At 50.1% G+C, this 273,486-nt stretch overlaps 18 protein-coding genes, 4 long non-coding RNA genes, 1 other non-coding gene and 1 pseudogene across 77 annotated transcripts in view; 11 read left to right on the top strand and 13 right to left on the bottom strand.

Moving 5' to 3' along the window:
- The window catches only part of LOC144614740 (uncharacterized), a 15,363-nt gene extending 8,130 nt beyond the window's left edge, over window positions 1-7,233 (bottom strand). For 3 of the 6 annotated variants that reach the window (XM_081791710.1, XM_081791711.1, XM_081791714.1), the window contains exons 1-2: window positions 6,495-7,233; window positions 4,838-5,116 (exon numbers count right to left, since the gene is read on the bottom strand). In XM_081791710.1, the coding sequence (XP_081647836.1) occupies window positions 4,838-5,116; window positions 6,495-7,231 (1,016 nt within the window). In that variant the 5' untranslated portion in view covers window positions 7,232-7,233. Of the gene's footprint in view, window positions 1-2,966; window positions 3,048-4,837; window positions 5,117-6,494 lie in introns of all 6 variants that reach the window. The other 3 variants (XM_081791712.1, XM_081791713.1, XM_081791715.1) reach the window with 2 other exon arrangements.
- LOC132675739 (uncharacterized) overlaps window positions 1-84,050 on the top strand; it is a 114,046-nt gene extending 29,996 nt beyond the window's left edge. The window contains exons 1-9 of one of the 15 annotated variants that reach the window (XR_014136343.1): window positions 9,580-15,678; window positions 62,322-62,361; window positions 65,264-65,423; window positions 65,783-65,956; window positions 68,300-68,474; window positions 74,306-74,482; window positions 77,788-77,950; window positions 78,259-78,364; window positions 82,986-84,050. Coding sequence is in view for 1 of the 15 variants with exons in the window: in XM_078439767.2 (XP_078295893.1) it covers window positions 15,647-15,678; window positions 62,322-62,361; window positions 65,315-65,423; window positions 65,925-65,956; window positions 66,269-66,342; window positions 66,470-66,635 (453 nt within the window). In the remaining 14 variants the exon portion in view is untranslated. Of the gene's footprint in view, window positions 1-6,600; window positions 6,619-6,904; window positions 6,957-9,579; window positions 15,679-31,258; window positions 31,496-51,158; window positions 51,513-61,664; window positions 61,774-62,321; window positions 62,362-63,064; window positions 63,315-65,243; window positions 65,424-65,782; window positions 66,128-66,268; window positions 66,343-66,469; window positions 68,272-68,299; window positions 68,475-74,305; window positions 74,483-74,863; window positions 75,330-77,787; window positions 77,951-78,258; window positions 78,365-82,985 lie in introns of those variants that run through there. The other 14 variants (XR_014136344.1, XR_014136342.1, XM_078439767.2 and 11 more) reach the window with 14 other exon arrangements.
- Window positions 20,869-30,966, bottom strand: LOC144614739 (uncharacterized). 3 transcript variants are annotated; one of them, XM_078439770.2, is made up of 4 exons: window positions 30,700-30,966; window positions 28,934-29,190; window positions 25,886-25,966; window positions 20,869-21,169 (listed from the first exon to the last, which is right to left on the bottom strand). In XM_078439770.2, the coding sequence occupies exons 1-4, from the start codon at window positions 30,964-30,966 to the stop codon at window positions 21,166-21,168; spliced, it is 609 nt and encodes a 202-aa protein (XP_078295896.2). In that variant the 3' UTR covers window positions 20,869-21,165. The 3 variants fall into 3 exon arrangements, with proteins under 3 accessions (XP_078295896.2, XP_078295894.2, XP_078295895.2); XM_078439768.2 differs by having other exon boundaries at window positions 20,876-21,169; window positions 28,934-29,212; window positions 30,590-30,966; XM_078439769.2 differs by lacking the exon at window positions 25,886-25,966 and having other exon boundaries at window positions 20,943-21,169; window positions 28,934-29,212; window positions 30,590-30,966.
- Window positions 41,132-50,566, bottom strand: LOC145713297 (thyroid receptor-interacting protein 11 pseudogene; annotated as a pseudogene). Its single transcript, XR_014136341.1, has 2 exons — window positions 46,654-50,566; window positions 41,132-42,044 (listed from the first exon to the last, which is right to left on the bottom strand). The product of XR_014136341.1 is annotated as a thyroid receptor-interacting protein 11 pseudogene (transcript).
- LOC144614742 (uncharacterized) lies at window positions 58,032-59,184 on the bottom strand. The gene is made up of 2 exons (XR_013552809.2): window positions 59,087-59,184; window positions 58,032-58,972 (listed from the first exon to the last, which is right to left on the bottom strand). It is a non-coding gene; the product is annotated as an uncharacterized LOC144614742 (long non-coding RNA).
- Window positions 66,465-85,970, bottom strand: LOC144614741 (uncharacterized). Of its 4 annotated transcripts, none has more exons than XR_014136348.1 (6): window positions 85,452-85,970; window positions 82,911-83,032; window positions 77,857-77,933; window positions 72,593-72,707; window positions 72,072-72,291; window positions 66,465-66,553 (listed from the first exon to the last, which is right to left on the bottom strand). It is a non-coding gene; the product is annotated as an uncharacterized LOC144614741 (long non-coding RNA). The 4 variants fall into 4 exon arrangements; XR_014136349.1 differs by having other exon boundaries at window positions 66,466-66,553; window positions 72,088-72,291; XR_014136346.1 differs by lacking the exon at window positions 66,465-66,553 and having other exon boundaries at window positions 71,993-72,291.
- A 7,338-nt stretch (window positions 85,971-93,308) lies between these two features.
- Window positions 93,309-99,293, bottom strand: CORO1A (coronin 1A). 3 transcript variants are annotated; one of them, XM_078439765.2, is made up of 11 exons: window positions 99,269-99,293; window positions 96,909-97,107; window positions 95,731-95,853; window positions 95,509-95,638; window positions 95,245-95,429; window positions 94,967-95,086; window positions 94,641-94,745; window positions 94,368-94,513; window positions 94,193-94,250; window positions 93,862-94,077; window positions 93,309-93,529 (listed from the first exon to the last, which is right to left on the bottom strand). In XM_078439765.2, the coding sequence occupies exons 2-11, from the start codon at window positions 97,104-97,106 to the stop codon at window positions 93,425-93,427; spliced, it is 1,386 nt and encodes a 461-aa protein (XP_078295891.1). In that variant the 5' UTR covers window position 97,107; window positions 99,269-99,293; the 3' UTR covers window positions 93,309-93,424. The 3 variants fall into 3 exon arrangements, with proteins under 3 accessions (XP_078295891.1, XP_060484767.1, XP_060484768.1); XM_060628784.2 differs by lacking the exon at window positions 99,269-99,293 and adding an exon at window positions 98,690-98,851; XM_060628785.3 differs by lacking the exon at window positions 99,269-99,293 and adding an exon at window positions 98,690-98,851 and having other exon boundaries at window positions 93,883-94,077.
- A 2,310-nt stretch (window positions 99,294-101,603) lies between these two features.
- TRNAR-UCG (transfer RNA arginine (anticodon UCG)) lies at window positions 101,604-101,688 on the top strand. The gene has a single exon. It is a non-coding gene; the product is annotated as a tRNA-Arg (tRNA).
- A 39,603-nt stretch (window positions 101,689-141,291) lies between these two features.
- On the top strand, window positions 141,292-147,499 carry MAPK3 (mitogen-activated protein kinase 3). 4 transcript variants are annotated; one of them, XM_060648897.3, is made up of 9 exons: window positions 141,292-141,479; window positions 142,525-142,707; window positions 144,165-144,354; window positions 144,537-144,653; window positions 144,938-145,052; window positions 145,422-145,553; window positions 145,721-145,830; window positions 145,924-146,078; window positions 146,899-147,499. In XM_060648897.3, exons 1-8 carry the CDS (start codon window positions 141,310-141,312, stop codon window positions 146,044-146,046), a joined length of 1,140 nt encoding a protein of 379 aa, XP_060504880.1. In that variant the 5' UTR covers window positions 141,292-141,309; the 3' UTR covers window positions 146,047-146,078; window positions 146,899-147,499. The 4 variants fall into 4 exon arrangements, with proteins under 4 accessions (XP_060504880.1, XP_060504878.1, XP_060504877.1 ...); XM_060648894.3 differs by lacking the exon at window positions 141,292-141,479 and adding an exon at window positions 141,499-141,869; XM_060648895.3 differs by having other exon boundaries at window positions 145,721-146,078.
- A 128-nt stretch (window positions 147,500-147,627) lies between these two features.
- On the top strand, window positions 147,628-153,416 carry GDPD3 (glycerophosphodiester phosphodiesterase domain containing 3). Of its 2 annotated transcripts, none has more exons than XM_060648900.2 (10): window positions 147,628-148,317; window positions 148,564-148,606; window positions 148,819-148,954; window positions 149,058-149,103; window positions 149,240-149,358; window positions 149,447-149,536; window positions 149,884-150,017; window positions 151,353-151,412; window positions 151,514-151,565; window positions 153,219-153,416. In XM_060648900.2, exons 1-10 carry the CDS (start codon window positions 148,179-148,181, stop codon window positions 153,354-153,356), a joined length of 957 nt encoding a protein of 318 aa, XP_060504883.1. In that variant the 5' UTR covers window positions 147,628-148,178; the 3' UTR covers window positions 153,357-153,416. The 2 variants fall into 2 exon arrangements, with proteins under 2 accessions (XP_060504883.1, XP_060504884.1); XM_060648901.3 differs by lacking the exon at window positions 153,219-153,416 and adding an exon at window positions 152,851-153,212.
- A 949-nt stretch (window positions 153,417-154,365) lies between these two features.
- YPEL3 (yippee like 3) lies at window positions 154,366-158,083 on the top strand. Of its 3 annotated transcripts, none has more exons than XM_060648903.3 (5): window positions 154,366-154,830; window positions 155,533-155,715; window positions 155,808-155,851; window positions 156,068-156,176; window positions 157,598-158,083. In XM_060648903.3, the coding sequence occupies exons 1-5, from the start codon at window positions 154,369-154,371 to the stop codon at window positions 157,685-157,687; spliced, it is 888 nt and encodes a 295-aa protein (XP_060504886.3). In that variant the 5' UTR covers window positions 154,366-154,368; the 3' UTR covers window positions 157,688-158,083. The 3 variants fall into 3 exon arrangements, with proteins under 3 accessions (XP_060504886.3, XP_060504888.1, XP_060504887.1); XM_060648905.2 differs by having other exon boundaries at window positions 154,830-154,933; XM_060648904.2 differs by lacking the exon at window positions 154,366-154,830 and adding an exon at window positions 154,837-154,952.
- Window positions 158,084-158,120: 37 nt separating this feature from the next.
- On the top strand, window positions 158,121-163,452 carry TBX6 (T-box transcription factor 6). Its single transcript, XM_060648893.3, has 8 exons — window positions 158,121-159,356; window positions 159,438-159,672; window positions 160,566-160,833; window positions 160,912-161,058; window positions 161,135-161,205; window positions 162,358-162,431; window positions 162,514-162,697; window positions 162,781-163,452. The coding sequence occupies exons 1-8, from the start codon at window positions 159,239-159,241 to the stop codon at window positions 162,992-162,994; spliced, it is 1,311 nt and encodes a 436-aa protein (XP_060504876.1). The 5' UTR covers window positions 158,121-159,238; the 3' UTR covers window positions 162,995-163,452.
- A 344-nt stretch (window positions 163,453-163,796) lies between these two features.
- On the bottom strand, window positions 163,797-171,208 carry PPP4C (protein phosphatase 4 catalytic subunit). The gene is made up of 9 exons (XM_060648902.2): window positions 171,086-171,208; window positions 170,677-170,844; window positions 167,217-167,268; window positions 166,590-166,640; window positions 166,270-166,371; window positions 165,539-165,712; window positions 165,319-165,445; window positions 164,306-164,495; window positions 163,797-164,221 (listed from the first exon to the last, which is right to left on the bottom strand). The coding sequence occupies exons 2-9, from the start codon at window positions 170,772-170,774 to the stop codon at window positions 164,092-164,094; spliced, it is 924 nt and encodes a 307-aa protein (XP_060504885.1). The 5' UTR covers window positions 170,775-170,844; window positions 171,086-171,208; the 3' UTR covers window positions 163,797-164,091.
- Window positions 171,209-173,144: 1,936 nt separating this feature from the next.
- On the bottom strand, window positions 173,145-178,637 carry ALDOA (aldolase, fructose-bisphosphate A). Of its 2 annotated transcripts, none has more exons than XM_060648898.3 (9): window positions 178,554-178,637; window positions 175,868-175,994; window positions 175,576-175,787; window positions 174,921-174,975; window positions 174,629-174,789; window positions 174,190-174,273; window positions 173,897-174,071; window positions 173,535-173,734; window positions 173,145-173,449 (listed from the first exon to the last, which is right to left on the bottom strand). In XM_060648898.3, exons 2-9 carry the CDS (start codon window positions 175,977-175,979, stop codon window positions 173,354-173,356), a joined length of 1,095 nt encoding a protein of 364 aa, XP_060504881.1. In that variant the 5' UTR covers window positions 175,980-175,994; window positions 178,554-178,637; the 3' UTR covers window positions 173,145-173,353. The 2 variants fall into 2 exon arrangements, with proteins under 2 accessions (XP_060504881.1, XP_060504882.1); XM_060648899.3 differs by lacking the exon at window positions 178,554-178,637 and adding an exon at window positions 177,316-177,487.
- Window positions 178,638-178,841: 204 nt separating this feature from the next.
- On the bottom strand, window positions 178,842-186,433 carry LOC132689296 (uncharacterized). 2 transcript variants are annotated; one of them, XM_060648909.3, is made up of 6 exons: window positions 186,362-186,433; window positions 186,086-186,121; window positions 185,116-185,259; window positions 184,768-184,923; window positions 179,081-179,609; window positions 178,842-178,927 (listed from the first exon to the last, which is right to left on the bottom strand). In XM_060648909.3, exons 2-5 carry the CDS (start codon window positions 186,089-186,091, stop codon window positions 179,496-179,498), a joined length of 420 nt encoding a protein of 139 aa, XP_060504892.1. In that variant the 5' UTR covers window positions 186,092-186,121; window positions 186,362-186,433; the 3' UTR covers window positions 178,842-178,927; window positions 179,081-179,495. The 2 variants fall into 2 exon arrangements, with proteins under 2 accessions (XP_060504892.1, XP_060504890.1); XM_060648907.3 differs by lacking the exons at window positions 186,086-186,121; window positions 186,362-186,433 and having other exon boundaries at window positions 185,116-185,771.
- Window positions 186,434-197,069: 10,636 nt separating this feature from the next.
- Window positions 197,070-203,549, top strand: TLCD3B (TLC domain containing 3B). The gene is made up of 5 exons (XM_060648910.3): window positions 197,070-197,960; window positions 198,868-198,951; window positions 201,494-201,728; window positions 202,161-202,256; window positions 202,420-203,549. Exons 1-5 carry the CDS (start codon window positions 197,836-197,838, stop codon window positions 202,705-202,707), a joined length of 828 nt encoding a protein of 275 aa, XP_060504893.1. The 5' UTR covers window positions 197,070-197,835; the 3' UTR covers window positions 202,708-203,549.
- A 109-nt stretch (window positions 203,550-203,658) lies between these two features.
- FIMP1 (fertilization-influencing membrane protein 1) lies at window positions 203,659-205,179 on the bottom strand. The gene is made up of 4 exons (XM_060648912.3): window positions 204,565-205,179; window positions 204,106-204,264; window positions 203,903-203,990; window positions 203,659-203,773 (listed from the first exon to the last, which is right to left on the bottom strand). Exons 1-4 carry the CDS (start codon window positions 204,626-204,628, stop codon window positions 203,752-203,754), a joined length of 333 nt encoding a protein of 110 aa, XP_060504895.1. The 5' UTR covers window positions 204,629-205,179; the 3' UTR covers window positions 203,659-203,751.
- Window positions 205,180-210,002: 4,823 nt separating this feature from the next.
- DOC2A (double C2 domain alpha) lies at window positions 210,003-215,677 on the top strand. Its single transcript, XM_078440428.2, has 11 exons — window positions 210,003-210,582; window positions 211,300-211,577; window positions 211,951-212,030; window positions 212,255-212,329; window positions 212,452-212,561; window positions 214,098-214,224; window positions 214,309-214,368; window positions 214,445-214,608; window positions 214,716-214,797; window positions 214,888-214,984; window positions 215,087-215,677. Exons 1-11 carry the CDS (start codon window positions 210,167-210,169, stop codon window positions 215,230-215,232), a joined length of 1,635 nt encoding a protein of 544 aa, XP_078296554.2. The 5' UTR covers window positions 210,003-210,166; the 3' UTR covers window positions 215,233-215,677.
- Window positions 215,622-223,974, bottom strand: INO80E (INO80 complex subunit E). 11 transcript variants are annotated; one of them, XM_060648921.2, is made up of 9 exons: window positions 223,868-223,974; window positions 223,640-223,710; window positions 223,358-223,410; window positions 220,710-220,788; window positions 220,497-220,632; window positions 219,997-220,113; window positions 217,964-218,059; window positions 216,813-216,905; window positions 216,105-216,217 (listed from the first exon to the last, which is right to left on the bottom strand). In XM_060648921.2, the coding sequence occupies exons 1-8, from the start codon at window positions 223,946-223,948 to the stop codon at window positions 216,834-216,836; spliced, it is 705 nt and encodes a 234-aa protein (XP_060504904.1). In that variant the 5' UTR covers window positions 223,949-223,974; the 3' UTR covers window positions 216,105-216,217; window positions 216,813-216,833. The 11 variants fall into 11 exon arrangements, with proteins under 11 accessions (XP_060504897.1, XP_060504899.1, XP_060504898.1 ...); XM_060648914.2 differs by lacking the exon at window positions 216,813-216,905 and having other exon boundaries at window positions 215,622-216,217; XM_060648916.2 differs by lacking the exon at window positions 216,813-216,905 and having other exon boundaries at window positions 215,622-216,217; window positions 219,997-220,062.
- A 570-nt stretch (window positions 223,975-224,544) lies between these two features.
- On the top strand, window positions 224,545-227,331 carry HIRIP3 (HIRA interacting protein 3). Its single transcript, XM_060649742.3, has 7 exons — window positions 224,545-224,726; window positions 224,804-224,924; window positions 225,040-225,154; window positions 225,389-226,398; window positions 226,499-226,667; window positions 226,751-226,849; window positions 226,933-227,331. Exons 1-7 carry the CDS (start codon window positions 224,662-224,664, stop codon window positions 227,094-227,096), a joined length of 1,743 nt encoding a protein of 580 aa, XP_060505725.2. The 5' UTR covers window positions 224,545-224,661; the 3' UTR covers window positions 227,097-227,331.
- Window positions 227,332-228,359: 1,028 nt separating this feature from the next.
- Window positions 228,360-246,648, bottom strand: TAOK2 (TAO kinase 2). Of its 7 annotated transcripts, none has more exons than XM_060648928.3 (19): window positions 245,859-246,645; window positions 242,639-242,805; window positions 242,380-242,451; window positions 242,180-242,281; window positions 241,637-241,682; window positions 241,408-241,504; window positions 241,146-241,259; window positions 240,949-241,040; window positions 238,800-238,893; window positions 238,619-238,700; window positions 237,649-237,816; window positions 237,212-237,490; window positions 236,883-237,044; window positions 235,027-235,392; window positions 234,741-234,944; window positions 234,211-234,450; window positions 230,868-231,080; window positions 229,718-229,900; window positions 228,360-229,625 (listed from the first exon to the last, which is right to left on the bottom strand). In XM_060648928.3, exons 2-19 carry the CDS (start codon window positions 242,768-242,770, stop codon window positions 229,104-229,106), a joined length of 3,168 nt encoding a protein of 1,055 aa, XP_060504911.1. In that variant the 5' UTR covers window positions 242,771-242,805; window positions 245,859-246,645; the 3' UTR covers window positions 228,360-229,103. The 7 variants fall into 7 exon arrangements, with proteins under 7 accessions (XP_060504911.1, XP_060504912.1, XP_060504913.1 ...); XM_060648929.3 differs by having other exon boundaries at window positions 237,212-237,472; window positions 245,859-246,644; XM_060648932.2 differs by lacking the exon at window positions 228,360-229,625 and adding an exon at window positions 230,038-230,145 and having other exon boundaries at window positions 229,874-229,900; window positions 245,859-246,644.
- An 806-nt stretch (window positions 246,649-247,454) lies between these two features.
- TMEM219 (transmembrane protein 219) lies at window positions 247,455-258,593 on the bottom strand. Of its 4 annotated transcripts, none has more exons than XM_060648941.2 (6): window positions 258,482-258,593; window positions 257,209-257,410; window positions 256,942-257,131; window positions 250,156-250,388; window positions 248,578-248,747; window positions 247,455-247,554 (listed from the first exon to the last, which is right to left on the bottom strand). In XM_060648941.2, exons 2-5 carry the CDS (start codon window positions 257,371-257,373, stop codon window positions 248,610-248,612), a joined length of 726 nt encoding a protein of 241 aa, XP_060504924.1. In that variant the 5' UTR covers window positions 257,374-257,410; window positions 258,482-258,593; the 3' UTR covers window positions 247,455-247,554; window positions 248,578-248,609. The 4 variants fall into 4 exon arrangements, with proteins under 4 accessions (XP_060504924.1, XP_060504923.1, XP_060504925.1 ...); XM_060648940.2 differs by having other exon boundaries at window positions 257,209-257,407; window positions 258,482-258,591; XM_060648942.2 differs by having other exon boundaries at window positions 257,209-257,431; window positions 258,482-258,571.
- A 33-nt stretch (window positions 258,594-258,626) lies between these two features.
- On the top strand, window positions 258,627-261,476 carry LOC132689306 (uncharacterized). Its single transcript, XR_009614958.2, has 2 exons — window positions 258,627-258,875; window positions 261,398-261,476. It is a non-coding gene; the product is annotated as an uncharacterized LOC132689306 (long non-coding RNA).
- A 5,652-nt stretch (window positions 261,477-267,128) lies between these two features.
- Window positions 267,129-268,526, top strand: LOC132689307 (uncharacterized). The gene is made up of 2 exons (XR_009614959.2): window positions 267,129-267,782; window positions 268,058-268,526. It is a non-coding gene; the product is annotated as an uncharacterized LOC132689307 (long non-coding RNA).
- The last annotated feature ends 4,960 nt before the right edge of the window (window positions 268,527-273,486 follow it).

Here is a 273,486-nt window from a genome sequence, read left to right as displayed (position 1 = left end):
GTTCCTCAAGCCCTCTTCTCGACCAGGCTTCAACCTTGACTTACTGTATAGAGACTCGAACAAACACTAATGTAGACTTTAACAGCTCAAGGCTCCACCCCTAGGATGATTCCCGTACCCCTTAGTGCCTGCCCGAGAAAACTCAAGGCTGCCAAAAGCATCCATTGTTTCTTCTAGCCAACACTGAAAGATCAGGTCCCTGTCTCCCAGTGAGCAAATCCAGGTGGTTTCACATGAACCAATACCTTTCCTGGCTTTTGTAATTTTTTACTTCTGATTTCATTCACCCCCAACTTTCCTCCCTCATTCTCTCTTTAAAATCTCCTCTGTACAAACTGAAGTTGAGTTTCATTCACTCTGGACTCTTTTCCTTATTGGAATAGTTAATTACTGATTAAACTCTGTCCTCACCACGTGAACTAGTATCTAGCTTTATCTTTAAAAAAATTTTTTTAATGTTTATTTATTTTGAGAGACTGTGTGTGTGCATGGATGCACACACAGAGAAGGAGCAGGGGGTGGGGGGGGAGAGAGAGAGAGAGAGAGAGAGAGAGAGAGAGAGAGAGAGAATCCTAAGCAGGCTCTGCACTGTCAATGCAGAGCCAGACATGGAGCTCAATCCCACAAACCGTGAGATCATGCCCTGAGCCGGAATCAAGAGACAGATGGTCAAGTGACCAAGCCACCCAGGCGCCCCTGGCTTTATCTTTGATAACGCAAACAACATGGATGAATCTCAAGGAACACAGTTGAGTGAAAGAAGACAAAATAATACATACTGTATGACCCCATTTCTATGACATTCGAAAACAGGGAGATCTAATCTACCACAGATTTCGAAACCAGAAAATGACTGGTGAGGGTAAGGAGACTAATTAGAAACATATAACAAGGGAAGTTTCTAGAGTTTCAGATAGATTTTATATCTTGTTTTGGGTGGTGGTACACAGATATACCGTGTACGTTGACTCTTGAACAACACAGGGGTTGGGGTGTCAACCTCCTGTGCAATCAAAACTTTGAGTATAACTTTCGATTCCCCAAAAACGTAACTACAAATTGACTACTGTTGACCAGAAGTCTTAACAGTTGATTAACATGTATTTTGTACGTTAGATTTATTATATATTGTATTCTTTCAATAAAGTAGGCTAAAGAAAATATGAAGAGGGGCACCTGGGTGGCTCAGTTGGTTAAGTGTCTGACTTTAGCTCAGGTCACGATCTCATAGTTCATGGATACGAGCCCTGCATTGGGCATTCTGCGGTCAGTGCGGAACCCACTTTGGATCCTCTTTCTCCCTCATCTGCCTCTCCCTTCCTCGTGCACGCGCACTCTCTCGCTCTCTCTCTCTCTCTCTCTCTCTCAAAAATCAATAAGCACTAAAAAAAAAGAAAATATTAAGAAAATCATAAAGAAAATACGTTTAGAGTACTGTACTGCATTTATCGAAGAAGCCACATATAAGTGCAGTTCGAACCCATGTTGTTCAAGAGTCAACCATATACACTTGTTAAGACTCATGAAACTGAACACTAAAGACCTGAGCATTTTATTTTATAAATCATGACCCTCTCACCCCTGCTCTCCCACCTCCATTTTCTTCCTTCCCCTCTCCCTCTGTCTCTTAAGAATACCTGGGGAAATTCTGAAGAACAAGAAAGATGAGCGATATAGCCGACCCTCCGATGGGGGATATTCCCCATTCAATATCCACTTACCCCTTCCTCCTTACCCCCATTTTGTTTGAGGTATCAATCTGCCCCCTGAGAAATTCTCCCCTCCCACACTTTCTTGCAGCTAGGGGTGAGGTCACCTGCCCAATTCTGGCCAATGAGAAGTATGTAGAAGTCTACAGGGTGGGACTCCCTGAAAACCTATTGCTTTCACAGACTCAAACACATGCTTTGGTTAGTATCGCTTTCTTTTCTTTCTTCCTGGAGTACAGCTGCTCAAATGAACTAAGGAGATTGTGCTAGTCCCTGATACAACCCTGTTTTACCCCAAGCTAGAGGAGCTCTTGGCAAGTCACGACTAACACTTCGCAAGTCAAAAAGTTTAGGCATCGAAATGAAAAAAGCAATTCCGACTGGAAGTCAAGAATGATCTACGCATTGCTGCGCTAAAGTATACGTAAGAATTTAGTATGGAAGTGATATTTCAAATCAATGGAGGATACAGACCATCAACGGACAGTGTAGGAACAAAAACTGCTAACTTATAACATACAAAATTATAAAGATAGATGAATGCTCTAAGCAATAGAAGCCAAAACCGTAGAAGTGCTAAAAGAAAAGGCAGTGATTGAAAATGGTCTCATAAAACGTTACCCAAAAGTCCCAAGCCATAAAGTTAGACTGTCAGAGTTGGCACCATAAAGATTCAGAATTTCTGCATCATGAAATGTATGGTACAAGCTAAACTTAAAGACAAGCAACAGTTTGAGAGAAAATAATGGAACACATATGTAGGCAAAGGACTACTACCATACATATGACAAGTTCTTACAGACCAATAAAAACATAAATGAAACAAAAAACCAAAAACCCAGTTAGGAAAATGATAAGGAGAAAGGCGTCATGTAAAAAAATATCAGAGATAGTGAAGAACTAAAAATGCTCAGTCTCAGGACGCCAGGGTGCCTCAGGCGGTTGAACGTCTGGCTTCGGCTCAGGTCATGATCTCACAGTTTGTGAGTTCGAGCCCCGCGTCAGGCTCTGTGCTAATAGCACAGGGCCTGCTTCGGATCCTCTCTCTCCCTCTCTCTGCCCCTTCCCCGCTTGCTCTCTCTCTCTCTCTCTCAAAAATAAACATAAAAATTTTTTTAATAAAAATACTCAGTCTTACTAGTGAGTATAATAAAAGTTTTTTAAATAAAATAAAAAATTTTAAGAGGTATTATCCACCTGCCAGCTGACAAACAATTTAAGAGACTGAGAATATTCTGTGTTTAGCATCTCTTTTACCATGAGAACAGAAACGGACACAACCTCTTTCGAGGACCACTTTGCAAAGGCTTCTCCCCTGAAATCCATCTCACTGGAAAACTGAAACGCACATGCAAAGATGTTTATCGCAGCCCCGCTTTAATAGGAAAATCATAGCTACCCAAATAATGAACAGAAGAACAGTCACATAAACTAAAACCATATTGTGGAATACTGTTCAGCCATTACAACAACAAAAAAAAATGGAGACAAAAACTTATATATACAGTATATTCAAATTAGACTAATGAGTTGGGGAGAAGTACTCACTTTTGCCCTTTAACAAATTAACCATTAAGGGGCACCTGGCTGGCTCAAAGAGTATGTGATGCTTGATCTCAGGGTTGTGAGTTTGAGTTCCACGTTGGGTGTAGAGACTACTTAAAAACAAAATCTTGGGGGTGGGGGGGGGAATCTGGGTGGCTCAGTCAGTTAAGCATCCGACTCTTGGTATCAGCTCAGCTCATGATCTCACATTTTGTGAGATCAAGCTCCACATCAGGCTCTGCACTGACAGAGTGGAGCCTGCTTGGGATTCTTTCCTTCCCCCTCTCTCTCTGCCACCCTCCTCAACCCCGCGTGCACACGCTCGCTCGCACGCGCTCTCTCTCAAAATAAATAAGCATTACAAAAATAACAAAAACAATTAAAAAAAAATCTTAGGGGCACGTGAGTGGCTCCGTTGGTTAAGCGCTTGGCTCTTGATTTTGGCTCAGGTCACGATCTCATGGTTTGTGGGACCGAGCCCCACACTGGGCTCCACGTAGATGGCATGGAGCCTCTCTCACCCTCTCTCTGCTCCTCCACCTCCCCCCTCAAAAATAAATAAACAAAACATCAATAATAGTAATGTTTAAAAAATTAAAAAATCTTAAAAACATAATCATTAAAAAAATTAGTATTCTAGATTTGAAACCATTGTTTTTCATAGATATTTTCCAAAATTTAGTTTGTTGCTTTTTTGAAAACATGAGGAGGGTTGCAGAAAATCCACGATTTACGGGACCTTCGTGATGGGCAAGTTGGGCAGCTAATTTATCCTCACCAGAATATTCTAATTCTAAAGTGACACATCTTCTCTGAGGATGGAAAGCACCAGCCCCCACCTTCAAATATTCAGATCACGATCTCAAGCCCTGCTCTCTGGGCACGGCTTCAAAGATGCAATCCGTGTGCTGGAAAGGCCTAGGCCCTTGGGAAAATGCCGCCTCTCCAGGGAGGTGATCCTGTGACCCACCTGCACCTCAAGGGGGACATTTTTGGATTCAGTGGAAATCAGATTGACTTCTGTAATTTTTACAACAGGATTTCAGTCTTACAGCCCCTGGCCTGGTTTCTAAAACAGACAGACCCCTCAAATCCAGTGAAACAGAACAGCAGAATGTGGAGACCTCATCGGGAAGTGCAACCCTGAGCGTCGGCATTCAGTTCCTCGTCACTTGGCCGCCTGAGAAATGGGTCTAGCAGGCACGTGGCTAAGGCAGACACGGTCATTCCCCACACCTTTCTTCTCGCGGGGGGAGACAAACGTTCAACACTACGCCTGCCTACGCCGCAGCTGGACTGACCGCCGCCAAGGACACGCACAGAGAACACGGAAGGGGCTGGGCCTGGTCTGCAGGTGTCAGGGGCCTCCTGGTGGGATCCCCTTCTGAGATGAGCCAGAGGGCTTGGCTTCTTCTTTCACTCCTGGGAATTTCCCGGGACACAGGGAGGGTCTGGGGAGAGGGGGTCAGGGGTAAACAACAGAGGGAACTGCCTTGGGCGGGCAGCACAGGACGGAGAAGACAAGGAGAGGGGAGATGGGTAGTGGCGAGAGTTAGCGATCACAGTAAGTGCTGGGAAAATACCTGCGGAATCCCACGGAATTTTTAAGCATAAGCCCAGAATGTCCGCTCAGAAGAGTTCTCACTGTAGGACCGCAGGACTGAGAGCACAGGCCCATGCTGATGGTCACGGCACTGACGATGACGACTGGGACAGTGCTGATAATAACCACCAGTCTTCGACACCTGCCGTGTGCCAGGCACTGTGGGGAGCGCGCCACATTTAATCCTGCCGACAGCCGTCTGACACCGTTCACGTCACTACTATCCCCGGGAGGGCTCTGAAAGGAAGGAGGGAACAACCTGCAAGAGAAGTAACAGAACCGCACGAGTCCTGGGAAGCTAACTGGCTCCTGTGTTAAATTAGGGCTTTTATGGCCTTAACCTAAGGCGGGGGGAACCAGCCTGATCCACAGGTATGACATATTCAGTAACTTCAACCAAACAGTGTTCGGAATGGAGGCAAATCAAAACCAGTAGTAACAATTTATTGAAGGCTTCACGCTGTGCCAGATCCTGTGCTAACTGCCACGTGTCTGTGATCTCATTGAATCCTTACATCCCGAAGGTGGGTTACCATTGTTATCCCCCCACTTCAAAACTCAGACGACAGACAGCCCACGGTTCATGCAAGGAATCCCTATTTAATAACGTGATCTTTTGACAAGATTGAAGGGTTTAACACATTACGGTGAAGATATCACAGAACTTGAAGGAGAGAGACCTACAACATGTCTTAAAACACTAACTTACGGATTCTCACAATCTTTTTGCATGTTTTTTTCAGATGAGGGAAAGGCCAGTGCAAAAGAAGCTTCAATGAAATGCACCCAGATGGCAAACACGCCCAGTCTTTATAGCCCAGGACCTATCCCAGCAGATTCTGATTCCGTGAGTCTAGAGTAGGACGTGAGCATCTGTGGTTTCTTCCTTTCTTTCTTTCTTAATTTTTTTTTAACATTTATTTATTTTTTGAGAGAAAGAGACACAGCATGAGCAGGAGAGGGGCAGAAAGAGAGAGAGACGCAGCATCAGCAGCAGAGCCCGATCAAAAAACTTGATGCAGAATGGTTTAGTGGCAGAGCTAGGATCAGCTTGACAGAGCCCGGCCCCAAGGTCCATGTTTTAAACCACTATGCTTAGTCTCCCAAGAACCTACAAAAAGTGCGAGCCTTAACCCAAAACCTTGGCATTCCCCACCTCCATTCCCTAGTGGCCCCAGCTTCAAGGGCATTCTATCCATTCCTTTCACAGTTCGCACTCCCCTGCTCTGCCCCAACACCCTCCTATATCCCCGTTTTGCATTCAGCCTTGTGATCTCAGCTTCAACATTATTGCCTCAATGACAAACTCGAATGGCATGCTGTATTTCTCAGCACTCAACACAAAACCGTAATTATGGATTTCACAGGGAATTATTTGCTTCCTGACTTTTCCCACGAGGTGGATGGTGCTGCCCTCAGACGCCACGTCAGTCCTATTCATCATGTGTTCCCAATAACTGAATACCCACCAACCATTCAAAAAAGAAGGCTTTGGCACAACGGATACGCTCAATAATTTCTGTGGAACGAGTGAATAAAGTACACTCGAGCCTCGTGCTTCCAGGTGTGTGATACATGTCTCTGCTCACGATACTGCCCTCACTACACCCCCAAGTATGTAGACCCCTGTGGCATACTTGCTCAGGCCTGGGAGAAGGAGGAGGAGGAGTCGGAGGAGCAGGCGGAGGAGCAGGCGGAGGAGGAGGCGGAGGAGGAGGCGGAGGAAGAAGAGGAGGAGCCGCCGCCGCCGCCGCCAACGCTGTCGCCGCCGGCAGGCGATGTATCGGCGCCAGGCCGTCCCCCGACCTCCCCGGCCGGAGCCCCGCGGGCCGCCGCTGCCGCCGCCATGAAGAAGCAGTTGGACCGCGGCCCCCCGGCGGGTGGCGCCACTGGAAGTGACCGGGCGGAGAGGGCGGGGCTCCGGCCTCGGAGCAGCCGCCATCGCCGCCGCTGCTGCCGCCTCGGCCCGGAAGCGATGTAGTCCCCTCAGGCCGTGCCCCGAGCTGCACAGCCAGAGACCCGCGGGCCGCAGCTGGCGCCGCCTCCGTGAAGAGGCAGTTAAACCGCAGGAAACAGCTGGCCAACCAGACCGTAGGCAGGTGAGTGAGCCGTGCCGGGCCGGCCGGGAGCGCGCGGGCGGGGGACCGGGGGGTCGGGGTCGTGGCCCGGGCCGGGGCGGGCCGGCTGCCCCGCGGGGCCCCGCGCTCCGGCCCGGCCGCCCGCCCGCTCCGCGCCGGGTCCGCTGCGGGCCAGGGAGGAGGGCTGCGCCACGCAGCGGCCTGTCGCCCAGCTCAGGGCCGCCGCCCGAGCCCCCGGGAACAGCGGGGTGGGCCGGCCTCCCGGGACGCCCCCCGCGCGGGTCCCCGCCGCCCATTGTCCCGGCCCCGCTGAGCATCGTCCTCTGGGGTCTGGACCCAAGCTTTCCCCTGGCCTCCCCCCCTCTCCCGGGGCTTTGCCTTGGGCGAAAACTCGCCTAACTGGTGTGCCCGAGGCCGGGCGGGCGCGGTGCTCTGGGGGGCGGCATTCTCAGCCTTTCCGGGTCGCCCGGCCGGAACGTCCACCTCCAAGTGGCTGATGGCAGTCAATAAGTAAGGGGCGATCAGAGCCCATCGGAGCCGCTTAGGGAGACTCAGGACTCCCTTGGAGGCACTTTGGAGGGTGTGCCGTCTCCCAACCGTGGCCCCTGTGGACCGGACTGCTCAAGTTCTTGACCTGTAGACATTTGGAACCGGGAGGAAATAATTGTGGAAACGCCTTGGGCAAATGGAAAAACAAAAAGAGGGGGGGCTTTCAAAACAGCTTTTCTCACTTTGGATTGGGGAGCAAATCCTTCTCCAGGTTTGTCTGGTATCGCTTTAATGCTTGACAGGAAACGATCGACGATGAAATGACAGAAGAGACCGGAGTTTGTAGTGGTTTTGAGAGCCTCTGGAGGTTGATTATCGTGTGCTGTGTTAACTGGGGTAAATCTTTCAAGGTCTTTCAGGGCAGTGAGCTGTCCTGTCCCCGCTGACTGTTTATTCCGAGAAGGGGTATGAAAGTGTGACTTTTTCATCCTTTTTCTTCTTTGTTTTCAAGAGTTGAGTAAAAGGGGGCGTTTGGTTTGTCCAGAGCACGTGGGGACACTTCTTTTCTGTGTGTGTCTGAAAATACTTTTACTTCCCCTTGAGCTTTCTATATTTGCCTTTTACACTTTCGTTCCCCCCCCCCCCCAAGGTTTTGCTTAGTTTTGTTCAATTTCGTTGCTACCCCCACCCTATTATCTTCGTGTGCACTTATCCTGTTTCCAGAGTGGATCCCTGTCCCTACAGCCTAGCAGTGCCTACCTTTCTGTCATTTGTAGGAAAATGATAGGAATAGGGAGTGCCAAGGGGAAGGCAGACGGAATAGTCGTGGGGCCCAAAGCTTCAAGCAGGCATCTGTGAATGAGTTACAAGATCACTCCTTAGGAGTTTTCTCCCCCCCCCCCCCCAGGATTCTCAGTAACATGCATTGTGAAATCAGTATTTAGTGACTCTCAAGACACATGTGTCACATTGTCGTTCTGGCCAGTTTGTACATCTCATGAGGAAAGGGGTGTTTGCTCTTTTGCACAAAGTTCTGAGACTTTTCAAGCTATCAAGCCATTCAGGGTCTCTTTGGCTCCGGCTTCCTCTGTAGCAGGTTCTCCCTTCACGCTGCCGAATTACAGCCATATGTGCCTCCTTTCGGTTGCCAGAGGCCGCTGAACCTTCTTCCCTGTTAGCCTCTACCTGGAAGTCTCCAAAGCTCCTTTCACCTCACCTGCCCTAGACCTGCCTCCTACTCATTCTTTAGGTGTCCAGGCAAAGGTCACTGCCTCTAAAAGACCTTCTGTGATGCTCCAACGTGGATTGGGAGTCCCTCTCCTGGCCACTTACATACGTCCGCATAGCACCTGTTTTTCTATAATGCAACGCCTGTTTACTTGTTAGTATTCTCCATTAGACTGAACGCCTTGAGAGTCCTTGCCATCTTTCTGTTCCATTGGCCAGCTCTGCTGTGGCTCCTGTCATATGGTCGATTCTCCAGAAACATTTGTCAATCTAGCACACATCTAGATCTTACCAGATCGCTCCGGTGGTGTGAGCCCAAGAATGGGAAAATGAAAGCTGGATAGAGTAAATGGTGATTCGTGCTAGCATTGTAATTCTGGCCCTGACCTTTGACTCTGTTTGAAAATCTTTCTTGCTAGATGCCAGTGGAAGCAGCAGCTGTTACAGAGGTGTTAGGGGTGTGGCAATTTCTGCTCCCAAAGCCAAAACTGTTTCCTGGGGAAACTTTGGCTTTACTCCTGTTGATTCCCTGGATAAGTTTGTATTTTTTCCACGTCAAGAATTACGAAGGACTAGGGAGGAAAAATGGAGGCAAGAGAGAGCCTAGAATTGTAATTGTGTGTTATTGGCGTAGGCATCAGGATTGGGATTTGGGGGGTATTTGGGTCAAGAGGAAAGCTAGAAAGCAGAGAAGTTACCTCCCCCCGTCCCGTCTCCCCCCCCCCCCCCCCCCCCCGCCGCAGCCAGGAGTGATATTCTGTGTGTGAGTGGCTCGCCCGTTGTGTCTGTTACGGATGCATAGAGTTCTGAGTGGTGTCCTGCGAGGAAGTATTCTCTTCCCGACAATGAGGACCTCGTGAGTCACCCCACAGTGAGGTTCTGTGGGATGGACATGTGGGAGAATTCGTAATGGCTGAAAGAAGTTGAGTTCTCATGATGCAGTTTGTGGACAGTGGGTGCATGAGTCTGTTTCGGAGGATGGTTTGTGTATCACAGGCGCAAGGACGATGCAGTGGTCTCTTGAGTGGGGTATCCCAAAGAAGAGAATTAGGATGCTTGATTCATCCGTTCAAGAGACCCTTCTTGAGCCCAAATTATGTGCCGTTGTGGAAAGTAGAAAAGAATCCAAGTGAATACAAATCCGGCTTCTGCCCTGAAGGGGCTCCACAGACTTGTGGAAGAGATAGGCAAGCAAAAATGCTTATACACCATGAGGTAAGTCCTTATAGAGGGATGGCTGACACACTAAGTGAAACTCTAGTCTTACTGGAAGGAGAGAGGTAACACAACAAAACAAAAAAAAAAAAACAGGAGAAAATATGACCAGAGCCTTTCCCCTCTATCTTTCAACACTTCTTTTAAACTTCTGTTGTATTGAGTGCATCCCTATTTTTTTTTAATGAGAGAAAAACAATTTTTTTAAATATTTACTTTTGAGAGAAAAGGGTAGAGAGAACATGAGCGGGGGAGAGGCAGAGAGAGAGGGAAACACAGAATCCGAAGCAGGCTCCTGGCTCCGAGCTGTCAGCACAGAGCCTGACGCGGGCCTCAAACCCACGAACCGAGAGATCGTGACCGGAGCCGAAGTCTGACACTTGACCCAGTGAGCCACCCAGGTGCCCCGTAGGTAGGTCTCTTTTGATTGTCAGTGAACCCACCTCGAGGGGCGACTGGGTGGCTCAGTTGGCTGAGTATCCGGCTCTTGATTTCAGCTCAGGTCATGATCTCACAGTTCCTGGGATCAAGCTCTGTGCCAATGGTGCGGAGCCTGCTTGGGATCTTCTCTGTCTCTGCCCCTTCCCCGCTCTCTGTCTCAATGACGAAAAAAGAAAAAAACACACAAAACCAAACCAACTGGAATTGTTATAAGCCAAGCTGCGAATTTGATTGGCTCCTATGTGAGGAAAAGAGTCCAAAAGCAATATAGTTGCAGCCAGGGCTGGATCCAGGGGTTCCACTCTTTAGGTAAGCTGTGTCTATAAGCAGGAATCGCCCCCCCACCCCACCCCTCCACCCCCCGACTTCCAACGTCTTCAGTTCAAGTCCCAGAGGGACAAAGAATACCTTTCACTGTGGCCAGAGCCCCAGGATTGACTCTGAAGGTATCTGATGGGGTCAGTGGCCTTTGCCTGGACATGGAAATGGAGTCAGCCCCACCCAAGCCTCAGGGGCCTAGAATGGGAGAGTGCTGAGCCCCCTCCCCCACAAGATAACCGGGGTGTTCTTCCCAGCAGGAGGCAGGAAGTGTGGTCTTTTCTAGTCCTGCTAAAAGGAAAGAAAGAGCTTTTTGGAAATCCGTGGCGCAGAGAATCCAGTAGCTGTGGATGGTCGTTGGCGTGGAGGGTGTGGAGGAAGGGGTGCACCGAGGTGAGGAACCTGAGCGTTTGGTTGTGAGGTCGATGAGTCCAGGAGGACAGCAATCTGGGGGCCTGATAGCAGACTTGACTACGCGGGTGAGGCTCTGGGAGGGAGTGTCTCTTTGGGTGTCGGTTTCTGCCAAGATGGAAGCTCTCCCTGGAGGCCTGAATGTTCTCCTGGATAGTAGTAGCCTTTAGGTAAGTCAGGGTTGCAAACTCCAAGCCTCAGGGGGCCAGGCTAAGAAGAAGAAAACAAGAGCGACTTAGACCAGGTGAGGGCCGTGGGGGACCCGACAGTGCCTGTCTTACCAAAGGGCCGCGTGAGAATCTGGGCCCGCTGTCGGGCCCGACCTTTGGAGTTGTTGAGAAAGGCCTCAAGTCTGGATTTTCATGAAGATTAGGTGGCATTTAATGCCAATTGAAAACAACCACCAGGACCCTGAGCGGGACTAAACAAAATACATCTGTGGCCAGAGTTGGTCTGTGGGTCACCAGCGGGCAGTTGCTTGTGTAACAGGTTGGGGAGGTGGAGATTCCTGTGGTGATTTTTCTCTTTTTCCTCCTGCACCCCACCCTCCTATGACTACCTTCTGAGTTCTTGGATGTGTCGACGAGCTTGTCCTTTCCTTTACAGAAACGTTTCAGAGATCCGAGAGTAGTAATCATCACTACTTGTCTCCTGGTTTGGTTTACCAAGCGCTGTACCGAACCACCTGGCCTGGTCTCACCTACTGGTGCTTGTTATCATTTCTGGTTTAGAGAGAAGAAAAATGACCTGCCGTTGTCTGCCCGGCCAGCGAGTGGCCGAGGCAGGACTTGGGGCCGGGGTGTGACTCCGGACCCTGTGTGTTTCCGACTGTAGACACTGGGCCGGCTGCCCGCCAGGGAAGGGTTCGTGTGGATGAAATGTCTTTGGTGCTTGCTGACTTGCTGGGCTAGATGCTTTTGAGTCAAGTCTCTCACTGCCTTCTCCACAGCAACTCCCAGAGGTGATGTTATTTACTCCTGGTTTAATGATGAGGAAGCGAGGACTCAAAGAGGTCATCGGGCTAGTTAAGAAGAGCGCTGCCGTTCATCAGAAACCAGGGTTCTGCTTCCAAAGCAGATAGGAGTCCTTACTTCACGCAGGCAACTCTTTCTTTCAGAAACCCCGTGTTAGAATTCTGTGTGACGACGCTTCCACAAAATCCTGGAAGCTGAGAGTTGGATGTTGCTCTAGTTCAGCGGCTCCCGCCAGGGATGGCCCCCTGGGGGACATTTGGCAATGGCCGGAGACTTTTTTGTGTTTGTCGTGACTTGGCTCGGGTGTGGGGTGCTCCTGGCATCTGGTGACACAGGCCGGGGATGCTGCTGACCAGCCTACACCGCCCAGGACAGCCTCGCCGCACAGAACTATCTGGTCCCAAATGTCAAGAGTGGTGAGGTTGGGAAAGCCTGGTCGAGTCCTTTGAGATTCTGGATACGTGAATCGTGAAAACCAAAGATCCGTGATGTTTGCCTGCAGGGTGAAGGTGCGTTCCGTTTGGTCGGTTTCTTACGTGTGGAAGCATTTCTGATAATCATTGGTCCGGCCCATATTGAACACTTGGGAGTTTTCACGTGGAAACCTGGACTTCCTGCTGCTTCTCCAATCTTGCAAGACCTAGCGAAGCCTGGCATCGCGCCCTCGCGCAGGTACACGTCGTCGTAGCTGCAGCTGCGTAGGTGCTGTCCCGTCCGGGTGGGGCATCGACCGTCCAGTGTGCCCGGGTCCCTATCTGGCTTGTCCTGCTGTGGTACATTCCTTGCGGACCCCTCCCTGCTCATGGATCTCTCAACGACCTTCTCCAGGAGCAGCGGAGTCTCTGCCTCGAGAGGTAGCCCATTGCGTTAGGGGCAACGTGAGTCAAAGGCATCTCTGCCCGTGAGTCCCAGGGGAGTCCTCTGGTGCCACGATGCCTGCGTCTCTCTTCCGCGAGACGGCCCTTTCTGTATTCGGCGTCGCAAACCGCACACCGTGTCCTCTCTCTATCAGCGGTAACATTCTCCACCCCTCACCTATTCCACACCCCGACTTCCTCCGCCTTTTCCACGGGAGGTGGCTGTGCTTGGTTCGCTCCGGTCTGAGTGGATCCCATCCAGCCTCTGCATAGAGCAGAGGAGGAAAGGAATGTTTTCTCCCCACGACTTCTGAATCCGAGCTTCCGTGGCCTGGTCATCCACTTTACCTCCTGTGAAATCAAACAGGGTTGTTTATAGGTGCGTGAAGAAAGCCCATGGTTCACTGAACCAAAATGAACCCTAAACAGATGTGGTCATGTGTGGCCTTATGGCATTGGTTTTACACGTGAAGGCAGCATGTTATTCTAAGAGGAAATGATGTCTGTGGTCGTGGTTCCCAGTGTGTCCACAGCAGGCCCCTGCCCCTGAGATTGGACATGGGTTTATGGTATAGGGTCCCAGAGTCAGTATGCACACCACGCAGTCTTGTCGGACTGGCGATGTCTGGCCTTTATCATTCTGTTTCTGTGTCTCCAATGTAGGCAGATGCCCTCGTAATCAATCCAAGTATAAATCCACGTACAAATATTATTACGCTCCTACCTGCCGTGTGTGTCTATTTTCTTAAACATGGATGTGAAAAGTACAGCAGGCCCACGGTCCTTTTTCCAAACCCTAGGGGCCAGATGAGTTTTGGAATTCAGACGTTTTCAGATTTTATTTCATTTTTTTTTAATTTCCTTTTTTTTTTTTTTTTTTTTTTTTACGTTTATTGATTTTTGAGAAAGAGAGAGACTGAACATGAACAGGGGAGGGTCAGAGAGAGGGAGACACAGAATCTGAAACAGGCTCCAGGCTCTGAGCCGTCAGCACAGGGTCCTTCGCGGGGCTCGAACTCACGGATCGCGAGATTGTGACCCGAGCCGAAGTGGGACGCTCGACCGACCGAGCCAGCCAGGTGCTCCATAAGTAGCCAGTGTTTTCAGTTATATTTCTATCCGTATAAACCCTGCTACCCTTAAAACACCTGGGATCCCAACAAATTTAAAGACGGTACATATTTTGCTCTTTCTTATAGATTTGGCTGATAGGTTCTGTTCAGCGCCCATTTCAATGTCCTCTCAGCCACCTTTCCCTTGAGCTTGAAGGGGACATGTTTTACCCTGTTATGCACAGGCCACCCGAACCCTTCTGCTATCACATGTCATCTTTGCAGGCAGGATCTTAACTTACCCATCTTTCTCCGAGAGCACAGGTATGACATCCTACCGTGAGGACATTTGTTGGACACGTTTGTTGAGGACATACAAGTCTCAAATCTTTCCGTATTTTGGGGGTTCTGGAGGCAACATATTCCTTGTTGTTAATTTTACTTCAGCCGATTTATGCTGTTACTTGTAAATCAGACCACATGGAGTGGGCCTCCACCCAAACAAAGCGGTTGGAGAATACTCTCCTCCCATATAGACAAATGTACGTCTATGTCTTCCTTTGGCCAGAGCCTCCAAACCCACCAATGTCTACCCTGGTAAGAAGTGACCAGTGTTTTGGGGTGCCTTGGGCTCGGTCAGTGTAAGCATCTGACTTTGGCTCGGGTTGTGATCTTGTGCCTTGTGATCTTGTGGCTCGTGACCTCTCAGCTCTGGAGTTCAAGCCCCGCCTGTGTCAGCGCAGAACCTGCTTCAGGTCCTCTTTCTCCCTCTCTCTCTCTCTGCTCCTCCCCCATTTTCACTCTCAAACAAGAAAAATAAACATCAAAAAATTATTGCAAAAAAAAAAAAGAAGCCACTGTTTTTTTTAATTAAAAAAATTTTTTTATTAAAATTTATTTATTTTTGAGAGACAGAGACAGAGCATGGGCGGGGAAGGGGCAGAGAGAGAGAGAGGGAGACACAGGATGGGAAGCAGGCTCCAGGCTTCCAGCTGTGTGCACAGAGCCCGACGCAGGGCTCAAACTCACAAACTGCGAGATCATGACCTGAGCCCAAGTTGGACACTCAACCCAGGAAGCCACCCAGGCGCCCCTAAATTTTTTTTTATGTTTATTCATTTTTGAAAGACAGAGAGAGAGCACAAGCAGGGTTGGGGCGGAGAGAGAGGGGGACCCAGAATCCGAAGCAGGCTCCAGGCTCCGAGCCGTCAGCACAGAGCCCAGTGCGGAGCTAAAACTCAGGAACCGCGAGATCCCGAACCGCCGCCCCCTCCCAACGGTGCGCGGCCTACCCGGGCGGGAGTCGGGATCCTAGGAGGCGTCGGGACGCGGGGCTCCGCGCGCTCCTCGGAGCGGCCCGGGTTGGGGGGCGGGGGCCAAGCGGCGAGCCTGGCGCTCGTCTGCCAGCCCGGCCCCGCGCGGCCCCCGTTGGGCGGCGCCGCTGGAAGTGACGCGGCGAGGGCGTGGCGCCGGCCCGGGAGCAGCAGCGGCCACAGCCGCCTTGGCCGCCGCCGCCGCCGCTCAGTCGCCGCAGCCGCAGTAGCAGCCGCAGCCGACGCAGTAGCAGCCGCAGTCGGCCCAACCGCCGCCGCAGCCACAGTAGCAGCCGCAGCCACAATAGCAGCCGCAGCCGCCGCTCAGCCGCCGCCGCCGCCTCGGCCCGGAATCGATGTAGCCGCGCCAGGCCCGAGCCCCGCGGGCCGCCGCTGCCGCTGCTCTTGAACCGCATGAAGCAGCTCGCCAACCAGACCGTGGGCAGGTGAGTCAGCCGTGCCGGGCCCGCCGGGAGCGCGCGGGCCGGGGACCGGGGGTCGGGGTCGTGGCCCGGGCCGGGGCGGGCCCGCTGCCCCGCGGGGCCCCGCGCTCCGGCCCGGCCGCCCGGCCGCCCGCTCCGCGCCGGGTCCGCTGCGGGCCAGGGACGAGGGCTGCGCCACGCAGCGGCCAGGCGGCCATCTCGGGGCCGCCGCCCGAGCCCCCAGGAACAGCGGGGCGGGCCGGCCTCCCGGGACGCCCCCCCCCCCGCTCGGGTCCCCACCGCCCATTGTCCCGGCCCCGCTGAGCATCGTCCTCTGGGGTCTGGACCCATGCTTTCCCCGGGCCTGCCCCCCTCTCCCGGGGCTTTGCCTTGGGCGAAAACTCGCCTAACTGGTGTACCTGAGGCCCGGCGGGCATGGTGCTCTGGGGGGCGGCATTCTCAGCCTTTCCGGGTCGCCTGGCCGCTGCCGACCGGCCGTCCACCTCCAAGTGCCTGATGGCAGTCAATAAGTAAGGGGCGATCAGAGCCCAAGAGAGCCGCTTAGGGAGACTCAGGACTCCCTTGGAGGCACTTTGGAGGGTGTGCCGTCTCCAAACCGTGGCCCCTAATGGACCGGACTGCTCACGTTCTTGACCTGTAGACATTTGGAACCGGGAGGAATGAATTGTGGAAAGGCCTTGGGCAAATGGAAAAACAAAAAGAGGGGGGGCTTTCAAAACAGCTTTTCTCACTTTGGATTGGGGAGCAAATCCTTCTCCAGGTTTGTCTGGTATCGCTTTAATGCTTGACAGGAAACGATCGACGATGAAATGACAGAAGAGACCGGAGTTTGTAGTGGTTTTGAGAGCCTCTGGAGGTTGATTATCGTGTGCTGTGTTCTCTGGGGTAAATCTTTCAAGGTCTTTCAGGGCAGTGAGCTGTCCTGTCCCCGTTGACTGCTTATTCCGAGAAGGGGTATGAAAGTGTGACTTTTTCATCGCTTTTTCTTCTTCTTTGTTTTCAACAGTTGAGTAAAAGCGGGCGTTTGGTTTAGCCGGAGCACGTGGGGACACTTCTTTTCTGTGTGTGTCTGAAAATACTTTTACTTCCCCTTGAGCTTTCTATATTTGCCTTTTACACTTTCGTTCCCCCCCCCCCCCAAGGTTTTGCTTAGTTTTATTCAATTTCGTTGCTACCCCCACCCTATTATCTCCGTGTGCACTTATCCTGTTTCCAGAGTGGATCCCTATCCCTACAGCCTAGCAGTGCCTACCTTTCTGTCATTTGTAGGAAAATGATAGGAATAGGGAGTGCCAAGGGGAAGGCAGACGGAATAGTCATGGGGCCCAAAGCTTCAAGCAGGCATCTGTGAATGAGTTACAAGATCACTCCTTAGGAGTTTTCTCCCCCCCCCCCCCCCCCCCCCCCAGGATTCTCAGTAACATGCATTGTGAAATCAGTATTTAGTGACTCTCAAGACACATGTGTCACATTGTCGTTCTGGCCAGTTTGTACATCTCATGAGGAAAGGGGTGTTTGCTCTTTTGCACAAAGTTCTGAGACTTTTCAAGCTATCAAGCCACTCAGGGTCTCTTTGGCTCCGGCTTCCTCTGTAGCAGGTTCTCCCTTCACGCTGCCGAATTACAGCCATATGTGCCTCCTTTCGGTTGCCAGAGGCCGCCAAGCCTTCTTCCCTGTTAGCCTCTACCTGGAATTCTCCAAAGCTCCTTTCACCTCACCTGCCCTAGACCTGCCTCCTACTCATTCTTTAGGTGTCCAGGTAAAGGTCACTGCCCTAAAAGACCTTCTGTGATGCTCCAACGTGGATTGGGAGTCCCTCTCCTGGCCACTTACATACGTCCGCATAGCACCTGTTTTTCTATAATGCAACTCCTGTTTACTTGTTAGTATTCTCCATTAGACTGAACGCCTTGAGAGTCCTTGCCATCTTTCTGTTTCATCGGCCAGCTCTGCTGTGGCTCCTGTCATATGGTCGATTCTCCAGAAACATTTGTCAATCTAGCACACATCTAGATCTCACCAGCTCGCTCCGGTGGTGTGAGCCCAAGAATGGGAAAATGAAAGCTGGATAGAGTAAATAGTGATTCGTGCTAGGATTGTCATAATGGCCCTGACCTTTGACTCTGTTTGAAAATCTTTCTTGCTGGGGCGCCTGGGTGGCGCAGTCGGTTAAGCGTCCGACTTCAGCCAGGTCACGATCTCGCGGTCTGTGAGTTCGAGCCCCGCGTCGGGCTCTGGGCTGATGGTTCGGAGCCTGGAGCCTGTTTCCGATTCTGTGTCTCCCTCTCTCTCTGCCCCTCCCCCGTTCATGCTCTGTCTCTCTCTGTCCCAAAAATAAATAAAAAACGTTGAAAAAAAAAAATTAAAAAAAAAAAAAAAATCTTTCTTGCTAGATGCCAGTGGAAGCAGCAGCTGTTACAGAGGTGTTAGGGGTGTGGCAATTTCTGCTCCCAAAGTCAAAACAGTTTCCTGGGGAAGCTTTGGCTTTACTGCTGTTGAGTCCCTCGATAAGTTTGTATTTTTTCCACGTCAAGAGTTTTGAAGGACTAGGGAGGAAAAAGGGAGGCAAGAGAGAGCCTAGAATTGTAATTGTGTGTTAGTGGCGTAGGCATCAGGATTGGGATTTGGGGGGTATTTGGGTCAAGAGGAAAGCGAGAAAGCAGAGAAGTTACCTCCCCCCGGTCCCCCCCCCCCCCCCCCCCCCCCCCCCCCCCCCCGCCGCAGCCAGGAGTGATATTCTGTGTGTGAGTGGCTCGCCCGTTGTGTCTGTTACGGATGCATAGAGTTCTGAGTGGTGTCCTGCGAGGAAGTATTCTCTTCCCGACAATGAGGACCTCGTGAGTCACCCCCACAGTGAGGTTCTGTGGGATGGACATGTGGGAGAATTCGTAATGGCTAGAAGAAGTTGAGTTCTCATGATGCAGTTTGTGGACAATGGGTGCGTGAGTCTGTTTCGGAGGATGGTTTGTGTATCACAGGCCCAAGGACGATGCAGTGGTCTCTTGAGTGGGGCATCCCAAAGAAGAGAATTAGGATGCTTGATTCATCCGTTCAAGAGACCCTTCTTGAGCCCAAATTATGTGCCGTTGTGGAAAGTAGAAAAGAATCCAAGTGAATACAAACGCGGCTTCTGCCCTGAAGGGGCTCCACAGACTTGTGGAAGAGATAGGCAAGCAAAAATGCTTATACACCATGAGGTAAGTCCTTATGGAGGGATGGCTGACACACTAAGTGAAACTCTGCCCTTACTGGAAGGAGAGAGGTAACACAACACAACAAAACAAACAGGAGAAAATTTGACCAGAGCCTTTCCCCTCTTACAACACTTCTTTCAAACTTCTTTTGTATTGAGTGCGTCCCTATTTGTTTTTAATAAGAGAAAAAAATTTTTTTAATTTTTATTTTTTGAGAGAAAAGGGTAGACAGAACATGAGCGGGGGAGAGGCAGAGAGAGAGGAAAACACAGAATCCGAAGCAGGCTCCTGGCTCCGAGCTGTCAGCACAGAGCCTGACGCGGGCCTCAAACCCACGAACCGAGAGATCGTGACCGGAGCCGAAGTCTGACACTTGACCCAGTGAGCCACCCAGGTGCCCCGTAGGTAGGTCTCTTTTGATTGTCAGTGAACCCACCTCGAGGGGCGACTGGGTGGCTCAGTTGGCTGAGTATCCGGCTCTTGATTTCAGCTCAGGTCATGATCTCACAGTTCCTGGGATCAAGCTCTGTGCCAATGGTGCGGAGCCTGCTTGGGATCTTCTCTGTCTCTGCCCCTTCCCCGCTCTCTGTCTCAATGACGAAAAAAGAAAAAAACACACAAAACCAAACCAACTGGAATTGTTATAAGCCAAGCTGCGAATTTGATTGGCTCCTATGTGAGGAAAAGAGTCCAAAAGCAATATAGTTGCAGCCAGGGCTGGATCCAGGGGTTCCACTCTTTAGGTAAGCTGTGTCTATAAGCAGGAATCGCCCCCCCACCCCACCCCTCCACCCCCCGACTTCCAGCGTCTAAGTCGTCTTCAGTTCATGTCCGAGGGGGACAAAGAATACCTTTCACTGTGGCCAGAGCCCCAGGATTGACTCTGAAGGTATCTGATGGGGTCAGTGGCCTTTGCCTGGACATGGAAATGGAGTCAGCCCCACCCAAGCCTCAGGGGCCTAGAATGGGAGAGTGCTGAGCCCCCTCCCCCGCCAGATAACCGGGGTGTTCTTCCCAGCAGGAGGCAGGAAGTGTGGTCTTTTCTAGTCCTGCTAAACAGAAAGAAAGAGCTTTTTGGAAATCCGTGGCGCAGAGAATCCAGTAGCTGCGGATGGTCGTTGGCGTGGAGGGTGTGGAGGAAGGGGTGCACCAAGGTGAGGAACCTGAGCGTTTGGTTGTGAGGTCGATGAGTCCAGGAGGACAGCAATCTGGGGGCCTGATAGCAGACTTGACTACGTGGGTGAGGCTCTGGGAGGGAGTGTCTCTTTGGGTGTCGGTTTCTGCCAAGATGGAAGCTCTCCCTGGAGGCCTGAATGTTCTCCTAGGTAGTAGTAGCCTTTAGGTAGGTCAGGGTTGCAAACTCCAAGCCTCAGGGGGCCAGGCTAATGATAATAAAATAAGAGCGACGTCGACCAGGGCCTGACTTCTACCAGGTGAGGGTCGTCCCCCGACGGTGCCTGTCTTACCAAAGGGCCGGGTGAGAATCTGGGCCCGCTGTCTGGCCCGACCTTTGGAGATGTTGAGAAAGGCCTCAAGTCTGGATTTTCATGAAGATTAGGTGGCATTTAATGCAAATTGAAAGGAAGTGAGGATCAAGGCCAGGTTCATTTTACTTCTATCAACCCTCCTGAGAGCTGACTACAATGCCAGGCATCATTCCAAATGCTTGACCGATAGGAACGGAAAGCCTACAACCCTCATAATGACCCCCCGTGGAAGGCACTGCTTTACAGACTGAGGTGAAGGTCGGTCCCTCAAGCTGCGGAACCTTGTGGAAAATGTCATTCTATTGCTTTTCAAACCTATTTACCCACCTGGATTTGGATCTCTCCCCCGACACTTCAGTTGCTTAAATGATATCTGTGTGTGTGTATGTGTGTGTGTTCACGTGTGCGCGCGTGTGTGTATATATGTACACACACACATATATATTTATACATTGAACACATATGTAACGTATGCACGCATACACGTACATACAACGTACTTAGATGCAATTGCAAAAATCAATCCGATACTCTTAGCATCAATTTTTAAGTTTGAAATCGGAACTACCTACTGCATACTAGCCTAAGATACTGCTCTACCTCTTATTGTTAATTTTATTGTTCTTTTTTTTAGTCTCATTTTTTTTTGTTTCTATTTCTTGGTAGTTTTATTCTTGGTTATAAATGGAAGGCAGGAAACAAAGTCTTAAGGGCAACAGACTTTGTACCTAAACAGACTTTCAGTTTGTTTCCTTTCTTGTGAGCTCTGTTGCTTTCTTAAGTAGATCCGCAAGGCCTTAAGTGTTGAATCACCTAAAAAAAACAACAACAACAAAAAACAAAACTGAGCCTCAATGAACTCACACGCTATCGTTTCTTCCCAACAGAGGCTACTGGTATTGCCTTTTGGCTTCAGCTAACACCCAATTACTTTACAAGGATTAATATGATCTAAAATCTACTGCCTCCACTGTAAGTACTCATTGACTAGTGGGCAAGGCATTTATGAAAAAGGAACCAACATTCACAAGAGGGTGAGTTAAGTAGGAGAAGTCAATCTGAAAGTTCCTATGGTACAATGTCTCCTATCTGACTTAAGCAAACAAAAACCCAGTTAATACAGAATATAGTAACAGGATGTCTTGGGCCTGAATAATGCGAAAGTTCTTTTGGAAAAAATAAAACACTTAAGCGCATGTAGTCTGAATATTTCTCCCAGTCTGTCGTGCCCGTTCATTTTCTGAGTGCATCCATTTTTCCTTTGTAATTAGTGCTTTTTTTGGTTCTGTTTCCAAAACATTTGCCTACCTCAAGGTTGTCAACATATGCTCTCATGGTTTCATCTAAAAGATTTATGGTTCTAGCTGCTATATTTTGGTTTATGATCCATCCCAAATTCATGTGTACAGAACGTGGTAGGGGCTACGGTCCATTTTGTTTCCACTTGAATTTCCACTTTACCCAGAATTATTCATTAAAAAGACGTCCCTTTCGCCCACGGAATTGGCTTGACAATCTAGGTGAAGATCAACCAACAGTCCTTGTGTTTGGTCTATTTCTTGGACTCTTTATTCTGTGTCACTGATCTATCTCTATGCCAAAGACTTTGATTGCTGTGGCTTTACTGCAAGTCTTCAAATTAAGCAGTATTAAGCAGTTTAAGTGCTTCAACTCTGCTCTTCGTTTGAAGACTTTTTTGGCTATTCAAGACCCTTCACGTTTCCATATACATTTTCGAAACAATCTGTTAATTTCTTCTAAAAAAAAAAGATGGCTAGGATTTTGACGGTGATTGCACTGATTCCACGGATCAAGTCAGGGAGAACAGGCATCTCAAAACATCAAATCTTCCAATGCATGAACAAAGCATATATCCCATTTATTTCAGTCTCCTTGAATTCCTCTCAACAATGTTTTACGGTTTTCTGTGTAAAGGTGTTTTGCGTCTTTCATTATATTTATTCCTACCCAGTTTAGGTTTTTGGATGCTATTGTCAATGTTTTCAATTTTAATTTTCCTACCCATGTATGTATACGTACAATATATCTCTCTGACAAAGAATTCCTATCCAGAATATATAATAAACTCCAATGAGTCAAAACCAAAGACCATTAAGAACAAAAATGGGCAAAAGACTTGAACAGACAGTTCACGAAAGATGTAGGAATGTCCAGTAAGCACACAAAAAGATGCCTAAGATCATTAGTCACCAGGGAAGTGCAATTTAAAACCATACTGAGATGCTCTTTCACCCTCACTGACAATACAGAATGTTAACAAGGATGTTGAGCAACTGGAGTTTCAATATATTGCTGGTGGGAAGTGTAAAGCGATAAACCACTTTGGAAATTAGTCTAGCAGTTAAATATATACCCACCCTGTGACTAAGCAATTCTATTCCTAGACATTTATTTGAGAGAAATTGAAGACTTGTATGAGAATGTCCCTTGTAGCCTATTCACAATGACCAAAACTTCGATACAACTCAAATGTCCTATCATTGGAGAACACACGAACAAATCATGGTGTATTCATACATGTATAGGAACAAACTACACTGACAAAGACTCTTTCCTTGACCAAACTCTAGCCAGGTTCCTCGAGCCCTCTTCTCGACTAGGCTTCAACCTTGACTTACTGTATAGAGACTCGAACAAACACTAATGTAGACTTTAACAGCTCAAGGCTCCACCCCTAGGATGATTCCGGTACCCCTTAGTGCCTGCCCGAGAAAACTCAAGGCTGCCAAAAGCACCCATTGTTTCTTCTAGCCAACACTGAAAGATCAGGTCCCTGTCTCCCAGTGAGCAAATCCAGGTGGTTTCACATGAACCAATACCTTTCCTGGCTTTTGTAATTTTTTGCTTCTGATTTCATTCACCCCCAACTTTCCTCCCTCATTCTCTCTTTAAAATCTCCTCTGTACAAACTGAAGTTGAGTTTCATTCACTCTGGACTCTTTTCCTTATTGGAATAGTTAATTACTGATTAAACTCTGTCCTCACCACGTGAACTAGTATCTAGCTTTATCTTTAAAAAAATTTTTTTAATGTTTATTTATTTTGAGAGACTGTGTGTGCGTGTGGATGCACACTCAAAGGAGGAGCAGGGGGTGGGGAAGACAGAGAGAGAGAGAGAGAGAGAGAGAGAGAGAGGGAATCCTAAGCAGGCTCTACACTGTCAATGCAGAGCCAGACATGGGGCTCAATCCCACAAACTGTGAGATCATGCCCTGAGCCAGAATCAAGAGACAGATGCTCAAGTGACCAAGCCACCCAGGCGCCCCTGGCTATATCTTTGATAACGCAAACAACATGGGTGAATCTCAAGGAACACAGTTGAGTGAAAGAAAACAAAAGAACACATACTGTATGACTCCATTTCCATGACACTCGAAAACAGGCAGATCTAATCTACCACAGATTTCGAAACCAGAAAATGACTGGTGAGGGTAAGGAGACTAATTAGAAACATATAACAAGGGAAGTTTCTAGAGTTTCAGATAGATTTTATATCTTGTTTGGGCGGTGGTACACAGATATACCGTTGACTCTTGAACAATACAGGGGTTGGGGTGTCAACCTCCTGTGCAATCAAAACTTTGAATATAACTTTCGATTCCCCAAAAACTTAACTACAAATTGACTACTGTTGACCAGAAGTCTTAACAGTTGATTAACATGTATTTCGTACGTTAGATTTATTATATATTGTATTCTTTCAATAAAGTAGGCTAAAGAAAATATGAAGAGGGGCACCTGGGTGGCTCAGTTGGTTAAGTGTCTGACTTTAGCTCAGGGCACGATCTCATAGTTCATGGATTCGAGCCCTGCATCGGGCATTCTGCTGTCAGTGCGGAACCCACTTTGGACCTCTTTCTCCCTGTCTCTGCCTCTCCCTTTGCTCGTGCATGCTCTCTCTCTCTCTCTCTCTCAAAAATAAATAAGCATTAAAAAAAAGAGAAAATATTAAGAAAATCATAAAGAAAATACGTTTAGAGTACTGTACTGCATTTATTGAAAAAGTCATATATAAGTGCAGTTCAAACCCATGTTGTTCAAGAGTCAACCATATACACTTGTTAAGGCTCATCAAACTGAACACTAAAGACCTGAGCATTTTATTTTATAAATCATGACCCTCCCACCCCTGCTCTCCCACCTCCATTTTCTTCCTTCCCCTCTCCCTCTGTCTCTTAAGAATACCTGGGGAAATTCTGAAGAACAAGAAAGATGAGCGATATAGCTGACCCTCCCAGTTCCCCATTCAATATCCACTTACCCCTTCCTCCTTACCCCCATTTTGTTTGAGGTATCAATCTGCCCCGTAAGAAATTCTCCCCTCCCACAGTTTCTTGCAGCTAGGGGTGAGGTCACCTGCCCAATTCTGGCCAATGAGAAGTATGTAGAAGTCTACAGGGTGGGACTCCCTGAAAAGCTATTGCTTTCACAGACTCAAACACACGCTTTGGTTAGTATCGCTTTCTTTTCTTTCTTCCTGGAGTGCAGCTGCTCAAATGAACTAAGGAGATTGTGCTAGTCCCTGATACAACCCTGTTTTACCCCAAGCTAGAGGAGCTCTTGGCAAGTCACGACTAACACTTCGCAAGTCAAAATGTTTAGGCATCGAAATGAAAAAAGCAATTCCGACTGGAAGTCAAGGATGATCTACGCATTGCTGTGCTAAAGTATACGTAAGAATTTAGTATGGAAGTGATATTTCAAATCAATGGAGGATACAGACCATCAACGGACAGTGTAGGAACAAAAACCGCTAACTTATAACATACAAAATTATAAAGATAGATGAATGCTCTAAGCAATAGAAGCCAAAACCGTAAAAGTGCTGAAAGAAAAGGCAGTGATTGAAAATGGTCTCATAAAACGTTACCCAAAAGCCCCAAGCCATAAAGTTAGACTGTCAGATTTGGCACCATAAAGATTCAGAATTTCTGCATCATGAAATGTATGGTACAAGCTAAACTTAAAGACAAGCAACAGTTTGAGAGAAAATAATGGAACACATACGTAGGCAAAGGACTACTACCATACATATGACAAGTTCTTACAGACCAATAAAAACATAAATGAAACAAAACCCCAAAAACCCAGTTAGGAAAATGATAAGGAGAAAGGCGTCATGTAAAAAAATATCAGAGATAGTGAAGAACTAAAAATGCTCAGTCTTAGGACGCCAGGGTGCCTCAGGTGGTTGAACGTCTGGCTTCGGCTCAGGTCATGATCTCACAGTTTGTGAGTTCGAGCCCCGCGTCAGGCTCTGTGCTAATAGCACAGGGCCTGCTTCGGATCCTCTCTCTCCCTCTCTCTGCCCCTTCCCCGCTTGCTCTCTCTCTCTCTCTCTCTCTCTCAAAAATAAACATAATTTTTTTTAATAAAAATAGTCTTACTAGTGAGTATAATAAAAAAGTTTTTTAAATAAAATAAAAATTTTTAAGAGGTATTATCCACCTGCCAGCTGACAAACAATTTAAGAGACTGAGAATATTCTGTGTTCAGCATCTCTTTTACCATGAGAACAGAAACGGACACAACCTCTTTCGAGGACCACTTTGCAAAGGCTTCTCCCCTGAAATCCATCTCACTGGAAAACTGAAACGCACATGCAAAGATGTTTATTGCAACCCCATTTTAATAGCAAAATCATAGCTACCCAAATAATGAACAGAAGAACAGTCACATAAACTAAAACCACATTGTGGAATACTGTTCAGCCATTATGACAACAACAAAAAAAAGGAGACAAAAAATTATATGTACAGTATATTCAAATTAGACTAATGAGTTGGGGAAGAGTATTCACTTTGGCCCTTTAACAAATTAACCATTAAGGGGCACCTGGCTGGCTCAAAGAGTATGTGATTCTTGATCTCAGGGTTGTGAGTTTGAGCTCCATGTTGGGTGTAGAGACTACCTAAAACAAAATCTTGGGGGTGGGGGGGGGGGAATCTGGGTGGCTCAGTCAGTTAGGCATCTGACTCTTGATATCAGCTCAGGTCATGATCTCACATTTTGTGAGATCAAGCTCCACATCAGGCTCTGCACTGACAGAGTGGAGCCTGCTTGGGATTCTTTCTTTCCCTCTCTCTCTCTCTCTCTGCCACCCTCCTCAACCCCGCGTGCGCTTTCTCTCAAAATAAATAAGCATTAAAAAATAACAAAAAATAAATAAATAAAATCTTAGGGGCACATGAGTGGCTCCGTTGGTTAAGCGCCTGGCTCTTGATTTTGGCTCAGGTCACGATCTCATGGTTTGTGGGACCGAGCCCCACACTGGGCTCCACGTAGATGGCATGGAGCCTCTCTCACCCTCTCTCTCTCTGCTCCTCCACCTTCCCCCTCAAAAATAAATAAACAAAACATCAATAATAAGAATGTTTAAAAAATTGAAAAAATCTTAAAACCATAATCATTAAAAACAGTTAGTATTCTAGATTTGAAACCATTGTTTTTCATAGATATTTTCCAAAATTTAATTTGTTGCTTTTTTGAAAAAATGAGGAGGGTCGCAGAAAATCCACGATTTACGGGACCTTCGTGATGGGCAAGTTGGGCAGCTAATTTATCCTCACCAGAATATTCTAATTCTAAAGTGACACATCTTCTCTGAGGATGGAAAGCAGCAGCGCCCACCTTCAAATATTCAGATCAATCTCTCAAGCACTGCTCTCTGGGCACGGCTGCAGAGATGCAATCCGTGTGCTGCAAAGGCCTAGGCCCTTGGGAAAATGCCGCCTCTCCAGGGAGGTGATCCTGTGACCCACCTGCACCTCAAGAGGGACATTTTTGGATTCGGTGGAAATCAGATTGACTTCTGTAATTTTTACAACAGGATTTCAGTCTTACAGCCCCTGGCCTGGTTTCTAAAACAGACAGACCACTCAAATCCAGTGAAACAGAACAGCAGAATGTGGAGACCTCATCGGGAAGTGCAACCCTGAGCGTCGGCATTCAGTTCCTCGTCACTTGGCCGCCTGAGAAATGGGTCTAGCAGGCACGTGGCTAAGGCAGACACGGTCATTCCCCATACCTTTCTTCTCGCGGGGGGAGACAAACGTTCAACACTACGCCTGCCTACGCCGCAGCTGGACTGACCGCCGCCAAGGACACGCACAGAGAACACGGAAGGGGCTGGGCCTGGTCTGCAGGTGTCAGGGGCCTCCTGGTGGGAGCCGCATCTGAGATGAGCCAGAGGGCTTGGCTTCTTCTTTCACTCACTGGCCTCACCCACATCCAATCTGTCAACACATCCCATCACCTCCTCCTTCAAAACGTACCCAGAATCTGGTCGATTCTCAGCCCTTCCGGTGCTACCATCCTGACCCAAGACATCAGCGCCTCTGTCTTGGAATATTCCATCAGCCTATTAACTGATCTCCCTGCTTCCGTCCTTGCTCCCTACAGGCGGCTCTCAACAGAGAAGCCAGAGTGATCCCATTAAAACCCAAGTCAGGTCACCTCGTTCTTCGGTTCAAAATTCTCCATTGGACACCACCACAAGTCCCTAAGACCCCTTCAGCCCACCTCCTTCTCCCTCATGCTGGCCTGGTCCTTCCTGGAACAAGTCAGGCCTGCTCCCTCCGTGGGCCTTCCTACCCTCCCTGCTCTCTGCCTGGGACACCGTTTCCAGAGACATCCACAGGGCTCCCTCCCTCACCTCCTACAAGCCTGTCCCCACCATTGTCCTTCTCAGGGGGCCATCTCAGGGGAAACTCTAAGCTCTACTCAGAGATACCAGCCTAGAGGGGCATCTAAAGGACAGAAAAAAAAAAAAAACCCAAAACCCCTCAGATCCTAAGGAAAAACACCCTGAGGACATAGCAGAAATAACTGACCAAGCAAGGTGGAAAGCAGAGATCAGGGTCGAGAGGGGCCGCGCTGCTCACGCATGAGGTGGTGCGGCACCAGGGCGGAAACACAGGGTGCCACCGCGGCGATGGTGACAGACATGGATGAGAAGAGGTGATCCCTACAGACGAGGCGTTCCAGAAAATGAGTGCCCTGTGCGTAGCCTGCGTCCTCCACACGCAGAGTGAAGCCGACTGGGCTGATGGCAAGAAGGTCGAGACAGACAGGAGGACTGTGGGCCAGGCACCCAAGACGTCCACGAATCAAGTGAATAACCAGGAGAAAACAGTAATGAGGAGAAACAGAGGATGCTCCGCCTGGGGACCATGGATCTCAAGGAAACGGGGGGTTGGGGGGGTCAGAGAACAAGGACACTAATCTTGCACCCCCGATCCTGAAATCTCATGCCCTGGGGTATGAGAAAACAGAGGCACCATCTGAGAGGACTTCAAAAAAGGATATCCCCGGGGAAGGACCAGGGTCAAAGCAAAGAGAGGGAAGAGATGGCTAAGGAGAGGCTGAGGAAGGAGACGAGGCTGGCGATTAAGGAGTGGGAATTTCCCGGGACACAGGGAGGGTCTGGGGAGAGGGGGTCAGGGGTAAACAACAGAGGGAACTGCCTTGGGCGGGCAGCACAGGACGGAGAAGACAAGGAGAGGGGAGATGGGTAGTGGCGAGAGTTAGCGATCACAGTAAGTGCTGGGAAAATACCTGCGGAATCCCACGGAATTTTTAAGCATAAGCCCAGAATGTCCGCTCAGAAGAGTTCTCACTGTAGGACCGCAGGACTGAGAGCACAGGCCCATGCTGATGGTCACGGCACTGACGATGACGACTGGGACAGTGCTGATAATAACCACCAGTCTTCGACACCTGCCGTGTGCCAGGCACTGTGGGGAGCGCGCCACATTTAATCCTGCCGACAGCCGTCTGACACCGTTCACGTCACTACTATCCCCGGGAGGGCTCTGAAAGGAAGGAGGGAACAACCTGCAAGAGAAGTAACAGAACCGCACGAGTCCTGGGAAGCTAACTGGCTCCTGTGTTAAATTAGGGCTTTTATGGCCTTAACCTAAGGCGGGGGGAACCAGCCTGATCCACAGGTATGACATATTCAGTAACTTCAACCAAACAGTGTTCGGAATGGAGGCAAATCAAAACCAGTAGTAACAATTTATTGAAGGCTTCACGCTGTGCCAGATCCTGTGCTAACTGCCACGTGTCTGTGATCTCATTGAATCCTTACATCCCGAAGGTGGGTTACCATTGTTATCCCCCCACTTCAAAACTCAGACGACAGACAGCCCACGGTTCATGCAAGGAATCCCTATTTAATAACGTGATCTTTTGACAAGATTGAAGGGTTTAACACATTACGGTGAAGATATCACAGAACTTGAAGGAGAGAGACCTACAACATGTCTTAAAACACTAACTTACGGATTCTCACAATCTTTTTGCATGTTTTTTTCAGATGAGGGAAAGGCCAGTGCAAAAGAAGCTTCAATGAAATGCACCCAGATGGCAAACACGCCCAGTCTTTATAGCCCAGGACCTATCCCAGCAGATTCTGATTCCGTGAGTCTAGAGTAGGACGTGAGCATCTGTGGTTTCTTCCTTTCTTTCTTTCTTAATTTTTTTTTTAACATTTATTTATTTTTTGAGAGAAAGAGACACAGCATGAGCAGGAGAGGGGCAGAAAGAGAGAGAGACGCAGCATCAGCAGCAGAGCCCGATCAAAAAACTTGATGCAGAATGGTCTAGTGGCAGAGCTAGGATCAGCTTGACAGAGCCCGGCCCCAAGGTCCATGTTTTAAATCACTATGCTTAGTCTCCAAGAACCTACAAAAAGTGCGAGCCTTAACCCAAAACCTTGGCATTCCCCACCTCCATTCCCTAGTGGCCCCAGCTTCAAGGGCATTCTATCCATTCCTTTCACAGTTCGCACTCCCCTGCTCTGCCCCAACACCCTCCTATATCCCCGTTTTGCATTCAGCCTTGTGATCTCAGCTTCAACATTATTGCCTCAATGACAAACTCGAATGGCATGCTGTATTTCTCAGCACTCAACACAAAACCGTAATTATGTATTTCACAGGGAATTATTTGCTTCCTGACTTTTCCCACGAGGTGGATGGTGCTGCCCTCAGACGCCACGTCAGTCCTATTCATCATGTGTTCCCAATAACTGAATACCCACCAACCATTCAAAAAAGAAGGCTTTGGCACAACGGATACGCTCAATAATTTCTGTGGAACGAATGAATAAAGTACACTCGAGCCTCGTGCTTCCAGGTGTGTGATACATGTCTGTGTTCAGGATACTGCCCTCACTACACCCCAAGTATGTAGACCCCTGTGGCATACTTGCTCAGGCCTTGGAGGAGGAGGAGGAGGAGGAGGAGGAGAAAGAGGAGGAGCCGCCGCCGCCGCCGCTGTCGCCGACGCCGCCGCCGCCTCGGCTGGAAGCGACGTACCTCCTCTAGGCCGTCCCCCGCGTCGGCGAGGGCGATGTTCTGGCCCGGGAGGGGGAAGAGGAGGTGCCGTCGCCTTCGCTGCCGCCGCCGCCGCCGTCGCCGCCGCCAACGCTGTCTCCGCCGGCAAGCGATGTATCTGCGCCAGGCCGTCCCCCGACCTCCCCGGCCCGAGCCCCGCGGGCCGCTGCTGCCGCCGCCATGAAGAACCACTTCAACCGCGGCTCCCCGGCGGAGAGGGAGGGGCTCCGGCCCCGGAGCAGCAGCCATCGCCGCCGCTGCTGCCGCTTCGGCCCGGAAGCGATGTAGTCCCGCCAGGCTGTCCCCCGAGCTGCACAGCACGAGACCCGCGAGCCGCAGCTGGCGCGGCCGCCGTGAAGAGGCAGTTAAACCGCAGGAAACAGCTGGTCAACCAGACCGTGGGCAGGTGAGTGAGCCGTGCCGGGCGGGAGCGCGCGGGTCGGAGACCTGGGGTCGGGAATGGGCGCGGGCCGGGCCGGGGCGGGCCGGCTGCCCCGCGGGGCCCCGCGCTCCGGCCCGGCCGCCCGCCCGCTCAGCGCCGGGTCCCCTGCGGGCCAGGGACGAGGGCTGCGCCACATCGCGGCGTGGCGCCCAACTCGGGCCGCCGCCCGAGCCCCCCGGGAACAGCGGGGTGGGCCGGCCTCCCGGGACGCCCCCCGCGCGGGTCCCCGCCGCCCATTGTCCCGGCCCCGCTGAGCATCGTCCTCTGGGGTCTGGACCCAAGCTTTCCCCGGGCCTCCCCCCCTCTCCCGGGGATTTGCCTTGAGCGAAAATTCGGGTAAGCGGTGTGCCTGAGGCAGGGCGGGCGCGGTGCTCTGGGGGGCGGCATTCTCAGCCTTTCCGGGTCGCCCAGCCGTTGCCGACCGGCCGTCCACCTCCAAGTGCCTGATGGCAGTCAATAAGTAAGGGGCGATCAGAGCCCATCGGAACCGCTTAGGGAGACTCAGGACTCCCTTGGAGGGACTTTGGAGGGTGTGCCGTCTCCCAACCGTAGCCCCTGTGGACCGGACTGCTCAAGTTCTTGACCTGTAGACATTTGGAACCGGGAGGAAAGAATTGTGGAAACGCCTTGGGCAAATGGAAAAACAGAAAGAGGGGGGACTTTCAAAACAGCTTTTCTCACTTTGGATTGGGGAGCAAATCCTTCTCCAGGTTTGTCTGGTATTGCTTTAATGCTTGACAGGAAACGATCGACGATGAAATGACAGAAGAGACCGGAGTTTGTAGTGGTTTTGAGAGCCTCTGGAGGTTGATTATCATGTGCTGTGTTCTCTGGGGTAAATCTTTCAAGGTCTTTCAGGGCAGTGAGCTGTCCTGTCCCCGTTGACTGCTTATTCCGAGAAGGGGTATGAAAGCGTGACTTTTTCATCGCTTTTTCTTCTTCCTTGTTTTCAAGAGTTGAGTAAAAGGGGGCGTTTGGTTTGTCCAGAGCACGTGGGGACGCTTCTTTTCTGTGTGTGTCTGAAAATACTTTTACTTCCCCTTGAGCTTTCTATATTTGCTTTTTACACTTGCGTCCCACCCCCCCCAACGTTTTGCTTAGTTTTGTTCAATTTCGTTGCTACCCCCACCCTATTATCTCCGTGTGCACTTATCCTGTTTCCAGAGTGGATCCCTGTCCCTACAGCCTAGCAGTGCCTACTTTTCTGTCATTTGTAGGAAAATGATAGAAATAACGAGTGCCAAGTGGAAGGCAGACGGAATAGTCGTGGGGCCCAAAGCTTCAAGCAGGCATCTGTGAATGAGTTACAAGATCACTCCTTAGGAGTTTTCTGCCCCCCCACCACACCCCCCCAGCATTCTCAGTAACATGCATTGTGAAATCAGTATTTAGTGACTCTCAAGACACATGTGTCACATTGTCGTTCTGGCCAGTTTGTACATCTCATGAGGAAAGGGGTGTTTGTTCTTTTTGCACAAAGTTCTGAGACTTTTAAAGCTATCAAGCCATTCAGGGTCTCTTTGGCTCCGGCTTCCTCTGTAGCAGGTTCTCCCTTCACGCTGCCGAATTACAGCCATATGTGCCTCCTTTCGGTTGCCAGAGGCCGCCGAACCTTCTTCCCTGTTAGCCTCTACCTGGAAGTCTCCAAAGCTCCTTTCACCTCACCTGCCCTAGACCTGCCTCCTACTCATTCTTTAGGTGTCCAGGTAAAGGTCACTGCCCTAAAAGACCTTCTCTGATGCTCCAACGTGGATTGGGAGTCCCTCTCCTGGCCACTTACGTACGTCCGCATAGCACCTGCTTTTCTATAATGCAAGGCCTGTTTACTTGTTAGTATCTTCATTAGACTGAACGCCTTGAGAGTCCTTGCCATCTTTCTGTTTCATTTGCCGGCTCTGCTGTGGCTCCTGTCATATGGTCGATTCTCCATAAACATTTGTCAGTCTAGCACACATCTAGATCTCACCAGCTCGCTCCGGTGGTGTGAGCCCAAGAAGGGAAAATGAAAGCTGGATAGAGTAAATGGTGATTCGTGCTAGCATTGTAATTCTGGCCCTGACCTTTGACTCTGTTTGAAAATCTTTCTTGCTAGATGCCAGTGGAAGCAGCAGCTGTTACAGAGGTGTTAGGGGTGTGGCAATTTCTGCTCCCAAAGCCAAAACTGTTTCCTGGGGAAGCTTTGGCTTTACTGCTGTTGAGTCCCTGGATAAGTTTGTATTTTTTCCATGTCAAGAATTACGAAGGACTCGGGAGGAAAAATGGAGGCAAGAGAGAGCCTAGAATTGTAACTGTGTGTTATTGGCGTAGGCATCAGGATTGGGATTTGGGGGGGTATTTGGGTCACGAGGAAAGCTAGAAAGCAGAGAAGTTACCTCCCCCCCGTCCCCCCGTCCCCCGCCGCAGCCAGGAGTGATATTCTGTGTGTGAGTGGCTCGCCTGTTGTGTCTGTTACAGATGTATAGAGTTCTGAGTGCTGTCTTGCGAGGAAGTATTCTCTTCCCAACAATGAGGACCTCGTGAGTCACCCCACAGTGAGGTTCTGTGGGATGGACATGTGGGAGAATTCGTAATGGCTAGAAGAAGTGAGTTCTCATGATGCAGTTTGTGGACAATGGGTGCATGAGTCTGTTTCGGAGGATGGTTTGTGTATCACAGGCGCAAGGACGATGTAGTGGTCTCTTGAGTGGGGTATCCCAAAGAAGAGAATTAGGATGCTTGATTCATCCATTCAAGAGACCCTTATTGAGCCCAAATTATGTGCCATTGTGGAAAGTAGAAAAGAATCCAAGTGAATACAAACGTGGCTTCTGCCCTGAAGGGGCTCCACAGACTTGTGGAAGAGATAGGCAAGCAAAAATGCTTATACACCATGAGGTAAGTCCTTATGGAGGGATGGCTGACACACTAAGTGAAACTCTACTCTTACTGGAAGGAGAGAGGTAACACAACAGAACAAAACAAAAAAAAAAAAACAGGAGAAAATATGACCAGAGCCTTTCCCCTCTATCTTTCAACACTTCTTTCAAACTTCTGTTGTATTGAGTGGGTCCCTTTTTTTTTTTATTAAAAAAAAATTTTTTTTGTAAATATTTATTTTTGAGAGAAAGGGTAGACAGAACATGAGCGGGGTAGAGGCAGAGAGAGAGGAAAACACAGAATCCGAAGCAGGCTCCTGGCTCCGAGCTGTCAGCACAGAGCCTGACGCGGGCCTCAAACCCACGAACCGAGAGATCGTGACCGGAGCCGAAGTCTGACACTTGACCCAGTGAGCCGCCCAGGTGCCCCGTAGGTAGGTCTCTTTTGATTGTCAGTGAACCCACCTCGAGGGGCGACTGGGTGGCTCAGTTGGCTGAGTATCCGGCTCTTGATTTCAGCTCAGGTCATGATCTCACAGTTCCTGGGATCAAGCTCTGTGCCAATGGTGCGGAGCCTGCTTGGGATCTTCTCTGTCTCTGCCCCTTCCCCGCTCTCTGTCTCAATGACGAAAAAGGAAAAAAACACACAAAACCAAACCAACTGGAATTGTTATAAGCCAAGCTGCGAATTTGATTGGCTCCTATGTGAGGAAAAGAGTCCAAAAGCAATATAGTTGCAGCCAGGGCTGGATCCAGGGGTTCCACTCTTTAGGGAAGCTGTGTCTTTAAGCAGGAATCGCCCCCCCACCCCACCCCTCCACCCCCCGGCTTCCAACGTCTTCAGTTCAAGTCCCAGAGGGACAAAGAATACCTTTCACTGTGGCCAGAGCCCCAGGATTGACTCTGAAGGTATCTGATGGGGTCAGTGGCCTTTGCCTGGACATGGAAATGGAGTCAGCCCCACCCAAGCCACAGGGGCCTAGAATGGGAGAGTGCTGAGCCCCCTCCCCCGCCAGATAACCGGGGTGTTCTTCCCAGCAGGAGGCAGGAAGTGTGGTCTTTTCTAGTCCTGCTAAAAGGAAAGAAAGAGCTTTTTGGAAATCCGTGGCGCAGAGAATCCAGTAGCTGCGGATGGCAGTTGGCGTGGAGGGTGTGGAGGAAGGGGTGCATCAAGGTGAGGAACCTGAGCGTTTGGTTGTGAGGTCGATGAGTCCAGGAGGACAGCAATCTGGGGGCCTGATAGCACACTTGACTACGTGGGTGAGGCTCTGGGAGGGAGTGTCTCTTTGGGTGTCGGTTTCTGCCAAGATGGAAGCTCTCCCTGGAGGCCTGAATGTTCTCCTGGATAGTAGCCTTTAGGTAGGTCAGGGTTGCAAACTCCAAGCCTCAGGGGGCCAGGCTATAGACCAGCTTAGGTCATGATCTCATGGTTCTTGAGTTCGAGCCCTGCGTTGGGCTCTGCACAGACAATGCTAAGCCTGCTTGGGATTCTCTCTCTCTGCATTCCCCCCACTCACGCACTCTCACTCTCAAAATAAATTAATAAACCTAACCCCCCACCAAAAAAAAATTGCATTTGCAACGGCATCAAAAAATAAAGTACTAATTACATTTAACTAAAAAAGAGATTCAAAACTTGTACACTAAAACTATAAAACATTATTGAAAGAAATTAAACAAGATTTAAATAAACAGACTCGTGGATTGGAAGACAATGTTGTTAAGATGGCAGCACTTCTCCAGTTGATCTACAGATTCAGTGAAATCTTTATCAAAACCACAGCTGGCTTCTTTGCAGAAACTGACAAGCTGATGCTAAAATTCATATGGGAATTTATGGAACCCAAATAGCCAAAGCAAATCTTTAAAGAGAAGGACAGAGTTGGAGAACTCACCCTTCCTGACTTAAAAACTTATTAGAAAGCTACAGTAATCGAGATAGTGTAGTATTAGTGTAAGGAAAGACATATTGATTAATGGATAGAATTGAAAATCTAGAAATGTACCATCATATTTATAGCCAATTGATTTTCAACAAAGGCATCGAGACAACCCAATGGGAGAAAGAACAGTCTTTTCAACAGTGTGGGGACAGCTGGATATTGCATGCAAAAGAATGAAGTTGAACTTCTACCTCACACCCTATGTAAAAATTAACTCAAAATGGATCAAAGACCTAAATGTTAAGAGCTAAAACTATTAAATTCTTAGAAGAAAACATAGATGTCCATCTTTGTGGCCTTGACACCAAAAACACAGCAGAAGGAAAAAAGCAGGTAATTGACATTATCACAATTTAAAAATGTTGTGCTTTGGGGTGCCTGGCTGGCTCAGTCAGTTAAGCATTTCTTGATTTCGGTTCAGGTCATGATCCCACAGTTCGTGAGATCAAGCCCCACGTCAGGCTCTATGCTGACGGCACGGAGCCTGCTTGGGATTCTCTCCCTCTGTCTCTGCTCCTGCCCCCACTCATGCACTCTCTCCCTCTCTCTCTCAAAATAAGTAAACATTAAACAATGTTTGTGCTTTAAAGGACATAGTTGAAAAGTAAAAAGACAACCCATAGAATGGGAGATAATTTTTGGAAATCATATTTCTGACAAGAAACTTGTACTAATATAGATACAGAACTCTTACAACTCAAAAACGCAAAAACAAATAACTCAATTTAAGAATGGGCAAAAGGGATGCCTGGGTAAACGTCCAACTTTGGCTCAGGTCGTGATTTCACGGTTTGTGGGCTCAAACCCCACATCTGTCTCTGTGCTAACAGCTCAAAGCCTGGACCCTGCTTTAGCTTCTGTATCTCTCTCTCTCTCTGCCTCTCTCTCTCTCTCTCTCTCTGAGTCTCTCAAAAATAAATAAAAGATTTTTTAAAAAATTTAAAAAGTGGGCAAACAACTCAGTCTAAGAAGATACACCCATGGCCAATAAACATGTGAAAAGATGTCAACATTGTTAGTCATCAGGGAAATGCAAATCCAACCCTCAACAGGATACCACTTTAAGCTTACTAGAATGGCTAAAATAAAAAAGACAGATGATGACAAGCACTGGAGAGGATAGGAGAAATAGGAATGTGATCCGCTGTTGGTAGAAATGTAAAAGGGTGCAGCCACTTCGGAAAACAGCCTGGAAGTTCCTCAAAAAGTTAAACATCCAGTAATTTCACTCACAGGTATGTACCCCCAAAGAATCAAAAACACGTGTCCAAACAAAAACTTGTACGTGAATATTTGTAGCAGCATTATTCATCATATGAAAAAGAAAAAAAATGCAATGTCCGGTGAATGGATGAAGAGATGTGGTATACTCACATAAGGGAATAACTGGGAGTAAAAGAAAGGAAGTCCCGATGTGTGCTACAACATGGAGGAACTGTGAGAACACGCTGAGTGGAAGAAGCTCATCTTGAAAGACCACCTAATGTAGGTATCATTCCACTTACATGAAATGTCCAGAATAGGTAAATCCCTGGAAACAGAAAATAGATTAGTGGTTGCCTAGGGCTGTGGGCAGAAGTGGGATGGAGGAGGGGCAGGAGGGGTTGGGGGAGGTTGGGATGAAATGAGGAGTACTCCTAAGAGGATATAGAGTTTCTTGTTGGAGTGATGAAAATATCCTAAAATAGATTGTGGTGATGGTTGCTCAACTCTTCAAATATACTAAAAACTATGTACATTTTAAGTTGGTAAATTATATGGTACGTGAGTTATAGTTGCAATAAAGCTGTTGTAAAAATTAACAGTGGTGAATCACCGATACCAGTGAAAATTAGAGTTGGCTAAGTAATTGTTAGTGTGGTTGTTGCACCTGTAATCATTGAGAAAGATACGTTTTGGGAAAAAAAAGATTCTTTGTGCAACGATTATCAACATTTTGACAACCTTACTTTGTCTCCTAGCATATATTTGAACACCTTTGATAATCTGGGACCATATAAATTCTTTTACATATTTAGAATACCTATTTAGCATTCTTTTCAGCTGTCCACAGATGAGTAGGAAAAACGCACTCTTCTTGTGACTTTCTCCTTTACTCTCACACAACTACCACACTCACAACACTTCTAACACCAGATGTGTTGTGTTCCCCTCCCGCCCCCTGGTACCAAGCAATTCTCCATGATACCGGCTGGGTATCTTACAATTCAATTCAATTCTGACCCTAACAGGAGTAGCACAGAACCCATAGGTTAAGGGCCCAGTCCCACGAGACTGCCCCCCACTTCAGATGCCATTTACAAGTGGTAGGTCCTCAGATTACCCACAATTTCTGTTGACCTGGTTGCTAGTCAGAGGTTCCCATGACCACCACCACCCCCATTTTGAATTCAGTTACTTGCTAGAACAGCTCATAGGACTAAGAGCAACACTTATTTACATTTACAAAGATCATGTGTGATAGAGCATACAGATAACTATCCAGATGAAGAGATACATAGGGCAAGTTCTGGGAGGGTTCACCAACCCTGTTCACCAACATGGAAGTTCTCCAAACCCTGTGCTATTGGATTTTTATGGAGACTTCATCACGTTGGCATGAACAACTATTGACTCGTTTTCATCCCTCTTTCCTCTGTGGAGAACGGTCGGAGGGGCGAGGCACAGAGAGAGGTGGTAGGGCTGAAAATCCCAAGCTTCTAATCACAGTCTTTCTAGTAACCAGCCCCCATCCAGGGGCCACCCATTAGCCCATCCAGAGTTCTCATTAGAACAAAAGGCACTGCTATCACCCAGGAAGTTCCGGGGAATTTAGGAACTGTGTCAGGGACTGGGATCAAATATCAAATATTGGAACAAAAGAAGCTCTTAGTGCTCTGATCAGTTAGGAAATTACAAGGCTTTTGGAAGTTCTGTGCAGGAACTGGGGGCAGAGACCAATGAACATATTTTCTATAATTTCATAACAATACTTCTAATGGATTATTACTCACTGAAGATGGGAATTGTCTTGTTTACATGCTGAATTCTTTTATGACTCAGAAATGTTTTCAGATGCAAGTAACAAGAAACCCAACCACAGTGGTGTATACAAACACGAGGCTACTTTTTTCTTCATATGAGAAATCTGTGAGTAGGCAGCTGCTGACATTGGTTCAGATGCTCAACAATGTCAAGGCAAATGTTTCTGGCATTCTCTTGGCCTTTCTCAACATTAGCACTCAAGACAGGAAGAAGGAGGAAGAAGACCAGGCAGCACCAACATCAGAAAAACAGAAGCTTAAAAAAGAAAAAAGAAAAAAAAAAAAAAAGCTTTCCTAGGAACCTCACCAACTTCCACTTACATCTGGGTCACATGGCCTCCTCTGGCTGGAAAGTGGATGATAAAAGGAGGGTCAGGGATGAGAAGGGGAGGCAGGACATCAACTGACAATATCTGCTAGGATTCCAAAGTCTATGACAAATGTTGGTATATAGTAGGAGGTGTCTCCACAGTCCTTCATAAGTATCTGTTGAATGCATATGATAGAATGTTTATTCACAGATACTCAGTCCTCCTCCCTTGGGAGGTTGAGACATCCATGCTGTGTGGAACCTTGGCATCTAAACTTCCTTCAGCCAATGAAATGAACACAGAAGTGGCTTTAAGAGCCAGGTTCTCTTTTCTTTGCCCCTGTGATCATGGAAGCAGGTGTCAAAGTGGAGCCTGTATCCGCTCCAGTCCTTAAAGGGATATGATGAGAAGAACAGCCAGCTTACCCATGTTAGTGAAGGCACTGAGAATATTTAGTTGTTATTGCAGCCTAACCTAACCCATCCTGACTGATAACAATGTATGTACCCAGGCAAAGAAATCCACAACCAATCCCCAAATTAAAATTTTACAAACTATATTTCCTGATCACATTAATAGCAAGACTGTGCCTAAATGAAGATAAATGATAGCCACCTGGAAGTGAAACAAAATAAAAAATAGCTCCTCTGTCAAAGTGGAAATCAATACTGAAAAGACAGACTAGACATTTAAGATGATGAGACCACTGTATAAAAATACATACGGGGATGGGACTAAAGTCATTCTTAGTAAAAATTCATGATCTAAAGCTGATACTGCTAACATAAATCTGCTTAAACGTTGGAAGATTGAGAATAATTGGATGAAGAATTCAAAATAAGCTAGAAAATGAACAGCAAAATAAAAAGTGGAAGAAATCAATAAAGATAAGAGCCTACATTAATCACAAAGCAAAAAGTCTGTGGAATTGATTAATCGAATCAAGGACCAGAACTCTGGAAGGATAAATCAAGTAGACAAGTCTCTGGGAAATAGGATTCCCCTCAAAGCAGGTAGAAAGAGATAGATACTCAATGTAAGGCATGAGAAACAGACAATATAAATTGGTACCATATTTCTGGTGGGCGGATTGACACAACTGTCAAAATGTAAAATGTGCGTACCTTGAAAATTTGATGGATAAATAAGTGTTAGGTTGAACTGACTGAGGTTCTCAAATGTTGAAGTCTCATGGAAAAATACTACTTTTTTGTAAGAAGGTTGAAACCCCAGACTTGGCGAACAGGGGATAAATGGAACTCCCCTCTCCAAAAGCCTTTGGAGAGGGATGTGTCTCAGTCATTGACCTTGGCCCCATGATTCTATGAATCAGTCCTATACAAAGGACATGGTCCTAGGTAGCCAACTTCCCCTCTTCCCCTTCTGGAAAGTTTTCCTGGATTGTTCTGGGCTCTAACAGCCCAAACCATCCCCAGGCTCCCAGAGCATCCGCAGACTCAAGGGGTGTTCACAATGATGCCTTCTCTACTCACTGAACTGTCTTTATCTGATGCCTCCAGGGAAGCTCCTTGAGTCAACTTGTCCCTTCTCATGCTGTGAAGCAGGGCCTTTTTGAACTCAGGTTCACATCCCCTCCTCCTCCTCTTCCATCATGTTGCCCTAGGCTTAAATCAGCACTTTTGGCTGGAAGGCTGGGGCTCATTCTGAGCTCTGGATCTCACTCTGCCTTTAGCATCGCCATCTCCCATTGGAAGATTCCTTTATGCCCAGAATCCTAGAATGCAAAGTGCAGATACATCCAGGCTTCTGGCCTAGAGTAGACTCTGGCCATTGGGATTCATGGCCAGAAATGAATGCCTATTCATTCATTTATGCATGTTTACATTTATTTATGTACTCTAGTCACTCAAAAAAATATGTGTTTGCACACCCAATTAGTGCTGGACATTTTTCTAGGCACTGACGATTCAGCAGTGAAAACAACAGAGGAAAATCCTTGCCCTCCTAGAGCTAATATCCCAGTAAGGTGGATCAGCAGTAAACAAATAAGTAGGTGAACTAAAGTGTATGTCAGTAGTAAAGTCTATGGAGAAAAATAAGACAGAGAGGGAGGCTAGGGAGTATGTAAGGGGTAGAGGCCCCATTGAATGATGACATTTGGATAAAGGCCTGAGGGAGTGAACCCCGCAGGTTTCCAGGAGAGTTCTGTTCCAGTAGAGGGGATGGCAAGTGAAAAGCCCTAAAGAGGAGGCATGTGAAGACTATCTGAGGTAGGAGGTCAGTAGTGCTGGAGCTGAATAAGCAAAGGGTGAACGCTAAGAGGCGAGGTTAGAGGGAACAGTGGGGTGGAGGCTGTGGTCAGAACCCTGGCTTTCTTCTAAGTGAGCTGGGAGCCACTGGAGGGTCCTCAGATGGAGAGGGACATGAAAGACCTCTTGCTGCTGTGCTGGAAGCAGACTGTAGTGAAGCTGGGATAGACAGACACAGGTCAGTCAAGAGGCTTCTGTAATGATCTGGTGACAGGGGAGGGTGGTGTGCACCTGGGTGATGGCACGGAGGTGACACCATAGGCAGCGAGAAGGGGGTGTGTGAAGAAAGGGAACTGGAGCGGCTCCAACACCAGCCTTTAACACCCAGAGCCCGCACCCCCTCTAGGAATCCCCACAGGGTGACATGGTCTCTGGTAACTCCTCTTCAGCCGCCTTCTTCCTCTCTGAGGACCTGCGTGTGATCGTGTCCAAAAGCTCGTTCCCTAGAACTCTGATTCTCCCTCCAGAGGGCTCTGTTCCTCGCTGTTGGATGAAAAATGAATAGGATGAGAACACCAAGTGAGCATGGGCTCATCTGAATTCTGCCTCAGCCCCCTTGCTCTCTTCAGTGACAGGAAAAACACACCATGTAAGCTGCTCAGTGAAAAAACAGTATTTAATTAGGGCTGAGAGAGTTAGACAAGTAAACAATTAAATGTTCTATTATGATCAGTCTTTAGCCATTTAAGCTTCAGTTCAAGAAGGAATCATTATAAAGGTCTAATAGAAATGAAAATATAAGTAGGGTAGTTTTGCGTTACATTTCAACCATTGGCTCAGCCTTGCAGATCGAAAGTCGGTTTGACCATGGCCGAGAAAGGCTCCCAGCCACAAGGGGACTTACACAGACAGGAAGGAGGTGGAAGACAGGCATGTCTACCAACTGGCCGGGGTGGAAGCAGGAACCTTTCAGCTAAGAAGGTTTCATCCTGCACAACAGGAGCTTTTTCATTTTATTTTTAATGTCTGAGAAGCAACATGAGAATTCTGCCTGGGAGGCAGGAGCGGCAGCTTACAAGAAGCTTCTGGATGTCTTGTGAGATGCTGGATTGTAGAATAAATATGTGTAATAAAATCCCCCTGGTTACCCAGCTTTGAGGATTTGGAAATACCATTGGACTGTTTCTTGAAGGAATTGCTTCACTGAAACTGGAAAAATACCTGCTCAGGACACCACAATCACAGCAGAGGACTTTGGAATAAAGACACTATTCATCACTGAGGTCTGAGTCTTTGCAGCCGAGACACCGGCACATCCTTCCGGGGATATAGAGAGGCAAGCCCAGGTCACCTCTTCCTTGGATCCTCTCAATGTCTTGTTCCTCTCAAGGAGTTCCCGTCTCTTCTCCAGAATGTCCAGCATGTCCAGAATCCCAGGGGAATTCGAGAGTATAGGGTGCTCCAGAGCCCAGGTTGCCCATTAGAGGAGTCCTGCACTGGGCAGAAATGACCAGCCCCTAGTACTGCCATACTTCTCAGTCTTGGCCAAGGACCAACCCACAAAAAGGGTTACTTTGGTTCAAATCTAAGTACCTGGAAGGAGCTGCCGGATAGAGGCTGTCAGTTATTCCTATTCTTGCCACGGCAGTTTGCTTCTTTTGAAGGGGAACTCGAGTGCTGTGTCTCTGGGTCTTCCACAAGCCCCCAAATCAAGCAGTCAATGTGAGAGAAGAGGCTAGGGAGGAAGAATTGCTTACCCTGGAGTAGGACCTTGGCCTGCCTCTAAAATGGGCCACACGGTTTAGATTTGGGACACAAGCCTTTCAGTACAAAGTGTGATTTTGCCTACAGTATTCTTTCTCTTGAGCACCCATGGTGACATTTAGCAGATGAATGAGAAGCCAGAGGCCCTGGCTTCTGGCCAAACTCAACGTAGCTACTACATTTGACGTTAATCAAATTCATTTTTTCCCCCCATCGGCAAACTTTTAGTTCTCGTTTGGCTTCCCGTGTGGCTTTCTCTACCGTAAAGACGGTGCTGGCCATTGGGCTTGAATGAACAATTGTATTTCTCATCGTAAATGAATGCTTTGAAATTACACCTTCCATACCAGCCTTTACTTCGGTAAGTCCACCTCAGAAATGGGTCCGATGTCATATTCTGGACCATATTTCAGCCCAATAAACTGAGAACTGTATTGTGAACAGAAAAAGCAAATGCCACCCTAGAAGGCTTTTTGGAACTTAATAAGGCCACCTTCCTTAGACATTCCCCTAACTTGTCAAGCTCTTCTTTGGACCTTCTGTATGACAAATGTTTGAGAAGGTTCTTTGGGTGGATGACAGTCAACAAATCCTGTAAAGTGTAAAAGGCCCCATCATTCATCAACATCTGTGTTACCATGAGGTCAGTGCAGTGAGTCCAGGGTACAGGTGGGTACACTGGGGGTAGAGAACAAGAAAACCCTGGAAGGAGCACAGGTTAGCATGAAAATTATTTCTGTGCTGAGGTCCAAGACAGTTGTCATGTGTGGAAAGCCCCATCAGAAACATTGTGACCATGAATTTTTTGCACACGTGCAATAACCAGAAGAGCTGTTGATGATGAAGATTAACCAAAACAGCATCCTCAAGTACAGCAAAAGCTATAATTCACCAGATATTTGGGACAACAGACCAAGTTGCAGATAGATTTGTTTTATCTTGGAAAAGGGGAGATGTAAAGAATTTGATAGCATTTCTAAAATTTTTTTTTTTCATTTCAACATTTTATTTATTTATTTATTTATTTATTTATTTATTTATTTGAGAGACAGATTGTGAGTAGAGGATAGGCAGAGAGAGAGGGAGACACAGAATCCAAAGCAGGCTTCAGGCTCTGGACTGTCAGCTCAGAGCCTGATGTGGGGCTCAAACCATCAACATTGAGATCATGACCTGAGCCGAAGTCAGACGCTCAGCTGACAGCCACCCATGTGTCCTGATAGCATTTTTTTTTTTAATGAGGAGCATGCATTTGAAAATCCTATTTCTAGCTTCTCTTATACTCTAGGGCTTGAGCAGCAGCATCTGCCTTCTTTAAATGGGGCCTAGGGCTTCATTCACAGGGGGCCACCCGGCCAGCTGCCCTTGTTTATATCCCCAGTCTGGCTGGTTCCTTCTGCATTTATAACTCTCTGTTTTACAGAGAACAGAGCAGCAGGACTTCCCAGAGGACAGAAGTGGGTGTCTTCCTGTGTCTTCCCCGGGTCCTCACAGCCTAGGATAGATCACAGGTACTGACTTGTGGATGGCCAACCTGGAGCCTCAGGTCAACGGGGTCCTTACACCCTTCGGGGGAGCAGAGCAGTGCTTGCAGTGCCATGACCCAAGCCAGGGGCCACACAAGGCCACAGGAGGTGGCACCTTCCTGAGGAGTGGAGTGACCCCACCAGCTTTGCAGAATGTTCCATCATCTTGCTAGGCATGAAGAGGCTGGCCGCTGGTATGTGTGGCTCTGAGGCGGGGGAATGGATGAAGGTGCATGTGGGGTCGGCGTGTGAAGGCGCTTTCCCTAGGTGGTGTCGGGTGAGTGGTGTGCGTGCCGAGGGAGAGGGGCTTTGTATCTGCTGGCATCAGAGCAAGTACGTACATCATGTCTGTGTGACTATGACAGATGAGGAGCCTATGTCTTGAACAGAGGGCATGAAATGTGTGTACAGCATCTGAATAAATGTGCTTAATTGTTCTCATCACACAGCTCTTTTATCAGCATATTATTTGTTTAATGGATAGCAGTTCTCCCTCCTCCAGGATAATTCATTCGGGTTTAATATTGAGAACAGAACTCAACCATCCGTCCTCACCTCACAGGGTGTTTGAGACTGATCTCCTGGTCCCGGTTTGCCTGTCTGGTTAGTTGGTTAGCTAGCTAGCTGAGCGGTCATACTTTTAAGTATCCTGAGTGGGTTTCCTGTCTTTTCTGAGCCCCATCTTTGGCTTGTTGTGTGAAGTCACCAAATCCCTGTTCTCTGTGTCAGCTCATTGCTGCAGAATTCTTTCTTCCCTTCTTTCTTCTTTTCGATTTTAATGAGTCTAAGTTATTTCAGAATATATTAGATCATTCTCTCCCTTGTGTTGGATATTGGAGGGGATGCAAGTAAACCGAACATTTATCAGTCCTCTCTTCTCTTAATTGAACAGGGGCTGACTGCTGCGAGGCTTGGTATTCTGCCCAAAGATGTCCCTGAACATCCACAGCTGGGCTTCTGTCGGCTCTGTAAGCAACAAGGACAGGCCAGGGCGAAGGTGCTTCAGCATTTAGAGCTGGAGCCTCGGCGCGGGAACAAAGCCTGTTTGAGGCACCCCGTTTGAAGCCCTACTGAATCCATGATGGCCGAGTCCTACCTTCGTTGGCAACCATCTGCCTCATCCAGCGATTCTCAGGGAGCTCATGCCAGCATTTAGGCAGCTTCCTATTTTGCAAATGATTCGTGATTCATAATGGACAGAAGATTGCTCTTCAGATGACCTGTCAGGGTAAGCCTGATTCGGGGATGGGGTCCATAGGAACCTGTCCTCCATGTTCTGAGGGGTAGTAGAGATCTGAGGGGCCACAGTGGTGCAGGGGTGGTACAGCTCAGGCTTGCTGCTAGCTTATATAATGCCTTTGAGTGGATTTGCAAGATGTGCCCCCTCTGGGTACATGGACACAACCCCATGGCCACACAGCTTGGCAATGGGAGGGCTCCTTCTTGGAGGAAAATGTGCCTCTTTCCCCTGGCACATTCAGCCCTGAACCAGGGAATGTGCTTTGGTAAGGAAAGCGTAGACTGTATTTAAGGCCCCACTTGACCCCTGGTGCTTTAGGGGTGCTTTAGTGCGGAGCCCTGAAGCCGATGCCCCTCCTTCTCTGGTGGCAACTGGGCGAGCCTTTCCAGTGCTGGTTCTTTCCACCTCAAGAGTGTTAAAGACAAGACAGCATACCCAGAATGGAGTCGCTTATGCTAAGTCCCACTGCACCAAACTAAGGCTTAACTTAATTACAGTTTTGGCTCTCCCAGAAAGGGAACCTTAAACCTTCGAATAGCCTGATCATCGTGAGTCAGGTAGTCTGCATGATAAGCCCCTTCCATCCCCTTAAAGGAAAGTAACCTTGCAATAAGCAACCCACCTTTTTTTGACTTCCTTCTTCCTGCTCCCTCCTGCCTAGAGACCTGAGCTCTTTTTCGGACGCTCAACCGACTGAGCCACCCAGGTGCCCCATAAGTAGCCACTGTTTTCAGTTTGGTGAATACCTCTGCAGTCATTAAAAGACAGTCTTTTCAAACATTAAAAATATTTTCATTTAACTTAAACCAAAACTATAAATATATTGCATTTCGCAAAAGGCCATTTTGTGATAAGGTACACATGCATAGTGACTTGGTTTCTTTCAAGTACTGTCTCCTCTGTGGCTTAAGAATCCTGTATTGCTTTGAAAGGTCTTTTGCCAGGTCAGTCCTCTTCCCAGGTGACAGTATTAATGGTGTTGTACGTGGGTAAAGTGTCAGTCACAGCATTTAGAAGATGATGCCCACACCCATCCGTTTCCGGTCCAGGTGGACCGATTCTAGTGAATATCGAATTCTAGTGAATCGAATTATAGTGAATTCGATTCTAGTGAATCTTTTCATCTTACAGCTTCATGAGATATGCTTCTTTGGCAACAATTCTATCTGGCATTTTGTGATACTCTCTGTTCAGATTGCTGTTTTCCCTAGTTCTCCTGTAAGACAGCTAATACTTGTTCTCTTTCCAAAGCATATCTTCCAATTGCTGCAGAAGGTTTGCCACATTCTGGTTGTAGGAAGCCACAGATGTCCTGCTGGGGCGGTCCTCTATCTCCAAATCTTTTTGCCGGATAATCTGAGTGAGTTTACCAGTCTCATCTTTGGATGGGTGATCGATCAATCTGTTCAGTTAATCAGATGTTCTTTTCAGTGAGGAGTTTATTCTCCAATTCTTTTTTTTTTTATGTTTTTTTTTTTTATTTCTAATCTCCAATTCTTGTCCTTTTGTTCCTTTTACTTGATCTTTCAGTTTTCAGCTTTAGATAAATCATGCTTTTCACTTCCATTTTTCTACATGAAGATGCTGAATCGTTGTTACTTGGAAAACATCAGAATGTTTTGTAGGAATGTACTTGCTGGGTTTTTGAAGGATCCGGGTTTTCATTTGCTCTATTGTATTCTGCAAAATCTTAATCTCATCTTTCGCTGAAAGGAGCTGAGCGTGTTTAATGTTCATTTGCTCATGCTGGCGTGTGAGATCATCTACCTTCTGTTTCTGGTCTTGTAAAGCACGAAGCCGTTGTAGCTTACCCTGGCGTTGATCCTCAATGATGTTTTGTTGTTGTTTGATTTCGTCTTCCAGACGAACTCTTTCTGCGTTCAGCTCATACACCTCGCATTCTAGTTCCATGATACGGTCTTGCGTTTGCGGGTCGACCACAGGTACAGTTTGGCTGTCTTCTCTCAGACACTCCAGTTCGTCTTGCAGAAATTCATTCTCTTCTCTCGTGGATGCAAGACGAACGTCTTGCTCCTCCACGGTTTGCTGTAAAATTTCGTTTTCTCTTAAGACTTGGCCGTACTTCTCTAATAGCTCCTGGAGCTCTGGCCTTCTTTCAAGTTTTTCGATACAGATTTCTTTGTCTTTAATAAGTCGTGTCAATCGCTTATGCTCCTCCAGAGCAGAGGAGAGCATTTCCTTAGTTTCTCTATGGCCGGCATCCATCTGCTCAACACTCTTTTTGAGTTGTAGTATTTCATCGTCTTTCTCTTGACTGCGTTGAATTAAACACTCCTGCTCTAACTGGGAGGACGACTTAGACAAGTTATACGTGTTGGTCAGTTCTTTAATAGCTTGCTCATATCTGGCTGTTTTCTCCAACAGCTTCTTTTCAGCCCGGCACAATTTTACTATTAACTGTCCTTTTTCTATTTTTAAGGCCCGCGTAATAGATTTTGTTTCCAGAGAATTCTTACGGTTACAGACGGTAGTTTCTTCCAGCCGACGTCTTACGTCTTCAAGCTCCAAAACCAACTTTCCATTTTCCACCTTGAGATTGAAAGCAGCTTTCTTTAAATTGCCATTCAGCTCTTCCATTTCTGAAAGGCTTTGCTGCAACTTTCTAACCGTCGTTTCCCTCCCCTTAAGTGAGTCATCTTCAACAGTATTGTCAGAGTCTTGATTAAGAGACGGTGCTGGCTCCTTCTCAGCTCTAGCAGATTCCTCCTCCTCTTGTTTAATATGTTCCTTAAGTTCAGCATTCTCCTTCGGGATGTTTAAATTATGTATTTGCGACGGATCTGACCGATGCAAATCATTAACAGCCAATTGACTTTGAGGTGATTCTTCGTTTTGCGCATCTAACTCTTCAGCTATGTCCATCTGCTCATCTTCAAATGGACAAGCTCCCTTTTCATCATTGAGATCGTGTTCCACTTTGCCGTTGATGCCGTTGCCTTCATTTTGTTGTTCTGATAGCTGACCTTTCATCAAAACCCTGGGCCGTGTAGTTTGTTTCTGTCCATCGAACTGCCCCAGCTCTGCTGTTGGGAGTTCCTTCTCGGTCCTACCCTGAGTGGATTTTTGTCCGTCGGCCTCCAAGTCACATCTGAAATGCTCTACTTCTGAATCCAAATTCACACCTCCTGGAGCCGTACCTTCAATCACTTCCGGCTCATGGCTCACTTTCCAAAGTGCCAGTTGAAGTGCTTCCCGTCCTTGACCTGATGAGTTTTCTTGTTCTAAAACATAGACTCGCCCTTCAAGTTTCAGATCGTCTCCAATGAGATTGTCACCCTGGGTTAAGCTACACCGTGGCGTCATCTCCTTTTCCGCATCGGACAGCACTTGCCGCGGTCCAGACACTTCTTCCACTGCTGTACTCTCGGAAAGAACTCTTTCCTTTTCCGTCACTGTGTCACTTTGCCTCAAAACGGAAGGCTGCGATTCACATTCTTCAATCCTTTCTTTCTTTTCCTCGTTGATCCGGTCCCATTCTCTCCTTAAAGCGTCTCTCTCACTTTCTACCGAAGATAATTTGTTATTGATGTATTTTACGGTGTCCTCAAGTTCTTCAATTTTCCTGGTAGACTCCACTTTTTCAGTCTGTAGCACTTGAATGGTGTTTTGCATATCCTCAATGACAGACTCATCAGCTGCTCTGATTCCAGAGTCGTCCTTCTCTAACAGATTTTCCAGTTCTTTGATTCTTTTTTCATAGCCTTTTGACTTTTGATGGTACCTGCGACGTATTTCTGCCAGTGTCTGTTGATAGACGTTCTGCAGTACTGCCTTTTCAAGTTGATGGTCATCGATGGCCTCATTTCGATTCTGTTCAAGTTCCCTGATGGTAACCTGCAGTTTGTAGATTTCATTTTGCTCGTCGCTATTCGCTCCCGGTGCTGAAGTCTGGGAAAAATGCTTCCAATGGCTAACTTCAGCCTCCAGTCTTAAAACTTCATTTGACAGTCTGCTTATTTCTTGTTGTGACCAAATGAGGTCAGCGAAGTCCAGGTCATCCCCCGGGGAAGCTGAAGCAAAGTAGTTGATACCGTAACCCAAGGAAGGGGACGCTGTGGTTGATCGAAGGGCTGATTGGAGCTTCAGCAACTGGTTCTTGAGCCCTATCTGTCTCACTTTAAGAAGTTTCATTTCTGCCTCTTTCTGTTGTAGCTGATGTCGGTAGCTAAGAGTCTGCCGCTTTATTTGAAGCTCTGAGGCTTCATACTTCTCTTCCAGATGACTACAAAGACGTTTAAGTCTCTGATTCTCCCATCTTAAGGTTTCCCGACTCCCTTCACTCTCTTTTCGGTCAGAGTCAGGTCCTTCTCCCACCTTTTCGGTTCCCTCCATCCTCACATCTTTGATGACCTCAGAGATGTGGTCAGTGAAAGAAGCCACACTGCCACCCACTTGCTCTAGGGAATGGCCCAGGCCACCAAACGAAAAGGACATCGCTGCGGGTCACAGAACTGACCTGGTCCGCTCGGCAAAAAGCGTCCAGCGCAGTCGGACAGTCCCGCTAAGTGTCTCCAAACGGAGGCCTGCGCGAGGCTACTAATCAAATCACAACCAGGCGTTTCTAGGCAACGCCACACCGCGCGCGGGCTACTAGGTTCCGGGACCCCTGCCCACGCCCTCCGCCCCCTTACCCTCCCCCCACTGCCCCGCGGGCATCCTTCGCGGTCCCCAGGTGCCTGTGCGCACCTGCGGTGGAAAAAGCGACTCACCCTGGACCTTCCTGGGAAGTCCAATCAAAGCACACACCGCTCTGCAGCTTGTGGTTTCCACTTAACAATATTTTTTTTGGTAATTGACATGAAATGGGCATCCGGAGGCTCCCGGGTACCCCAACCCCTCCTCTTCCTCTCCCACCATCGCCCCCCCCACCCCCCCGCGGGTCCCCGCCCCCTGCCCAGAGTGCCCCAAGCCCGGGTGTGGCTGTTCCCGGCCGCCAGGACCATGGGGTCACACCGCTGGCGCCTGCTGCCCCCTCCCACCGGCGCCCCGCCTAGCAGGGGCCGGGAGTCAGGACCGAGGCGGCGCCTGGCCGCAGGGCTCTGCGCGCTCGGCGGTGCAGCCCGGGTGGGGGGGTGTGGCCGAGGGGGCTCGGGCGGCAGGGGCCAGGCTGCAAGCCGCGCTGGAGCCAGGCGCTCCTCTCCCAGCCCGGTCCCGCGCGCCCCCGGCTTGCGGTACCATTGCAAGTAAGGCGGGGAGGGCGGGGCTTCGGCCCGGGATCAGCAGCAGCAACAGCAGCAGCAGCAGCCATTGCCGCCGCCGCGCCATAGTAGCAGCTGCGCAGCCACCGCAGCAGCAGCTGCCGCAGTCGCCTCAGCCGCTGTCGCCCCCGCCGCCGCCGCCTCGGCCTGGAAGCGATGTAGCCGCGCCAGGCCGTCCCCCCCGAGCTGCCCGGCCCGAGCTCCGCGGGCCGTCGTTGCCGTTCAACCGCATGAAGTAGCTGGCCAGCCAGACTGTGGGCAGGTGAGTGAGCCGCGCCGGGCCGGCCGTGAGCGCGTGGGCCGGGGACTGGGGGTCGGTGTAGTGGCCCCGCGCTCCGGCGCGGCCGCCCTGCCGCCCGCTCTGCGCCGGGTCCGCTGCGGGCCAGGGAGGAGGGCTGGGCCACGCAGCGGCCAGGCGCCCAGCTCAGAGCCACCGTCTGAGCGCCCGGGAACAGCGGGGAGGGCCGGCCTCCCGGGACGCCCCCCACGCGGGTCCCCGCCGCCCATTGTCCCGGCCCCGCTGAGCATGGTCCTCTGGGGTCTGGACCCAAGCTTTCCCCAGGCCTCCCCCCCACCCTGCCCCCCGCCCAGGCTCTGAGCTGTCAGCACAGGGCCTGACGCGGGGCTCGAACTCACGGACCGCAAGACCATGACCCGAGCCAAAGTCGGACGCTTAACCGACGGAGCCACCCAGGCGCCCCTTTTTCAGATTTTAGAAAAGTAAAAATGTACATATGCTGTTACTGTATAATCCATGGTGTGGGTCAGCAGCCCTTCATTGAATATGTTAATATTTCTAGAGTGAAAATATAAAGGTACTTCATGCTAAATGGAACACTTAAAGATTGTAAATGGTTTCATATTAGTTCAGGTCAAGTTTTGTTACCAAATAAGTTACCAAAACACCTTGTTTTTTAGATTTCAAAATGATGGATAAGGGGTTATGGAGCTGGTTTACTCAGTAGTAATATTCCTATTGAGAGAGTCTGAGATGGTTTTTTGTTTTTTGTTTTGTTTTGTTGTTTTGCCTTTTACTCTACGTAATGTCTCCTTACTCCAAAAAGTTAGAAACCACAATGATGTTCTGTAACTAGGGGTCACAGACTCAAGTGCCAGGCAGGTAAAATTAATAAGCGAAGGGAAGGTAGATGTAAGGCAGTAGAGAGAGGCAAGGAATAGCAAAACTAGCTCATTGCACGGGCTTGCTTGCTCTTGGCAAGTCTAGCTACCTGTTGACATGGTGAATGTGGATGCAGGAACACCCACCTTCCCACTTTTAAGGATACTCCAGAACGCTGATTTTTTTGTGAAGTTTATCGATACTTAAGTATCAGCAGTGAAAAAGGAAAAGAAAAGAAACTGCTGGACGTAGGCCAGAGAAAATATATCTGCAAGCTTTATCTGGCCTTGGGCTGCCTGCTCTGACCTCCGGTTGCGAGACTGATTCTTAACGAATGAAAAGTTGGACCGTGGTGTTTTGGTAGTGAACGCTTTCTTGAGATGGGGATGGGACGTTTGCTTTATCATTGTTCGTTGTGCTTTACGTATATGTCACATAATTTTGCGGTCAGATGCTCTACCCCTGAGCTATACCCCCTAGTATATAATTTTGGAGCGTAAAGTATTTCAAAAGAAAAAAACACTGGAGCACTGCCTTATTTTCTAGCCAGTGGGAAGTTTTCGTTCTCTTCTATGAATTTGAAAGTTTAATGTTACTTATTTTGGAAAAGGGAATGAGAACCCCAAGTGAAAATAGGGCCCTCTTTTTTAAAAAGTTTGAGTTAAGGGGGGTTAGATTATAATGTCCCTGCCTTTCCAGGGCCACAGTGATCTGAAGTGCCATTGCATGTCCGCCCCTGTATTTGGACTGGGAGGTGTGCCTCATCTTCTGTCCTCTCAGACCGTATCCCTGGTCCTATCCCCATACCTACCGCCACACGGCTGATGACTTTCAACTTGATGTCTTTTTTTTTTAAGTTTATTTATTTATTTTGAGAGAGCGAGAGCGAGAGAGAGAGAGACAAAGGGAGCGCACACAAGCAGGGAAGGGGCAGAGAGAGAGGAAAAGAGAATCCCAAGCAGGCTCCACGCTGTGAGGGTGGAGCCTGACGCGAGGCTCAAACTCACAAACCGGGAGATCATGACCTGAGCCGAGATCAAGAGTCTCGGCTTAAGATCAAGATGCTTGATCAAGACTGACCCCCCTCTGGGTGCTCCTTAATTTTATGTCTCTAGTCCTGGCATCTCTTCATCTCCAGATTGATCTTTGCTTTGAACTTCTCTATTTAAATGTCCTGTTGAAATTCAGCTCATGAACTGCATCCTCAAATTGGCCTTCTTTCCCTGTATTCCTTAGGCCGTGGGTCAGCAACCTCTGGCCTGTAGGCCAAATCCTGCCCACTGCCTGTTTTGTGAAAAAGGTTTATTGGATCACAGCCACGCACTGCAGCAGCACAGTCAAGCAGATCTCATGGTGACTGTATGGCCCACGGAGCCCATGCTATTTACCGCCTGGCCCTTTGCAGGAAGAGTTTGTGGACACCCGCCCTGGTGCACTGAATGCCGGAAACCGCATCTCCTCTGTCACCTGAGATCCCCCTCTTTCTCCTCCATCTTCTTTATACCCAGGCTCTCCCTGCCATCTGGCAGCTCTGCCTCTGGACCATCTCTGACTTGGTCTCTGCCTCTCGGTGGCCTTAGTTAGTTCAAGCTTGCGGGGTTTTTTCTTTCTTTCTTTCTTCTTTTTTTTTTTTTTTAATGAAATGTACTGTCAAATTGGTTTCCATACAACACCCAGTGTTCATCCCAACAGGTGCCCTCCTCAAGGCCCATCACCCGCTTTCCTCTCCCCCCCCCACCCCCCATCAACTCTCAGTTTGTTCTCCGTATTTAAGAGTCTCTTAAGGTTTGAACTGTTTTTTGGTTTTTTTTTTTAACCTGGACTCACAATTGTCTTCCAACCGGCTTAGCTAGCTTGAGCTGGATTTTATCCATACGTGGGACATCTGGGCCTCCACTTTGGTGCGACATGGCCAATCGAAATTTTAATGGTCATAGCTATTCCTCTCTAAATTATTTTCTTCTGATGACATCATGACGTTCGGAGGACATTTTATGTCGTCCTAGTATTGCTAAATTGTCTTCGAAACGATAGTGCTGTCATTGAGTTACGGTGCGGCAGATAATTTACACTGGATCGTATGTCACCGTGCGTGATATGACGAATGTCGTGTTTCACCGTTAGGCTGGTAACATTAGATGCTGTCTTGTAAAAAATCTACCTATTTTAATGTTTTCTGTTAAGGTTGAAATGAATGTGTCCCATATTTGTATTTCTTGATGAGTTTTCTGTATGTGTTATTTGGTCATTTAATTGCCAGTTGTCAATTTCGTTTTTTAATCGCCAGTTTCGGTTCAACACCTGTCTGCTGAGAACCTGTCAAATGCTGGGGTGAAAAAGATAACGGATTCCTAGGAATTTGAGTGGGGAGAGAGACCTACAAGCAGATAATTTGAATACAGCCGGTTGTACTTATTCTAGCAGGCCTTAGGAAGTATGAATGCCACATCTTGATTTATTTATACATGACAAGGTAAACAAGTTCACGTTCTTATCCTCAGGTACATTACGTAATGAGTGCAGGGACAGAATCTTGAGGGAACGCATTCACGACTAGGTACAGGTTTGATACAAGATTCAGAAAATAAAGCGGATTCTGTTGAAAATCCGACCGACCCTGTGGTTTATAGAAGAAACTGCTTTTGAATAGGAGGAGCCTCTTTGTAGCCAGTGACACGAAAACAATATTAAGTTCATCTCAGCTCTCCAGGTTTCAAGACTCGTTTCTGAAGTCTTGCTATTCCCTGTGAATTACAGCTTATTCATTACTTGCCTAGACTCCTTCCTTTTGATTGGTCCCAGCATGTTTCTCTCTGTCCTTTCTCACAGTTCTTTTTTTTAAGTGTCTTCCTTATCAGAGATACTTCGGCCTGTTGTCCACTTGATCTCTCCATTCATGTTTCATTAGCAGTTTTTCTATCATTTCTGAATGGGTTCGTTAAATTTCTGCCTCCTAAAGAGTTTATAGTAGAAATGGTAGACTGAGTGACCAGGTACTCAAATGAAAATAAATGTTCAGAACTGCACAGAAATTCTTCTAAGCAATGACCAGCTCCCTGTCAGTGTGAACATTTAGAAGTCTACCAACTTGGTACCTGCCACATGGTCGCTGGATACTTTGATGCATAGACAGGACTGGCCACTTGAACCCATGCCCATCTGTACCTTGGGGAAATACACGAAAGTACTTCTACTTCACTGGGTACGGTGGGTGCAGGATAGATGTAGCGTGGGCGCTGGCATGGGGTCGCTGAGACGTGCCCAGGGGTCCGTGAAGCCTTCTCGGACATGGGACACCTGAATAATCTTGAGAACAGGAAGGTAGGGGTGATGGGTAGTAGAGAATTCCCAGGGAGAAGAAAAATTCTCGGGGGAAACCTAACCCACTGACCATCTTGTCCTTTAACTTCATGTTTTGTTTGTTTGCTTTAAATTGGAAAAAGGCAACACTATCTGATTGCTAGCAGTGGAAAAAGTCTGTTCAGCTCTTATTTTCCAATGAGGTAGTGAACTAACGGCTGTTTGTAGATCCATATGTTCTTAAGTCCAGAGCAATTGTGGTGGTTAAATTCACAAGCCTCTGGATGCATTTCCATCCAATAGTTAGAGTAAGTTGGTTCTTAAAAGCTTTGAAGCTCTAAAATCAGGGGGCTTAGGTGGCTCATAGTTAAGTAACCAGCTCTTGATTTTGGCTCAGGTCATGATCCCACAGTTCATGGGTTCGAGCCCCGTCCCGTGTCAGGCTCTGCGCTGATAGCTTGAAGCCTGCTTAGGATTCTCTCTCTCTCCCTCTCTCTCTCTCTCTCTCTCTCTCTCTTCTCTCAAAATAAATCAACATTAATAACAAGGTTTAAAACCAGTGTACCCTTATTTTCTTTGCTTAATAATAACTGACAGCCATCTTTCCCCAAAATAGACAGTTTTTAATTTTTTCTGCTAAGATTGAAATGAATGTGCCCCATATGTGTCTGTGAAAATCTGTGGAGGCATCATTTCTCACAGTGAAGCTTCTCATGTCCTTAATTTGCATCATGCTTGTTCATCTCCCCTTAGAACCTTTTCACTACTCTCACGGCTTTTACCTTCTTGGACACGCTAGGATGTGTAACGTTCCTCAGACAACCCCAAGATGGCAGGGCTAAAACACACGAACACCTCTGGCCGTGGACGTCGACTCTTAGAGATGGGCAGTATCGATCGGCCTTTGTGCTCATCGGTGGAGAACCATTGTTCGAAAAGCTTCCGGGCCAGTTTTGGGGGATCGTGGTTTGAGGACCACTGCAGTAGAATTGGGGGAGCCCATATGTGCAGAAGGTTGAGGAAGCCAAGCTGGTGATTGAGGAGGTGTCCTGTGGTGGCAGGTGAGCCAGGACTGTGGAGGAAGGGGAAGGGACACGAGTGAAAGTCGAGTCAGGAAGCAGGGAGTCAGGAAGCAGGAAGCGATAGCAGCCTAAGGGAGAGGTGATGGCCCCCAGAGCAGGACAATGGCATGGGACTGACGTGAGAAACTATTTAGCACCATGGCTTTAGGGGCGAAGAAGGGAGGGGTTGGCGTGATTCGGTTACGTCTGGATGTTATTTACTGAAGTCGTGACGCAGTGATTATTCGCTTTTCCATTCATTTCAGATGCTTCTCTTTTTTGAACCATAGAATTCTCACACCTGCCTCGACATTCTGTTGACTTTGTTTTCATCGACACGTGGCTTCGGGTGGGTGTGTTTGTGCGCACCGACACCACACTGTGCTAATAATAACTGTGGGTGTGTAATGTGTTCTCAATCTGGCAGAGCTGGGCTCCTTTGGCTTTCCTTTTTCAGTTGCTGTCTCCCATTTCTGTGTAGAAGTGAATTTTGGTATCGTTTCTAGTTCCTAGAAAAATGCTATGATTGTGATTGGTCGAGAGCACATTAATCCATATATTTAGTGGGTCCCTGCTATGGGGTGGGTCCTGAGAACCCAAAAATAAGTAAATCCCAGGCATTGATGGCCTGGCATATCTGTGAACTAAACTTTGGGGAGGATTGATGTCCTTTCCCATGAGCCTGGCACATCTCTTTCTACACACAAAGGTTTTCTGTGCTTCCTGAGGGCTTTGTTGTCATTGGAAGAGTGCCTGATTAGTTCAGTTGGCAAACGTGAGTGATGTTAATGTCTGTCCATATCTTTATGTACTAAATAAAGATGTGCTAAATTAGTCACAGCTGATCATTTTTGTTACTTCTTTGAATTTCTACGTATGTATTATCTATGTTTTTATTTCTCCTTTTCCTTTTCTTTCAGCAATTTCTTTTTCATCCCTCATTTAATTGGTTAGACTCGAAAATAATGTGTAGCTGTATAATTGTTTCTAGCAATATTGTCTAAAGGGCGTGTGATTTCACCCTAATTAGGCGTTCCAGAAATGTGGTAAGGTGAAGTCGTGTTTAAGTGCGAATGTCCTAATCTGAGTGGTTCTCAGTGGAAATCTACAAGCATTTTCCCTCTGCTTTTGGAGCCACACACCTTGTAGTGTGTCTGATGTTTGAGCCTTTGTTCCAAGGCTCAGTCGTAAGATTGGCAGGCGTGTGGCTTTAAAGGCAGAATACTGAATTGAGGTAGCCTAACCGTATGGAGAAAACAATCACAGTGCACTTGGACTGAGGAAGGAACTGGAAGAGAAATTTGAAATGGAGCCTATGTGGCAATAGGTTTTTATTTGTTCGTTAGTTTTAATTTTTAAAAGGTTTTTATTTTTGAGAGAGAGAGAGAAAATGTGAGCAGGGGAGGGGCAGAGAGAGAGGGAGACACAGAATCCGAAGCAGGCTCCGGGCTCTGAGCTGTCAGCACAGAGCCCAACACGGGGCTCAAACCTACAGATCGCGAGATCGTGACAGGAGCTGACGTCGGATGCTTAATTGACTGAGCCACCCAGGCGCCCCGGCAATATATGTTAACATAACTTCTAAAGAAGTGATCAGCAGGTCACAGGGCAGTGGACTTAACTACAGCCTTTGACTCTTAGAACAGTCTTTAGGAATAGAAACCTTGCTCCCTGTAGATGTTACAGGGAGGTTCTGACGGCCTCTTCCCCCCCAAAAAATCATCCACACACACAAATTGGCAGAGAATTTCACGGACTCCACAGACCTCTTCAAGCCCATGGCCAAGAACCCCGGGCTAGTTCCTGGAGAGATGTGTAGTCACGGCCCCCACGCTAGAAACACATCTGTGGAGAAGCGCTGTTTACAGGTGTCTACCTCCCGTGTAGGTGGGTGGTGTTCCGCTGTTCTCCAGAACACACACTTGACGTCTGTGAGAGCCTTGCCCAGAAAAGCTGAGATGGGATATTCTCCATGATGAGCTCTGGCGATCCCATGAAATTACTTTCCCTGAATAATCGGCTTCTTTTGATAGTCAGTCCGTTCCATAATGTTTTCAAAGCTTTCAGGTGAGGGCTTAAGAAAACGAAGACTCCTGTGGGGCAGCTGGAGTCTAGTAAAGAGTAACTGGACTCGAGTCCGTGTGGTCCCCCAGCTCTCTGTCTGACCTCGGCCGCCCGAGCCTCCCGGCTGCGCTCCCACGCTGGTGAGACGGGGCTCCTGCTACCACCTGGGAACCGGCCCTGGGAGATTTAAGAAGGCGGCATGAGGTAAGGAGGCGTCAGAAGACAGGGAGGAAACAGTATGAAACAACAGGTTAGCACTGGAAAAAGCAGGCGGGTTAGATCTTACCTCACCATTAGGGGCCAAAGTCGATTCCAAACGGATGAAGAGTTTCAAGTGAAAACCCAGAACCACAGAATGGAGGAAAAGATGGAAAGTTCTTCATGCTCTGGCATAAAAGTACAGAGAATGAACAATAAAAGATAACCACGCAAATAAAACCACCATTGTAAACTTAACCACACAAGAATTAAACTTCTGTCTGCCTATCTCATAATTAAAATTATGGCCAATGACTAGTTGGAAACAGGAGCAGCCACCACGGAGCATTAATATCTTTAATGTATAAAGCTGTGTTATCGATCAGTTGAAAGATCTCGCGATTCAGATTGTGAGATTGAGCCCTGCATCAGATTCTGTGCACTGATCTCGAGGAGCCTGCTTGGGATTCTCCCTCTCTCTCTGCCCCTCCCCTATTCACACTCTCCCTGGCTCTCTCAAAATAAATAAGTAAACTTAAAAAAAAATCACATCTCCGTAAAAACCAAGTTTCTGTGGCTAATACACTCTTTGAATGGGCACCGTGGCCAGTATTCTGAGTAATTGCTAGACTTTCCCTGGGTAAAAATTCTACTGGCACATTCTCTGGTAAAGATGAACACTCCCAAACAGTTCAGCATAGAAAGGGCTGAGCCTTGGACCAGACACAGTGATGAGAAAGATCGAGTCATTTGGAGCACATATTGGGGGAGGTAGGGACCATGGTGGTTCCCTAAAATTAAGGTGGGGATAGCATAGACCAATGGGGGTATCTTTGTGTGAAGGAGCCACCCCAATTTGTATGTTACATTCCAGACTCATGATTCGTCACGAAAAGTAATCTTCCCAGATAGCCTGTATTCATGGTGTAGACGATTTAATATTATTAAAACCTCCATACTACCCAAAGCTGTCTACAGATTCAGTACAGTTCCTATCAACATTCTAATGGCATTCTTCACAAAAAAAAGAAAAACAATTGTAAAATCCACATGGAACCACAAACGACTGAAACAGCAAAAGCAATCCTGAGCTAGAAGAACAAGGCTGGAGGCGTCACACTTCCCGGTTTCAAACTCCTTGATCCTTGAACAACATGGGTTTGAATTGCATGGGTCCACTTATATGCAGATTTTTTACAGTACACTACTGTAGATGTACTTTCTCTTCCATACAATTTGCTTAGTAACATTTTCTTTCTAGGGGTGCCTGGCTGGCTCAGTCGGTTAAGCGTCCAACTTCGACTCAGGTCATGGTCTCGCAGTTGGTGAGTTCGAGCCCTGCATTGGGCTCTGTGCTAACAGCTCAGAGTCTGAAGCCTGGTTTGGATTCTGTCTCCCTCTGTCTGTCCCTCACCTGCGCGCGCGCACACACACACACACACACACACACACACACTCTCTCTCCCTCTCTCTCTCTCTCTCTCTCTCAAAAGTAAATATTAAAAAATTTTAAAAAGTAATTACATTTTCTAACTTTCTTTATTGTAAGAATACATTAAATAATGCACATAACATATAATACATGTTAGCCAACTATTTATGTTCTCAGTGATGTTTCTGGTCAACAGTAGCTACTAGTAGTTAAATTTTCAGGGAGTTAAAAGTTACGTGCCAATTTCTCACTGCACAGGGTCAACACCCCTAACTCCTATGTTGGTCAAGGGTCGGCTGTATATTACAAAGCAGTAGTCATCAAAATAGGATGGTATTGGCATAAAAAAGATACATGAATGGAACAGACTAGAAAGCCCAGAAATAAACCTAATTAAGAAGAGATATTGGATCTCTTTCTAAAATTAATTTTATCAATGTAATATGTGGCTGAGTGTCCATAAAGGCAGGAAACATAGTGTCAACTTATTTTCAAGCTGTATGTTAACATTTTCGCATAATATGTTCCACATAGATTTCAGTCTCCAGATACCTTTTTAGGTAAAGTACCTCTAAATTGAAAGCAAATGGTCTGGTTGGTAAAATGAAAACAAGGATAAGAAATACATTGATTTGCTTTGTAATCAAATGACTTGATTACAGGGGTGTCAAATGACTCGACTTAAATCGCTGTTTGAACCAGAAGTCCCACTATGGCACCTCGATTGCCATCATCCTGGGTATTACGTACAGCAACAGTGCTGCCCCTTTGGACTGCAGAGGAGTCCTCGGAAAGTACCGTGATCTGGCAACTGAGGCTCGAGCAACTCAGGATGTTCCTCTGCCGGTTGATGGCCGCCAGGTCGGCTTTCTGGAAAGGTCTACATAGTTAATGATAATTGGAAAGCATGAGTGGGAGAAAGCTGTGAAAATACTTTGTTTCTTTTTAAAGTAAAGATGAGATGCCTGAAGGAAGGAGTACTCAGTTGTTACTATTTGTGTGTGTAGTATTGAATCACGTTCCTGGATTTGTGACAAACTTGTTTCAGTAAGGCTGTGCAGCTCAGAAATGATCATTTTAGGAACTGAAGGTTCGGCTTCTCTACAGCGGTCTTTTTTTATTTTATTTTATTTTTTTAATTTATTTTAAGTAGGCTCCATGCCCAATGTGGGGCTCAAACTCATGACCCCCAGATCTAGAGTTGCACATTCTACCGACTGAGCCAGCGAGGCGCCTCTAGAGCAGTCTTTTCTGCAAGGGTGGCCTGTGGGTCTCGGCCATGGAATTCTGGGAGGAAAGGGCCTCTTAAAGAAGCAGGATCTTGTTCCAGACCTGCTTTTGAACAGAGGTGAGGCCTGGAAACTGGCATTTTAAATCAGCACACTCCCCACCCTCCGTGATTCTATCCACGCCCAGGTCTGGGAGCCACTGGTCTTGAGGCTTTGTTCTTGTTTGGGGTTGCTATTCTTTGCAGACTTGTTTGCTGGTTTTTTTTCTTTGGTTTTGCTCAAGGAGCCCTCTGATGTCAACATTGGTGGAATTTCTCCCCATCTTATCATTCATTTCTGCCTGTTTTGTTTATTTTTTATTTTTTTATTTTAGAGAGCGAGAGCGTGCATACACAAGCGGGGAACGGGGGGAGACAGGGGCCGAGGGAGACGGAGAGAACCCCAAGCAGGCGCCACCCTCCACACAGAGCCCGACGTGGGGTTTGATCCCACCACCCTGGATCATGACCTGAGCTGAAGTCAAGAGTTGAACGCTCAACCGACCGAGCCACCCAGGCGTCCGTCCCTAGCTGTTTTGTTTTAAACTCTGGGATAGTAATTATTACATTTCACGAGTTCCTTTGCATTTCTGGATTTCTGACTCTGAGCTTTTCATTTTTTCCCACAGAGCTGAGAAAACAGAAGTCCTCAGTGAAGATCTGTTACAGGTAACAAAATAAAATCTTCTTAAAGTGCTTTGCTTAAAGAGGAAAACAAAACAAAGCCTCATCGGCGAGAACTGAAGCAGATCTGTGTACATACGTCTGTATGTATGATCTGAGACACGATGAGACTGATTGGCATGGTCCTGAGCAGGAAAGAAAAGCAGTTGGGTTGCACGGTGATAAAAAGGGGATCTGGAACTTCGGTGTCATGTTGTGAAGTTCAAATGGGGCTGTCCTGCTTTCAAGTGCCAGGTGTCGGGGTGGGGTGGGGGAGGCGCTGGCTGGCCTGGCCGGTCCACCGGCACTGCAGCCTGGTCACGGGTCCCGGGCAGGCTGCGGGCCTGTCGCTCGCTGCTATGACGGTGTCCTTGATGGGACAGGCCCTGCCAGCAACAGCCTAGAGTTTCCACTTCTTGCCTCTCATGCTATCATCCTCCACTTCTGGGCTGAGTTGGCTCCTGAAGGACTTAGAGTCTCAGTGACGGTGACCAGACCTGTCAGAACCACCCTGAGGCCCTGAGGTGGCCTGTGATCAGCCTGGACTTTTCTGCCCTGCAGGAGGGATATTTCCTGAGGGACCTCGGCCGGGGCCACTGCACTTCGTCTCTCACAGGCTTCCCTAACTTTGGGGCTGGGGGTTTCTTCCAGAAGGCCTGGGACCCTTTGTACACATCCCTTCACTCGGCCTCAACCCCGTTCCGTCTCCACCCACCCCAGAGCATGCCGGGAAAGAACCCTTCTGCACTGAGGTTTCTCTTAAGCCTCCTTGCTTGTGTCCTTGCTTCTCATTCCATGACCTTCGGCAGGTCTTTTCACCTGAGCCCCTGAAGACCAGCAGTCTGCTCCCGGGTGACTTTCTGTCTCTTCCCATAGAGAGGAGCCGGCATAGCTTAGAAAAATGGTGCCATGCCAGCCCATGTCAGAATATCCTTCTAAATTATGACAGCCACCTGCAGGTAGAAGATTCTAAGAGCACATTTTTTTTTTGTTTTGTTTTTTTTAAGGACCAGAAGTTTTTATTAAGAGTAGGAGGGTTTTTTTTTTTAAGAATTATTAGATAATCATATTCTTTTTTTTTCATTTTTCTTTTTAATGTTTATTTTATTTTTGAGAGAGAGAGAGAGAGAGAATGTGAGCAGGGGAGGGGCAGAGAGAGAGGGAGACACAGAATCTGAAGCAGGCTCCAGGCTCTGAGCTGTCAGCACACAGCCCAATATGGGGCTTGAACTCCTGAACCGTGAATTCATGAGCTGAGCCAAAATTGGACACTTAACCAACTGAGCCACCCGGGAGCCCTGACAATCTTATTCTTAGTAATATTTCCTCATTGGCTTTTATCGTATATTTCAGCTTCACTTTCAGACTTTCAGAAATGTTGCTTGGGCTCGATAACCTTTAACTAGACTAGGTTTCACATCGGTGTTCTCTCTCCCACATCCCACGTTAGTAATAAATATGCACAATCTCCTTGAACCCTTGAAGCCCCAAACCTTGCAGGCAGTTTGAGGACTGCAGAATTCCCACAGGAGGCAGGTGGCAACTGTCTGCTCCTGTCCCTTTCATAGAACATCCACGGGGGCCTCAAGAGTTTGCCAGTTTCAAGGAACTCCTTGTTTCATTATGAAGATGCTTACCCGCCCCCCGCCCCCCCCCCACAATCCCCTCTCTGTCAGCACAGAGCCTGACGCAGGGCTCAAACTCACCGACCGCAAGATGGTGACCTGAGCGGAAGTCAGATGCTTAACTGACAGAGCCACCCAGGCGCCCTCCTTTTTTTTTTTTTTTTTTTTTTCTTAAGTAGGCCCCACACCCAATGTGGGGCTTGAACTCACGACCCTGAGATCAAGAGTCAGTTGCATGCTCTACCGACTGAGCCAGCCAGGTGCCCCCCCCACCCCGCATTTAAAATGTACACCCTTTCACTCAGCTGTTCTGCCTTTAAGAGTTTACCCTATATGTACAAAGATGTACATTCCAGAATATTGACTGCAGCCTCACAGCTGCATCACAGCTGTAACCGAGGAGAGCTGGGTTCAAGAGGCTATGGCACACTCACACAGCTGGAGGATATGCAGCTATCTGAAAGAATGCGATGGGTCTGTGTGCACCGACCTGGCACAGTCTCTAAGGCTCACCGTGGAATTCGAAAAGCAAACTGTAGAGTAAATAACGTGCAGAGTACGCTACTATCTACGTCAAGAGCAAGTGGGGGACATACGTGCTTCCACACGCGTAGCTCACTTCTGGAAGAACAGGCAAGGGCACTTGTGTCTTGAGGGAAGGTGGTAGACTCGTGGTGAGGGGAGCAGGATGGAAGGGTGGTCTTCGTACTCTACACTGCCTTCTTCTGTTTTGTTTTATCATGTGCTTGTATGATTTTTTTCAAAAGAGCATTTAAATATAAGCTTTAAAATATACACACAAAGAGGCGCCTGGGTGGCTCGGTCGGTTAAGCGTCCGGCTCTTGATTTTGGCTCAGGTCACGACCTCACGGTTCATGGGTTCAAGGCCCTCACCTTGGACTCTGCACTGACATCATAGAGCCGGCTTGGGATTCTCTCTCTCCTTCTCTCGCTGCCCCTTCCCCACTCGCGCTCTGCTGTCTCTCTTAAAATAAAAATAAGTTCAAAGAAAAAATCTGCAAAACACAGGGATTGTGCAGAATTGCCACCGCACAGGGTGCTCTGGGAGTGCGACAGGTGTGACGGCTCGTTTTGACCAAAATAACCTGCTTTGGCACAAACCCTATCTCCGTTAGTGGCTAATGAGTTCCTCTCGAGGTGCTGTGGTTTAGCCTGTATTAGCAGATTAACATGGTTCAAGTATATCTAGTGAGGGTTGGAGGTTTGAGGTTTGTTTTGTGTTTGTGTTTACATTAAAGACAGTTATGCCTTTAATCAATCAGAATTGTTCGCCGTGAAACTAACTCTCGCCAATCCGCACCTGCTCGCTTCAGCTTGAGGCAGTCTGCTGTACGCTTCCATCACGTCGACGGCTGATGCTGTTTCCCACCCATTCGACAGGAGCCGTTCTTTCTAGAATGTGCAGCGGAGAGAAAAGGCAAGGTACGAGGCACTGTTGCACGAATCCAAGGCACTCTTGGAGCACATGAGAACTTGTCTCAGATGACTCCTTTTTCAAAACCCCGTCCCAGCCCCCATCTTTCTTCTTTTTCTTTTCCAATTTTCTACACCGAACATGCATTGTTATCATGGGAGAGAAGTCACTAATGTATATTTAAAGAGAAATAAAGCAAGGAACTTCTCCGTGAGCAAGAGTGTTTGAATGCATTCGAGGCGTAATGTGACATATCCCACCTATTTAATAGGGGCAGGGGTGGGTGGTGTCTCCTCAGCAAAAAAAAAGAAAAAACCAAACAAACTAAAAAATAATAAATAAAAGATATTTAAACTCTCTATTACAGATTCTAAGAAATGTAAGCGACGTGTCAAGTGCAAAGTTTGGACCAAGTTTGGATCCTGTTTCAAACACACCACCTATAGAATTTTTTTCTGTTTTTTTTTTTTTAAACAACTGGGGAAATCCAAACACGGACTGTGGAGTAGGTGCTATGGAGGAGTTTCGGCTGCTGTGTGAGGTACAATAATGATGTTACCATTATCCCGGGGTGGGGGAAGAAAATGCTTACTGGTAGGAGATTCACATGGAAGTATTTATGGGGGTAATGCTATACTCTCTGGATGTGCCTTAAAATATTCCAATGACAATACCGACAAAAAATGGGGATAAATAAAACAATATTGAAAGATGTGAGTCACCAAAGTTGGCTGATGGGACGTGGGTTTTCGTCCTACTGTTCCCTCTACGTTCATGTTGTTTGCAAATATGCATACTGAAAACTTGGACTAATAGGGTATGGGAAATGGGAATGTGTATTTTCCAAACCAAGATGGCGGCCCAGGTCTTGGACTTCTTTAGCGTGACGAGCCAGCGGCCCACGTGGAACCCCAGCTGCCTGTTCAGGTGGGCACGCGACAGGGCTTCTCACATTCTCTGATCTGAGAAGGGAGTGTGCCCTTCCCTGGGGGGTTAAGGGTACCAAAGGATGTCCCCGCCCTGCTCTCCGACCTGTGACTCTCACGGCTTGCAGGTCTCCACTGCCGCCAGGTCACACTGTCGCCTCCGCCGGTTTTCGATCACGATCTGTCCGAACCGGTCGGTCGTCCATGTTCACCTGGGAAGGGAAAGAGGAGGCTGGGCGATGCCAGAAGGGCTTCTCGAATACGCAAAATCAGACAACAGTATTCTGTTTCTGAGCTGTCAAGGCTGATGTTTGCTAATACCCAGTGCAGTCAACGGAGTCGGGTGCGGGCCCGGCACGCGGGGCTGACGAGAGCGTCGTCTGCTGCCGCCCCCTGCGGGGCAACCGGGCGGTGTGCGCTCGGCCCGGGAGCCGGTCAGACCACTGAGCGGCTGCTCCACAGGTAGACTCCCACGTGCACGCCAGGTGCAAGAGGGTTTACTCCGCAGCGTGATGTGTAACGGGACCTATGACGGAAAGGACTCACATGCCCATCCGCTGGGGTTAAAGCAGTTGTGGCATGGTCGTTCAATGAAATATCACATTGCCATGAAAACAGCAAGAGGACATCCAAGTAGATGTAGGTACAGACATAGACACACAGACACAGATACAGATGTGGAATGATTCTCAGATAACAGACTCTCGAAAAGTACAGTACAGAGGGCTGTGCATAACATGCTCCTGTCTGCCCTTAAGAAAAAAAAATCTCTAGCTACATTTATATATGCGCAGAATAATTCTGGAATCTGGCAGTGTTGCTTCCCAGGTTGGAGGACTCACTAAGGTCCGGGGTAGAAGTGAGACTTACCTTTCCCTGCATACCCTTTTGTACTATTTGATTTTTTTTTTGAAGTTTTGCATGTGGTGTTACTTATCTAATGAGAAACCATTTAAAACCCCCTTCTTACGATGTTTATTCATTTTTGAGAGAGACAGAGCATGAACGAGGGGAGGGGCAGAGAGAGAGGGAACCCCAGAATGCGAAGCAGGCTCCAGGCTCCGAGCTGTGAGCCCAGAGCTCGACGTGGGGCTCGAACTCATGAGCCGTGAGATCATGACCTGAGCCAAAACCAGATGCTTAGCTGACTGAGCCACCCATGTGCCCCCCATTTACCACTTCAAAAAAACCATTAACGTATCTATACGCACAAATGTCACAAAACATACATAATACACCGCGCACTATTATTACTTTGTCCCCAAACGTCAACAGTTTACTATACGAAATGATTCCCAGAGCTCCTGTGACAACGGTGGCAGGCAAGAAGCAGCATCACTCTCTGTCGGTGGACGTGTGAGGGTTACGTGGCATGAATGGTCACACTGGGTGCCTGTGAGCACGTGCTCCGTCGTCTTCCTGCCTGGGTCTGAATCCTGGCCTGAAACCTACCAGCCGTGAGGCCGTGAGGCCGTGGGCAGCAAGCTGTCCAATCCCTCTGTGCTTTGGTCCCCTCACCGGCCACACCCGCCACACCCTGGTTACTGTGACAAGTAGGTTAATACAGGTCACACTCATGGAAGGTGCCAGCTGTATAGCAAGCAACTTCTACAAGTTCGCTACCCTTATTATATCAGTACTGAAATTTGCATCACTCAGGGAGCCTCGGTCGGTAAGCGACCGACTCTTGATTTTTGGCTCAGGTCATGATCTCACAGTTTGTGGGTTTGAGCCCCGCACTGGGCTCTGTGCTCACAGCATGGAGCCTGCTTGGGATTGTGTCTGTCTCTCTACCCCTCCCCTGCTCGCTCTCTCTCTAAAAAATAAATAAATATTTAAAAAAAAGTTTTTTTCATCATTCATGTGGTTTTTGTCATTTTAAAATACTGATTAGGAAATCATGGAAGGCATGTGAGCAATTAGTACACCTGAGGAGGCTGATGGTTTGCATTTGTTAGGAAATTGCTGAATTCAGTGAAAACGGATACATCCCCAGGCTTGCTCCCAAGTGACTGGGTCCATGGTCAAGATTCACTTCGGCAGCCACGGATAGTGCTGGCAGGGCAGGAAAACCCTGGGGTGCACACCGCAGGAAGAGGAGAAGCCCCGGATAGCACGTCAACTATCAGGGCGGTAAGAGGTGGAGAGCCCCGTTGTGACCCAAAGTTTCAGACCGTAACAACGTGAGCACTGAGCAAGGTTTTGTCTGGCTTGCTACAAATTCTCCCCCGGCATGCCCGCACATGGTGACGAGGTGGCCCTGCAGACCCCTTGCTCCGAGGCAGTCTAGTTCCCTTCCCCTGGAATCTGGGTTAGGCCTGTAACTTGCTGTGGCCAATACAACAGTAGCAAACACGACGCAAGCGGAAGCTGAAAATCACTTGCACGTTGGCCCTTGCCCTCTTGCTCGGAAGTCTGAACCCGTGTGGCAATGAACCCAAGCTGGCTTGCTATCGGAGGGGAGGCCCTGTGCGTGAGAATGAGGCATCCACATAGGAGGGAACCCCAGGGGATCTCAGCTACAGGAGTGAACCCCAGGGGACCTCAGCTGCAGCTGGCTCCAGTGGAAGAACCACCCAGCTAAGCCCAGTCCAAATGGTCCCCTCACACAATCCTGAGCAACTTGTGAACTGCTCTGAATTGTGAGTTGTTCGAGACCGCTGAGGCTGCAGAGATTTTGGTACACATCAAAAGCTGACTGATAAAATGCAGAAATACTGCTATGCCTTTAACAGAATCTAATTCTTCTCACACAAACTTTTATCATCAAGAATTAAAAACAACACGAACAGTCTTCAGCCAATGACACATTAGCATGCGGTTGAGTTACCAGACCCGAAGTAACGAACAAATTACGAAACAGGAAAAGCAATAAACTCCTACAGAAATCTCTAAACGCTTTACAGTTGGAAGGGAACACAGGCAGCCCTAAATCATGTGAGCTCTGCTGATTTATTCCGGCTCCTTCTGACTCCTTTACTGGATCCTCCTCCTTCTCTGCCCCTTTACGCTGCTGTTCCTCATGGCTGGTTGCTATTTTTCTCACAAAGCAAGTAGGTTATTTTGCCTATTTTTATTGGCGGGGAATTTCAAAACAAGTAAATTGTCTGAACTGAAAATACCCAAGCGATTTGCTGAAAAGAACATCGTGTACGTTAGTGTCAGAATGTAACCCATGCAGTTAGACTCAGTGCCTGGACTCATGATCGCTAGAGAGAAAGGCTACCCACAAGTGCTGCTGGCTTTGACCTGACAGTCCCGACTATCCACTGCTACTGTTCATCAGGATTTCCTTTTTTTTCTTTTTTCTTTTTTTGACAAGGAAATGTTGTATAACTCAAGTGACTTAAAAATATACATCCAGGGGTGCCTGGGTGGCTCAGTCGGTTAAGCATCCAACTTCAGCTCAAGTCATAATCTCACAGTCCATGGCTTCGAGCCCCACATCGGGCTCTGCTCACCGCTCCGAGCCTGGGGCCTGCTTCGGATTCGGTGTCTCCCTTTCTCTCTGCTCCTCCCCGGCTCGTGCTCACACTCTCTCTCAAAAATAAATAAACACTAAAAAAAATTAAAAATATATATCCAGGTGCGCCTGGGTACCTCGGTCAGTTGAGCATCTGACTCTTGATTTCGGCTCGGGTCATGATCCCAGGGTTCTGGGATTGAGCCCTGTGTTGCGCTCCATGCTGAGCATGCAGCCTGCTTGGGATCTTACCTCTCTCTCTCGTTTCCTCTACCCCTCTCCCTGACTTGCACATGCTCTCTTTCTCTCTCTCCAAAATAAGAATATATGTATGTGTATACAAATACACACACACATATGTATGCATATATCTACAAATGCTCTCTGGACCCAACTGGGTCATGGTACAAAGAATGAGAGAACTAAATCCAGAGGATAGACAATGAAGTCCAAGTTGCAGATGAAGTTGAAAATCAGAAAGAAAAACATTAAAAGGAAGTTTAAAGTAAGCAATATTTTTTAACCCAAGTCTAAAACCCCAGATTATATCAATAGGAACGATTAGAAAAAGTGAGTGAGTGGGAAAAAAGTTTCAAAACCTCAATAGGTTGGTAATTAGAGAAAAACAGTTCCAAAAACATTTTTATTTATTTAAAAAATTTTTAAAAATGTTTATTTATTTTTGAGAGAGCACAAGCCGGGGAGGGGCAGAGAGAGAGAGGGAGACACAGGATCTGAAGCAGGCTCCAGGCCTCCAGGCTCCAAGCTGTCAGCACAGAGCCTGATGCAGGGCTCGAACCCATGAACCATGAGATCATGAACTGAGCTGAAGTCGGATGCTTAACCGACTGAGCTGCCCAGGTGCCCCTCCAAAAACCTTTTTAATGCAAAAGGCACCGACTATTGCATACGGTATTACCACATGGGGGGAAGCCAGGTGGAGAAGGCTACGTGGGAATTTCCTGTACAACTTTTGCAACTTTTTTTTACAAATTTGAATTATTTGAAAGTGCAAACTTAAACACGTTTACAGTGTATTTTTTTTTTAATTTTTTTTTTTCAACGTTTTTAATTTATTTTTGGGACAGAGAGAGACAGAGCATGAACGGGGGAGGGGCAGAGAGAGAGGGAGACACAGAATCGGAAACAGGCTCCAGGCTCCGAGCCATCAGCCCAGAGCCTGACACGGGGCTTGAACTCACGGACCGCGAAATCGTGACCTGGCTGAAGTCGGACGCTTAACCGACTGCGCCACCCAGGCGCCCCTACAGTGTATTTTTAAGAGGCAGACTTCGCCAATATTAAAAACAGGATTAATACTTTTCAGTAGAGAAGTCTAAGCGAAGCAAAACAGCCCACGGAGGAAAACACACAGCACAAATGAACCCCAGAGAATTATGAATGTAATTCTAATACTTGTGATAGCGGCTGTTCCTTATCCATTTTGTAGATCTCCACGAGTGAGGCAAACTTGCCTATCAAGAGCTCCCCTGATTAATTTTTTTTTAAGTGTATTTACTTATTTTGAGAAAGACAGAGGGCAAGCAGGGGAGGAGCAGAGAGAGAGGGAGGGAGAATCCCAAGCTGGCTGTGTCAGCACAGAGCCCAATGTGAGGCTCAATCTCATGAACCAGGAGATCACGACCTGAGCCGAAATCAGAAGTTGGATGCTTAACCAACTGAGCCACGCAGGCATCCCAAGAGCTCTCCTGATTTGTAAGTGATTATTTCCCTGGCTATGTAGCACATTTGCCCAAATGGTGTGTTTCTACGTTCGCAGCGGGTTGCTGCTGGTTACCACCGCAACTGTCATAATCTACAGATTATAGCTTATGCGCCAATTTCCGTTCAACTGCTTTCACACGCATACTTAATATAATCTCCAAGCTCTCCGCGCAAAGCCTGACATGGGGCTCCATCTCCCCAACCGTGAGATCATGACCTGAGCGGAAATCAAGAGTTGGACGCTTAACCAACTGAGCCACCCGGGCGCCCTGCAGTTATAGGTTTCTATACATATAATTATCTTCTCTCAAACTTTATGGTATCAGGCATCAGTATGTTATAAAAGCAATACACGTGATTCTGATGTGAAAACAGGAGAAACATTGCTTCTCAAAGACTTAGAAAACCGCCCTCTTAGCAATGAAATGATAAACATTTCAGAATTAAAAACGGAACACGGGTATCATGCTGCACTTTCACCTGACCTTATTTCGTATTCGCATGAAATCACAAACGCGTAAGAGGTTAAAAGAAGATCTCACTGTGGATTCACGTTACATTTCTTTAGCTTCTCTTCGAGTTCAGGTGAATCTCGGAGATCTGCTCCAATAATGGCATAGCTCTTTGAATCCAACAGGTGTCCATTTGGAAAGCCAAGAAGAGATTATCATTTCAACAGAAATTCATCCAGAGGTGATCATTTCAATGGATTTCTTTTCAGAATTCAATTATTTTTTCTCCATTACAGAAATACATGTCCCACTGCAAAAAGGAAAAAAAAAAATCAGGAAGGAGGAGGGTGGAATGAATGAAAATCACATCTTCCAACTATTAAATGTTTTGGTATAGAACATTCCAGTCTTCTATACATACAACATAAACCCATACACACAACATAAGCACATTTTCTGTCACACAAATACGTACACACACATCACACAGGAAAAAGAAAACAGGGCCAATTCTTCTTTTGAAAACTGCTTCTCCTACTTAACAGTAATATCAATGACATCATCGTCTGTAATGATTTCCTAGCATTCCATCAGTGGATAAAACAACTTACTCAGCCAAGCCCTCACGATTAGGCCTGTGGTATCTCCAAATTTTCTCCATCTGAGGCACTGCGATGAGCATCTTTGTATAGACCTCATGAAGCACCTGTCCAGTTAAGTAGGTCTCTAGGAGTAGAATTAGGAGGTCAAAGGGTAAAATATTTAAGTATTGGTACCGATCAGCTGGCCACTCTCTAAATGTCGTGCCAATTTGTGAGATACTATGTTTAAAAGAAAATAGCTTCTAAAGTATTTACAAATACAATGATAACATTTGCTTGAAAATACTCCCACAGAGATCGGACAGCATGGTTTCTATAGTGGTTCTCGAGCTTTGGCAGTCATCAGAATCACCTGGCGGGCTTGTTAAAACAGACTGATGGCTTCTACCCCCCGAGTTTCTGATGTAGCAGATCTTCCAGAAGTAGACATTTTGTCAAATTCTTTCAAAAGCTAGACATCTGTATTTCCAACCAATGCTCCGTAGTGGTGATGTCACTAGTCCAGGACTACACTTTTAGAACCACTGGGACGGATGAAATTGGCCACAGTTAAAAGTTCAGTGATGGGTACATGGAGGTTCATTTACTTACTTATTTTGAGAGATGGCGGGGGGAGGGGGTGGGGGAGGGAGAGCGGGGGAAGGGTGGAGAAAGAGGGAGAGAAAGAATCCCAAGCAGGCTCTGTGCTAATAACACAGAGTCCAGTGCAGGGCTCAAACTCATGAACTGTGAGATCCTGACCTGAGCCCAAATCACGACTTGGCCATTTGACTGACTGAGCCACCCAGACGTCCCCCTTGATTTACTCATTCGGACTGACTTTTCATTGTGTGCCCATTTATATACTTTTAAGTTTCACCTCGTGCATATTTCAGCTTTAAGAAATGATCAATTTCAAGATGCGTATTTTTTCTCACTTTCACATTTCTGAAATGAGGATGCATCAGTCAATAACGTTTCGGTTTAACTTATCAGCACCTTTTCTTTCCTGACGGTAAATAGATAGTGTGATTCTTGCAATCACAGCCTCAAAGGTTTAATGAAATAGGGCAATTTTTCAATGAAAATGTGTCAGTGTTATCATCGCCTATCACTTTTCTCAAATTTTCACTCCCATTTGTATTGTCATTAATTTTTACTTCAACTGTCCCTCTCCCAGAATGATGGCAAGATCAAAAACTATCAAGGACAGGACTAGAAAATTTGCCCACACAAGACACAAACCCAGAGTTAAAAACCAAGTGAAAGGCTAAGAAAGAAATCTGCCAATCAACAGTTGATGAGGGATTTGTATCAAAGAACATTGCTTTATGTTGTAAAGGATTCCTACAAATTGAAAAGGAAATGAAACAATGCAACTGGAAAATATATGAGCAGAGGAAATTTACAAGAAATCCCACAGGCCAACAGAAGGAAGGAAGGGTACTCCGTTTCACTAGCACGTTCAAAGTTATAAAAAATTTAAAACAAAGTTACAAAAAAATCTTTAATTCATAGATTTGGCAGACTGGCAGGAATTTTTTAAAATGGTAGTAGCCAGTGTTAGCGAGGGTGTAGGGAAAGGGAACCCGCATCTACTCTGGTGAAAATACAAATTAGTCGAAAGGGTCTTGAAGCACGGCTTGGCAGTAGCTATTAGAATTCATAAGATACAATTTTTTGAACTGGCAATTCCTGCGAATATGCACATATAACTAGGCTTTCTACAAAACTGTTTAATAGGAAACCATAAAGAAGGCGGCAATCTAAAGGACCATCAGTAGCGAATACGTTAAGTAAAATGGAATTTCCATGCAGAGGAGTACTACGAAGTCACCAGAAATAATGAGGTAGATCTAATATGGCAACATGAAGACAGCCGTGATTCACTAGGATGCACGAAGAACAAGTTTCAAAACAGTACGTATAAATTATTCGCTTTACTAAAATTATACATATAACTGTATTTATTTATTTATAGAAGTATAGATTCACTCTTTCAACAAATACATGTTGATCTACATCATATATATTTATTTATTCAATATATGCATACTCCTTCACCAAAAATTTACTGAACCTTTTGCGGGCCGGGCACGGGATTCTATTTACATGTGTTTTTCTTACGCGTGATATTTACCTGCCTCTAGGTACACTGTCCATCCACAGGAGAAAACACCCTGCACAGTGGTTATCGTGGTGGGGGGAGAGATTACGCAGGGTCTTTACTTTCTACTTCACATGCTTCTACACTGATGGGTCGAAGGCAATGCAAAGTGCTCACTAACCCTTTCATTACAGCTAATCCTTCTGACGCAAATATTAACCAAATATACAGAAAAGTATGACGGCTACGATGTAGAGAAAGCAGATGTGCCAGCCAATGGCAAAGCCTGAGGAGGTTCTACTTAAAATTGGTACGAGGGAAACAAAGGATGGAGGAGATATTAGTTTCTGTGGGAGTCTGTTCACTAGGAGCGTGACGAGGGCACTGTGCTGGTGTAGAGGCCTGTCTAGTTGCCTGACGTTTCCTGTGTTATCTGTGCCCACCATCTAAGGCCATCGTCTCTGAGCATGTTTTCTGACCTGAATTATTAATAAGCCCCTTGAACTTCTCTGTCAGACACACACTGAACACAATGGAACATTCTGGAAGAGTGTTTGTGACCTTAGTTTTAAAGGCTTAGAAGGGAGGAAAGAGTTGTTGGAAACACTCATACTGAAAACTTACGGGTAAAAACTGAGCCCTGGGGCCAAGGACCTAATGTAACAGGTGAAGCGGGTCAGGTACGAGACAACAGTGGTGGGCATGTGCATTCCCTCTCAACGAAGCAGCCATGTAGGAGTCAGGGTCTGAGGCTGCCGGACTGGATTTTTCCAAGGAAAGATTTTCGGGAAAAAGCTCCTATATTTGAAATGTTTGCAACTCACTGAAATGTTTTTCAAAAGATTTCAGATTGGGACCTATGGACATCTAAGGGGGGCCATACAAACAATTGTTTCAAGTTCCTTCACAGTAGATGTGATGCAGAAGTATACACTCTATGACGTCATGTGCACACACGCGCAGACTCAGACACGCACGCTCACACACACACACACACACACACACACACACACACCATCTTTAAAAAGAAAGGGGAAGAAAAGCAGAGAGGTAGCCCATACTGTATTACTTAGGTTAAGGGTACTTGCCAATTTGCAGTGTGTCCTCTGAATGTCATTCTATAATGGGTTGTAATAAGAAAGGCTTGTATCTATGGGAGGATGGGAAAGAGAGAGAAATGAGTCAAGTAGCTTAGTTAGTGAAAAAATGCAAACACCCACTACCGAAATGGCCAGTAGGTACCGCTACTGCTCAAAGCAAGGGCGACTCCAGAGGGCCTGCTGCTTAATGACGTCTGACCCTAGGCACACACATGAAAAATTCAGTGGATCAGCTCTCAGAGTAGGTCAGTGAGCGTTACTCTCCGAATCTGACGTCAAGTCACAAACTGATCATGAAGCACTCAAGACGTAGAAACCGCCAAAGATAGACTAGCGGTATGTTTCCAAACGTTGCAGTGTTTTCCAAGCCATCTCTCGTTTCCTGCTTCTGCTCACTCAATTAAAAATTTTAACCATTATTAATCACAGACAACTAAACAAACCGATTCCTACTCAGACCTGACGTCCAGTAACATTTAGGTGATGACTCTGCTCTCCTCCAGAATGTGCAAAAAATTAGACATCCGAGAGCCGATTTCAGTATCGCAACCACCATACACGCATCTTTCACCCCAGAAACCTCCTCTAGGCTTAAGTGAGAGCCCACCTGCTCTTATTTGACTCGGTGTCCTAACAAGCTAGGTTGTATTCTGTGGCTGCACAGCGTCAGATGCCATAGCGCATCTCAAATGCACACTACGTGGGGCGCCTGGGTGGTCAGTCGGTTGAGCATCCAACTTCGTTCGGCTCAGGTCATGATCTCACACACAGCTGGTGAGTTTGAGCCCTGCGTTGAACTCTGTGCTGACAGCTCAGAGCCTGGAGCTTGCTTCGGATTCTGTGTCTCCCTGTCTCTGTGCCCCTCCCCAGCTTGCACTCTGTCTCCCTCTCTCAAAAATAAATAATTATTTAAAAAAATTATTTTTAGATAAAATGCACCTTCCGTGTAATATAATCTTGTATTTGGAAAAGGGCAAAACTTGTTTCCATAGGATAAGTTAGAAAAAAAAAAACTTAAACTATTTCTAGCTTGTGGGAATTACACATCTTTAAAGGACAAGGTGAAAGTTTTAATGGTTACTAAAAAATTTTTTAAATGTAAGACTTAAGATTTTGTTTAAATGACTAGTTTAAAAAGAAGGGGAAGAAGTATACGTTAAAAACCACTGAGAAAATCTGACCTTGGGCTTGAGGTCAGGGTTTAAATTTCAGCTCTACCCCTTTGTCAACAGGTAACCTTATGGAAAATAGCTTAACTTCTTTGAGCTTTGGTTTCCTCAACTGCTAATAAAAGCATGTCATTCCTGAGTCGGCTCTGAGGACTCAATGAGATCATCTGAGTGAAGCATTTCACATGGTGCTACCAAAGCTCTCAGCAAAGATTCACAAACTCGCCATCTATAACTGCAGAATTCTTAAAACATGGACTCAGGGTGGCCCCCATACTATCTCATATATAGTAAATGGCCAATTTGGCCTCCCATTATTCATTCAAACGCTATTTACTACACATCTGCTCTGAGCCAGGCCCCTTTCTATGCTCTGGAGATACAGAAGTAGCCGGAGCACACATGAAAATTCAGATTATTGGAGCGCCTGGTTGGCTCAGTCGGTTAAGTGTCCAACTTTGGCTCAGGTCATGATCTCACGGTTCATGAGTTCAAGCCCCACATCGGACTCTGTGCTGACAGCTCGGAGCCTGGGCCCTGCTTTGGATTCTGTCTCTCTCTCTCTCTCTCTCTCTCTGTGCCTCTCCCCCACTCATACTCTGTCTCCCTCTCTCTCTCTCAAAAATAAATAAAACATTAAAACACTTTTTTAAATTTCAGATTAAAATTAAACCACTCTAGGTCATTTCTATTACGTGTTCAGAGAAATTACGTTAACGGACAGAAGAGTTGCAAGGGAGGGGACATTTCGTTTTGAAGACAGTTTGGAATGGGGATCTTGGGGCCAGAAGGAAGGTGGGAAGGGGGTAAAAGGGAAGAGTCCCCTAAAATGAGGTCTCTGGCGTTCAGACCGGCCGCCTCCTGAACGCTGACCCTGAATCCTACCAGGCTCTCTCCTGTGGTCAAAGCCATACTCACTTGATGCTGTGCAGCTTTCTCGTGACTCTCATGGGAAAGTCCACTTCAAAATATTTACTTGGGAGAAGATCTTCATCCTGAGGAAAAACACGCAGTAAGCTCTAGAATTATGTATTCACTCCTACATTTACTGACCACCTTCACGTACCGAGCGAGTACTAGGCCCCGAAGAGCATCAGGGCACTTAAGGGTTTGACATGCAGGAACGATATGGGCAGAGATGTATTTTCCAGATTACTGTGGTCTCCACGTGGGGAATGGATGGAGGACGGGCGTCAGGGGTTCACAGCTGTCCAGGGAAGAAGTCACGGGGAGCCTGAACTGGGGGAGCAGTGCCTGGGATGGAGGTGGGGGTATGTGGAGGCGCTGGGGGAGTAGGACCTGACAGAATTTTCCAAAAAGCAGATCGAGATGAATCAGAGAGGGTCAGGACACCAATGCTGACCAGCATTTGAGGGATAAAATGGAATAAAACAGCAAAAATCCCGAAGCATCGCACACAGTGGGGGTGAGTACTGTTTTGTGACACGTTTACTTTTTTCTGTGAGGGGAGGATACAGCGGGTGGTAAAGGGCAGGTGCTCTGGAGCAGGGGACGGGGGTTCGAATCCCAGCTCCACCGCCTGTCTGCCGCGAGGCCCCAAAGTCACTCCACTCCCTGGGCCAAGTTTCCCTCCTCCGCGAAGCAGAGACAGGGACAGCACCTCACGGGGTTGTGAGGAGTAATGAGGCAATAAGTACACACAAGGGACACTCAGAACGGGGCCTGCCTTAGTAAGTGCCACGTGTGTGCCTTTATCATTGACTGTCATGGGGACGGGGCGCCGAGGTGGCTCCGTCGGTTAAGTGTCTGACATTGGCTCAGGTCATGATCTCACGGCTCGTGAGTTTGAGCCCCACGTGGGGGCCAGGGCCCGCTTTGGATCTTCTGTCCCCTTCTCTCTCTGCCCTTCCCCCACCGGTTCTCTCTCTCAAGTTAGATAAATAAACTTAAAAACCTTATTGACATGGGTACTTAGAATTAGGTCTTGGCCTGGGGTGTATTTATCTTTACTGAGGGCTGCAGTAAAAGAGCGTGGCAGACGCGCGCGCGCACACACACACACACACACACACACACACACGACCCTGCTCCCCCTTCTGCATCTCCGGCCTGGTCTCCCCTTGGCCCCCTGGCCATCCTAGCACATTCTCTGTCACGTCCAATCAATCCCTCAGCCCCGAAGCGTATTCACGAACGCATTCTCTCCTCCTCAGCTCGCCAACTGCACACACTTAAGGACACCGCGGTCTGGACTCTCAGCGACACCCTGCGTGTGGCCTGCAGCAGCTCCCGATGCCCCTGAGGCTTGGGGAAAGAAACAAGGCGCTCCACAACCTGGTGACCTGCCCGGCGCCCCCCCAAAGCGCTCTTCTAACGCCTCCGTATCCACCTGTACTTACATTCCACAAGTACAGAGCCGCTTCCTTAAAGTGGAAAAAAAGACCAAGAAAAAGACACTTGTTGGTGCCCAGAACCCGGTGGTGGGCCTCGCAGGTGTGGGCCGGGATTAAGGAAGAGCTGGGGTGAGGATGACACCCCTCTTTCTGACTCGAGCAACTGCGCAGAACACCATTTACGTGCACAGTAACGAGCGATGGACAGCAGGGACCGAGAGGGAGCCGGCCCCCCACGACAGCATGACGGGCAGGGAGGCAGCAATCACAAGCAAGCATTTTCCAGTAGGAGGTGACCCCTAAGGGCAAGTGTCAGAACTGGGAGAGCCAGCTACCCCTCAGCCCTTGGAAAATCTCAGGGGATCTGGTCTGGGGGACAAAGGGGGAGGGAGGAAGGGGGAGACAGGAAGACAGAGACAAAGACAGTCTCCTGACCCATCAGAAGAGACACGCTCACCGATCTCAACCGTTCTCTCTTGGTGCTGCCGCGCTCCCCTGCCCGTGTATAGGGCAGGGCCTGGTAAAAAGCTGTCCGAAGATATTTGGAGGAAACGTTTAGAGCATGCCAGAAGATGACTTTTGCTAGGAAATTCCAGAACACCCTCTAAGGATTTCGCTCACACGATATGAAGTTAAGGACACGCTAAAATTCCAGAAGGCCTGGAGAACAAAAGCAAATGCAGGACAGCATACGATCCTATGGCTCGTCTAGGACTTCTGACTTTCTAAAGAGTTTTCCCACTCATCAGCTACTTGCCCTCTTAAGAATGCCGATTAAGGGGTCACCATGGAGGGAAAGCTTCCAAAAGGCACACTGGAGCTTTTAAGGAACAGACATCTTCTTTCTTGCCTTTGGGAAAGGGGCAACAAATGGCTGTGGGACATGACGCTTCAGCTTTTTATTCTGGGATTCCCCGAGCCCTTCCGACACTCCACTCCACTCGCCAGTAGCTCCACGTCACAGGAGGCACGGAAGGCAACCGGGACCGTGCATAGCTACCGGAGGGCAGCCGGGGACAACCGTGAGGAAGAGTATCCCGTAGGCTCAAAGGAGATCCAACGTGGCCGACCGCTGCACAGGCTGCCATATTGAGACTGACCCCCTGCGTCCTTGATCCTCTGGCCGTGTGGAAATAGGATTCAAGAGACACCAAGAAGCTGAGGTCCCTTAAAGGGTTTCACTCACCCTTTATTCTTTGTCTGGGGTTGTACTGGCTTTCCTGCACCCTACTCTCACCCGCTGCTTGAAGGTGGGAGCCTTCAACTGTCCCTTCGACTGATCTTGGGGCCTGACGTCATACAGAACGAGCTCACACACCAGCGGCAGCAGAAAGCCTGTGACCCACAGCCAAGCCTCTGCTGGTGCAGCCAGGGGACCCTCCCAGGTGGAAGGTGCACCAGACAACAAGACTAGCCGACGAGATCTCCCCTCCTCTTTTACAGAAGCACATAGAGCTCAAAAACAGGGCTCAGCGAACTTGCTGTAAACAGCCAGTACTCTAGCCTTTGCAGGCCAGACGGTCTCTGCTGTGACTTCTCCACTCTGCTGCCGTAGGGCTAAAGCAGCCATAGGGAAGATGGAAGGAACTGGGAGTTGGCTGTGTTGCAGTAAAACTTTATTTACCAACATAGGTGGCAGCCTAAATTTGGCCCGTTCAGCTCCTGCTCCAGAGAGCAAACAAGCATCATTTTTCTAAAAAGAAACTTAGGTTTTTTAAAACCCTTTAGACTGATGTCATTATCAAAACGAAAAAACTCCACCAAATTTTTCAGACCCTGCACTATTCTCCTTCCTCACTGCTGACAGATAACCTTTTCCTTGGAAGGGGCACACGAGCTTCAGTGTACCTTGCTCAGAAATAAAAATCTCAGATTTAGTAATGATTAACCCACCTACACGGCGGGGGGAGAGACCAAACCACGGGACCACGTTGAAAAGGGTGTCAAGCCCAAAGGAGGAGTTTCTCCCGTGGCTTCTGTTCACACCGCACACATTCTGCCACTGCATTCTCTTCCAGTTCCTTCCACCACGCCGTGCTCTCTGAGGCCCAGAGGCACCGCCGACCTATAGCAAAGAGCCCCCCCACCCCACCCCCCGAGCAGCCGCAGGGCTCTCTGGAGAGAACAAGGAGGGAATCTGGACGTGGACGAACTGCAGTCCGTTGTTTGTTCCATGCTCCAACGCCACTGGCTGTCCGACCTGGGGACGCCACGAGCTCTCGGAGCCCGCCTTGCCCCGTCTGGGTAACCCACCCCCCACCGGCAGAGCTCTCATGTTCATTCCCGAGGTCACGGATGTGCACGCCCTTCAGAAACGTTAGCTATCTTCTCCTGAATGAAGAATGCAGAGGCAACCGGTTAATACTAAGGCTGTGCTGAGGCCACTGATTTCTCGCCTCAGTGAGAGAGAGGCTGGGGGCACCGATGACCAAAGACCTCATCGGGTGAGCTGATGAGGGACAAAATACACACTCAGGTCGCATTAGGCCCACACACTCTAGTTTATCTTGGTGTACTTCTGCAAGAATCTGGGGAAATGCACATACCCATGACTGCCACATGACTGACCTGACAGAAGAACCAAGAGAGATCTGTACAAACCTACAAAAAGAAAACGCAATCAGTGAGATTGCGTAGAGAAAGCAATGAAAGCAAATCAGTGAGATCGTTGTAGAGAAAAGGTTTGGTGCTACAATTCCAGCCCGGAATCAAAGACCAGGCCTGTGGTCCTGATTCTGCCACTAACTGGACCCATTTCCTCTTCTGTGAGTGAGTGTAATTATACCTGCTCTTGAACCCTAACGAAGGAGGTGAGGGACCAAATCAGAGAATGGAGGGGCACCTGGATGGGTCAGGCAGTTGGGCTCTGACTCTTGATTTCGGCTTGGGTCATGGTCTCGTGCTCCGTGGGATAGGCCCCGCGTCTAAGCCCCACTTAGGATTCTGTCTCTCTCTCTCAAAATGAACAACTAAACTTAAAAGGGCTTTGTGTCATGTTACCATCACCCAGCCTTGCAAATCTCCAAGCTATACTGAAGACACCGTCACGACGACAATAAAGTCTTTTGTTGTCATCAAAACGGCAAATGCATGGGCCCCTGGTCTCAGCTACTCCACTGGCAGGGCTCTCGCACACACGCAGAGAATGTATACAAGGATTTGGATCAAAAGCCCTGTTTGTGACAGCAGGAGCTAAGAAGCAAGGCACATATCTAGGGCCCTGGTGACATCACGTACGTGGCTGACAGTGGTTGCACAGCAGGTGCAAGCAGATGGGGACAGGGACGCGGGACAGGCAGTCACCGCATTCCTTTTGAATATATTTCTAACATTTAAAACAATGTTTATTTACTTATTCTGCGAGAGAGATGGGGGAAGGGCAGAGAGAGAGGGAGAGTGAGAGAGTGACAGGATCCCAAGCAGCCTCTGTGCCGTCAGCACAGAGCCCAATGCGGGGCCTGAACCCACAAACCGAGAGATCATGACCTGAACCGCAATCAAGGGTCGGGTGCTCAACCGACAGAGTCGCCAGGGCGCCCCTGACATTTTTGAACCCGCTGGGAACCTTCACAAAATTAAATAATTGGGGAAACAAGGGGGCGTTATTTTTTAATTTACCTTTAGTCTCCAGAAGGTGGTATCCATCCCAGCCCCAAGATTTAGAATCTCACAGGGACATTCTGTCTTCCCTAGAAATGCCTTTATAAGCTGACGGACGCCATGGACGCGAGCAAAATATCCTGAGAGAGAGACAGAGACAAGCCATGACTCAGTGATGATGGAAATAAACCTTGCAAAGTTCACACCAGGAGGACAAAACACAACCCTTCTGCCCTTCTTCAGGGGTAGCGGTTTAGGTTATCCAGAGACCTTATGGGAGAAGTAATGACTTTAAAATTCTCTTCCTTTTTTTTTTTTTTTTAAAGCCATCTGAACCAAAATAAGCACAATCTATCTAATGGTTGGATCAACTGCCTTAAGGAAAACGCAACACCCCCTAATTCTACCTATGAAAGAAAAATATTTTATATCAAAACATGGGATCTAAATGTCCCTCTTAGAAATGTGTCTTTTCGTGGCTAAGTGAGAGCTATTCAGAATTCGGCTGAAACTCAAAATTGGGAGACCCTCTGGAAAGTATTCTGGGGTCAGGAAATGGGGCAGATAAATGTCAAAGCAAAGACAGCCATGTTTCTTAGCGTGCTCCCTTCATCTCCATCCTGTGCGGGTTAGAGCCTGGATGTTTGTAAAACACCACAGGCGGGGTTGGGCGGAGGGCGGTGCACAGGCAAATGGTGCCTAATAAACTGACTTGTTAAGCTCTGGCGTGGGAAGCTGGAACAGAGGAGACAAGAAATAAGAGGGTGAAAGGAAGATAAAATTGATCTGGGTTCTAAAGCCCTTCTGCTTACAGTATTACTATTTTAAGAACAAAATTTGAGTGGCATTTATAGACACTTACTGCAATTTGACATAGGGATTTAATGTCTGTGGATTCTACTAGTAAATAATTTGAGTTTGTCTTTTTACATGTCTCTTTTGGGGCGCCTGGGTGGCTCAGTCAGTTGGGCGTCCGACTTCGACTCAGGTCATGATCTCAGAGTCTGTGAGTTCGAGCCCCCTGTCGGGCTCTGTGCTGACAGCTCAGAGCCTGAAGCTTGTTTCAGATTCTGTCTCCCTCTCTCTCTGACCCTCCCCTGTTCATGCTCTGTCTCTCTCTCTGTCTCAAAAATAAATAAACGTTACATGTCTCTTCCATTTTACTTTTCTAGTAAATCCTTTTTACCGTGGGTTACAGAGTATCATCCACAATGGACTGGACATTGGAAAAATTTTTAAAATGCTCCCCACACGCTGTTTGGGAAGCACTCTCCTACTATGGGGCCCTAGTCTAGCGATGCCAACCCAGGGAGAGGAAGAAGGAAGGCCGGAGGGCTGACCTGCTGCCCAGGGCCCCCAGCACCCAGGGCACCATGGTGGGGCCCTGCCTCTGCAGCGTCTGTTAGGAAAGTGTCCTCAAGAGCGCGGGAGGGAGGCTTAAGACCTCTTAGCCAGGCCTCGTCCAATCTTACTGATGCCTAGTTTCACCCTCAGCTCAAAGTAAGTACCATGTCCTTATTCTCAGGAAGCACCACTTTAAAATTTCTTTGCATTTCTTATTGAAACTACCCATAGGATCCATCTTTAGGGCCAAGATGCCCTGCACCCACAAGAACTAGGGTCATTTGGCCAATTTCTCAATCTGGCTGAGACTAAGTCACCCTCCTGTCTCAAATCCTTTCACTGCCTTGATAGAAATGACTTGTACAGCCTAACAGTGTTACTATCACTTTAACAAGGCCAAAAAAAGTCATTCCTTCCATGAACAGACAGTCCACAGTAAAAGACATATAAATGGCCCTTCAACATATAAAAATGATCTTGGGGCACCTGGGTGGCTCAGTGGGCTAAGCAAGTGTCCGAATCCTGATTTCAGCTCAGGTCATGATCTCACGGTTCAAGGGTTTGAGCCCCACATCGGGTTCTGTGCTGACAGCATGGAGCCTGCTTGAGATTCTCTCTCTTTCTCCCTCTCTCCCTCTGCCCCTCCCTGCTTGCAAGCAAGTGAACTCTCGCTCGCTCTCTCTCTCAAAATAAACATTTAAAAAATATATTTAAAAAATAATCATAATGATCTTCAACTTCACCCCAAAATAAGAGGAATCTAAAATAAAATTTACTGTAAGATACCATTTTTCACGGATCAGATTAACACAGATGAAAAGTTTCATAATATACTGTGTTGGTGAGGATGTTGGGAAATAAGCACTTTCATATACTACCGGAGAGAAGGAACACTGGAACTCTCATGTTAAGAATGAATCCCTATGTTACACTGCTGGCTTTGAAATGGAGAAGGGGTCATCTTCCATGGAATGTAGGTGGTTTCTAGAAGGTAGACAAGAAAAGGAAATAGACTCTCCCCTATGGTCTCCAAAAGAAACGGCCCTGATGACACTTTGATGTTAGCCTAGTAAGACCCATGTTTGACTTCTGACCTTCAGAACTGTAAGATAATAAATTTGTATTGTTTAAAAAAAAAAAAAAAAATAATGAATCCCTAAAACCCCAGGCCTCTCAGCTGGTGAGGGAATAGTGAGAAGGGAGGGGGTCACTTGCCTCTGTTAATTTCGGGGGCCTTCCTCTCCTTAGACAGTCTTACAAAATGCTGGATGTAAGGGTCATGCGAGTAGCCAATGTTTACTGCAAACCTGGAAGGGATAAAAAGGAGGCAGGTGAGTAGACGTCAGTAGATTCAGGCTCTCAGGAACCAGGTCAAGGAGGAAAACCATCTACTTCACAAGGCCAACACCCTCCCATTTAGCACTCCGTTACAAATGTAAACAGACTCAGCCATCCGCCCAGTGCTCACTTACACTCCTCTCACCCTTCCCACGGCGGCCATGTGTCACCTCTCTTTATTCTGACTGCTAATTCCTTTCCCAGGACCCTGGAGAGCATATCACCTCACCTCATACCTCACCCAGAAGACGTGCAACCGTTTATTCACTCGGCAAACTCACTGGCCAGAACTATTCAGACAACCCTACTCAACCAGAAGTTCTGGGTCCACAGGAAAGATCTAGAATTGTTTTGTAAAACTCGATAATGACTCCCTAAGTATTTCCCCCAGCTCTGTCGTTTCACGTCCCTTAGGGAGTAAAAGGAAAAACCAGGAACAAATAAACAGAACAGCTACAACCTAGAAAATGCCATTGTAGTTTATACTCTCTGGCATGCACTACAACCTGGAAAATGCTACAGTAACCTAAACACTTCCCAGGCCACACGACAGGGAATCAAAGTTCTAGTGTTCTAAGCCAGGGATCTGAAACCCCAATGACCACTTAAGGTCTTCTGGCAACCATGAGTGGAACCAGCCTTCGGACAAGGACATGTAATGGAAGAAACCTGGATCCTTAAGGCCGAGCCACTGTGGGCCTGCACCCCGCTCTACCTCTCAACAGACATTTTGAGAGTTTCTAAATGTCTTTATCGCTTAAACCGAACAGAGTCAGGCTTCTGTCACCTGCTACACCCTGAAGCATCCTAAGTGATATCCTGAGTGTATGAGCTCATTTCCGTGTTTCTTGATGAACAAGCTGAGGGGGAAGGGGTGAGTGACTGTTACCCAGCTAGAGTCTGAGCTCCCAGAGGCAGATATGAGATCTTCTCTTTACGTCCACTGACAAGGCTTACCGCTGCCTTGACTGTGGTCGCTGCTAATCCTGTACAAACCTATCCCCCCCAGTCTCTCTCATGTCCACGTTCACACATCCGCGCGTGCGTGCGCGCGCGCGCACACACACACACACACACACACACACACACACAAGGAAGCACATACTTTTGGCTTCTCGAGGCAGCAAGTCAGCACGGAAATGCACAAAGTACTCATTAGGGACACGATTTGCTACGGGCCCAGACTGTCCAAGTTTTACAAGGGTGAACAGGCTCAGCTGTCTAAAACGGTGCTTTTCAAACGATGAATTATGACCCATCCGTATAATAAAATCAGTGTAGTAGTTTGCAAGTCTCCATCTGTGAAAATGCAGTCGAATAGAGTGAAATAGACAATATCAGTATGCATTCCACACTGTAAGAGTTAAGACGGTTTTGTGAAGCTTTGGTTGAAGTGGGTGTTTGGGGTAAAATGCAATGAAAAGTCTGTTCTCCGAACACACAAAATAGACTCTTAAACACAGAGAACAAGGTGGTGGTTGCCAGAGGGGGCAGGGGGATGGACAAAATAGGCAAAGAGGGCTTAAGAGGTACAAACTTCCAGTCATATAAGTAATGCACAAAGATGAAAAGTGGAATATAGGGAATCCAGTCAATAATACTGTTAAAACAGTACGGTGACAGATGTGACGACACCTAACCGTGGTGAGTGCTGAGTAATATGTAGATTTGTCAAATCACTATGTTGCACGCCTGAAATTAATGTAGCATTGTATGTCAACTATACTTCCATAAGTAAAAAAAGAGAGAAGAGGGTGTTCTCCCTGTTGGCAGATTTGAGGAGCATCGGCCTCAAAGGAATCACCTAGTGCCATCTAGTGGTAAAGGCCGTGTCTGCAGTCCAAGAACCACAGACTAGTGATGCGAACATCAAACATGGACGTAAGGGTTGGAGGGGGCCTTGGAACTGACCTGGTCAACCCTGACATCCGATGCCAGAATCCTTCAACAACACCAAGCCACTGCCTGACTACGCACCACAAAGAAGGCACTCACTCCAATGCCCAGCAGCCCTACCTGCTGAAAAGCTGATCGAGTTGCCCCCCTCCACAAGCTCTGCGTTGGACTTACTACCGCCCTCCTCTGGATGACAAGGAGCAGTTTCCCCTCCTCTCAACCGTATCCTCTGTCAAGTTAATACTATTGATTCCATCCAGCCATCTTTGGTGAGTGTCTGCTAAGTGCCAGCCATTGGGGACGCAGTAGTGAACCAGCCACAAAGATAAGGAAGGGCTTGTGACAGATGAAGGACAACAGCATGGAGGACGGACGGACCTACGTTAGAGAATGTGAGAGGGAAAGCCTCTCTGAAAAGGGAATGGGCTGAGTTGGGTGCTTACAGAACTGGAGAGAGCTGTGCAAAAGGCGTTCTAGACAGGAGGAAGAGCAGACGGAAATGCTCTGGACAGGAACCGCCTTGGAATGTTCCAGGAACAGAAAGTCGGTAGGGAGGCTGCAGAACAGCAGGGAAACAGGAGAAACTAGAGAGGCGGGTGGTGGGAGCCAGGGAGAGACCTCTGCAGCCACGTGCAGCGGCCCCAAACCACGGCGAGGTGCACAAACGTAACAGGTGGGGACAGAACACAGACGTATCCGGTCACGAGTCCTTACGACTCCCACTTTCTAATGTCTCCAACATGCGTCTCCTTCTGGTCTCCAGATCTAGAAGACTGCCAGTGGGTTCTGGGAGGAAAAGGATGTCACTGATCTGCCCTTCAGAGTGGCTAACATGAGAAGATTTACAGAGCACTGCTAAGAAGAGTACGGGTCAAAGAACTAGCGGGCACTGCTGATGGGGAGTTCCAAAGGGAGATGGGCAACCCGTTTCAGAGCTTAGAATTCTGTCACCCCTGGGAGCCCAGCTGAACATGGTGGATCCACACAAGGAACCACTAACCGGTCATCTCAGATATGAACTAGAAGGATCAGCCATGCCAAGACGTTCAAGACACCGTGAAGGGAAAAATGTTAGGCCAAAAACCGATGTAGCCAATGTGCCCGTGAACACGTGTATGTGCGTATGTGCGTATCTACAGACAAGTACTAGGGAACTGGCGATTTCTGGTGTGTGTGTCTGTGTGTGTGTGTGTGTGTGTGTTTTAATTTATCTCTATGTTTTAAACTTTTTCTCCATGAACTATATGCCATATTTCATCTAAGACATTATCAATTATAAGACTGAAAAAAGAAAGAAGAAACACTGCCAGTTAGTTAATGTTTTTCTTATTGCTTACAATTTTAATTATGTGCTTGTTGGAAAAAGCCCGTTTGTTTGTTTAATTAGTTTTCAAGTAGGCTCTGTGTGCAACGTGGGGCCTGAGCTCACAACCACATCCAGAGTTGCATGCTCTGTTGACTGAGCCGCCAGACGCTCCTGCAAAAGCCCTTTTATGCTTATTTGAGCGGATTGAAAGGAAATGGATGAATGCAGTAAGAGGGTTAAGTCTTCCCTTCTGGGGTATCTGTGAGTTTCCACACAATATTGACCTTCGGGCCGCCAAGGGCATTGGCAAGGCTGCATCCCCAAGAGATCACCATCATCCTCTCCAACATTTCCTTCCACGCTACCGACCGTCCAGGTGCAGGTTTTGTTACTGAGCCTTTCTTGATCTCATCAGGAGGTATCCATGGATGGTTCTCCAACAGCATCAGGATTTGTGCTCCTTCTGCAAATGGCCCTTAAAAGGCACATGGGCAGAAGCACCCAAGAGCTGACGGTGTAGTCATCCGGCCCTGCCGCAAGCAACAATGACCACATCCACTCGCACAGGTAATGACAACTCTAACGCGACTTGGCAGTGACTGCGGGACACATCGAGAATAAGTCACAGCTGATGGCAAAGACGTAAGAACGTGTGTCACAGCATGGATCAAATACAGTGTTGCCTTCGCCACATGAGCAACAGTGAGCTTAGATATCACAAGCAAAGTAAAAGGCAAATATTAAGTGATGAAAAGTACCTGTGACATCACATAGTAACATCCTGAAAACATAAAGAACTTACGAATCAGTAAGGAAAAAAATCCTAATATCCCAGAAGAAAGGCCAAAAATGGGCAGATCACCAAAGAGCCAAGTGATCACCGAATATACAAAATAAAGAAACCAAAAAATGCAAAATGAAAGCAGAAACAGCAAGCAGTAAATCTGCTATCAAATGAGCAACAAAACCGTTTAATAGAACCTGGCTTTGGTGAGGATGAGAAAGAGGGCAGCTGAGCCGCCAGAACTGTAAACTGTCACTGCCATGCCACGAGGCACTTCGGCTGCTGGTACCCAAAGCTGAAGAGTTATATTTACGCGATGCCCAAACAATCCCACTTCTAGGATTTTACCCTAAGGAAATAGTCAAGAATGAACACAAAAAGGTTTCGGTAAGAACACTGAACCTGGGGTTACGGTATCAGGTGAACAAAGCAAGCTACAAAATTCTATGTACAGAATGTTCCCAATTCTGTTAGATGAATGCGTACATTCACGTACACGTGAATATACATACATGTACAGTATACATATCAAGACTTCCCAGAGTAGGCACCAAAAGGTGAACAGTGGTCGCCTCTACACTGACGCTGTGCACCTAGCGCTGCTGTCTGTCTGTCCCCACCACAGTCCTCTGTTGCCCAAACCCAGAAAATATCCCCTCTCTTTGTGTATCCTGACTTTGTTTAAAACCCAAAGAATCAAAAATCTCAGATTTGGGAAGACCTATTTCGCAGTCTTCGGTCAATCCCTCTTGCTTTTGAAATTTTCATGACATTCACATACCACCTGTTCAGTGTAACATTTCTCTAAATCAACTCGCTTTTTTTTAGTACTCGGATCTGACGTGCTACCTGGGATTTTCTTCTAACACACACTATAATAAATACCTACCTATTAAAATTTCAAACATCTGTGTGCCACCTAAAGTCATTTCACATTCCTTCCGTGGGAAACACTGATCTGGGCCGACCGCCTACTCACTCGAGAGCATTTGCTGACTCTGCCCTATAGGCATGAGTACCACCTGCAACAGGAAAGGGGTGACATGCTCACCGCCAGGGATTTCTTCACCTGAAGGAAAGGGCAGGGGCCCTCCGCGCTCTCCCAGCCAGTGAGGATCAAGGCCAGGTTCATTTTACTTCTATCAACCCTCCTGAGAGCTGACTACAATGCCAGGCATCATTGCAAATGCTTGACCGATAGGAACGGAACGCCTACAACCCTCATAATGACCCCCCGTGGAAGGCACTGCTTTACAGACTGAGGTGAAGGTCGGTCCCTCAAGCTGCGGAACCTTGTAGAAAATGTCATTCTATTGCTTTTCAAACCTATTTACCCACCTGGATTTGGATCCCTCCCCCGACACTTCAGTTGCTCAAATGATATCTGTGTGTGTGTGTATGTGTGTGTGTTTACGTGTGTGTGTGTATATATGTACACACATATGTATATACATTAAACATATATGTATGTAACGTATGCACGCATACACATACATACAACGTACTTAAATGCAATTGCAAAAATCAATCCGATACTCTTAGCATCAATTTTTAAGTTTGAAATCGGAACTACCTACTGCATACTAGCCTAAGATACTGCTCTACCTCTTATTGTTAATTTTATTGTTCTTTTTTTTAGTCTCATTTTTTTTTTTTTGTTTCTATTTCTTGGTAGTTTTATTCTTGGTTATACATGGAAGGCAGGAAGCAAAGTCTTAAGGGCAACAGACTTTGTACCTAAACAGACTTTCACTTTGTTTCCTTTCTTGTGAGCTCTGTTGCTTTCTTAAGTAGATCCATAGGCCTCTGTGCCCCCACCTATAAAATGAAGTCGCTTCCAGGGCAGGCCACACAAACCTTCTCTGTAACTCTTGGTAGAGCCCTAGAAATACTGCTACTATTCATCGGCCATTACTGGGGGATCCTGCCCTCTGCCAGTTTTCAAGGCGCACAGATGAAAAAGTACCCAGAGTTTCAGGACACTGGCCGACGTAACAGACCTCCCCCGCTCCTCGACATCACCCCAGTGTCAGAGGTGGATGGGGGTTCCACACCTCCCTGCAGGTTTCCCAGCCCTTGGTAGCCTCACAGCATGTGGTACCACAGCAGGGTCTCCCCAACACCTGGAACGTTGATGCCTTCCGGCCCACTGGAGAAAGTCCAGTGACCCCGTTAGCCCAGGGCTTGATGTGGCCACAACTGCTCCTGGAGAGACCATGAGGACGTCAGGAATGGAGCTGTGGACAGGAGCTGGGATAGAGTTAAGGGAAAATGAAGCCATCTGAGCCATCAGATTGGGGTACGTGGTGCCCCTCGTATCAATCTTAAACACAGGTGCCAGGGTTGGTAAGGCCTGGCACAGATGAGGTCCCCAGGACCCAGGTGGGTAGCAGGTAACCCAGATGGGACCAGGGCCCTTCAGGAGCGAAGGACTGCGGTTTTCAAGCCTCCCGTCACTCTGTTCCCCTGTGTTTTCAGGGCCAATTTCTTGGCCCCTAAGTAACCTGCATCCTTCCTCGTACCTGCCTCTTTCCTATCAGAGGGAGAATGGGCTGGTAAAGCTAGAAGTCCTGGTGGTGACGGTTAACCCTTCTGGGTTTCTATAATCCTTTCCCGAACTTTTCCAGATCCCTCGGGCCAGGAGGCGAACTAGTGACTCAGAGTACTCAAGCCTACTTTGCCAGCAGGGCGCATCATCCCCATTGTGCAGGAGAGGCTCAGGGAAGGAACGTCACTTTCAGGGGCCCAGGTTCCAGATTTTCTGATTCTCTCTTTATCACCCCCCTGATTGGATCCACCCACTACGTTCACAGAGCTGCCTTGCTAACAACCCTCCCCACTTTAGAGAGCAGCTGAGGCCTGGAGGGAAGTGACTTGCCCAGGGTCACATGGCTTGCAAAGAGATTGAGACCCAAACGGATGGACAGGGATGTCTTATCAGCTGCCTGTCTACCCAGGTAGCTGAAGAAGGGGCGGGGACTGTGGATGAGGCGCTGGGTCCTTGCTGGGCTCCCTGTGTGGTATGAAGAAGGCTCTGCTGTGGCCAGGACAGCCATCCCTAATAACCGTGCCCTAGCTTGAGGTCGCCCACTAAGGTGGGCATCAGAAACCCACGTGTAAGCCCCCACTTGATAGGGCCTAACGGGTCTCTTCTGTGGGGGGAGGATCTGCTGGGAAACAGAGAAAGGGGTTGAGAGGCAGCAGCACCGCAGCGAAGGCTGGGGACCAGGAGAGACAGCTCATGCCTCCAGATCTGCCTTCAGCAAGCCCCTCTCTCCTGCTCTGTGCCTCAGTTTCCTCACCTGTAAAACAGGGTTGAGTTCTAAGCTTTTTCCTCACAAAAGGTCCCCTGATTTTGCTCCCTCGAGCTTGCAGTTTGAAAGATGTCATGTCACTGCTGTGTAAGTGTCATGTCAGTTTCGGTTCCCCACCAGCCATACTGATACTGACAGTAAGGTGGCGTGTTGTTGTGGTTGACTAGAAAAGACAAATCCTGAGTAACCGTGGCAAGGGCCTTGAGCGGCTCAGACCCTGCCAGCTCTGCGAAGGAGCTGGAAAAGAGTAGGCTCACAGCCCACATCAGCATGGGGGCTCCCACCCACCAAGGCCTGTTCCTGTGGTCTAGGGTATTTGGAGGCATTCCCCGGCTCCTGCTATGGGCCAATCTCACAAGGTAACTGAGGGGGAAGCTCAAGGGCAGGTCACTTCAGCAGACCCAGCATTCAGGTGGCCATCAGAGTCTGAGAGGTACCAGAAAATAAAGCCATTTTATTATTTTTTATCTGCCATCGTGGCCTGGGGAGAAGGGTACGACTGGAAGGGAGGGAGGTGATGCTGCGGCCCCAGCTGAGGCCCTCGGGTCCTCTACTTGGCCTGGACGGTCTCCTCCAGACTCTCCAAGCGCTTCTGTAGCTCCCGCACTGTGGCCTGGAGCTTCTTCATTTCCTCCTCCAGCCGGTGTATGGCGTCCTGGGGGACCCATCGTTGCGTGAGTCCCAGCTCCATCCCGGGCTCCCCTGACCCTGGCAGCCCCCCACCCCCCTACCAAGAGCCCCAGGGCCTGGCCCTTCTGTCTCTCAGCTTGTTGCTGCCCAGACAGCTGCAGGCCAATAAGCTTGAAACCTGTTTTCTGAGGCCTCAGGATTACCCACTCCCGGCCCCCAAAGGATCCCCAACGTTGGCGTGTGAGGCGGCCCAAACACCAGCCACCTTCCACGGGGACAATGACTCCATCCATCAGTAGCAGCCCCTCCCCTATAGGTCTTCTCGTCCTGCCTCCCAGGTTCCTGTCCACTTCTCACCGAGCTGGGGGTACCACCGGCCTCTGGTGCTGCCTTTCTGCGCCCTGTGTCCAGGCCCCGGTTGACCCTCAGCTCTCGGCTCTTTGGGGGCACATAGCCATCCTTGAGGGAAATGAGGAGGGGCCCGGCATCCTGGCCCTTCAGCCACTCCTCAGCCGTGAGGGCAGCGTCAGGCCCCGCGGTGGGTGGGTAAAGGTCCTCCTGGAACAGGTCCGACTGTGGGCAAGGCCAAGACTGGGTAAGCGAGTGCTTGGGCCACACCACCACCACCCAGCAAGTGTGTGAGGTCAGTGCCTGGCCCGCAGCCCAGGAAGGGACATGGGAGCATCACCTTTCTAGGCACTGTCATGGCAATGGGCTCACACCTCCGCTCGTGCAGCTTGTAGAACCTGTGGAAACAAGAAGGTGAGCAGCGCCTGCGGCATGGGGGCGGCTGGAATCCAAGGTCGGCACGGGGTCAGCACTGCCCAGGGAGCATGCTCGGGGCAGGGGCAGGGGTCAGTCACCTGGCAATCTCACACTTGTTCACCTCCAGGCCGCGTTTGGGCATGTAGCCCATGCCCCGCTGGGACTCCTTGGAACTGAACATGGAGAGATAGTGCAGATATGGGGCCTCGGAAGTGATCTCGAAGTACCGGATGGAGCTGTCACCCTGCAGGTGGCGCGTGCAAACCCCGGGATCAGCACCGACAGATCCCTCTTGCCTGGTCCTCTCCAAGCCCCCCGCCCCCGCCCCCGCCCCCCCCCTCCCTCCACAAGCTGCTGCCCGACTGGGACACCTTGCCACAGAGGTAGACTATGTTGGTGTCGGGGTCAAAGAAGGGCAGCAGGACGCCACTGCTCGTGTCCAGTTCCTGCAGGGACAGTGGCTCCTCCAGGTGCTTCTGTAGAGATGGGTGAGACAGGGAACAATGAGCTGGGCCAAGTCAGGCCTGTGAAGCCCACCGGGCAGAGACTCGGGGAAGGCCCTCACAGAACAACCAGCGGAACCCCCCATCCCACAGAGGGTAAACTGAGGCCCATGGCTGCGTGGGATCATGCAAGTGGCAGGGCGAGGACTAAGCCTCCAGTCCTGTCTGATCGCCGCTCCCCACCTGGCACTCACCGTGTCCCACAGCGCCACCTGCCGCTCACTCATGCGGCTGAAGCCTGTGGTCAGGATCTTCCCATCAGATACAAACACGGCGCGCACAGGCCGGGTCCCCTCATGGGGACGGTCCTTCTCCTGGAAGGAAAGGGAGGTGGTCAGTCAGTACCCGCACACTCATCCTAACGACCAGACTCCAGCTGAGAGCAAGGCAGGGCAGCATCTAGGGACCCGGCTGGTGGTGTGTACAAGGGTAAATGTCCTAGGGTCAAGGGGCACGATACATGGCAACTCACAGCTACAACAGTGCCTTTGCGGGGCTCGATGATGCGCACGCGCTTGTCGCGGCAGGAGGTGCAAATGAGCGCGCCATCTCGGCTCCAGTCCACACTGTAGATTGTGTCCGGGTGCACGTCCGAGCCGAGCGTCAGCACAGCCGCCCCGGTGCCCACGTCCCACACCAGGATCACGTTGTCGCAACCTGGGTGATATCCCCACTGTCAGAAGCCACGAGCCTCGCTGTCACGTGACCAGCCCGCCCCTCCTCTTCCCCCAGGCACCTGCACTGAGCAGCACATTCTGGGCTGTGGGGTGCCAGGCCACGATGCCCACGCGCTTGGTGTGGCCCTCCAGGGTGACGACAGGCTCCCTCAGGGGCAGCGTCAGGCCCCCATCAGGGATCTCCCACACCTGCAGAGAGGGGGCAAGTGAGACTTGGGGGCTCCAAATATCACATCTGGTGCTGGAGCTCTCCCGGCCCCCATGTCCCCCCCATCACTCACCATGACTGTGCAATCCTCAGAGCCACTGGCAATGACATTATCATTGTGTGGGCACCAGGCGATGTCCAGCACCGGGGCTGTGTGGCCACAGACCATGGGCGCGTTCTTGTCCACACGTCCAGTCTAGAGAGCACAGCAGGATTCTGAGGGAGGTGTTTTTGCTCTCCAAACCTGATCCAACCTCCCCAGACCCTTTCAGAGAGGCACAGAGGAAGGCAGTGGGGTCCCTGTCCAGGCAGCTCAGAAGGGCTGGCCACAAGTAGTGCAGGAAGGGGATGCCACACCGGGCCCTGGTCCTGCCTTAGTGTTAGACCCTGGCCAAGGTCCTGACATCTCACCTATGCCCTGGGGCTGGCCCCCGCCCCCTTCCCTGAGTGAAGCTTCCAGGGGATGACAGGCCAAGGCTCTAGGGAGGGGAGGTTGCATTAAGATTAGGGTTCCCCAAGGAAGTGTGGGGATGGGGATGGAGATGAGTCCTTCCAAAAGGACAAGGACCAGGAAAGGCCATCATAATTGGCCCCAGGCAGGAGCAGAGGTTTGGAAATGGCCGCTTCCGGGGACGGCTGCTGCCTCGGCAGGGCTTCCTGTGTGAAGAGCGCACCCAGCTCTCACCCCACAACCACTTCCTCTTCTCTCTGCTTCCATCGGCCCTTTTAAGGTAACATCTTAGGGCCGATCTCCCCTTCCTGTCTCACCCCCCAAGAGCACAGGAGTGTGCTGGGGGTGGGGGTCAGCAGAGCGGATGGGGGTGGCTGTGAGCAGGACCAGAGGAAAGGCAGGTTTGGGGGAGGAGAGAGGGCCTCTTACACCCTCCCTGCCTGCAGCAGGGGGGGCCAGGGCTCAGGCAGGCCCAGGCCCAGAGCCACCCCTACCCTGAGAGCACCGCTGGGTCTCCCCTCTCCCCACGGAGCCCTCTCTGTGCTCCACAGGGGCATCAGGCTTGGGAGACCAGGCCCTGGGTCTGCAGGACTCGCCGTGTGACCTTTCTGGTGTCATCTGAGCTCCAGTTTCCATGCGACCACTACATGTAGGAGCTGGAGGAGGCGTAAGGCTCATGTGGCCCAGCTCAGTTTTACAGATGACAACGCTGCAGCCCGGGGAGGCTCAGCAACAGCCATCAGGACCCCCAAGGGGCCAGAGGCCCCCTCAAGTGGAACACTGCTGCTCCAGGGGCTCACCTTGCCCAGGGGTAGCACCAGGAAGGCCCCTCCCCCGCTGGCCTCACAGATCAGGGCAACGAACTTGGGGTTGACAGCACAAAAGCCACTGTCCCAGGTGGTCTGTGAGACGCGCACATCCTCATAGCACTGGTCGGCCTTGGCTGGCTGTCCAAACACGTGGCGGAACTTGCTGGAGCGGACCACCTGCCGGCTCATCCTGGGGGGCGGGGAACGTGGGGTTTGAGGGCTTTGAAGGGAGCTTCAGGTCGACTCTGACCTTAGAGTGTCCTCTGTGCCCCCCAGAACACCCCTCCGCCTGGCCTTTAAGGTCTCAGCTAATTCATCTCCCTGGGCTCCCTGCCCCCTCCACCGTAACTGCCATCCTGTTGCCCTCATGCTCGCCTTCCTCACCCCTTCTCCCCCCCCCCCCCCCACCTAACCTGCAAGGCCAACCTTCTCTACCCACACCAGGCCTCATGTCTGTACCCTCAGCCTCTAGGGCAGAGCCTGATATGGGGTAGCACCAAGTGCCGATTTGTCGACCGCTGGCGGACACAACCCTTCCTCTCTGAGGCCTCACTCCCACACTCTGGGGGCTTCAGTGTAGACAGCCTGGAGGGTGGGTTCGCTCAGTCACAGCAGCCAGGCCTCACATCCTTCACACCTACATGGGGAGCTTCCTGAAGGCAGGGACAGGGCTGGCCCCCCATCGCCTGCTGGCACGGGGCTCCACAGACACAGGGAAGCAGCGTGCGGGCCTGCCTGGGAGGCAGGTCCTTGGGGTCAAGACAGCTTCCCCAACAGGTCTCTGGACACCAGAAACAGGCAGATGGCTTGGGTCCTACTATCTCCTTCCCACACCGCTGCTTCTAGAGTCTGCCTAAGCAGGTGCCCTTAAATACCGTCTCCACCTGCACTGAAACTATCCACAGGGAGAGGCGGCGCTGACTTCTCTGAGGTCCAGTGAGGACGGTTCCCCCCACAGTGGCTGGGCGGAGAGTGATTAAAGCCAAGGGGACTGCCTCTGGCTCCCCAGGTTCCAGACCCCATCCTGACGCCCACCTGCATCACCTTCCTGCTGAGCCGCGGGGCCATGCTGCCCGCTCAGAGGGCGCCCTGCCAGGCCTCCACTCCACCCGCCCAGCTTCACCCCTTCTCACCCAGGCACCCCCCCGCCCCGGCCTGGCCTGGGAGGTTCCAGGAGGCTCCGGGGCCACCTGCCCAAAGAGCAGGTGAGGAGCATTGTGAGAAGGAGCAGTCTGGAAACAGGGGGATCAGTCCCAGGAGAGAGACCTGGGCCTGGGGAGAGGGGAGCCCCAAAACCGAGGCTGGGGGACAGGAAGCCGTCGCCCCACCCTGCCTCCTCCCCCACCGCAGGTACCAGGCCCAGAAACCGCGGAAAGGGGAACTTGGTCTTTTCTTGTTTTGCTCTCAACCCCTTCCTGTCTCCAGGCTCAGGGCAGCTGCTCGGCGCACCCCACCCTGTCCCCACCCCCACCCCCGATGCCCGTTCCGGGGAGCGTCAGGCCTCCGGCTCCCCCACCTCCATCTTGGCTGCGGTGGTCCCTCACCCTGGCCTGCTCACAGCGCCCTGGGACACGCGGATGGGCCCTCCCACGCACGCCCACCCCCGGGGCCAGTCCCCTCCACGGCGGCGCGGACGGTGGGCTCTCTCCCACCCCCGGGCGGCGCGCGACAGCCCGGCCGCCCCCACAGCCGGCTTCCGCCAAGCTCACGCCGGCCCCACAGGTGGCCCGGGGCAGGGATGCCTAGTCCCTTGCCCGGGGACCCAGGCTTACCTGCCGCTGAGAGATGAGTGACCCCCCCCCAAAAGGAGGAGGGAGAGGAGGAGGAGGAAGAGGAGGAGGAGGAGGAAGGAGCCGGCGGAGCCAGAGACTGCCCGCTGAGGATGCTCTTGTCAAGACAATGAATGAGAAGCGGCGGCTGCCCGCCTCCTTCGGGGTGGCAGCGCCCCTTTGGGCGGAGCTCTTAAAGGGGATAGCCCTTCTCCGGGAGGAGGCACCGCCCCCCCTCCCCCCCCCCGCCCCCCGCCCGCGGCCGCCCTCCCTCCGCCCCGCTCGGCCTCGCCTGCCAATTCCGAACCCAAACAGATGCTGCCGGCCAGTCGCTGACAATCTCATGGGCGCTTTTGTAATGTCAAAATGCAAAAATACCCTGTTCCTTCTTCCCTCCCTCAGTCCGCTCCCAGCCCACTCACCATCCTGTCCCTGGCGTTCGTAGAAGCTCCCATCAGCCCCCCCCCCCCCCCCGCCCACCCCCAGCTAAGGCTGAGCTGCCTTCCGCAACCCCACCCCCACCCCCGCCCCCGCCAGACAAGGAATGGAGGGGGAGGGGCTCGTCCAGGCTCCTGCACTTACAAACGGTGGCCTCGGGAGGGTCACCACCTCTCCCATCTCGTGTCTTCGTCCGGGAGCGCCTCCGCCCCGCCTGCCTCGCGGAGAACGAATGAGATAACTCTGGCATCACGGAGGCTTCTTCGTGCCCGGGTTGCAGAGGTGAATGAGTCAGGGAGGGTCAGGTTCCTGGCCCGCAGAGAGCTCTCAGCCTGTCGGAGGGAGGGGAGCGAACGAACGACGGCTCCAAGGATGCTAAGCAGAGGAAGAAGCCCGACTTCCTGCTCAAGAGGAAGGGGGAGTCCACTGTCATCCTTGGACTCAGAGAAGGGATCGTGGAGGCTGCAGAGGGTACGAGAGGCCTTCCCCAGAGTCAGACTGCTCTCTGACTCGGGCTCCTGGCTGCCCCTGCTGAGTGATCCCGGGCAGGCTTATTTCACTTCCCTCAGCCCCAGTTTCTCCCCTCTGTAAGACTCATACCCAGCTCAAGAGGTTACGGGGAAAGCAAAGCCTTACGCGCTTCGTCCGGAGAGATACAGGTGCTTAAGAAGCGTGGGCTCTTATCATTTTTTACTGTTTTCAGGGCACCGGGCTGGGCCTGAGAAGGTGGGAGGGGGCCAAGAGGCACGACTGGAGGAGGCCTTGTGGGCTGAGGGGCAGCCGACCAAAGGCCCAGCGATGTGATTCCTCGAGGGACGGGTTCAAATCCCACCTCCACCACGGACCGGCGGCACGACCTCGGGCATGAGGTCTGACCTCTGACAACCTCAGTTTCTCCGTCCGCAACTGGGGGACAAATACCGTGTGACCTGCACTCTTCACAAAGGTGTAAGGCTCCAATGAGACAAAACTCGTAAAGGTGGTCTACACATTATTAAATTGTAGAAACCTATGGGTGGTGTTGTACCTGAGAGCCTGCCACTGGACTGGCCTGGACCGGACTGGACGGGGATGCTCGGGGACTGCGACGGGTCGTCTCCACCCGAAGTGATGAGAATAACAGCCAGCATTTACTGTGCGCCTGCTGTGTGCCGGGCGCTGTCTCAACACTATAAATATGTTACATCCTTAGCATGGGAAATCCATCCATCCATCCTTAGGAAATCGTTTCATCCCTATAACACAGATACCACCTCCCTTTTACGGAGGACCCAGGCACACTTTGCCTTCGGCCCTGGAGTGCCCCACTTCCCGGCAGGAGACAAGTGGACTGGCCAGAGGCCTGAAAACCATGCCCCCCGGAAGCGAGAGCCTGACAGGCCTACAGGGGGACAGGCTGGGAATCGCAGACGCCGCTTGCACATCCCAGCAGGTGTGCGGCGTGTGGTGGGACGGACAGGTATGGGGCTGCCGCAGACGACAGACGTGAGGCCAGTGGCACCAGCTACGGGGAAGCAGGTGTCCGGGGAACACAAGCCCGAGAGGCAGTCCAGTGGTGGGTGGTGAAGGCCCTGCCGCGAGGCTCCTCGTGTACCTAAGGAGGGGCAGACGGCTCCCTGAGAGGGGCGTTGGGACAGTGTGCCTGTGGCGTGCTTCTGGCCCAGCCTCTTAGCGTCCTTTTCCTTCGGGGAACCAACCTTTCCACACTGGCAGTCTCTAAACTTCAAGAGGGGGTCCAAGGTGGGCACAGGGCCACAGCTCCCCAGTCAAAGCAATCTTTTCTGATTGGTTCAGGGAGGGCCGCTGGATTCAAGGCCATGCGATCAGAAGCAGACGCGTTGGAGCTGCTGGCAAAAAGAGCCCACTTTCCACTGGGGGTCAGTAAGCCGATAGGCTATTAGCCTGGCACTAGTAGTGACCATCTTGTCACCGTATAGGAAAAGCTGGCCAGAATCAGCCCACACAGACACCTCCAGAAGCAAGATACGAAGACTAACATGTTCTTGGCATCATTTGAGTACCTGGATCGAGCTGTGCCTGAACCCCTTAACCTTTCTGTCACGTAAGGCATAGGTTCCTTTGTCCACATAAGCCAGTAAGTCTGAGTCGGATTTCTGACACTTACCACGGAAAGAGGTCCTGATGGGTACAACCACTCTGAGAGAGACAGGACGGCCCTAAAGAGACTGTAGAGCATGATGGAGTCAGACAGACCTGGAGAACCGTAGCTTTGCATGTCCTGCTGCCCAGGCAGAGTGATAGTTCCTAACCGGTAGAAGGTACACAGCACTGCTCACTTTCTAGAATACGTACCCATCACCCAGCTTTAACAATTATTAACAGGTACCCAGTATTGATTCATTTCTTCTTCCACATTATTGTCTTGTCTATTAAACAAATAGACATATTTGTCTATTAAAACAAATCCAAGACGTCATAGCATTTCAATACTTAAATAAAAACTTAAGTATTCGGGGGTGCCCGGGTGGCTCAGTCGGTTGAGCGTCTGACTTCGGCTCAGGTCATGATCTTGTGGTTCGTGGGTTCGAGCCCCGCGTCGGGCTCTGTGCTGACAGCTCGGAGCCTGGAGTCTGCTTCGGATTCTGTGTCTCCCTCTCTCTCTCTGCCATAGGTATATAATAGTTTATATTATATAGTATATTATAAGTATAGGTATATTATAGGTGTATTATAGTTTTGTGACCATTTTGAATGGATTCTTCTTATCCTAGAATGCTTTCTTTCCTTCTAAAATCGCTTTTATTTACAATAAAATATGTCTTTCTTTCCATACAATGAAACACATTCCTTTTAAAAGGCATGATTCAATTAGTTTTGACAAATGTATATACCCAAGTAATAGGCACCATAATCAAGATGTGAAATACTTCCATCTCCCCTAAAAGTTCGCTCATGTCCTTCTACAATTAATCCTCACCCCCTCACCCTCAGCCCCAAGGAACCACTGATCTGCTTTTTATCAGTCTGGAGTAGTGTTGCCTGTCCTAGAATGTTCCACGCAAATGCAATCATACAGTATGGGTCTTTTTTCATTGAGCATAATGTGTTGCAATCCATCCATGTTACTGTATGCCAGATAAGGATTTTTAGTCTACCTAAGCACAATACCATTATGTAATACATAATTACACCTTTAAAAAGCTAGCAATAATTTCTTAACGCAATCTAATACCCAAGTTATGTTCACGTTTACATGATTACATTAAAAAAAAGGACTTCAGCAGTCGATCTTAACCTCACTATTGAATCTACTCGATTCCCTAGATCTAACTGTTAGTTTGTATGAAATACTGGGGGGGGGGGGGGTGGAATAGAAAACCAGGGTAAATGACACCATGGGGGGTGCAATTACATAAATCTGCATGTGAAAATGTGTGATTCTAGAAATGTGTGAAAACCCTATGGGACAAATAAACCAGGTTATTTGTCATTCAACAAATGAATGGCATTCAAAGAAAAGGAGGGGAAACGGTATAAGAGACTTTTGAAAACATCAATCAACTGTAATATCTGGGCTTTCCGTGGATCCTGATAGAAACAAATCAACCGCAGAAGGAGATTTTTTATATTCGGTTCTGTCACTTACAACCCAGAGTCCCGACTGCTCCAAGCAGTACTAGGTCCCCTGTGCAGCACTAACATTCTGTCCCTGAAGAGTCTCGGGAACCCTGTCAGGTATTTTGCTGTCCCTCTTTTCCAAATGATGAAATCGAGGCTCAGAGGAGATAAGTGACCCACCCAAGAGCACACAAAGTGGCATTCAAATCCAACCCCTCAGGTCAGGTGGGTTGACAAACTGGAGTGGAGCTCTTGGCCATGGCTGGAGCCTTGGGGGCTTGGGGTCAAGGGGAAGGTGGTGAAGCTGGGAAGATCCGCAAGAAGCAGATCCGGAGGGTCCTCAACTCCTGTCTTCTTGAGGAGTTTGCTCCCAAGACAAAGAGAAGCAGGGCGCCTGGGTGGCTCCGTGGGTTAAGCATATGACACTTGATTTCGGCTCAGGTCATGATCTCATGGTTTGTGAGATTGAGCCCCACGTGGGGCTCTGCACCGTCAGCGTGGGGGTCTCTCCCTCTCTCTCTGCCTCTCCCTCTCGCTCTCAAAAGTAAATAAATAAACATTAAAAAAAAAAAAATGACCAGGAGAAGCACACACAAGTCTCTAAGCAAAGAAGTGGTGGGGCCTCATTTGCAGGGCGTTACTCCGGTAGCCTGGCCCCTGCCCCTGTGGCCCCCCAGGTCTTCTCTCGGCTGTGGTCCTCCAACTGCCTCCAGGCTCAGCTCTAACCCACATCCGAGAACCAACCCTGACCTTAAGCAGGAGGCTCTAAGGGCGCCGTGGCCACAGGCTCTGGCCTAAGTTAACCTTGCCAGTCGCTTCTTGCCGACCATCTGCCCAGGCGGCCTTCCTCACATTTACGAGATGGTCGCCGCTCCTATTTTATGGGGAAAAGAGGTGAGAACTCTTCTGAACCCTCCGCTCCCACCAGCGGCAGCACCTCCACTTCCTCTGACCAGCCAGACACTGTAATCACACAGACGTCCCACTTGGGCCCAAGGCCGAGTCCTCCTCCTTGGGACGCGTTCCTTCCCTTTGCCCTAGTGACCTCACTCTGTCCCTCAACCCCTTTCTCCCGCACAGCCGAGTCCTACTCTCCACCACCCCTCTCTCTTCGCCGTGTACCAACGGGCTTAAGTCCCCTGTGCCTCTGGGGGGAAGCTCTCTCAACTTGGCAACCTCTAAACCACTTCCCTATCTCATTCTTACCCTTCACCATCAAGTTTCTTGACAGAGCTGTTTACACTCACGGCCTCCACTTCCTCATCTCCTACTCTGGCACCTACGTGAGACTGGCTGCGGTCCCCACCACCAGACATCGCCTCGCCTTCGCCAAGGCCACCGATGCCCTCCCGATCGTGAAATCAGACGTTTTGGTGTTCATGCCACCACGCTGATGCCACTGACTACTCCCTCCCTCTGGACTCTTGCCTTGGGGTCCCCCTCCTGCTTCTCTGCTTTGCTCTGCAGGTTTCTCTCTCAACCCCCTGCAGAGCGGCTCCCTTTGCTCAACTTGCAAGGTGCTCCCAGGACTTGGCTGCTTCTCCTCGCTCCCAAACTCCCCACCCCATCGCATGCATGTCTGCGGCTTCAACTACAAATGTTGACGACCCCCCTTGCCCCCATCTGTCTTTGTGGCCCAAACTTGCCGCCTGTGCTCCCTGGTTCTGACTGACGACTCCCCGGCTCGACCTGTTAGCACCTCAAGGGAGGGCCTCCCAGAGGAGGAAGTCTTGACCTTGAATCTCTCCCTTTCCCTCCGTGCCCAGCACCGTGGCCTGAGTTGTGTTGCTTGGGCCATCGCCCTAGCTCCCTGTCTAGTGACTGTCCGCTCTCTTATGCCATTGCTAGAGTCACCTTCCTGGTCATAATATGCCTACCTTACAAAATGCTACCGTCTCCTCAAGCAAAAAAGTTGAAACTCTCCCAGCACGATGTACAAAGCCCTTCCTGATCTTCCCCTTCCGGCCTTGCTGTTCATGATGACATGCTGCCTCCCTCCTCCGGTCCGGAGGCTGGACCCTCAGATGTCTACGAGGGGAAGAGAGCAGGTGGCTGGTCCAGTTACCTGTTGCAGGGTAAACTAGTCCCAAACTACAACCACTTCTTTATCTCTCTTTATTCTAAGGTTTTGAGAGGGAGTGTGCCAAGAGAGAGCGCTCCAAGATGGTAAGCCCATGATTGACACGGGGTCCTTCTACTACATTCTACTGGGTGAGCAGTCACATGACCAGTCCAGACTCCAGGGGAGAGGAAATTAACTCCTCCTTTTCGTTCTTTTTTTTAAATTTTAATCTTTTTTTTAATGTTTATTTATTTTTGAGAGACAGAGACAGAGCGTGAGCAGGGGAGGGGCAGAGAGAGAGGGAGACACAGAATCTGAAGCAGGCTCCAGGCTCCAAGCTGTCGGCACAGAGCCCAACGCAGGGCTCAAACTCATGAACTTCGAGATATGACCTGAGCTGAAGTCAGATCCTCAACTGACTGAGCCACCCAGGCGTCCCTAACTCATTTTGATGCGGAGAGTGACAAAGAGCTTGCAGTCATCCTTAATCGGATGCAGAGGACTGGACAGGTAAGATGAATAGTTGATAAGGGCCAGGTGAATTACGATAGGGAATGGAGGGGGTGTGGCTGCACTTGACCTTTCTACCACAAGGGAATTCAGACGCTGAGCTAAACCTTCTGGTCTTCCTTCCTTCCTTCCTTCCTTCCTTATTTATTTATGTATTTATTTATTTAGAGAAAGAAAGATAGAGCGCAGGTGGGGGAGGTGCGGAGAGAGGGAGACACAGAATCTGAAGCAGGCTCTGAGCTGTCATCATAGACCCTGATGCAGGACTCGAACCCATGAGCTGTGAGATCATGACCTGAGCTGAACTTGGATGCTTAACTGACTGAGCCACCCAGGTGCCCCAAATGTTTATTTTTGAGGGGGGGGGAGGGGCAGAGAGAGAGGGAGACACAGAATCTGAGCCGTCAGCACAGAGCCAGATGCTGGGCTCGAACCCATGAACCGTGAGATCACGACCTGAGCTAAAGTCGGATGCTTACCCGACTGAGCCACCCAAGTGCCCATAAACCTTCTGGTTTTTCAAGACAAGTTAGATTTATGTATTTTTATAGGAAAGCTCCAGATCTTTCAATGTTGGCAACTAATTCAAAAATTTCTAAAAATATTATATGAACACAACTAAATGTGTCTTTAGTTTGAATGTGGTTTTTCTGGGCAACAATTTTTTTGGACTCTCTTCTTTGCCCTTGGCATAGGCCTGAAATCTCTTATTCCATGTTTGCTACCAAAGTCTTATGTGCCTTACTTATCCTTTAAGACTCAGATTAGGGGAACCTGGGTGGCTCAGTCGGTTAAGCCTCTGATTGCAGCCCAGGTCACGATCTCACAGTTCATGAGTTTGAGCCCCACGTCGGGCCCTGTGTTGAAAGCTAGGAGCCTGGAGCCTGCTTCGGATTCTGTGTCTCCCTCTCTCTCTGCCCCGCCCTGACTCGCGATCTGTCTCCCCTCTCTCTCTCAAAAATAAACATTAAAAAAAATTTTTTTAATAAAAAATAAAAGAGACTCAGGTCAAAATTCCCTTGTCTGTGAAGCCTTCCCTAACACCACACAACCCCTCCTAGAGTGATTTCTTTTCCCCCCCCATGCTAGTGACCCCTGGTGCATTCCTCTATCACGGCAATTTGTATATTGCATAATAATTGTTTACAGGTCTGACTCTTCCACCAGATTGTTTTATTTCCCCAGCACAGGGCCCAACATGCAGCTGGCATTCAATAAAATTCTCCTTCCTTTCCCAATACTGCTAATCAGCCACCAACTCACGCACACTCTACCTTCACCCATTTGATTTCCTGCTCGGTCCATCCTCCATCCGATTGCCATTACCCCAGCTCAACCCCTCCTCGCTTCTGCCCAGAATGATTCCAAGAGCCTGCTAGCAAATCTCAATTCCAGTCCCCTCCATTGCCCCCGATCCCTGTCCCTTAACCAGGCTCCTAATGCACAGATCTGACATGTCAACCCCATTTCAAGATTCCTCATTTATTCTTCAGAATAGAATCCACTCCATGGGCTGGGTTGGTGGATCTTAGGTTTTGTGCCTGTCCATTATGGCTGGTCCAGTAGACCCAATCAATGTCAGCCTTGGGTCTTTTTCTGGAGCCATTTCTGTCACTATGAGAGGAAAGCCTTCCTGAGAATGAGGCCAACAAAGGAAAACCAAGTGGGAGTGAAGGGTGAGGAAAGAAAAAGATACAGGTTGATTCAATGACCGTGTTGAACCCCTCAATCTAATTGTGCCTGAAGCTGGGTACATTCCAGGCTCTTCTGTTCTCAGAGTCAAGTGAGATAGACAGCCTGCTAGCTAGGCTCAGGGGCCTGGTTTGACTGATCTGAAAAGCAGAAGTGATATGTACATAAAACGAAGGACATTCAGCAAAGAAGACTCCTGCTTGATTTATTTCCACCTTGCTGCAGTTTCCAAGAGCCAGACCCACCATGAATCAACTTCCATTTTGGAATTGACAAACCAAATTCACCGCACATGAGCTCTAGAGAGGGATTTTATCCCAAAGCCTTGTCGGCCCCAGGGAAGGTCTCTCCAAGTGATACAGATTCCTCCTGTAGCCTCCCTTAGGGGCTCTGCGATGGAATCTTGGGACACCAACACCAGAAGGGATCTTTGCCCAGCCCCCTCTTTTTATGGGTGACGAAACCAAGACCCAGAGACCAGTTGGACAGAGTCTGAACAAAATTTTTCCCAAAGTAAAATCAGAGCGGAAGAAAGAATAGTCCTTGGCAGGCAAAAACACAGACTAAACTGCATGATTTAGGTGGCTATTGTCAATGAATCATCTACGTTTCTGATGCTATAGGAGTCTCACAGTACATAAATATTAGGGTAAAGAGATTTTGAGTGGTATTTACAAAAGTTGCTCTTATGTTGTTATCAGAGTTGCAGAAAAGCATGTGTGCCTTTTTTCATTGCTAGAAGGCTATATTGCTATATATATATATATATATATATATATATATATAGCTATGTATATGCTATGTGGAGATATATATATATATTCAGTAGCAGGGCTATTTAAAAGCTAGAAAGAATAATTCCATTTGAAGAAACAGGGCTAAAGAGTGAAGTAATCTCTAAAATCACCCAATAAGTTAGGAGCAGAGTCCAGTATATAAGTTTTTCTCACCACATCCCAGCTGTTTCTGATGGTGCTGTAGACATCTGTTTTTTTGCCTGGTCATCATCCATTCTATACTCCAGTAATAGGAAGCAGAATTCCCTTTGGAAGTCTATAGTGGTGCTCTGATGGTTGCCTACCTAAACCTCCATTCCACTCCAAACAATGAGTCTAATTCAATCATGAAAATTCTATTCTTCATGCTGAACCTCATTGGTTCAGAAATGATCGTTAGTCTCAAACTGGCCAATGAGACCAGAAGAAGTCATTAGGGGTGGCTTCATGTAAAGACTTCCTTGCTCACAAAAAAGATAGACTGGTGATCCCTACCTTCCAAAACTTGTTATTTTTTTCTTATTTTATTTTATTTTATTTTATTTTATTTTATTTTATTTTATTGTTTTATTTGAGAGAGAGAGAGTGAGAGAGCACTTGCATGAGCAAGGGAGGGGAAGAGAGAGAAAAAGAAAGAGAGAATCCCAAGCAGGCTTTGCACTGTCAGCGCAGAGCCCAATGCAGGGCTTGATCCCATGAACCACATGCGATCATGACCTAAGCCAAAATCAAGAGTCAGATGCCCAACTGACTGAGCCACCCAGGTGCCCCTAAAACATATTATTATTCAACTCTTTTATTATAACCACCTTAGTAAGTATGAATGGAATCTTATTGTGCTTTTTATGTGCATTTCCCTAATGACTAATGATGTTGAGCATCTTTTCATGTGTTATTGGCCACTTGTATATTTTCTTTGTAGTAGTGTCTGTTCAGATCTTTTGTCCATTTTCAATTGGGTTGTCTTTTAAATACTGAATTGTAAGTTTTTTATATGTTTTGGATATAAGTCCTATATAAGATGTATGATTTGCAAACGTTTTCTATTCTGTGAGTTGTTTTTTTCACTTTCTTGATGGTGTCCTTTGAAGAACAAAAATTTTTAATTTTGATGAAGTCCAATTTATTTTTTTTTTTATTTTGTTGCTTATGCTTTTGGTGACATATCTAAGAAACCACTGCCAAATTCAAGGCCATGAAGACTTATCCCTATATTTTCCTCCAAGAGTTTTATAGTTTTAGCTTTTACATTTAGGCTTTTGATTGATTTGTAGTTAGTTTTTGTATATGGTGTGAGGTAGGGAGCTCAAATTCATTCTTTTGCATGTGTGTCTACAGTTATGCTAGAACCATTTGTTCAATGACAGTATTTTTCCCATTGTATTATCTTGGCAGCCTTGTGAAAAGTCAATTGACCATAGATATATGGGTTCATTTCTGGACTCTATATTCTATTCCATTGATCTATGTGCCTATCTTTATGCCAGTACTACACTGTCTTGCTTATTGTAACTTGGTAGTGAGTTTTGAAATTGGTAAGTGTGAGTCCTCAAAATTTGTTCTTTTTCAAGATTATTTTGGCTATTCTAGGACTGCTAAGCTCCCATATGAATTTTGGAATGCACCTGCCAATTTCTATTTTAAAAACCCACTGGGGTAGGTGTTAAACACATAGGGATTGTGTTTAATCTGTAAATCGATTTAACAATGTTACGTCTTCTTATCCGTGAGCATGAAGTGTCTTTCCCTTTATTTAGATCTTCTTCAATATCTTTCAACAATTATTTGAAGTTTTGAGAGTATATGTTTTGTATTTCTTCTGTTAAATTTCTTTTCAATTACATTATTCTTTTTTTCCTTTTTTTTTTAATTTGAATTTTAGTTAGTTAACATACAGTGCAATATTGGTTTCAGGAGTAGAATTCAGTGATTCATCACTTACATACAACACCCAGTGCTCATCATAGCAAGTGCCCTCCTTAATACCCATCACTTATCTAGGCCATCTCCCACCCACCTCCATCCATCAACCCTCAGGTTTTTTTCTCTATCATTAAGAGTTTCCTGTGGTTTGTTTCCCTCTCTCTTTTCCCCCTTCCCATATGTTCATCTGTTTTTTTTCTTCTCGAATTCCACATATGAGTGAAATTATATGGCATTTGTCTTTCTCTGACTGACTTATTTCACTTAGTATTTATACTCTAGCTCCATCCATGTCCTTACAAATGACAAGATTTCATTATTTTTGATGGCTGAGTAGAGGTACTATTATAAATTGATTGTTTCCTTAATTTCCTTTTGGATTATTCATTGCCAAGTGACCATATTATAATTGATTGTTACATATTGACCTTGTATCCTACAACTTTGGACCCATTAATTAGTTTTTTAATTTTTATTAATTTTTAACTAATTTTTAATGTTTATTTACTTATTTTGAGAGACAGAAAGAGAGCGCATGTGTGCATGTAAGTGGGAGGGGACAGAAAAGAACGAGAGAGAATCCCAAGCAGGCTCCACACTCAGCACAGAGCCCGACACAGGGCTTGATCCCACAACCACGAGATCATGACCTGAGCTGGTACCAGGAGTCAGGCACTTAACTGACTGAACCACCCAGGCAACCCCCAATTTTTTACAATAGTGAAAAACATATAACATGAGACCTACTGTCAACAATTTTTAAGTGTACAGTACAGTATTGTTAACTATAAACACAGGGTTGTACCACAAATCTCTTTTTATCTTGCATCACTGAAATTTAATACCCATCTAATAAGAACTCCCTATTTCCTCCTCTCCTCAGCCCTTTTGTTTCTATAAATTTGACCACTTTAGACAGCTCATCTAGTAGAATCATGCAGTATTTGTCTTTTTATGACTGGTTTGTTTCACTTTATGTAATGCCCTCAAGGTTCCCCCATGTTGTAGCATATGACAGAATTTTCTTTTTCATGGCTGAATAATATTCCACTGTGTGTATATACCACATTTCCCGCCCCCCCCCCACCCCGTTTCATCCATCAGTGGACACTCAGGTTGTTTCCAGATCTTGGCTATTGTGAATAATGCTGCAGTGGAGTTGGGTGTGCAAATATCTCTTCAAGTTCCTGATTTAAATTCTTTTTGGATAAATACCCAGAAGTCAGATTGCTAGATCATATAGTCATTCTATTTTTTTCGAGGAACTTTCATACTGTTTTCATAGTGGCTGCACCATTTTACATTCCCCCCAAGAGCGCACAAGGGTTCTAAGCTTTCCACACCCTCATCAACACTTGTTATTTCCAGTTTTATTTTATTTTTTTTTATAATGACCATCCTAACAGGTGTGCAGTGATGCCTCACTGTGGTTTTGATTTGCATTTCCCTGATGATTAGTGGTGTAGTTCTAATTTTTAGTGGATACCTTAGCATTTTCTACCTACAAGATAATGTCATCTGCAGATAGAGGTAGTTTTATTACTTCCTTTCCAATCTGTATGCCTTTAATTCATTTTCTTGCCTAATTTCCCTGGCTAGAATATCCAGTACAATATCAAACAGAAGTGGCAAGAGTAGACATCCCCGTCTTGTTCCTGAACGTTCACCATTGAGTATGATGTTGGTTGTAGGATTTTTGTAGATGTCGTTTATCAGGTAGAGGAAGTTCCCTTTTATCTTTAGTTTGTTGCCTGTTTTTATCATGAGAAGGTATTGGATTTTGGCAAAGGCTTTTTCTGCATATATTAAGACGATTATGTAGGTTTTTTTCCTTCATTCTAATAATGTGGTCTATGACATCAATTTGTTTTCAGATGTTAAACCAACCTTGCATCGCTGAGATACACCTCACGTGGTCATGGTCTATTATCCTTTTTATACTTGCTGGATTCCGTTTGCTAGTATTTGTTGGGATTTTCACCTCTAAATTCATAAGCAATATTGATGTATAGTTTTTGGTGTGTTTTTTTGTTTGACGTCTTTGTCTAATTTCGGTAACAGGGTAATACTGGCCTCATAGAAAAAGTTGGCAAGTATTCCCTCATCTTCTATTTTTGGGGAGAGTTTATGAAGAAATGGTAGTCATTCCTCTTTAAATGTCTGTTCAAATTCACCAGTGAAGCCATTTGGACCTGAGTTTCTATTTGTATGTGGGAAGTTTTTTGGTTACCAATTCAATTTCTTTACTTGTTATAGATCTATTCAGATTTTCTATTTCTTTTTGAAATTTGCCAGTTTTTGTCTTTCGAGGACTTTATCCATTCCGTCTAAGATACCTAATGTATTGGCATACAGGTGTTCATAGTATTCCTGCATAATTCTTTTTATTTCTATAAGATTGGTAGTAGTGATGTCCCCTAGGTGTCTAATAACAAATTGGCTTTAATTAAATAGAAACTGAAATAGATCAGTTAAACCTAAAATAACTTTTTGGGGGTCAGGTACTATGTTTTAAATCCCTTTCATTTTGCTGATAAGAAAAGCCATCTGTAAAAACAGACTCCAGAAATTACTAATCAGGTTTAAAAAAACTTCACCTGTGTCTTGTCTGGAATAGGCAAATCTTTAGAGACAAAAATTAGATTCATGGTTTCCAGAGATGCGGGGTGTAAGAAGGAGTCGGGAAATGACTGCTAATGAGTGTGGGGTTTCTCTTGGCGTGATAAAAATCTGGAATTAGGTAGTGGTGATTGATACACAACTTTGTGAAGGTAGTGAAGAACAAAACCACTGAACTTTTTAAAGTTTATTTATTTTAAGAGAGAGAGAGAGAGCACATGAGCAGCAGAGGGGCAGAGAGAGAGGGAGAGAGAGAATCTGAAGCAGGCGCCGAGCTCTCAGCACAGGGCCTCGCACGGGGCTTGATCCACCAACTGTAAGGTCATGACCTTAGCCGAAATCAAGAGTCAGATGCTTAACTGACTGAGTCACCTAGGCGCCTGAACTTTAAAAAGGTAAACTTTATATACTGTGTATTGTATTTCAATAAAACTGTTTTTTTTTTTAAGACTACATGTGGCCTTACTCTGTTCCCCATTTTAAGGAACTAAATGCTGTGTTTTCCTGTCATTCAATAAAAGAGATAAGAGCTCTCTTGCTGTCAATTTATTTTGTTACCACTTAAATTTTTTTTAATGTTTACTTACTATTGAGAGAGAGACACAGAGCATGAGCAAGGGAGGGGCAGAGAAGGGGGGAGGCACAGAATCTGAAGCAGGCTCCAGGCTCCAAGCTGTCAACACAGAGCCCAACGTGGGGCTCGAACCCACAGACCGCAAGATCATGACCTGAGCTGAAGTCGGTTGCTCAACCAACTGAGCCACCCAGGGGCCCCAGAACTTTTCATCTCAAAAGCAATACATGCTCATTGTATATTAAATCCTGAAAAATAAATACAGAAAAAGTTAGGGGTGGCTGGGCAGCTCAGTCAGTTAAGTGTCCGAATCTTGATTTCCACTCAGGTCATGATCTCACGGTTTGTGAGTTCAGGCCCCACATCAGGCCCTGCGCTGACAGCACAGAGCTTGCTTGGGATTCTCTCTCTCCCTCTCTGTTCCTCCCCCACTTGCGCTCTCTCTCAAAATAAATAAATAAACTTAAAAAAAAAAAAGAAAAAGTTAATCCTTTCATTGCCAACCCTGCATTCTCATTACCCCGAGGTAACAAATGTCAACAATTTTTTTTTCTAAAAAAGAGAAAAAAAATTATTTATTTTTATTTTTTAAATTTACATCCAAGGTAGTTAGCATATAGTGCAATAATGACTTCAGGAGTAGATTCCAGTGATTCATCATCCCCTATGGATAACACCCACTACTCATCCCAACAAGTGTCTTCCTTAGTGCCCCTTACCCATTTAGCCCATCTCCCCACCCACAGCCCCTCCAGCAACCCTCAGTTTGTTCTTAAGAGTCTCTTATGTTTTGTCCCCCTTCCCGTTTTTATATTACTTTTGCTTCCCTTCCCTTGTGTTCATCTGTTTTGTATCTTAAATTCCACATATGAGTGAAGTCATATGATATTTGTCTTTCTCTGACTAATTTTGCTTAGCATAATACACTCTAGTTCCATCCACGTAGTTGCAAATGGCAAGATTTTATTCTTTTTGATTGCCGAGTGATACTCCATTGTATATACATACCACATCTTCTTTATCCATTCATCCATCAATGGACATTTGGGCTCTTTCCATACTTTGGCTATTGTCGATCGTGCTGCTATAAACATTGGGGTGCATGTGTCCCTTCGAAACAGCACACCTGTATCCCTTGGATAAATGCCTAGTAGTTCAATTGCTGGGTGGTAGGGTAGTTCTATTTTTAATTTTTTGAGGAACCTCCATACTGTTTTCCAGAGTGGCTACATCAGTTTACATTCCTACCAGCAATGCAAAAGCGTTCCTTTTTCTCCGCATCCTCACCAACATCTGTTGTTGCCTGAGTTGTTAACACTAGCCATTCTGACAGGTGTGAGGTGGTATCTCATTGTGGTTTGGATTTGTATTTCTCTGATGATGAGTGATGTTGAACATTTTTTCATGTGTCTGTTCGCCATCTGGATGTCTTCTTTAGAAAACTGTCTGTTCATGTCTTTTGCCCATTTCTTTACTGGATTATTTGTGTTTTGGATGTTGAGTTTGCTAAGTTCTTTATAGATTTTGGAAAAATTTTTGTTTTTATACTTGACATACAATGTTAGCTTCAAGTGCGATGTCAGCAGCTCAATGTGTATTCCTGCCCACCTGGTAAAGAATATCCTAAGTGTAGGTATTTCCCAGACAGCCAAAAAAGTCCTGGCCAACATAAGCATTCAAGGGAAGATGCGCTTAAGCAAGAGAATAAAAAGAGAAAGCTGATGGACTGGAAAAGGTATGGGAAATCTTTTTGAGGAGATGAAAATGTTCTAAAAGCAAATTGTCATAATGGTCACATGACTCCCATGAATTTGCTAAAAGTCATTAAATTGAACACATAAAATGGGTGGACATAAATTATACCTCAATGAAGCTGATTTTTTGTTTTTGCTTTTTATTTTTTTTAAATGTTTTTATTTATTTTTGAGAGAGAGAGAGACAGACAGACAGAGCGTGAGTGGGGGAGGGGCAGAGAGAGAGGGAGACACAGAATCTGAAACAAGCTCCAGGCTCTGAGCTGTCAGCATAGAGCCCGACGCGGGGCTTGAACTCCTGACCCTCGAAATCATGACCTGAGCCCAAGTGAGACGCTGAACTGACTGAGCCACCCAGGCACCCCTGTTTTTGTTTTTTAAAGCAGCCAGGGAGATAGGAGGAAAACCAGGTGCTGGGGCACAACATGGGTGTGAGAGAAACTCTGCCCTATAGAAGCTACAGAATAATGCCCCTTCAGGGATGTCCACTTGGATAATGCCCCTTCAGGGAGGTCCACACCTAACCACTGGAACCTGTGAATATGTTATCTTACATAGGTAAAAGGACTTGGCAGATGTAACCAAGTCTGCAGACCTTAAAATAGGGAGATTATCTTGGATTATTCAGAAGAGCCCAATCTAATCATATGAACCTGTAAAAGCAGAGAACTTTCCCAGCTGGCAGCCAGAGACATGAGGCACAAGGGGAAGTCAGAGGTTCCACATGGTGCTGTAGGCTCTGGGCTGGAGGGCTGTGTGCGAGCGCAAGAGTGAGGTCTCTGGGAGCAGAGGGTGGCCCACAGCAGACAGCAGCCAGGAAACGGGAGCCACGGCCCTACTACAACCACAACGAACGAGATGCTGTCGACTACAGAGCCTCCCGAGTCCGGCCGGCCAGTACCTTGATTTCAGCCTGGTGAATCCCAGAGCAGAGAAACCAGTGGAGCCAACCTTGACTGCTGAACGACAGAATTTGTGTGGCAATAAATTCGTGTTAAGTCTCTGAGTTTGTAGTAACTGGTTAGGGCAGCAATAGAAAACGAATGCGATACCTAAACAATAAATCTGAAGGCGGACCCCATTTCAAACCTTAATGACCTTTACTGCCTAAAACCAAATAGCGTCTAAACTCCTTAATGGAGCACCGATGGCCCTCCACGACCTAACCCCTGAGTCACTCAGCCAGAGGTTATATATCCACCTGAAAGCCCTCTGCTACCTCTTACCTCCCTTCTCCCTGGTATGCCTTTCTCATTCTGTGGGTCTACACTCAAGCATCACCCGTTCCAGGAAGACTCTCCTGTCTGTGTTCCATGGCACCCTCTGGATATTTCCATCATGATAATACAGTATAATTAATAATAATAATAATAATAATATAGTGTATAACTACACTTATAAAGTATTACAATGAACCATTTACATGCATGTATTCCCCACTTAGGGTGTAACTTCCTTTGGGACAGGATCAAGTCTTACCTTTGCTTCCCCAGGTGCCCTGTACACAATGGAGTCTCAATAAATATTATTTACATGTCCCATTTGGAAAAAAAAAGTTTTGGTAACTAAGAAGCTCATTAGTCTAGAGGGGCATCTGGGGGGTTCAGTCAGTTAAGCATCTGACTTGCGCTCAGGTCATGATCTCACAGTTCATGAGTTCAAGCCCCACATCTGGCTCTGTGCTGACAGCTCTGTGCCTGAAGCCTGCTTCGGATTCTGTGTCTCCCTCTCTCTCTGTTCCTCCCCTGCTCACTCTCTGTCTCTCTCTCAAAAATAAACATTAAAAAAAATTTTTTTTTAAAAAAGAAGCTCATTAAACTAGAAATAGGTTAGATCCTGAAGTGCTATTCACATGTCCCTTTATTCATAAGGAGGTAAGCGGGGGTTGGGCTTGTGTTGCCTAGATACATTTTCATGAAACAGAACTATGTGTTAGTCCTCAAACTCTAAAACAAGCTCCTCTTATCCTCCTTCCAGATGTTTTTTTTTTAATGTTTATTTATTTTGAGAAAGAGAAAGCGTGCACTCGTGGGGGAGGGGCAGAGAGAGAATCCCAAGCAGGCTCTGCACACTGTCAGCAAGAAGCCCAACACAGGACTCGATCCCATGAACAGTGAGATCATGACCTCAGTAGAAATCAAGAGTCAGACGTTTAACCACCTGAGCCACCCAGCTGCCCCCTCCTTGCAGATATTTTCTAGAACACTGCTGTTGACATCCGTGGCAGAAGAAAACCTCCTCCCCCTATATCTCAGTGTCAGAGTGACCTCCTCGCAGCTACACACATCCACTCTTGCCACCTGGATTTGGATTTGGATGCTGTCCGTGTCAGAAGGACCTTGGGAGCCTGTAAGCTTCCCGAACTAATATCAAGCTAATAGGCCTTGGTGGCATTCGGCCATCACCTTTCCTCTTTTCTTGACGATTAACGTCAATGACACATTTCTGCGAGTTGCATAATGGGATCTTTGTTTTTCAGGATGGACTTCTATTGGGGAGAAATTCATCTCACGTACGCATGACCCCTCACCATTTTCTTACGACTTACAATTATTTGTTGCCACCGGCACACTTTCTACTTCGTACTTTTGACACTGATGAGGGATGGCAGGGTTCACAACGCTTGTAAAACACCTCGAAACCAAGCCCGAACCCAGGAAACACACGAAAGATTAAGGGACAATGCTGACGCTGAGTAATGCTAAAAGGACCCACACAACCACTAATTCCATCTGTTGGTTCAAGCAGAGTTGGCACATGCTTTTTCTCGGGTACAGCTTGGTTTTTTCCTGTAAAGATCTGTCCGCTGAGCAAGGGAAGAAAACCTTGTGCTTTGACTTGAAATTAAAATTGTGTTATAATATCACAGCATGCACATTTGCAGGCAAATGTTCAAAATGTTCACCATCAGCCTCCACAGATTGTTGAGGATGACAAATCCTTTCGTTTTCTACACTTGGTCCCATCTCCTCTTTTCAATAAACGAGCGCCAGATAAGTTCCACCTCGAATCCATCATGGAACCTAAAGGTGACCGCACGTCTTGGCAAAGGAGTTTCATGTTTGCGTCTCCAGCACCGCGGAGCCCTTGGTAACATTTTCCTTTTCCTTCAAACCCACTTCCAATGCTCCAACATCAGGTACGATCCTGACATCCTGAACCCCTACTTTTTCACCCACACTATACCGGGTGCAATCATATGACATCAGTAACACCAACCGGGGAGCTTATCGGGAAACAGTACAAATGGTCACATTTTGCCTATTTTTGTAAATGCCCTCATCAACATTCAAATGTGTGAATGTTTTCCTGCAACACCCTGAAGCTGAGTAACATGACAGAATACTCTCTTCTGGCAGAAAATCCAACCTTGTTATCCAAGCCTTCGGGATTTCTTTATAATTTGCTCTGTCGATTCTTCAACACACAGCTCTAATTCTTGACCCCTTCACTTCAGGCAGATACACTGTCTTCTGCATTTGGTTTTCTCATCACTTCCTCCTACCTATTCAAACCCCACCCGTATCCCCGAAATCCCGGTTTTTCCATGAAGCTATTTCTCTTCTGAACTCCTAAATAATTGAAGAATCAGACAACTTCCCGCAAACAAACCGGATGTCTATCTTACACTTCAAGAAAAGATTTCCTGTTAAAAACTGGAACACTTCAGATTAAAAATGGTGTGTTCGGGGCGCCTGGGTGGCTCGGTCGGTTAGGCGTCCGACTTCAGCTCGGGTCACGATCTCACGGCCCGTGAGTTCGAACCCCGCGTTGGGCTCTGTGCTGACAGCTCAGAGCCTGCAGCCTGTTTCAGATTCTGTGTCTCCCTCTCTCTCTGCCCCTCCCCTGTTCATGCTCTGTCTCTCCCTGTCTCAAAAATAAATAAAACGTTTAAAAAAAAAAAGAATAGTGCATACCTTTAAAAAATAAATAAATAAATAAACGTTGAAAAAAAATTAAAAAAAAAAAGAAAAATGGTGTGTTCAACACAGGTATTTACCTCTGCTCTGGCCAGATAATAAATATGGCAGTAAGAAGATGTTTTCAATGCCAGAAATCTACAGCTACCATGGGATTGGGAGGGAAGGCTGTAGGAACACAATTTTCAAAGCCAGTTAATAGATGGACGTGTGGTAATTGGTTTACTAGAACCCAGAAAGCAGAATCTGGAGCTGGCAGTGGAAAAAATAAGTCAACAGATTTTCTTTGCAGAAGCCACAAAGGACACACCTTCAGGCAGGAGGAAGTTGGAAGAGCTTTCTGGAGAGAATCTGGCCAGCTGAGTCCCTGCGATGAAGGCCACGGGAGAAGCCTGCCCACGTGTGTAGAGCTTTCAACTGGCCTTGTAACTGTCCCATGATTAAGAATGAACAGACCCCCAGGATTCACCAGACATTTGAGAAAAGCATCCAATACATAAAGAACAGAGGCCAACTGCTTGAGTGGGTAAACAAAATATGATACACACACACACACACACACATAATGAATTATTCTGCCTTATGAAGGAAGGAAATTCCGACACATCCTACAACATGGATGAGCCTCGAGGACCTTATGCTAAGGGAAATAAGCCAGTCACAAAAAGGCAAACACTATGTGACTCACTTATATGAGCAGTCAAATTCAGAGACAGGGAGTTGAATGGTGGCTGCTAGGGGCTGGGGGGGACAAGGGAAGGGAGAGTTGTTTAATGGGCACAGTTTTGGTTGGGGAAGATGAAAGGAGTTCTGGAGATGGGCTGCCCAACAATGTGAATGTACGTAACACCACTGAACTCTACACTTGGAGATGGCTGAGGTGGTCAATTTTATGTTACATGTAGTTCATTCTTATAAAGTCCCAAACAGCTGGAACTAAACTGATTGCTTAGAGATGTATCCATGGGAGGAAAACCTACCAAGAGAAGCAAGAAGATGGTCATCAAAACAGTCATGATGGTCACTAGACCCCCAGGGGAGGGACCCATCTGGGTTTGAGACTGGGCTTCTGGGGATGCTGGCAATCTTTCATGTCTTGATCTAGGTGATAGGCTTTCTTTCTTTCTTTCTTTCTTTCTTTTAATATTTATTTATTTTTAAGAGAGCGAGAGACAGAACACGAGCGGGGGAGAGGTAGAGAGAGAGGGAGACACAGAATCCAAAGCAGGCTCCAGGCTCTGTGCAGTCAGCACAGAGCCCAATGCGGGGCTGGAACCCACAGACCTTGAGGTCATGACCTGAGCTGAAATCGGACGCTTAACCGACTAAGCCACCCAGGTGCCCCTAAGTGATAGGCTTTCTTAGTACACATTTCTACTATAAAAAAAAAAAAAAAGAAAAAATATGTAGGAAATGAGTTTCCAGACTGGTGGGACCCAACACAGTGAAGGGAAACAGATCCAGACCAAGAAATTTGTTTGTTTGTTGTTCGTTCGTTTGTTTGTTGAGTAATCTTTACACCCATTGTGGGTCTCAAACTCAAGTCCCCGAGATTAAGAGTTGCATGCTTACCGATTGAGCCAGCCAGGTGCCCTGAGACCAGGAAATTTTGAACACTGGGGCTGGAGAAGACCCCCACATGCTTCCAGAGAGACAAAACCATTTTTTAAAAGTCATGAACCAGAATGAAACTGGATTTCTCAAAACTGACAACAGACAACAGAAGACATAGCTGGACAGGGGTGCCTGGGTGGCTCAGTCAGTTAAGCATCCAATTTTGGCTCAGGTCATGATCTCGAGGTTTGTGGGTTCAAGCCTGTCAGTCTCTGTGCTGACTGCTCAGAGCCTGGAGCCTGCTTCGGATTCTGTGTCTCCCTCTCTCTGTCTGCTCCTCCCCAACTCACGCGCATGCTCTCTCTCTCTCTTTCTCAAAAATAAATAAGCACTAAAAAAAAAATTGTTTTTAATGCTAAGGACAAATGATTTCCAATCTTGAATTCTCTACCCAAGCTATTAAGTATGAAAGTAAAATAAAGACATTTTTAGACAACCAAGTCTCCAAAATGCACTCTTACTTATTAAAGTATTAGAGAATGTAGTCACCAAAACAAGGGATGAGGCAAGAAAGGGGAAGATATGGAATCCAGAAAAGCAGGGATCCAACTCAAGAAAACCATGAATGAAGTCCCAGCAGGTGGTGATTAGAGTTCTCAAGGACCCAGCTATGCAGCAAGCCTGGAGAATAACCACCCCAGCTGGAAGCAGGTCAGAAGGCTGCGTAGAGGTGTTTTTTAGAAAATGAAACCAATAGAAAATCTAATGTGCTTGAACGGCATGAGATATTTACACCTCAAAGCAGAATTTAAGATTGAATTAGTGTTGTTGGTACAATGCAAACAAATGATAAGAACAGGACGTAATTATTAACTTAGTGGCAGGGAAAGTTGGGGGGGGGGCAGACAAGAAGTGCAGGAAAAGAAAAGTAACTACATGGTTCAGCTGTGGATAGCATTTACATAGGTACAGTGTTGCAAACTGGGAATATCTATGTAGCCAAAACCGTGTGCGATACAGTAACATGGGGGGTGGGGGGGATGCTGAAGACAGGAAGTTTAGAAAAGATGAAAGAGTTAAAGTCTCAACTTTCAAAATGATCACCAATAATGCCCAAAACCAAAAAAATCAAGAAGCAGCAAATGAGCACACTACTTAGATATATAGAGAATACAAAGGAATCCGCTGAAGGGGTTGAATGTGGTGCTTGTGGGGAACAGGAAATGAGGGATAGAAGACCCTGGTTTTTATAATAAGCCACACAGCATTCCTAAACAGGTGCATATGTAACTTTGGAAAAAAAAGAAAGAAAGAAACCAAATTGAGATGGAGAATTTTCTCACTTTCCACATGTCTGCGTTTTTATAAGAAGCATATATTTATTTTTTTATGCAAAGATGGCTTCATTGATCAAAAGAAGAAATGTTTAAAGTAAATATTTCTGGGGCACCTGGGTGGTGCAGTCGGTTAAGAGTCCAACTCTGGATGTCGGGCCAGGTCATGATCTCACAGTTTGTGAGTTCAAGCCTCATTTCAGGCTCTGCTCTGATGGTGTAGACCCTGCTTGGGATTTTGTCCCTCCCTCTCTCTGCCCCTCCCCTGCTTGTGTGCTCTGTCTCTCTTTTTCTCTCTCTCAAAATAAATAAATATAAAAAAATTCTTTAAAAAATAATAAAATAAAATAAAATAAATATTTCTGGTCACTGGTTTGGCCACCATCCAGCCAGGGACATATATCTGACCTTTATAAATAATTATTTGTAAAGTTGAGGCATGTTTAAAACTGGGTTATAATTTTTTTTTTAATGGCTTAAAGCAATACTGTTTTATTTGGCTTACAATTCTGTGGGTTGGCTGAGCAGTTCTTCTGAACCATAAATCCTTTGACACTCCTGACATAGGTGTGGCCAAGGTCCTTCCCCTTCGTCTGGGCAGACCGTGACTGCTGCAATAAACAGAGTGTGGTGGAAGAAATGCTATGAGACTTCCGAGGAGACTTTAAAGGCCATGCAGTTTTCACCTTGCTCACTGGAATGCTCCTTCCTGGAGTCCGGAACTCCCGGGGAAGAAGTCCAGCTCCCCTGCCATAACCAGGCTAGTAAGGACAGCCATTGGCACTACAGTTGACAGTCCCTGTCCAGGTGGCAGACAAGTCAAGAAGCCATCTTGGAAGGGGGTCCTCCAGCCGTCGCTCTCCAAACCCTGGCTGTTAGAGTCGCCCCCTGCTGTTCAGGTCAAGGAGCTGAGGCTGGACATTGCGGAACAGAGTCAAGCTTTTCCTGATAAATGCCTTTTCCAAATTCCTGACCCACAGAATCAGTGAGTATTTAAAAAAAGAAGTCATTTTTATGCCACTAAATCCTGTGATGATTTGTTATGCTGTAATAGATAAAGACAACAAAAGCCAAGGGAAAAAGTTGTATGGCTAGTTTATGCATAAGTGCATGAATGAGGCGTCGATTGCTACATTAATGAACAATTACTACATGTACTAAATCTTTTTCTTTATATTCCAATACTAAATTAATATGTGTGGTTTTAATGATCATTTTAAGAATATTCATCTCCCCCAAAGAAAAATAGTCACCCCTTCATCCCTTTTAGATCTTGATGAGGAAGCAGTGAGGGAGCATTTAAAGGGACAAGGGTGGCTGCATAGGAGACTCTATGAGAAAGGACAGAAGAACCACCTTCTTCTACATGGTTCAGCTGTGGATAGCATTTACATAGTTACAGTGATGCCAACTGGGACTATCTATGTAGCCAAAACTGTGTGAGATACAGTATAACCCGGGGGGGGGGGGGGGCGAGGAATGAACCGTGTGAATAAACACAGAAGGCTGGTATAAACCTGTAAGACTAGTGTCCGGATGGCCATAACGCAGAATCAGCTGAGGTTGTGAAACATGCTATAGACAACAAAAAAGGGTTTTTATAGCTATATTTGGAGCAAGAAGAAGGAAGAAATGGGCCCATGGCTTAGGGTAGATGGTGTAATATTAACAGATGACCAAGAGAAAGCAGAACTTTTCAACTTTCATTTGGCTGTCTTTATAAGGAGAGTGATGCTCAATATTAACATTGTCCAAAGTGGTAGTGAGGAGGAAAATGAAGCCCCAAAGAAGTGAAGAATGATAAGAGAACATTAACTCAATTGAAATGTTCCAAGACTCAGATTTGGATGCGGTACATCCCCCACGATGCGGAAAGAAAGATACGGTTTTGGAAACATGGCAGACAAACTCTGAGGCCTTTTGGCAAATAGGAAGAGGACTGGGGACAGGCAAATATTCTGACTTTCAAGACATTTTCAAAAGTAATTGAGAAGATGGTTCACTGATTATGTTGGTATTAATCACCCTGACAAGGTTCTGGATGCTACATTCTTTCCGATAATTTGTGAACACCAAGTGGCAGGGGCAGTGAGGAGTACTCACTTCCCTTTTTCACAGTGTTACAATAAGGTTACAACATTGTGAGACAGGGGAACCTTTAGGACTTCACTTGCCTTTTTTTTTTTTTTTAATTAACTTTTATTTAAATTCAAGTTAGTTAATATACAACGCAGTCTTGTCTTCAGGAGTAAAACCCAGTGATTCATCTCTTATATATGATACCCAGTGCCCATCCCAACAAGTGCCCTCCTTAATGCCTATCACCCGTGCAACCCCTCCCCCCACCTACCTCCCCTCCAGCAACCCTCACTTTGTTTTTCATACTTAAGAGTCTCTTGTGGTTTTCCATAACCAGTAAAGAAATTGAATTAGTAATCAAAAATCTCTCCAAAAAACAAGAGTCCAGGGCCAGATGGATTTCCAGGGGAATTCCACCAAACATTTAAAGAAGAGTTAACACCTATTCTCTTGAAACTGTTCCAACAAACAGAAATGGAAGGAAAACTTCCAAACTCTTTCCATGAAACCAACATTGCCTTGATTCTAAAACCAGACAGAGACCCCACTACAAAGGAGAACTAAAGACCAATTTCCCTGATGAACATGGGTGCAAAAATCCTCAACAGGATATTAGCCAACCATATCCAACAATACATTAAAAAAAAATTATTCACCACAACCAAGTGGGATTTATACCTGGGATGCAAGGCTGGTTCAATATCCGCAAAACAATCAATGTGATTCATCACATCAATAAAAGAAAGGACAAGAGCCATATGATCCTCTCAATAGATGCAGAGAAAGCATTTGACAAAATACAGCATCCTTTCTTGATAAAAACCCTCAAGAAAGTAGTGATCGAAGGATCATACCTCAAAATCATAAAAGCCATACATGAAAGACCCATTGCTAATATCATCCTCAGTGGGGAAAAACTGAGAGCTTTCCCCCTAAGGTCAGGAACAAGACAGGGATGTCTACTCTCGCCACTGTTATTCAACATAGTATTGGAAGTCTTAGCCTCAGAAAGCAGACAACACAAAGAAAAGGCATCCAAATCAGCCAGGAGGAGGTCAAACTTTCACTCTTCGCATTTGACATGATACTCTGTATGGAAAACACAAAAGATTCTAGCAAAAAACTGCTAGACCTGATCCTTACATTTAGCAAAGTTGCAGGATATAAAGCCAATGCACAGAAATCGGTTGCATTCCTATACACCAACAATGAAGCAACAGAAAGAGAAATCAAGGAATCGATCCCATTTACAATTGCACCAAAACCCATAAAATACCTAGGAATAAATCTAACTAAAGAGGTGAAAAATCTATACACTGAAAACTATAGAAAGCTTGTGAAAGAAATTGAAGAAGACACCAAAAAATGGAAAAAAATTCCATGCTCCTGGATAGGAAGAACAAATATTGTTAAAATGTCAATACTACCCAAGGCAATCTACATATTCAATGCAATCCCTATCAAAATAACACCAGCATTCTTCACAGAGCTAGAACAAATAATCCTAAAATTTGTACAGAACCAGAAAAGACCCCGAATAGCCAAAGCAATCTTGAAAAAGAAAACCAAAGCAAGAGGCATCACAATCCTGGACTTTAAGCTATACTACAAAGCTGTAATCATCAAGACAGTATGGTACTGGCATAAAAACAGATAGATCAATGGAACAGAATTGGACCCAGAAATGGACCCACAAACATATGGCCAACTAATCTTTGACAAAGCAGGAAAGAATAGCCAATGGAATAAAGACAGTCTCTTCAGCAAGTGGTGCCGGGAAAACTGGACGGCGACATGCAGAAGAATGAACCTGGACCACTTTCTTACACCAGACACAAAAATAAACTCAAAATGGATGACAGACCTAAATGTAAGACAGGAAGCCATCAAAATCCTCGAGAAGAAAGCAGGCAAAAACCTCTTTGATCTTGGCCGCAGCAACTTCTTACTCACCACATCTCTGGAGGCAAAGGAAACAAAAGCAAAAATGAATTACTGGGACCTCATCAAAATAAAAAGCTTCTGCACAGCCAAGGAAACAATCAGCAAAACTAAAAGGCAACCGACAGAATGGGAGAAGATATTTGCAAATGACATATCAGTTAAAGGGTTAGTATCCGAAATCTACAAAGAACTTATCAAACTCAACACCCAAAAACCAAATAATCCAGTGAAGAAATGGGCAAAAGACAAGAATAGGCACTTCTCCAAAGAGGACTTCCAGATGGCCAACTGACACATGAAAAAATGCTCAACATCGCTCATCATCAGGGAAATACAAATCAAAACCACAATGAGATACCACTTCACACCTGTCAGAATGGCTAACATTAACAACTCAGGCAATAACAGATGTTGGTGTGGATGCAGAGAACGAGGATCTCTTTTGCATTGTTGGTGGGAATGCAAACTGGTGCAGCCACTCTGGAAAACAGTATGGAGGTTCCTCAAAAAATTAAAAATAGAACTACCCTACACCCAGCAATTGCACTAATATGTATTTATCCAAGGGATACAGGGATGCTGTTTTGTTTTTTTTGTTTGTTTTTTTTTTTTTTTTAATTTTTTTTTTTCAACGTTTTTTATTTATTTTTGGGACAGAGAGAGACAGAGCATGAACGGGGGAGGGGCAGAGAGAGAGGGAGACACAGAATCGGAAACAGGCTCCAGGCTCCGAGCCATCGGCCCAGAGCCTGACGCGGGGCTCGAACTCACGGACCGCGAGATCGTGACCTGGCTGAAGTCGGAGGCTTAACCGACTGCGCCACCCAGGCGCCCCAGGGATGCTGTTTTGAAGGGACACATGCACCCCCATGTTTATAGCAGCACTATCAACAGCCAAAGTATGGAAAGAGCCCAAATGTCCATTGATGGATGAATGGATAAAGAAGATGTGGTATATATATACAATGGAGTATTACTTGGCAATCAAAAAGAATGAAATCTTGCCATTGGCAACTACATGGATGGAATTAGAGTGTATTATGCTAAGCGAAATTAGTCAGAGAAAGACAAATGTCATATGACTTCACTCATATGAGGACTTTAAGACACAGAACAGATGAACATAAGGGAAGGAAAGCAAAAATAATATAAAAACAGGGAGAGGGACAAAACAGAAGAGACTCTTAAATATGGAGAACAAAGAGAGGGTTCCTGGAGGGGTTGTGGGAGGGGGGATGGGCTAAATGAGTAAGGGGCATTAAGGAATCTACTCCTGAAATCATTGTTGCATTATAGCTAACTAATTTGCATGTAAATTAAAAAAATTTAAAAAGGGAAAAAAAGGGTCTCTTATGGTTTGCCTCCCTCTCTGTTTTTATCTTATTTTTTCTTCCCTTCCCCTGCGTTCATCTGTTGTGTTTCTTAACTTCCACGTGTGAGTGAAATCATGGTATTTGTTATTCTCTGGCTGACTTATTTCATTCAGCATAATACCTTCCAGTTCTATCCATGTTGCAAATGGCAAGGTTTCATTCTTTTTCATCACTGAGTAGTATTCCAGTGTGTGTGTGTGTGTGTGTGTGTGTGTGTTTATCTATATACCACATCTTCTTTATCCATTCATCAGTCGATGGACATTTGGACTCTTTCCATAATTTGGTTATTGTTGACAGTGTTGCTATAAACATTGGGATGCCTGTGCTCCTTCGAATTAGCATTTTTGTATCCTTTGATTTTCTGCCTTGATTTCAAGGAATAAACACAATCTTTCAGGACATCGTTGCAGATCAGATAAAGAAACCTGAGCACAAGCACAAGAATTTAGTGAATCTGTAGTAGTTTGAACATTAACATTAATTAAATGTTCATCTTGGTGGTGTCATCAAAAATAGCAAAGAAAGGACCTATGCAAACTCACTCTTACCTACATAAAAGCAATGAAAAAGCCCACAAAAATTGCCAGGATCAATTTCTTCAGAACTCTGGAAAGTAACCAAAGGCCTACAGCCACTTGAGGAATGCTCATTAAAGAAAAATGGCTGAATCTTAGTAAGGACAGTGAACTTCGTGACGTTTTAACTTGCCCTAGTCCTATCCCCCACTCTCCAGCTCTGTAACAACCTTGAAAAACAGGCCACATCCCCAGTGCAACCTGGCAGTCAATGAAGAAAACAGTACAGAGCCAGACCTCTTTCTAGGTCTTACTCCCAAAGAAATGTCATTATTGGCACTGTCTTGTGGTTCCTTGGAAGATTACACTTAACGAGGCCAGCTATATTTGGAGTTGGAGCTTGCTCAGAATGAAAAAACTTCTCCCTAGGGGTAATTTGCTGAAAGCATTTACAGACAAGTGTTTTACTTTGCAGGTGCCTAAGTTACTGGACAACTGTTAGGACAAACAATAGACTAACCAAAAAGCTTAAAAAGAAAACCTGGGGGAGGGATGCCTGGGTGGCTCAGTTGGTTAAGCGTCCATCTTTGGCTCAGGTCATGATCTCAAGGTTTGTGGGTTTGAATCCCTCATCGGGCCCTGTGCTGACAGCTCAGAGTCTGGAACCTGCTTTGGATCTGTGACTCTCTCTCTCTCTTTCTCTCTCTCTCTCTCTGCCCCTCCCTTGCTCACACTGTCTCTCTCTCTCAAAAAAAATTAACATAGAAAAAGAAATAAAACCTGGGGGAGATCAAAGTTTTGAGATGATGTGAGGAGCTCTGCATACCCAATACCCCCCAAAACAAACAAAGCTGGTTAAAATTAAAATTAAATTAAATTAAATTAAATTAAAATAAAATCTCTGGAAATTGTCCTAATGACATATAGCCAATGAAGACCCATTTATTTAAGGAAACCTCCTACAACTTAGTAAGAATAGGGAGAGTCTGTGGCATAGGAGCCACAACCAATTCCCTCCCTGCTTCTCACCCTCTCTCCCCAACTCAGCTCGAAGGAAACTTCATTTTGAGTCCGTGTAGTCAAAAAGAGATTCCCAGAGTGCCTGGCAGTTTCAGTTAGTGGAGTATGTGACTCTTGATCTCAGGGTCGTACACATTGGGTGTAGAGATTACTTTAAAATCTCCAAAAAGAGGCGCCTGGGTGGCTCAGTCGGTTGAGCTTCCAACTTCGGCTCGGTCATGATCTTGCGGTCTGTGAGTTCTAGCCCCGCGTTGGGCTCTGTGCTGACAGCTCAGAGCCTGGAGCCTGCTTCGGATTCTGTGTCTCCCTTTCTTTCTGCCCCTCCCCCACTCATGCTCTGTCTCTCTCTCTCTGTCAAAAATAAACAAACATTAAAAAAAATTAAATCTTGGGGCGCCTGGGTGGCGCAGTCGGTTAAGCGTCCGACTTCAGCCAGGTCACGATCTCACGGTCCGTGAGTTCGAGCCCCGCGTCAGGCTCTGGGCTGATGGCTCAGAGCCTGGAGCCTGTTTCCGATTCTGTGTCTCCCTCTCTCTCTGTCCCTCCCCCGTTCATGCTCTGTCTCTCTCTGTCCCAAAAATAAATAAACGTTGAAAAAAAAAAATTAAATCTTAAAAAAAAAAGATACAGTTCCCTCTCCCGTAAGCTCCCAATCAAGTCTCATCATATCTCACAAGGAGGAGAAAGCTTTCAGCATTTCTCATCCCCTCCTACTCCAAGCTAACTAAGTTCAACTTCCAGTGAGTGTGGCAGAGAGGTAAGGGGCTTCCTTCCTTTATCCAGCCTCTATTCATAGGATGGAGGTTCTGTCCCAGGTGTGACAGTCTAAAAAATATCAGGTTCTGACTGCCCTCATGCCTGCTTTCTCGCAGAGCAGGGATCTCATGCTGGGAGAAGCAAGCCAAGAGGACCAGAGGCTACTGCTCTACCAGGTGCCCAGAGTAGTACCTCAGAGACGTTGCCCAGGGGACAGGCAGTCCATAAGAAAAGACACATGAGACTTTCTACAAAGGAACTGACTTTATTTGAGACAAGGTATGTGAAAGTTCAAGCCTAAGCGCACTCTCAAAAACAAAACCAAGCCAATAGCTCCCCACTAGGCTAAACCATAGGCTATTTAATCTCCAGAGAGAACCTGGGAAAAAGACTGCTAAGAAAAGCCCTCCTGAGGTCAGGACAAACTTCAAAGACCAGCCTCAAATTTATCCCTCCCCAATTTAATTGGGTCAGAATGCTATGTAATATATGCCCCAGGGCACTGTCACAAACAATAGAGCCATCAGTCAGTAATTAGTGGAGCCTAACTGTTAGTGTGTGATACCACATGAAGAGGACAGCTTAACAGAGAAGTCAGGGAAAGACACCATCAAAGAGAGCCTGCTACAATTACTATCATCCCAAAGTGACTGCGCACTTGCCCAAGGCTATGCCCTCTGAGAAGCAAAACCAAATGTTTCCCACTGGGGGGGAATACACCTAACCAAAATAGTGGAGTCAAGTCAGAGAATAAACAAACAAGCAAACAACAACAAAAACAGTACCCAGGCAGGGAGAAGGGAATCCGTATCCAGAGTTGCTACGATGTACTACCTAAAATGTCCAGTTTTCAACAAAAATTATGAGACATGCAAAGAAAGAGAAAAGCGTGACCCCTACACAAGCAAAAGATCAGGTTACAGACACTGCGTGAGAGAGGAACCAAATGTCAGATTTAACAGACTTCAGTGTAGCCCTTCTAACAATGTTCAAAGAACTAAAGAAAGCCATGCTTAAAGAAACAAAGGAAGGCATGGCGACAATGTCTCATCAAATAGAGAATATCAATAAAGAGGTAGAAAGTATTATTTTTTAACAATAAAAATTCTGGATTTGAAAAGTACACTAATCAAAAGGAAAAATTCATTACTCAACAGTAGGTCTGGACTGGCAGAAGAATCAGAAGACTTGAAGATAAATAGATAGAGATTATGGAATCCAGAGAACAGAGAGAAAATGAAATGAAGAAAAATGAATGGAGTCTCAGAGAAAAGTGAGACATCTTCAAGAATACCAATATAGGGGTGCCTGGGTGGCTCAGTTGGTTGAGCATCCAACTCTTGATTTCGGTTCAAGTAGTGATCTCCAGTTTGTGAGATTGAGCCCTGTGTTGGGCTCCATGCTGGCAGCTCAGAGCCTGCTTGGGATTCTCTCTCTCCCTCTCTCTCTCTCTCAGCCCCTCCCCTGCATGTGTGCTCTCTCTCCCTGTCTCTCTCTCTCTCTCTCTCTCTGTCTCAAGATACATAAATAAACATCAGAAAGAAAAAAGAATACCAGCATAGATGTAATAAGAGTACCAGAGGACAGGAGAAAAGAATAGAAAAAAAGTTGAAGAAAACTTGGTTAAACACTTTCCAAATTTGCTAAAATATGAAGCTCAATGAACTCTGAGTAGGATAAGTACAAAGAGATCCACACTCAGAAACATTACAGTAAGAGTACTGAAAGACAAAGAGAAAGTCTTGGAAACATTAAGAGAAAAAAAAAAAAATCATCACATGCAAAGCATCTACAATAAGATTAACAACTGACTTCTTATCCAAAATGACGGAGGCCAGAGGCAGTGGGATGACATATTCAAAGTACAGTTGAGTCCCATTGTTCATGGTAGTTATATTCTATAAAGTCACTGCAAACACTGAGTTAGCAAATACTAAATCACTGTTCCTAGGAGGAAATACAAGGTTAAGTTCATGCCAGCCTCTGGTCACAATATTTTTGTCAACTGATCAATATAAGGTTGACCCTTGAACAGCACAGATGTTGGGATGCCAATCTCCCATATAGTAAAAAATCTATGTATAACTTTTGACTCCCCCAAAACTTAACTACTGGGAAGCCTACTGTTGACCAGATGCTTTACCAATAATATAAATAACACATATTTTATATGTTACATGTATTATATTATATTCTTACAATACCTAACTTTTTCTTAATTTTTTTGGCATTTCTAGGCTACATGGTTTATCTATGTGTTTTTATTTTTTAATTTTTTTAACATTTATTTTATTTTTTTGAGAGACCAAGAGAGACAGAGCACTAGCAGGGGAGGGGCAGAGACACAGAATCTGAAGATACAGAAGGAGACACAGAATCTGAAGCAGGATCCAGGCTCTGAGCTGTCAGCACAGAGCCCAACACGGGGCTCAAACCCATGAATGCAAGATCATGACCTCAGCTAAAGCTGGACATCTACAAGTTTTCTTAAATTGTAAATTTCAGTCTTCAAAAAATTTTCCAATCTATTTATTGAAAAAAAATTCCATGTGCAAATGGACTTGTGTAGTTCAAACTCATGTTTTTCAAAGTTTGTATAACCTTGTTTTATGTGTGTTTCTGCTTAAAGACACCTTATTTAATATATATTATTCATTCACTAACATTAAACTCATGGCCAACCGCACTATAATTCATGCCTGAATGAACCTCCTCTAGCACATGTATTTTTCTCCTAAGGCACATTATGGCCTTCTTGCATATAGGAACATTGGACAGCACTTCAGCACTATTTTTGGGAACTATTTAAACAGTGAATACACCAATAAAATGCACAGAAATGCAAAATCATGGCACTAACTAGACCACGACAAGGACACTTGTTAATTATAAGAGGTGAAATAAGAGGGCATAGCATCACTCTGTTCAACCTCAGCTGGGAGCACACACAATAAAATTTAGTAAGTAAGCAAATTTGCAAATAGAGAATCTGTGAATAATAAGGATCAACTGTACTGAAAGAAAAAAAAATCAACCAATAAGTCTTATATCCAGCAAAACTATCTTTCACAAATGAAGGTAAAATTGGTGGCTCTATAGGTTAAGCATCTGACTTTGGCTCAGGTCATGGTCTCATGGTTCATGAGTTCAAGCCCTGCATTTGGCTCTGCACTGACAGTGTGGAGCCTGCCCTGGATTCTATCTCTCTGCCTCTCCCCTACTTGCTCTCTCTCTCTCTCTCTCAAAATAAATAAAAAACTTTTAAAACTTTTATAAAAATTATGATATTATCAGATAAACGAAGCTGAGAAAATTTGTTAGCAGACCTGCCTTACAAGAAATACTAAGAAATATATCAGGCTGAATGCAAGTAAACCCAGACAGAAATTCAAATCCACACATAAAAAAACAAAAGTACCAATTAAGGTGATTATGTCATTATGTCAGTATGAATGCATATTTTTGTTTTCTTCTCTTAAATGATTTTAAAAGCAATAGTATAAAACAATATGTGTATAATTGTGTTGTTGGGTCTATAATATATACAAATGTATATATAAAAACACATAAAAATATATTTGACAACATCTCAAAGAAGGTGGGTGGGATGAAAGTTGTATTGGTGTAAGTAAATTATGCCAGATGGTAACCCGAACCCACAGAAACAAACTAAGAGAACCAGAAATGGTGGAATAAATATAAGGAATTCTAAATAAATGGTGCCTGGGTGGCTCAGTTGGTTAAGCACCTTTCTTTTGACCACAGCTCAGGTCTTGATCTCAGGGTCGTGAGTTCAAGCCCTGTATTGAGCTTCCTGCTGGGTGTTGGAGCCTACTTAAAAGAAAAAAAAAAAAAAGGAAATGCTAAATATATACTTGTTCTTTCTTTTCTCAGCTTTTTAAATGACATAAAATGATAAAAATGTATAACAATGTATTGTCAGGTTTGAAACATGTAGTGATATGTGTTAACACTAACAGCATAAAAATGGGAAGGGGGGATAGAGTGACATAGGAGTAACATTCTATATCCCCATGGAATTAAGTTAGCATAAATTCAAAGTAGATTCTGATTAGTTAATATGCATATGGTAAGCCCTAAAGCAACCATTAGGAAAATAAATAAAAAATCAGTAAAAAAAAATTATAGAAAAAAATGATGTATGACAATATGTACTCAATGCAAAATAAAACAATAAAGGAAATTTAGATTCAAAGATACAAATAGGTTGAGGGCACCTGGGGGACTCTGACTCAGGTCATGATCTCTCGAGAGTTCCAGTCCCACATTGGGTGAGCTCAAGCCCCGCTTCAGGTGAGCCCTGCTTCTCTCTCTCTCTCTCTCTCTCTCTCTGCCCCTCGTGGGATTCTCTCTTTCTCTCCCTCTCTCTGTCCCTCACTAACTTGTGCCCTCTCTCTCTCTAAAACAAACAAACAAAAAACAAATAAAAAAGAAAGATACAAATAAGTTGAAAGTAACTGAATGGAAAAAGATCATGCAAAAAGCAACCCTAAGAGAGATGGAGAGAGAGAATCCCATGAGGGGGCACAGAGACGTGTAACATGGGTATATCCTTTGCGGGGAGATCTGCATATTCAAATATGTCCAAAATATTATTACTGTACCTCCCAACTTTGTGAAGTAGACAGCATCAATTTTATCATCCCAAATTTGCATTTGATAAAACTAAAGTTTCAAAAAGTTCATACGTAAAAGTGTTTCAGTCTCAGCATCCCTATGAAGTAAGTACTGTATCCTCTTTTCCAGGTGACAAAACTGAGGAAGACGTTAAACCACTATGTGGTGAGCGGGTTCAAACTCAGGCAGTCTGATTCCAGAATGTGTATTTTTGTTTTGCTTTTCAGGACTTTTTGGGTTTGTTTTGTCTCATTTATTTAAGAGAGACAGAGACAGCATGAGTTGAGGAGAGGCAGAGAGCCCACCGTGGGGCTCGAACTCACGAACCGTAAGATCACGACCTGAGCTGAAACCCAGAGTCGGATGCCTAACTGACTGAGCCACCCAGGCGCTCCTTGCTTTGGTTCAGATTAAAGGAAAGCAAAATGACATGGGCCACACAATATGCATTTGCGAGCTGAATATGGCCTTGGGCCACCATTTGAAGCCTCCATCCTGGAGTCAGAGGGACACGGGTTTGAGTCCCAGGCCTGACACTTACCACATGTGTGGTCTTGAGCAAAAGGTCAACATCTACCTCACAAGGTTCGTGCGAGCCCCTCGGGAGGCACGCAGGTTCCCCCTCCAATGTAGCCATTGCCCCCTGGCACAAAGGAACTCAATAAAAGTGTGTTGAAATAATAGAATTCAAGCTTCTGGAGCTAACCTCATTTCTCCGCAGTTCTGGGAAGTAAATTCGCAGAAGCAGGAAGAAAAGGAACCTTGCAGCCCCCACACTTACCATCATTGCCCTCCGTCACCTCGCAGAGGGATCGGCAAGAACAAATTGTGATAAGTTCCACGCAAGAAAAGAACACCGTGAGGGAGGCTTATAAACAGCATATATTTCAGACTGGGGGTTCAGGGAGAGTCACTGTGTGGAGGTAGATAAAATATTGGTCCAATGCAAGGGAAGCAATACTCCTACCGCACTCCCACTGGTCAGGCTACATATAGAAAATGGTATTCTATTTTGGATGCTGCATTTTAACAGGAACAGAGTCAACCCTGCACTCATCCAGAAAAGCGCTATCCCAGCTGATGAAAGGTTTAATATTCACCATAAATATTCAGGTCCCTCATCCAACAAATATCAATTGAGTACAAAACACTACTTGATACTAGAGAGAGTTTAAAAATAAAGACACCAGGGGTGCCTGGGTGGCTCAGTCGGTTAGGTGTCAGACTTCGGCTCGGGTTATGGTCTCATGGCTGGTGGGTTCGAGCCCTGCGCGGGGCTCTGTGCTGACAGCTCAGAGCCCGGAGCCTGCTTTGGCTTCTGTGTCTCCCTCTCTCTCTCTGTCCCTCCTCCACCACCACTATCTCTCTCTCTCAAAAATAAATAAACATTAAAAAAATTTGTTTAATGTAAAAATTTAAAAATAAAAATAGGGACACTAGCATTGTGGCCTTCTGGAAATTTTACAACTTAGTAGGGAGGGCAGGGTGAGTACATAAGGAAATAGAATGCAAAGTTGACGTTTGCGCCAAGACATAAGAAGGATAGATACAGCACGTACAGGTGTGGTAGGTGCAGCATCTCATAAAAGGGTGGTATTTGAGCTAATTCTGGAACTGGAAAGGATTCCTTTTACTGAAAAACCCATGCCACCTAAGGAGAATCCAAAATAGCAGCATGAGCAGAGGTACAGAAGCAGGGATGTATGCCAGTGAGAAGTCCGGTTTGGCCAGAGCAAAAGGTTCATCTAGGAAGTGAGCCCGGAAAAATAGATTTGGATCAAAGTAAGTAGAGCCTGGGATGTTGGTAAAGGAATTTGGACGTTATTTGGTAGTTAATGGGAGGAATTAAGAATTTCTAATGAGGAACATTGTAATGAACACTGCTGTTCTGCCTGGTCAACACTGTCTGGGGCTAGGGCCCCAATTTTCTTTTTTTTTTAAATTTTTTTAAATGTTTATTATTGAGGGAGAGAGAGAGGGAGCATGAGCAGGAGAGGGGCAGAGAGAGAAGGAGACACAGAATCCGAAGCAGGCTCCAGGCGCTGAGCTGTCAGCACAGAGCCCAACACGGGGCTCGAACCCACGGACCGCGAGATCATGACCTGAGCCAAAGTTGGACGCTTAACCGACTGAGCCACCCAGGCACCCCTAGGACCCCAATTTGCTGTGGGAAACCCATCCCTTCCCCAGCTAGTTCAGGTGACACAAGTAGAGATAGCTAAACCCTCAGTTCCACACTGATTGGTTCAGGGATTTTTTTTTTTTTTTAACATTTATTTATTTTTGAGAGACAGAGCATGAGCAGGGGAGGGGCAGAGAGAGGGAGACACAGAATCAGAAGTAGGCTCCAGGCCCCAAGTTGTCAGCACAGAGCCCGACATGGGGCTCAAACCCACAAACCATAAGATGATGACCTGAGCTGAAGTCGGAGGCTTAACTGACTGAGCCACCCAGGCACCCCTTGGTTCAGGGATTTGTACAGGCTCCAAGCAGAACCAATAACCAATGGGAGCCAATGGGAGTCAAATCTGAAGTTTTTGGTACAAGGAGACAGAGAGAGGTCACCTTTTCCCTCTGCTGGAGTTACTGGGGGAAAAAATCAGACATAAATCTAGAACTGCTGGCATTCTTGATGCCATGAGAGGAACCACCTGAGACAGGAATCAATTCAGAAGAAAGCAGAGCTTAGGGCTGGGACCCAAATCTGAATGATATTGAGTCCCTGAGCCAAATGCACCTTAATATCTACCTTTAAACTTTTCAGTAAGCTAATAAATTCCCTCTCTTGTTTAAGTTGGTTTGAGCTGGGTCTTTGACCTCTTGTTACTGAAAGATTCCTGCATGGTGTGCCTGGGTGGCTCGGTCAGTTAAGCCTCTAAGTCTTGATTTTGGCTCAGGTCATGATCTTATGGTTCATGGGTTCGAGCTCCGAGTTGGGTTCTGTGCTGACAGTGCAGAGTCTGCTTGGGATTCTTTCTTCCTCTCCCCCACCATGCCCACTCTTTCTTTTCTTTTCAATTTTTTTATTACGTTTGTTTATTTTTTTATTACATTTATTTATTTTTGAGAGACAGAGTGAGACAAAGTGAGAGTGGGGGAGGGGCAGGGAGAGAGGGTGACACAGAATCCGAAGCCGGCTCTGGGCTCTGAGCTGTCAGCCCAGAGCCCAACGCAGGGCTCGAACCCACCAACCGTGAGATCATGACCTGAGCCGAAGTCGGACGCTTAACCAACTGAGCCACCCAGGCGCCCCTCACTCTTTCAAAAATAAATAAGTAAACTTAAAAAAAAAAAAAAAGCATGGAAGATTCCTGCTTGATACAAACCTTATAAGGGCTGAAGACAGGAGACTAAGTCAATACAATAGTAATAGGACAATACAATAGTAAAGACTAAGGAACTGGGAGCGCCCGGGTGGCTCAGTCAGTTAAGCTTCCCACTCTTGATTTCAGCTCAGGTCATGATCTCGAGGTTCATGAGTTCAAGCCCTGCGTCAGGCTCTGTACTGACAGTTTGGAACCTGCTTAGGATTCTCTCTCTCTCTGCTCCTCCTCTGCTCACACTTTCTCTCCCCCACAATAAATAGATAAACGTGAAACAAAACAAAAGGCTAAGGAACTGTTAGATTAAAGGAAATGAAGGAGTCATAACAACTAAATGCAACATGTGATCCTAAATTGGATCCTGAACCAGAAAACGGAGGTTAGTGGGACAATTGGCAAAATCTGAAAAAAAAAATAAATCTATAGGTTAACTCTACTGATGTTAATGTCTTGATTTTAATAATTGGATTGTGTTAAAAAAATAATCGTATTGTGTTTATTGACACTCTTAACATTTGCAGAGCGTTGATGAAGGGTATGCGGAAATTCTTCGAACTATTTTTGCAGCTTTTTGGTAAGTTCTGAAAACATCTAAAAAGTTAAAAAGTAAAAAAATTAAAATATGAAATTTGGGTTTGATCAACAGAGGCGATGGCCTTGGGAACGCCGATGGTAATAAATTGGCAAGGACTTGGCTGGATACGGAGAGGAGTGGAAAAAGGAGACAATATCTGGGTTCAACGCTGAGAGCATTGTGGCCCTACTCACTGGCACAAGCACAATCTGGAAGACAAGCAGGTTTGAAGTAGAAAGGGCACATTTCACAGGATGTGCTGAATTTTAAGTACCAGCAAGCCTCCAGGTGAAGCCGTCCAGCAAACGCTGAAACTTTGCAACTGGGATTAAGGGCAAAGACGATGCCAAGGACAGACGTTTCCATAAAGGAGAAAGTTCACAGGAGTATGATGTGACCAAGGGTGACACTGTCGAGGAAGGAGCCCAGTGGGGCAGGCAGTGCTGACCACAAAGATGTCAGAGAAGGGATAATCATCTGCAGAATGCTTATGCCAGAGGAGGGATGTTTGAGTACAGTTCATCTCGGAGATATGAAGAAGTGTCGAAACAAACAAGAAAACTCTATCAGAGGTTTTGGGGGTTAAAAAAAAACCCTAGTTCTTAAATCTTCATAAATTATTAAATGTGTTTTCACTCCTATTCCTGAACATTGGCTGCCTTCTTGGATTGCACTGACTGGTTGAGTTGGTAGAAATGGGAACATTCACTGGTGCTCTTCAGATGTTACTCCCTCGTTAATTAATGTTCAATAAAGCTCTTCAAATGTTACTCCCTCGCAAATTACCCACTGGCCTCTTTTGGGACCTTAACAACACAAATAAGGACTGGTTTAACATTTAATCTGGGTAGGGGCGCCGGGTGGCTCATTCGGTTAAGTTTCTAACTCTCGGTTTTAGCTCAGGTCATGATCTTATGGTTCATGAGTCTGAGCCCCACATCGGGCTCTCTGCTGTCAATGCAGAGTCCTCTTCGGATCCTCAGTCTCCCTCTCTCTCTCTCTGTCCCTCTCCCCAGCTTGCACTCTCTCACTCTCTCAAAATAAATAAATAAACTTTTAAAAAAAAGACCTGGTCTGGGTAGATTCAGAGGCTAGAACTTAGCCATATATGTGGCAGTTGTTAGAAAACCTCTAACAGTGAGCTGTGAGGTAATGATGGAGAAAATTATTCCTAAAGCTCCTTCCAGATCAGTAGTTCAGTAAGCTTCTGGGTTTGTGTTCCTGTTAAATGTTCAGAGTATCTGCTTCATGTGGCTTCTGTGAGAAGGACGGAAGATAAAGTACATTAAAGTGCCTGGAGCAGAATAGCTGTTCAGTCTTTATTAGTCAGATACCAATCTATGAAATAGACCAAGAAATCCCAAGCAAGTACCAACCTCGGCCACTAGAGGGGGATTTCAGTCACCCTCCTTTAAAAGACACTCTCAGATACCGCTTGATGGTGCAGACACCCCTCCCGATGCACCAGCCTTTCCTCTGCCGGGAAAGCCAGTCCCACTCAGGAAACCTGGCTCCACGCTGAACTCCATGGTGTTTTCTCTGAGTCATTATATTCTCCCACAGTTGCAAAATGATCTGGCAAAAGTCCCTCAAAGGCTTTTACTGCTTACCGAGTAACATCCAAACTCCCTGCCTGAATCCAAAGCCTTCCTCAGTCTGGCCCCAACCTACCTCTCCAGCCTGAACTCCCTTCAGTCCTTTATACTGCGGCCACACTGGACAAATCAGCTCCTGCCTATATGTCGGGGCACATGCAGCTCCTTCTTGACGCCTTCCCTCTATCCTGACCTTCTGAAACCATACTTCTTTTTCAGGAATGTAAATGTACCTCCCTCTTAACTCCCTTCTTACTTCTCTAGAAAAGAGTGATCTCTCCCACCGTTGAGCTCCCACACCATATATTATATATCCATCTATCTTGTATTTCATTGATTTATGTATGTGCACCTTTTCTCTTCAATAGATTAGGAACTCTTTGGGTAGAGAGGCCAGGGAGTAATCTGCCCAGGATCACACAGCGAGTCAGGACGGGATTCTAGCCCAGGAAATCCAGAGAGCTCTTGCTCTTAACCACGAATTCACAGCTATATAGTAACCTTTCATCAACCACAGCGCCTAGCTCAGAGCTTTGCACACAGTGCTATGCAATAGCTTATCAAATGTATAACTAAAAAACAAAAAACAAAAAACAAAAACCTCCCCCAAACATTGATCTAATTAGCATCTCTTAAACCTTCACCGACTCCTGGGCTATTGGGAACCAGCAACTGAGTCTCATTAATCTGCACTACAGTGCCTGGCTGTAGATCTAATTATGAGCCATTTCAGAAGCATAATTACTGTTCCATTTGGTTTCTTGATCTGTAATGCATGTAAGGATCTACTCCCAGCTTCTAAGGGATTAAAAAAAACCCAACATGATTACTTTCTGAGGCCTGAGAGATGTGTTTGGTGAAGTTTCAGCTCACATCTTTTCTGTGAAGTGAGGGGGGTGGACATGGTGGTCCTTTCTTTGGTTTTAAGTCTATGATTCCGGGAGATAGGAAGGAATAAAAAAGAGCCTCTGCTTCTGCGTCAGAAGATACCATTTTGAGTCTCAACTCCCCAACTCAGATTCCCCATCTGTAAAATTTGATTCATCCGGGCAAAAAGCTTTGAATATCTGAGTGCCCCGCAAGGGAGGGGCAGTAAAGAGCAAGGCAGAAGTGGTCCCTGCTCATCCAGCTAAGAAACTCGGTGGACACCTATAGTGTGGGGTTGTCCTGTGGAAGAAACTCAAGTGGTCAAAGTATGGTGCAAACTACAAAGTCTGGTACCAAATCAAAAGCTGATGATCTTGACAGGATCCCGGTTTTGTCAAGTCCAACGACAACAAAGCTTATCTCTTTTGCTGTTTTGGGGAAAAGCCTGATAGTGTGTTTTAACCAAACCTAATCAACACCGCATGCAGCTTTTGTGACTTTCTGCGGCAGTTCCACGTAAAGGTGGGCTGAGGTTATCTGTCCTCACTTCCGGCACTGGCCGGTTGCTGGGAGAGGCCAAGTTCCTAGCCCACTCCCGCAGGCCTCGGTCAGTACGCCGTCAGGCTGGGAGCCTGGGCCCCTGGGTTCTCCAGCTGTCAGTCGTCTGACTGACTCCCAGTGACCAGACCCGGCTCAGGCGTCATTCAATGACCTCGTCTGTGAAAGGCAGGCCACATCCGTGAAGAAGCCTGGCTCGGGGAGGCCACCCTCCAGAGCTCTGGGGAGGGTTCCCTTAAGGTTCCATCTCGAGCCCCAGGCTGCAGCAGAGCTGGCAGGGCCAGGCGACTCTGTCCCGGTCCCCGGGCCCGCGTACACTCGCAGGGTGGCTCTGGGGAAGGCCACCGGGCGGACCTGCCGGCTGCTCCGCGTTCGACGGGAGGCCTCGGACCGTGCCCAGACGGCCCCCGGGAGCCCCTAGACTGCCTGGAGCAGCCGGAGCGGCTGGGGTCGCTGGACCAACGCGGAGCAGGGGGTGAGCCGGGCGCGCTCGGGCGCAGGTCACGTGGCGGGCGCGGGGGCGCGCGGGGGCGGGGCCTGGTGCGCGCGGCTCCGCGGGTGGCAGGGCGGGCGGGAAGGGGCGGGGCCTCGGGCGGGGCCGCCGGGGGGAGGCGGGCGGGCCGGCGGGAGGGGAGGAGTGGAGATGGCGGCGGCGGCGGCTCAGGGGGGCGGGGGCGGGGAGCCCGGGGGAGCTGATGGGGTCGGCCCGGGGGTCTCGGGGGAGGTGGAGGTAGTGAAGGGGCAGCCGTTCGACGTGGGCCCGCGCTACACGCAGCTGCAGTACATCGGCGAGGGCGCGTACGGCATGGTCAGGTGAGGGGGCGTTCCGGGGGAGGGGGCTCCTGAGGATGGGGGACCGGGAGGGATGCCGAGGGCCTTCCGGGCCGGGGAGACTCCCAGGGTCCTGAGGAGGCGGGGGCTTCGGGAGGCTGGGGGGAGTCCCACGGAGGGGGCCTTGGGCTGCTTTCTGGGGGAGCGGCGCTGCGTACGTTCTAATGGGAGGGGGCTTGGAGGCCGCAGAAGCGCCCATTCCGTTGTGAGGGGAGGGGCATCTGAGTGTACGTGGGGGAGCTGTGGGGCCCTCGGGGACCCTACGGACTCGGGGAGAGGCGGAGAAACTAAGTATTCTTGGGGAGGTGATATCGTCAGCGAAGAGCGAGCGAAGGACCCTACTTTGGGGAGAGGATGCCTTGGATTCTCCCAGTAAGGCCTGCCAAAGAGTTTGGGAGAGAAGAGCGGAGCTCAGGGCTGGACAGGGTGGGGCAGGCCTTTGGGCCTGGGGCCAGGGGCCCAGTGAGCCATGAGGGGTCCAGGAGTGCCCGCTTGCAACTTTTAGGAGGGATCTGTGAGCTCCCTCATCCCCACTGTGTGCTCTGGGCCTTTGTTCATCTGGGAAGAGCTCTCCTGCCCAGGTGCCTCGCCCTAACACCCGTGTCTGTCTCAGCCCTTCTTTCTGGTCTCTCCTGTGACTCCCTCCTTCTCGCTGTGTGTGCCTCACTGTACATCCTCCACTCATGTCCCACCCCCTGGACCTGTCTTGGGTTGAGGGAGCCCATCCTGGATAGGGGAGGATGAGAGGTCAGGGCAACTAGAATGGACAGGATTGAGGCAAGGGGAAGTCAGTGAGCGGCCAGTCTCTTCCTCTGTTTGTGAAGTCACTGAAGGGCTGCCTGGCTGGTCCCCAGCTTTCTCCCTGGAGATCCCAGGCCTTCACAGCAGGAAGGAACCAGCATTGTTTATGACTTGGCCAGAATCCTCTCTTGCTCCCTCCCCTCCCTGCTCAGGCCTGGGTGGGGCCCCCAGGCCTGGACTCCCCCGATGTAAGGCCACACCGACCACATCTCTCTGGCCCCCTCAGCTCAGCTTATGACCACGTGCGCAAGACTCGCGTGGCCATCAAGAAAATCAGCCCCTTCGAGCATCAGACCTACTGCCAGCGCACGCTGCGGGAGATCCAGATCCTGCTGCGCTTCCGCCATGAGAACGTCATTGGCATCCGGGACATTCTGCGGGCGCCCACCCTGGAAGCCATGAGGGATGTGTATCCTTCACCTTGGCCAGATGGCTGGCCAGGCATGGCCTCAGAGCTGGGCCGGGAGAACGTTGGCTTTCTTTCTGTTTCCTTCTTCCCTGCCACACTCCGAAACAAACCCAGTAAATGAAACTTTCCAGCAGAAAAGAGGCCACAGAGTGTAAGACGACTGGGAGGCCCAAGGTGGATCCTGGCCTGCCGCAGACAGGCTGTGTGGCCTTGGGCAAGTCTGTTCTCCATGCTCTGCCTCATTTGGAGGGGAGGGTGGGGAGGGCTGGGCTCTATGGGAGCTTTGTCTTTTGACATCTGCAGTTCTGTGACGTGATCCGGCCTCTGCCCACAGTCAGTTCTTGTTTAACAGATGATGATTCTTTTCTCTCTGGGTCCTCAGACGGGAAGGAAGGCAGGAAGGAAGAGAACTGCCCCTTTTTTGAGGGCCTACTATGAGTCAAGTGCAGTGCATACCCAGTACTTTGACATCTCTTATTCTACCTTCCAACTGCTGTATGAGATGGGTCATCAGCTCCATTTCAAAGATGAGGAAACTGAGCCTCAGAAAGCCTAACATCAAGTGCTACCCTTGCTGCCTCCTACCCTCCCCCAGATGAGAACTGTCCTTCTTTCTCTGGGACTTCCTGCTCAGAGCCTCACCCCAGTCACCTGTGGACTTGCACTTTGCCCAGGGAGGGCCAGCCTTGCCTTTGTTGCCCTTGCCCCCACCCCCACATTGCTCTCCTAGCTCGCTGTCCACTTCCTGCCAGGCTGCTGTTAGCAGCTTATAGCACCCATCGCCTCTCCCCACCCAACCCACCCCCGGTTAGTCCCAGTTCCCCACCCAAATGTGGGAATTTGCGCTGCACTGTCTGCAGCCCCCACCACAAGCTGTGGGCAGGAAACCTCCACAGTCACCCCCAGCTTGCTGTGCGACCTTAAATAAGGCACTGCGTCTTGCTGGGCCTCTTTGTCTCTTAAAACAGCAGGATTGATCCACATGTTTTCAGAAGGCCCTTTTGAGGCTGATTCTAAAAGACAGTCCTGAGGGTCATCTCGCTGAATCTTCATAACTACTCTCCGAAGAACCGTTCTTTCCCCTACTTTACAGATAAGGAATTAGGGGTGCAGCCGGGTTGAGGTCATAAGGCCAATGAGCAGTGGCGTGGGGGTTTCAGACACCGGCAGGACAACTCCAGAGCGTTGCTCTTGACTGTGAAGCTCTCCTGCCTCCTGCAGGAGGGAAACTGAGGCTACAGAATTGAAGTACTTCTGCTCAGCGCTCCCAGCTGAGATGCAGCAGGGGGCCCGAGCCCAACTGCTGAGTCTGGGCCTTGTCCAGCTCGTGATAAGGGCTGGCAGATCTTTCGAGTCCTAGCTGGAAGGGGACGTAGAGCCTAGTCACCAGAGCCTGTTCTTCTTAACCAAGTGTCTCCTGCTGCCCCCACGTGGGGGGTCTCCGGTGCCATCTTCAGCTACATTGTGCAGGACCTGATGGAGACAGACCTGTACAAGTTGCTCAAAAGCCAGCAGCTGAGCAACGACCACATTTGCTACTTCCTCTACCAGATCCTGCGGGGCCTCAAGTATATCCACTCAGCCAACGTGCTCCACCGGGATTTAAAGCCCTCTAACCTGCTCATCAACACCACCTGCGACCTTAAGGTCAGAGGATTAGGTACCTGTCCCTTCTTCCCATGGGTCTGGGGCTTCCAGGCGGCCATTCCGGCCCGCTCGAGTAGAACATCGCAAGCAAAGGGAACATTGTGGGCAGAGGCGTGGTGAGGTGACCGCTTGGGCCTTGGAGGCCTTAGGCACCGAGCTAAGCAGCCTGGGTTGGCTTCCAGATCTGTGATTTTGGCCTGGCCCGGATTGCCGATCCTGAGCATGACCACACTGGCTTCCTGACAGAATATGTGGCCACACGCTGGTACCGGGCTCCAGAAATCATGCTTAACTCCAAGGTAAAGGGGCCACCGTGCCTGAGGGAAAGGGACCAGGTTCCAGAGAGCTCTAGAGCCACCTCTGAGCCAGGCATGACCCCTAGATGCAGGAAGTCTGCCCCCAGGCCTAGTCACATGACTCTGGTGCTTAGGCTCTGGAAAGAGGCTGAGCATTAACTCCTCCAGGCCTGTGCCCTCTGCCTCCGTGGCTGGTATTAAGTCTAGACTGGAGTCGTGGCTTGGCCCAAACAGCAGGGCCCTGCTGAAGCTGGCCTAGGAGCCCACTACTTTCTCCTCCTCCCCAGGGCTACACCAAGTCCATCGACATCTGGTCCGTGGGCTGCATTCTGGCTGAGATGCTCTCCAACAGGCCCATCTTCCCTGGCAAGCACTACCTGGACCAGCTCAACCACATTCTGGGTGAGGGGGGCCTGGCCAGCTGAGTGGGGGTGGGGGGAGATTAGTGGGAGGTGAGATTTCTTTATAGTCCAGCTACCACCACATGTGGAGCCCCTACAGCATCTCACAGTATTTCGATGAGATACAGGTACTATCCCCATTCGATAGATGGGAAAAGCAAGGCTACACCCCACACTTAGGAAGTGCTAACATCAGAATTTGAACATAACGACTGCCCAAATCCAGATCCCTTGCCCTTCATCACCATAGTATTGGCTGAGAGATTAACTGTCAGGGCCTAGAGCTCGATGGGGGGGACTCTAGTTTCTCTAGTTTCTGTTCCCAGAAGGGAGAGGAGAACTCTCAAAAAGGCACCTGCCTTACCCACAGGGATCCTGGGCTCCCCATCCCAGGAGGACTTGAATTGTATCATCAACATGAAGGCCCGAAACTACCTACAGTCTCTGCCCTCCAAGACCAAGGTGGCCTGGGCCAAGCTTTTTCCCAAGTCAGATGCCAAAGGTGAGAGAGACATGGGGGTCGGTATGGGATAAACACACAGTGCAGAGGAGGGAACATGAGCCAAGCCCCTGGCTGAGTAGACAGAAACCTGGGCATGAGAAGCAAAGCAATGCTTCTGGGAACTCTTCCAGCCTCCCTTTTGACCCCTGACTCTTGCCCTTACCTAGCCCTGGATCTGCTAGACCGGATGTTGACCTTTAACCCCAACAAACGGATCACAGTGGAGGAAGCACTGGCTCACCCCTACCTGGAGCAGTACTACGACCCAACGGATGAGGTGGGCCAGCCACCAGCAACAGGGCTGGTGGGTAGATGGATGGGTAGGCGACCCTCAGTGCCCGGCCTGAGCCTGACTTCTTTACTACCCCAGCCAGTGGCCGAGGAGCCTTTCACCTTCGACATGGAGCTGGATGATCTACCCAAGGAGCGGCTGAAGGAGCTCATCTTCCAGGAGACAGCCCGCTTCCAGCCTGGGGCACTGGAGGCCCCCTAAACTGGACAGACACCTCTGCAGTTTGAGGCCTGGTGAGTGCTCCCCACAGCCCACGCACAGATTCAGCCTACGCCAGTGCGCCCGGCACGCCTCCATACAGTCACAAGCTTGTTCACGCCAATGAGGCGTGTGCATGGTGGCCACAGAAAGGCTAGAGCCTGCCCAGCCACAGACCTGGGGGCCACATGTTCTTTACATCCATCTTCCTTTCCCCTAGTCCCAAAGTCTCCCCCCTGGGCAACACCCTGCACCCTCCAGCCCCCTCAGGGACCTCAGGCCCCTCTCTCCCATCTGAGGGACAGCCAGAGTTCGGCTCTCCCGGTATGGGCAGAGAGGCAGGTGGGGCAGTGATTGCTTTGGGAGGAGCCAGCACCCGGCCTGACCCAGATGCCAGGCTTCCTCACACCTGGTGCCCGGGTCAGCGGTTTGCACACCCACCCACGCAAGGCTCCTTCCTCGAGTCTCCTTTCCACCTTTCCTGCCAGCCGCAGCTTGATGGAAGGAAGGCACACACACCTGGGCTCAAATTCCAGCCCTGCCCCTTAGAAAGAGCTGTGCGATGTTGTGCAAGATACCTCACCTGTCGGTGCCTCAGTTTCCTGGGGAGAGTCCTGATGACGAGAGCAAACACAGGGCACTAATCATTGGTCCGAGAGGCTTATGTGTATTAACTCATTCAGCCCTCCAGCTGTCCCTTGAGATAGGCACCGATGTTATCCTCATTCGCAGTCAAGGAAAACAAGACACATCCCAGTCAGCCGTGAGGAACAAATGAGGGGACTTGAGGTCAGGGCTCTGGCAGGTCATCTGGTGGGTGCTAATGGCTCCTTTCCTGCCTGCCTTTCTGTTTAGGCCCTGCCTCCTGCCTGCCCCTCCCCTGCTGGACTGTTAGAAAATGGACACTGTGCCCCGCCCAGACCCCCCCGGCAGACCGGGTCAGGGCGGAGGGCGGGCCTGGCCACCTTCCCTGATTTTGCTCTGGCCTCCTGCTTCAGGCAGGCCAAGGTTCCCTCCGCCCCACCCCCCTGTCCCTCCCAGGACCTGAGGGGCTTAGGTGGCCCCCCACGCGAACTACCCTCTGCAGCTTGCCTTTGTCTACCCCGGCTATCCCAGTCTCTGGTAGTTCTGGAATGGAAGGGCTCTGGCTGTCCCAGGACCTCCTGAAGGGCAGTGAGGGGATGGGGGACGCTGAGTAAGGGACTCAGGGCAAGCCCTGACCCACTAAACACCCCCCCCCCCATTTTCCCCGAAGGAATATTCCTGAGGCTCAAGGGCTAGTATCCCTGAGAAGCAGGGCCCAGGCCGAAACCCCCTCCCCCAAAGCTGCCACATCTAACACCCCCTGCTGCCTGTGTGTGTGGGCGAACAGAAGTGGGGCTGGGGGCACGAGGAGAGCCTGGTGCCCCTGCCCACCCCTGTGCCTGTATCTAATATATAAAGATAGAATCGTGTATATGATGGCCCTGGCTCTGTCTGTATCCGCCGATGCCCTACCCTAACCATTACTTTGAGGACTGACTCACCTGCCCAGCCCCTTCCCAGCGGGGTGGCTTTCCCCAGTCCTGGTGCTCCTTGGCTCCCCGGGTGGCCAGGGTTGAAGATGGGAGTGTAAGGAGCGCCAGACTCCTGGACAGAGTGGGGTCAATTTTCCCCTTAGTCACTGTCCTCTCCCCTCCCAAATGGCTTCCCATCTCACTGGCTGGGGTGATTCGGGGGTGACTCAGGGACAGCCTACACACCCCTGGATTCTCTGGAAATGGCAAGGGATGGTGTGCTGTATACCCCGGCCACCAGCACCCATGGGAGGGGGGAAGCTTGTAGCAGACCCAGCGCTTGGGGTGGGGGTGGGGGTTGTTTCCCCAGCATGGCCGAGGAGAGAAGGGTGCTGGGGTCCGTGGAGGGTCTAGAGGCGTGAGAGCCAGAGCTGCCGGGCACCTCTCCTGCCTGTACCCCCTCCCCGGCTGAGCCCTGCAGCCTGGCCCCAGGCCAAGAGCCGGCTCAGCAGGTCCCAGGGGTGTGGTGGCTACGGCGGTGGAGCCAGCCTACGCTGGCCAGGCAATCAGCAGAGGCAGCACAGTCCATCAGGAGCAGCCGAGTGTGTGGCAGCGGGAGCCCAGAGAGGCAGCGTGACCATGAGCTCTCTGCTCTCCTACGCCCTGCCTGCCCTGGGCAGCTATGCCATGCTGTCCATCTTCTTCCTGCGCCGGCCTCGCCTGCTGCACACACCCTGGGCTCCAGTCTTCCTGCCACGCCTGGGGGCCCACCGAGCAGGTACGCTGGGCGGCGGTTGGGCGGGAGGATGGTGATGGTGACTGCTGAGGGTGGAGTAAGGACAGCAAGGTGCCAGCAAGGGTGGACGGCAGTGGGGGAGGTCCAAGCGGCGGGCTGTCAGGAAGAGGGCAGGGCCTGAGGTAGGAGAGCAGGATGGCAGGGCAGGATGTGGAAGGGGGAAGAGGCAGGGGTGAGGGGAGAGGAGGGAGGCCAGGCTCCTGGGACCCACCCAGCTGCCCCACACAGGATCTGGAGAACTCCTGGAGAACACCATGGAGGCCATGGAGAAGTGAGTGCACCTGCCAGCTGTGAGCTGCGAGACACCAGGAGGCGCCACTCACTTCCTAGTCTGAGTGACCGGGGCCCTCTGGAGGTGTGCAGTGCACAGCCTGCCCATCCTGCCGTGAACTCTGGCCCACGCTCCCCTAAACCTCCCCACTGTACTGTGGTTTGCCCTGTTCCTTCCCCCGGGCCTCTCCGCACTGACCTTCATTCCCACAGCTCCCTGGCCCAGCGATCAGACTTCCTGGAGCTTGACTGCCAGTTGACACGAGATGGCGTGGTGGTGGTATCTCACGACAAGAACCTGTCCCGCCAGTCAGGCGTGAATAGGGACGTGGGCAGCCTGGACTTTGAGGTGGGCCTTGCCCCAGCCCCCCCCCCCCCCCCCCCCACTGTACCCAGAGAGCCACGGTGCCTCCACGCGTGCCCCCTGGTGACGTGCTCCCTCTTCTCCCCAGGAGCTGCCCCTCTACAAGGAGGAGCTGGAGGTCTACTTCTCACCAGGTGAGAGTGTGACCTCACCGAGTGGGGTCCTGGCCTCAACCTCCTGCCCTCCCTTCTCCTCTGGGACTCGTCCCCCTCCCCCTGGGCTCCCACCCCGCCCATCTCCGTCTGATCCCCCTTGCCACAACCCACCCAGGTCGCTTTGCACGTGGGTCGGACCGGCACATGGTGAGTCTGGAGGACGTGTTCCAGAGGTTCCCTCGGATGCCCATGAGCGTGGAGGTCAAAGAGGAAAATGAAGAGCTCATTAACAAGGTGGTGCTGCTGCGGGGCGGGGTGGGAAGGGGCCTGGGGCTGGAGAGAGGCCTGACTCCCCTTCACCTCTTCCTTCTCCTCCTCCCAGATAGCAGGCCTGGTGAGGCACTTTGACCGAAATGAAATCACCATCTGGGCCACAGAGAAGAGCTCGGTCATGAAGAAGTGCAGGGCTGCTGTGAGTCCCTGCTCCCTCCCTGCTCCAGCGGCCCCTTCTCCCAGGCGCTGGAGGCTCCAGGGGCCTAGGCTGGACAGGTGTGGGGTATTGTGGAGGAACCAGCCCTGAGCAGAGTCTCAAAGGGTAGGATGCTGAGAGGAGAGGGGTGGGGACAGGGGGAGCACAGGCATTGCTGCTGGAGACCCAGAGGGTGCGGTCAGGCCTGAACGCTGGGCCGACATACAGCTCCGATCCCGCAGGTGGTGGACCTTCCTGAATGTCCAGCGCTGTTTCCCCTGCAGCCCAATTCCCCTTTCTGCTTTGCTGGGAGCAGACTGACCCTCTTCTCCCTTCCCCTTGCCTCCCAGAACCCCGAGATGCCGTTCTCCTTCACCATCGGCCGAGCTATCTGGTTGTTACTGCTCTATTACCTGGGGTTGCTGCCCTTTGTATCCATCCCGGAGAGGTTTTTCTTCTGCTTCCTGCCCACCATCATCAATAGGTACCTGCAGGGTCCCTGCCTGCCTTCTACATCCTCCCCCAGGCCCCCAGATGCTTTTGTCCTCAAATAAACTCCCCCCCCCCCCCACTTCAAGCCCCACTACATGGGGTCCCCAGCTCCCTGGCCACCCTCAAGGATACCCCCAGGGTCCCCTCAAGAGAAGGATTTTCAGGAGCATTCATGAATACTGAGGAGCCAGGAGGCTTCCTCCTCGAACCCTTTGAAATTCTATGCAAATGTGTGTTGATGTGGATTGGTTTGAGGACAGAGTATTCATGTATTCATCCATTTCATCCAACAAGTATTTATTGAATGTCTCCTCTGTTCTGGGCACAGTGACACTAGTAAATAAACCCAGTGTGAGTGGAGTAAGGCCCTCGGTGAGCTTATAGTCTGGCTGGGAGACAGATATCAATCAATTATAGTATTCTCTGATTCTCAAAAGGAAAAGCAAGTTTTTTCCTGCTGGGAGAGTGGGATTAACAAAGTAACAGCTGGGTAAAGTATCAGAAATTTGGATACTTCACCAGCTCTGAAGCCTGGCCCCTCCCTTCCCTTTCTGAGAACTCTGTGGCAGCTCCTAGGCTTCCTTCTCCCCTATGTTATCCTGAGGGAAGCTCTCAGCCAGCCCCCACAATCTCTTGCTACAAAGACATCATTAGACTACCGAACTTTGTGTACAGAACTTCTCATACAGTGTTTGCAAAGTGTTTTCACATCCTTTGGTTGGTTAGAGCTTTATCTGTGGCAACCCAGAAGGTACTAGAATCATGACACCGCCCCCTCAGTACCCATGGAGAATCTGAGGCTCAGAGAGGTTCTGTAATTTGCTCAAGGCCACACAGCTAGAAGCGCAGGGCCTGGGTTTGTCTGGGTCTGACCCCAAAACCTGTGCTGGGACATTGTAAAGGGCCTCTAAAGTCATCCCTGAAGCGGGCCAATCATGGGCAAGTAGCCGACTCACTGGAGTGTTGTCTGGTCACAAGAAGCTGGTCGGGCCCAACCAGGGGACCTTTAGATTGTGCATCTAGCTTGAGAATCAAGCTGGGTTCTGGTCTTGGCCCTGACCCCACCACAGATTTGCTGCGACACCTTGGGCAAGTCACTTTAGCTCTCCAAAACTGAGTTTCCTCCTCTGTACAACAGCGAGGGAGGGCACACTCTCAAAGTATGGAGGCACAGATGTGCACATAGAAGAATCTCACTAAACAACAGGTGACTTTTTCATATGGGCTTCTAGAGGCGCCAGGGTAACACCGGTCAGGGGTCACTACCACCCCACTCCTGTGACAGAGTGAGACGCAGGGGGCTGATCATGATTCCACCTCTCTGCAGGACCTACTTCCCGTTTTCCTGCTCTGGGCTGAACCAGCTGGCAGCTGTGATTTCCAAATGGTGAGGGGGTGAGGATGCTGGGTGGCGTGTCCCCGTGGAGACCTGCCACTGCCCTTCTTAGGCCCCTCTCATCGTGGCCTTTGCCACCCTCTCCCCACTAGGTTAATCATGAGGAAAAGTCTGATCCACCACCTGGAGCAGCGAGGAGTGCAGGTGAGGCTTGACCTCCACGCCCTCAGCAAGTGGGTGATTCACAGTGTGGGCCTAGCACAGCGTTCCAGTGAACAGCTCTGCTACCAACTAACTGGGTCCCCTGGGCAGGTCACCTTCGGAGTCTCAGTCTCTTGATTTGTGAAATGGGGGTGATGGTACATTTAACTGGTACTTAGTAATGGCTTGACAAGTGTAGCCATTATCGCGATGATGCTGCATTGAACCTACTGTCCTGATTCCTGAGGAGGGGGTGAGTGGGGCTGGGAAAAAAAACCGGCCCGGCCCCTCCCCTGAGCATCCACTTTGATCATTTAATTAGCAAACCTTTGTTGAGAATGGACTACATTCCAGGCACTGTGGTACCAGGGATGGAGCAGGGAGTCAAATCAGGGGCAGAGGAAGGAAACGGGCACTCACAGGCACCAAGTGGACGGAAAGGAAACAGCACTGTGGTCTGTGGGGTCACAGGAGGCCCTCTGGAAGAAATGAGGAGCTGGCTCGCACGGAGGGGGAAAGGAGAGCATCTCAGGCAGGCTCCGCCTGTGGGAAAGCTGCGGGGAGCAAGAGGCCACGGCAGGAGGAGGAGCTGAGAGAGGTTCCACCAGGCCGCTGTGTGGGGCGAGGGGAGCCGGAGGAGGCGGCCGAGGCTGAGGCAGGCAGCCTGTGAACCTCAGTAAGGAACCTGGACTTCAGCCTGGAGGACGGGAAGCTTTGGAGGGCCTGAAGCAGGGCAGAGACCTGATCCAGTGGAGTCTGGGATTAAGGGTCACTCCGGCCACCGATGTGGAGAAGCGATCATGGGCACCAGGGTAGGAGCAGAGACTCTTAGGAGGCAGATGCCGTCGCTGACTGGTCCTGGGCTGCGGCGGCAGCAGTGGGATGGGTGGACCAGCTGGCTGACGGGGCCGGCAGCACTCCACAGCCCGGAGGTGGGGGTGAGTGAGGCATGGGGAGGCCGCGCCTCTTTCAGATTAGCGCCTCCACAGCGCCTCCACTCCGTGGGCCTTCACCACGACTCTGGAGGTTGGCCCATCGTTCCCATTTGTCACGTTAAGAAACCCAAAGGTCCAGTGACTTGCCCAGGGTACAGACACCATCTCTACCTACCGCCATGCCCACGAAAGAGGATTCAGGCGGCAGGACAGACACAGAGCAGCAGCAGACACGGGCAGGCCTGGAGATCTCACAGCCGGCTTTCCAGGGGAGGGGGAACAAAATGCTCTGATTTGAGCAATAGACGATTTATTTCCCTGGTTGTGCATCCTCTCACCTTGTCCGATTTCAGGCCACCAACATGAAGTCACTGAGCACAGAGTTGGGTAGTATTTCCACCTTACACATTCAGCAGATGCGAACAACCGCCAGAGCGTAGGTAACAGTAAAATGTAGTAAAATCATTAGGAAGTGATGAGTTTTGAGTATTACCTTCATTTTTAAAGTAATTTATTGAATTACACGTTTATATAATTTAATATTTAATAATGGCTGTGTTTAATAACCAGTTTGCACAAAAATCCGGACTAACAATCCGCTCCAGCCAGCATCCCGCTGCTGGGAGGTCTCCACAGAGGAGGAGAGCTCCCACCATCTGGATTCAAGGGGAAAGTCCAGGTAAAGTTGTTTGAAACTATGAGCCCCTCCCTCCCCACGCAGGTGGTCTTTTGGTGCCTTAATGAAGAGTCGGATTTTGAAGTGGCCTATGGCCTGGGGGCCAGTGGCGTCATGACAGATTACCCCACAGCCCTGAGGCGCTACCTGGACAACCATGGAGGAGCTGCCCAGGCCTCCTAACAGCCCGGAGGCCCTCACCCTCTCCTCTATTTCTCTTCTTCAATAAATATTTTCTTTTCAGTCATGTGGTGGTGTTTGGGGGGCATGGGTGGGAGGAGGTCCTAGCAGACTGCAGAGGGCAACCTAGGGCAGAAGAGGCCAGCCTAGGGTCAGAGTCTGGGGCCCTGACCACCTTGACCCACTGGTTCCACCACATTCCAGGCCGAGTAATGCCACACCCTGTGCCAACCTGGCCTCCACTCTCCTCAGGAATGTCCCTTGCAGGAAGGAGCAAGGCTCCTGCCCCTTCAGGGCCACAGGTTCCATTCTCTTGAGGCTATGAAGAGCCTTAAGACACAGGCACAGGACAAGGGACTTCATCTGCCCCTGTGCCTCCTCATGGCGCCGCAGATGGTGGACATGGCCTCGGAGGCTGAGTTTAGGGTTTGCTCATCTGCTGCTTCAGCCTTTCCAACCTTCACTTCCAGATCTACTCCAGAAGTTCCCCAAACTCCTCAACCCTCTCCAACCCTAGAACCTTATGCATTGAATGAATCACATGTTTCACAAACCTTTGTTGACTCCTCTAGGCCAGGCTTGGTACTGGGGCCACTGCAGGGAACAAGACAAGTCTCCTAGGGCAGATGCACACATTTTCCCGTTCAGAGTCACGTGAGAAGCCCACAGCAGACACCTAACTCAGCCTGCAGAGGCAGGGGCATCAGAGGAGGCTGCCTGGAAGAGGTGATGCTCAGCAGTAGGAACCGGCTTGTTCCCAGGCTCTGGCTCCCAGAGATCTAACACAGACGGACGGGCACCGTTAGCTCTTCCGTTCCAAGAGCCTGTCCCGGGTGTTATGGCAAAGACGGTGGAATCGGACCAAAGTGAGAATTCCAACTTTGCCTCTTCCCGGCTGGATAACCTCGGGAGCGTAGCTAGACCTCTTTGACCTCTGTTCCCTGTAAAATGGGGAACAAAAGCTGCCTCATAGGATTGCTGCGGGGATTAAGAGAGTGGGGCACGGGGTGGTTAAATGCAGATAATTATGGCTATTATCTCCCCGGGGACGTGCGTCCAGACACCTAACCCCGAGCCAGGTCTGGCACCGCAGATCCTCGCCCCTTCAAGGACCGCGGGAGGCCAGAAGGGCGACGAGACCCGGGCCGAGGGGTTGTCTGGCTGGCTTGCGGGCCGCAGCCGCATTTCCGGGCCGGCCGGAGCCCGGAGCAGGGGGAAGGGCAGCCGAGGCCTGCGCTGGCCGCGGTGTGACGCGCCCCCTCATTTGCATGCGCCGCGCCGATTGGCCACGGCGGCCGCCGGGACCAGAGGCCGGCCCCCTCCCCCTCCCGCCGCAGCGGCGGCAGCAGCTGGTCTCGGTGTAAACAAGTCGCGGCGGCTGCGAACCCGGGCCGGGGGGGACGGCGCCCACCAGGAGCGCCCCCCACTCCCAGGCCAGGCCACCTCGGCGGACCGGGCCCCCGCGCGCCCAGGCGAGGTGAGGCCCGCATCGTCAGGGCTGCGCGTCGCCCCGAGCCCCCGCCCCGCCAGCGAGGACTGCCCCCTTCCCCCGGCGCCCGCCCCCCACCCCCGCGCCCCAGGTGAGCCCCGGGGTCTCAGGTAAGGCTCCGCGATGCAGGTAAGAGCCCCTCGGCATAGACAGGGCCTCTGCGCCCCCCACCCCCCCGCCCCACGTAAGAGCCCCTCCCCTCCTAGGTGACCCTGCACCTTCAGTGAGGGCCTCTGCCTCTTCCAGGTGAGGGACCCTCTCCCCAGGTGAACTCCCTTGTACCTCAAGTGGAGCTGCTAACCCCCCACCCCGCCCCGCCCCGCCCTTGGCAGTTCAGGTGAGGTCCTAAGGACCCTCCAGCTCCTAACCCCTCCATACTCCCCCTAAATGAGAACTGACAGCTCATCCACGCCAGAGCCCCTTCCTCCAGCTTCAACTGCCAGGTCCGCAGGGGTGAGGCCGGAATTAGATGAGTGACTCACCTCAGGCTTCTCCAAGCCTCAGTTTCCCCGTGATGCAACTTGAGGCCTCCTCAGTGAGTCAAAACTGAGCCGGTTCCGGCCCCTGGAGAAGCTGCTGCCTCTGGGGAGAGGAGACAGCAGCCAAGTGTGACGGAGAGAGTCCCCATGGCCCTGGGTGTGCCTGCGTATGTGTGGCCCTGGTCCTGACAGCCCACTCCCTCCCCGGCAGGCACTGGGCTCCCTCTGCTCCCCGTGGGCCGCTCCCCGGGTGGGGCCACTGCCCCCGGCCCCCGCCATGGTGCGTATTTCAAAGCCCAAGACGTTTCAGGCCTACTTGGATGATTGTCACCGGAGGTATAGCTGTGCCCACTGCCGCGCTCACCTGGCCAACCACGACGACCTCATCTCCAAGGTAACCAGGTCCCAGTTGGAGGCGAGAGGGGCTACCTGGCAGCTCTCCCACCAATGGCCCTGACTCCCTTCCTTTCTCCCTCCACCCTTTAGTCCTTCCAGGGCAGTCAGGGGCGTGCCTACCTCTTCAACTCTGTGTGAGTATTTGGTCCCCCTTCTTTCTTTCCCTGACCTCTGTTGTGACCTGTGCCCCCTGGCATCGTGCTGAGACTCCCAGAGTCCCCTGATTCAGGTTGGAAGCTGATGTGATCGCCCTTCTCTTGGATGCTAAGAACAGACACAGTTGGATACAAGCTAGCGGGGGGCTTTGTGATGGCGGGACCCTCCCTGGGACTGCCCCCATGTCCCTGCAGGGTGAACGTGGGCTGCGGGCCAGCCGAGGAACGGGTACTGCTGACAGGCCTCCATGCTGTGGCTGACATCCACTGCGAGAACTGCAAGACGACTTTGGGCTGGAAATATGTGAGTCCGTGACCCCTGACCCCAGGCAAGCCTTTGACCCAACCTCACTTCACCTCCTCCTCACAAGCAGTCATCTGGTAACCTTCCGGAGCGTACAGGCCCAGCTCACTCAAGTCAGACTGTCTTTTCATCCCCTGACCATGTCCTCTTCTGTCACATCTTGCAAGGGCTTTTAGAATTTTTCTCTCCACCCATCCCTCACGTGCACATGCGTCCCATTTTAGAGATGAGGCGATCAGCAGAATGACCATTTATTGAATGCTTTCGTGCCACGCACTGTTATGTGCTTGGCATATATTATCTCATTTCATTGTTACAACAATCCTGTGGGTAGAGTCTGTAATTATCTCCACTTTACAGAAGAAAGGAAGGCCCAGAGATGGTAGGTAACTTTCCCAAGGTCACACCACGGGTAAGGAACAGAACAGGTACCAGAATCCTGGTTGCGTGTTTTGTTGTCTGTCTGTTTTTAACTCCAGATCCTCGGCCACCGGCTTCCATTGTCATTCAGAGGTTCAGAGAAGTTGCCCCAGACCCCACAGTGACATGGAACTTGGGTCCATGAGCTTCCTTTTCACTGCCCTCATGGCCACAGCTGCTATCCGGGGTCTGATTTCACTACCTGAGTCTCATTTCCTTATCTGGCTGTGGAGGATGAAGCCACCACCTGGCACCCAAAATTGTCATGGGGATCAGATTGGATGCAGCAAAAAAGATGCTCTTGGGAAACTGTAGGGGACATGGTTGGTTCCTCAGGCTTCACTTGGAGTTTTGGTGCCTCTGAGAGGTGGATGCCCCCAGCAGAGGCAGGCATCCCGCCCTCATGTGAGTTCACCCCGGCCTTGCCACAGATTTGTGCTTTGTGTCCCCGGACAGGTGGCTTGGCCTCTCTGGACGTCTGTAAAATAAAGAGATGGCCTAATCCAGATGTCAAAAACTCAAGGGTTTGCAGGGCCAAGTGCATACTGTGGGTCTGCAAAAGAGGCACCATAGATCTGGGGTAGTGGGGGAGGAGGGTCTGTAGCAAACTGGAGTAAGCATGGCCTGCCTATATCCTAGTATTTTAAACTAATTTTTACTAAACTCTCTGATGGCCAAATAAAACACCTGAGTAGGCCAAAATTGCCCTTCAGGCTACCAGTTTGTAATCCCCGGATCTTTTAGAAACTTCCATATCCTCTCTGTTGGAGCCAACATTAGTACTTAAAAAGTACCGGTGATTCAGAGAGCTCTGTCTGTCCCATTCGTGAGAAACCTGGCTCTGTCATTTACCAGCTGTGTGTCTTGTGGGCAGGTGGTTTGGCTTCTCTGCATGACAGTTTCCTTATATGTAAAATGGGGCCAGTCATATCTAGTCCCCAACCCGATCCCTTTTGGTAAAGCCCTTGCTCCAGAGATGCCGTCCTCTCCCCTCTTTTCAGGAACAGGCCTTCGAGAGCAGCCAGAAGTACAAAGAGGGGAAGTACATCATTGAACTCAACCACATGATCAAAGACAACGGCTGGGACTGACCCCTGCTCCTGCCGCATGTGGCTCGAGCCCGGCCTGACCGCCAGGGGGCGCCACTGGCTTCCCTCCACGGGAAGGGAGCTCTGGACCCTCAGGGCTCCTGCAGAGGACGGATCCAGCTCCTGTACATATATTTTATTGCATGCACTGTGACCTTGGGGGGAGCTCAGAAGGAGGACGACACCCCCGCACTTCCCTGCGATCTGGCTGGCTTGGATCTCGTTTTTAACCCCTTCCTGCCCCGCCTGCCCTATAGATATGGCCTGTGTGCTGCTCTCCTGGCCCCAGTGCACCGTCTGCCCTGTGAACTTCTCCCACCGGGCCCCTTTTACCCCACGCGTGTCTGCTCCCCTTGTTCTGTAGCGTTTGTACATAATAAAACAATGGAGTGGAGACAGCCCCAGGCTCACGTGGAATCCGGGAAAGGGGGACTCAAATGCAGATTCCTTCCTCCGTCGACCTGTTCTTTTCTGGGCCCCCGCAAGGCATGGAGTAGGCACTGCGGTCAAAGCTGGGAGTCTGCCCTCCGGAGACTCAGCCATCTGAGACCGGGGACCGATCTCACTGTCCGTGCAGATTCCCGAGCCCACTCTGGCTCCCTAGGCCTTGACCTCGGCTGATCTGCGCCTTCTCAGCTTTAGCGTTTTGCCGCCGCCTAGGGGCGAGCTCTCCTGGGAGGCAACCGCGCAGCCGGCTTCACCGCCCCTCTCGCCGCCACTACAACTTCCAGCGGCCCCAGCCGCGTCCGTCCGTCTCCTCCGCACCGAGTCTCGGCGCTGCGCCTGCTGGGAAGCGTAGTTCCGAGGGTTCCCCAGCGCGGGACCTTCTGGGAAACCCAGGCGCCAGCCGTCAGAGGCTGTCGAGCGGTGGGTGCTTCGGCACCTCGGAGGCTCGGCGGAGGGTGGAGGTTTTTCAGAATGGGAAGCAGGAAGGACTACAGGGTTCAGGCCTCGGAGTCCTCGAGGTCCCCAGTGCCCCGCGTGACAATAAGCTCAGGCCGCGTCCCTCCAGCCCTGCTCTTTCCCTCAGGTCATGCTTCATCCCCTCCAAGCTCTGGCCTCCAAGAGAAGGGGGATGGCGGGGGGGTGGGGGGGGGGGTCACCTGCTAGAAAAGTGTGGGGCGCCAAGGTCTGCCCCGGGACTCTATGGACTCCATCCCAGGGTCCAGGCCCCGCCCCTCAGCAGCTTATCCCTAGCCGGGGCTCCCCCCGTGGGAACGGGGACCAGCTGGCCGGAAGCGCCAAACTGCGTCCCTGTCGAGCCCCGGGGATCAATCAGGCCGAGGAGTTAATTATGTAATGAGGGGGCAGGGGGTCGGGGCTAATGAAGCCTGGGGTGGGGGGAGAGAAGGGGAGGGTACCCAGGTATCCGGCCCCCTCTTGGACCCCTTCCAGGCCCCAGGGGTCTCCACCCAGCCCAACTCCAGGGCCCCAAATAGGGGAGGGGCTGTGATCCTGGGTCTGGAAGGGGCTGAGCTGTGAGCTATAAAGGGGGCATCTCTTAGCACCCGGGGACTCTAGGCAGCGTGACCTGAGGCCAGACAGGACTACTCCATGTACCATCCACGAGAGTTGTACCCCTCCCTGGGGACAGGCTACCGCCTTGGGCCCCCCCAGCCGGGAGCAGATTCCAGCTTCCCGCCTGCTCTGGCAGAGGGCTACCGCTACCCTGGTGAGCATGGGGCCAGCTCCGGTGTAGAGGCCGTGGGGGGCTGTGGCCCTCTGCTGGCTCTCATTCCTCCCCCATCTCCAGATCTGGACACTCCCAAATTGGATTGCTTCCTCTCCGGGATTGAGGCTGCTCCCTGCACCTTGGCCGCTCCCCCACCCCTGCCCCCGCTGCCCCCAGCCCTGGGCACTGAGCCGGCCCCCCCAGCCCCAGACGCCCTTCATTCGCTCCCTGGAGTCAGCCTGAGCCTGGAGAACCGGGAGCTGTGGAAAGAGTTCAATTCCGTGGGAACAGAGATGATCATCACCAAAGCTGGGAGGTGAGGGGCTGGGCCAGGGTCAAAGGGCCCAGTGTGCTCCTGGTGGGGGTCTTTTGGGAAAGGCAGAGTTCCTGGTGAAGGGGCTAGGTTTGGGGGTTCCTAGAGGGTCTAGAGCGCTGCCTAAGTTCAGGGTGTGATTGTGGCCTGGGTCACAGGTTACTCTACGGCAGGATCAGGGGTCATTCTGTGGCAAAGGTCAAGGGTCAGTCTGTGGAATCTGTAGCTGGTTTAAGGACCAACCTACGGCAAGGGTCTTAGGTCAGTCTGGGCCTGGGTCAGAAAGTCCGGCTGGGTTACAGTAAATTCATATGTGGCCCAGATCAGGGGTCAGTCTGTGACTGGAGCCAGGGTTCAGGCTACGATTGGAGTCAAGGGCCAGCCAGTGACCAGCATTCAGAGTAATCTGGCCAGGATCAGGGTCAGTATGTGACTAGGTCTGGGGTCGCCCTGGAGGCATGGCGTGTGGCCTGTGAGCCAGGAGCTCGGGCCTGAGCGTGGTAAGTCCTCGGTCCCGCTGAAGGCAGGACACTGTTTTCCTGAAGCAGGTGTGTCCAGCAGTGTAGACTGTGGTGCTGGAGACTAGGTGAGGAGACCAGAGTGGGGAGCAGTAGGCTCTTGGCAAGACTTTAGGGACAGAAGCGTGTCACCACTGCTTCTGCAGATGGAGTTTGAGGGTTTAGGAGTCCAGAGTCTGACTCTGCTCCTAATCTGTGTGACCCTGGTCAGATCACCTGTCTGTCCCATCACTTCCGGCTCAAAGACCCTGCCCTCTGGATTCTAATTCCACCTCTCTCAACGTTTCTCTGACGAAACCGGGTGAGCGCCGGTGGTGGCTGCGCCCACCCCTGGCCAGTGGGTCGCGCCAGGCCTCTCCCATCCCCTCCCCTGTCCAGGCGCATGTTCCCTGCTTGCCGAATATCAGTCACTGGGCTGGACCCCGAGGCCCGCTACCTGTTTCTCCTGGATGTGGTTCCAGTGGATGGGGCTCGCTACCGCTGGCAGGGCCGGCGCTGGGAGCCCAGTGGCAAGGCCGAGCCCCGCCTGCCTGACCGCGTCTACATTCACCCTGACTCTCCTGCCACTGGTGCCCACTGGATGCGACAGCCCGTGTCTTTCCATCGTGTCAAGCTCACCAACAGCACGCTGGACCCCCATGGCCATGTGAGGCCCTGGCTGGGACAGGCTGGGGGTTGGGGGTGGGACCCCGGGCGGGGAGTCATCTCGTTTCTTCCCTCTCAGCTGATCTTGCACTCCATGCACAAGTACCAGCCCCGCATACACCTGGTGCGGGCAGCCCAGCTTTGCAGCCAACACTGGGGGGGCGTCGCCTCCTTCCGCTTCCCCGAGACCACATTCATCTCTGTGACAGCCTATCAGAACCCGCGGGTAAGTGACCCTGCTGGAGGGGGTGGTGGGCCCCACCCAGGCCGTGGGAGCTCTGACCCCGAATGTGTGTCCCCAGATCACACAACTGAAGATCGCAGCCAATCCCTTTGCCAAGGGCTTCCGGGAGAATGGCAGAAACTGTAAGAGGTGGGCATTGCTCATTCATTCACTCCTTCCTTCAGCAAACGTCTATGGACGGCCCACTGTGTGTCTGGCACTGTGCTGGAAGCCAGGAACACAACAGTAAGGAAAAACACTTATTCGCTCGATGATCCCACAGATACTTGTCTTAGCACCTGCTGTGTGCCGGGCACAGTTCCAGGCACTGGAGATCCATCATGAAGAAAAGAAATGAAGCCCCTGCCCTTATGGGACTGACACTCTAGTGGGCAGAGTAGACAAGTAAACATGAGAAATAAGTAAAATATAATGTGTTAGGGATAAGTTCTGAAGAGGAAAGAAAGAAAGGAAGACAGGAAAGACTGGAGTGGAGTATTAGATGAGAAGCCTGTTCCAGGTCCTGAAGGAAGTATGGGAGGAAAAAGTCCTGAAGGAAGTGGATATCTGAGGAACAGCGTGCCAAGAAGTGGGAACAGCATGGGCAAGGGCCCTGAGGTAGGAGCACACCTGCGGTGTGGCTGGAGTGGAAGAGGCGAAGAGGCAAGTGAGAGGCGAAGAGGAGCCAGGCTTTGTTGGACAGTGAAGGTTTATTTAGGACTTTGGCTTCTGTTCTGAGTGGAGCTCTCTCAGTCGAGCTGTTCTTTGCCCTCAAGGGGTGTACAGTCAGGCAGAAGAGACAGCCGTTAATCAAAGGGTCACCCTAACAAACATACAGCAGAACAGTTGACAGATGCTATGAGGGTGGTGGTGTAGTGCCGTGGGAAGTCAGAGGACTTCCTTGAGGAAGTGAGACAAGAGTGTGAACTGAGCCAGGGATGAGGTGAACAGGTGAGCAGGGGCAGACAAGAGGATTCCAGAGGATGGCTGCCAGGCAGCCGGTGATGGGGAGGTGGCCTCAGCCCACGTCCTGGCCTTCTAGCTTGGGAAGGAGTTTCCCAAATGCAATGGAGGCAATAGGAAACCACTGGAAAGGTTTAAGTGGAAGATACTTTGCCCTTTCTAGTCCCTTAATTCTCTGGCCTTGAGTTCCTTCATCTGTAAAATGGGTATAATAATGGCACTTCCCTAACAAGGTCCCTGGGAGGGTGAAAGGCCTGGCACCTGGTAAGTGCCATTATTACCACCATCATCATCATCATCACTATCATCATCATCATCATCATTGTCACTGTCCTCTAGGGAGCGAGATGCCCGTGTGAAGAGGAAACTGAGGGGCCCAGAGCCAGTGGCCACAGAGGCCTATGGGAGTGGAGGTGAGCGTAGCCTCAATGGTGATGGGGGCCAGTCCTCAGATGCTGTTCCTCCTTAGCCCGACCTCTCTTCTGTCTTCCCCAGATGCACCAGGGGGCCCCTGTGATTCCACACTGGGGGGGGACGTCCGTGAGTCAGATCCCGAGCACGTCCCAGCCCCCCGCGAAGCGGCCCAGGCCCCGGCTCCTCCGTGTGGCGGCTCCAGTGCCGAAGCCTACCTTCTGCACCCTGCCGCTTTCCACGGGGCTCCCAGTCACCTTCCAACCAGGCGAGTGGGGCGAGGGCGCAGAGTTGGGCTGTTTCAGGTCAGGGAGCCCTGCGTCCTGTCCTGACACCTCCTCTTTACTTCAGGAACCCCAGCTTCCCTGAGGCTGCGGACTCTGGGCGCCCGGCCCCCTACTCGGCCGCATTCCTGGAGCTGCAGCCTGGGCCTGGGGGCTCAGGATACCCAGCAGCTGCGCCCCCAGCCCCCTTCGCCTCGCACTTCCTCCAGGGGGGGCCCTTCCCCCTTCCCTACCCCGGCCCTGGGGCTTACCTGGACGTGGGCTCCAAACCTATGTACTGAGCTCTTGCTGGGCCCCTCTGCCTCCCTCCCTGTCCTCGGTCCCAGACCTCCGCCGCCCTTCCCCCAGGCCTGCAGCCCCATCACTTCCACTGGCCCCATCCCCCACACCAAATGGCGGCCTGGGGGGGCCTCCCCCACCCCACTTCACACTTTGATTTCACTCCCACCCACCCTGGCTTCAAAGCTCTGGCTAAGCTGCTGGGAGTCCAGCTGGGGCCAGCTTCCCCTTCCAGGCTCTCACCTCGGTGTGAATGGAGGGAGGCTCTGCCTGGCCAAATGGGGCCACTGCCCAGCACCCCCTCCTCCTGGGCCTCAGCCTTGGGCTCTGCAAGTTCTACCCCCTCGCCCCAGGACAACCCACACCAGTTTGTTCTCAGGACCGGAGTATTTTTGTTAATAAAACTCAAAAGACCTCAGTGCTCTGGAAACATTGGCTAATGGTGTTTAGCCCTGGGCAGGGCTGGGTGAGCACAGGTTTTGTGGGGAGACCCGAGCCCCAATTTACACTTGCCAGTTTCCGGCTGCATGACCTCGTGCATGTAAATCAACCGGCTTTGGTGCTGTTTCCTCTTCAGGGAAGTGGGGCAACGTGAATGTCCTGACCCTCACTGTTTTGAGAATTAAATAAGGCTGCTTCTGAGAACCCAGCCCTCTGCCTGGCATGGCGGAAGCCTTCCCGGAAGTCACTGTCACTGGATGCAGACCAGGAGGCTCTGGGGCAGTCAAGGTCCTCAGGTCTGCCCCAGGCCCCAAGGCCGGCATCGCTGCTCAATACCAATCGAGTCTGACACAAACCCAAAGACCATTTTTCTCCTTTTATTAGAATTTTTCTTTCTCTCAAAATTTTTTTATCTAAAAACAAACAAAAAAAAAAGGAAAAAAGAAAAACAAAAAATTATTGGAAACATCATGGTTCAAGTGGGGAGAAAGGAGAGAAGCGTGGAGCGGAAGCTCCAAGCGTCTCCAGAGAAAGTCCTCACCCTCGAAGTGCCCTCTCTGGGGGGAGAGCAGAGCCGAGACAACCCCCCAACACCCGGCCTCCGTCTGGAGAAGAGGGCAGAGTCACAGTGGTCCGAGGGCCAGAGGGGCTGGAGGGATCACAGGAAGTAATCGGCCACGGGTTTCTTGGAGGGGATGCCCCGGGTCTCTTGGGGCGCAGCCTCGAAGATGATGAAATCTTTCTGGAGATGCTCATCTAGCTCCAAGATGGCTGCCACATTCCCACAGCTAGAAGCGGAGGGCAGTGGTGTGAGAGGAGTGGCTCAGCCGGGGCCCCACCCCCACCCCCTCCTCCTGGCCCAGGCAGCTCACCGGTAGCAGTAGTTGGGAGCCGACCACACAGTGAGCACAGTCTCATTGAAGTGCCACTTATAACCTTCCATCACCAGTTGGTGGGCGCGACAGATCATGTCAATGTCGTTGGCTGCATTAAACTGGGCCACCACGTCACTGCCAAACAGGTAGCCAGCCCCACGGGGGCTCACGCCCCAGCCTGTTGTGTCTGAGGCAAAGGAAGGTAGGGATGGGGGGAGAGGGTGTCCTCGAGGTTTCTCTGGTGCCCACCGCCCTTCGAAAGAGACCATCCTGTCCCCCTCTCTCAAGCCCCATGAGGCCAGAGCACACGGCCTGTGTTCTGGGGGATCCTGGAGACAGGACAGCAAATGCTGGAGAAAATCAGCTCCAAAGGAGAAAGAATTTTCTGACGGTTGGAGCTACCCCATAACCAGAGTGACCATGTGACTTACAGGCCAAACAGGTGCACACAAAAGCGAGAGAAGACACTTATAATGACCACATTGGTCCAGCAGGTGACAACAAGGGCTGTCCTGGCCGCCCTGGGAGCAGTGGCCAGGCAGGCGGGCACGGCAGTGAGGGGGCGGAGGCTGTGCGTGTTACAGCAGGAGCTCTGGACTGGTACTTGGGAGACTCGGCGTTCAGTCTTGGCTCTGCTCTGTACCAGCTGGGGAGCCCCACAAAATGAGGGACGTTCGTGGGGCCGTCGTTCTCGGAGTGTGAACTCTGCAGAAGCCCCTTCAGGTTCAGGGGGCCAATGATTTTGTCCCAAACAGGCCTCTGAGCGATGAAATACACACCCATCCCCTCTCCGAGCTCACGAGCACCAGCTGCCCACACTCCTCCTCCTCTTTGAGGGTGCCAGGGGGCAAGCCGGCCAAGTGCAGACGCCAGTGAAGACCAGCTCCTCTCTGCTCTTCCCTAAGCCCGCCTGGCCTGTCTCTTCAAGGCGCTTGCTTTAGCTACAAGACCCCCTCAGTCTCCTGCCACACTAAGGGTAGAGCCACCCTGCCCTGCCTGCCTGCCCTCACCTTCAGGGTCAGACCAGAGCAGGTCACACATGGGCCCGTCATGGGGCACTTCTTGCTTTCGGTCAATCGTCCGGATCTGGTCCAGGGTCTGGATAGAGGGGGAGAGGCCCCCATGCACGCAGAAGATCTACAGGGGGACAAGAAAGGAGTCAAGGCTGGCTGAGCCCAGCGCCTCTTCCCCCGCGAGTCCGATCCCCGCGGGACCCGGTAGCCGGCCCACCTTGCCATCGATGATGGCCGACAGGCTGAGGTAGTCAAAGATCTCAGTGCAGTAGCGCCACACGGTCACCGAGCCATATTTGCGCAGACACTCGTCGTAGAAGCCGTAGACCTGGGTGATCTGGCGGCTTTCGTGGTTGCCCCGGATCAGGGTGATTCGGTCAGGATAGCGAACCTGGAGGGGGCCACCGATCCAGGGCTGGGGGCTGGGCTCTGTCCCTCCCTCACAGCCCCACCGGCCCTTCCCAGATCTCCTCATACTTGCCCACCCTGTCGCCTCATCACTACCCCAGCCCAGAGTCATGCCATCTCTTGCCAACCTCGCAGGCCCCGGTCCCTCCTCCAGGGGATTTGAGGCTGACCCCTCCCCATCAACTACAACCTATCGGTTCCCCTTTCACCACTAAGTCCTTACCGAGACCCTCAGGTGCTCTGTCATCTGGCCTACCAACGGATACCGCACCCAGGTGAACTCAACACCCTGCCACTTTCCGAGCACGGGGAGCCTCCATTCCCTCCCCTCCAATGCCGCAGCTCCGCCTTCTCCTCCAGGAACCCCATCAGATGCCCCCGAGCCAAGGAAAGCTGCTCTGCCCATCCCCGGGCAAGCTGAACACCAGCAGGACGGCTCAGAGCTGGGGGTGGATGGAGAAGGAGACGAGGGCAGGAAGGACACAGACAGGTCAGGCCGGAGGCGGCCCGGGTGTGGGCACCGGAAGCCCGGGTTCCCACCTTAAGTGCCAGCAGCAGGAGGAACGTTTCGACGCTGTAGAAACCACGATCCACAAAGTCCCCCATGAAGAGGTAGTTGGTCTCAGGGACGTCGCCACCCACCTGGGGAGGGAGGAGTGGGGGGAGAAGGGTTTGCTCGATCCTCGCCTGTCCCCCGCTGCGGCAGCCCATGTGCCGGTCAAGTTGAGGCCCTTCTTTCACGGAGGGCCCACCAAACAGGAGGCCTCTCGCTCACCCAAGTCAAAGCTTCCACTCTTAAAATTAAAGGCGTCTTCCAGTCACCCCCCAGGTCACCTGTCCCAGAGTCTCCCCACACTCACTCTGAACAGCTCCTTGAGGTCATAGAATTGCCCGTGGATGTCGCCGCATACCTAGGAAGTGAGGAGAGCTGGGTGGGAACTCGCACAGCCGGAGAGCCTCCGCCTCCAGGGGCTGGCCTTCGGAACACCCGGCGCGTTAGTAGCTCCTTATCGCTCCCGGCTAAACCTCAACTTCTCAGGGCCACCAATCTACTGTCCTACCCGGACTTTGTCTGCTCTGGCATCACCCCCCATCCCGCACTGAGTGCCAGCTGTTCTGTGGGCAAGAGCTAAAACTAGGTCTCTCAAGCCAGGCCTGTAGCTTCTGGAGGACCTGGCCCCCTCCTCTCCGTGTTTCCCTCAAGGAACCCGGAATAAAGCTACTAATGACACAGAATACACAGAAATGTGTGGGGTAGAATCACTCACCAGATTCAGAGTCCTTCTGCCCTGACCAAGAGTATCCCCCCATCAGCTCAAAAGACCCTTCCCGTAACATCCATTTCATATAGCAAGGCTCCCTTGAAGATGGGAGAGGGATACACGGGACTTTCCGGGCTCTCAGGGATGAGGGGCAGACCTCTGTAGCCCACAAGATTAAGGGGAACGGCCATGTGCCTAGGCTCTGGAAGGACACGCGGTACTCACTGTGACTGGCGAGTCCACCCTCTGTACGTTGCTCTCCTCTACCAAGATCTCTCTGGGGACGGGAGAAGACCAGGGTCACCACAGCCAGGCCAGCCCAGCTCAGCCCAGCCCAGTTCCCCATCTTTTGGAAGGGAGGATCTGAGGTGGGCCTTGAACCTCTAGGGGGCAGGAGTGAGGTGTGCAATAACATCCCCAGGATGGGCTGACCGCAGGCCTCCCCAAGGCCAAGAGGCCAGAGCCCAAACTCTTGCTGCGGCATTCAAAGCCTTTCCAAGGAGACAGTGGCCTTTCAAGCCCTGACCCTCCCTGTTGCCCTCTTTCCCACATCCAGTGCTCGTTCCAGAGAACAGACCCGCTCGCCACACAGAGCTCTCTGCTCACGCTGCTCCCTTGGCCTGGAGCGCTCCGAGACCGTGCCCCCGGCTGAGCCTCCTCTCCGCCCGGCACGGAGGCTTTCCCCACACGGTCCGAAGGCACCCAGTGATCAAACACACCATCAAAGCGATGCGCTTTTGCCTTATTTAGAGGGAGTGACAACTTTGTTCTTTCGTTCCCCCCTGCAGTGGAGTCTACTACTACTCAAGAGCGCGTGACGTGAAACCACTCTGTCAGCTACACACACACAGCGAAGTAAGCGGTGCCACGTTTCCAGATTTCGCCCTTGGTGATGACGGCAGCGGTGACCACTCCAGTTCACGCCACACCCCAGGACTGTAGTAAGAGCTTGGTGTCGATGACACAAACCCAACGGCCACCCCCCAAGGCGGGCACTGTGATGACACCTGCTGCTCAGGCGAATAAACTGGCCACGGTCATACAGGTGGGATTTAATTCAGGCAGCCTGGCGCTGCCACCTAGTTACTCTGGTGTGGGGGGCGCCCAGGCACTGGCCTTTTTCTGCCAGCCTCCTCCTAGGAGACAAGCAGCTCCCTGAGCTCCGAGAACGGATGCTTTCACCTATGGCCCTGAAGATGCTCTCTATGAAAAAGGTGGCTCGAGGGAAGTGCGCTTGCTTGGCTTTCTGGGAATGGGGGGACGTTCGGGGGAAGGCACCGGCAGTGATCGAGCGGCCATCCAACAACCAGGCCCTCCCGCTAGGAACGCATCTGGCGTGAAACACTGTTCCACATCAACTGCTTATGATGACCTCCCCGATGGACTCAGGGAGGTTCTTTTCCTCCTCGACAGAAAAACCAAGGCTTAGAGAAAAAAAGGGGGCAGGATCACGGTCACGAAGCTGGAGAGTGAATGAACTGAACTCAGGAGCCCAATCTCCTATGAATCTGTGCCGGCCTCATCCACAGACTCCGGGCCCAGCCTCCAAGCCCAGCTCTGTCACTCACAGCACATCATCCGCCCTCTCAGGGGTCACACCCGCCCACCTTTACCTCCACCACGAATGCTACCTTTAGAAAAAGCCTGCCAAAGTGCCAGCCCCTGTCCCTACAGATGCAGAATCTCATCTGAGCTCCGTAAGGACTTCAAAGACTTGGAGAGATGGAGAGACTTGACCAGGATTACATTGTTTATAGGTGATGAAGCTGGGACTCGTATTGAAAAGCACCGGATTCAAACCCTCTTCTCTTTTCCTGTACTGGTATTTTTAGTAGGACTGAGTTCAGTCCACACACTTCAGGCCTCTCTAGTTCCAAGAGTTTGAGACTATGTACCCTGTGAGCAAGGGGAGGTTCCTGACACTTTCAGCCTTGGCTGGGCCCCTGGTGGGTCTCCAGGAGGCCATGGCCAGGTGCAAGAGTTGTTCCCCCTTCAGAATGGGCCCAAGATAATACTGGCCAACTTGGGCCTCAGCCCAGTACCTCCCAGCCCCTTCTCAGTTTCAGCTGGATGGGACTCTCCCACTCCTCAGTCCTCTATAGCTCCCCAGTGCTTTGTACACAGTTTAAGTGTCTCTGCTTGGCTGTCAATGAGCATGGAGTACAGTGAAAGATCTGGATCCAAAATGAACCTCCCCTCCAACGAGCTGTGAAACTTCAGGCAAGACATTATCTTTTCAGAGACTCAGTTTCCTCTTCTGCGAAACACTCACGCTTGACCTGACGAAGCCACAGGGCTGCTGCCAAGAGCAATGGAGACGGAATAAATTACCTCTCTGTTATTCTGAAAACTCCACCGTGCTATTCGAGCATTAGCTATCCTCACCACCGAATCAATTCAGGCCCTATGGGCAAGATGAGTCTAACAGGAAAAAGAACAGTGCCAGGCAACAGTTGGTTTAAGTTCCTAAAAATGCCACTCAAGACAGAGAGAACAGGGATGACTAAAAACATCTTGGGGCTCGTCCAGTCAGGGAAATTTTCTTCAAACGGCAAACACAGTCACAGACAAAAACGGGCCTTGCCTGTTCACCAAACAGGCCTCGTCTCGCTGCTATGAGTCTGTCTGTGTGAAGTAAAACCAAGCAAGAGTCTGAGAGCCACAAGTTCAGAACCTAGCTCCACCACGTTCTCTCTGGGTGACCTCAGTCAAGTCATCAGGCCTCCAGGAGTCACGTTAAATGGAGCAAATAGTCCTGACCTCACAAAACTGCTGTGAGGAAGACGGAAGTTCCTTGCCAGTACAAGGCCTGTTGTGGAACCGTGGGCCTGCTGTTCAACAAACATACGGTGGTTCTCCTGGCTCTTTCCCTACAATTCTCCGGCACGGTGCAAGCTGCAAACAGTACCTTAGGGGAGGCAGGTTTAAGTGGTCTCCTTGCTGGTGCCCACACATCTCGGGGCCTCCACTCCTGCCCTCATCCTAGTACGAATGTCCTTCCTCCCTGGCCCTGCTCCCATCAGCCAGCCAAATGATTTTCATGCTTCCAGGCCACCTTCTCTTAGAAGCCTTCCCTGATGACTTCAGTCCATATCAGCAATGCCCTCTTCCTACACGGTAACAACAGTAACACCTAAGGATCAGTGAGCACTTACGTTGTACCCAGGAACTATGCTAAGCCCACCCCACGCACCAACTTATTGACTCGTCACAGCCATCTTAGTAAGTACCATTATCCCCAGTCTACAAATGAAGAAACTGTCAGGGACCTCAAGATCACCAACACAGCCAGTAAGTGGCAGAGCTCACCTCCCAACCTAGAACCATCACATTCCAAAGCCTGAGCTCCTAACCACTACATCATCCTACTTCCCACAGAACTCAAGGGTTGGGCTTATCCCCAAAGTTCAGCTCCTCCAAGAAACCTCTGTTCCTCCCGCAGGTAAAGTTGTTTCCATGAGCTTCCTAAGTATCTTATGACTCTCTAACGCCACTGAAAACGCGTCACTTCATACTTTCGGTGTCTTTATCCAGGTCTGTCTTCTCCCAACAGGCTGGTTGCTCGAGGGAAGTGGCCCTATTCTGCTCCTCTCTGGGAAAGATGCCAGGATGATCCAGGCCCCAAGTTCTCACTGGCTTTGCCCCAGACCGGAACCCCCTTGGGCAGAGGGACCACCAGGCTCACCTGGCCTTAGCGCACAGGGCCTTGACTTCGCTCTCTTTGATGAGCTCGCAGCGCCGCAGTTGCTCGATCTGCCGGTCCAGGTCGCTGATCTCCGCCATGGCCCACCACCCGCCCCCGGCGCGGGTCAGAGCCGGGGCCGCCGCCCCCTCCGCACCGCACAGGGGTCTCCTGAGGAACGAGAAGACGAGTCCGTGGATCAGAGCGTCCGTAGGGGGAGCGGGGGTGGGAGGGTGGGGGTGGGGAGGCAACTAAATTCTGGAGCTTGCCCGGCCCCCCCCACCCCCGCCTCCCCTCACATCGGCCCCGGGACCCCCAGCGTCCCACGGCCCTGGCCGTTCCCCGCTAACTCCCGCCGAACCCCGCGATCCCGCGCTCGGGACGGTGGCCTAGAGGGGTCTCAGCCTATTACCGCCGCCGCGACTCCGGCTCCGGCTCCCGGACTCCCTGCCTGCCTTCCTCCTTCCCTCCGCTTTGGGCCGCCGCCACCGCCGCTTCTACTTCCGGCCCCGCCGCGGAAGCAAAGGGAGATCAGTTCCGCCGCGCGCCGGATGTGGCGTCATACACACCTTCCCCCTCGCGCGCCGCGCCCTTGCCCCCACCTCTCGGAGCAGAGGAGCGGGGATGAGCCGAAGGAAGCGGTTGTGGGCAGCGTGCGGGCGGAGGTCACCGGGGGCCCGGCGGACCCGCCTCTTGCGAGCTGATGGACGCCTCAGTCCGCCCCACTCCCATCTCCGTTAGGGAAGCAAGCTGAGCCGCGGGGCCGCCGTGTAATTTTGTGACACGCTTTTATTTACCTGTTTGAGTCGGCCTACCCATCCCTGAGGGTCACCCTTGCAGCCCTGGTGCTTAGAACGAGGCCTGGCACAGTAGGCATACCTAAACATTTGTTCAGTGGCTGGAAGAATCCTGTCCAAATCTCTTTCCATGGCCCCAGAGAAATCTCTGCCGTAGAGGACCTCCGAAGTTAGAGGCAGAAAGGAGTCCACCTTGCCCACACCGAGTCTGGGCCTCGGTCAAAATGACCTCCCCGATTCCAGAACAGTACCCCCTGACACCCCTCAGTTGCTTCCTGTTGCCTGCAAGTTTTATTCCTTTTTTTTTTTTTTTTTTTAAAGGAATCGGTTCTAGTATCTCCACCTATCACACGTTCTGGAATTCACTGTTAGTATAAAAAGCCCACCCCCCACCACTGGTATTTGGGGAAGTGACTGGTCTGTGAGCATACTTGGTGTCTGAGACTTTGCACATGCTGCTCCCTTTTGAAAACTCCTTTTTGCTATCTTCTGTTGACCTTCAATTTTTATTTGCTTTCCTTAAGACTTTGTTTCAGAGAATTGAGTGAGGCTAGGCACAGAAGTGAGGCCAAAGTTTAGAGAGGCACTGGGGGTGGGGTTGGTTTTGTATGTAGGCAATAGATGCAAATGTGCACTGAAGGAAATGACCAAGTTCTTAAACTCCTAAAAAGTCCTAGGTTAAGTCAGTTCTATGCACATCACTACAGGAATTCAGTAGGTCCAGAGAGATCACAAAAGTCAAGGTTATTTTTTTCCCTCCAGAAGGGAGCTCAGACAGCAAAGGGCCCAGAGGGAAATTCAGGAAGTGGCAGGACTCACTAAGATCCCTGGTTATAACCAGGGCCTTTAACAGCTCAAGAGACCTGATGCAGTTACTGCTACAGCCCAACCTGGGTGACTGGGAAAGGGTTCAAGGTGTGGCAGAGGCATTAAGTACGGGGCCTTCGTTCTGGCTTCATGGAACGCAGCAGCTACGTTGGCCCAGTTCTTAACCTGGAGCCTGCGCCCTGTGTTGTTGAGGGGGCTGAACAATCAGTGTTGTTGAGGGGATTGTTGGAATAAATTCCAGGTTCTTCAGGCGGTTCCATGGTCCAAGGAAGATTAATTAAGAAACCAGTTCTAATCCCATCTCCTGTTGAGATGGGAAAACAGACAAGCTCAACAGTACAGATTAAGGACATAGGCATTAATAATCTCGTCTTCATCAAGAAAGTGCAACCTCAGGCAGCACGGACTTAAGCGGGAGATGGGAATAACAACACCCACTCATACAGATCACTTGCGTGGTGTCGTGTCGTGTCGTGTCACCTGGCTCATACCACTCAGGAAATGTTGGCTTAGGTCAGTGGCTGTTTTTGTCACGGGGGCCTTGTGCACCTGTGAGTTCTGGGTCTAAAAGTGAGACTGAGCCTAATACATACTCCCCCCAACTGTGAGCCTTATCAGGTGCTGCTGGTAAAAGCGGATGGGGAGCTTGATGGTAGGGAGAAAATTTCACGAGCTCTCTTCTTGAAGCCCTGGGCAAGCATAAAACAAAGCAGGAAGGTCCTCTCCCAACCCATTCACTTTTCTCCTGCCCAGGAAGGAAGAACAGGAAACAAGGGATCTTTCTTCTAGGCTCTGCCACCTCCCCTGGCCCTCCCCGGTCCTGAACACCAGACACGAACGGCACACTCCCCCTTAAATAGATGTTTATTGGCAGTGGGCTGGAAAGAGCAGTGGAGTTAGCATATACAGACAACACCACACACCAATGTCACATGGGAGGCAAAAGTGATGGCAAAGAGCAGCCTGGAGCCCTGGGTGAAGTCCCCTCCTCCAGAGTGAGTGTGGGAGGGGACGGGGCCTGGAGTGTTGAGGGGGCAGCCTTAGGACACCTCCGCTTAGTAGGCATGGTTAGAGATGAAGAGAGACTCGCTGGCTGCGGCCCCAGCCTGACCACTTGGGGTGTACTTTCCTTGGCAAGCGAGGCTGTTGGCCTAAGAGGGGAGAGGAGCCAGAGTGAGGTCTTATCAGAATCCCGTCTGCCCCGGCACCCCGCCCGCCTCTTGCCCCCATCCTTACCAGGGCTCGCTTGACATACTCCTCCTGGGCAGCCTTCAGGTTCTCCTTCTTTCCACCCCAGGCCTTCAGGGCAGAAGCCTGCAGGGCTCGGCCATAGGAGAAGGTCAGGGCCCACGGCTTCAGCAGGGGGCATTTGTTGATGGCGTTGAGGTTGATGGATGCCTCCTCCTCACTCTGGCCTCCAGACAGGAAGGTGATCCCTGTAGAACAAGGGGTGAAGGGGGGGAAGCAGATATAGTCAGAGACTCAGGGCTTGGTAGGAGCCCCTAGAAGCTGAGCTGGAAGTCAGACCAAATGGGCGTAAAGATTGTGGGCACAGTTCATCTACCTCCCAGAGGTCAAGATGAGGATGTGGGTCTCACCAGTGACAGCGGGGGGCACCGTGCGGCGCAGAGCTGTGACGGTTGCCATGGCAATCTCCTCATGAGAGTATTTATGGGTGCAGGCGTGGCCTGGAGTTACCATATTGGGCTTCAGCAAAGTGCCTTCCAGGTAGATGTGGTGGTCACTCAGAGCCTTGTAGACAGCAGCCAGCACCTAGAGCAGAGCAGGGCCAAAGTCGGTTGCGATCGAGGCGGGGGGAACAGGGGTCAGTCCTACAGCCCTTGGCCCAGTCACCTATCCACCATACTGCCCAGGCAGGCAGGGAACTTACCTTCTCGGTTACATACTGACAGCGCTTCAAGTCATGGTCCCCATCAGGGAGGATCTCGGGCTCCACGATGGGCACGATGCCATTCTGTGGGGTGAGGGACAGGGTGGCCTTGAGGCCTTCTAAGCTGAAGCCCACCCATAGCTCTCCACAGCTATCAGCCAAGATCTTATCTCCATGATGACAGAGACTCATGGCCTCACGGCCCTCAGCAGACTGTAGGGAACACGCATCTCCTCCAAGACACCCACACAATCCCTATTCTGCTTCTCTGCTCACAGAACCCCCGAGTGTCCTCCACAGGCCCGAGCCTGATGCTTGGGGAAGATCCAGAACAACTGCGCTGGGGGAGGTACGTATCCTGGCAGATGGGTGGCAGGCTAGCTGACACTCTGGAACCAAATGAGGTGGGAGGTGGCCTGCTGGGGAACTGGAGGCCCACCTGCTGGCAGATGCTGGCATAACGGGCCAGCACGTTGGCGTTTTCCATGATGGCAAGGGCTGAGGGGGTGTGTTCCCCAATCTTCAGCACACAGCGCCACTTGGCAAAGTCGGCTCCGTCCTTCTTGTACTGGGCACAGCGCTCAGACAGCCCATCCAGCCCTGGAGAGAGAACAGAATCGTCAGAGCACAGCAGAGGAGGGGGCAGGCGGCTCCCCACTCAACCTCGGCACCCAGAGGGCTGGTGGCCTGCGCGAGTCAGTCCGTAGGGCAGGGAGCAGAACGGTTCTCACCTTGGGTGGTAGTCTCGCCGTTCGTTCCTGCCAGGGGTACCACGCCCTTGTCCACCTGTTGGGGTGGGGGGGGGGCAGCAACAACATAAGACAGGAGGAGTGACCTCTAGTACTCCACTCTGCCCCTCACTTTACTTAATCTTAAGTGATACCTCACGGTTTGCAAATGTTTTCAGTTAGTTACAATACCTGGGCCTAGGAAGGAAAATACACGGGGAGGTTACTGGACAGAGCCTGGACTGCTACCACTTACTAACTCTGCGAGCCAGACACTTCACTGCCTTGAGCTTCTGGGTCTTAGTCTGTACAAGGGAAACGCCTTGCTCTTGGAGTTACGAGGATGAAAAGTGCCAAGCAGGGGTACCTGGCTGGCTCAGACGGGGGGAGCATGTGACTCTCGATCTTGGGGTTGTGAGTTCGAGCCCCACACCGGGTATAGAGATTACTTAACTAAAATATTAAAAAAAGAAAAGAAAAAGAAGCCAAGCAGTTCCCATATGTTTCTGGCTTTTCTCACACATGCTTCGGAGGTGGCCTGGGGCAGACTCCACTCACGTCTCCAGGCTCCCAACCCAATGTCCACCCCCACCCCGGCCTGCCACTCTGATTTCTTTCCCCGAGATCCATCTCATATCCTGAGACCCAGCCCCCTCACCTTGATGCCCACAACACCGCCCTTGGATTTGATGACTTGGGGGAAGGGGCGGCCATCGTCTGTCTTCTGGTACAGTGTCTCATGGAAGAGGATGACACCCCCAATGCAGGGATTCACACGGTCGTCGGCAGTCAGCAGCAGCTGGCGGTAGAAGCGCCGGTTCTCCTCGGTGTTCTCGGTGCCGATGGACTGCAGCCGCTTGGCAATGCTCCCTAGGAGCATCGTATAAAAATAAGAGGATCAGCCTGTCACCCTCAACCCTGGGCCCTCCTCCACTGTGTCCTGCCCGTACCAGTGGACTCATCTGCAGCCAGGATGCCCTTGCCCGGAGCCACAATGCGGTGAGCGATGTCAGAGAGCTCCTTCTTCTGCTCTGGGGTCAGCGCTGGGTATTGGTAGGGCATGGTGCCGGTCAGTTCCTGGCCAAAGGAGGCAGACAGGGGAGGAATGGTTAGCTGGGTCTTCCCATGGTCTCCCCACAAGCAGGGCCCCTTGCCTGGAGGTCAGGACAAAGGTTCCCTACCCTCCCCTAGTCCACACTGGGCAGGTCTTGGGGCACTTCCTGTGCCCAAGCCTCCCCTACACCCAACTTCCCTGTACTAGGCCTGCCTCCTGTACCTTCCCTAACTTTGTTTGTTGCTGGGTGTTTCCCACCTTAGGGTGGGGTTGCGTACTGGCATCTGTGGTAAAGCAATAGGCCAGAGACATGGAAAGACAGGTCATGTAGAAGCTGGACCCTTCTGGCTTGCGCTCTGCCATGGGGTCACCTTGCCTAGAAGCAGAACCGAACCGGAGTATTTTAGAATTTAGAGGTCGCACATCAGGCAGAGGGCCCAACAGAAGGACCCAGAGAAGGGAAAGCTCTGGGCTTCAAGTCCCACAGAAACCAAGGGCCAGAGCTGAGACTAGAACCCAGATCTTCTGACTGCTGTACGGGATCCACCCAAGATTCCAGGGCCGGCCCAGGCTCCAAAGCCTCAAGGACATCCCAAGGTCAAGCTTCTCCTCCCAGGGTTGGGGGAGGGCCTTAGGAAAAGGGTGTTAGAAAAAAGGGCAGGAGGGTAACGGGAAGCCCAGGAAAGGGCAGCAGAGGAAGCCCAGCCCAAGGGGGAGGAACGGGGTAAGGTTTACCGATCGCATTGCTCATACAGGGTAAGAGAATTGTAGAGAGGCGAGCGGCCCCACCCCTTCCCCTGAAAATGCTCCTGTCTGCCCGCCCGGCTGCAGCTGTTCCAGGCTCACAATCAAGGTCACCAGATAAGTAAAGGCACGGAAAGTGTTAACTGAGCAGCACGCGCCTCCAAGGGGTTTCCCCTCCTCGCCAGGGGGGTCCCACCTCCCAGGGCAGGGACCAACCACGCTTTCGGAAAGCCTGAGAGTATACGAGCTGGCCCCCACCCCCTCGCTGCCTCTTAGGATCACCGCAGAGGCAAAGGGGCCGTAATCCTTTGCACCTGGGATCCCAGCAAGAAAAGGAGAAAAGGAATGGCCCTTCATCTCGTCCTGCTTCCTCCTCCGCCATGACTCAGCGCGCGTAGTCGCTGCATTGCGCAGCAAACCAAGGAAACTCAAGCTGAAGACGGTTGAGGAGTCCGGGCTGGGAGCATGTATGTGGGAGGTAGTGGGGCGCGGGGCGATGCTGGGACGGGGGAATGGGGGTGGGCTCCGACCCGACCGGCCACTGCCCCCAGGATCCTTCTCCAGGGTCCCTGACCTTCGCACACGGCGAGGGGCGCTCACCTGGCACGGGAGGGGGCGGGTTTGCGGGGTGCGGCGGTGGAGGGCGACGGGCCGGCGAGCGGACTGAGGGAGCGAACGCAGCAGTCGTCACCAGCACCCTGGTTCTGCGGTGCGTTCCAAGCGGAACGCAGCCTACTCGGCTCCGGAGGGGGCGGCGCAGGGGGCGGGAAGCAGGGAGGTGGCGCCGGGCTTATAAAGGCACCGCGCCAGCCTCCGCCGGGTTTTTTCCCTTGAAGGGGGCCGGGAGAGCGCTGGCGTCCAATTGCAGGAGAGGAACGGTGGAGAGGCCGCCCCCGAAAGGCGAAGCCCGGAGGCGGCGCTTGGGCGGGGACAGCGCTAGGAGAACACGATCCCTGCCCCCCCCCCCCCGCCACCCCCCGGCCCCCTAGGACGTGACTCGGGCCACATCCTTCGGGTCGCCTGGGCTCTCCACCCCCCACCTCCCCGTCTCCCTTCTCCCCCCAGTTGGCGCGTTCTGGGGAGCCGTGACTCAGCCGATTAGGGGCCCCGGAGGAGATGGGAAGGGAGGTGGGGGCAAGTGGGTGCAAGAGCCTGAAAGGACGGAGGCTCAGCCTCCCCGTCTAGGCCCAGTCGCGCGGCCGCGGGGCAGCCCCAGCTTCCGGCCTGCGCTGATGCAGCGTGTGTCACACTGTAACAGAACCCGGAGGTTGGGCGTCTGCCGGCCTCGCCTGCAGGCTCGACTTGCGGGCTCTGGCGCGCGGGGCCGCCCCTCCCTGGGTCACCAGCCCAGGCGGAAGAGCGGCGGGGGGGAAAGGGCGGCGAGTGGCTGCCCCGGGAGGAACTCGACGGGGCGGCGGGGCTGGCGGGGGGCGGAGGCCGGGCGGCAGCCGTTCCGGGTGGCCCGCCCGCGCCGGTATAGGCGCCCCAGCCGCCCGGGTCGGGCTCGCGGCCGCGGCGGACCGGCCTCGCCGTGCGTGCGCACGCCCTCTCCGCCCGGGCCGGGGCGGACCCGCCTGCGGCCCCCGCCGCCATCCACAGCCAGACTGCGGCGGAACCGGCCGGCCGCCGCTCGCCCAAGCGAGTCTGGAGATGCAGTGCCACAGTCCCCGCGCAAACGTCTCCCTGGGACCTGACTTCCCCCTCCAGACTCAAACCTGTCCCTAGCCGGTCAGCCCCCAGATACATTCCGAGTCCCTCATCCTACCAGCCAAGCCTCCCCTCCTAATCTGGACCCCTTAGGCCCAACCCCAACCCTGCGGCGTCCTGCTGGCGCCCACCTGCGAGGAGGCTGAAGGAGCGGGCAGAGCCTGGTCAGCAGCGAGTGAGCCAGGCCGCTCCTGGGCTGGGTTATAAGGCAGCTCCTGCCCTCCCCCCAGCCAATGTCCCCAACCTTCTCCGGTGACCCCTGCCCTTTCCTTGCCACGGATCCCCTGGCAGGGTCCTATATTTAGGGAAACCTGAAGCCCCTGACATTCAGGCCAGCGTGGGGCCTAAAGTGAGAGAAGGGGGAGGAAGCTCTGGGCCTGCCCTAGTTGGGGGGCAGGGGGAGGGCCCCTGCCCACTCACCCGTCCATCTGAGGAAATTTCTTCCTTGGAAATCCAGCCTGAGGCCCTCAAAGGTTGTCAAGAGAAATCAGTCTTTGCCAGGGATCTGTGGGGAGGGAAGGAGAGGAAAGGGGACTCAGATCTGTGGCCCTCTCTGCCTCCTTCTCAACCCCCTCCCCTCTGGGCCCTGATGATGGCTGTTGTGATTCTCAGGAGACCAAGCTTTTGGCGGGAGAGCAGCTGCAGGCACTACACTCACCTCAAAATAACCAAGAGTCCGTGGACAAGGTGTGGTTGTGGTACCCCTATATCCTGACGCTCAAGGCTCAAGTTTGTCCCATAATGTGGTCTGCGGTGAGCAGTGTCTCCCACCCTCACCTTCAATTTTAACAGTTTATGTGGGGAGGAGGAGAGGCGGGGAGGGGCACCTGCCAGAGCACTAGCCCCTCTCCCTCCTGGCCCCCCAAAGGGGTTGCAGTCCAGCGGGCCAAGGGCTCTCTGAGTCCTGCTCTGCAGGAAGCCAGGCTCTCCACAGCTGGTTCCCGGGCTGATGAGCTGGGCAGGCCATTTGTGGTTCCAGTGGTCTAGAGAAAGGTGTCCAGTGGCCCCTCAGGGAAAGGGACATGTGGGCCCAGGAGGTTGGCCGCTCCCCAAAGGGCAAGGACTCCGGGTCCTCATCGGAGCTTGATCTCAAAGCAGAGACAGTTGAGGCTCTGGCAGTCAGGGAGTTGGCACGCACAGGCACAGTCGCAGAGTGGGCAGCAGCGAGGGCAGCGAGAGGCCCAACCCTGAGGGAGAGGAGAAAGGGGTGAGGGCGGTGGGCAGGAGGAAGGGTGACCAGTGCCCTACACTGTTTCCCTCTCAGGGGAGAAGGGAACAGAGAGGCCTGGAGAGTCCCATTTGCCCAGTGGAACAGAGGGTACCGTCTACCATTCTTGGGAACAAATCAATTCCCTGTGCTATTAAATCAGCAAGGAGGCAGTGTTCCAAACAACTGAGTTCAGGCGGTTCTTTCCTTCTTCCTATTTAATAGACAAGGAGACCGAGGACCAAATAGTCCTGTTTGATTAAGTCCCAATGTTCAGCTCCAAGAGGATTCTACTATATCCTTGTGGCCTCATTCAATTCCAAGCCAGGAGACCGGGGAAAGCACACATTTTCTGTCCATGATGAAAATGGCTTGGTTTTGTGAATTTCGTCCTTGGCATGAGACCAGATTGTAGGATCTCGTTCATCATTTCTGAGCGCCTGCTCCATGCAAGGCACAGACTGTATTCATGAATGACTTTTTAAAAATCTCAATTGTCTTTGAGAATGGTACTGTACCGATCTAAGAAAATTTTTTAGTGTTTCACACAGAGTCACCTCTCTTTTATGTATCAGAACCTTGCACAGGGGGCCTCTTTACAAACGAGGCAATGGAGGCTTAGAGAGGGGGATACCCCTCAACACCAATGCCAGGAATACCAGCTTCCTTCTGGGTCTGCTGGGACAGGGACAGTTTATCTCATGTCACCACTGGCCTAGCACGGGTACTCGTACTCAGTAGGTATGTGAGAAACAAATGAATGTTGAGTGAGTGGATAAATCAAATCATTTCCCCCTCTTTGGGCAAAGAAGAAAGAAGAGGGCTTCAGGGAAATCAGAAGGGTCTGTCTCTTGGGAACTAGGAACAGCATGTCCTTAGTGACAAGAACGGAGAACTGTCCTAGGTCTCCCTTCCTGCCCTGTGACAAGGGTGATCTGTGACTGCTTCACGCATGGACTGGAGTCAGGCCAAGTGGCTGGGGTGGGACACACCCAGGATGTGACAGGAGATTGGCTCCTGGAGGCCTGAGGCAGAGCTAGTGACAGTCACAGTTGCACAGCTCAGTCAGACACCAGGCCAAGCCAGGAATAGGGGAATGACCTTTCAAACAGCTGAGGTTTGGGGGTGCGGTGTCAGATGACTGGTGAGATCAGATATCAGTAGGGGCTGCGGTGAGGGGAGGGGATCTGCCCGCCGCAAGGACAGGGGTCTGAACGGGGCTGGTGTAGTGCCAGCAGAATTGTCTCTCAAGAAGGAGGCCAGAGGTGTCATGGTGGAAGGGAGACTGAAGTGGTTCCCTTGTGTTTGATGCTGGGGGTGGTTTGGGGCCTCCCTGGGGAGTCCCAGTCTGGGCATGAAGCGGGCTCTGTGGGTTTTTGGAGGACCACACCGTCACTCCCTACACAGGACCGGTGGCTGAGAGACGCTCCATTGCCATCACCTCGGAGGAGAGGGTATGAAAAGTATTTCTGGGCTCTGTCCACTGGAAGGGTTTACAGCTAGTCATTTATAACTGTCTAATGGATTTCTCGACTCTCACAAGCAGCCATGAGGCTTCTCAAAGGAATCTGCTACTTCAGTACATTAAGCAAGAATGCCACAAGACCGTTAACCCTTGTGTGTTAGGCTCTTTCCGCTTCGATTTCTCTCACTTTGATTTTGGGAAGGCCAGCCATCTTTAGTGGTTAGCGCTCGGGCCCGGATGTGAATCGAATTCAGGCCCAGGTTTGGCTAATTCATGTTTTGAGCCTCAGTTTTCTCATCCAAATATAATGCCTCCTTCATAGGCTCATGGCGGCAAGCACAATGCCTGGTACACAGTGAACACTCAATGGCAGGCAGATACTCTTGTCCCCGTTCTCTCCCCCAGGTTTTTAAATAGGCTCCGCGCCCAGCATGGAGGCAAACCGGGGGTGGGGGCGGGGTGGGGGGTGGGGGTGTGCCTTGAATCAAGAACTGAGCCGAGGGTGCCTGGGTGGCTCAGGTAGTTAAGCGCCGACTTTGCCGCAGGTCGTGATCTCGCGGTCTGAGAGTTCGAGCCCCGTGTTGGGCTCTGTGCCTACAGCTCGGAGCCCGGAGCCTGCTTCGGCTTCTGTGTCTCCCTCTATCTCTGGCCCTCCCCCACTCGCATTCTGTCTCTCTCTCTCAAAAATAAACATTTAAAAAAATAAATTAAATAAACATTAAAAAAAAAAAAAAAAAAGAACTGAGCCGAGATCAAGAGTCGGCCGCCCAACAGACTGAACCACCCAGGCACTGCCCTGAACAATAGTTCTTAACCCTGATGTGCCCCAGGGTTTGTTTAATTAATTAATTAATTTGTTAAAAATGCACAAAATCCAGGGCACTTGGGTGGCTCAATCGGTTGAGCAGTCTGACTTTGGCTCAGGTCATGATCTCACGGTTCATGTGTTCGTTCGAGCCTCGCGTCGGGCTCTCTGCCGTCAGCGCAGAGCCTGCTTCACATCATCTGTCCCCCTCTCCGCCCCTCCCCTGTTCGCACTATCTCTCTCTCTCAAAAATAAATAAACATTTAAAAAATTTTTTCTTAATTCACAAACTCCAATCCCATCCCAGACCTACTGAGCGTGGGGCCTGGACGCGTGGTTTTCTATGTCTCATATGTGCCTCTGATCACACACAGGGCTGATAACCAACCATTGCGCTGTATGACTTCATTTCTCATGGTCTAGCATAACTGCCTACTTTTTCTTCTCTGCCCTTCATTAGAATAGAAGCCCTGTGCGGCTGGGACCGTGTCCAGCTTGTTTTGCTGAGCCCCTAGGGCCTGGCACAGGGCTTCAACAGTGACTCCATAAATCTTTGGTAGGTGAATACATAAGTGAATGAATAAATGAATGAGTGAATGAATGAGATCCTTGCCACATGCTTGTGAAAGAAGGCAGAGCAGGCAGGTTTGTCTCCCAGAAAGGAAAAGACACCTGGGTTTGTGTCCTGGCCTAGGCCTCAGGTGACTCACTCAAGCCTCCGTAAGCCTCAGTTTCGGACAGCTATAAAGTAGGCAAGAGCTTTGTAATATTTGTGGTCCTTGTTACTATAAGGAAACTGAAGAACAGACACTCTATACTTCGTACAGAGACGGCTCAAGGACAGAATGATCCTGCCCTGCCCTGTGCCATTCTAGAATCCTTCCTTCCTGGCTCTGGCTGAAGCCGGATAGATCAGGCCCTGAGGTCTCCAGGTCCAGAATTCCTCACTCCATCCTCATGGGTCTGACCAGGGAGGAAAGGCCCAGACTGACAGAAGGGGCAAAGGGCAACCCCTCCCGCCCCTCCCCCCACCCCCCCCACCCCCCCGCCAGGAGAGGGGGCCAGAAATCACTTTGTAATTCAGCATTTCCTATAAAATAGGAGTTTTTAGGACCCTGGGTCTTCGTTTTCCCCTTTGCCCTCTTACCCCCAGTCCTGGGCTCCTCTCCCGGCTACCCCTCAGAAACCAAAAGCAGATTATTTGAAGGAGAGCCCCTTGCCTCATAATTTATTTCAAAACTCACAACTTCTCCCAGGAATTCAACCAACTAAGGTCCGCACAAGTTGGGAATTTGCTGGGTCTTTTATCCTCCCTCTTTCCTCCCGGGGAAGGTCACCACTTCAAAGGCAAGAGCTTTGCTGTCTAAATCTGAGCCCCAAATAGGAAGGTGGTCAGTTACATTTAACATCGTAAAACCCACAAAGGCAAAAATGGCCTGGCCTCTGGGAGCAAGGCTCCTCCCTGAGGATTCTGTTTCAACACACAATGGAGCAATTTGCTCTAAAGAGTCCGACTGAACCTCCCGGAGGCAACTTGTCCCCCTGCAAAACCAGGATAAAAATACTTAACTATCTACACACACAGGCATAGCTAGGGGGTCAAGGTGTGATGTCCAGGTCAAAAGGGCAAGTAGCAGTTGTGATGAAACAGTATGTGTGGTATGATCCCATCTTTACCAAATAATGGCATAATATAGCAGGAATAGTACTGCATATTAGTATATGAGGGACGTACACAAAATGTAGCAACCTTGGTTATGGAGCTGGTTTATAAAGTGACTTGTACTTTCGATGTTTTTCGACACGCACACTGTAATCAATGCTTTTCATAATCAGTACTATATAGCTTTTTAAAAATACCCAGCGCTCTTGGGGCGCCTGGGTGGCTTAGTCGTTTAAGCGTCTGACTCTTGATTTCAGCTAAGTCATGATTTCATGATTCATGAGATCGAGCCCCACATCAGGGTCTGTGCTGACAATGCAGAGCCTGCTTGGGATTCTCCCTCTCTCTCTCTCTCAAAATAAATAAACATTAAAAATAGGGGCGCCTGGGTGGCGCAGTCGGTTAAGCGTCCGACTTCAGCCAGGTCACGATCTCACGGTCCGTGAGTTCGAGCCCCGCGTCAGGCTCTGGGCTGATGGCTCAGAGCCTGGAGCCTGTTTCCGATTCTGTGTCTCCCTCTCTCTCTGTCCCTCCCCCGTTCATGCTCTGTCTCTCTCTGTCCCACAAATAAATAAAAAAACGTTGAAAAAAAAAAAAAAAATAATACCCAGGAGCGCCTGGGTGGCTCAGTTGAGCATCTCACTTCGGCTCAGGTCATGATCTCGCAGTCCGTGAGTTCGAGCCCCATGTCGGGCTCTGAGCTGACAGCTCGGATCCTGGAGCCTGCTTCGGATTCTATGTCTCCGGCTCTTTCTGCCCCTCCCCTACTTGTTCCCTCTCTCTCTCTCTCAAAAATAAATAAATGTTTAAAAAATACCCAGCTCTCAGGGTTGCTGAGAAAATAATAATGCCAGTAAAAGTGGCACACCGTCTGGAATGTAGTGCTCACTCAGTGAACAGAAGGAGCGGTGAGGGGGGTCGTTTATATTTCCGTTTTCGGAAGCCATTGTGTGCCCTACATGGTACTCACCTTTCTCCAGCTGCCACCCTATTTTCTTCCGTCAAAGCAGTTTTCAGCACCAGAAAAGTATGTGATGTGCTGTTTATGGTGTCTTGGGCTGTCTCCCACTGAGCCAGGACCCCGAACGGGGCCTGGCCTAGAGCAGGTGCTCAGCAATCAACGTTGTTGAACAACAACAACACAAAAACGCACAGAGCGCGCCCAGGTCGGGGCTCGGGGAGCCAGGGACAGGACAAGAACTCACAGCTTCGGTGGGCTGGGGGCAGCAGGCATCCAGGCAGCGGGCGGGGCTGGGCAGAGGGAAGTCGCAGGCTTCCGCACAGGTCCAGCAACAGTCCTGGGGCCGGGAAGCGCCTTGCTTCCTGCAGGGGGAGCTGCAGTCCGTGCAGCAGCCCTGGGCCTAGGAGATGGAAAGGGCTCAGGATCCGGGTCAGGTGGCATGCGGGAGACAGGAAAGGAGGGACCGTGATAGGTACAGATGCGGGGACTAAATGGCAAAGGAGCCTCAGAGTAAGGGCCTGCAGATGAGGGCACCGACTGACCGCCTCCTCTTCCCCAGAGCCCACCCTTCAGCCTCCACCAGGCCCCTCACCAGCAGGCAGTGTCTCGTCAGCAGCACTACACCGAGCAGCAACAAATAGATGCCCACAGCGATGAAGACGATGGCGGGGATGGGGAGCAGCAGGGAGGGACTGCTGACGGGAGCCGGGGTTGGGTTCCACGGGCTAGAGGAGGCCTGGACAAGCACAGGAGGAAGGGGTGACAAGGAGGTGGGAGGGGCTGCAGGAAGGCAAAAATACCAGGAGGGACACCGGAGGTGGCTGGGAAGAGGGGAGGAACGGCCATCAGATGCTGGGGAGAGAGTCATTGGGACTGCACTATCCTGTTCCCCAAATGTGACCTTCCTCTGTCGTCCCCGTTTCAGCACCATCGGTACCTGTTGATCATTCTAGAATGTTCCAAGATGTGTTGCTCTTCCTCTCAGAATGCCTCTCCATAATGTATCTATTGTCTCTGATTCCTCTGTACTACTTTACTGTCCCTTAGGCCACATTACTGGCCGCTGACTGTCTTCCAACCCACAATTCTGCCTCTTCCCATCCCAGCTGTGTTGTGTATCTGTCCTTTCCTTCCAGTCCTTCAATGGCTCCCAGTGACTCAGTCCAAACTTCTTATCTCAGTGACAAAGCCCCCGAGCTAGCCCTGCCCGCCTCGGCCTCCCTCCTCCTCTCCACTCCAGCCATACTGAAGTCCTAGCAGCTCCCCAAACGCCTACCCTCTCTCCCACCCCCGAGGCTCTGCCCGAGCTGCTCCCCCAGCCTGGGATGCCTCTTCTCCTTGATTACTTGGCAAGCATCTCATCTTGCCAAGAAGCGCGGGAATGTGCGCTCCGTGGGAAGTCTATTCCCGGCACTGTCTCACAGCTCTCCTCCGGAGCTGGAAGGGTCTACGTTGGGTACAGAGCCCCCTGTCCAGTCCGGGCTGGAAGGCAGGCAAAGTCAGGGCGAGTTTAAGGCACTTAGGGGGTCCCTCCGGGAAAGGGTAAGGGGCCTAGGACTCACGGCCATGGGGCAGGACAGCGCCGGTCAGTCCAGGAGCTGCAGAGGAGAGAAAGTCCTGGGTCTCAGAGGCTGAGAGGGGCCATTGGACTGGGGTGCCCGATACCCCCCGCCCAGTCTGGAGAAACTGAGGCCGAACGATGGCTACTGGTCGGGACAGTGGGGTCGGGGGTCCGGGGGATTCGGGGCGGCGCCCCCCTCGCAGGCCCCAGCCTGGCCCTGGCCACACCCTTGACTGTCCCCACACCCCGGCCCCCTCCGTCCGCTGGTCCCCAGCACCTGCACCCGCGGGGCCGCGGGCAGTTCACGGATTCCGCGCCGCGCTCATCCAATCCGCCGCGGCGGCAGCACCGCCCAGAAGCTCCCGCTGCTTCTTGCCGTTGCCATGGGGATCCGAGCGCCGCTCCTACGGCGGCCGCCGAGACCCAAATTCCTTCTCCCAGCCGTTCTTCCCCGGCCAGATCCTCTGCGGTCACCAGTTCCTCGTAGCCGTGGTCGACCAGGTTTTCCCGCCGTTACTGAACGGAAGTGGCGATTTCCCGCTGCCACCTGCCGCAGTCGGACCCCCAGCTTGTGCGGCGTCCGGCGGCGCTGCAAAGAAAAGACTGATACCCGGGGCTACACCAGCAGCGTGCTGTGTGACTTCGGCCAAGTCACTGAGCCTCGCTGAGTCTGTAAAACCGGGAAACGCCTGCCTTACGGGGATGTTGTAAAAATCAAAGCTACTTGTTAACTGTATACCGCTATTCTTTTTTTTTTTTTCCCCCAACTTGGCCGCACCCATTTCTATTGACAGTGTCCTAATTTAAGACTTCAGCGGGTCTCTTTAACCTTCACATAATTGTCAGAGTGATTTCCTCCCACCCACATCAGATCTTGTCCCTTTTCCGGGGTGCTGGGGGGCTCAGTTGGTTAAGCGTCAGGCTTCGGCCCAGGTCATGATCTCATGGCTCTGGGTTCGAGCCTCCAGTCGGGCTCTCTCCTGACAGCTTGGAGCCTGCTTTGGGTTCTGTCTCAGGGTCTCTTTCTCTCTCTGCCCCTCCCCTGCCTGTGCTCTCTCTCTCTCTCTCAAATATAAAAATAAACATTAAAAAAATAAAAAAAGGTATTTTGTCCCTTTTTTTAAGTTTATTTATTTATTCTGAGAAAGAGGGAGAGAGAGAATGAGTGGAGGAGGGACAAAGAGAGAGGGGACAGGATCCCAGCCGGGCTCCGTGCTAACAACAGAGAGCCTGATGCGTGGCTCAGACTCATGAGCGGTGAGATCTTGACCTGCAGGGAAATCAAGAGTTGGACGCTTAACTGACTGAGACACCCAGGCACCCCAGACCATGTCCCTTTTCTATTTTAAACCTCCGGAGGCTCCCCAGCCGACTCCAGGATAAAGCCCAAGTGCTTAGCTGACAACATCATCCACTCTGGGCCCCTTTTGTCTTCCGTTTGTTCATTCACAGCATATCTAGGTTCTGGGACTCTAGCAGAGAATAAAGCTGACAAATTTCCTGCCCTCGTGTTGCTTACATTCTACTGGGGGAGGGGAATCAGATAATCTGTAAAACCATAACTAAATAACAATATATAATCATTCTTCCAAATTTCTACCATAGGACCTGTTCAAGTTTCCTGAACCAGTGCAGAGGGTCTCACAGCTCCACACATTTGCAGATGCTGTTCCCTCTGCCTAGAACACCCTTCCCCTGTTTCCCTCTGAAGAGTTCCCTCATCCTTCCAGCCTCTGCCTCAGGGAGGTCTTCCTGCCAACCTCACGGGGAGGTGGCTGCTTATGGCACCATATATGCACCGCTGTCCCAGCACTGATGACAAGCAATTTGAATTCTCCACTTTGCTCCCCGGTTAGATGGCGAGTGCCTGGGTCTGATTCATCCCCATATCCCAAGCCCTGGCAGTTGCTGTGGTCTTGGGGGCCTCGAGTGAGTACTCACTGATTCTATGAATGAATCAAATCCAATGCCATCCGCCAATGAAGTGTTGTTATCCAGATGCCCTACCTCCTTTGGCTCTCAAGCCACTCGGGCCTCCCACGTTTCATTCCTGACCTTTCTGGTTCTACGCAAACAATGCTTGCGCTCGTGCACACTCACGGAAGCACGCCTCCCCCATGGAGGCCACAGACTTCCTCCATGATTACTGTATCTGGGCATGTTCCCCTGAAAGCAGTGCCACCGTGTACCTACTTTTGTCCGTGTTGTCCACCCTGAAGTACCTTGCCACACTGCTGCCCCTGGGGATCTCCTGCACCACAAGGCAGCCACAGAAATCACCAGGGTCTGTGTCCCTGGTTCCCAAATCTCCCTTCTCACCTTCAACCACACGGACAGATTCCCACCCAGCACCGCCCCCCTGCCCCCCCCCCCCCAGCCCTCTCAGTGGGAGCTTCAAGCCCAGAAGACAGGGGGCTAGCTGTCCCCAATGTCACATTGCTGATTCTAAGTCAGGGGCAGATTGCCTTCTCGGGACTGTCTTCTTGTCTGCCCCATCTTCTTTGCAAAACCCCAAGGCCCGAGATGAGGCCAGTCCCCACCCCAGCCCCAGGAAAGGTCTCAGGTGACACCCACTCCCGCCCTCTGTTCATTTCCTGCCAAGGGAGACGTCAGCCTTGGCAAGGCCTCTGGACACGTCCGTGGCCTGCAGTGGTCAGACTCACTGCTGATGATATTCTGTTCCTACCGGGGGCTCATACATTATGCAGGATGCTGGACAGTGCACCGGGCCTGTTCGTCGTAAGACCAACCAATAAGATGGGTGATGTAGGCACCCCACTCTGCCAAGGCCACCTCTGCCCTCCCTACTGGAGGCAGGGAGAAAATGACTTCAGAATAGTCAAATAGCCATAAGGTCTCCTCCTCCCTGAAGTTCAAAGCTGGGGGTGTCAGATATGATCACATGGAGTTTTGCTCTGCCCCCGGGAAGGAGACAAAAAGACGATGTACTCTCAGTCGTCATGGGCTGGGCGGGAGACCTGAGACCCACTGAACACCCAGGAGATGAAGGAAGCCTGGGCGGGCCTGGGCTCGGGCGTGGGAACGGAATCTGGCAGCTCTGATTTTGATCTTGGACTTTCAGCCCCTCCTATGGACATCAGACAATATTGCCTCCCAGAGACTAAGAGGAGGTCCTCAGCCTCCTTCTCAGGAAAATTGAAGGCCTTTGCTCAAGTAGTTACCCTGGGGGAATAAGAAGTTGAGGCAACCAGAGCGAGAGCAAGCATTAATCAAGGCCTCTTCCCAGACTTTATCTTTCTGAATCCTAACAGCAGACCTGAGTGGCAGCAATCATTATTTCCATTGTAGAGATAGAAAAGAATCCTGACCTGGTTGGGAAAGAATTTTAGGCCAGGCGAGATCTAGGTTTGAATTCTAGGTCTGCCACCGTGTGTCTCAGTGACCCTGGGCAAGTCAGCCGACCTCATTGTGCCTCAGTCTTCCTCATCTGGAAAGCGGGCATCACCTAACAGCCTCAGAGGGTTTGTGATGGTTGAAGGAAAGGTATGTAGGCTACCTGGCATAGAAGAAGGGCTCATGAGGGGTGCCTGAGTGGCTCAGTCAGTTAGGCCTCCGAACCCTGATTCTGGCTCAGGTCATGATCTCACAGTTCGTGAGTTCAAGCCCCGCATCCGGTTCTGTGCTGACAGCACAGAGCCTGCTCGGGATTCTCTGTCTCCCTCTCTCTCTGCCCCTCCCCTCCCCCCGTCTCTCAAAAATAAACATTAAAAAAAGAATTTAAAAATATATAACTGGAACAGCTAGGAATGAATATCACAGTACTTACAAGGCACCACATAGGAACTGTGCTTTAGACCCTTCTCATGCCCTAATCCTAGCAGCCCTGCTCCTGGCCCTGTCCTCATCCTAAGAGGAGATGAGTCGCTTGCACAACTTCTCCTGGCGACTGAGTGACAGAACTAGGATTTGAGCCCGGGGAATGGGACTTTGTGTGTGTACAACTGAGGCTCAGAGAGGTTCTGACACTTGACCAAGGTCACACAACCCATCTATGGGAGGAAAAAAAAAAAAAAAAAAAAAAAAAGCCTGGCTAGACTCTTGGTTTTCTCACTCCCAATGCACCTGTTGTGCCCCTCAGCTTTTTCTATTGCACAGATAAAGGGGGGGACTGGACTTGCTCAGAGCAGTACCTAGCCTGGGACAGGTACAATAAAAGCACTAAATAATAAATGTTCTGGCCCGCTGGGCGGGACTCTTTCCAGAGCACGGGTAGGGGGAATTGGACCCTTCCCTGGGTATCATGTGGGAAACAGGCCACTTCTGGCAGCTTATTGTTTACTTATTCACAGCCTTCGATGATATCACACCTGCACACCTCCCAGGGCCGTCGCGGGAGCCTGAAGTAGCAGGAAACGGTAAACTCCAGGCCCCGGGTGAATTGTGTGACAGGTGTGTGAGGACCGCGTGGGGGCGAGAGACTCACCTGAGGAAGCACGCTGGGCCGGGAGAGCGGGTCCCGCGAGCCTGGCACCCGGGAGCGCCACCCACGCCGTCCCTCTCGGCAGGCGCTGTCCGAGGCGCGTGGGCAGGGGCCGCACCCCTGCGCGGAACTGGCCAGCGCGGTCCTCCTCCGGGAAGTTCAGGCTCTCCTAGAAGGCCCAGGCGAAGGACCACGGTGTGTGGAATGCGTCCCATCTCGGGTTTATTTCCCACGCTACACCCATCGGCAAGAGAGCGCGCGCGCGAGCTCTTCTCTTTCCAACTCCTTTTCAACGCTTCTGATTATTCCAGGAGCAAGTCTCATTTTGCTGCCAGAAGCCCTTTAACACCTCTCTCTCCGTGCTTATCTTGCCATGTCTTGTCTTTTTTTTTTTTTTTTTTAAACATTTTTTTTTTAACGTTTATTTATTTTTGAGACAGGGAGAGACAGAGCATGAACGGGGGAGGGTCAGAGAGAGAGGGAGACACAGAATCTGAAACAGGCTCCAGGCTCTGAGCTGTCAGCACAGAGCCCGACGTGGGGCTCGAACTCACAGAGTGCGAGATCGTGACCTGAGCCGAAGTCGGCCGCTTAACCGACTGAGCCACCCAGGCGCCCCGCCATGTCTTGTCTTTAACAGAGAGAGAGGGTAGGCCTCCGGCTCAGAATTCCGAGCAGGTGAAAATATCGAGCTAGAAGGTTAGAACGAGTTTGGGTTTTTTGTTTGTTTGTTTGTTTGTTTGTTTTTCCATTTCATTTATTTTTTGTTACCTTCTATTTACAAGTGATACTGGTTTTCTATTTTCGGTAGTGAGAAGACGTTTCCCTTTAAAGTACGTGGTTAAAAGCAGGAACTCTGGAAATTAGACTAACTAGGTTCAAATCCCAGCTATGCCACTTAACTGCCGATGTGACCTTGAGCAAGTCTTGCAACCTCTCTGTGCCTCAACTCCCTCCTCTGTAAAGGGAAACGATAATGGCATCTCCTCCTTATGTTATTGTAAGGATTATATTAGTGTATGTAAAGGGCACCGATGGGTGCCTGATATGTAGGCTGTGTAAATGTTTGCTGTTAGGTTAAATAGGGCAAAAACAAACAGACAGACAAAATCCCGAGGTTTAGACAAAATTTCTTTGCACCGACCCCACCATTTTCCATGCGAGGAAGCAAAGTTTTGGAGAAGATAATTAAGTGGCTAAGCTAGGATCTCCGCAGGTCTCTGGATTCCCCATCCACTTACCAGCCATTTCAAACTTCGATAATTAATATAACTTCTCGCAGTATTCAGGTGTGCAATGAGACTAATACTATTTCACTGATGTTGAGATGGTGTGTGTAAAGGTGGCTCAGAACACGAGTTGGTGTGATGGCCCTAATGCATTTCAACAAGGGTAATATCGCCCCCAAGGGGACAGCAATAGGTTCTTGAGGGAAAAAAAAAAAAAATCTTAACTCTTTTTTCTTTAGGGTTTTATTTTTAAGTAATCTCTACACCCACCGTGGGGCTCGAATTTACAACCCCCAGATCAGGAGTTGTACACTCCGCCGACGGAGTAGCTAAGGAAGCAAGAACCATTAACAGAGATAAGTTCTGAAACTGTGACTGGCATGTCCAAGTTATTTTTTTTTAATCTTGCAGTTCCTTTAGGAAAATGAGTTTATGGGTTTTCTATATCTGCTTAACATTATAGAGACCAATGCATTCAGAAAATAAGATTTTAAAAATCCTACTTTGTTCACGTCCTGTGTAACTTTGGACAAGGTACCAAACCTGTCTGTGCCTCTGTAAAGTAGACACAATAGAAAACAACTCATAAAGCTGTTCCTTTGTTAATGAGGAAATGAGTTGATATTTTTAAGCGCCCAGATCAGTGTCTGGCCCATAGTAAATGCCATATAAGTAGCATTTAACAAACTGGAATTATTATTATCCCACAAATGAAGAATTGACCCACAGAAATTGACCCACAATCATTCAGGGAATGGGAGAGCCTAAATTTGTTTAGCATTTTTAAAATTCCAGGGACGACTGGGTGGCTTGGTCAGTTAAGCGTGGAACTCTTGATTTCAGCTCAGGTCATAATCCCAGGGGCATGGGATCAAGCCCCGAGTCAGGGAGACTGCTTGGGGAGACTGCTTGGGATTCTCTCTCTCTTTCTCCCTCTCTCTCTCTCTCTCTCTCCCTCTACTCCTCTCCCTCTCACACGTGCTTGCACGCACTCTCTCAAAATAAAAAAATTAAATTAAAATAAAATAAAATAAAATAAAATAAAATTCCAGCTTAATTTAAATAAAGCGCACACCATTTTAAGGGTATGCCTTGGACATGTTTATCCATGTATACACTCGTGATCAACATAAGGGTATTCCTAATCTCTCAGAAGGCTCGCTGGGGTCCCCTCTCATCAATACCTCCCACCAAGTTAAGTGCTGTTCTGATTTTTCACTGAAGATATTCTGCCTGTTTTGAATTTCATCCAAGTGGAGCCATACAGTATGTTTCTTTTATTATACACGGAGCCTGAATGTGAAGCCCAGATGGTCCCAGCCTAGAAATTGCCATCTTAACTCTTATCCTATACTGTACTGCCTTTTAAAGCCACGACTGCTTAGGGTGTTATCTTCTCCCTCCCCTTTCCTGACTCCTCTTTTAGCTCTGGGGGAAATGTAGCTGTCCAGTGAGCCATGACCAGTTCTAATTGGTCAATTCTGCATTAGAAGACCCCACAGTCCACCCGCTGCCAGCAAGCAGATGATAGGGCACAGGTGTCAAGAGTGGGCCAATGGGAGGATAGCATGGTCTAAACCGCCCACCAGTCCACCAATGGGAGGGAAGTTCCCGCCCTCTGCAACTGCCTCCCCAGAGCAGAGCCGCCTCAGCCTCGTGCCCTTGCAGTTTGACACTTTCCTTGTATCCTAAAAGAAGGTCCCCTCACTGCTGCCTAAGGGATGCAGGATGGCGGCCCCAACTCCCTGCATCCCCCCTGGGCTTTCTCCACCCCTCCCCTCCCTGGAGTGGACGGGAGGGGAGGCTTTTCCAGACAAAAATAACATATATGTAAATACGTCTGTTTTCAGGGATTCTGTTGTTTCTTGATTTTTTTTTTTTTCCTTTGTCAATGGGATAATGCTTTGGCTTTCCTCTTTCTTTTTTTTAAAAAAGGTTAGTTTTAAAATTCCAATATCTTTACCACGTGAACACCCTCTTTCCTTTTTCTGAATTCCGGGCGCTGATGAGAACCATCAGCCTTCGTCCGTAGCCTCCACCTCGTCCCCTCAGAGGTGAGGAGCTAGGAGAAGGGAGAGGTGACCCGAAGAGCTTGGGGATGGGGCAGAAGATGGGACGGGGTAGAGTTAAGAAAGAGCAGGCACATCCTTAGGGTTGAGGATGAAGAGAAGAAATTTTAAGGTGTGAGACGGACTGGGAGGTATAGCACCAGCTTCGAGGGTGACAGGGAAACTGCTTGAAATTGTTGGAACAGGTTGATAAAAAAGAAAAAAAGAAAGAAAGAAAGAAAAAAGGATGTCCAATTGCCCTGGATGAGGGACATTTAAAGAGCAGTAAAGGTCCCGAAGACATTAGGGAAGAGGGATGCCTGGTGGTTTTTGGTGCTTACGGCTGGGTGGATCCCATGGGCTGTTGAGGTATTGGGGTGAAAGGGGTGTCTGGGGCTGAGGGACACCGACCGTGCTGAGGCGTTCTCATGGTCACTTTTCTCACCTTCTCTACCCCTCTCCTCCACAGGCATGCCCCTGCTCTTTGTACTGGGCTGCATTTTCTTCCCACTGAGCTTCACTGTCCTCTGCTGGGGCCTGCAGAACCACTCCCACCTGCGGATGGAGAGACCAGAGGCTGTTTTGGTGGCGTCCAAGTAAGAGGACAGAGTGAGGGCATCCTTCCTGGGGCCAGGGCTGGTGGAGCTGATCCCCTGCTTTCAGGAAGAGTCAGTGGTGAGAGCAGAAGCCGAGTATGCGCGCGTGCGCACGTGCGTGTGCGTGCGTGTGCGTGTGTGTGCGCGCGTGCACGCGCACCAGGGGAGATGAAGAGTCAAAAAAAAAACAAAAAAAAAAAAAACCAAAACTGGCTCTGGGATCTTTTGCAAGTCATTTCACCTCTCTGAACTTCAGAGCCCTCACTTGTAAACGGGCTTACTAAGAACACCCACCATCCAGTCCTTGTGGAGACGTTGGGTTGAGTTGAGTCGGTTGAGTTCATATCTCCGAAGTCGGGGCTGAGACTCCTGCAAGTCACACAAAGGCCACAGGCTCCGTGAGGACTGGTGAGCTCATCAAATGGGGCAGCGGCTGCTCAGCTCCAGCCAGATAGTATGGACCTAGAACGTGGGCTCCATGTTGTCTGGCCTTTGGATTCTTTCCTAAAGGAAGTTGAGCTTTGGTGGGAAATCTCCTAATTTTCAAACACTGACACATAACTTGGAATTTCAGAAAATTCTGTATTGGCAACTCTATACTAGCCGAACAAAGCATGCCTGTGGGCTGGATTGGGGCCCTTACACTGCAAATTTATGACCTGTTTGACACAGCTTAATGTACATGTGACCTATCATGGAAACTTAGGTAGGAGAGAGAGCAGGCAGAAGGCAGAATTCACTTGGGTGTCTAGGCGAATTCTTGGAGGACAGAAAAGTGTCTCTGCCTGCTGTAATTCATGTCATCTGCAGAGAAGCCATAACTTGGCCAAGTTTGTTGTCCTCAATCCAGTAGTTATGGTGCCCTACCATCCCCCAGGATGGTGCCCATCCTCCCCCAGACTCAGTGGCTTTACTCTTTGCCTTTGGAGCTATCCAGTTTTGCCAGTTTTCGTAGCTGTGTTATCTTGCTCAAGTTTTTTTTTGTCTTTTGTTTCTTAAATCTCTAAACCTGTTTCTTGTCTATCAAACATATATTACCATCTTGGGAGATTAAATAAGAATGAACATAAATCACCTTGCCTCATGCCCAGCACACAGTGAACACTCAAGAAGTTGGGTTCTGGGGCATCTGGGTGGCTCAGTCGGTTAAGCCTCCGACCCTTGATTTCAGCTCAGGTCATGATCTCGCAGGTCATGGGATCGAGCCCCACATCAGTCTCTGCGCTGATAGTGCTGAGCCTGCTTAGGAATCTCTCTTCCCCTCTCTCTGACCCTCCCCCTGCTCTCTTTCTCTCTCTCAAGATAAATAAATAAACTTAAGAAAAAAGTTGGGTTCTTTTCCCCCTGAAGGGAAGCCCTGGAGTCAGGAAACTGGGTCCACTATTGTCTCTAAATTGTCCCCAACTTCTGCCTAAGGCCAGAGACCTCTCAGGATCTGTTCCTTCCTCGTGCCACTAGAGGGCAGCATAAAATTGCAAATCCGCCCTTTGCCTCTCTTTTGGGGAGGAAATGGAATGGTCTGAGGACAGGCAAAAGCAAATCGTAGGGCTGCTAATTGAGGTGCACCTTAGGGCAGGCCTGGAAACGAAAGTATGGTGTGGGTACAGGCCCCACATCATGCAGAAGTCCGTAGGACAGTTGGGTGCAGGCCAGGAAGGCCAACTTCCAGGAAGGCAGCACGAAAGGGTGAGAAGCCGCTCAGAGGTTTCCAGCTGGGCTTTGGACACACAAATCGCTGGGCCTTGATTTCCTTGTGCTTGAATGAGGGGCTCGAACCAGCTAATCCTTGAGGTCCTTTTCTGGGAAACTGGGCTGTTCTGTGAAGTCTCAGACGAAGGGGAGCCAGGAAGATGATAAACCTGAAGAAAAAGCAAAGTGACTAGTGCTTAGGGGAGGCCAGGAGAGGCCAGGCAGCCTGAAGGACAGGGGCAGGGCGTCCTTGTGCTCCAGGTGGGTTTTCAGAGAGGCAGGTGTTCTTCTTCAAGCCCTGCAGCCACTCTGACACCCAGCACGAGAAGGTTCCTGCCTCTTCTTAGCTATGGGACCTTGGGGAGGGCCACTGAAGGCTTCAGGACCATTTCTTGACCTGTAAAAAGGGGACAAGTGCTGTCACCTCGGTGCTATTATGATAGTTAGACAAGATTACAGGGCAGTCTTGCAGCAGTCAGGAGACACCTCATGTATACCTAGAATTTTCTTCTTCCCACTGGAATGAAGGATGTGTGTGTTGGGGGGGGTCTCAGAGCCTGAAAGGATGCTGTGATGAGGTGTTTTTATTCCCATGCATCCTTAAACTCATCCTTCAGAGACAGCAAGATGCACCACTTTGTCTTGCTCCCTCCTCCAGGGAATCCTCTTTTTCTCTTTGCTGGAGGGACACCCCTAAACTGGGACCCCAGCGGGTCACTGAGGGACAAGTGTCGGGAGGCATTGGCAGCGGAAGAAATGGTAGGCATTTGCAAATGTACTGGTGGGAAACAGGGTCGAGCCCCCATCTGATGGCTCAGAGCCCCCTCCCAGCTAGCCAGGGAGCCCAGGGCCACCTTCCTCCCCAAGAGGAGAGCTGACCCTCCCCTGGCCCTTGTCCCCAGCAGCCCCCTGCGCCGCAGCTGCTGTCTCTTTAAGGGCCTCCCCCTCCCTCTTTCTCTGCTCCCCCCATCTCTGTCGCAGCCGCTGCTGTGGCTCAGAGCTGCATGGGAGACGCGCTGCAGGTCCGGTTTCTTGGTGTCTGGTCGGTGCCATCATTCCCCACCCCTCCCCCGCCCTCCCCAAGCTGGTGACTCCCCCTCCCCCTCCCCCTCCCCTCCGAGGGGGCAGGGGGCTGGGCACGAACTCTCTATAATGCCCCGTGCAGCCTCCGGGGCTGGGCAGCGGGGACCGTGGCAGCAGCAAGAGGCGGGAGAGCAGTGCTGACCGCTGACCACTTGCCCGGCCACTCCTCTGTCTCCCTCCCTCCCACCTCCCTCCCTCCCTCCCTCTCCCTCCCTCTCAGGGCTGACACCACAGTCCCACCCCGCCTTCTCGGGTCCTCCCAGCCTCTCCACGTAAGCCCCCCCTCCCCACCTGCCTCTTCTCTCCCTCCCCTCCCCCACCCGCATCCTCCTCCTCCGGTACCCTCTCCCTCTCTGTCCTCTGACCAAGTCCTCTCCTCCCGTCTCGCTTCCAGCCCTCTGGCCAGCTTCCTCCTGCTCCCTTTCCCAGATCCTCCCTCTCCCCAGCCTCTCCCCATTTCCCCAGTCTCATCTAACTCCCATTCTCCCTTCCTCTGGTCTGACTCGCCTGCCCCATCCCGTCCCCGCCCTGTCCCCTTTGTGCCCCTTTTTCTTTTTCTCTCTCCTTCCCTGGTTTGGTGTCCCTTCTCCACCTCGAACTCCCTTCAGCTCGGCCTCCCTGCCCCCTCACGGCCTCTCGCTTCCCTGCCTGAGGCCTGAGCCACCATGCTGACCCCAATGGTGGCTGGGGGGGTGGTGTTCCCCGGTCTCTTCCTCCTCTCCAAGAACACGCTCCAGCGGCTGCCCCAGCTGCGCTGGGAGGAGGCCGACGCGGTCATTGTCTCAGCCAGGTAAACTGCCTCCCTTCGTCTCAGCCCCTCTCCCCTCCTCAAGCATTATGGGGGTGGAAGGGATCCCATCCTTCCCTGGACCCTTGGCTCTTGGGGGATTGGGGGTTCCTGAAGTGATTGGTGGGCTTTATCTCCAAGCTTCCTTCCTCCCTCACTGCCTTACTCGCTGTCCCAGGAGACCTCGTCCAAACCCAGCCATCTGGTCTACTAGTATCCAGACTGCTTTTCCTTCCTTTCCCCCATTCACCCTCCCAGCCTCCAAAACAGGGCCAGCGTGTGACTGAAACATTCCTCTAAGATATTAGGGAATAAGGCAAGGGGCAGAGAGCTGTGTATTTATTGTTCAGGGCATATGTTTGAGGGCACAAGGGACAGAGGAGTGAATGGTTCAACTCAGTACAACCCCAGAATAAGGGCCAGAGTTGAGGAGGGGAGCACGGGGGCAGTCAAAGAGTGAGTGGGAAAGTGGCCAGGGGGAACTTGAGGTCACTGAGGGGCCAGGTGATGAGTGGCATGACTGGGTGGCTGAATGTTGCAAGAACAGGCCCAGGGCTCCCCCTTGCCATCCAGTGCTGTCCCTTTCCTGCCTCTCCCTGGGAAGAGACCTTGTTATCAGCACCGTCTCACCTCAAGATGACCTCCCTGGTCATGAGAAGAGGGCGACTCAGTGTCCACAACTGAGGGAAGGAAGATGGCCGTGAGGAGTTGGGCAGACTGAGGAGTAGCAGCTGGGCAAGTCCCCTAGCCTGAGGCTGGGGGAAGCCCTGGGCAAGCCAGCCTCAGGCAGAGATGGGCAGAGAGTGGCCCGAGAGGTGACCCGAGTCCGAAGTGCAGTAAGTGGACAGTAAAGAGGAGAAACTGAGATCTGCGTCTCCTTTGTCTACCATGGCTCCCTCTTTCGCCCTAGGCTAGTGTCCTCTGTCCAAGCCGTCATGGCCTCCACAGCTGGCTACATCGTCTCCACCTCCTGCAAGCACATCATTGATGACCAGTAAGTGCCATGAGACCGCCTTTGCCCAAGTTTCCGGCAGCCTGTGTGTGTGTGTGACTCCCGAGTACCCCAGGTCTTCTACGGGACTCATTCAATGGTCCCCGAGCCCTTCACTTAGGACTGAGCAAGTTAACTGCATTAGCTGCAACTCAACACCCAGGGATAAATTTATCCCTGTCCTGTCCTTAAAGGTCAGAACTAGGAGGAGAAGGAGTGGCGATCAGAAAGGATTGTCAAAGCAGCCCCTAGGCTTCCCGGCCTCTCATACCCTCATACTAGTATGTCCTGTGTGTCCTTCCCTCCCTACTTCTTCCCACCCTTACATCCCTCAGACCCCTTTTCTAACCAGCACCCACATGGGGTGCCTTCCTCCTCATGCTGGGCTCACCCCTCACCTCCTCCCAGAACCCAGGTGTCCAGTCCAGAGGAGAGAGATGACAGAGACAAGGCCACTAATGGCTAGGCAGTGGGGAAGGGGGAGGAGAAGGGTGAAGAGGCCAGAATTTGGCACTGGTAGCTGCTGCAGTGCCCGGTGCTTGCCAAAAAAGCCCAGGACTGAGGATGTGGGGCGGCCAGAGGAAAGAGAGGGGCCCTGTCCGTGGTGCTGACGGGCCGGCTCCAGGCGACCCACGGGCTGCTGCAGAATTGCCTGGGAGGGTGCTGAAGACCCCCCACACCTGACTTCTGGCCCTGACCCCCTTCTCTGGTGACTGTGGGGCCACAGGAACGTTGTCTGGATGACCCTGACCTGGCGTGCCCCTCTTTCTCTACAGACGAGTTCCCTTATCTGTGGGGTGAGATACATCCCTTCCGGGAAGCGCTGCCATGAGGAGGAACTGAGCTGTGTGTCAAATGCCTAGAGCAATTCTGGCTGTCGCACAGTGGGTGCTTAACTCTTCCTTCACATCTTGGTGACTTGGGTTCCTCTTGCCCTCCTCACTTCTTCCCCACCCCTGGGTCTAAGATGAGCCTGGATTCCCAGGCTTAAACTGCTCTCGCCTCCTCACACAGAGGTCACCTTTCGGCTCTTACATTTCCTTCCCCCAACTCAGGTCTGTTCTCATCTCTCCCCCTTTAATCCTCAGGTGGGTGTCCAAGATCAGGGTTAATGCGGGGACAACAGCTGTTCCTACTTCTGAGCACCTAACTGCTGAGAGGGTGGGGATGGGCTTAACTCTTCAAGGTGCAGCCCGGGTCCTGGCCCTCCCTCCCCACAAGCCACTCAGCTCCTGGGGCCAGCTCTCCCAGCCACTCCCACTGTAACTTCTCTTGGGACAGTTTGGGCTGCCTGTCCCCCTCCAGGCCAGTCTCGCCCAGGGCTTGCATTCTGTTTTCTGTTTTCATCTCACCCCATCCTTCGCTGCGCTACCGCCCCCGTCCCCCCCCCCCCCCCAGGCCTCATTCCCCTTCTCCCTTCAGCAGCTCCTCATATTTTGTCTCCACTCTCGTTCTGCATCACTCTGGCTGACTTTGCTTTCATCCCTCCGCCTTGCTGGGCAAGTTCGCTGGGCCCTACCTCCCTGATCTCCCACTCCCACCTCAGAGCTGCCACAGGGCTACAGGATTGAAGAGAGAGTGTCCAACATGCTGAGTCAAGAAGAAAAATGCAATGTTGCACACTCATGCACTTTTCATTTTTGTTTACTCCCAAAGTACACAGAACTTTCTCTGCTCTTGGCTCCTTTCGCTCAGCGTTTTCGCCTTAATGCTTCGCTGTACCTGAAAAAACAAGAGGTTGGACCACATTCAGGCAGAACAACCGGCACTGAAAGCACCACCAGATCCCTAGCAAAGGCCTGTCTGTGACACCTGTCTCGAATCTTCTAGAGACAGTGGGGCTCTAGGCGAAGGCTGTGGAACCAGACTTCTCTCATGGTTATTCCTTGGCCAAGTTACCTAATCTCTCAGTTTCCTCATCTGTGAAATGGGGGTGATAACCATACCTACTTTGTATGAAGTTTTTTGTGGGGAGGGAATAAGTTTATGTATGTGAAAGGTTTTAGCTATTAGGACAGCGCCTGCTTGTAATAAGCAGTCAATGGATGTCGGCCACTATGATCCCTCTCCACTGCTCTTGCCTCTTCTGCTGTTATTTGTCCTAACCTCAGCTGTCTCTCATATCTTGCTGGAACTTGCTTTCTCACTCTCACACTGCCCTATGGTCTGTGGCTGTCTTTGGGTATCTTTTCCCTTTTCTTGCCCACCATATTGCAGAAAGAGAGAGAGAAGAATGAATGAATGAATGAATGAATGAATGAATATGAAAAATGGGTGGGCTCTGAGATCAGACAGTCTGGGTTTGAATTCCAACACTACTCCCTACCAGCGGTGTGATGGTGTGACCTTGGGCCAGTTTCTTGCCCTCTACCCTTGGGTTCCGTCATGTAACTCGAGAGTCCACTCTCGCCTCAGGGTTGTTGTGAATATCACTTGAGATCTGACTCATGTGGCACGTCCAGTGCTGACTGTGGCACCTGGTGGCTGCTCTGTCCCTCTCCTTTCCTCTTTGATCTCTCTCTCTCTCTCTCTCTCTGCCCAACAGACACTGGCTTTCCTCTGCCTACACGCAATTTGCAGTGCCCTACTTCATCTATGACATCTACGCCATGTTCCTCTGTCACTGGCACAAGCACCAGGTCAAGGGGCACGGAGGGGACGAAGGGGGGGCCAGAGCCCCAGGCAGCACCTGGGCCGTGGCACGCGGCTACCTGCACAAGGAGTTCCTCATGGTGCTCCACCACGCCGTCATGGTGCTCGTATGCTTCCCGCTGTCGGTGGTGAGTCGGGGTGTAGAAAGCCAGGGTCTCCTGTCCTGCTCATGCCAGCAGGAACCGGGGAAGCCCTGCGGCCGGGTCTCAATAGCAGGACAGGTTCGGGAGAGTCTCCACAGAGGGTTTCCTGAGCACCAGACCGGCCCCAAACAGCGTGAGGGTGTGGGGTCAGCCTGGCCTGGGCTGGACATGCCCAGCCGTGGTGCTTGGGACCTGTGGCTGCATGTCTCTGAGCCTCAGTTTCCCCATCTGTGATATAAGGGTGAGCGATCTCACCTGCAGGATGACGGTTGGAAGGATACAGTGAGTGATGCTCGCAGCTTTGCTGCTATACGCACGTGTTCAGACTTTCAGGGTCAAGCATCTCCGCAAGTGGCCAAGAGGAGACAGGGAGGGAGTCCAGGGTGAGGCCAAGCTATTTCCTTCCTCTCCTCGCAGGTGTGGCGTCAGGGCAAGGGAGATTTCTTTCTAGGCTGCTTGCTGATGGCTGAGGTCAGCACCCCCTTCGTCTGCCTTGGCAAGATCCTCATCCAGGTGAGAGGGTACCTGAGGGTGTAGCGGGCCCCACGGGAGGGCAAACCTGGGAGGGGCTGCAGGCTGGGGTCGGGGGAGGCAGGGCTCTGGTGGGCTGAGTGGGGGCAGTGGGCCGAGGGTGGAGCCCCTCGCCCCGCTCACTCTGCCCCCTGCCCGCCCGCAGTACAAGCAGCAGCACACTCTGCTGCACAAGGTGAACGGGGCCCTGATGCTGATCAGCTTTCTCTGCTGCCGGGTGCTGCTCTTCCCCTACCTGTACTGGGCCTACGGGCGGCACGCCGGCCTGCCGCTGCTCGCCGTGCCCCTCGCCATCCCGGCCCATGTCAACCTGGGTGCCGCGCTGCTGCTGGCCCCCCAGCTCTACTGGTTCTTCCTCATCTGCCGCGGGGCCTGCCGCCTCTTCAGGCCCCGGGGCTCCCCTCCGCCCTCTCCTTGTCAGACCCAGGACTGAGGGTGGGGCCAGGGGACCCTCCCCATCCCACCCCTTGGGGACGGGGCTCTGGGGCCGCTGGGCAGGGGGTGGGAGCCAGGGGCCTCTTGCCCTGACAGCCCGGGGACTGACAGATGGACTCTGAAGGGGCCGAGGGGCGGGACATCTGCCCTCAGGGGCAGAGGGTCAGGGACCAGGTGAAAAGGAAGGCAGGGAGGGGGAACCTCTTCTCCCAGCAGTGCCTGAGCTGAGGGTAGCAGGCCCCTTCCTGCGCGGCCCCCCTTCTCCCGTCACCAACCCTGGGGCTCTGGGGGGAGCAAAGGATCAGAGGAAGGGGGCATCACTTCCTATCCACTGAGGGCTAGAGGGCCGTGGGGAGACTGACTCAAGGGGACCAGGACTCGGAGAATGTGGGGGAGGCCCTGCTGTCAAGGCCATCCCAGCCCCCCTGCTGCAGACTCCTCTCGGTTCCCCACCATCTGGGAGGAAGGGGACACCCTAACTATCCTCCCCACCCCCACCCCAGGCCTCGCTTGGGGCTAGCTGCCTCCACTGCTCCTCCCTAGGGAAGGCCAGCCTAAGGAATCTTATTTATTTTATTTATTCGCCCAAATTCATACTAGTTTGTAGGGATGGGGGGAGGGAGGTGGCTGCTACCCCCCAACCTTCCCAGTGCTGAGCAACCCCGGGGGCGGGCGAGGGGCACCCAGTCCCTTCCCCATTAGGCTGCACATCTTGCCCTCGGGCCCTGGCATGTCCCTGGTGCTACAGACCTCTCAAGGCTTCCTCCAGTCTGGGGTCAGGGGACCCTGGGAGGTGCTTTACAGACCGCTAATAAAGACGATCTGCGTGAACGCCACCAAGGCCCTCTTCACCCAGTTCTTTGGTGCTGGGAAGGGTGGGGGGGTCTGGGGACAGAAAGCACAGATGACCACAGGACGGGGCAGGACCCCCTGGATGGCTACCGAGCAGTCAGGGAAGAAAAAAACAGACTTTTATTCATCAGCGGGAAAGGAGGGCAGGTTTGGGCACTCAGGGCAGAGTGCAAGGCCCTTGTCCGGCTCCTTAGGCCCCTTTTTGGCAGCTCCTATGGGGTATGAGATCAGAAGTGGGAAGCCACGCCCTGCCTCCCTAGGCTTTGGGGTCCTTCAGCCTCTCCCAAGGAAAGCTGGGGTGAGGCGGGAGGCCGGAAGGGGCCGGGGGGGGGGGGGCTTACATGTGTGTGCAGAACTGGAAAAGGAGGAAGAGGAAGGCCACTACCAGAGCACCCACTAGGATGTGATAGAAGAACTCAGAGTTGTATCCTGTTAGACAAGAAGGGGGAGATGGGGACCCTGGACTCACCTCCAATTGGAGGGCCAAGGGCAGCTCTCCTCCAGACCCCGGCAAGGAAGGAGGCTGTCTCAAGCTGGTTCATACCTGAGTTAACAAAGATGACGGGTTTCTCTCCAATAAACCGGGCCACGGCCAGGAGCCTGGCTTGGTCTGAGTCTGGGTAATCAAAGAAGTCAGGTCTGTCCAGGAAGAGCACAGACTCTGCTCCCCGGGTCAAGGTGTTGGCCCTCTGTGGGCTGGGTGCTAGGGAGCAAAGTCTACCTCAAGAATCCAGCAGACCCATGCCCTCTACCCCAAGAAGCTGAAGCCAACCTAGGACCCTGTCAGGCCACATGGCCTTAGCGTGGCTATGGAGGGGCTTGATTTTGTTCCAGGAATCTCTCAAGGATCAACTGAGCTCTCCATGAGAAGGCCCATGCTGGATGGAGAGAAATGTGGAGGGCAAGAGGAAGGCCCAGCCTTGGCCACCCAGCTCCTCGGGCAGATTGGCCCTTTAACCCCCAAGACTTTCTCCTTCCCGTGGCTCCCGGGACAGCTTCCCACCTGTTTCTATGGCCCCCAGCCCCAGCAGCCACACCCACACCCAAGCCCACAGCCACAGCCTCATGACTCCTCTCCTCCTGTGACAGGGGTGGGGGCTCTGTGATGTCACAGCCTGGAGCCATTCTGATCAGGAACTCTGGGTTGAGGGGAGAAAGTACTGGAAGCTGGGACGAAGAAGAGGTGCATTTGTGTGTGGCAGGCAGTTCTTCCTGGAGGGAGGGCAGGGATAAACACCTCCAGTTACCCCTGGATCCACTGCTTAACACAGACGACTTATTTACCCATCACAGCAAGCCTGCCTGCATTATACAGAAAAGGGAACCGGGACAAAGAGGAGCAAAGAAAGTAATTTAGGCAATGCACACTTCCCAGGGGTGTGCATCTTTCTCTCGGACGCTCCCCTTTGCCTTGTGTCACCAAATTCAAGGGCCTAGGGATCTCTCAGGGGTCCGTTGAGGAAGACCCTGGGGTTGGCAGCCAAGAGAAATAGCAGGCTTTTACCACTAGGTGGCAGCAGCGTCCACGTTTGTCTGTTTCCCTCCCACCCGGGAGGGCCCGGCTCCAGCCCTTCCAAGCCCTCCTCCCGCCTCTTCCCGCAGGTGCTGCAGGAAAAGGTACTGCAGGCGCGGGGGTTGTCAGAGGAACCCCCCCCCCCCCGCTCCCCCTCCCCCCGCCCATCTCGACGCGGGTCTCTTGGTCACCCACAGAGCCCTCGCAGGCTCCGCTCTCTGGGTGGGCTCCCCCAAGGGCCCTCCCATTTCCCATTTCCAGTCCCTGCTTTTCTCTATTTGTCACTTCCCAACAGCCACTTTCCGTCCTGCAGGCCCGTCTCAGCCTCTAAGAGTTAGCTCCCCTCGGATTGGCAGGTGGGCCTGTCTGTCACAGATGCGTCCCGCCCCACCCGAGCCCAAGGACACTTCAGGGTCTCCTCAGTTCCGACTACACAATTGCCTGCTCAACAATCTCTGACAGTGGCAGTTCCAGGACTTACCCCACACCAGGCATGGGTCTGTGGTGGGTTGGGACGTCCTCTGCCCTACGATGGAGGCACCCCCCTCCACTGGATCCCCACCCCTCATCTTTCTTGCCCTCAGGGTCTACCCATCTAGTCTCCTCCCCTTAGTCTTGGGAGGTCCTTGCCAGTGCTCAACTTCTATTTCCTAAACCATAAAGCCCAGAGAGAAGAAAATGGGGGGGGGCGGAGGGGGGGAAGAGGCAGACTAACATCTATGGGACCTCCTGTGGGACTGTTTCCCCTTCACTTCTCTCCCCAAAGTCACAAGCATGGGAGGAGCAGGGGGATGGCTGGGGGGAGGAGTGGGGGGGGTGGAGCAGGGTTCCCACCCCAGGCCTGTGTGCAACTGCTCCCCACCCCCTCCCTCGTTTAGTTGGGAGAAGGGGTCCAGAGCCTTTGGCCATTGGCGTGGATCTTACAGTTTTCTCAATTGCCCCAAAAGGATACAGCTGTTCTCTCGACCAGGAAAGGCCCTTTAGACACAGGCAGTGAATTATCCCTTCATTTATTCATCCAATCATTAGGTACATGTATTGTGCTCCTGCTATGTGCTGGGCTCCATGTATGGCTTCAATAGAAATCGCCAGGGCACGGTCTCTGCCCTCAGGGATCACAGGGGAGAGAACTCAGAGTATAGACGGACAACCCCTCAGGACTGTCTACACTCGCTGTCTCTGCTCCCTCATCTTTAATGTATTCTTCAACCCCTCCCAACCTGGTTTGGTCCCCACCACTCCACTGAGGCCACTTTTGCAAAGTCTACAAATGACCCTTTAACTTGCCAAATCTAAAGGTTACTTCCTCTGTCCATTCTGTCTCTCAGTAGGGTGCGCCTGTCCCTGCCTCACCAATTTTCAGGGTTCCTCCTTCTCCAGCCAGCTCAGCCTTGGACCTTCTTTCTGTCTATATTCTCTCTCCCTAGGTGATCTCATTCAGTCTCATGGCTTTAAATACCATCTATATGCTGGTGACTCACAAATGTATATTTCCAGCCTAGTCCTCTCCTCTGGGCTCCAGCCTCCTCTACCCAACTTCCTGCTTCATGTCTCTGTACGTCCAAAACCATCTCGAACTCAATAGATCCCAAATGGAATTCTTGGTTCTCCTATCACAAACTGGCTCCTGTTTTCCATCGCTGCGAACGGTCTCATTGTTCATCTAGATGCTCTGCTCCACACAAACACCCAGGAGTCAGTTCAACCCCTTCCTCCACCCCCCCCCCCCCCCCCCCCGCCTCCTGACAAAGCCATCATCAGGACCTGTTGGCTCAATTTTCTAACATGAATCTCAAGTTCGCCCACTTCCCTCCCCCTCCGCTGCTGCCCACTGTCAACCCCATGCCTCCTCTGGTATTTCAACAGCCTGTAGACTGGTTGACTTCTGTTCACTCTTCCCTCAGGGAGAACAAACCAGAACACTCGGATCCACCACTTAAAACCCTCCAATGGCTTCCTGTGATGCCTAGTGAATTATGAACTTCTTACCCTGACCTGCAAAGCTCTTGCCCAGCCCTGTCCACTCCCCACCTCAGCTCTTGCCGCGACCTCCCTCCCTTGGCACATGCCACCCTTTGCACACGCCTGTGCCTACGACACGCTTGCCCTCGCACTTGAACCGGCCGACTTCTCCTATCTCCCGGGTCTCAGCTGAGAAAACACTTCCCCTGGGAAGGGAACTCCCACGGCCTTTTGACCATCTCCCGTCACCGCATCAATCTCACTGCACTGGAGGTGTCTCTTTGTCCGTCTCCCCTACAAGGCCGTGAAGCTAGAGATCATTGATCTTGGTCACAGTTGTCACCAGAGTATACAGTAGGTGTTCAATAAATGTTTATTGGCTAAATGGATGGAAGAAAACCTTTCCACCTGTGAACATGCCGGGGCTCAGCACTGTCTGCCATTTCCCCTGCTATGGGCTTGAGCTCCAGCTTTATCCCTGTGTTCCTCCAATAAGGCTTTGTGTAGCTGGGCTTCTGGGCCTGAGCTAAGCTGTGAAAAGGGGCCACAGTGGAGGAGGCAGGACCGCTGGCTTCTTGTCCAGCTTGCCCCTCCTCTCACGCAGACCCAGATCTGCCTCACTCCAAACCTGTCGGCTCTGGTCCTGGACAGGGTCTCCGAGTCCTACTTCCTCTCTGATCTTGGACATCCCTGAAGGAAGCCTGATGGTTGCCTTTAAATACATATTATTTTGGGGCGCCTGGGTGGCGCAGTCGGTTAAGCGTCCGACTTCAGCCAGGTCATGATCTCGCGGTCCGTGAGTTCGAGCCCCGCATCAGGCTCTGGGCTGATGATGGCTCGGAGCCTGGAGCCTGTTTCCGATTCTGTGTCTCCCTCTCTCTCTGCCCCTCCCCCGTTCATGCTCTGTCTCTCTCTGTCCCAAAAATATATAAAAAACGTTGAAAAAAAAATTAAAAAAAATACATATTATTTTAATGTATTCTTTTGAATAGGCAGGATATGTGCACGGTATAAAATTCAAAAGGTACAAAGGATGGAAAGTAAGTCTTTCCTATTCCTGCCCAAACCTCCCTCGCAGCAATCTCAGAGGTCAATGTAGTTACCACTTTCTTGGGCAGCCTTCCAGAGATAAGTTAGACACACATAAACAAACATATATGAACTCTCTTCTCATTCTGTACGTGCTGCCTTGCACCTTACTTTAAGTTAACCTGAGACCGCATGATGACTCTACAAGTACAAGCACAGGGGCCTCTTTCTTTGTCCTGGCTGCATACTATTTCATCGTATGAAATTGTGTCATCCCTGATTGAATGAATCCCCTGCCTGTGGACGCTTAGGTTGCTTCCAGTCTTTTGCTGTTGTAAACGCGCTGTGGTTAATAATCCTGAACTCCAACGGTTTTGCTCATGGGCCAGCATGAGGATAAATTCTAGGATTTATCTATAGGATAAAATTCTAGAAGTGGAATCTCTGGGTGGAAGAGTCTGTGTATTCGTCATCTTGGTATCCACCGTCAGAATGGCCTCCGCAGAGGGGGGTGCCCATTTACCCACAGCGTTGCACACGTTGTGTGTTAACAGATGCTTTGAGTTTTGTCATCTGGTAGGTGCTAAGTGCTATCTCAGTGTGGTTTGACTTTGCTTTTCTCTCATTAAAAAAAAAAAAAATCGTGCATTAAAAAAATACACATAACGGTCTTTCTTTCTTTCTTTCTTTCTTTCTTTCTTTCTTTCTTTTCTGAAGTAGACTCCATGTGCAGCATGGGGCTCAATCTCACGACCCCGAGATCAAGAGTTGGATGACCTACCAACTGAGCCAGCCAGGCACCCCAACAATATTTCCATCTTAAGCATTTGCAGGCATACGGTTGAGTACTGTTGAGTATATACACATGACTGTGCAGCCACGTTTCTCTTACTTTAAAATCACAATACTTAGGGAGGCCAATTGAGTGCTAGGCCTGCTTGGGGCGGCCTCCATGGCATTCCCTGGTGGGGGGTGGGGGAGACAGAACTGTACACAGGCATGACAAACCAGGGTGGTGAGAACTGAGTCTAAGATAGCACATTGGGAGCTAGGGGGTGTGGTGGGGATGCTCCAGAAAGGCTCCAAGGAAGAGGTGACCCAGGATGACCCCTGAAGGAAGGGAAGGTCTTCCAGGCAGTGGAGGTCCTGTGAGCAAAGGTCGAGAGACCTCAGGGATCCAGGTGTGTTCTAGGAACTGCAAGAACATTCCTGCCAGCCAGCCAAAGGTCATGGAGGTGACAAGATGGGAGAAGCCAGGGTCTTGGGCTGAATGGCCTTGACGGCCACCGGCCACCGTGAGAACTCTGAGGACTCAGTCTTGGGCAGGGATGGCGGGGGTGGGGTTGGGGGATGGCGAGTTCGGGGCAAAGAAGAGCAAAGATCTCAGGCTGGAGTTTGACAGGCAGATGGCAGGGTTCAGATGGGAAATGGCAGGCTGGTGTGGAGCTGAACTGCAAGGCTCAGGGGCATTCAGAGGGAAGCCGGACGGCCCTTCCCGCCTGATGGACAGAATCGGAGATGGCAGGGGGTGGGGTGAGGGAGGGTGGATCCCCAAGGGAGATGCCATCCCTGAGAAGGGGACCCCGGCCCTCAGAGGCTAGGGTGCGCCACACGGAGAGACGCCTGAACGGCCACAGAGAAGAGGCTCGGACCTGTTTCCTCCCTCAGACGGTGAGGCTCCCCAAGCCTGGCTCGGGGACCCCCAGATCCCAGGCCAGCGACCGCGGGCGGATCAGATCCCCTCCCCCTGCCCACCCCTGGGTCACTGCGGAACTCTAAGCCCCGCCCCTACGGGTCTGGGGATGGGGGGGTCTGATTACCCACTCCCTCCCCGACACGCTCTCCGTGGGGGAGGGGCGTGAAGCTACTCGGGGGGAGGGGGGAGGAGGAGCGGGCGTCGCCATGGCAACCAGGCGGGTGGTCGGGCCCCGCAGACCCGGCCTGGAAACGAGGAGAACACAGGGCAGAGAGGGCCGCGGGCCCGGCGCGGGGGCGGGGGCGGGGGCGGAGGCCCGGGTCCCCGGGGAGTTGGGGAACACCGGGCAATTCTCGCTGCCGGTTCCCGGTGGCGCAGGGAGCCCGTGTGTCTCCGAGTGTGTGCATGCGAAGTTCTCCGGGGTGGGTTTGTGCATGTGTGCGAGCGTGCACACGTGGGCGCAGGCGTGTGCGCGGGAGTGCCTGTGTGTGTGTGTGTGTGTGTGTGTGTGTGTGTGTGTGTGCACTCGCGTGCTCCCCTAAGTGTGCCCAGCGGACGGCGGCGGGAGAGTCCCGCCCCCTCCCCAGCCTCCGGCCGCCCCTCCCCGCCCCCCGCCGCCTGCGCCGGCTGCTTCCTCGCCTCCACCTCGCTCACCCCCTCCTCCTCGCACTTTCTCCTGCTCTCCCTCCCTCCCTCTCGGCTCTCACCACCGGACTCCGCGCTCTTCTCGCTGGCCGCCCCGGGAATCGCCGGCTGCCACCGCCCAGCCTGTACCCGCCATCCCCCCAGTGCTTGGGCACCTGTTGGAGGCAGAGACACAGGTGCAGAGGGCTGGGCCGCCGGGGGGCGTGAGGGTGACAGCGAGCGTGTGTGTTAGCTTCTGTGCCGACGGGGTGTTTAGCTCCCCGGAGGCTGCAATTTCTGGCTCCTCTTAGAGAGCCAGTCTCATGAGGAGACATCGGAGGCAGGGGTCCCGGGGTTGGGCTGCAGGGTTGGGGGGTGGTACCAGGCAGGCAGGCCGGCAGGCAGGTCCTGGGGCTGAATGAAGGGGCAGTGGGCAATGAAAGCCTAGAGGGGAAGGTGACACCCGGTCCAGAGGAGCGCCTGGTGCAGAGGGATGGACAGAGCTTAAGAGAGATAGAGGAGGGGGCCTGTGGGGCTGCTTCCCTGCAGGCAGAGCCCAGGGGTGGGGTGGGGGGGGGGGCAGACGGCCGACCAGGAGGAGGGGCAGGAGCTGGGAAGATGACATAGGGACAATCCAAAGGCATGTAGGCATGGCTGAAGTGGCGCCAGGACTTATGGGGTGGGGGGGAGGGCTGGCAGGCCAGCCCCTGAGGAGCAAAGCTTGGGGTCTGGAGGGCCCAGGCCTCCTGCCTGCCCACCAGCTGGCACAGGCCACCCTCTCCCTGGACACCTGGGAAGGGAGGCCGGTGAGGGTCCCACCAACTGGGGAGGTTGCCGCCTGGCCCTCAGCCAGCAGACAGCAGGTATGAGGAGTCCGTCTTGGGCTCATGCTCTCCTGGACCTCCCTCCCGCAGCCAAGGGTGCTGCATGAGGGGCCGCAGGGGCGACCGCATGACCATCAACATCCAGGAGCACATGGCCATCAACGTGTGCCCCGGGCCCATCCGGCCCATCCGGCAGATCTCTGACTACTTCCCCCGCCGGGGACCAGGACCCGAAGGCGGGGGCAGGGATTTCAGGGAGGCCCCTGCTCGTCTGGCCCCCCTGGCCCTGGCCCCCCCTGCAGCCCTCCTTGGGGCCACCACGCCCGAGGAGGGAGCCGAGGTGGACAGCTACGACTCGGATGATACCAGTGAGTCTGGGGGCTTGAAGGGCCCTGGGGCTAACCGGGGGGGGGGGGGGGGGGGGGGAGGGTGGGGAACGCCTCAGGGCTGTGGAAAGGGGCTGGGGGCCCTGCTGGGCGCATTGGGGGAGGCAGGCCCACCACGGCTGCAGTCAGTGTGGAGGCTACAGTTTCAGCAAGGCTCAATATTCAATATTTCTGCTGAGACACTCAACCACCCACACAGCCCCAGTCACGGCCCAGCCAGGGACCCAGATGCGCGCACACACTCGCAGGCTGACAGACACAGCCGGGCACACACCTTCACCGCCAGCGCAACAGCCCGTCTGCCCACCGGTCTCACACACCTGTCTTCACACACTGACTCTTCCCTCTTCTGCAGCCGCCCTGGGCATGCTGGAGTTTGACCTTCTCTACGACCAGGCCTCCTGCACTCTGCACTGTAGTATCCTCAGGGCCAAGGTGGGTTCTCCCCGCCCCCCAAGCCCTGGCCCTGTTTGCCTCGCACCCTGGGAGGGGTGACTTTCCACTTTTCCTTCCCTGGGCTGGATCCCTTCTCCTTCCCCCTCCCCCTATTCCCCAGCACCCTTCTTCTTGACTCTCCACAACCACTCTGCAGAGGGAGGGAGGGAAGGAGAGAGGGAGGGCTGGGAGCCTACAGCCCTCTTCCCTCTGCTCCCCTGCAGGGCCTCAAGCCCATGGATTTCAATGGCCTGGCCGACCCCTACGTCAAGCTGCACCTGCTGCCTGGAGCCTGCAAGGTAACGTCCTCCTTCCTCCCCTAGCCTGACCCGGCCTGTGGGTCTGCCCCCAACCTTCCCCTACCTTCAGCCTCCACGGGTCAGGGGGACATGTCCTGAGAACGTTTGCCCCCACACCTCAGGCCAATAAGCTAAAAACTAAGACTCAGAGGAACACGCTGAATCCCGTGTGGAATGAAGATCTGACGTACAGTGGGATCACGGATGATGACATCACCCACAAGGTGCTCAGGTGAGCGCTCCATTCTCCCTGTTACCAAGGATTCCATCTCAGCTGTCCTCTGGGACAGCTGTTATTGGCACCTTCTTTGGTTGATCTGCCTCCCATTAAGTGCCTCTCAGATGCTCAAGAACAATCACGGGCTCCCCATCCCCTTCGGCAGTAGGCCAGAGGTTTCCCTGGCATTCCTGTTCCCCAAATATCTCCTCCTACTGCTGCTCCAACAGAGGACTGCTGTCTTCGGAGTGGTCAGGTTCTATGCTCCTGACCTTTGCCTGTTGTGTCTCTTCCATGGAAAGTGCTCCCCGCTTCCTCTCTCTTGGCCAGACTAAATCCCACTCAAAATTTAGGCTGTGCCTCTTCCTGGAAGCTTTCTCTGGTCACCGAGACCCCTCCTCAGAGCCCCTGACAAGTCAGACCTGTGTAGCAACCATGCTGTTGCCTGTGTCTCCCTAACATCCATCAGGACAGGAAACCTGCTCCATCACCCCAGGAGAGGGAGCTGTGGGGAGTGTAGTCCCCGACCTGAGTGAAGGGCAGCAAAACCCAGGCTTGGGAGACCTTTATCGGCGCTCTTGGCAAATTGGGAAACCAGGGGAAGGTTTGTACGGGGGCAGGCGCACAGTCAGGGTTGTGTTTTGGAGATCGCCCTGATGTTGGCTGTGAGGCAGACTGGAGGGAAGAACAGACCTGACTCCAGGAAGTCTGGCCCATCTTTCAGATGGGAGAGAATTAGGCCCAATAGCTGAGTGCTCACTAGTGCTCCCAGCCCTGGGCTATGCGTCTTTATGTTTATTTCCCTTGATCCCAATAGTTGTGGGAGGTAGGTACTCATTATCTCCATTTAGAGGTGGGAATTGAGGTAGAGGGAGCTTAAGTGACTTGTCCAAGGTCACATAGGTGGCCAGCAAGTGGCAGAGCTGGGGTATAAATATCCCTACATGACATAGCTCCTCGAGAGCATCAGGACAAAAGAAAGTGCAGGGGGCTGCAGAAGGGGACGCATGGAACTAAAAGCAACCATTGCTTCATGGCTGGGCTCCCGTATCCCCCCCAGGCTGGTTCCCCGGCTCCATGCAGAAAAGGACAGGAGAGTCAGAGGAGGTGTGGGATCCTTGTCCCGCTGCGCAAGGCTGCTCAAGGCCCTTCTAGCCCTCACATACTGAATCTCTGACCCACATCCACCAGTGCATGCCCTGGGCACATTCAGTTGGATCCTGTCCCCAGGCTCTTGAGTGGAGGCAGTGGAGGGTAGTGGGCCTCAAGATCTGAGGGCTTCCTACAGTGGCGGCGCAGGTCCTGATGGACCGGGGATGGCCTGGGCAGCTGGAAAGGGAGGGGTGGAGGAACAGGGCAAATCAAAGCACCCTTCTCAAGCTCTGGGCCTGGTGCTCACCACACGGCCCGTGAGACAGGCGAGGCGCAGAGTATTTAGGGTACAGCTAGCACTGGCTTCAGGTGCTCAGACTTTGGTCGGAGGACCCTTCTCTTCACACTGGAGCAGGTTCAGGTACGCCAGGGGGCCCTGACCCTGCAGTTCCCTGCCAGGATCTCCGTCTGTGACGAGGACAAGCTGAGCCACAATGAATTCATTGGGGAGATCAGAGTACCCCTCCGCCGCCTCAAGCCTTCACAGAAGAAACATTTTAACATCTGCCTTGAGCGCCAGGTCCCGGTCTGTGTGGGGCTGTGGGGTGCCGGGTGGGGGGAGCGGGCCCTGGGGAGGCCAGTTTCCAGAACCTTCTCTCTGCCCCCTCAGCTGGCTTCACCCTCCTCCATGTCAGCAGCGCTGAGGGGCATCTCCTGTTACCTGAAGGAGGTGAGGCACCTCACAGGGACCGCATCTGGGTGGGGGGTGGTGAGGATGCAGGCTGACCCCTGCGTCTGCCCCACAGCTGGAACAGGCAGAGCAGGGCCCCGGGCTGCTGGAAGAGCGTGGGCGCATCCTGCTGAGCCTCAGCTACAGCTCTCGGCGCCGGGGGCTGCTGGTGGGCATCGTGCGCTGCGCCCACTTGGCCGCCATGGACGTCAATGGCTACTCCGACCCCTACGTCAAGACGTGAGCCCACCCCTCCCTCCCCAGGGAGCCTGACCTCTGCCCCATCCTCCCCCGGGGCTTCTCCTGTCCCTAACCGCCCCACTCCACTGCCACCCCCTCCTCGGCAGGTACCTGAGACCTGACGTGGATAAAAAATCCAAGCATAAAACGTGTGTGAAGAAGAAGACTCTCAATCCAGAATTTAACGAGGTAAGTGGGGCAGGGCTCAGAAATCAAGGGGGGCTGACGCTCGCGACAGGGGCCAGTGCCTCAGGGAAGATGTGGCCTGCTCCGCCCCAGGACTTCTTCTACGAGATGGAGCTCTCTGCTCTGGCCACCAAGACCCTGGAAGTCACAGTCTGGGACTATGACATTGGCAAATCCAACGACTTCATCGGTGAGGAGGGAAGCCTGCTGGGTGGCGCTGATGGGGGTGGGGGGGGGCGCAGACCGGCAGTGAGATGGACCCTGCTTTTGCCTGCCTCTCCCTGCTTCCCAGGTGGCGTGTCCCTGGGGCCTGGGGCTCGGGGAGAGGCCCGGAAGCACTGGCGTGACTGTCTGCAGCAGCCGGACGCAGCCCTGGAACGCTGGCACACCCTCACCAGCGAGCTGCCCCCTGCGGCCGGGGCTCTGCCCTCGGCCTGAGCGGGACCACACCTGCCCAGCACAGGGCCCCCCCCTCCCCCGGGGCCAGGTCCAGTACCCAACCTTCGCACGAGTGTGTTGCACGTTTACACGGGGTGGAAGCCCCGCCCCCCACTACCTGTCTTATTTTGTGAGAGTCTGCGTGACCGTGGGTCTGTCTTCTCGTGAGGGACCGTGGAGATCTATATTCACATATGCAAACTTCCTCCTGCCTGACTCGCTACTACGCAAATATGCAAACACCCATCCTGTGCACACCTGCAGGGGGCTGCGCTCCTCTCTCCTGCCTCTCCAGGCTGCCCCGTCCCCCTCGGCCCGCAGGGAGGAGGTCGGATTGGGGGGGGGTTTGGAGGAGGAGAATGTTTCCAAAAAAGAGGACGAAAAACAAAAAAGAGCCACTCCTTTAATACAGAATCTTCGTTAAAAACCAACCAACCAACCAACCTAGCCCTGTACAGCTGCCCTTTTAAGTGGGGGGCCACTGCAGGGTCTCTGCCTCTCGGAGAGGTGGCAGTGCTCCTGGCCACTCATTTAAATAACTGTCCCCTGGATGGGGCTGGGATGTGAGGGCAGGGCCTGTGCCCTCCCCAGTGGGGACCCACCTTCCAGGGGACGTTCGTGCATGTTTACGCCTTTTCTGATTGTGTCAGTGGCCGCAGCATGGCAACTGGGCGTCAATAAACGTCTCTGCGGAAGCTGGGGGCTCGTGTGTGCTGGCATCGGGCACGGGGCAAGGGCTTGGCCGGGGGTGGGGGTGGGGGTATCACTCCGGGATGTCGATCACCAGGTCATCATCCCCGTCCAGGGCATCGTCCCCGCTGCCCGCGTCGCTGAACATCTGCCGAGGGACGGCGCTGAGGATCGTGGGGGGAGGCATCTTGGGGGGCGGCAGTGGGGCCAGGGCTGCCCCCACCCCAGCCCCAGAACCCCGGCCTGGGAAAGTCAGCGGCCCTCCCACAGGGCAGTCAGGGGGTCCCACGGCCATCTGCAGCAGGGGGAAGAAACACAGGGTGGGCTTGTCAGGGAGGCACTGGAATCCAGGGGGCTGGCAGTGCCTCCTAAGGCAGTTCTGGGGGATGGGGAAGGGGGCAAAGGTTCATTCAAGGGGTAGTGGACACAGCCGGGCTGGCCAATGCTGGAATCAGGGGCCTGCCCCACCTCAGCCCCTTGAGCCTCGAACCAGCAAGTGCCTGGAGGTGAGGGGTGGTGATGGAGGCGGTGATGAGGGTGGTGGTGGTGAGGGGTCTTACAGAAACCAGGAGGGGAAGGCCTGGCCCTGCCCTCTCCAGGGAGGCACCTTGGCTGCCCCTGTGTCGGCACTCACAGCCGGTCAGAGTCAGCCTCCGGTACCTGCCTGCCCGCCCGCCTCTGGGCACCCCAGACCCCACTTTGCCAGCACTGGCCTCCTCTCCTCCTCTTACTTCGGGACTCACTGGTTAGGTGGAGGGTGTCCGAGGTTCTGCCCCCCCTCCCCCCCCCCCCCCGCCACGGGAGGTTTCTACCTCTTATATCTTGGATGGGCCCCTCCTTGGGATACCCGCAGCCGCTGGCCCAGGCCAGGCCCTCCTCTCACAGCTCACCTGGGCTACGGTCCCAGCCTCCTAACTGGACTCCCTGCCTTCAGCCTCTCCCAGAGCCAGCTCTTCCTCCACACTGCAGCCAGAGTGAGCTCTCTAAAACACAAACCTGAGCACGTCACTCCTCCACACAAGGGAAAGGCTCCTCGCTGCCCTTGGGACAGGTGGTAAGGCGTGCCTGAGAACAGGCCGGTCCCTCCACCTGGAGTGCCTTTTTCTATTTACCAAAAGTCCTGCTTTGTCCTCTGAGGCTGAGAAGTGGCCTCTGTCCTGCCCGACCCTCCAGCCTCACCGTCGCCGGATGTCCTCCCCACAGAGAGCTCTGTGAGAGGGGGGGTCTCACCCTTTGCCTGTGGGCACAAACTGAGCACCTGCTCTGTGCCAGGTGATTTCCATGAATGGTCTCTGACCACTCCGAACACCCTCGAAGGGAGGGGAGGTCATGGGCCAGAGGAGGAATCTGAGACTTGCAAAGGGAGACTTTTAAGGCACAGGGCTCCTGGGACCCCAGTGGGCAGTGTGTCCCATCTGGCCCCAGGTCGGTGTGGCAGGAAGCGCTTATATGTGTCTTTACGGTGTCCCTGGGATTGCTTTCACACCTTCAGCCCTCAGGCTGCTGTCCTTGGGGTGGCGGTGGCTTTTACCTCCTGGTCGGTGCCTCCAGGTACAAGAGTCTGCTGGGACCAGTGATAGGAGGCCCAGCTCCATGAGGAAGCCTCCTTCCTCTGGCTGCCACCACTGGATCCCCACCCTCGTCCCCACAGCCCACACCTGCTTGGCCTTACTCAATGGCTGCCTCTGTGTGACCGAGAGCACTCCTGTTTACCCACAGCTTACCAGGGACCGTGCACTGGGCTATGTGTTTTCTCTTCTTTAACTCACTTTATCCTACACTAACCCCACTGAACAGAGAAGAAAGTCGAGGCTCAGAGGGGCAAATGACTTGCTCAATGTCACAAGGTGGGTGCTTGGAGGACCTGGGACTCAAACCCACTCTGTCTGACTGAGGCCAGGGCTCTTAACTGACCTGTTCCTGTCTTTGTGCCTGTCTCTTGTCTCCTCAGACGAAGTCACCAGAAAGTTCAGTGACCCCCCCACCCCTTAACAGGACATCCTGGCTCTGGATACCCAGGCCTTCTGCGGCCCCACCTCACCCTGTCTTTCCTTCCGACGTCCTCTCTTCTCACTCCTGCGTCAGCCCAAACAATATTCTCACCATGTCTCTCGTCTTCCTTCCACTCCTGCTCAGCCTGCAAATTTCCAAATCTCACTTTCCCTTGGCCCAAATATGACCTCTTCTTGGAGGCCTTCCCCGACTTATCCCTTCCTCCACCACAGCAACAGATCCCAGCCCCTCTCTCAACCAACCTTCTCGTGCCGGTATGATCAGAACTTAGCTCTTCAGGACCCAGCACTTTAGAAAGCCTCAAACCGCCATGCCACACCCCTACCCATCCGCTCCAGGCTTCGCTGACCCCTGCTTTCTCCACTATCCTGCCCTACAGACAAGAAGCAAAATCCCTGCCAAGGAGATCGAAGGGCCAGCATTATCACGCATTATCTACCCATTTCTCAGGCTCAAGACCCAAGGTCACCGAAGGAGTAAGAGACACAGCTGAGATGTGAACTCCAAAACCCACACTCCTAATCGCCACAAAGCGACCTTTCAGTTTGCTCCTGGCTCCAGGGCCTTGTGTCTACAGTCTACCCACTTTGAAAGCTGGCCTGCCCAGTCTGAATTCCACTTGGATTCAGAGCTGGGAGGGCACTGTGTCCTCTGTGCCCCATCTCTCCTGGGGCTCAGTGCACAGGCCTCTTCTGTTCTCCATCCACGTTCTCACCCAATAATCGCGCCCGCCTCCACGCTGATGGCTTCAAAATGCGCACCCACGAGCCCCAGGCTCACGTTCCTCTGTCGTCTGGCTGGCATTTCCAGCCAACATCTTGATGCATCCACAACCAAACTCGTTTTCCCTCCCAAAGCTGCTCCTCCCACATCTCCTGGTCCCAGAGAAAGGCTAGCCCACTTCTTCCCTGGCTCGGGACCCACACCCTGGACTCGCCCTTGCCTTTGCTCTCTCCCACAGCCTGTGCTGGTCTTCCCATGGCTCAATCTTTGAAATCGATCCAGCAGCCACTTCTCAGCGGCTCTACCCGCTTCCCCGCAGGAGCCTCCCCGGAGGTCTCCCCAATTCATCCTGACCCAGCCCCTCCCCAGTCCACTCTCCACACAGCAGCGAACCACGTAAACTGGAGCAGATTCCTCTCTGACAGACCTTCTACCATGGCTCCCCGCTTTATTCGCAGCACAAGTAAAATCTTTACGACACCCGGAAAGCTCTCCACAATCCTGCCCCTTGGTTATTTCTCCGATCTACGCACTCCCCCACCTACCCCTCCTTTGCCTCCGACCACACCGACCTCCTTCCTGGTCCCTGAACAAGCCAAACACCCACCCTCCACGGGGCCTTCGCGCTGCCTGTTCTCCCTGGAACACTTTCCCAGAGAGCCGCATGGCTGGTTCTCCTTTCTTTTAAGCCTCTGACCGAATACCGTCCCAGACCAGACGCCCATTAAGTACCAGCTCCTATCTACCCTAGAGTTTCCCATGCTCTTCACCTGGCTCCATGTCTTAGCACTGCCACCGATTTATCGGGTCTATTTTCCCCCGCTCTTGCTAGAACAGGGATTTCTTGTCTCTTTTGTTCACTACTGCATCTGCAGCACCTAAGACAGCACCTGGTACATAGTTGGTGCTCCAAAAACCCTTGTTCGTCACTCATTCATTTACAGATGCAAAACTGGAGATCTAGAGGGTCAGAGAGACCTGCTCACGGTCACGTGGTTTTTAACTGGTGCAGCCTTGACTTGACTGTCCACAACTTTGCCTGTCCCCTGGGACTGCCTGGCATCACAGAACAGCTATGAAAAACGAGACTGGCCTCCAGGAGTCTTCACTCTGAGTCCCACAAGGCTGGTCCTACCCCTCATTTTTCTCCTCACTAAGCCTATGGGCCAGCACTTCTCTGACCTGGCCCTCGGCGCCCGGCCCTGGGTTGGGCCCCCAGCAGCCCTAAATCAATCCCTGGAAGTTTCTGGACCGGCCCCAGCCCCTGTCTTGAGCCTCCCTCAGCTGGCTGTCCTCCTGCCATCCTGGCCCCTCCCTAACATTCCCCAATCAGGGTACCTTGAGTTTCCGGGGCAGGCGGGGCCGTTTCTCCCGCTTGGGCCTCAGGGGGCTGGGCTCGGGCAGCTGCAGGGCCAGGTAGTCGGAAGGGAATGGGGGGTAGGGGGGGGAAGCCAGCTGCAGGCAGGAGTCAGGGGGATGGAGATGGGAAATGGAGTGGATGGGGTGGGGGGTGAAGGGAAGAAACGCAAACAGGAGGAAGAATGGAAAAACAAGAGATGGTGATGAGTGTGGCTCCTGAGAACAGAAGGGGAGGGGACAGCAGCAGGACTTTGTCCTGAGCTCTGCTCTCCTCAGTCACGTCTGTCCCCCATTCCTACGCCAGAGAGAAGCGGGCAGCCGCGACTCACACCCCTCCAAGGAACGCTTGCTGGTCACACCCAGACAGACGCCCCCAGGGCTGGGCCGGCCTCACCCCTCATGAGGCCCATCTGCCCAAACGATGCCCACCTTCTTCCCAGGCATCTCACTTATACTTCCCACCCTTGACCCCAACTCACCGAGCTCAGGTATGGGGAGGGGGCCCCCGAGGCCTGAAGGGGAAACCCTGTTGAAGGAGGCAGGGAGAGGCTGGAGGGGGAGGGGACACCCCCCAGTGGAGGGCTTCTCTTCCTGGAGAAAGGACAGGGGAGGGGGCTGGTCAGAAGCAGCTAGGAAGCCCAGGTACCCGCCCTACCCTCCACCCCCAGAGAAGAATGATGGCTTCTTCTCACCTCTTGGGGGCTGGCGTGTCCGACAACTTGGGTGTTCCCTCTGTCTCGCTGTTATCTGAAGATGCAGTGGCATCTGAGTCTGTGAGGGGGGAGGGCTGATCAGTGGGGCAGCGGGGGGAGGGGGGTTCCAGTCTACCTCAGAGAGGTGCAATCTCAACTCTATGGAAGGGGCCCAGGGAATCTGACTCCCCAGATGGCACATACACGCTATGCTGGGAGGCCCACAGCCTCTCCAGCTTCCTGAAACGTCCTTGACAATGGACTTCCTGACTGGACTCCATCATAACACATCTGTCAAGCACTTAACTGTGTGCCAGGCTCTGAAAGAGTGTTCTGGGTCACTGCTACTCCCTGTCTTCATAACCAACCAAGGGGGAAGACGAGGGCATCACATCCATTTTCCATAGGAGGCCACTGTGGCTCAGAGAGCAAAGTGTAGAGCTGGGACTTGAACCCACATCTCTGACTCCTTGACCACTTTAGACCACTGGCCTTTATTAGGTCGGGCCACCATCAAAATCACCTCTAAGCAATCTCACCTCTCCCTCCACCCACTGAGTACTTCAATTCCAGAATGATCTAAAGGTAAAGTCGATCACGGCCTTCCTGGTGACGTTCCCCACTGCCTGCAAGCACTCGGAGTGCTTCTTAATCTGGTCTCAACCTACCTTTCTGGTCTCCCAACCAAACTGTACTATCCACATCATGCCCACCTATGTTCTCAAAAAGAAATTCATCTCTCGGTTCGGTACTTCACCTCGAAGGCCCACGGTTCATTTCCAAATAACTGACAGGGGCACCTGTGTGGCTCAGTTGGTTAGGCGGACAACTTCAGCTTGGGTCATGATCTCACAGTCTGTGAGTTCGAGCCCCCACATTGGGCTCTGCGCTAACAGTGTGGAACCTGCTTGGGGTTCTCTCTCTGCCCCTCCCTACCTCTCACACGAAATAAACTTAAGAAACAAAAAAACCCCTGAGACCCGTGATCATATGCTGTTCCCAATTTCCCTGCTCAGAGAGATCCTTTAGGAAGCGGATTAAATGCTACCTCTCTGGGAAAAATCCTTCTGGAATCCTTCAGGCTCAGTTAATTGCGGGCTCTCCCACAACTCGCTACTCTCACTTGTCATGGTTTTCCTCACACTGTGCTAAGATGTGTCGTGTGTGGGTGTCTCCCTGACCAGACTGTGGGCTTTTCCCGGATAGGAGTGGTGGCTGACAGCTGTGGCTGTCACCCCTCAGATTCACTCCACTGTGACCGTGAACTTGCTGGTTTTCTCATAGCTCCTGTCCCGAAGTCCCCCTCAAACAGCAAACTAACTGGAAGATCTCAGGAAAGGAGTAAACAGACAATGAGAAACAAGAATAAAAAGCCAAACGTTTTGCCTTGACCTACACGAGCTGGCTCCTGCCTGTTTCTCTGATCTCACGCATCATCCGCTGTCCTATCATACATAAACAAATGGGCGGCGTGTGTTCCAATAAAACGTTACAAAAGCAAACAGCCACGTTGACTGTTGCTTGCCCACCCCTGCTCCAGACCAGTGTTTTAAGGCACCATGGGGAAGAGGTGACCGTATTTCAAATGAGTTACATGGACCGGACCCTGGAACGGGACCACAAACGCCCACCTTTATACTTTTTCAAACTGTGGGTCTCAATCCATTAGTGGGGTCATCAAGTCAATTGACTGGTTTGCAACCAGCATTAAGTTTAAAAAGAAAGAAAGAAAGAAAGAAAGAAAGAAAGAAAGAAAGAAAGAAAGAAAGAAAGTCTACACACCAACAGAACAAATTGTATACAATGATCTTAACACTGTTTCATTAAATTATTTTGTAAGTAAGTATGCACGGGGGACCTGGTCTGATGTAATGAGTCCCAGGCTCAAAACAAAGTCTGGAAACACTACATGCTTCAGCCCTGCTGCTCTCCAGACAGCCTGGTCCGTTCTTCCCTCTGCCTTTGTCATTTCTTCCACCTGAAAATCTCTCCCTTCTATCTTTCCAAGATTGATTTCTGCTTCTTATCTCGGTCTCAGCTCAAATATTACTTCTCGAAAAAGGCTTTTCTTGAGCACTGTGGACGCTCCCTGTCACCTGCTTTTACACGGTCTGCAAACTAAGAATGGCTTTTACATTTTCAAATGGTCGGGGGCAGGGATAAAAAAAATGCTATTTATGACATGTGAAAATTACATGATATTCAAATTTCAGTGTCCATAAATACAGTTTTATTGAAACACATCCAAGCTCATTTATTTACAGATCACCTCTGGCTACTTTTGCACCACCACAGCAGAACTGGGTAGCTGCAACAGCTCTGCAAAACCTGAACGATTTATTACCTGGTCCTTTACAGAAAAAGCTTATCAACCCCTGCTCTGCTCCAATCACTACCATACAACCCTGATTTTATTCCTTTCACATCTGAGACCCTAGCTGCTTTGCTTTCCTATCACCCTCAACCAGAATGCGAATTCCACTGTATCCCCTGTGCAAAGCAATAAATGCTTGAGTGAAGGATAACCGATAGATTTAAGAACCACCGGAGGTTTTTATCAGCCTCCGCAGCCTAAAAGGAGGGGCCCAGGAGGCTTGCTGAAGTGCCAGGAGCCATGTCCTCCAACAATTTTTCATGACCTTGCTCACCAGAAGAATCTTCATCCACGTTCTCGTACTGCAGAAGTCGGTCTAGGAGGAAACTAAGGGAAGAGGCGGGGAGAACAAGAGTGTTGGTTGCCATCTCAGTAACATTCTCCCGGAACCCTGTCCCGTCCAGCCGGCCCGTTGGATCCTTGCAACAGCCCCAAGGAAGGCGCCATGCATTTGTGGCCTAATTCCAAGGACAGGGTCCGAATGTAGATCCACAGGAGCCACATCACCCGCAGGCATTCCCCTTCCCCCCACTCCCCCACCCCCACCGTGTCCCACCTCTTATCCCGGGACACCTTCAGCAACTTCCTCTGCGCCTTCCTCAGTTCCTCCTGGAAGCACTCGTGTTCCTGTATTACAGGCAAGGTGGGGCGCTGAGCCAACGGCCACCCGTAAAGACGCCCGGGACCTGGGGACAGCTCACTCCACTCCCCTTTACACGTGGGTAAACTGAGGTCCTACAGACTCCAGGCCTCACCCCCCACAACCTCTCACGCCAGCACTCACGTAGATGAGGAACTTGAGCTTCCGCTTCAGGTTCCGGTACTTCTTCTTGTAGTCCACTTCGCCGTCCGCCGGCCCGTTCATGACCTGCCGCGGGAGCAGTGCCCCAGCTGTAGCCGGGCGTCCCGCTACCCGGAGCCTGCTCAGCCCGGGTTCTCACGCCTCCACTTCCGGAGACTCCGCAAGGCTGTGTCCGCTGGGACTACAACTCCCGGCGTACCCTGCGCCCAGGGATCTTAACCACAGGGGCTGCCCTCTTAGGGAACACCGGCAAAGGAACGTTGCTTCCAGGGGCTACGCTGAAGATGGCGTCGCAGCGACGCGATGAGGTCATAAAGATGGCGGACGACGGAGGCACGTTTACTGATTCCAGATGTGCTTAGCAATCGGAAGCCGCAAGACTTGCCTCCAGGGATTCCTAGTTTTCAGGCGAGGATATCCTTTTCCATCTGTCTTTCGAAATCACAGTCGCCTAGCTAGGGCCTGTGACCACGAGAGGAGGCAATGTCGCAGGTTGATTACGTTACACCCAAAGGTTGCGGGCGCCCAGTCGGTTTCTAACGAGAACTTGAAAAAACGATTGGTCCTAAGAAAAGGAGCCGCGAGACCCTCCAACTACCCGAGGAAAACAAGTTTTGTCTGGCAAAGTTCTCGGTCCAAGCGACCCGCCACCGACCCCCAACCGTCCCTCCCCTCACCGCGTCACGACCCTCCCGAGTGCGCAAGCTCCTGTCAAACGCGGTGACGGAGGCCGAGAAGAAAAAAAGGCGGGAGCCACCAATCCCAGGTGGAGCAAAATGGCGCGGGAGAACGAGATGCAGGAGTTCATCCGCAGCTTCTTCCGAGGCCGCCCGGACCTCAGGTGCACTAGAGACTGGAATTGGGGTTGGAAAGGGCAGGGGCGGGACGGGGACTCCGTCTTGACACATGTCTCCTCAGCACGCTCACGCACTCCATAGTGCGGCGGAAGTTCTTGGCTCACGCGGGCCGCGACCACCTGGAACCCGACGAGAAGCAAGCACTAAAGCGGCTGGTGGAGAAGGAGCTGCTGAAAGTGCAGGTGTGGGCGCGAGCCTGGGCCGCGGGAGGCGGGGTTTGTTGCTGAGGAGGAGGGGCCTGGGATGGCGTAGGGAACACAACCTTCCTACACGTTTTGACCTCTTGCGCCCACGCAGGTGGATGAAGCAGGTGCCAGGGAAGAGAGGCCAGATCTTGCCAAGAAGGCTAAGAGGCCTCCCACCCCCAGCAGTGGCCCTGGGAGAAAAAGGTTCCGTTTCAATTCGGAGTCAGGTTAGTGACTTTTGTATAGTTGGTTTATTCAAAAAGTATCGTGCATGCATTATATCCCAAAGCATTAGATGAGGGCACGAGGCCAGTGAGTCAGGAACCAGGAGCAGGGTGGACCGATTGATAGCTGTGTTTTCTGTTGCCCTTCCCTCCATCTGTCAGAGGTAACCAATACCAAGTGGAGAGAGAAGGGACAGGAGGAACCCATCCCAACCTTCTTTTCTCTCCATATTCCAGAGCCCAGCTCTGCAGCCTCCAGTCCAGACTGTTTTGGCCTCTCAGCAAAGAATGGGATGGCAGCAGAAGTCAGTTCAGCAGAGGAGGAGAGTCCAAAGCGAGCCTCAAGGAAAGCAGTTGAGGAGAGCAGTGATGAGGAACAGCAGAGGGACCTGGCTGCAAAGACTGGATTAGAGAGGGAGGTGAAGGAGAGCAGTGGGGAGGAGGAAGAGGGCTCCGCCAGAACAAGTAAGGTCTCAAAGGAAGAGAGCAGTGAGGAAGATGAGGAAGGGGACGAGGAGGAGTCCAGAGGCAGGATTGGGAAGAAACCTGTGACAAAGAAGAAGCAGGCACCAGGCAAAACCTCAGCCAGTAGGAAGCAGGCCAGGGAAGAGAGTGAGGACAGTGAGGAGGAACCTGCCCAGAGGACAAGAAAGAAGGCGGAGGGAAAGAAAGGTGCTAAAAGCCACCAGGAAAGTGCAAAGGACAGTGAGGAGGAAGACACCATAGCCAAGAAGAAAGAGAACAGAGAGAAAGAGGAAAAGGATTGGAAAGCTGGAGCCCGGGGCAGTGGAGGGAAAAAGTCAGCTTGGGAGGAGAGGAGCTGCGAGCAGAAAAGCAGGGCAGCCAGGCTACTAGGAGACTCGGGGGAAACAGAGGAAGAAGAGGAAAAAGCAGCAGCAGGCAGTGGGGATAACAGCGGGGGAGATGAAGAGCCCCTGGTGCAGAGAAAGAGCAAGGACAGGACCCCGCAGAAAGGTGGGAAAAGGCAGAGTGGAAGCAGCGAGGATGGGGAAGACAGCTGGAGAAAGGTGAAACCAACTGCTGAAGGTGCTGCAAAGACAGCCAAAGAGGGCGGTATCAGTGGTGAGGCGAGTGACTCAGAGAGGGAGGTGAGTGACAGTGAGGCAGAGGATAGCCCTAAGGGGGAGAGGGGGAACCGCTCTTCCAAGAAAAGCTCCAGGAAAGGCCGGGCACGAAGCTCCTCCTCCTCTTCCACAGACGGCAGTCCACAGTCCAAAGGCAGGAAGGTGAGGGTGAAGATGGGCTGGGAGGCCACCTTTAGGGAAGACGGAGACCTCGTCTCAAACTCTGAAGGTTTGGCCTTCAGCTGCTGTTTTTCCTTGCCAGGCTGGCTCCGGTCGCCGTGGTGAGGACCACCCAGCCGTGATGAGGCTAAAGCGCTACATTCGGGCCTGTGGTGCCCATCGAAACTACAAGAAGCTTCTGGGCCCCTGCCGCTCACACAAGGAGCGCCTCAGTGTCCTCCGGGCAGAGCTGGAAGCCCTGGGCATGAAGGGTGAGGCCGGGTGTGCCCTGGGGGCTGTGGGAGAGGGCCTTGGCTGCTGGGGAAGAGAGGATCATGAGCCTCTTCTGCCCCAGGCAATCCTTCCTTAGAGAAATGTCGGGCCCTGAAGGAGCAGCGGGAGGAGGCGGCCGAGGTAGCCTCCTTGGACATTACCAACATCATCAGTGGTTCAGGTGAGGGATTTCCTCCCACTCCCCAAGAGATGGGGCTAGGGTTTTCTCAACTGATCTCCTGCTTTTCCTGCCCCCCAATCTAGGTCGGCCACGCAGACGCACGGCTTGGAACCCTTCAGGAGAAGCAGATCCCCCAGGGGAGCTATACCGCCGGACTTTGGGCTCAGAGGATGAACAGCCCCGCCCCCCACCCCCAGACTGGTCACATATGCGTGGCATCATCAGCAGTGATGGGGAGAGTAACTGAGCTCCTCACCTTCCCCAGGAGGCTTTCCACTTGTAGAAAGCAGATATGCCGCCCGCCAACCCCCCCCCCCCCCCCCCCCCCGCTCCAATCTGTGCCTGCAGAGCAGAAGCTGCTTTCTTCAGAGGACTTTCTTCAAGGACACAAATTGTTGGGATCCTACTTCTCAGCTTCACGTTCTCAGTTTAAGGTGTTTACAGGGATTATTTTTTAAGACTCGATAAAGGAGTTGTTTGAATCACTTGGTCAAAACTGGTCCCCACTCGGGGGGTGCCTGGCTTAGTTGGGAGGAGCAACTCTTGATCTCGGGGGCATTGAGTTCGAGGTGTAGAGATTACTTAAATAAGATTAAGTGACTGACTCTCGGTTTGGGCTCAGGTCATGATCTCATGATTCATGGGATTGAGCCCCATGTAGGGCTCTGTGCTGACAGAACAGAGCCTGCTTTAGATTCTTTCTCTCAAAATGAATAAATAAACTTAAAAAATAGTGAAACAAAAAAACGGTCCCCTCTCTTACCCCTATACCGTGGGCCAGGAAGGTGAGTAGCCATTGCCTCCCTACCCCACCCCATTCCCTTTCATTTCCCTCAGGTTCTCCAAAGGAAGTCCCAGCCTCCAGACCCTGCCATCTAATCTGCCACCAGGCTCTATCAGAGAAGAGGGTGGCTCCTACCCTTCTTCCTCCAGCCTGACCAGCAGGGCCCTCATTATCATCACGCTTTTAGCTATCATAACCTAATGCCTAGTTGGGAGGAAGGTCTGAGTAACTGGCCTTAAGAAGAATGTGAGGAACATAATGATAGAACTTGGGATAGCTGGTGTGTACGTCTTCCTTTTCCCCCTGGAAACAGCCATTTAGTCCCTGAGCCAATTCTTTTAGCCTTTAAGGGGTGGGTACAGGGCGTAGACCTGGTCAGGAGTACCCCAGGCCTCTGGCTACAGACTGAGCCAATGAAGTCACTTTAGGACTTTGCTGGCATTCTTGCTGTTGAGATTGCTATGAAGATACAGGCTTGGAGCTGCCAGGAGCCTGGTGTGAAGTGAACCTTTTGAAATCTTTAAAGTCAAAACAAAGGGAAGCAGAAGTCAGGGGATGGATGACCTCCTTTAAAGTTGTGGATCCAGTCCTACCTGAAGTCATTAAAATCACTGAAATTTTTAGTTACACATCCCAATAAATTCTCTTTTTAAATACAAATGACACTATCACCTCCCATGAACAGTCCTTAATACACACTTTAGACAGAAAGGGTGAGTCCCGGGGTCTGTTAGAATAACCAACAGTTTATTAAAAGCTTGCTGTGGGGCTCTGTGCCAACCCCATAGCTGGGAGGGGTTCCCACGACTGCCCCCAGGTCTGGAAGCAGCCCCTTCCAAGGTCCTTCCCTTGTTCCCCTGCCCCAGCTCTGATCTCAATTAAAAAAAAAAAAAAGAAAAGAAAAGAAAAAGAAAAAAGATAAAGGACAAAACGGCACAGGACGTCAGACAGCAACGGGGGAATGGAGAGACCAGGCATCCTGACCCCAAGACAACATCCTGATCCTTTCCTAGGAAGGCCTTTTCCTTCTGTTCTCCCCACCCAGACCTGCTCTGCCACACCTCAGGTCTGGGGGGCCTGGCATCCCCAGTCCATGGCCCCATTACAGGGGGTAGTATAGTTCTCTGAATATAATATATCTAGACCCACCCTTCCCCTCCCCCAGGGGACCAGATGAATATTTGACACGCACATCTCCCTCCTTTCCCAAGGCTGTGATGGAGAGAGACCCTGGCACCATGGTGGGGAGGCAAGGGCTCCTGGTCAGCCTTGAGGCACCGAGGCCCAAGCTGGCCCTGGGCCACTGGCCAGCCCAAGAAGCTCATGAGATGAGGAGGTCTAAGGGGAGCTGGAGCCAACATCCTGTCCCCCACCTGTGGGTGGACCTCAAGCTTACAGCCCTCCAGGAACCGGCTCCACCCACCCCTGGCCCTGCCCCTGCCCCATTCATCTGCTCATCCACCCTGCACTTCAGGAATAGAAGTGGGAGGAACCATTGAGGATGTGGGAAGCGACACTGGTGCTACGGCTCAGAGGCCCAGGCACTGCAGCGGCAGGTGGGCCCACGTTGTCGGTGCCACTGCCCCCTGAGGCTGCCCGCCGCAGGGGCTGAGGGCTGTTTCTTAGCAGCAGCAGGGCTCCACCACGAGGTGTCCCACTCTGTGTGGGGGGCCCCAGCCAGTTTGGGGGACCCGGAGGAGCCAGCAGAGAGGGCTGACGCCAGGCTGGGGGGGGCATGCCCGGTGGAGGAGGGCCATGGCTCCAGTGTGCCCCTGATCGGGGAACAGGACGGGAGGGCCAGGCAGGGGCAGGAGGTGGAGCAGGATAGCCCTGTGCAGCAGCCTCGGCTGGGATGCCCCCCAGAGCCATACTGGAGAAGCCCAGCCTCATGCTCTCAGCATCGAAAGCCTCGATCTCACGGGCCTGCCGCTCGAGCAAACTCCGGATTCGCTCGGAGCGCCCTGTCTGCAAGGCCAGCAGCTCCTCTTCCACCTGGGACACCCAGAAAAGAGGTTAGCGCATCCGGGGGCAGGAGGTGGGGAGCCTGCCCTCCCCAGCGCCTCTTGGTGCCGGAGCCCCCTTACCCGCTGCTCCAGCAGCGCCCGCCTCAGAGCCACCCTCTGCTCCAGCTCCCGCAGCTCCCGCTCATGCTGGCTCTCGGTGCGGATCTTGATCTTGCTCTGGTAGGCGTTTAGCAGCTCCAGCTCCTGCTGCAGCTGCTGCCGAAGGGCCTGGAACTCTGCCTCCTGGGTCTCATCAAGCCGTAGCTAGCAAACAGGGAGAACTAATTTTAGGGGCCTCCTCCCCCACCCCCGCAATCCTCCCCTGCCCCAGGTAGGCCTGGGCCCTAAGGTTTCAAGAAGCAGCCAGTCTCAACATCTATCAAAATGAAAGGTCGCCATACCCTGTGACACAGCAATTACACTTCCAGGAATTTATCCCCCAGGTATACTTGCACATGTGCTCGAAGGTGTTCACTGAAGCGTTGTGATAGCAAAATACTGGAAACAACCTAAATGTCCACCAATAAGGGATGGGTTAAATAAATTATGGTACGTCCATACCATGGAAAATTCTACACTGTTTAAAAAATGAGATAGGTGTACTGACATGGAAAAATGTCCAAGAAATACTAGGTGGAAAAAGAAGAGAGCAGTATGTACAACACAATCCTACTTTTGTTTATAATTTTGTGTAATCTTTCAAATATGCATAGGGAAAAAACCTAAAATACAATTATTAATAGTTAACTGAGATTGGGTCAGAGAATGGGACTGGGTGAGAGAATGGCAATGAATAGGGGCACTGTCACTTTTTACGCTATGGATATTTTTTAATTGGCCCATTCCAGTGTTGTTGTGTGATCACTTTTAGAACAGCAATCTTCAAAATCCTCAGAAGTCTGGGTAAATCGGCCCAAGGGCCACGATCATTTTGATTTGCTCCCTGTTCACACATTAAACTAACTCAGGCCCAGGAAACAATTATAGCCACTCTTTCCTTGATGGTTCTTGGTAGAGTAGTCAGGCTGGCTTTGTCAAGACCTTAAGAAAATACTCAAGAGAGATAAAAAACCATTGTGGAGAATACTAACAGCGGGAGAGTATCCAAGTTTCCCCCAAGAACAAAAGCCCCATCTTTCCCCGCACTCCCCCACTTCCAACTTCCCATAACCAAGGCGGGAGTACAAAGGCCAGCCTCCACCACGCTCCCTCCCTGGACCCCAGGCCTCACCGCCTGCGAGCTGAGCATCTCTGAGATGGACTGGTCATACTGCTCGGCTAGAATCGCCAGCTTGCGGGTCTGTTCTTCCTTGAGCCGCTTAAGGAGGCTCTTGTGCTGAGCTTTGGGTGTGGTCTCCAGCAAGTGTGCCCGCAGGGCCTTGTACTGCCGAGTCTGGATCTTACACGTCTCCTGGAACTGCTTCTTGATCTGCAGCTCCTTAGACTATGCAGTGGACGGACCAAGGGGAGATGGGGGCAAGGGAGAGGAGGAGGAGGAGGAGGAGGAGGAGGAACCAGGGGAGAAGGGGAGAAGAGAGAGAGGAGGAGAGGAGACAGAAGCAGAGACAGGGAGAGGGAGAGAAACAGAAAACATGTTAGACAGAGGGGGCGGGGGGAGCTGTATACAGACAGACATGGAGAGATGGGATTGTGCTGAAGAGAGATCAGGAAGGTTCTCAATGGGCAAGAGATACAAGTAAACAAGAGCATGTTCCAAGAGCATGTTCAGGGTTGGGTAGAAAACACAAGAAACAGCAGGAGAATTCGTGGACAGAGAACGGAGAATCTTTAGGGTACGGAGTACACACAAGAAGTTCTGACCATGCAAAGACAGAGGAAATACAACCCAGAGACAGAAACCAAGTGAGCAGATACAGAACGTGCACAAGAGTGAGAAAACCAAGTCACATAGCACACCCATGGAAGAGAGCGACACAGCTAAGGAAAGACAGAGAAAGCCCCAGGTTCAACACCTTAGGGTGGGAGGGAGGGAAGGAGGATAAGCTCCGAGCTGAGAAATGGATAAGATGGGGTGGCCCCATCTAGGGCCACGTAAGGGAAAGGGGCAAAGGAGGTGGCCAGAAAGGGCCTGACAGGTTCAATGGGCCAGCAGCTGCTACCCTGACCAGATCTCCACGTCCCAGCCCAGCCCCTTATACACTCAGCTCCCATTCCAAGCCCACAACCAATCCCATTTCCATGCCCCCACTCTCTGCCTGGCCCCCCAAACTCACCACCCCCTACTGTGGTTTGCAGTCCCTTCCCCAAGCCCTCTAGGGTAAAGCCTAATTAATGTCAGGGGAGATATTCAGTTCCCAGAAGGGAACCACATAGGGAAGGGGCTGGGACAAAAGGCAGGTGATAAGGACAAAAGGCCCCGGAACCTAAGGACACTTTCTGGAAAAGAACCCACCAACAGGGGAGCTGTGGGGCCAAGAAGTTCTGTGGAAGCTCAACAGGGGCCCAGATCTCTGAGCTGGTGGTGGTCATGGTGCAACGAAGCTATGAAGGCAGAGAGGATGAGGCTGAGGAGTGAAAGGGGTTAAGATAACGTAGATGGGGGTGAAGAGGTCATGGAACTGGGGGCCAAGGGTCCAGACTGGGGGCATACCGGGGAGGCTAGGCGGCAGGACAAAGCAGACAGAGGCAGCCTGGGCCAAAGGTACAGTTCCGCTCAGATATTTTATTTGTGTTTGTCTTTTTCTTTTTTTGGTGGGGGAAAGGGGACAGGTTGGAAGGGAGACAGAAAAACAAAATCAAAGAGAGAAAAAAAAAAACATGACTTCCCACCCACCGCCACCCCTGGCCCCAGGCCTGAGTTGATGAGGGTGAGGATGAGCACACACACAGCGGGAGAACAGCAATAACTTAGGGTGGGGAGGAGTGTCAGGAGAACACAAAGTGTAACTTCCGGACTCCTGGTGGAGGAGGCTGCCTGTCTAGAGGTCCAGAGGACTGGGCTGAGGTGGGGAAGTGTACTAAGGAGGGAGGGGTGAAAGGGAGGAGAGGACTGGAACTGGAGAAACCTCACTGAGTAGTGGGAAATAAAGTGCTCGATGCTCTAAGATTCGGGCAGGGGAAGAGCTAGTCGGTTACCTCCAAGGAGGCAGGGCCCGGGACTGGCGGGGTCGGGATCGCCGCCCAATTAGAGTCCCGGGCGCTGATTGGCGAGAGGCAGAGGGCACTAGCCGGCGCTGGCTACGGGGCAGCAGCCGGGGGATACGGCTGGGCCTCTCACCTCGGAGCAGGCCCCAGCTGGCCAGTGTGTGGATAGCCCAAGGGGGCAAGTGGGAGGCTAAACCCTGGCTGGCCCGTGCCAGGCGCCAGTTCCAGCCCTTGCACAGGGTCCAAAACCTCGCCAACAGGGCTAGCGGGTGTCGGGCAGTGCGGGGATTACCCCGCCGGGGCCCAGGAACGGGCAGACGGCTGCGGAAGCCATCCTTGTTGGTCTTGGGGTAGAGTGCAAATAGGCCTCGGTCCCCCACAGCTCCACAGCCCTGTAGGGCACAGAAGGCCACAGGCGACAGGCGTAGCAGAGCCCGCAGCCAGAGTCGAGAGATGCCCCGGCGCATCCGGGGGCCCTGCTCCCGCACCCATTTGCCCCCAGCTGCCAGAGCTGCCAGAGGTAGAGCCAGGCCTGGCCAGGCTAGGAGCCAGGCAGCCCCAAGGCCCAGAGGGACACCCATAAGGCCACGGCGCCAGCTCAAACCCAGGACAGCCCCCAGTGCAGTGCCCTGGGCCAGGAGGAGGAACAGACTGGGGGGCAGGTGCAGAGCTGTACAAAGAAGTAGGTAGGAGGCCCCCAGGCCCACCAGCCCGACCTCAAGGGCCAGGAGCGCTGCCTGCAGGCCTCCCCCACCCTGGGCTGCCAGCAGTGGGAGCAGCAGCAGAAGTAGCAGGGGCAGGAGGCCAGAGGAGGATCCCACTGCAAAGGAGAGGCCAGCCAGGAGGCCATGGGACAGGAGTCCAGGGAGCTGGCTAATAGGGCCATGCCTCAGACGTGTTGGAGGGGGTTCAGGGGGGATGTCTGGTGAGGGACAGCCATCTCCAGGATCCCTCGGGGTCCTAATTGGCGCCCCCTCTTCCTCTTCCTCATCTTCCTCGGGGACTGGGGTCAGCGCTGGGCCTGGGATCCAGCCAAGCTCAAATTCCTCATCCAGGAGGCTCCCGTCCTGCTTCTCCCATAACCTCCATTCCCCAGCTGCCTCCTGGCCCACAATGCTCCTCTCTTGGGGCGCCAGGGATGGGACCCTAAGCTCTTCTATCTCCTCCTCAGGCAGACCCCAACCTTCCTCATCAATCAAACTATGTTTTTGTGGGTTGGGACTAGGGGTTCCTGATTCTTCCCCCAATATCCTCTGTTCCTCTGGCTCCAGGGTAGCCCCTTCCTTTCCCAGAATCCTTCTCTCTGGAACTGCTTCCTCCTCCTCCTCCTCTCCCAGAATTCTTTGGTTCAGGACTGCCTCCTGGCCAGATGAGCAGGGCTGCTCTTCTCTAGGGGTGCCTGTGCTGGGTGGTCCCAGAGCACCAGGAATGGGGAGCGGGAGGCCCGGGGGACGCTGGCCTGCACGTACTTTGAGGCTCTTGGGCTGCTGGCGAACCTGGGCTGCATGCTTCTGCCGCAACTCTTGCTCACGCCGCTTGTTGTACTCCAGCTGGTTGCCCAGCTCTGTCTGGTGCTGCAGGCGGGTGAGTTCGGCCCGTGTGCGCTGGACGGCCTGGAGCTGCCGTAGCTCCAGCTCTCGCGTGGCCTCATGCTGCCGCAGCAGCAACGCACACTCCAAGTCCTTCTGGGTCTGCTTCTTGTTCAAATCCTGAGGCAGAAGGGAGGCAGGGCCCAGAGCTCAGTCAGGAAGCCTTGTTGGTGTCAAGAGAGCCCCAGAACTCCCTGGCAGAGGGAGCTGAGCATGGGGAGCTGAGGGGTGTAAAGGAGCCAAGCTGCTGACTGGCCTGGGAATGGAAGCCCAGGGAGCTCTAGCAGCGTCTCACAGGCACGAGGAAACAAGGGGTGTGGAAGAGAAGCCAAACCACAGCACGAAAGAGGGTAGAGGGAAAAACAGGTGCCTGTGCTGTGGGGAGGGGGATGGAAGGTGGGGTGGCCTACCTCCCGCAGCAGGTCCTGGTCCAGGCTGTGACGGGCCAGCAGCATCTTGCGCTTATACTGGCGACACTGAAGCTCAAAGTACTGACGCTGTCGCCGCAGCAGCCCCGCCTCCTCCTCTGCCTGGCACTGCTGGAGTTGCTCCTTCTGCCGCAGAAGCCACTCAGCCTTCTCCCGCTTGGGTGTGCTGGGGTTCTCCTGGAGCTCCTGGGCAAGGCCATGGGGAGGGCAGGGAGTCAGGGCACCTCACCCACCACAGGCCCTGTCTGTTGCTGCAGCCCCATCTCACCTCCTTTAGCTGCTCCTTCCGAAGTTTGTAGGTTCGCTTCTGTGCCTCCAGCAGGGCCGCTAGCTCCTTCTTCTGCTGCCCAAGGATGTGCTGCTGGAACTTTCGCTCCTCGGCCTGGGCAGCTCGTGCCTCCTTCTCACCAATGGCCTGGTGCCGCCGGGACAGTTTTTCTGCCTCAGCCCCAAAGCCAGCCCGCTGTGCCTCAAGCTCCCGCTGTAGCCGTGCGCTATGCTCCTCACGTTCACCCCTCAGCCGTGACTCCAAGGCCAGCAGCTGTTTCTGGTGCTGTCGTCGCATCCGCTTATAGCCACTCAGCTGCTCCCGCAGGGCTGAGTCCTGCTCATGCTCCTGGATCTGACGGCTGACCTGGGGCAGGACAGAGGATGAGAAGTGGGGCTCAGTCCTGGCCTCATCTCATTACTCACACGGTTTTCATGCTCTATTGGTGAACACGGATTTGAGACTCATGGGTTCGGTTCTCATTTGGTGCCTTCATCACACGTAGCCCCTCTGAGTCTCCCACCTCCACTGGATGATGGAGATACAGTCTATTTCACACGCTGACATCACTGAATGAGTCGATAAAAGGTGCCGCGCGCAGGGCCCGATGCAAAAGTGGCAACAATTCAGGTTAGTTCAAAGTCAAACATATCTGGGCCCAACCCCCAGCTTGGTCACTTATTAACCAGGTAACCTCAAGCAAGTTAATGACACTAGCCTCAGTTCCCTTATCTGCTAAATGGGACAATACCACCTCCTTATAGAAAGCTGTGGAGATTACACCTGATACATGCATAATAGCGTCTAGAACACTCTAAACTAACAAACACTGTTTTTCTTCCCCTTCAGCAAACACTGAGGACTCATTACAGCCCAGGTATGCAGCTGGGATCTGGGCCCTGAGATGTTGGGAGTATCAAGAACACTGGGCCTGGATGTCCACATCTGAGGTTTGGAGCTCAGGTCCCATTGTCAAGTGGGCACAACTCCAACTAGTCCAGGTGGCCAAGTCCCTGGAAATCAGGGACCGGAAATCAGGTCCAGGAAACCCTGGACCTCTCTACACAGTACAACAAAGCACTAAGGATCTGAAGAGCTGTCCCATAAGAATATACTAGACCAATCACTGGCCCATAACGGAATTAATGTTGGTGCTCGCAACTAAGCAAGAATGAAATCTAAAGGTTTACTCAAAGTATGGATGGAAGACTGTGTTTTATGAAAAGTCTACCCATCTTTTCCTGTGAACTGAGAAAAACATTACTATGACTTGATCTTAGGAGAACCAGTCTTGCTTAATTTGAGAATATGAAAACCACCAAAGGTGTTTCGGCAAGTGCCTTGGACAAGCAGAATGTCTGAGTCACCACTGCCTCATCTCTCAACTGGGATCATACCCTCTCTCTCCAGAGGAGCTGGAAGGATGAAATACTCAGGCATGTGTGTGAGCCTGAGAGCCAATCATGGTAGGAGGCAGACACTGGCCACTATTCCTGCCCTCCAGGAGCATAAAATCCAGCACACCTATCGTAATGTCATTTAGGAGCACCACAGCACAGGGATGTGATGCACCTGGCTGGTCAAGGGCCTGGGAAGGCACCCCAGGACATGCTACTTAAGCCTAGCCATGAAAATGGAGGAAGAGTTTATCAAACTAGGAATACCCACATCGGGCAATGTGACCAAAACAGTCCGTTGGGAGAAGAGAATGGAGAGGGTCAAGGAGAGGAGAAAGTGAAAGACGGCAACAAAAAGAGCGGAATCTGAACTTAATCCAGTGCCAGAGGGGAAAAACAAATCATCTCTGGACTTAAGAGTTTGGGGCATCCAGGCTGAGGGAGGATGGCTACACTTACCAGGGAGGCAGTACGGATGGTGGCAAAGTGATCCCTGTTGCGGCAGTAGGCCCGGCGGCGGGCAGAAGAGGTGGTAGAGGTGGGAGCTGGGGCTGCGGGTGGCTGGAGAGGACCTGGGGTCATCTCCGGCTGGTAGGGGTCATCATACAAGTTGTCAGAACCCTAGAGGAAGGGAAGGTGAAAGGGATGCCCAAGGTTCAGAGGCCACTGGGCCCAAAAGGAGATCCCTGGAGACCCAGTCTGACTTAGAGGAGGAGCAATCACACTTGGGAGGGAGAGCTGGGGCTTGGCCTTGTCACCATCAGGCCTCCTGAGGGTGAGCTGCATACCGGCAGTCGGTGGATGATGGAACTATGGGAGGTAACTGTATGCTCCCCTTCTTGCATCATGGCCATCTCTCGGGCTTCGGGGCCTTCCTCTTCCTCCTCTTCCTCTTCCTCCTCCTCCTCTTCCTCCTCGTTGTCCGAGGCATCAGCTAGGCTATTGACTGAACTGCTCTGGCTGGAGGCGCTGATGGACATGCTTGGCACTGAGTGGCTGCTCTCTAGACTGGTCAGCGTCCCAGCCCGGTGCATGTAGGGCTCGGCCTCCTGTGGACAGGGCGCAGGCTGTTGGGCAGGGAAGGGGAAGGATAAGGGGTATGTATATGGAGATAGCACAGGGAGACAGAGGGCAGGAGGAGGGAGAGGGAAGGTGAGCCAAGCAGCTGCTAGGAGGCAAGCAAAACACAGTGGGGAAAAAAGGGTGGCAGGGTAAGCTGGGTCACCTCCTCTTCCTCTGGGGCTTCAGCACCAGGGCCATTGGGTGCTTCTTGGAACAGTATCTTCTTCATCTTTCGGTACTGCAAATTGTCCAGCTCCCGCACGGCATCCTTGGTCCTCTGGATCAGGTCCATGATGACTGTGGGTGGCCGCTCCCGGAGCACAAAGCGGTGCTGAGGGGAGAGAACACTGAGGCCTGCTGCAGAGCACCTACCCCCACCCCAAATATCCCATGGGCCCTGACACTCCCTCTGGCCTGAGGAACTTCCCTGGGGCCCATGCCCACCAGGAGCTGATGCTGGCCTTGTGCTAGGTAAGCCCTGCCCCCACATTTTCACCACCCAATCACCCCTCCCCAGACAGGCTCCTGTTCCTCCAAGCACAGCTGACAGACAAGAACAGTCAGGAGATCTGGATTCTAGTCCAGGTCCTCTATCAACATGCTGTGTGCCCCTGGACATGTCATGAGGCCTCTCTGGATTTCATAAGGTATCCCACAATTATAAAACAAGTAGGTCAAACTAGACTGTCTACATCAGTTCCCAACTAGGGCTCCTTAGGCCCCATGGATCTGTGAAGGGAATGGGGGCCCCTCTACTTTTGATATCTCAAAACACACCTAAGGGAAATCATACATTTACCCATGACAAGGCTACCCAGGCTTTTGGCTTGAATTACATCAGATCAGTGTGGTAACCCTGGTTATCGCACGCAGACCAGAAGCTCTGGCTGGCAATTATATACGTCTTTGATTAATAAAAGATGGGAAAACAAATTATTACTTAATAAATAAAGACAGTCTGGTAGACAAAATCTTGCAAAACACAGAGTCCATTGGGCACTGGGAATGCGGGTGGGAATTCATACATGAAGTTCTTGGTGGAGGAAGAGCTGGGAATCACTAATTTCACTGAAGGGTTTTGTGGTTCTAACAGGCAATGGTTCTAGGAGAATGCTAGGCCAGTGAGCCCTTACCTTCAGAAGAACCTCTGAGGTTGGTCTGTCTTGAGGGATTTTCTGAAGACAGGAGTCAACAAAATTCCGGAAGTACTCAGACCTAGAAGTCATGGGAGGATGAGGAAGGCGGGGGGAGGCCATGAGCCAGGTAGCCTTACCCTATGGCCTAACCCCTGGGCCCAGGAATCCCAGTCCTCACCAGTGTCCTGACTGGAGCACGGGGGACTCGTTCTGTGCAATGTGGTATAAGGCACTCATCGCATTCATGTTAAACAGCGGTGGTTTCCGTTCCGCTACAGAGAAAGGTCAACAGGGAGAAGGTGAGAGGTGGCAGATGGGCAGAGGAGTGGAATGGAAATCAGAGGATTTGGGTTCACACCCCAGCTCCCTGACTTCCTTGCTGTATGGCCCTGAGCAATTCTCATCATCTCAATTAATTTCCTCCATAAAATGTAACACCTATCCTCTCCCCTGTACACAGTGGAATAGAGATCAAAGGCAGAAAGAAGCAGTTATCAGCCCAACTAACATTCTATTAGGTGCCAAGTAAGAGCAAAAACTTGCTAAGTGTTAAGGGAAAGATAAGGAAAAACAAGAGACAGGCTCTGTCCTCAAGGAACCTCTAGCCTAACAGGAAAGATTAAGTAAAACTCAACAAGTACTATCAAGTTACAAGAGGGAGACAGAAAAATGGTTGGGAAGCTGGGAGTGCATGTGGGTTCTCAAGCTGGTAGGTGTGCAGGGGATTAAGGGCAGGTCTTTTGGAAAAAGGGATATTGGAGCTGGGCCTTAGATTAGCAGTTGCAAGCCAGGAGCTCCTCGAGGCCCAGACAAATGTTTTGTTATGTTTTTGGCCCAAATAGCGATTTTTAAATTACATTCCAACCGAGCAATTTAGTAATAATAATCTAAATGTCCGGTTTCTTCTAAAAACTTAGATGTGGTGAAAAGGAGCCGACACTTCCGCATAACGATGGGCTAGAGCAAAGCAATAGCAGTCTCCAGTTTGCCGTAATCTTTTTCACATTACTTCTTTGATACGCACTATCTGCTTATAACCAGGACTGGTGGTTTCTTTTCAATAACAGAGAAATATTTCTCGGCGTCCACATCTCTACCAAAAAGTAGGAATAAAATGGACAGCTCTATATTTTTCTTCTACCTGGCTTGTTCCAATGTATTTGCGTCACCTGCCCAGCTGTGGTCTCGAGTGACAAATGCACATAATGTGGACATGGAGGGAAAGGGCGTGTCCAAATCTCGGACTTCGGGCAGAAGACAAAATACAAACCAAGTTAAGAAAAGTGGAAAAGTTCATGGCACACTCAGGGTGTGGAGCTTACAAAGGTGAGAGTCAACTTTCAGAAAGCGGGGCTTTTAGCTTGGTGGAAGGAAGCACAGGGATGGCATAGGTCTTGAAGGGAATGGGGAGCACTGATGGCTCTGAGGAGGGGGGTGAAGCAACAGCACCTGGCTAGGGCGGCTCTCTCTGACATAAGAGAGACTGGAGGAAAGAAGAGACTGGCGGTAGGAAAGATCATGGCAGGAAGTTGTTGATAAGAGAGACTAACAGCATCTCTTTTCTTGGGCAACTGTCTGTGCCGGGCACTGTGTTGGAGGCTTTACAAACATTACCTCACTAATAGTTAATTTCAGTAGCGTAGGCTGGCAGAGACGAGAACCCAGACAGGCTTCAAGGCCTCATGAACTCATGTAAGCCTTACTCTCTGGCCTTATCATTCACTGCTCTTTACATGGCATTACCTGCAATATTTCAAACAACTGAAGCCAGTCTCAGCTCCGCATGCCTGCTCTTACCTATCTGGAATGCTCTTCCCTATAGTCTTTCAAACAGCTATTATCTACTTTATGGTTCTGCTTAGATATCTGCTGTAAGATATTCCTTAGCCCCTGAAATAGATCAAGTCTCTTGTTTTATGGTTGTACTGCTCTTGTAACCTCCATTCAGCTTCTGTCCCAGTAAGAGAAAACACATCTGTTTCTCCAACTGGAATGTAAGTTCCACAAGGCCAAGAACCTCATTCACTGCTATACCCCCAAAACCTGCTAGCATAGCGTGGTACATAGCTAGCACTCAAAAAAAAAAAAAAAAAAAAAAAAAAAAAAAGTAAAACTAGAGTAGTGGACAGGAAAAGAATGCTCTGATATCCTTAGGTCTAAGAACTGGCAGGATTTGACAGCTGTCTGACTTGGGGGTCAAGGGTACAGTCAAAATGGACAGGAGCTTGGAGGCCTGAGGATGAAATGGTATGGGGATGGAAAGAGACAGAGAAAGAGAAAGCAGTGGAGAGAAAAGAGGATGAAGAAACAGAGGATGTCGTCCTTACCCAGCTCGATGCAGGTTATCCCCAAGGACCAGACATCCACTTTGCCATCGTACTGCCCCTCATCCATTGCGAGGATCACCTCTGGAGCCATCCTGGGAGAATGGTCAGGAGAAAGAGGCTTATCACCTGCCCAGACTCTGCCAACTATTGCTCCCAACATCCTAGGGGCTCCCTCCACTCACCACCATCCCACTCACCAGTATGGGGTGCCCACAAAGGAGTTGGCGGGTGCCATGATAGATGCAGAGCCGAAGTCCCCTAGCTTCACCAAGCCTGGCTCTGATAGCAAGATGTTTCCAGCCTTCACATCCCTGCCAGAGATGAAGCACAAGGATGAGGCATACACCTCAGGAAGGCTGGGCAAGGGGCTTTAGCACCAGGTTTCCAAGAAGGCGCAGCCCAGCTGAATAAGTGGTGTAGAGCGCACCCCCTCCCAGCCATTGTCAATGTTCCTTGTACCTATGGATCATGTTGTGGGAGTGCAGGTAAGCCAGGCCCTGAAGGGCCCCATGGGTCACAGCTGCAATCTCCACCTCCTGAAGGGGCTTCTTGTGCACTGGGGAGTGAGGGAAAAACATCAAACTGAGGGAGCCCAAGGGTGGGGCTGGAACAAGCTCCCCTGATCCCTTTCCCTACAGCTTCTTTGCTCTTCTCACTTCTCCCACTTGTTGGCCAAAGAGCCACTTACCTTCTAGAAGGTCAGAAGCTGAGCCCAGGCAATACTCCATCACCAGCTAAGAAAGGGTGAAGGGTCAGAGATAAGCACATCTGGTCACCCCTGGCCCACCTCTCTTGGGCAGAGATCCAAACAGAGAGCTTCTCTGCCTATCCTTCACTCAGGCATTACCTCCAGGGTGAAGACAAAGAGGAAGGACAACTGAGAAAACGTGGTGGTGGTGGTGGGAGAGTTCCTAGTCAGGGCCTCCCCTAGGAAGGGGAGACGAGACACCACAACTCCCATCTGAATCCTTTCAAAGCCCCATTATATCTCCATTTCCTCCAGCCCATATGCCCCTTTCCAACTACTAACAGTTTATGACTCTCTTCAAACCAGCCTCTCTTTCTGGAGACACTGTTGTCCATGGGTTTGCCTGAGGACTAAAGAGGTTGGGAGAGACTTCCTCCCTTCCAAGGTCCCCATAATGGCACCTGGAACAGGGCCCACCTAAGAGACTGGACCAGGACAAGGATGGGGGGCAAAGATCAGGCCAGATTCAGTGGGCTAGCTCACCCAAGCCGTGTGCTCCCTCAGGTAACAGCCCCGGTACTGAATGGTATTGGGGTGCCGGAGCTTCTGCAGGAACCGCACCTCCTTGATGATGTCCTGCCACTTCTGAGAGGAGGTCAGGGGAGAAGAGGTTTACTCAGCCCGCACATTGAGCCTGGGGTCCCCTGCTCTGTCCCTCACCATTCTTGTCAAACCTGACCCACCTCATTTGACTGCTTCCCACTATAGGACATCTTCTTGATGGCCACCACCTCACTATTCCGGACATCTCGGGCCTAGAAGACCAGACCAGAAGCTGGTGAGAGCCCTTGGTGAGAACTGGGCAGCGGGAAGATTTTTTGGCCCAAAAGGAGAGGGCGGGAAAGGCTGGTGTGGTACGGCAGCGCAGAAGGAGGCTTGGAGGTCCACAGGGGGAAGAATGCAGTGCCCATCCCTACCCCATTCTCCTAAGCCCCAACTTACAAAGTACACGGCTCCAAAGCTGCCATGGCCAATTTCCCGGAGATCAGAGAAGAGCTTTTCAGGGTCATCCTTGAAGAAGAGCTCAGCCACATCAGGGTCCTTCAGGCTCCCGGCCCGGCCCCCAGCTGGCATGATGGCCCCTGGGGGCCCTGAGAGTGGGGCCTGACCTGGAGAATGAAGAGGGGACCCTTACAGCGAAGATGAGACACTCAGAGAGAGGCAGGGACCCCTCAAATTTCTGCCTTCTCCTCCCCTAGTTCCCTGATGAGGGGGAGGCACCGCTGAGGAAGGGCAAGGGGGAGATTAGGAACAACATCAAAGCTCCAAAAAAATTAAGTTGCCCTAGCAACCAGAGCACGGGGGCCGGGTCCCTGGAGTCCCTAAAACTGCTAGGAAGACTGAGAGCTAAGCATCCTCACCACCCCCCTCAGCCCTCAGTAAGATCCATTTCCCTACAACCCCCCTACTTCTCCCCTCAAGAATAAAAGATCCCACCTCCTAGCCAGAACCCCAGATTCCCAAGTGTCCTGTCCCACAAGTCCCATACCCCAAATATTTCCAGGCACCTTCCTGTTCCCCTTGGCGTCGAGGCCCCCTCCTCCCTCAACCTCTCACACCCTGGAAGAGAGCAGGAAACGGCCAGGCCGGAGGTAGTGGAAATCCGGCCATTGTTAGAAGTGGGTATTGGCCCAGAAGGGCCAGAAGACTTGCTCTCAAAAAAGGGCTAGGGACATTGTGGCAGGGAGGATGGGAAGGACAGGGACAGAAATGGTGGCTGGCTTTGGGGACCTCTCTGTGACCTGGGCTGTCTTACTTGACCAGTCCAATTGCATATGCATCACACACAGGTACAGGACATTTGTGGTGTACAAATAACATTTATTGAGCATGTACAGTAAGCACCTTACATGCATCTCTCTCATTCAACCCTTGCCACAACCTTGTGAGGTATTACTATCGGGGTACCCTTATCTTGCAATGAGGAAACAGGCTCAGAAAGGTTAAGTGACGTCCAAAGCTGGTCCTCTACCACTGTTTTTAAAACAGTGCTATGAAACAAGCAGGGCAGGATAGTGATCACCATTTCACAGATGAGGTGACTGAGGCATAGAAAGGAAGGAGGACTTCTTCAAGGTCAGAAAAGAGGACCTTCTCTCCAGTCAGGCCTGTGTGCTTATTACTCTCTTAGCCCCCTCCTGCAGGAAGCCTCCCTTGACCACTCCAGCCTTTGGGGAGAGCTCCTAGAGCACCCAGCCCAACACCCAGAGAAAGAGCCTGCAGTACCAGGTAGCCAAGGACCCCGCCCCTTTTCCCCAGGGAATGCCAGGCCAAGCTCCTGGCTAAGCACTTGTTGGAATTTAGGCACAAAAGAGCCTTCAGCAGAGCTGGACTCCCAGGGCAGAGTTCTAGCTCCTTTAAAGCACCTAACAATTTAGCATGTAATTATATTCTGTCGGGCATTGTTTCCTGTTGTGTTGTTAATTTTGTCTCAGCCCAACTGGAAGCTGGAGGGCAAGAAGTAAGCCTGACTCTCCGGTGGGCCCCCAGGGTGCAGAGGGCTCAGAATAGCCTAGGAGATTGATTGATTGCCCTCAGCCAAGCCCTCAGCAGCTCCCAAGCTGCTCAGAATCGGCCCCCTTCTCCATTCTCCTGCCAGCAACCCTGCCAAGCACCCCTCACCCCCACCACACACCCACACACAAAGGCAGGTGCTCACAACTTGCCAAAGGAATCTTCTTGACCTCTTTATCAGCACCCAGCCCAGAATGCCAACCCAGGACCATAGGCCACAAGTAAGGATGCCAACAAAATATCACACGGGGCCTCTACCTCAAATAATGAACATTTGAGCAATTACCAAGGTCTGTGCTAAATCACAGCCACCTTCTCAAAGGGACAATGTTATCACCATTCTGCAGATGGGGAAACACAAGTCTGTCTGTCCCTAAACTACACTAACAGTACATCTCATCGGCAACATACGGCAACAGGGTTTTGAGTAAGTTCCTTATGCTTGGTCTTCTCTTCAGTAAAACGGATTACAGCACAGGGCTGTTGTGAGATTTTTAATGAGATCTCATCCTTAAGAACACTATGCAGACACTCAGCATATGGATTTTTCCTTCCCTGCCTCCAGGGTCACCACAAAAAGGACTTAAGACTTTGGGGATCATCCTATCCCAGCAGCTTGGCTTTAACTGTGAAGAGACACCACTATGGCTATCATTTGTCAAAAGACAGAACCCTCTCAGGAACCCAGACCAAAGACTGGAATCAGGGTAGAGATGAAGGTCACAGTAGGGAGAAAAATCCATGAGACAGAAGACAGGAGCCAGAGCTTCCCATCAGGGAAAGCTTCTGAGTACAGTCCTCCTAAAAAGGAAGCTCTTCTCCCCACCCCACCCCCCATTCTTCTATCTCACCCCAACTCATTCCCCTTTGGACCCCTGGCCAAGAAGAGACGGCAAGAGACAGGTATGGAGCAGGGGCAAAACTTCATCAAGAACCTGGGTTCAAATCCTGATTCTGCTACTGTGTGACCTTGAGCAACCTCTCTGAGCCTCAATATTCTCAACTGTAAAATGGGAAGACGGCAATAAAAGAGGCCCCCACAGGGTGAATGGGGGGGGGGTGTCACATGAGAGAACAGATATAAAACACTTGTAAATGACAGACCACTTGACAAATGTATCACCATCAGCAGGAGGTTCGAAGGTAACAATACAGGTGGGGGAAAATATTGCCAGGCATCCCCAAACACAAATGCACACACACACTTCCTTCAAAGGACAAGAAATCCAACCAGATCATGCCTAAAAAAAAAAGCTAAGTGGACGCATCATAGAGATCAGAGGCAAGGGAATCAACACCCCAGAGCAATCAGGAGAAAGAGGTATAATGGAGAACAGGTAGCTGTGAGGGACAAAGTGAACATGGGAGAAGAGCAAAAGAGTGCAAACCCATCTAATTAGCTCAAGCACCTTAGGGCGTGACCCCCATGACATCAAAGACCCTGTCACCTGAGGTCCCCCATGAAACAGACATTATGAAGGAAGAGGAACAAGGTGGCAGCAGAAGGCACGGCTAGCCAGAGGCTGACCACTGGCCCACTGGGCTTCATCCTGAGGAGAGGGCCTACCCAGGCCCAGTTCCTCAAAAAGGAGCACGCTTTCTTCTCAATGCTAGACACAGGGACCCGCGCCCCTGCACCCCGTCTCACCTGGTAGGGGTCACTATGGTGCCCCAGCGCTTCCGCCTCCTCCTGGGGTCCTCCAGCGGCTCTGCCAAGCAGGGAGAGGGGCAAGGAGACCTTTCCCCTTGCCACCTCTTCCTCGGCTTTCGCCCTTCCTGAGGGGCGGGCCCGGGAAGCCTCCCCTGGAGGGGAGGGGGTGACAACCTGATCTGACCTCGCGGTCCAGTCCTCCTCCTCCGCGAGGGCGACAGTTGCTGAATCCCGGATTTCTGATTGTGGGGTCTGAACCCCAGATATTTGAACGAAGGGAGGCTGAATTTGATACCTGAACGCGTGGGGAATGAACCCCGGATACTGGTGCACGCAGGGACCTGAACCCGATATTTGAAATCCTATGAAACGGAGCCCCAGGTTTAGAGAGGTTAGGACCCGAGTCCGGGATATGTGGGATCTGAGGGGCTGATACCCGGATATTTGAGAAGCGAGGAGTCAAGCCCGGAAATTCACGACGGAAGGGCCTGAGCCCCAGGTCTTCGGCCACCGACAGGGGGCCCACCCCGAGGACGTCCGGCCGCACGGCCCCTCTCACGCCGGGGTCCGAGGGTGACAGCCCTCACTCCCGCCCCGGTCTCCTCCCTTTCCCCCTTCCGCTCCTGAGGGCAGCTGAAAGATTGTAGCTAAGGGTGGTCCCCGCGCCTTCCCTCCCTCTCCTCTTCTCAGCCTCAGCCTCTCTCCGCACCACAGCCCCGGTCTCGTCCCGGTCTCCCTCTCTCTCTTCCTCCCAATTCCAAGATGGAGACCGGGCGGGAGCGCGCAGGCGCGGTAGGGACGCCGGGCCAAAGGGGGCGGAGCCCTAAGTGAAGAGCCCCGCCCCTCTATCCTTACTGCCGCGGCCAGGGAGATGTGCAGCCACCAAGCCGGAGTGCGCGCGCGCTCCGCCACGCGGACCCTGGGATGGAAGGAGGCGGGGAGAAGGGCTAGGCTTGGAGGGGGAGGAGCTCAGCGCGCAGTCCGACAACTGGCGGTGGAGAGGGCTTCGGCGCATGCGTTCGCTCCGCCTCAGCGCAGAGCCCGAGCTTGTTGCTAGGGGAAGCTTTGAGGGGGCGCGAGTAGAAGCAAAGAAGAAGCCGTGATCTGCGCCTGCGTGTAGGGTAGCTGTTGGGAGGGGCAAGGGAGGGAGGCTTGCTGGGCTCGGAAAAGGCGGGAAAATGGACTGCTCTGGTTAGTAACCATACAGCCAGGACGTGGGGTCCTAAGTTCGAGGAATCTGCTAGGAAAACTCAGTCTGTCAAATCCCTTCGGGAAGCAGGCATCTCACAATTGCATGACCTGCCCAAGGTCACAAAGCCTTTATGTCAGAGCATTTCCATGACCACACCCACCTAATTCTATCAACTAGTGGGAACTATCAACCTTATTTCATACAAGAAAGCAAGACATAAAGTGGCAGAGCTGCGATCAAAAGGTGTTTTCCAAAGGCAAAAGGAGGATAGAGATGCAGTAATCCACGCCCTTTGCCAGCCTCTATCCCAAATTGAAGATTCAACAAGGTAAAGTCCCCCAAACCTGTCTGCCCTGAAATTCCCACCTCCATCCAATCCCCAATAAACACCCTGGGCGACATTGGGCAAAAAAGCCTTTTATTTCCCCCCACATTCCAGCTCTCCATTTTTTGTAACATCTCTTCGAACTCAGAACAAAGGCCAGAGAAGTTGATTCACACCTGGAGAAAAAGAAAATTAAAAACCAGGGCAGATCACAGGGCCCCTGGGGGAAGCTCTGGGATGGCTGCAAAGTAAGGAGCAGAGGCAATGGCAGCTAGAGATAGGTACAAGCACTAATCTTGACTGGGGTGGATGACTTCAGGACCTCAGGATCTGCCAGGAGCCAGAGAGGCTTCCTTTCCCAGTCCACTCAGATCTAAGAAAGGCTAAGAGAGTTCCACCATCTCCCATCCCAGGCAGATGGATAGGGCAGTGAAGTCTAGCCCTGAGCAAAATAAGCAAGGCTGATTTTCAGCAATCCGGTTCCTTTGGCCAGAGCCCCTCCCTGGGCTTGGGCAGTTGCCGCTTCTCCCAAGGTTATTTCCTAGGGCACAGCAGCCAGTTGTTGAAGCTGAGAATAGTTTAAGAGTTGGCTGCACAATAGGTAACTCTCATATGAGATCCATCTGACAGAGTGAGACTTTTTTACAGAAAAAATTTTTTTCTTTAATGAGCTGACACATGAAATGGTTAGCCAATATGTCCCCCACCCACTGCTACCTTTGTGAGGTGTGTTCCTCCAAAGATCCTGTTAGCAGAATCAACTTTTTCTAAATGCAGTGAAGGCTGATGGAAAAGAGGTGTATGTAAAATGCTTGGGCACAAAGTATGTGCCTAGTAAATGGGCATCACCAATCCTTTTGAGCTGTTCAATTTGAGTTTTACAAAAGCTGCATCATAAAAATGGGTATCAGGATGTAAGCAAGACAACCCTAATTCGCATCCAGGATGCATCATCAAATTTGAACCCTCTTGACTCCCACTGTTACCAAAAAACTTGGATGTGAACTACAGCTATGCATGAAATCTTAAAAATCAGAATGTTAACTGAAAGTCAGTCACAAAAGAATGCATGTGATTCCATCTACATAAAGTTCAAAAATAAAACCAAACCATATTATTAAGGAATGACTCTATCTCAGTTATAATTGCCACCCCTACTCCATCCCCTACTCCCACAGGACTGGGGCAAAGAACCTTACCTGAGAACAAGTTGGGAACTAGGCCAGCGCCCTCAGAGCCGGGTTCTAGACCAGTGGGATTCCCGGCGCGGGTGAAAGCACACAGCAGTGAGACAGCAGAGAAGGCCACAGAAGAGAAGCAGGAAGGAGCCCAAAACAAACAGTCTGGAGCCACACAGAGCCAGCTCCTCCTAGGGATGGGCACAGGAAGGGAAGGAGGCATGAATGAGAGAGGGAGGGTGGAGAATCTTCCCCTGGGAAGACGTCTTATCCCCAGGCCAAGAACTACAGAGAGAAGCCCCCATGGGGGAGAGGGCTCTCTACATCCAGGAGAGAAGGAGAACCCAAAGAGAAAATGTAATTTCTGCATAAGCTAATTGTCTCGATGGTCTACAAACTGCTTTCTTGCCCAGCCATTTACGTGAAATCCCACAATGTCTCCAGGAGGTAGGAAAGTCCACTACTATCCACGTTTTAAATATGTTCAAGTAGGGCCAGGTCTGGAAACAAGTATTTTCTCTGGTTCTAAACTCCCAGGTGATGTTCCTCACCAGGGTCCTTGCAAGTGTGAGGAAAGAGTACACAGCAGCCTCCTAACTGGTCTCTCTCCTTCCACACAGCACCACTGGACCCCCTGGCCTACAGTGTCAAGTTGTAGCATTTTAGCCTGGCATCACGGTACCTCATCATCAGGCCTCTGCATCCCTTCTGTCTCTTCCCCTCAGTCATTCCTAAGCCCCTCAGCGTGGAGTGCCCTCGAAGGCCGAGCACTTTTCAATCTCTAGGCCTGTGTTTGTGCCGGTCCTTTTGCCTGAAATGCGTTCCCCCTCTCCTGAACCCCCTCTATTGCATTCTCTATCCACATCTTCCTCCTCTTCAAGGGTCACCGTGAAAGGGCAGACAGAGCCTGGGACTACAGTCAGAAGGCAGACATTGCAATCCTGTATCTGCCACTTAACCAGTTGTGTGGCCTTGGGCAATTCGCTCCCTCTAAGCCTGTTTCCTCATCTGTAAAATGGGATAATAACAGCTACCTCAAAAGGCTATTTTAAGATCAAATGAGATAATGAACTTGAAAGCGCTTGGTACATTATAAATTACTGTACACAATTCCCTTTCTTAAATGCCACCTTCTCTGTGAAGCACTCTCCATAAATGTTCAAGTTAGGGTTAATTGCTCCTTACTCCATGTCTGAATAACACTTTGCTCACATCTCTATGATAGCAATTAGCCCATTCTGCCCCTTCTGACAGCTTCCAAATTCCTGTATTCTGTTTAAACACAAGTTAATAGTAATAGCTGTCATTTATCCAAATCTCTGTTATGTACCAGGCATTGTCCTGAGCACCTGACATTAATTCTCATTCATCTTTATTTGTTGGAATCAGGAGATAATATTATGTTTTCCATTTTACAGATGATGTTTCCATTTTTACAACTCAGAGAGGCTCAGATGCTTGCTCAAGGTCACACCCCCTCTGAGGCAGAATTATAGAGCCCTACACCTTTTTCTGTTAGGTAAAACTGCCTCCAGAAGCCTTCAAGACACAGCGTTCAGCACGGCAGTCTATGAAACCCCAACAACCTGAGGTTCTTACCGACGTGAGCAGCTTGGTGAGCACAAGGCCTTCGTGGCTCCAGACCCTGACACACTCCTCAGCCATCCTACTAGAATTCAAGGTGGCATTTCCTGCTCCCTCCTCTGAGCAGGATATGGGGGGCTGGCTGGCGGGCAGGATTCCTGGGGCAGCACTAAAATACAGGCAGGTTCCTGGGGTCCTCTCTGCGGTCACCCTGGCTGTAATGAGGACCAGCTCTGTTGCAGAGGATCCTATGAGAGACACAGGAGAGGGGTTGGAAGAAAATGGAGGGTGGGTTGGAAGCTATCCATCTTCAGACTTACATTCATTTCTAAGGCTTCCTACAGTACCGGGTGTTTTGGCATTGAGGCTATTCAATAAAGTACTCTATGTGCCATCATCATGTCATTGAGAAATGACAATAACTGTGAACCAATATAAACAAAAAATTAAGTTAGCTTACAATCAATAAAATAATCATACCAGTACTCACAAAGTTGCAGTGAAACTGGGGCAGATACACATTGCCAATGTCAGTCTGTATAAACTAGTTTGTCCTTTTTAAGAAAGTAGCTTTCTACTAGGTACCAAAATCCATTGAAAGGTTCACACCCCATTTCAAATTAGCGGGAAAAGGATGGCCTATTTAGTCAGTGAATTTGGAACGATTTCCATTTGTGGAAAAAAAAAAAAAGTTAGACTCATCTCACACTATAAAATAAAGTCCAGATGTGCTAAAGACCTATATTAACAAACTAAACAAAACCCAAAGAAAATACAGAAGAATATTTTCTAATTTTAAAGTGAGGAAGGCCTTCCTAAAAAAGACACAAGACCTAAAAGCCTGAGTAAAGAATGAGAGCAATAAACAACTCATAACAGTTAAAGACTTCTCTACAGTGAAAGAGAACTTAAAAAAAGTAACAGAGGGGCGCCTGGGTGGCTCAGTCGGTTAAGCGGCCGACTTCGGCTCAGGTCGTGATCTCGCGGTCCGTGAGTTCGAGCCCCGCGTCGGGCTCTGTGCTGACAGCTCAGAGCCTGGAGCCTGTTTCGGATTCTGTGTCTCCCTCTCTCTGACCCTCCCCCGTTCATGCTCTGTCTCTCTGTCTCAAAAATAAATAAACGTTAAAAAAAAAAATTTTTTTTTTTAATTTAAAAAAAAGTAACAGAATGGATGAAAATACCTATGTTTAACTGGCAAAAAGGTTTACTATACAGAATGTAAAAGGATCTTCTAAAAATCAAGAAGGTAAAGGTAAACCATTTTTTTCTTTTTTTTCCCCCCACAAAACCGCAAGACAAATAAAAGTAAAATGGGCAAAGGATATGAACAGGAAATTCATGGAGGCACAGAAATGGCCAATAAACCAAAAATTGTTCAACCTCACTAATAATCAGGAGAGAGTAAATTAAAACAATCAGGTAATTCCTTTGCTCATTAAATTGGTAAAAATTAAAAAGACTGATAATAATAAGAGTTGCTGAAGATGTGGGGAAATGGGCAGTTTTAATGAGTGACACCTTTCAGAAAAATACAATTTGGCTGTTTCTGTCATAATTTCAAATGGGTACAGAGAGGGACTAAGAAGATGCCCATCAAACTGTGGACTCTGCAGGGGAGATGAGGAGGATTTTTTGTTTTGTTTTTCTGATAGAGAGAGAGTAGGGGGTGGGGGGGACACAAGGGAGGAACAGAGAGAGAGGGAGATGGAGAATATGAAGCAGGCTCCATGCTGACAGCATACAGCCCGATGGGGAGCTCAAACCCACGATCTGTGAGATCATAACTTGAGCTGAAGTCAGTCACTTAACCAACTGAGCCACCAAGCACCCTGAGGCAAGGAAGATTTTTACACCTGCTTTGTATACTTCTATGTGCTCTAAATCCACAACAAAATGAATTTGTCCATTAAAAAAAAGGTCCATACCCTTGGACTCAGTCATACCACTTGTAGAAACTAATCCTAAGGTAAGGATTCAAAAGAAAAATGCCACGTATACCAAGATGTTTATTGTGATTTCACAAAAAATGCCAAAAAATAAGAAAAAGTAGAGATGTTTAACACTAGGAAAAGCATTACAAGTGATGGCCTAGCCACTTAATGGATCACCTTACATCCATTAAAATAATAACATTCAGGCCAGGCAGTAAGAAAAAAGAATGATGTCATAAGGAGAAAAAAGAGAAATAGAAACCAGTACATGTATCATTATGAGAACTGAAAAATGTACATGTAAAATTTTCTAAGAGAATGCCCCTTTTTCAGTGTTTTCCAGATCAAATTAATTACCAAAGTCCTGTCAATCCCATACTGCCAATGTCTCTTAGATCAGTCCCGGTTTTTCACAGCATTGTTTTAGCTCAGTTTTTCTCATCATCTTCTGTTTTTTTTTTTCCAAAGATTTTATTTAGGGGTGCCTGGGTGGCTCAGTCGGTTAAGCATCCGACTTTGGCTAGGTCATGATCTCACGGTTCATGAGTTTGAGCGCCGCATCAGGGTCTGTGCTGACAGCTCAGAGTCTGGAGCCTGCTTTGGATTTTGTGTCTCCCCCTCTCTCTGCTTCTCTCTCACTCTGTCTCCCCAAAATAAATAAATGTTAAAAAAAAAAAGATTTTATTTAATTTTTTTAAAGTAATCTCTACACCCATCATGGGGCTTGAACTCACAACCCCTAGATCAAGAGCCGCAGACTCCACCAATTGAGCCAGCCAGGTGCCCCTTCTCATTATCTTTCTATTGCAACCACCTCCTAACTGGTCCTCTTCCATCTGGGTGCATTCCTACCAGACAATCAGCCAACAGACTGTGATCTTTTAAAAGAACAACAACAAAACCCTACTATTTTTCTGCCTAAAATTGTGAGTTTGCCCAACGTACTAAAGTTCAACTACCTGGGCTTGGCACACAAGACCTTCCATAGGATTCTGTCTGCTCTCTCCAGTCCATCTGTTGCCACTCACTCAACACTCCTTCCCCTGCACCAAAATGAACCCCTTGAAGTTCTCAAACATGCCATTACGGTCCCCATCTGCATACTTTTGTATGTGCTTGTCCCTCTGGCTGGAAGAGCAAAGCCCTAAACCTCCCTCAAGCCAGCTCAGGCACTGAATCCTTGGAAAAGCCTGTTTTCACTATCCCTGCTTGGCAGGCTCCTAACTATTCCCACTGTATCTTGTGCGCTACTACATACATTGAAAGGTATTTACTTTGGGGAGCCTGGGTGGCTCAGTGGGTTGAGCATCTGACTCTTGATATCAGCTCAGGTCGTGATCCCAGGGTGGTGGGATTGAGCCCCAACTTGGCTCAGCAGGGAATCTGCTTGAGATTCTTTCTCTCCCTCTGCCCCTCCCCCACTTGTGCACATGCTTTAGCTCTTTCTCAAATAAAAATTAAAAGGAAAGAAAAGAAAGAAAGGTATTTACTTCTGTTCATGTCTGTATCCTTGCTAGACTGTAAGCAGCTTGGAGTGAGGACCCGGGTCTTACACATCTCTATATTCCCCATGCTTGCTACATAATAGGTGCTCAATAATTATTACTTAGGTGATGCAATCATAGGTGGGTTATATTTTATTTTTGTCCAGAGTAATCTCTCATGATAATATTCTGGTTCTAACCATTATAAAAAGAACAAGGGCTTGTTTGCAAAAACAGAACTGGAGAAGTTGATCCTAAAATTCATATAGTAATTAAAGGAATCTGGAATAATGACAATTTTTAAAAAGAAAAACGAAGTTGAAGGACTCACATTTTCTTTTTTTTTTTTTTTTTTAAGGTTTATTCATTTTTCAGAAACAGAGAGAGACAGAACTTGAGGCGGGGAGGGGCAGAGATAGAGGGAGGCACAGAATCTGAAGCAGGCTCCAGGCTCTGAGCTGTCAGCACAGAGCCTCACATGGGGCTCGAACTCACAGACTGTGAGATCATGACCTGAGCCGAAGTTGGATGCTCAACTGACTGAGCCACCCAGGCACCCTGAAGACTCACATTTTCAGATTTCAAACTTAATACAAAGCTACAGTAATTAAAAGAGTGTGGTGCTAGCGTAAGGATAGACATATGGATCAATGGAATAGAACTCAGAGTCCAGAAATAAATTCATATATACATCCATGCTCAGCTGGTTTTCAATAAGGGTGCCAAAATTATTCAATAAGAAAGAATAGTCTTTTCAACAAAACATATTGGGACAACTGAATAGCCACTTGCAAACAATGAAGTTGGATCCCATCCTCACATCATTCACAAAAATTAACTCAAAAATGGATCATAGAGCTAAGTGTAAAGTCAAAACTACAAAATTTTAGTAGAAAATATACAAGTAAATCTTAGTGAGCTTGAGTTAGGCAAAGCCTGCTAAACCAACACACTAAAAGCGCAAGCAACAAAAGGAAAAATTGATAAACTGGATTTCATCAAAATTAAAACTTTCGTGCTTCAAAGAACACCATCCACAAAATGAAAAGACAACCCAGAGAATGGGAGAAAATATTTGCAAATCATACCTCAGATAAGAGACTTGTATCCAGAAAATATAAAGAACTCATAGGGGCACCTGGGTGGCTCAGTCGGTTGAGCATCCGACTTCGGCTCAGGTCACGATCTCACAGCTTGTGAGTTCGAGCCCCGCGTCGGGCTCTGTGCTGACAGCTCAGAGCCTGAAGCCTGCTTCGGATTCTGTGTCTCCCTCTCTCTCTGCCCCTAATCCACTCGCATTCTGTCTCTGTCTCTCTCAAAAATAAATAAACATTAAAAAAAATTAAAAAAAAAGAACTCTTATAAGTCAATAATTATAAGACAAATTATCCAATTATTTTTTCACAAGCAAACTCCAAATAAACATTTCTCCAAAGGAGATAGACAAATAAGTGCATGAAAAAAAGACGTTCAGTATCATTAGCCGTGTCAATCAGAACCACAGTGAGATACTATTTCCCACTGCCTAGGATGGTTGGAATAAAAAAGACCGACAATAACAAATGTTGGTGAGGACGTGGAGAAATTGGAATTCTCATTCACTGCTGTAAAACAGCCTGGAAGCTCCTCAAAAGATTTAATGGGAACACCTGGGTGGCTCAGTCAGTTAAGTGTCTGACTCTTGATTTCAGCTTAGGTCATGATCACAGAGTCGTGAAATCAAGTCCTGTGTTGGCCTCCAAGCTGAGAATGGAACCTGCCTGGGATTCTCTCTCTCCCTCTCTCTTTGCCCCTCCCTTGCTCATGCGCGCTCTCTCTCTCTCTCTCTAATAAAAATTAAGATTAAAAAAAAAAAGATTAAACATAGAGTTACCGTATGATCCAGCAACTCCACTCCTTTTCCTCAAGAGAAATGAAAATGTATGATCACACAAAATCTTGTATGAGAATGTTCATGGCGGCATTGCTCATAATGGTAAAAAAGTAGGAACAATCCAAATGTCAATGAACTGGCGAATGGATAAATGAAAGATGGACGATTCATACACTGAGCGCTATTCGGCAATAAAAACATGAAGCACTGGTAAGTGCTACGACATGGATGAACCTTGAAAACATGCTGGTTGAAAGAAGCAGTCACAAAAGACCACATATTGTATGAAATGTTCAGTACGCAAATCTACAGAAAAAGCAAGATTAGTAGTTGCCTGTGTCTGGGAGGTTAGGAGGAAAAGGGGAGTGACTGATAATGGGTTTAGGATTTCTTTTGGAGGCAATGAAAATGTTCTAAAATTGACAGTGGTGAGAGTTGCCCACTTTTGTGAGTATGTGAAAAGCCATTTAATTGTACATTTTAAATGTGTGAATTTTGTGGTATGTGATCATATCTCAACAAAGCTCTCGTATATATATTTAGAAAATAAAAAGCACAGGAAAAATCACCCCAAGTCTGTATATATCAGACACCTGCCTTTATTCTCATCCTTTGATCACACATATGTATACCTGGACATAAGAGACCTCCCGCTGCGACACACTCAGCTACATATGTAATTCACAAGAGATGCTTAGAATGATAGTGTCGAAAAGGACCTCAGAAGCCAGACAGTTCCACCTTTCTCTCCTCCCTTTTCATCTCCCCAGTTTCAGACAAGGAACTTGAGGCCAAATCTCATGCAGGAATAAACTGACACACTCTCTCTCTCTCGCTCTCTCTCTTATCATTTTCCCAGATGACTCTAAGCTCTGTGGGAATGGAGATGCCTAATTTTTTCTGTATTGTCCATAGCACATAGAGCTGTGGTAAGAACAAAGCAGAAACTTAGGACACTTGCTTAATTGAAGGAGGACATGCTTCTTGAATATCCCCTAGGAGAAAGAAGGTAGACTCCAATAGGAGAAAGCGGTAGAGATCAAGAAGGATGAGAAAAAACATTAGGTCAAATCTATCCCATCTCATTACACCTCCAAGGATGGAACCAAAAAACCTCAGGGGCACCTGGATGGCTTTGTCTGATTTGATTTCAGCTTAGGTCATGATCCCAAGGTCATGGGATTGAGCCCCATGTCAGGTTCTGCACTCTCTGTGTCAGAGCCTACTTAGGATTCTCTCTCTCTCTCTCTCTCTCTCTCTCTCCCCCCTGCCCCCGCCCCCACTCATATTCACTCTGTCTCTCAAAAACAAACAAACAAACAAACAAACAAACCCACCTCAGAGCCAGAACGGGAGAAAGAAAACGCTTGTTCACTGAAAGTATCTAGCCCTTACTACAGCAGAAGTGACTAAGGCCAAGGGATATGCCCAAGGTCACCAGGTTGGGGAGGTCAGAGACAGGGCCCACCCCTAAGTGTTCTGATGCCCAACCCCTATTCCTCCTTGATCTCACCTTTCAATCCAATATGACTACCCAGGACCTGGGTTTCGAATGTCTGGGTCTTGTTCCTGTCTGGACCATCTCCGAAGTTCAAGGTGGTCAGTAAGCCTACAACGTGAGATCCACGCGACTTCCGTGTGGCTGTCCCATTCACGGGGCACAGGGTCAGCTGGCCAAAAGATCTCAGGAAAGAGACCCAGTCCTGTGTGCAAAAGGAAGGTGAGAGGTGAGACATTAGCAGCATGAGCAGACCTGTATGGAAAGGATGAAGGTACTCACCTGAGGGATGTCAGGGCTGCGCAGGCCAGTCCTGTGGGTGAGGAGGAAGCTGCCAAGGCCCAGGCCTGAAAGGCCAAGAAGCAGCAGGATCAAAGTGGCACAGACCAGAGGTGGGTGGTGGGCGAGACAGAGATGCAGGTTGTGCCCTGCCTGGCAGCTGCCCATGGGGAGGAGAGGGGTCCGGGCCTCCACGGAGAGCCTGCTGGAGGACAGGAAGGAAGAACTGGACAAGAGCCTGAGAGTCAGAAGGCACTTACCCATTTTTATTCAAAGGTAAGCTAAAGCACTGAAAAGACAAGGGACTCGCTCAAGGCTCCACGGCCAGTTAGTGGCAGAGCCAGGACAAGAACCCAAGGCTCTTGACTCCAAGTATTCATCCCCCTGCACCACTCAAAAAATGTCCGCTGTATTTCATTTCTGATGTGATCAATGCAGAAGCAAAGTAGAGCACACTGTGCTCGAAAACGGAACCCAAATGGAGAGTTCTCAAGGGGAGAAATTGAGGAAGCAGCTGTTCTGGGGCTAGGGTTTGGCTGAAGAACAATTCCAGCCAATAGCCTAGACAAAGGAAGTGTCTGATGAAAAGAACTCCACTTTGGAGCAAAACGGTTCAGTCTGAAGCCTCCTCTGCCACTCACTGGCTATGTGAGAAAAACCAGTTAACCTTTGTGAGCTTAAGGATCTGTGAAGGGAAGGAGGGTGAAGGGTGGTTCTAAGAACACCAAATAATGAGGACTAAATGTGACAAATAAAGCAGTTTGCACAGTACTTGGGCCTTGCAGGGACGCAACAAATGTCCATTTTCTTTCTATTTCTCTGTGTCATAATGACCTTTAAAACTAGGTGAAGCAAAGCAAAAAACACTGTGGTGGAAACTGAGGTTCGGGGACTTTAACAGAGGAGGGGCAGGGCCAAGGTCTGAAACCCGTTTTCTGCTTCCAGGTAGAGAGAGTGCCCTTTGCCAAGCAAGAAGCAACAGTCTGATGAAAAGGAACATCTGGAAGACGGGATAAACATATTGGGTGGGGGGAGAAGGAAGGCTCCAGGGAAATACAGGTGTCCCAAAAGCCCAGCCCCTGCCCTGCCTCCCGTCCCGGCACATCTGGAAAGAGGGAGGAAGCGCGAAGGGGGAGGGCAGAGCCTGAGGTCAGCGGCTGGTGGTGCCCCTGGGCCTCCCCTCCCCCCGCCCCAAGCCCCTCCTGCATGAACTCAACACCCGCAACATCCCTTTCCCGGTCTTGCGGCGTCGGTTCCGCCTGCCGCTAGCTCTCACCGCTCGGAGCCGGGCGGAGGCCGGCGCCCCCCGCGACGTCACGCGTGGAGCAGCGAAGGGGCGGGGTCCGTGCTCCCACTCACCCACCCCCACCCTCGCCGTGGGATTCGCATGCGCAGTGGCCACGCGGGCGGCCGCCCGGCCTCTCCCAGACTGGGCGGGGGCGTACCAAGAGGAAAGGCAAGGAAGGGGCAACGGAGAAGAAACTACCCCGCGGTAGGTGAGTGACAGGGAGAGAGGCAAAGGCGCTGACTCCAGGGACGTTGTTAGAACTGGAAAGCCTCACTCCGGAGACACTATGGGGCATTTCAACGACAATCCGGTCGCGGGCATTTTTCTGTTGCTGGTCCCCCACCCGCGCCAGTCGCACAGCCCAGCCGCGCCCAGGTTCCGGGTAAGAATTTGGGGTCCGCCCGGGGGCGGGACTCCAATCCTAGGACTCTGGCCTTCTGGGCTGTTTGGGTTCGGCTCTTCTCTGCAGACGTAACATCTACACTTCACGCTTGGACTGTGGTTTAGCGACTCCTTAATGCGTAGGATCCTATAGCTGCAGGGCTGCTCAATAGAGACCGTCTTATTTCACTTCTGCCCAGATTTTGGAGATGAGAACACCTGAAATAGCGAGACGCATGGAGCCAAGAACCGTGGGTTCAAATCCTAACTTTGTGCCTGCCTCTGCATAAGCCATAACCGTGCTCTTTTGGGGAGCCGAGTTTGTTAAAGGGGTTCATCCTGGGGTGCCTGGGTGGCTCAGTCCGTTAAGTGTCCGACTTGGGCTCAGGTCATGATCGCACGGTTTGTGAGTTCGAGCCCCACATCCGGCTCTGTGCCGACAGCTCAGAGCCTGGAGCCTGCTTCAGATCCTGTGTCTACTTCTCTCTCTACCTCTCCCCTGCTCGTACTCGGTCTCTCTCTCAAAAATAAATAAACATTAAAAAAAAGGGGGGTGGGGGTTCATCCTACCTACCTCACTGGTTGGATGGGAAGCTGAAGAGGCAAAGTGTGGGAAAACATGGGACAGGTGTGCACTGAGCGTTCAACTGCACTCGACAAATAAATGCTCCGTGAAGCAAAATCTTAATATTCAACTCTCCTGACGCTCTGTTAAGACAGAGACCATGTCATTCCTGTACCACCCCCCTTCCCAAAAGTTTATAGCCCCAAACCCTTTCCTAAATCGTAAAATAATATCCAACAAGGGTGCAAAGACCATTCAATGAGGAAAAGCTAGTCTTCTCAACAAATGGTGTTGGGAAGACTAGAGACCCACATGTTAAACCCTTACCTTACAGCATATGTAAAAGTTAATTCAAAATGCACCAAAGAACTAAATGTAAGAGCTGAAACTATAAAACTCTTATAAGAAAACATGAGGAGATCTTCGTGACCTTGGATTTGGCAACAATTTCTTGGATATGACACCAAAAGCACAGACAACGAAAGAAAAGATGAATCGGACTACATCAAAATTTAAAACTTCTGGGGGCGCCTGCATGGCTTAGCTGGTTAAGCATCCAGCTCTTGGTTTCAGCTCAGGTCATGATCTCATGGTTGATGAGTTCTCAGGCTGGACGCTGTCAGCACAGAGCCTGCTTGGAATTCTCTCCTCCCCCCCCCCCCCCCCCTCGCCCTGCTCGCTCTCTCTCTCTCTCTCTCTCTCTCTCTCAGAAGAAATAAACTTTAAAAAAATTTTTTTAAACTTTTGTACATCAAAGGACAAAAGAGAGTGAAAAGCAACCCACCGAATGGGAGGAAGTATTTGCAAATCACGTATTTGCTAAAGACTAAATAATATCCAGAATATATAAAGAGCTCTTACGGCTCAACACAACCACCACAAAAACCCTGGTTTAAAAAATAGGCAAAGGACTTGAAGATGTTTCTCCAAAGATATACAAACGGCCAATAGGCCCATGAAAAAATACTAAACATTACTGATCATTAGGGAAATGCAAATGAAAACCACAATTAGATACACCTCACAGCAATTAGTATGGGTACTATTAAAAAAAAAAGAAGAAGAAGAAGAAGGGAAAATAAGTGTTAGCAAGACTGTGGAGAAGGAATGCTTTTGTGCTGTGGGTGGGAATTTAAAATGGTACAACCAGTACAGAAAACAGAATGGTGGCTCTTCAAAAAATTAAAAATAGGGGCGCCTGGGTGGCTCAGTCAGTTAAGCGTCCCAACTTCAGCCCAGGTCATGATCTCACGGTTGGTGAGTTCAAGCCCTGTGTCAGGCTCTGTGCTGACAGCTTGGAGCCTGGAGCCTGCTTCGGATTCTGTGTCTCCCTCTCTCTGCCCCTCCCCAGCTCATGCTCGCACTCTGTCTCTGTCAAAAGTAAATAAACTTGAAAAATGAAATTAAAAATAGAATTACCAGAGGTGCCTGGCTGGCTCTTGATCTTGGGGTTGTGAGTTTGAGCCTCATGTTGGGTGTAGAGATTACTTTAAAAAAAAAACCAAAACCTTGGGGTGCCTAGGTGTCTCAGTCGGTTAAGTGTTTCACTTCAGCTCAGGTCATGATCTCACGGTTTGTTAGTTTGAGCCCTACATTGGGCTCTGCACTGACAGGGAGGAGCCTGCTTCACATCCTTGGTCTCCCTCTCTCTCTGCCCCTCCCCTGCTCGAGCTGTCTCTCTCTCTTTCTCTCTCCAAAAGAAACATCTTAAATAAATAAATAAAAATAGAATCTTTAAAAAATAGAATTACCATATTATCCAGCAATTCTAATTTTGGGGTATATACCCCCAAAGAATTGAAAGCAAAATCTCTAAGAGATATTTGTATACCCATGTTCATAGCAGCATTATTCACAAGGGCTAAAAGGTGGAAGCAACCCAAGTGTCCATCAACAGATGAATGGATAGATAAAATATGGTATATACATACAGTGAAATATTTTTCATTCTTTAAAAGGAAGGAAGTTCTGATACATGCTACAACCTGGATGAACCTTGAGGGCATTATGCTGAGTGAAATAAGCCAGTCACAAAAAGGCAATTACTGTATGATTCCATCGATTTAAGGTAGTAGAGTAGTCAAATTCACAGAGAAAGAAAGTAGAATGGTGGTTACCGGGAGCTGGGGGGGAAATGGGAATGGGGAGTTACTGTTTAATGGGTACAGAGTTTCAGTTTTGCAAGATGAAAAGAATTCTGGAGGGGGATGATGGTAACGAATATACTTCACACTACTGGATTTCTGCACTTAAAGATGCACAGAAATGGTTAAGATGGAGGGCCCCTGGGCAGCTCATTCAGTTGAGCATCTAACTCTTGATTTCCGCTCAGGTCACGATCCCAGGGTTGTGGAATTGAGCCCCTAGCATGGAGCCTGCTTAAGATTCTCTCTTTCTGGGGCGCCTGGGTGGCTCAGTCAGTTAAGCATCTGACTTTGGCTCAGGTCACAATCTCATGGTTCATGAGTTCGAGCCCCACGTCAGGCTCTGTGGTGACAACTCAGAGCCTGGAGCCTGCTTTGGAATCTGTGACTCCCTCTCTCTGCCTCTCCCCCACTCTTGTTCTGTCTCTGTATCTCAAAAAATAAATAAATGTTAAAAAAAAATAAAAAAAAAAAAAAAGATTCTCTCTTTCTACCCCCGCCTCTGCCTCTTCTTCCCCAACCCTGCTCATGCATGTGCGCTCTCTCTCTCTCTCTCTCTCTCTCTCTCTCAAAAAAAAAAAAAAAAAAGGTTAAGATGGTAAATATGTATGTTATGTATATTTTGCCACAAACATAATTAAAAAAAAAAAAAACCTTGGTGTGTGTGTGTGTGTGTGTGTGTGTGTGTGTGTGAATTTATGGCACAGTCTCCTAGAGTATAGTGAGTGACGAATCCATTGATCAACTTAATTGAAATTCCAAGCATAGGAAGTATTTTCTTCTCAAAGGAAAAAGAAGTGTGGCCGACAGAGAATTTTAAAATCTAAGAAGCGGAAGGCACAATAACTGAACAAGTTCCACAATAACCACCCCCACTTCCACTTTATTTTCCGGGTGCTAAACTGATGTCTGGAGAGGTTAAGGGACTTGCCCCAAGTCTCCCAACCAGTTAAACCTCAGCCAGAACTAGAGCCCAAGTGTCCCAACACCGAATCTAGTCCTTTCTCACCAAATCCTCCTTGCTAGATCCTGCCAAGGGATCTCTCCTGAAAACCTGTAAAAGTCTCTGCCCATCTGACTCTCAGCCACACCCAGCCCCGTTGGAGCCAGTGAGGTCACCTTTCCCTAGTCTCAGTTTCGTCTCCCCAGCCACTACCACAGTTCTTGGAATTGTATGCTCTCACAAGCCCCAGTTTTCATAGTTTGAGTACAGTATTTACTCAATAAATATTTATTGACTAATGTATTGAAACAGCTTCTTGGGTTTTTTTTTTTAATATTTTAATGTTTACTTATTTTTGAGAGAGAGAATACAAGCAGAGGAGGGGCAGAGAGGGAGGGAGACCCAGAATCTGAAGCAGGCTCCAGGCTCTGAGCTGTCAGAGCCTGATGTGGGGCTCAAACTCATGAACTGTGAGATTGTGAGCCAGAGTCAGATGCTTAACCCACTGAACCACACAGGCACCCCTCGAAAACAGCTTCTTACAGGCCAATTTCACCGAGAACTCACCAATTTTCGGTTTCATTTTAAGGTTGGGAGCACATCTGCCCATGCTGAATGGTTGTGAAATTTAGGTTAAAAGATGAAAGAAAGTTTATTTAGTCAACAATTATATTTTAGTGTCTACTGGGGTCCAGGCACAAAATTAGTATCCATATAGCAAAGACTTTGTCAATGTTTCTACTTAATGACAAGTCTAATTTGCAGGGTTATAAGATAAGGCATGAAAGTGCCCAGTGTGGTACACAATAGGAAGTCAACAAATGTGAATTTCCCTTTATTATTCTTGTACTGCAGAGTAATAGGGTATGTTTGGACAGCAGTTCTTGTAAATGACCATAATTAATATTTACTTATGTAGTCCAATCAACCAATTCTACGGACCAGTAGAGGCAAACTGGTTAAAGCATTGAACTGCCTCAAGGCCTGAGAATCAGGGTAAATGGATGTAAACAAATGTCTTACACAGAAAAAAAAAAAAAAAAGTTGGGGCGGGGGTAGCCCAAGAAGACACACAATTGGTTGTGCACTGTAATCCATCAGCATTATAGTTAAATTCTAGTTTAGTAATCCACTCATCAGGCCCTTAAGGTGAGTGTTACTGGGGAAAACTGGTCCTAGACAGCTTTAATAATTTAACCAGGGTCACACAGATAATGGGAGGCAGAAGTTGGCTTATGATTCAAGCCTGAATACAAATGTAAGAATCTACAATGTGAGAATCAGAAAGCCACTTGAGAAGGGAACCACCCACTCCTTTGAAAGGAATCGAGGGAGGGGTTCCTCCATCACTCCATAATGATAGATTCCTCTCCGAGCTCTGGCCCAGGTAAAAGCTCTTAGGGATCTGTTTGATTTTTTTCCTTCTATATTATTGAGCTCTAAAACTTTATGGAGTCACAGGCCGCTTTGAAAATCTGATGCAAGCTTTCATTCAGTCAGATATTCATTCAGTAAACATCTCTGAGCGGCCAGGCACTATTCTCCAGGCCGGGAATACAATGGTGGATCCCTGACTTGCTAGAAAGTAAAATCCGCCAATGGAAGTTCTCCCTCGAAAAATGAGCTTTTACCTGAACATTTGCAGTTTCAATCAGCAGAAACTCAGTTCTCTTGGAGCCTATCCTCGGACAGGAGACCCTACAAATTTAATAAGTTTCCTTCTACCCTAGTTTGACTTCAGTTTAGTGTTTAGTTTCATATCAGGACTGCTTGATAAAATTAGCCCTTCTTTCTCTTTTACTTCTTGATTTTATCTTGTGTTATTCACCTATTCAATCAACTCATTCATTCATTCAACAAACATTTGAACACCTGTTAAATGCCAGGTACTTGGTTAGGCACTGAGGAAGCCACATTTCCTACCAATGAAAATCCTTACTAAAAGAGACAGATACACAAAGAATTATGATAAAACGTTAAATACCATAAAAGATAATACCATAATATAAAATAACAATAGCTACCCTTTTCTGAATAACTTCTAAGTGGGTCAAGCATTTAATGGCCTTCAAAAGTTATCTAGTTCAAACTTATCAATAGCAAAAGCAAATCAGCATTATCCCTACTTTACGATGAGAAAGCCAAGGCTTAGCGATGTTAGGAAGCTTGCCCATGGTGTTCAGCTGGTCAACAGCTACATGTAACACATACATACAAGCACACACACACGTATTCATGATACACATATTGGAAAAAAGAATATTTGCAAACTTGGAATGAGATACTTTCTAAAGTAAGGCAAATACCAGAAACTATAAATGGAAAAATGGATCAACTTAGCTATTTTTTTTAGTTTTTTTTTCTTTTTTCTTTTTTCTTTTCTTTTCTTTTCTTTTCTTTCTTTTTTTTTTTTTTTTTTTTTTGAGAGAGAGAGGGCCGGCGGGAGTGGAGGGAGAGCAGCAGGGGGAGAGAGATAGAAAAAATCCTAATCTCCATGCTCAGCACAGAGCCTGATGAGGGGCTCAATCCCATGACCCTGGGATCATGACCTGAACCAAAATCAAGAGTTGGATGCTCAATGGACTGAGCGAGCCACCCAGGCACCCCATGAATCAATTTAACTATTTAAAATTAAAAGCCTCTGCAGTAATCTCTTGGACATAGCAACATATTGGCCTTAGCAACATATTTATGGATATGTCTCCACAGGCAAGGGAAACAAAAACAAAAAAAAACCTATTGGGACTACACCAAAATAAAAAGCTTTTGCACAGCAAAGGAAACCATTAACGAAACAAAAAGGGTACCTAGTGAATGGGAAAAAATATTTGCAAATGATATGTCTGATGAGGGGTTAATATGCAAAATATATAAAGACCTTACACAACTCAACACCAAAAAAATTTCAATTTAAAAATGAGCAGAGGACTTGAATAGACATTTTTCCAAAGAAGACATCAGATGGCCAACAGACACATGAAAAGATGCTCAACATCACTAATCATCAGGGAAATGTAAGTCAAAACCACAAGGAGATATCACTCCACACCTGTCAGAAAGGCTAGTATCTTAAAGACAATAAATAACAAATGTTAGATGTGGAGAAGATCCAAAGGATGTGGAGAAGAGGGAACCCTCGTACATAGCTGGTTGGAATGTAAATAGGTGCAGCCATGTGGAAAATGGTATGAAGGCTCCTCAAAAAATTAAAAACAGAAATACTACACAATCCAGTAATTCTACTACTGGGTATTTACCCAAAGGAAATGAAAATGCTAATTTGAAAAGATACATGTACCCCTATGTTTATTGCAGCATTATTTACAATAGCAGCCATGATACAGAAGCAAGTGTCCATCAATAGCTGAATGGATAAAGAAGATGTGCTATATAAACACAGTGGAATATTAGCCTTAAAAAAGAATGAGATCTTGGGGCGCCTGGGTGGCTCAGTCGGTTAAGCATCCAACTCTTGGTTTTGGCTCATGATTTCATGGTTTCATGAGTTGGAGCCCCACCGTGGGCTCTGCACTGACAGTGCAGAGCCTGCTTGAGATTCTCTCTCTCTCCCTCTCTCTGCCTCTCCCCAACTCACGCTGTCTCTGTCTCTCTCAAAAATGAATTTAAAAAGGGGCGCCTGGGTGGCTCAGTCGGTTAAGCGACCGATTTCGGCTCAGGTCATGATCTTGCACTCTGTGGGTTCAGGCCCCACATCAGGCTCTGTGCTGGCAGCTCAGAGCCGGGAGTCTGCTTCATATTCTGTCTCTGTCTCTGCCTCTCTCTGTCTCTGTCTCTGTCTCTCTCTCTCTCTCTGCCCCTCCCCCGCTCATGTTCTGTCTCTCTCAAAAATAAACATTAAAACAAATTTTAAAAAATGAATTAAAAAAAAAGAATGAAATATTGTCATTTGCGACAACATGGATGGGCCTAAGGGCATTATGCCAAGTGAAATAAATCAGAGAAAGAGAAATATCATATGATTTCACCTAAATGTGAAATTTAAAAAACCCCTCAAAAACCAGAGTCTTAAATACAGAGAAGAAACTGGGAATTGCCACATGGGAAGTGGGTGGGGAGATGGGCAAAATAGATTAAGGGGATTAAGAGGTACAAAAAAAAGTTTAAAGCCTATATATGTTAAAGGACTTCACGCAAGTGAGAAATAGGAGAAACTGTATATATTAATAGTCAAATGATTAGTAGCAGCTAATAGTGCCCCCCCCCAGCAGATGAAATTTACATGAAGGGCACAAATCTTAAGTATAAAATTTCATAAGTTTTGACAAATGTAATGCCCATGTAAACACCCCAATCAAAACATAAAACATTTCCGATCACTCCAGGAACTTCTCTCATTCCCCTTTCCAGTTATTCCCCATCTCCTCTGTCCAAGGAAACCACTATTCTCACGCTATCATCAAATACTTAGTGTTTTTTCCTTAAATGTCCAAATTATCTTACTAGATTGTAAGTTTTTTTGGTTTGGTTTTGTTTTTTTTTAGATTGCAAAATCTTTAAATGAGGACCTGCCTGATTTTTTTGCTTAGTTTTCCTGATTTTTTTTGCTTAGGGCTGTTTTTGTTGTTGTTGTTGTTGTTGTTTGTTTGTTTGTTTTAGTGTAATAAATTACATATAATAAAATTTCCCAGTTTATTTTTTTAATTTTTATTTTTTTTCAATGTTTATTTTTGGGCAACCACAAGGGGGGAAGGACAGAGAGAGGGGCACAGAAGATCTGTGCAGACAGGCTAACAGCAGCGTGTGGGGCTCGAACTCACGAACCATGAGATCGTGACCTGAGCTGAAGTGGATGCTCAACTGACTGAGCTATCCAGGTGCCCATAAAATTAACCATTTTAATCATTTTAAAGTATACAGTTCATTCACCATGTTGTACAACCATCACCACTGTTTATTTCTAAAACTTTTCATCACCCTAAACAAAAATTCTGTAACCATTAAGCAATAGATCCCCACTTCCCCCTTGACCCAGATCCCCAAAACCGCTTTTCTGCTTCCTATTTTTACAAGTTTGTCTATTCTAGATATTTCATATAAGTGGAATCATATGATATTTGTCATTTTGTGTCTGGCTAATTTTAATTAGCATAATGTCTTCAAGGTTCATCCATGTTATAGCATGTGTCAGAATTTCTTTACTTTTTTTTTTTTTTAATAGAGTTCATTCCCAACATGGGGCTTAAACTCATGACCCTGAGATTGAGAGTTGCATGCTCTACCAACTGAGCCAGCCGGGTACCCCAAGAATTTCTTTCCTTTTTAAGGCTGAATAATATTCTATCGTACATACACACCACATTTTGTTTATTCATTCATTTATAGATGGACACTTAGACTGTTTGCACATTTTGGCTATTGTAAATAATTCTGCTACAAACATTGGTGTACAAGTAACCGTTTGAGTCCTTGTTTTCAAATCTTTATATGCCTGGTAATGGAATTGCTTGGTCATAAGGTAATCCTGTGTTTTGTTTTTAAAATTTTTTTTAATGTTTATTTATTTTTGACAGAGACAGAGACAGAATGTGAGTGGGTTAGGGCAGAGAGGTTGGGAGACACAGAAGCGGAAGCAGGCTCCAGGCTCTGAGCTGTCAGCACAGAGCCCCACGCGGGGCTCGAACTCACAGCTGTGAGATCATGACCTGAGGCGAAATCGGACGCTCAACCGACTGAGCCACCCAGGCGCCCTGGTAATCCTGTGTTTAACTCTTTGAGAAACTGCCAGACTGTTTTCTGCCATGGCTACACCATACTACATCTCCACCGGCAATGTGTAAGTGTTCCACTATTGCCACATTCTCAGCGACACTTGTTACTATCTTTTTGATAATAGCCATCCTAGTGTGTTGGAAATAGTGTCTTGTTGTGGTTTTTATTTGCATTTCCCTAACAACCAATGGTGTTGAGCATTTTCCATGTGCGTATTTATCATTTGTACATGTTCTCTGAAATAAATCAAATCCTTTGTCCGTTTTGGAATTAGGTTGTTTGCGGTTTTGTCATTTGAGTTGTAGGGTTCTGTATATGTTCTGGAAATGAATCTCTTAACAGATACGTGATTTGCAAATATTTTCTCCCGGTCTGTGTTTTGTCTTTTCACTCTCTTGATGGTGCCCTTTTTGATCTACAAGTTTTTCATTCTAATTAAGTCCAATTTTTCTACTTTTTTTCTTTTGTTGCCTGTGCTTTGATGTGATGTTTAAGAAATCATTGCCAAGGTCATGAAGATTTATCCCTATATTTTCTTCTAAGAGTTTGGTAGTTTTCGTTTTTACATTTAGGTCTATTATCTACTTTTAATTAATTTGTGTATTTGGCATAAGGGTCCAGCTTCATTTTTCACCATGTGGATATCCAGTATTTATGGCACCATTTCTTTTTTTTTTTTCAATATATGAAGTTTATTGTCAAATTGGTTTCCATACAACACCCAGTGCTCATCCCAAAAGGTGCCTCCTCAATACCCATCACTCACCCTGCCCTCCCTCCCACCCCCCATCAACCCTCAGTTTGTTCTCAGTTTTTAACAGTCTCTTATGCTTTGGCTCTCTCCCACTCTAACCTCTTTTTTTTTTTTTTTTTCCTTCCCCTCCTCCATGGGTTTCTGTTAAGTTTCTCAGGATCCACATAAGAGTGAAAACATATGGTATCTGTCTTTCTCTGTATGGCTTATTTCACTTAGCATCACACTCTCCAGTTCCATCCACGTTGCTACAAAGGGCCATATTTCGTTCTTTCTCATTGCCATGTAGTACTCCATTGTGTATATAAACCACAATTTTTTTATCCATTCATCAGCTGATGGACATTTAGGCTCTTTCCATAATTTGGCTATTGTTGAGAGTGCTGCTATAAACATTGGGGTACAAGTGCCCCTGTGCATCAGTACTCCTGTATCCCTTGGGTCAATTCCTAGCAGTGCTATTGCTGGGTCATAGGGTAAGTCTATTTTTAATTTTTTGAGGAAACTCCACACTGTTTTCCAGAGTGGCTGCATTTATGGCACCATTTCTTTTTTTTTTTTTTTTTCAACGTTTTTTATTTATTTTTGGGACAGAGAGAGACAGAGCATGAACGGGGGAGGGGCAGAGAGAGAGGGAGACACAGAATCAGAAACAGGCTCCAGGCTCCGAGCCATCAGCCCAGAGCCTGACGCGGGGCTCGAACTCACGGAGCGCGAGATTGTGACCTGGCTGACGTCGGACGCTCAACCGACTGCGCCACCCAGGCGCCCCTATGGCACCATTTCTTAAAGAGACTCTTATTTTCCCCATTGAATGATCTTAGCACTCTTGTAAAAAAAAAAAAGTCAGTTAACCAGGGGCACCTGGGTGACTCAGTCAATTAAGCTTCCGACTTTGGCTCAGGTCATGATCTCACAGTTCATGGGTTCAAGCCTAGCATTGGGCTCTGTGCTGATAGCTCAGAGCCTGGAGCTTGCTTTGGATTCTGTGTCTCCCTTTCTTTCTGCCTCTCCCTTGCTTGCTCTCTCTCTCTCTCTCTCTCTCTCTCAGAAAATGAATAGACATTAAAAAAAATTTTTTTTGGGGGGCGCCTGAGTGGCTCAGTCAGTTAAGCGTCTGACTTCAGCTCAGGTCATGATCTCACAGTTTGTGAGTTCGAGCCCCATGTCAGGCTCTGTGCTGACAGTTCAGAGCCCGGAGCCTGCTTCAGATTCTAGGTCTCCTCCTCTTTCTGCCCCTCCCCTGCTCATGCTCTGTGTCTCTCTGTCTCTCAATAATAAATAAACGTTAAAAATTTAAAAAAAAAAATTTTTTTTTAAATCAGTTAACCATACAGAGGCATGGCCACTAGCCAATTTTCAAGACTTGCAAAATACGGATCTAATCATTTTTCACAACCTTTTTTTTTTTTTTTTTTTACTACAAGAAAGTTTTTTGTCATCTACCTTCTCACTGGCTTCATTTAATTTACATACAAATATTTATCTCTATTCATTAACAATATAAAAACAAAGCAACCCTGAATTCCTTTTATGAAAACCACCCTGTCAACAACACCATTGTCTAAATCTTTTTTGATTGTACACTTCTATTAGGAAGAACTTTTGAACCTATACCTTTAATACATATGTACTTGTTTACTTATAAAGTTTTTACAATATTGCTCTACTAATACATTATTTATTGTATAAAACATGCAAAAATAGATAATTCGATGGTGTGAAAAGTCAATTGACTATAGATGTGAACGTTTATTTCTGAGTTCTCAATTTTATTCTATTCATCTATATGTCCATCCTTATGCCAACACCACACTGTCTTGATTACTGTAGCTTTATAAGAAGTTCTAAAATCAGGGAGTATGAGTCTTCTAACTTTGTTCTTTTTCAAGATTGTTTTGGCTATTTGGGGTCTCTTGTAATTCCAAATAAATTTGAGGGTTGACCTTTCCACTTCTGGAAAAAAAAATGCTATTGGGATTTGATAGAGATTGCATTGAATCTAGAGATCTCTTTGATTAGTATTGTCATCTTAACTATGTTAGGTCTTCCAATCCAAGACCTTACAATCCAAGGATGCCTTTCTATTTATTTAGGTCTCCTTTCACCGGTATTTTGTGGTTTTCAGTGTAAAAGTTTTGTGCTTCATTGGTTAAACTTATTCCTAATTGTTTTATTCTTTTTGATACTATTGCAAATGGCATTGTTTTCTTGACTTGCTTTTCAGATTGTTCATTCCAAATGGTCAACTTTTACTGAAAGTTTACTATGTACCAAACATGGTGCTATGGTCTTTTTATGGGATTGTTTCATTTAAATCTCAAATAAAAACTACACAAGAAATAAACTATTTATTATGAGCACTCCACTTTATAGATGAAGAAAGTAAGAGTAATTTATAAAAGTTACACATTTAATAAGTGTTGGGGCAAATATTTGAACTGAAGCAGTCTAAATCTAGATCTGTGTTTTTAACATCTGTAGTATATTGTGTCTAGAATAATATCTTGAATATATCATATAAACTTTGCTGATATCTTTCCAAGATAAATATTTAAAAAGCTATTGCCAAATATCTGTGTATATATGATATACTTTTTTTAAAGTTTATTTTTAGAGGGAGTGAGAGAGAGCAGGGGAGGGGCAGAGAGAGGTAGAGACAGAATCCCAAGAAGGCTCCTCACTGACAGTGGGGATTGAACTCACAAACTGTAAGGTCATGACCTCAGCCGAGATCAAGAGTCAGATGCTTAACCAACTGAGCTACCCAGGTGCCTCAATATAAGTTATAGTTTTATATAAAATTATATATGTACACACATTTTATGTAAAAAAAAAAAAATATATATATATATATATATATATATTATATACACATATAGTAAAAATAGATAGTACAGGGCACAGGACCAGTCATTAACTTTAGGGGGGGCAGGTGACAGTAGTAATTTTGTTTGTCCTAAAAAAGAATTTCTTTAATACTGATGTAATTTGAAAACAGCTTCTGTTTCATCAATGGCTTCAATCACCATCTATACATTGATGATTCAAAAATCCCTATCTTTAGGTCATACAGACGCCAAGTTTAAGGTTCATATTTTCAAATGTCTTCTTAAAATCCCCATTCATTCAACAAACATTTGTTGAGTGTCCCCTTGTACAATGAACTTCTAAGTTCTGGGGATCTAATGGTGTGGACAGATCTCTGGCTTCAAGAGTTCATAACATTGTCTACTCTTGGTGTCATACAGGCACCTCACTTAGTACATTTAAACTGAGCACATGGAACAACATCAGTGAGAAGGGCAGGGTAGAGACCTCTAGCAGCCCGTTCTCCCCAGAACTAGCAACAATTGTCAGAATGAACATATCAGAAGTCTGGACGATAGCAAAGGTTTACAGCAACTATGTGAATGCTTAACCAAAAGAAAGGTCACAGAAACCAGGTAGGAGAACTTTGTGGTGCTTTAACGTTAATGTTACTCCATCCCCATCCTGCATAGTGACAGTCTTGAAGATTGTGTTTCTGGTGTGGGTACCTGGTCCCAAAGGGAAGAGAATGGATCTCATTCCTAAGGAATTATATTTGTGTTTTGACCTGCCTATGGGTCCCCTGAAGGACTGATGAACTTGTTTTGTCTAATTCAGAACACTCTCAGGACAGAGAAGTGGCTATAGTGTAGGAGGACCTTCCCAGAACACAGTAAAAGCTAAATTAACAAGCCAGTGCCAACTGGGGGGAAAGATAATGGGAGAGGCAAACTATAGGTATGCCAAAAGCCAGGGAGAGAAAAAAAAAAACAAAAAACAGGAAGTGAGACTCTTTGGAATATAGGGCTTTGAAAAGCTCCCACCTCCAGGGCTCAGAAAATAACCTGAGAAGACCATAAGTTTCACTTCTGGCTGGTCTTTAGGTTCTGCACAAGCAGTAAGTGAAGCCTGAGGCAGAGTTGTGAGTGGCCTGGCTAAGTGTTGAAGGAGTGCTCTAACACAGAGACAATCTCCAAAGACCTGGAAAGTATTTTTAATTTTATTTTGCTCTCCTCTCTTCTTCCCTTCCTCTCCTTTTCTTCTTCCTTCCCTCTCTCCTCTCTCCACATCATATTTTCAAAATGTTCAGTTTTCAGAAAAAATTACAAAGCATGCAAAAAAAAAAAAAAAAAAAAAAAGCCCACAGTAAAATATGGCCCACTCACAGGAAAAAGAAAGTAATAGAAACTGTCCCTGAGGAAGCACAGACTTTGGATTTATTAAACAAAGACTTTAAATCAACTGTCTATAATGCATTCAATAAGCTAAAGAAAACCATGGACAAAGAACTAAAGGAAACCAGAATGATATCTCAACAATAGAGAGTATCAATAAAGAGATAGAAATTATAAAAAAGAACCAAATAGAAATTTAGTAACTGAAAAGTACAATAATTCTTAAGATTTTTTTAAGTTTATTTATTTCGAGAGAGACGGAGACAGAGAG

Source organism: Panthera onca, chromosome E3 (assembly GCF_046562875.1).
Source record: "Panthera onca isolate mPanOnc1 chromosome E3, mPanOnc1 haplotype 2, whole genome shotgun sequence".
Classification (NCBI taxonomy): Eukaryota; Metazoa; Chordata; class Mammalia; order Carnivora; family Felidae; genus Panthera; species Panthera onca.
The sequence above is the reverse complement of the archived record's forward strand: the minus strand, read 5'-3'. Positions and strand labels throughout refer to the sequence as shown.

Bases quoted from the DNA above. Each gene is read 5' to 3' on its own strand.
- LOC144614739 (XM_078439768.2), bottom strand. From the start codon at position 30,966: ATGGCTGCTGCTCCGGGGCCGGAGCCCCTCCCTCTCCGCCGGGGAGCC. The intron at 29,213-30,589 runs GTATGCCACAGG...CTTCTCTTGCAG, and splicing joins CTCCTCCAAGGCCTGAGCAA to GTTGTTCCCTCCTTCCTTTC. The intron at 25,967-28,933 runs GTATTTTCCCAG...TGTGCGTTTCAG, and splicing joins AATTCCGTGGGATTCCGCAG to TTTTCCAGTGAGATGGATTT.
- CORO1A (XM_078439765.2), bottom strand. From the start codon at position 97,106: ATGAGCCGGCAGGTGGTCCGCTCCAGCAAGTTCCGCCACGTGTTTGGA. The intron at 95,430-95,508 runs GTGCCTGGGGGA...GATATCACCCAG, and splicing joins GAATGTGCTGCTCAGTGCAG to GTTGCGACAACGTGATCCTG. The intron at 94,078-94,192 runs GTGATGCTCCCA...CCTTGCCCACAG, and splicing joins CCATGACAGTGCCTAGAAAG to TCGGACCTGTTCCAGGAGGA.
- MAPK3 (XM_060648894.3), top strand. From the start codon at position 141,532: ATGCCGAGGGCCTTCCGGGCCGGGGAGACTCCCAGGGTCCTGAGGAGG. The intron at 141,870-142,524 runs GTAAGGCCTGCC...TGGCCCCCTCAG, and splicing joins GGATGCCTTGGATTCTCCCA to CTCAGCTTATGACCACGTGC. The intron at 145,831-145,923 runs GTGGGCCAGCCA...TTACTACCCCAG, and splicing joins ACTACGACCCAACGGATGAG to CCAGTGGCCGAGGAGCCTTT.
- GDPD3 (XM_060648900.2), top strand. From the start codon at position 148,179: ATGAGCTCTCTGCTCTCCTACGCCCTGCCTGCCCTGGGCAGCTATGCC. The intron at 149,359-149,446 runs GTGGTGCTGCTG...TCCTCCTCCCAG, and splicing joins ATGAAGAGCTCATTAACAAG to ATAGCAGGCCTGGTGAGGCA. The intron at 150,018-151,352 runs GTACCTGCAGGG...ACCTCTCTGCAG, and splicing joins CTGCCCACCATCATCAATAG to GACCTACTTCCCGTTTTCCT.
- YPEL3 (XM_060648903.3), top strand. From the start codon at position 154,369: ATGCAGATAATTATGGCTATTATCTCCCCGGGGACGTGCGTCCAGACA. The intron at 154,831-155,532 runs GTGAGGCCCGCA...CCTCCCCGGCAG, and splicing joins CCCCCGCGCGCCCAGGCGAG to GCACTGGGCTCCCTCTGCTC. The intron at 156,177-157,597 runs GTGAGTCCGTGA...CCCTCTTTTCAG, and splicing joins CGACTTTGGGCTGGAAATAT to GAACAGGCCTTCGAGAGCAG.
- TBX6 (XM_060648893.3), top strand. From the start codon at position 159,239: ATGTACCATCCACGAGAGTTGTACCCCTCCCTGGGGACAGGCTACCGC. The intron at 159,673-160,565 runs GTGAGGGGCTGG...TCCCCTGTCCAG, and splicing joins ATCATCACCAAAGCTGGGAG to GCGCATGTTCCCTGCTTGCC. The intron at 161,059-161,134 runs GTAAGTGACCCT...GTGTGTCCCCAG, and splicing joins CAGCCTATCAGAACCCGCGG to ATCACACAACTGAAGATCGC.
- PPP4C (XM_060648902.2), bottom strand. From the start codon at position 170,774: ATGGCGGAGATCAGCGACCTGGACCGGCAGATCGAGCAACTGCGGCGC. The intron at 167,269-170,676 runs GTGAGCCTGGTG...TCCCGTCCCCAG, and splicing joins GCCCTGTGCGCTAAGGCCAG to AGAGATCTTGGTAGAGGAGA. The intron at 164,496-165,318 runs GTGAGGGCAGGC...CCTTTGCCTCAG, and splicing joins GCTCTGGTCTGACCCTGAAG to ACACAACAGGCTGGGGCGTG.
- ALDOA (XM_060648898.3), bottom strand. From the start codon at position 175,979: ATGCCCTACCAATACCCAGCGCTGACCCCAGAGCAGAAGAAGGAGCTC. The intron at 174,976-175,575 runs GTGAGGGGGCTG...CCACCCCAACAG, and splicing joins GCGGTGTTGTGGGCATCAAG to GTGGACAAGGGCGTGGTACC. The intron at 174,274-174,628 runs GTGGGCCTCCAG...CTCACCCCACAG, and splicing joins ATGCCAGCATCTGCCAGCAG to AATGGCATCGTGCCCATCGT.
- LOC132689296 (XM_060648907.3), bottom strand. From the start codon at position 185,454: ATGGTGCTGAAACGGGGACGACAGAGGAAGGTCACATTTGGGGAACAG. The intron at 184,924-185,115 runs GTGAGGGGCCTG...TCCATCTCCTAG, and splicing joins TGACGAGACACTGCCTGCTG to GCCCAGGGCTGCTGCACGGA. The intron at 179,610-184,767 runs GTGAGTTCTTGT...CCTCTCCCTCAG, and splicing joins GCCCCCAGCCCACCGAAGCT to GGTTGGGCCTCTCGCTGCCC.
- TLCD3B (XM_060648910.3), top strand. From the start codon at position 197,836: ATGCTGACCCCAATGGTGGCTGGGGGGGTGGTGTTCCCCGGTCTCTTC. The intron at 197,961-198,867 runs GTAAACTGCCTC...CTTTCGCCCTAG, and splicing joins GCGGTCATTGTCTCAGCCAG to GCTAGTGTCCTCTGTCCAAG. The intron at 202,257-202,419 runs GTGAGAGGGTAC...GCCCGCCCGCAG, and splicing joins TTGGCAAGATCCTCATCCAG to TACAAGCAGCAGCACACTCT.
- FIMP1 (XM_060648912.3), bottom strand. From the start codon at position 204,628: ATGAGGCTGTGGCTGTGGGCTTGGGTGTGGGTGTGGCTGCTGGGGCTG. The intron at 204,265-204,564 runs GTGGGAAGCTGT...TTTGCTCCCTAG, and splicing joins GCTGGGGGCCATAGAAACAG to CACCCAGCCCACAGAGGGCC. The intron at 203,774-203,902 runs GTAAGCCCCCCC...CATACCCCATAG, and splicing joins TTCCAGTTCTGCACACACAT to GAGCTGCCAAAAAGGGGCCT.
- DOC2A (XM_078440428.2), top strand. From the start codon at position 210,167: ATGCGAAGTTCTCCGGGGTGGGTTTGTGCATGTGTGCGAGCGTGCACA. The intron at 211,578-211,950 runs GTGAGTCTGGGG...CCTCTTCTGCAG, and splicing joins CTACGACTCGGATGATACCA to CCGCCCTGGGCATGCTGGAG. The intron at 214,985-215,086 runs GTGAGGAGGGAA...CCTGCTTCCCAG, and splicing joins CAAATCCAACGACTTCATCG to GTGGCGTGTCCCTGGGGCCT.
- INO80E (XM_060648914.2), bottom strand. From the start codon at position 223,948: ATGAACGGGCCGGCGGACGGCGAAGTGGACTACAAGAAGAAGTACCGG. The intron at 220,114-220,496 runs GTGAGTTGGGGT...TCCTGCCTGCAG, and splicing joins CCTCCCCATACCTGAGCTCG to CTGGCTTCCCCCCCCTACCC. The intron at 218,060-219,996 runs GTACCCTGATTG...GGAAATTTGCAG, and splicing joins GCCTGCCCCGGAAACTCAAG to GCTGAGCAGGAGTGGAAGGA.
- HIRIP3 (XM_060649742.3), top strand. From the start codon at position 224,662: ATGGCGCGGGAGAACGAGATGCAGGAGTTCATCCGCAGCTTCTTCCGA. The intron at 224,925-225,039 runs GTGTGGGCGCGA...GCGCCCACGCAG, and splicing joins AGGAGCTGCTGAAAGTGCAG to GTGGATGAAGCAGGTGCCAG. The intron at 226,399-226,498 runs GTGAGGGTGAAG...TTTCCTTGCCAG, and splicing joins CACAGTCCAAAGGCAGGAAG to GCTGGCTCCGGTCGCCGTGG.
- TAOK2 (XM_060648926.3), bottom strand. From the start codon at position 242,770: ATGCCAGCTGGGGGCCGGGCCGGGAGCCTGAAGGACCCTGATGTGGCT. The intron at 237,817-238,618 runs GTAAGGGCTCAC...CTCTCCCCTCAG, and splicing joins CCTCAGAGGTTCTTCTGAAG to CACCGCTTTGTGCTCCGGGA. The intron at 237,491-237,648 runs GTGACCCAGCTT...CCTGCCCAACAG, and splicing joins AAGCCCCAGAGGAAGAGGAG to CCTGCGCCCTGTCCACAGGA.
- TMEM219 (XM_060648939.2), bottom strand. From the start codon at position 257,469: ATGGGTAAGTGCCTTCTGACTCTCAGGCTCTTGTCCAGTTCTTCCTTC. The intron at 257,132-257,208 runs GTGAGTACCTTC...TTTTGCACACAG, and splicing joins GCAGCCCTGACATCCCTCAG to GACTGGGTCTCTTTCCTGAG. The intron at 250,389-256,941 runs GTGAGATCAAGG...TGTCTCTCATAG, and splicing joins TAGTCATATTGGATTGAAAG to GATCCTCTGCAACAGAGCTG.